At 39.5% G+C, this 250,000-nt stretch overlaps 3 protein-coding genes across 5 annotated transcripts in view; all 3 read right to left on the bottom strand.

Moving 5' to 3' along the window:
• Positions 1-38,945: 38,945 nt before the first annotated feature.
• On the bottom strand, positions 38,946-184,223 carry samd12 (sterile alpha motif domain containing 12). Of its 3 annotated transcripts, none has more exons than XM_067425087.1 (6): positions 184,069-184,223; positions 144,114-144,319; positions 136,260-136,389; positions 115,860-116,000; positions 109,141-109,208; positions 108,356-109,056 (listed from the first exon to the last, which is right to left on the bottom strand). In XM_067425087.1, the coding sequence occupies exons 1-6, from the start codon at positions 184,079-184,081 to the stop codon at positions 108,922-108,924; spliced, it is 693 nt and encodes a 230-aa protein (XP_067281188.1). In that variant the 5' UTR covers positions 184,082-184,223; the 3' UTR covers positions 108,356-108,921. The 3 variants fall into 3 exon arrangements, with proteins under 3 accessions (XP_067281189.1, XP_067281188.1, XP_067281187.1); XM_067425086.1 differs by lacking the exon at positions 184,069-184,223 and adding an exon at positions 183,540-183,920 and having other exon boundaries at positions 108,357-109,056; XM_067425088.1 differs by lacking the exons at positions 108,356-109,056; positions 109,141-109,208; positions 184,069-184,223 and adding exons at positions 38,946-46,216; positions 183,540-183,905.
• Positions 184,224-191,624: 7,401 nt separating this feature from the next.
• On the bottom strand, positions 191,625-196,206 carry abrab (actin binding Rho activating protein b). The gene is made up of 2 exons (XM_067425949.1): positions 195,573-196,206; positions 191,625-193,190 (listed from the first exon to the last, which is right to left on the bottom strand). The coding sequence occupies exons 1-2, from the start codon at positions 196,142-196,144 to the stop codon at positions 192,707-192,709; spliced, it is 1,056 nt and encodes a 351-aa protein (XP_067282050.1). The 5' UTR covers positions 196,145-196,206; the 3' UTR covers positions 191,625-192,706.
• A 26,619-nt stretch (positions 196,207-222,825) lies between these two features.
• angpt1 (angiopoietin 1) overlaps positions 222,826-250,000 on the bottom strand; it is a 130,914-nt gene continuing 103,739 nt past the window's right edge. Inside the window, 2 exon segments of the mRNA XM_067425630.1 lie at positions 222,826-224,942; positions 229,887-230,017. Of these exon segments, the coding sequence (XP_067281731.1) occupies positions 224,779-224,942; positions 229,887-230,017 (295 nt within the window). The 3' untranslated portion in view covers positions 222,826-224,778.

The following is a 250,000-nucleotide window of genomic DNA, read 5'->3' as shown; positions in this document are numbered from 1 at the left end:
TTGTCAGTATAACCCCAATAATGACAGCAAATGAACTTGTAATGGTCTTATTAAGTGAATAATAAAAAAAAATGTTACCATTGTTGTGTTTTGCATGCTGAATGTTGAAGTCTGTGTGTGACTCAAACATGGGCTATTGTTGGATATTGTCACAAATATAAAGGCATTATATCAACACAATTAAACATTTGTCAGAAGTGTTAGCAATAAAATGTTGAAAGATAATTAATTGGTATTACATTTTTATCTTTATGTGTAGGTGTGTGTGTGTGTGTATATATATAGGAAGGGAAGTAATAAGTAAAAAAAAAAAAAATATATATATATATATATATATATATACACACATATATACTTTGAAATCAGATAACTGTGATTTCGTGTTGCATTGCTGCATCAATAGGAAGAGATTTATAGTAATATAAATTAAGTTCCAAGTGCCCAACCAAAGGGAACACTCATCACCATAATGGTGAGATATTTTAGGAAATCAACATACATTTATGAAGTCAGCTTATGTGATGCTCTCCCAAAGTATTTAGTTGTATTTTCAATAACATTCAAGATGACTGGAAAATGAGTGAATGCAACTAAGAAGAACGATGACTGCAGAAGTGGAGGAAATGAGGGAAAAGTCTATTTAGAATATCCCCGCCTCAACCTTTGGCCCGCCCACCTGTTTTTTTTGTTTTTTTTCCTTTGGCAAAATGGTACTCAAGCCAGTCAAGTTTACTTGAGTTTTCTAAGTAACAAAGGCATAGCATGCAAACAGTTCAGATTACTAAATTATTTTAAGTAAGGTCAACAAATTATTGGACATTAAGTAAAGTTCACTAAAAAAGTCTTGAACAGCGTTGGATTTTACAGTGCAGGTAACTTTTTTTCTAAATAATTTTTTACAGTGTATGAATCGAGTGTCCTTCTGAAGAGACACGATCGCTTTATTGATTTAGGCCTTTATTAAAATCTAAACATTGATAGCAACCAATGTTTACAGCATCCAATATTGGCAAACAGAAGCTCAAGCATGAGAACCGATGAGGTTTGTTCTCACATGTCACATGGCACGTCTGAGCTTCTGCATGAACCAATGAGGTTCGTTCTCACATGTCACATGGCACGTCTGAGCTTCTGCATGAACCAATGAGGTTCGTTCTCACATGTCACATGGCACGTCTGAGCTTCTGCATGAACCAATGAGGTTCGTTCTCACATGTCACATGGCACGTCTGAGCTTCTGCTTGAACCAATGAGGTTCGTTCTCACGTAACATGGCACGTCTGAGCTTCTGCATGAACCAATGAGGTTCGTTCTCACATGTCACATGGCACGTCTGAGCTTCTGCATGAACCAATGAGGTTCGTTCTCACGTCACATGGCACGTCTGAGCTTCTGCATGAACCAATGAGGTTCGTTCTCACGCGTCAAGCAAGGTGAGCTTCTCTTTATGTTCACTGATCAATGTGTTTTAGAGCCGTTGTTTTTCTTTGTCTTTCTGTGACTCTGCATTGTAAAAAACAAAAAATCATGAACATTGAAAATGTTCTAGTGAATGATCACATCTAAATTTTTCAGTTGGTCAAATTGAATTTCTGTGAATTGATGTGATTTAATCCACAGAAATTCAATTTGATTGAATCAGATCAGTCACAAGAATATTTTCAAATGGAAACATGCATTTTTTTACAGTGTGTGATTCTGATTTAAATCCAGCTGCCCGTCTTGAATACATTTGTTATAAAGTTATAGTTGAATAGTAGCTGTATTATTATAACAGTATTTTTAATTAAACGCAACCTTGGCAAGCATAAGAGACTTCTTTCAAAAGCAGTAAAATATCTCACAGCCCCCAATCTTTTGAACAATAGTGCACATTAAACTCTTGCATTTCTCATGATATGACCTTTTCAAAATATTCTCTATTGTGTCGATTGTACAGAATTACAGATGCTTGTCATCTCAGGGCTGTACATAGAGTCATATAATTTGACATTTCAAAACAAAACAACAGTTCCAGTCAACAAAAGACAAACAGAAAAGTTCACCGTGATTGAGAAACAATATGACACACAGATAAAAAAGCCCAAACTGACAAGTGTGGACATGTAAGGCAACTCATGAGACGTGACAGCGGGGGTTAATTATGTTCGCTTCGTCATGTCGCCTGTGAACACAAACAGACCCACACACAGTCCTCGGTGTCACACCCCTGCATTAACAATTCACATGATTACCTCAAGCTCAACTGTCTAAACTGTGAACATGATGAAAGCCTTTGTAAAGTCAGCCGGGTGAAGCCATCAGTTTGAGTGTTGGTCAGTTTAAAAAACAAACAATCAAGATTGCTTTGTGTTTTCTTTTCTTAAAGTTCTGCTGAAATGCCTTGAAACGTGCAACATTATTCAGTGCGTTGATGTAATATCCACTGAGACAGGAAGACATATCGATCAGCTTCCCCTTTGTTAAAAAAAAAAGCCAATTTCGTTTAGTTTATATCACAGCTTACAGCCACTGAGTTTTCTCCTAACCTCTAACTGTTTCTCCTCCTAATCTCCTCCATATCGCATTAAAATATCATTCTGTGCAGAACTCAAACCGGTCCGAAAGCTTTTTCGGCCTGCTCTGACTCGATCACATATCCCTTATATAGAGCACTGTCTGATCGTTCCCTATCCCCTATATAGAGCACTTTCTGATCGTCCCCTATCCCCTATATAGTGCACTGCCTGATCGTTCCCTATCCCCTATATAGAGCACTTTCTGATCGTCCCCTATCCCCTATATAGAGCACTGTCTGATCGTCCCCTATCCCCTATATAGAGCACTGTCTGATCGTTTCCTATCCCCTATATAGAGCACTGTCTGATCGTTCCCTATCCCCTATATAGTGCACTGTCTGATCGTCCCCTATCCCCTATATAGAGCACTGTCTGATCGTTTCCTATCCCCCATATAATGTACTGTCTGATCGTCCCCTATGCCCTATATAGAGCACTGTCTGATCATTCCCTATCCCCTATATAGAGCACTGTCTGATCGTTCCCTATCCCCTATATAGAGCACTGTCTGATTGTTCCCTATCCCCTATATAGAGCACTGTCTGATCGTTCCCTATCCCCTATATAGAGCACTGTCTGATTGTTCCCTATCCCCTATATAGAGCACTGTCTGACCGTCCCCTATCTCCTTTCTAGAGCACTGTCTGATCGTTCCCTATCCCCTATATAGAGCACTGTCTGATCGTTCCCTACCCCCTATATAGAGCACTGTCTGATCGTTCCCTATCCCCTCTATTGAGCACTGTCTGATCGTCCCCTATCCCCTATATAGAGCACTGTCTGATCGTTCCCTATCCCCTATATAGAGCACTGTCTGATCGTTCCCTATCCCCTATATCCCCTATCCCCTATATAGAGCACTGTCTGATCGTCCCCTATCCCCTATATAGAGCACTGTCTGATCATCCCCTATCCCCTATATAGAGCACTGTCTGATCGTCCCCTATCCCCTATATAGAGCACTGTCTGATCGTTCCCTATCCCCTATATAGAGCACTGTCTGATCGTTCCCTGTCCCCTATATAGAGCACTGTCTGATCGTTTCCTATCCCCTATATAGAGCACTGTCTGATCGTCCCCTATCCCCTATATAGAGCACTGTCTGATCGTTCCCTGTCCCCTATATAGAGCACTGTCTGATCGTCCCCTATCCCCTATATAGAGCACTGTCTGATCGTTCCCTGTCCCCTATATAGAGCATTGTCTGATCGTTTCCTATCCCCTATATAGAGCACTGTCTGATCGTCCCCTATCCCCTATATAGAGCACTGTCTAATCGTCCCCTATCCCCTATATAGAGCACTGTCTAATCGTCCCCTATCCCCTATATAGAGCACTGTCTGATCGTTCCCTATCCCCTGTATAGAGCACTGTCTGATCGTTCCCTATCCCCTATATAGAGCACTGTCTGATCATTCCCTATCCCCTATATAGAGCACTGTCTGATCGTTCCCTATCCCCTATATAGAGCACTGTCTGATAGTTCCCTATCCCCTATATAGAGCACTGTCTGATCGTCCCCTATCCCCTATATCTGTATGATATACTGTCTGATCGTTTCTGTCTGATCGTTTCCTATCCCCTATATAGAGCACTGTCTGATCGTTCCCTATCCCCTATATAGAGCACTGTCTGATCGTTCCCTATCCCCTATATAGAGCACTGTCTGATCGTTTCCTATCCCCTTTATAGAGCACTGTCTGATCGTTTCCTATCCCCTATATAGTACACTGTCTGATCGTCCCCTATCCCCTATATAGAGCACTGTCTGATCCTCCACTATCCCCTATATAGTGCACTGCCTGATCGTCCCCTATCCCCTATATAGAGCACTGTCTGATCCTCCCCTATCCCCTATATAGTGCACTGTCTGATCGTTCCCTATCCCCTATATAGAGCACTGTCTGATCGTCCCCTGTCCCCTATATAGTCTAATGTCTGATCGTTTCCTATCCCCTATATAGTGCACTGTCTGATCGTTCCCTATCCCCTATATAGTGCACTGCCTGATCGTTCCCTATCCCCTATATAGTGCACTGTCTGATCGTCCCCTATCTTCCATATAGAGCACTGTCTGATCATCCCCTATCCCCTATATAGAGCACTGTCTGATCGTCCCCTATCTTCTATATAGAGCACTGTCTGATCGTCCCCTATCCCCTATATAGAGCACTGTCTGATAGTTCCCTATCCCCTATATAGAGCACTGTCTGATCGTTCCCTATCCCCTATATAGAGCACTGTCTGATCGTTCCCTATCCCCTGTATAGAGCACTGTCTGATCGTTCCCTATCCCCTATATAGAGCACTGTCTGATCGTTCCCTATCACCTATATAGAGCACTGTCTGATCGTTCCCTATCCCCTATATAGAGCACTGTCTGATCGTTTCCTATCTCCTATATAGAGCACTGTCTGATCGTTTCCTATCCCCTATATAGTGCACTGTCTGATCGTTCCCTATCCCCTATATAGAGCACTGTCTGATCGTTCCCTATCCCCTATTTAGAGCACTGTCTGATCGTTCCCTATCCCCTGTATAGAGCACTGTCTGATCGTTCCCTATCCCCTATATAGAGCACTGTCTGATAGTTCCCTATCCCCTATATGGAGCACTGTCTGATCGTTCCCTATCCCCTATATAGAGCACTGTCTGATCGTCCCCTATCCCTTATATAGAGCACTGTCTGATCGTTTCCTATCCCCTATATAGTGCACTGCCTGATCGTTCCCTATCCCCTATATAGAGCACTGTCTGATAGTTCCCTATCCCCTATATAGAGCACTGTCTGATCGTTCCCTATCCCCTATATAGAGCACTGTCTGATCGTCCCCTATCCCTTATATAGAGCACTGTCTGATCGTTTCCTATCCCCTATATAGTGCACTGTCTGATCGTTCCCTATCCCCTATATAGTGCACTGCCTGATCGTTCCCTATCCCCTATATAGTGCACTGTCTGATCGTCCCCTATCTTCTATATAGAGCACTGTCTGATCATCCCCTATCCCCTATATAGAGCACTTTCTGATCGTCCCCTATCTTCTATATAGAGCACTGTCTGATCGTCCCCTATCTTCTATATAGAGCACTGTCTGATCGTTCCCTATCCCCTATATAGAGCACTGTCTGATCATCCCCTATCCCCTATATAGAGCACTGTCTGATCGTTCCCTATCCCCTGTATAGAGCACTGTCTGATCGTTCCCTATCCCCTATATAGAGCACTGTCTGATAGTTCCCTATCCCCTATATAGAGCACTGTCTGATCGTCCCCTATCCCCTATATAGAGCACTGTCTGATCGTCCCCTATCCCCTATATAAAGCACTGTCTGATCGTCCCCTATCCCCTATATAGAGAACTGTCTAATTGTTCCCTATCCCCTATATAGAGCACTGTCTGATCGTTCCCTATCCCCTATATAGAGCACTGTCTGATCGTTCCCTATCCCCTATATAGAGCACTGTCTGATCGTTCCCTATCCCCTATATAGAGCACTGTCTAATTGTTCCCTATCCCCTATATAGAGCACTGTCTGATCGTTCCCTATCCCCTATATAGAGCACTGTCTGATCGTTTCCTATCCCCTATATAGTGCACTGTCTGATCGTTCCCTATCCCCTATATAGTGCACTGCCTGATCGTTCCCTATCTTCTATATAGAGCACTGTCTGATCATCCCCTATCCCCTATATAGAGCACTTTCTGATCGTCCCCTATCTTCTATATAGAGCACTGTCTGATCGTCCCCTATCTTCTATATAGAGCACTGTCTGATCGTTCCCTATCCCCTATATAGAGCACTGTCTGATCATCCCCTATCCCCTATATAGAGCACTGTCTGATCGTTCCCTATCCCCTGTATAGAGCACTGTCTGATCGTTCCCTATCCCCTATATAGAGCACTGTCTGATAGTTCCCTATCCCCTATATAGAGCACTGTCTGATCGTCCCCTATCCCCTATATAGAGCACTGTCTGATCGTCCCCTATCCCCTATATAGAGCACTGTCTGATCGTCCCCTATCCCCTATATAGAGAACTGTCTAATTGTTCCCTATCCCCTATATAGAGCACTGTCTGATCGTTCCCTATCCCCTATATAGAGCACTGTCTGATCGTTCCCTATCCCCTATATAGAGCACTGTCTGATCGTTCCCTATCCCCTATATAGAGCACTGTCTAATTGTTCCCTATCCCCTATATAGAGCACGGTCTGATCGTTACCTATCCCCTATATAGTGCACTGTCTGATCGTTCCCTATCCCTTATATAGAGCACTGTCTGATCGTTTCCTATCCCCTATATATAGCACTGTCTAATTGTTCCCTATCCCCTATATAGAGCATGGTCTGATCGTTACCTATCCCCTATATAGTGCACTGTCTGATCGTTCCCTATCCCCTATATAGAGTACTGTCTGATCGTTCCCTATCCCCTATATAGAGCACTGTCTGATTGTTCCCTATCCCCTATATAGAGCACTGTCTGATCGTCCCCTTTCCCCTATATAGAGTGCTCTCTGATCGTCCCCTATCCCCTATATAGAGTACTGTCTGATCGTTCCCTATCCTCTATATAGTGCACTGTCTGATCGTTCCCTATCCCCTATATAGAGTGCTGTCTGATCGTCCCCTATCCCCTATATAGAGTGCTGTCTGATCGTCCCCTATCCCCTATATAGAGTACTGTCTGATCGTTCCCTATCCTCTATATAGAGTACTGTCTGATCGTCCCCTATCCCCTATATAGAGTACTGTCTGATCGTTCCCTATCCTCTATATAGAGCACTGTCTGATCGTTCCCTATCCCCTATATAGTGCACTGTCTGATCGTCCCCTATCCCCTATATAGAGTACTGTCTGATCGTTCCCTATCCTCTATATAGAGTACTGTCTGATCGTTCCCTATCCTCTATATAGAGTACTGTCTGATCGTTCCCTATCCTCTATATAGAGTACTGTCTGATCGTTCCCTATCCTCTATATAGAGTACTGTCTGATCGTTCCCTATCCTCTATATAGAGTACTGTCTGATCGTCCCCTATCCCCTATATAGAGTACTGTCTGATCGTTCCCTATCCTCTATATAGAGTACTGTCTGATCGTCCCCTATCCCCTATATAGAGTACTGTCTGATCGTTCCCTATCCTCTATATAGAGTACTGTCTGATCGTCCCCTATCCCCTATATAGAGCACTGTCTGATCGTTCCCTATCCTCTATATAGAGTACTGTCTGATCGTCCCCTATCCCCTATATAGAGTACTGTCTGATCGTTCCCTATCCTCTATATAGAGTACTGTCTGATCGTCCCCTATCCCCTATATAGAGCACTGTCTGATCGTTCCCTATCCTCTATATAGAGTACTGTCTGATCGTTCCCTATCCTCTATATAGAGTACTGTCTGATCGTCCCCTATCCCCTATATAGAGTGCTGTCTGATCGTCCCCTATCCCCTATATAGAGTACTGTCTGATCGTCCCCTATCTGTCTGATCGTTCCCTATCCTCTATATAGTGCACTGTCTGATGCCTGTGCTCACCACAGAACTTATTTCAGGCATTGAATCAAAAACCCATTGACTTCAGGACGATAGAACTGGAAGTGGTAAAATGCATCCTGTTTCCGGGTTTACAAAAATACGTCATCCCTGCCGCACACCTCTGCTATAGTCATAGCTATGAACAGTCCTCATTTCCTATCACTGTAATTAAAACAACATGATTTTTCCATTTAAAAAAATTAGAAAGAAAAATATACAGATTTGGAGCAGCTTGAGGGCAGGCACATGATGTCAAAATGTTAATTTTTGTACGAATTAAATTATGCGGATTACATCATCATACCCACTGCTGTTATTTCATCTGAACAGAGCAAGATTACGACTGCGGTTCAGTCTCAGATGCCACCTGGTTAAAGCCACTGCTGTGCACAAAGTCAGAAGGCGAGAATGTGATTGGTGCGGCTCCGGGCTCTTCTTTCCAAAGAGACACTGTGGTGTAATTAGTTCAGTGCAATAATATAATGCAAGTGAGCTTCCATCTCAGCCTTTTCTACGGACCTGAATATCACAAAGATTTGGGCATTCATCAACATCAAGTCTTGAGGTTTACACTCTACTAGAGCAGGTTTTCCTGCTTGAATGTTGATTATTCCCTCATATTCTCTAGGACTGTTCACGAATATTCAAATAGTCGAATATTCGATCTGTAATTAACATTCGAAAGCTAAAAATACTTTTCGAATTGTACTGCGTTGATTTGCTGGCTGTAAATGCAGTGGCTCTATGAGAAATCCCTCTAAATCTGGCAGTTATAGCTCAATCCACTGGGGGCGCTGTGGAGCGGGTTAATAAGTTGAGTGTATTTGATCACATAATGCCGTCGTCTGCCTCGCGATGTTTGGAATTACTTAGATGACAATTGAATATGATCTTACAAAATGGAGTTACGTTTGATAAAATCAGTTAATGAACCCGAGTTATCATAATAACACCAGAACAACCAGAATCACATGAAATGCCAGTGGAATGAGGATAGAGTCCATCACTGCGTTCACGAGTGCGGGTAAGAGCATCTGTAAATTACTCCGAGTGAGAGCGAGATAACTTATGATAGCAAAAATGTTCTTGAGAAAAATGCTTCCTTTAAGTTTCGTTGAGGGTTTAAGAACAGAAAACCCAAAGTGCTTCACTTAAACTTCACTTTACCGTCAGCTTTGTCTCTTCATGGTATGTCAGTGGCACATTTTCTCACCGACAATAATATCATCATCCAATAATATTATCATTTCTCTCAAAATGAAAATGAGAAACAATACAAACACGACAACGACAACCGTATACCGACTGGTGTGTGTGTGTGTGTTTACGTTCTGCACAATAACATGGCGCGCTTGAGCTTATAATGCTTGAGCTTATAATGTTTTTGTTCTTTGGGCATATATATATATATATATTTTACTGTTTAATGTTTTAAAACCTTAATATATAACGTAAGCGTATTGTGTACATTGCCTAATCATAAGTTTGTTTAGAAATGGTGAAGACATGTTGATAAAAAATAAAATAAAGGTCTCTCTCATTTTCTCAAAATACCGAATTTAAATAAACGAATATTCGAATATTCGATTTTTATGTGCCCAAATTTTCAAATACAATATTTTGGGGAAATGGCCATTCCTCATATTCTCCATTGTTGTGGCTCCTCTCTTCCCAGTCTGTCAGTAACTCTGTTTAGTTCCTGTCTCTATGAAGCCCCTCCTTCTAAAAAGCACACTGTGCTCTGATTGGTCGTCTGGAGCAGTGATTAATGTTTGGGAAATGTCCCGCCCCTTACCATAACCACCAGTTTCGATCATAGACTGTAGTGTCCATTTAGGTTTCTGAAGAGCATTTTTAAAGCCTCAAAGTCGGCCATTGTCATTTTGGCAACGCGTCATTCCCTGATAACTGAAAATGAGCAAAGAGGCAGGAAGTGGGTGGGGCTTAGGTGCCTGATTCCTGAAACCACGCCCACCTAGTGCGACCAATCTGGCAATCCACCTGTCACTCAAGTGGCCACGCCTTTAATTATTCAGAACTAAAGCTTAATATAATTCAAAAGGATGATTGATAAAAAGATTCACCCCCTCACAGTTATAATGAAGGGCAAAATTAGTTATAAAGATATGTACCAGTCTGTAAACATTTTATAATGGGGGAGAAACAGATTTGACTTGATGAAATGCAGTTTAAGTCACTTCTGTGTTGGTTTAAAGAGAGAGCGCGGGAGGCTGCCACTTGATTTCAACACACTACACTGTACATGTTTTGTTGTTGGTTTAACTTAAAAAAGTAAGTAACCTGGTTGCCTTAAAATTTTGAGTTTATTGAAATAAAAAATTTGAGTTGATACAATGAATGAAATTAGTGTAATACATATAAACTCAAAATATTATTGTATCTGAACCACATAAAACATGTGATAAATCATCAATTTGGCATGTTTCACTGCGTCATCACAAATAAAACACACAATTACCCAAAATCTTTTAATAATATTAGAATAAAGGTTGTCAATTCTCAAAAATGTTCATTGTATTAACTCAAATTTTTAATTTCAACACTGTTAAAAAATTATTTAAAAAGTAAGCTACCTGGTTGCCTTAAAATTTTGAGTTCATTGAAATTAAAAATTTGAGTTAATACAATGAACATTTTTGAGAATTATTAAAGGGGGGGTGAAATGCTGTTTCCTGCATACTGAGCTTTCCACTGTTAAAGACTTGGATTCCCATCCTAAACATAGACAAAGTTTCAAAAACTAATGTTGGACGTTTGATGGAGTATTTCTGTGTCAAAAATACTCCTTCCGGTTTCTCACAAGTTTCTGAGAGTTTTTTTCGAGTATGGGTCGTCTCGACGTCGATAGAGCGGAAGGTCCTTGTATGGGCCGTACGGGCTCTTCTCCCGGTATGGTGCGCGCGCGTGACTAGAGCGAGAGAGGAAATGCACGCCGTAAACACTCAGGTGCAGATCCAGTAGATCCAGGCGCCGCGCTCCACTTTATTCCTCTGGGTGACGTCGAGCGACTTCAACGCTTCAGCACAGCATTCTGGGAAGGCAGCGCTGCATTTGAACCGTTTTGAACGCAGAAATGACGGGAAGCTTCACAACATCGCTTCAGTCGCGTCGTAAAGTGGATCTCCACGGTCACTGCTGTCAGGACTTCACCAAATCATACCAAAGAAGTGTGTTTTTGACGGAGCGGTCCCAGCGATAAAGGTTCGGTCCTGCTTTGGAAGCAGCCGGTGATCTTCAAATGTCTGTGCTGTCGGCTATCGTCGCGCGAGTAAACATCAGTAAACGACACGATGGCATGCGTCGTCATTCAAATGCGCTAACGGACTCCATTGCTGTTCTCTGTATAGCGTTACAGTATTCTGACGTGCAAAACCGTTCTGCTTGCTACTGCTAAGGTTTAGTCGCATACAATAGTCCATAAACCGAATCATGTCCTCATAAACTGCGAGTAAACACACACAAATGTTGACAGGTCACTAAATACAGTCCATACCACAGAGACGGACGTCCTGCTGCTGCTGTTTCTCCTGTTCAATTTATTTCAGCCTCTGGATGATTCTGGATCAGTATTAGCTGAGATCGATAGCGAGGGTTTCTCCACGCTTGAGGACGTCACCGCTTTGTGCGCGCTCGTCATTCTTTAGCTCCGCCCACACGATACGCCTCCAGGCGCTCGTTTTTTTCCGGAAAGACTCGGTACAGCCCATATTTCTTTTATAAATATTATAAAACTAAAGGCTTTTCGGAGATATGAAGGATGCAATACTACTCTATAGGTACTCAAGATTGACATGAGATTGACTGAAACTGAGTGTTTCACCCCCCCTTTAAAAGATTTTATAAGCATATTGGGTAATTGTGTGTTTTATTTGTGATGATGGAGCCAAATTGTGCTATTTTCATGATTTATCAAATTTTTTATGTGGTTCAGATACAATAATATTTTGAGTTTCTATTTATTAAACTTCCTTAAAATTCCTTAAAATTAAAATTCCTTCATTATATGAACTCAATATTTTATTCCAATAAACTCAACATTTTAAGGCAACCAGGTTACTTACTTTAAACCACCAATATTTTTTTTTACAGTGAATGAATTGAAAATATTAAAGCAACCAGGTAACTTTTTTTAAAAATAATTTTAATACAGTGTACTAACTAATATGAGGAATATTGTGACGTGTTCGTTGCATCACGTGTGTGTGAAGAACACAACTTTGCCATCTTGTGAAGGTTAAAAGATCTCTTTTGATGAGCTGCCTGTGCAGTCTCTGCATAAAAGCGTCTTCCTCGTGTCGCTTTAATATTTCAGCTCTGCTCTGTGAGGCAGTGACAGTGAGCCCGAGGCGAGCTCGCCAATTACACTAACACTGACTATTCTCTATGATGTGCCATGGAGCCTTTCATCACTGATGCATTACCGAAGCAAATTATAGATTTTACAACAAAGTTAACTCGAGAGCTGTCAACCAGATCAACCTACCTCGCCACATTTAGTCACTTTTTCCATTGAGCATCTATCAAATATACACGCTCAATCTGTCTCTGGCAGAGTAAAGGAAGGCTGGCTCCTTGAGAAAAGCTTATGCTGTGGGCAAACTGACAAGACGATCTGCTCTTTACATTAATACTCTGCAATAAACACCAAAGGCCCTCTGCTAAAACCATTAAACTTACATAAGGCCCCTGTGCTTGCTAAGAGCACTTAGCGCAAAACAAAACAGAAGCAGTGCTCTGGTATTTGTTGTTTCCTCGGCTCTATGTGAATTTTTAAAATTAGACTAGGGTTGGTCTTAACACAGATTTCCTGATTCGATTTTGACCCACGAGCCACTCACATAAGAAAGACATTTTGTCTGTAAATTATACAGGGAATCACTTTTGGTACTAATTGGTACATTACTAAGAAAGAGTTTATAAATGAACAACAAAGGCCCATTACATAACTGAACCAAAGTGACCAATCAAAGTAAATCACATTTATTATGTTAAATTATACTAATGTCAAGCATTATATAATCATAAACTCACACACACTTTAGTTTTAAAACCCAAACTAAACTCAAAAAGTTATAAACCATATGTACACATATACTGAGGATGCACCGATATGACAATTTCGGCCAATCCTGATAATTCTTTATATTTTAGAGCCAATATCTGAAATATTAAAATATCAACCGATAAATCAAAATCCAAATTTTGATATCATTTTTGAAAGCCTGATTACAAAAGCAAAAAGCCTCACCAATAAAATCCATGTCCCAAACAAAAAAAGTACAAAAGTTTTTTTTAAACTTGCAATATGTAAGATTTTTTTTTGCAGTAAAATATCCAAAAACCACTACACTGTAAAAAATTCAATATTGTTCAATAAGTTATGCGAACATGTGTTTTTACTTTGTTTTAACTTATCAAAATAAGTTAAGAAATGTTAAACTTTTTTTTAATAAGTTATACAAGTTGAAATAACTTAAACATCCAAGTCGATTGTACTTAAAGGGGTACTTCAGCGATGGGAAGATGAATCTGTATTAAAAACTGGGTCATCAATGTAGTAGAAATGTGAAAATATTTTTGAATTTGGTGCTTTCTAGACTGAGAAAAGACAGAAAATGTATTTTTGTCTCATGGGGATGAAAGACTACAATTCCCAGAATGCTTCGCTGCCCTGTGAGGCCATTCCCAACGCCACCAACTTGATTACAGTGACTGAGTTAGAGAAGAAACTACAATTAAAAACTGAACGTGTGTGTTCAATATAATGAGTGAGTCACCGCGCGAGTATCACAGCACTGAGCACTGACTGCAGGAGTGAGAGAAATGAGCTGATGAGCTCTCGTGATGAGAGCTGAGGTAATCGCGACTACACTCGCCGCATACATTCACAACGCGCAGGGGCGTAGCACCAAATTTTGGGCCCTGGGTACAAACCATCTTGCTGGGCCCCCGTACCATGTATGTGTATGTATAGAAAACTGACTTCTAAGGCCCCCCCCCTGCCTCGGGCCCTGGTTACTCAGTACCCTTTATCACGCTTTATCACGCCTTTGGGCAAACATTCCTCTGATGCAAATATCGTCAATTTGCATCATAGGAGGAATTTTTCCAGTGTTTTATATTTTATTTTATTACTAATAATATCCCAAATGTGTCCAACTATTTGTAAAGAAAGTTGAGGGAGTTGTGAGGTGGGGCCTCCATGGATCGGACTTGTTTGTTCTGCTCATCCCACAGATGCTCGATTGGATTGAGATCTGGGGAATCTGGAGGCCGAGTCGACGCCTCAAACTGGTTGTTGTGCTCCTCAAACCATTCCTGAAGCATTTGTGCTTTGTGTCAGTAGCATTATCCTGCTGGAAGAGCCACAGCCACCAGAATACCGTTTCCATGAAAGGCTGAACATGGTCTCAGCAATGCTTAGGTAGGTGGAGCGTGTCAAAGTAACATCCACATGGATGGAGGACCCAAGGTTTCCCAGCAGAACATTGGCCAAAGCATCACACTGCCTCCGCCGGCTCGCCTTCTTCCCATAGTGCATCCTGGGGCCATGTGTTCCCCAGGTAAGCCACACACACACACACACACACACCCGGCCATCCGTGTGATGTAAAAGAACACGTGATTCCTCAGACCAGGCCACCTTCTTCCATTGCTCCGTGGTCCAGTTCTGATGCTCACGTGCCACTGTTGGTGCTTTCGGCGGGGTCAGGGGTCAGAGGTCACCCTGACTGGTCCATACGCCTCAAACTGAGCTGCTCTGTGTATTCTGACAGCTTTCTATCAGAACCAGCATTAACTTCTGGAGCAGTTTGAGCTCCAGTAGCTCGTCTGTTTGATCGGACCCCACGGGCCAGCCTTCGCTCCCCACGTGCATCAATGAGCCTTGGCCGCCCATGACCCTGTGGCCGGTTCTCCACTGGTCCTTCCTTGGAGCACTTTTGATAGATACTGACCACTGCAGACCGGGAACAGCCCACAAGAGCTGCAGTTTTGGAGATGCTCTGACCCAGTCGTCTAGCCGTCACAATCTGGCCAAACTCGCTCAAATCCTTACGCTTGCCCATTTCTCCTGCTTCACACACATCAACTCTGAGGACAAAATGTTCACTTGCTGCCTAATATATCCCACCCACTAACAGGAGCCGTGATGAAGAGATCATCAGTGTTATTCACTTCACCATAATCATAATGTTTTGTCTGTTTTGGGGGAAATTATTGAAAACGCTGCCGGTAGCTGGCAAGTAAAAAAAAAAAAAAAAAAAGTTAAATATCAATTTCTGCATAAATCCTTTTGGATTCTCATTGCTGAAAATCTTCTTGAAATGTCGACAACATGAAGCAAACTCTCAGATTGTTCACAGGCAGCCAATCAAGACCACAAGCTGGCATTATGCAAATTTTTTACATTGTTACATAAGTTATGTAACATGAAGTGAAAGTGGAATTACTGACGACTCGTTTTCAGTTCAGAAGCAATTCTTTCTTTTAGGAGACAATAACTTTCTCATCTTTGAGCTTTCCCATTCACAAACAGCTGGATGAACGGTATTCAGTGCCGCCATTTGTTAGTGAAATTTAGGAATTTCTGAATGAAAACTAATTTTGTTCCAGTGCAGAGGCTCCAGACAGCTCAACCTCCAACTCGCATAGCTTTGCCTCATAAATCTTGTGCCTCAGGTATTCTTCATGCCGTGGAAAACCAGGAATTTCTGACCTTTCAGCTGTGCTTTCTGTAAACACGGCGGTCTGGGAGGGCATGGTACAGTGCGCTTAAACACACACTCACAGACGTGATAAAACACACTGGGCATGATTTACCGACTGGCACCGGAGGAATAGACAGCATGTAAACGCAGACTGGAGGATGAGTGAGAAAAACAACAGGTTTTTTCTCCTGTGAGAAATATAGATGCTGTCGGTGGACAGGTTTGCTCAGGAACGCAGATGAAATTCTTCATACGGATGACAGCTCCTGACGGTGAAGACTCAGGTCAGCAAACGGTCGCGTCTGTGATGTATGGATTGAGCTGAACTTTCTTTTTTTCTTTTTTCTGGAATGAGCTGGAAAGAAAAGCATAGCTCCAGGTCCGGATTGTTTTTGCACAGTTTGAATATGACATTCAACTCCCTTTGTTATCAACCCAAAGCCAGAGGGCTGATGGGAATAAAATGTGAAACATCGTTTGTTGCAGCCTTGGAGGGAGGAAGAGTATGAAAATGTTTGAGGACCATCAAATAGAAATTAGAGCCGTTCCCCAGAGTGACTGAGAGTCGGCCGGACTTTACAAGCTCCAAAAGAATGTCATAGATGACGAATGGAGAGAGAGAGAGAGAGAGAGAGAGAGAGAGAGAGAGAGAGAGAGAGAGAGAGAGAGAGAGAGAGAGGAGAGAGAGAGAGGAGAGAGAGAGAGAGAGAGAGAGAGAGAGAGAGTGAGAGAGTTCATTGAAATTAAAAATGTGAGTTAATACAATGAACATTTTTGAGAATCGACATACTTCACTGTAAAAAAATATTGTTGGTTTAACTTAGAAAAGTAAGTAACCTGCTTGCCTTAAATTTTTGAGTTTATTGAAATTAAAAATTTAAGTTGATACAATGAAGAAAATTGGTTTAATAAATAGAAACTCAAAATATTATTGTATCTGAACCACATAATTTTTTATTAATAAATCATGAAAATGGCACAATTTTGCATGTTTCACTGCGTCATCAGAAATACAACACACACAATTACCTAATATGCTTCTTTAAAAAAAGAAGATATTTTAATAATATTTGAATAAAGGTTGTCGATTCTCAAAAATGTTCATTGTATAAACTCAAATTTTTTATTTCAATGAACTCAAAATGAAGGCAACTTATTTTTTAAATATTTTTTTACAGTGTTAATTAAATATTATTATTTTTTTTTTTAAAAGAAGCATATTAGGTAATTGTGTGTTTTATTTGTGATGACGCAGTGAAACATGCCAAATTGTGCTATTTTGATAATTTATCAAAAAATGTTTTGTGTAAAACGGTTTAATATTTTGAGTTTCTATTTATTAAAACCAATTTCTTTCATTGTATTAACTAAATTTTTTTAATTTCAATAAACTCAAAAATTTAAGGTAACCAGGTTACTTACTTTTTTAAGTTAAACCAACAAAAGTTTTTTACAGTTTGATGCTTCTGATGCAATAGTATCGGAATAAAAAATTTCATGCTATGTTTAATGGAAAACTAATTTCAGAATGTATTTGTTTTCCCCCTGATTTGCTTATGAAATCCGGATGCGCCCGTCTGAGTTCAGAATATAAATGCCACAAATTAGCTTGATAAGTGACCTAGAAATGTAGATCGTTCAGCACTTCTTATGCATTTTACATTATATTCAAATATTTAATACGTCCTGTATTTTTCCATATTTATGCTTAAATGAATTTAGCTCTGAGCAGGGTTACTGTCATTGTAAATAAAACTGAAAAAATAAAAAAAGAATATTAAATTAAATAAAGCCAATGTGCATTATACGTTGTTTTTGTTTTTACAAAAATATAATTTTATAATTTTTTTGAATGAAAGAAAATATAAATATTATATAATATTATAAAATGGATATATTATATATTGTGATTGTGTGTGTGTGTGTGTGTGTGTGTGTGTGTGTGTGTGTGTGTGTGTGTGTGTGTAAAAAAAATAAAGAAAATATAATACTACTTGAAAAACATAAAGAAAATGAAAGTTAGCAATGTTGCTTTACCAATAAACTGAAATTTAAGTAGAAGCATTAACTGGAAATAAGAATAAAATAAAAATATATTAAACCTAAATATTAAAAAATGACTAAGCACGTAATAAAAAATTACAAATAAATGTACCTGAAATAAAAATAAATTAAACCCAAATATAATTTTTAAAAAAAATCAAAATATGAACAAAGCTATAATAAATCTAAAGTATCGCTGGCTCTTAGATTTTTGGACCCCAAAAATGTCAGAAAACCACTTTGGAGATCGATCAGCTTTTAATGGATAACCTTAGTCGATTATAACCAGAAAAGTTTCCACAGATCAAAAGGAAACAGACGCGCTTCCTCCGTGCATTAAATAAGATGCACACATCACTGCCTGACCAGAAGGAACCAGAGCAATCAGTATTGTGTGCAATTAATCACTGTGAGCCTGACAAACAGCTCCAATCTCAGCGTTTAGAGGCAGAGGCCGGCGTAATTATGACAAGGCAGGGCGATATAACAGCCGACAAAGCGTGCCTTCACTCCCATTAGGAAGGAGGAACAGATCCCTTCTGAACACATCAGTAGCCAGCGAGGAGATAAGCCGGGCGTATATAGCTTAGAAACACAGAGCGAAAGTACAAAGAGAGAAGGAGACGGCGTCATACGGCTGACCTACAAAGAGCTGGAGGAGGTGGAGACGTGTGTATTCCCACAACACCCCACACCCTTTCGGCTCCGCCACTCAACGCAGATTAAAAACCAGCTGTCAGAACACATACATCTTACTTTCAGGTAGATTTTAAGATGCAAGAAAGCCACACTGAAAAAAAAGTGCGTTGGATTTACATGATTTAATTGTGTACATCGGTCCCACATTAATCAACTGTGTTAAACAAACATAATTTGTTCATGTAACGTCAACATCATGGAATAAATACATTTTAAGCGACTCAATTTAGTAGTTTCAAAGGAAATTTTATATGACTCCCTTTCATGATTCAGACATTCATTTTCATATTTTCATTCATCCACTTCAATTTCATATATTTTATTGTTGCACATCTGAATTATAATACTGCAACCAAGCTAGTTGACAAACTTTTAGCATTAGCATCTTAAATGCTAAACATTAAAAGCTCTTAATGCAAAGCCATAATGACATTTGTTGTATTAGTCCACATTATAAGAAAATAGGGGAACCCCACATTCTCCGGGGAAAAAATGCCGTTTGGGGGTAAAAGGTGTGTTATTTTGGCAAGGTATCCTGATAAAATTCGCACTCATGGGTCTATATATCACATAATAGTTGCTTCAACCCGCGGACATAGAAAACAACCCGCGGAAAAAAATGGGGTCTTGGCAACACAGAGCAGTTGAGCTCTGTTGACATTTGACAACTAACGTTATGCGTCGCTTCGTTGCTCTGATTGGTTGTAGGTCTGTCCAATCGAGGTCTTTCCTGGTTCAGTTAAAACGCCCCATAATCACAGCCCAATGGAGCATCAGATTCATATTCTGACTAGAACTGAGTATGACCACGGCAGGCTAGCTTTGATGCTCAAAAAACACGTATGATTATTATCAAAAGTTGTGCTGCTCCATAAACGGATACTTTACATTTTTTCAGGATTTTTTGTTGAATTGAAAGTTCAAAATAGCAGCATTTATATAAAAAATAATTGTTAATAACATTATAAATGTCTTTACTGTCACTTTTGATCAATGCATCCTCGCTTCTAAACACTTGAACTTGATTATCAAGTCAGTCACACATTTACATTATCAAAGAAACAGTAATTCAGCCAGCAGTGCAGATAGAGCGATGGGTTTCTGATGCAGCAATTTCTAATATTATCCAAAGAGCCCTAAGAGAAAAAGGAATGGTCATTTCAGAGGATGAGCAAGTTATTAAATCTTGATTAAAAATGTCAAAGACAAATGTGTTTCCCCTTTGGAATAACATGCACAGATGAATTAATCACGATAAGATCAGGAACATGTATTTAAAAAAGAGCACGAGTGCTCAGTCTTTATTGTGTAGCTTTTTGTGCCTCAAATTAAAAAAAATATGTTCTAAAAATGTTTTGCTATGTTCCCATTAAGTTATGAAAACATTATTTCTGAATGTTCTCTGAAACGTCAGTTGTGGTAAACATTCTATTATTCTTCAAACATGAAGGCAATGTTACGTTTGAATGTTTTCTGAACAATCCGAAACAAGAAGATACATTAAAAAAACGTTAAACAAACGTTCAAATAAAATGTTTCAGAACAAAAATGTTAAAGGGGTGTTTGATTATAATTTATCTTTAGTGAGTGTGTGTGATGTCGCTGTTTGAGCAGAAACAACATCTGCAAAGTTACGACGCTCAAAGCTCAAAGCAAAGGGAGATATTTTCTTCTACAGAAATCTCTTTTTAAGTACTACAACAAACGGCTGGTAGGAACTAAGACGAGTTAGTGACATCATAACTCTAACATTTGCATAACCCCTCCCCTGGGAACATGTGGAGAAGAGTTGCTGTAGTCGAGCACATTTGGGAGTCACTCGAGCTGTCGTCCATCTTTCACATTTATTGATACAGTATGAACACAAATGCAATAGCATATCAAAGCAAGAGGACAACATAAGTTATAACCGTAATTAAACTAAACTATCCCTGTTCTCTCTTCATCAGCAGGTATTATAACCGTAATTAAACTAAACTATCCCTGTTCTCTCTTCATCAGCAGATATTATAACCATAATTAATCTAAACTATCTCCGTTCTCTCGTCATCAGCAGATATTATAACCGTAATTAAACTAAACTATCCCTGTTCTCTCTTCATCAGCAGATATTATAACCGTAATTAAACTAAACTATCCCTGTTCTCATCATCAGCAGATATTATAACCGTAATTAAACTAAACTATCCCTGTTCTCTCTTAATCTGCAGATATTATAACCGTAATTAAACTAAACTATCCCTGTTCTCTCTTCATCGGCAGATATTATAACCGTAATTAAACTAAACTATCCCTGTTCTCTCTTCATCAGCAGATATTATAACCGTAATTAAACTAAACTATCCCTGTTCTCTCTTCATCAGCAGATATTATAACCGTAATTAAACTAAACTATCCCTGTTCTCATCATCAGCAGATATTATAACCGTAATTAAACTAAACTATCCCTGTTCTCTCTTAATCTGCAGATATTATAACCGTAATTAAACTAAACTATCCCTGTTCTCTCTTCATCGGCAGATATTATAACCGTAATTAAACTAAACTATCCCTGTTCTCTCTTCATCGGCAGATATTATAACCGTAATTAAACTAAACTATCCCTGTTCTCTCTTCATCAGCAGATATTATAACCGTAATTAAACTAAACTATCCCTGTTCTCATCATCAGCAGATATTATAACCGTAATTAAACTAAACTATCCCTGTTCTCTCTTAATCTGCAGATATTATAACCGTAATTAAACTAAACTATCCCTGTTCTCTCTTCATCGGCAGATATTATAACCGTAATTAAACTAAACTATCCCTGTTCTCTCTTCATCAGCAGATATTATAACCGTAATTAAACTAAACTATCCCTGTTCTCTCTTCATCAGCAGATATTATAACCGTAATTAAACTAAACTATCCCTGTTCTCATCATCAGCAGATATTATAACCGTAATTAAACTAAACTATCCCTGTTCTCTCTTAATCTGCAGATATTATAACCGTAATTAAACTAAACTATCCCTGTTCTCTCTTCATCGGCAGATATTATAACCGTAATTAAACTAAACTATCCCTGTTCTCTCTTCATCAGCAGATATTATAACCGTAATTAAACTAAACTATCCCTGTTCTCTCTTCATCAGCAGATATTATAACCGTAATTAAACTAAACTATCTCTGTTCTCTCTTCATCAGCAGATATTGTAATCGTAATTAAACTAAACTATCCCTGTTCTCTCTCCATCGGAGCTGCTAACATGAGCTCTTGAAGCTCCGCCCTCTTCTTGAAAGGGGGCGGGGAACAGCACCTCATTTGCATTTAAAGGGACACACAAAAGTGCCATGTTTTTGCTCATGCTATAAAAAAATGTTTAGTGAGGTATTTTGAGCTAAAACTTCACACACACACACACACACACACACACACACACACACACTCTAGGGAAATCAGAGACTTATTTTACACCTTGTAAAAAGGGGCATTATAGGACAACTTTAATGTTTTGAGAACATTATTAAATATCAGAAAACGAAAGACTGCATTGTTTTTGTTTCATTACGTAGAAAGGAGGAAGGTCTTTGTACATGAAAATCTCCTTATGAAAAACGTGTTAAAGCAACTGTCCGGTTCAAAATGTACACGCTTAGAAGAAAGGTTCTATTTAGAACCCTTTTTAAGTGCCAAAAGAGGTAGCATAAAAGGTTAAAAAAATTATCATTTGGAGTCAACTCCAAAGAACCTTTTATGCTTATAAGGTTCTATTATGACAAGAAAGAACCCATTTGGAACTTAAAATTGGTTCTATATAGAAATTTTTAGGGATTCCAAATACATAACACTGATAGAACCTTTTAAGGTTTTATATAGAACCTTTTCTTCTAAGAGTGTAGAAATTGCACTCTTAGAAAATTCACTCTTTCTTTCTTATAAGCTAACCGACTAACTTTAACATAGAGTTTGTTTTATTAAAATGTTCTAGTCATTTGCGTTCTCACTAAACCTGCATTTGCTTATGTATTTTCAGGAACTGTCCGCTGCTTGTGCATAAGTTCCCCTGATTCCTCAAGGATGCATTGTGGTCCACAAAACACCCTTTTGGAGAGGAAGCCACTCTTCTCTGCATCTGGAGTGGGACTCTTGAGATTGATGATGGTGTGTTTGGATGTGTCACATTGGTAATGCTCCTGTCGTGTTGTGACAGCCAGAACATGTGTGGGCCGATTGCATGCCCGTTTTAGTAAGGTGTGTGTGTGTGTGTGTGTGTGTGTGTGTGTGTGTGTGTGTTAGATTGAGAGCCAGAGGATGATCTTGAGAGTCCGAGGGGCAGCTGGAAGCGGTTTCGGCCCGCAGGCGCAGCTTTGCCCCATGGGTATCAGGCCTGGCACAGTGTTGTTCGGCGCCAGCTGGGTCTAGGAGTGACAGAATGGGCCGTTTTCTGCCGCAACATTGCGCTAGCATAGAGAAAGTTGTAAAACAACATCGATTGGGTTGTTTGATAGCTTATATAGCAAGAGTTCCCAATTCATTGTGTGCTCATATGTCAAGTTGAGACTTGAATTTTGGTCTTTTTCTCACAGAAAGCACATGCATTACTAGTGAAAAGTTTGAAAGAATTTAGATTTTTACCATACACCCTTACAAATAAAGGTGGAAGAACCAAAAATGGGTTTTTACAGTGAGGCCATACACTGTAAAAAATATTGTTGGTTTAACTTAAAAAAGTAAGTAACCTGGTTGCCTTAAAATTGTGAGTTTATTGAAATTAAAATTAAGTTGATACAATGAAAAAAGTTAGTGTAATAAATAGAAATTCAAAATATTATTGCATTTGAACCACATAAAAAATTTAATAAATCATAAAAATAGCACAATTTGGCTGCGTCATCACAAATAATATGTTTACAACATCTTTTATTAATATTTGAATAAAGGTTGTCGATTCTCAAAAATGTTCATTGTACTAACTCAAATTTTTAATTTCAATGAACTGAAAATTTTAAGGCAACCAGGTAACTTATTATTATTATTTTTTTTACAGTGTAGAAGAACCATTTTTGGTTCCCCAAAGAACTGTTTTCTGAAAGATTCTTTAAAGAACCATTTTTTCCCCGAACCATTTTATAGTCTAAATTATCTTTTTGCACTACAAATAACCTTTTGTGCAATGGAAAGATTCTTTCTTATTATAGTAATGGTTCTTCATGGAACCTGCCAAAGAACCATTTAAGAAGCTTTATTTTTAATAGTGTAGGCTATGTTTAGGCATTATTAAATGCAAGTGATTAAATAAGATTTGTGTGTCCAGACATGATCAGCCTGGGTTGCTTTGGTAACGATGTAGGCGTGCACACGTATGTGACAAAGCTTTCAGAACGCATGCAGGAAAAATGCAGGTGCATGATCTCGCTCTCGGATAAAGTGCCTTGTCGTGTTGCAATGCACAGCTCTTTGGATGGCGAGATCTTTGGACATAGCATTTGAACACCATATGAATACTTCCAGCATCTGACACCAGTTTTGACATTAGGAATGTTGCAAAAGACAATTTGAAACCTGATTTAATTCGTACATTTTTAGATGTATCTGTAAAAATATGTTTGGAATCGCATTTCAAACCAACTCAAATTGTGACATTTGAATCAGTTTAGAAAAAATTTTAATTCATGTGTGGGTCTTCATGCTTTTTGCTGTCTAGACTTTCAAAAACCTGGATATTCCAAAAAAAAGAAAAGAAAAGAAAAAAAAGTTCTTATCGAGGTCACAGAATATGTCTTTTCACAATATACTATATTTTATTCAGTGACCAAAATAAGCTTCTCAGACAGCAATATAGTGTCGACCGGGAAGCTTATTTTAGTCACTGAATAAAATATTAAATTTTATATTTTTTTCTTGCAAATGCGACTTTACATCTTGCAATTCTGACTTTTATTCTCAGAACTGTTTGATATAAACTCGCAATTGCATGTTAGGAAATCAGAATTCCAAGATCTAAATGTGCAATTCTGAAAAAAAGGTATTTTTCCCCTCAGAATTGGACTTTATAACACACAATTGCGAGTTTATATCACACAATTCAAATAAAAGTCAGAAATTTAAGATGTAAATTTGCAATTGCAAGAATAAATTAAAGCTGCAAGCAGCATTTAGCGGGGTTCAAGCTTTTAAGGCCTTTTAAGCACAGAGGCATTAAAGACATTAAGTTTTATGTAGCAAGATTTTAAACACTAAAATAATAGATGGAAAAGTCCATTTACAGCCAATATAGGCAATTTACCATAAATCTTTTTAACAGTTATAGCGCCACCTACAGTCTGATCTCCGTAACACTTTGCATGCTTCATCAGCATGGTATGCCACATAAACCCAACAATGTCTGTGAAGTTTTGAGTTTTCCTTTAGGATTTATAGGCTTTTGAGTGTATTTTGCCACACCTCTTTTCTAAGGCCCCGTCCACACAGAGACACGTTTCGCTGTATACGTATACATTTTGTACCGTATCAGCGTTTCGTCCACACGGATCCAGCGTTTTAGAAGCATGCATCCGATATTTTTTGAAACCGGGTCCCAAAGTGGATAAATCTGAAAACGATCATCTTCCATTTTCGTGTGTGCAGCGAATCCGTATATTTTCTGAAACGGCATCACACTACGTCCAGCAGGGTGAAGAGTTTAAGGGATACAACTACGGGCACTGGGCATGCGCACATCAATATCGCGTCATTTAATTACTGTATCTGCATTATTGTAAGGGAATGTTTTGGGTTGGGGTAGGTGTAGGCATTAATAAAACACATCTGTTAAGTAGCAAATGTATTTATTGTTATTTTATTGTGAGATTTTGCCTCACCTCCGACCACTGCTATACCCCTGCTAGCCACAACTCTTCTTCTCCGTTTTTTGGTGTATTTCTGTGGCAGAATTACAGCGCCACACACTGGCCTGGCATGCAAACTACCTCATTTTTAGTCCGTTTTTGTAATCTCGTGTGGACGCAGATATTTCTTGAAACGAGGAAAAAAAAGATTGGATTGGGAAAGCGCTGGCTTCGTGTGGACAGGGCCTAAATGGCCCTGTTATAGCCAACTTTATAGTTCAACTTTTTTTTTGATAATTATTAATCTAGAGAGTCCAGAGAATTGTGCTAGGCTGGTTTGGTTCTGATCGGGCAATAAACCAGGGACAAGTTTGCAAAAGTAGGTTTTTGGAAAAAGCCAAAATAGCCGAAAATTTTCCCAGGTCACGAGCCAATCCAAGGCATGCGTCTGGTCCGTCTTGAGCCAAGGATTCCAACGATATAAGACACTTGAAGCTACGGCCAATGATCTAGGAGTTATGAGCAGTTTTGGGCAATTGATTGCTATAGCGCCACCTATGGGCCAATCTGGCTCATAATTTGATAACCTCTCCTCGATTTTTGTACTACCTTGGCCAAGTTTCAAGTCTCTAGCCCTTACTGTTTGGTCTGCACGATGCGGTTTACGGGAGAATAAAAACCGCTACAAATACAATAGGTTCTTCGTGCTTGAACCCCTAAAAAAGACAGAAATAGTTGCAATTATCATTTCAATTGTATTATTCCATGAAGGAAACATAGCCTTATATTCATGGCAATCTGACTGGATTTGGATGTTGGTTTTCCAATGGCCTGATGTGGGAAAAGAAATGCTTTTGTTTTAGTCAGTGAATTTCCAAGCAGTGAACCTTGATTTCAGCACTACTAGATACAAGTGTGGGAAAAAACGTGCAATTTCTTGTGTTTATGATTGGTGCCGGGCCAGAAAGGTCACAACTGCACAGACATGTCTCAAGATATAGGAAAGAAAAACGAGGCAGGGTGTGCCATTGATGACACACCAGATTCTTCCTCCAGAACACCTGTTCCTAACATTCTCACACACACACGCACACGCACACGCACACGCACACGCACACGCACACGCACACGCACACGCACACGCACACGCACACACACACACACACACACACACACACACACACACACACACACACACACACACACACACACACACACACTTCCTAGGATTTGATGATTCACACGTGTCCTCATAGAGGAATCTCCAGCAGAAAATCACTCATGATTACTCAAGAAGATCTTAAACAGGAAAAGTTGTGAAACATAACGATGTCGGCTGTTGATTATGAGCGCTGCTCAATAAAACATGACTATAAGTGTTGAGACAGTGCTTAGTTACCAACATAAATACGTTCATTACGTGCATTATTCAGTTACAAATCCTTTACTAAATCCTTTTGGGAAAAATAAAACCACAAGTCGGATTCAAACTCACGTCAACCACATTTTAAAACGGTCATATGACGGTTAAAAAAAGAACATTATTTTGTATATTTGGTTTAACGCAATGTTTACACACTGTTTTACGTTAAAACAAGTCCTTATTTTACACATACCATACATTATTGTTGTTCTTCTATGCCCTGCCTTTCAGACGATTTTTACAAAGCTCATTGTTCTGAAAAGCACAGTGTGCTCTGATTGGCCAATCACAGTGCATTGTGATTGGCCCAAATACCTTAAGCATGTGACGGAAATGTCACGACCCTTACCATATTTGGAACATCAGCTCAATACATTCTGATCAGACATAACATTATGACCATTGAATTATCATGACCAAATATTGTGTTGGTCCCCCCTTTGCTGCCAAAATACCCGGCCATCCACGTGATGTAAAAGAACACGTGATTCCTCAGACCAGGCCACCTTCTTCCATTGCTCTGTGGTCCAGTTCTGATGCTCACATGCCACTGTTGGTGCTTTCGGTGGGGTCAGAGGTCACCCTGACTGGTCCATACGCCTCAAACTGAGCTGCTCTGTGTATTCTGACAGCTTTCTATCAGAACCAGCATTAACTTCTGGAGCAGTTTGAGCTCCAGTAGCTCGTCTGTTTGATCGGACCCCACGGGCCAGCCTTCGCTCCCCACGGTCATCAATGAGCCTTGGCCGCCCATGACCCTGTGGCCGGTTCTCCACTGGTCCTTCCTTGGAGCACTTTTGATAGATACTGACCACTGCAGACCGGGAACAGCCCACAAGATCTGCAGTTTTGGAGATGCTCTGACCCAGTCGTCTAGCCGTCACAATCTGGCCAAACTCGCTCAAATCCTTACGCTTGCCCATTTCTCCTGCTTCACACACATCAACTCTGAGGACAAAATGTTCACTTGCTGCCTAATATATCCCACCCACTAACAGGAGCCGTGATGAAGAGATCATCAGTGTTATTCACTTCACCTGTCTGTGGTCATAATGTTATGCTCTCATGTCGATAGTTTATTAATCATTTACTTTCTTAATAATCTTATGACAACTAAAATAACTGGTTTGCAAATAATGTAATACTTCATTTAGAAATGATAAACTGATCATTAATTATAAAAATTTTAAGCACATATATTTCACATATACTATCAAGAACAAAGCATGTATAGCTGTATTTATAAACTGATTATTAATGTCTCTTAATGCTTTATAAATAATTAAGGATTTGTAGCGTGCAGTTATTATGAAAACCCTTCATTTTTGTGTCACATCACCATCATTTTCATAGTAATTCTTACTGACTTAAACAACCTAACCTCAGAACAGAACCCAACACAACCACATTAAGTCTCCTCCTCTTCTCATCTTGCAAAGGTTTAATTTCTTAATATGATGTCCCTATCAAGCATGCTGGGAACCGCAAATGCCACGCAACAAAAATGGTTCATGCGTCAACACAAATGGATTTAGCACACGTCTATTAAATGCATTGAGCATAATGAACTTCATTTGTGACAAAGTGATCAAGAATCGTTGCATTAGCTCATTTTAAGTAATTAGAATAACCAAGCAGCATGAAATCATTTTTTGAGCGCACCCATGATTTCAGCAGAAAAGCAGAACTAAAGACACAACTGGAAAATTAATTTAATTTAGAAACCGCTAGCAAAGCAAATTCAAACATCGACAGACAACTTCCTCAGTTTCTCAGAATACAATGTGCTTTAATTCAAACTAAAGTCAGCGTACGGCTCCATGTGTCGAGGACCGCTGCCCTTTTGTGATGCTACTGTGCAAGAAATCTTGGTGTTTGTTTTGGTGTGTGAATGATAAAGACACACTGTGTCAGCGTGAATGAATCGCAGTAGCTGTTGGTCGAGGGAGTGAAAAAGGGATGAATTGTGAAAGAGAGAGCGAGGCGCAGGAAATAATGAGAATGCACAGTGAGTGTGAATGGGGAAGATGAACAGGACTTCATTAGTGACCAAAGCTTTAATGTGCAAGATAAAGCCTGAAGGCTGGAGAAAGAGCTCGACGGCCCGCTGTGTCGGCTCTGACATGGGCTGAGGCTCCGCACACATGCCCTCAAAAGCACACACTCACAGACCCATCTTTATGTCAGAGAAGACCAAACTGTCCTCCTAAAAGATATAATTCTATAGGTCATTTTTCAAGCACCTTATCACGACTTATATTTACGTTTTAAAGTCATGCGCACTCTAGCTGGCGTAAAAATAATGACAGTCGTGTTACGTGACGTCATGAAATGATGTATGACTGTTGTTACCAATCAAAATGTGTGTTCATTTTAATGCAATGTGTGGAATTTTTACCACAATTTGTCCTATTTCCATTTAGAAAAATATATATTTTTAAATTTAAAACTACACCCACCCCATCCCTAAACCTACCCAGTGATTTATAGTCATACACACTTGATGAGCACGTGTTCCTGGGAAGGAACTCACGATCGCATGATCACATGTTGTTGTTTAGTGCAATGCTTTACCAACTGAGCTATACAAAACCTAAAATATTAAGCAGATAAAAGGGAAAAATGCTTTAAAATTAAAGTGTCCTGCTGTCAGTAGAAGGAAAACTTAAGTAAACGCTCCTATGGGTCGTATTTCAAGAGTTAAAATATTGTCGATAGGAGCACAACTTTAGTAAACGCTCCTATGGGTCGTATTTCAAGAGTTAAAATATTGTCGATAGGAGCACAACTTTAGTAAACGCTCCTATGGGTCGTATTTCAAGAGTTAAAATATTGTCGATAGGAGCACAACTTTAGTAAACGCTCCTATGGGTCGTATTTCAAGAGTTAAAATATTGTCGATAGGAGCACAACTTTAGTAAACGCTCCTATGGGTCGTATTTCAAGAGTTAAAATATTGTCGATAGGAGCACAACTTTAGTAAACGCTCCTATGGGTCGTATTTCATGAGTTAAAATATTGTCAATAGGAGCACAACTTTAGTAAACGCTCCTATGGGTCGTATTTCAAGAGTTAAAATATTGTCGATAGGAGCACAACTTTAGTAAACGCTCCTATGGGTCGTATTTCAAGAGTTAAAATATTGTCGATAGGAGCACAACTTTAGTAAACGCTCCTATGGGTCGTATTTCAAGAGTTAAAATATTGTCGATAGGAGCACAACTTTAGTAAACGCTCCTATGGGTCGTATTTCAAGAGTTAAAATATTGTCGATAGGAGCACAACTTTAGTAAACGCTCCTATGGGTCGTATTTCATGAGTTAAAATATTGTCAATAGGAGCACAACTTTAGTAAACGCTCCTATGGGTCGTATTTCAAGAGTTAAAATATTGTCGATAGGGGCACAACTTTAGTAAACGCTCCTATGGGTCGTATTTCATGAGTTAAAATATTGTCGATAGGAGCACAACTTTAGTAAACGCTCCTATGGGTCGTATTTCAAGAGTTAAAATATTGTCGATAGGGGCACAACTTTAGTAAACGCTCCTATGGGTCGTATTTCATGAGTTAAAATATTGCTGATAGGAGCACAACTTTAGTAAACGCTCCTATGGGTCGTATTTCATGAGTTAAAATATTGTCGATAGAGGCACAACTTTAGTAAACGCTCCTGTGGGTCGTATTTCATGAGTTAAAATATTGCTGATAGGAGCACAACTTTAGTAAACGCTCCTATGGGTCGTATTTCAAGAGTTAAAATATTGTCGATAGGAGCACAACTTTAGTAAACGCTCCTATGGGTCGTATTTCATGAGTTAAAATATTGTCGATAGGAGCACAACTTTAGTAAACGCTCCTATGGGTCGTATTTCATGAGTTAAAATATTGCTGATAGGAGCACAACTTTAGTAAACGCTCCTATGGGTCGTATTTCAAGAGTTAAAATATTGTCGATAGGAGCACAACTTTAGTAAACGCTCCTATGGGTCGTATTTCATGAGTTAAAATATTGCTGATAGGAGCACAACTTTAGTAAACGCTCCTATGGGTCGTATTTCATGAGTTAAAATATTGTCGATAGGAGCACAACTTTAGTAAACGCTCCTATGGGTCGTATTTCATGAGTTAAAATATTGTCGATAGGAGCACAACTTTAGTAAACGCTCCTATGGGTCGTATTTCATGAGTTAAAATATTGTCGATAGGAGCACAACTTTAGTAAACGCTCCTATGGGTCGTATTTCAAGAGTTAAAATATTGTCGATAGGGGCACAACTTTAGTAAACGCTCCTATGGGTCGTATTTCATGAGTTAAAATATTGTCGATAGGAGCACAACTTTAGTAAACGCTCCTATGGGTCGTATTTCATGAGTTAAAATATTGTCGATAGGAGCACAACTTTAGTAAACGCTCCTATGGGTCGTATTTCATGAGTTAAAATATTGTCGATAGGAGCACAACTTTAGTAAACGCTCCTATGGGTCGTATTTCAAGAGTTAAAATATAGTCGATAGGGGCACAACTTTAGTAAACGCTCCTATGGGTCGTATTTAATGAGTTAAAATATTGTCAATAGGAGCACAACTTTAGTAAACGCTCCTGTGGGTCGTATTTCATGAGTTAAAATATTGTCGATAGGAGCACAACTTTAGTAAACGCTCCTATGGGTCGTATTTCATGAGTTAAAATATAGTCGATAGGGGCACAACTTTAGTAAACGCTCCTATGGGTCGTATTTCATGAGTTAAAATATTGTCGATAGGGGCACAACTTTACTAAACGCTCCTGTGGGTCGTATTTCAAGAGTTAAAATATTGTCGATAGGAGCACAACTTTACTAAACGCTCCTGTGGGTCGTATTTCATGAGTTAAAATATTGTCGATAGATAATAACCCGACAATGATCATGGTCATGTAACCGCAGCAACCTGTTTTCTTTTATTGGAGTAAGCTCATAAACGGCGTAAGCATAAACCGGTCGACACAGGTCATTTTTTGCCTCTTACTCTGATTTCACGCGGCATGTAAACGCATTAATCTGCTTTCTGTCGGCTTATTGAAGAGCGCATGTGTGCTAGGGGACAAAACGCAAACTTAGAGCAGATTTAAACACATCCAGACAGAGCGAGCTGGTGTTTTGCATGAAATAAGGACACATAGCACAAACGCAGACTCTTTTAAGACCCAGAAAATGTTAAAGATGTGTTCTCATCTCATGCAGCAGAAGTAGAAGAGGTTCAGTCTAAACGCTTCATCTGGAACTGATGAGGGATAAGAATAATAAATTTTATTTATGAAGCACTTTACATTTTAAAGAGAATCTCAAAGTGCTACAAAGAGAGGAAAATAAATAAATGAATAAAATAAAAATAAAAAAAAAGAATCAATTTAAACATTGAAAGACTTTCTAAACAGGTATGTTTTTAGTCCCGTTTTAAAAATATCCGTTGTTTGTGGAGCCTTCAGATGTTCAGGGAGGGCTTTCCACAGGCGTGGAGCCGCGGCACAGAAGGCTCTGTCCCCAATGGTGCGGGTCTTAATCCAAGGGGGATTGAGTCGATGTGTGTTTGTGGAGCAGAGAGAACGTGCTGAGATTTGTGGAGTAATGAGTTCTTTAAGGTAGGTGGGAGCATTGCCATGGAAGCACTGAAGTGTGAGGAGGGAAATTTATACTCGATCCGAGCGGAAATTGGAAGCCAATGTAGAGACTGAAGAATTGGATGTGATGTGTTCATATTTACGCACTCTCATCAGGATCCTACCGGCACTGTTTTGTATGTGCTGGAGTTTCTGGATGGTCTTGCTAGGAATCCCTAAGAGAAGAGCGTTACAATAATCCAGTCTCAAGGATATATAAGAATATGAGCCGTAAATCTCCAGCTCTGCACGCTGTATTTTACGTCAAAACTCAGTCAGATAGAAAATTTTTTTTGATGTCACTACTTGGAAATAACCTGGTTTATTAATAATGTCATGTAAACGCGGTTTACTTGCGTTGTCAGTTTACTGGTTTGCATGTAAACGGGGAAAACTGGTTATTTCAATACGCTAATATTTGTGAGTTATCAGCTTACTGGTGTGCATGTAAACACACTCATTATCTAACAGAAAACGTTCTCAGAACCATGGCCAACCTTCTAATACAGTTCTGTCGAAATTACACACAAAAAAATAGCTTGTTGGTCTAACTTAATATAATTATGATGCATATTTCCAGACAGTTGAACTGATTTATTTAAACTTAAACTGTGTTAATTGCACTGATGAGTAAAATTCATCTAAAGTGAATGAGATCACACCAGTTTAATTTGACGTATTCTGTTAATGTTTCCTGAACATAATTTACTCTTGTTAAGCCAACCAGTGCTGTTGCTGTTCAGACTGGTGACCTTTTGCAGATTTGCACGAGTTTTCTGTGTTTTTAAGAAAATGAAAAGACCCGTTTAAGTGTTTAAAGGTGCCCTAGAATGAGTTGAAACAATATGTTAAATTGTCCAGATAGTTTTACAGGTCCATTTACAACCCTATAAATTGTAATGCCCTGTTTTTGCCTTATTTGGAAGGGTCATGAATGTTAATGTTGAGCTCTGCTCTGATTGGCTTATTTCAGCGGCTCACAGCTCACAGCACTCAACTGAGTCCTGACCGTCCTGACACAACACAGACCGACTAAATTACACTTTAAGCAGAACATCTCAAATGGAGATTGCTGAAATGCAGCTTACTTGTTTACTGGTGTTTTCAGATCATCTGCGTGCGAGAATGAGCTTGCGTGCATATGGTTGCCAGATTGTACACGTTTAGGTAAAACACCGGATAGTATACGTGTTCTTTTCACAGAAAAGCTCTGATTGGGGGATTAAAATTACTGAAATCTGGCAACCACACGAACGCTCTTCATTCCCTCAGACAAAACCAAAACCCCTGATGACTTGTCTTTTTTCGTCAATGATATTGCATGTTTATATAACGTTAGTCACAATGTAGGCTATGCAGTGACTGTGATGTACTCTGAAATACAAGCAGGCAAAAACATCATACTTAAGTTCTCAAAAATATAAATATATATATTTTTACAAAATGAATATCCTTGTAAAATGACTATCGTTTTAACTTATATGGTGGAAAAGGTGACGTTTGCTAGAAGGATCGAGTGAATGATCTGTAAGCAAAGTATCTACGGTTGTATTTTGTAATACAAAATAATATTACCCTTTGTCATTAGACACACTATTTAGTTTGGTATGGTACTTGGAGTTTCCTATTGTTACTGTAAGCATCTTGCGTTATCTAGACAATGCTGTCTCTCTTAGAAACTTTCAATTTAATCAGAAATTGTTTAAACAGTCAATAAGTGGATAAATCGCTACTTACTGCTTGCAGGAATACAGTCGCCCCTTTCTTCAGTTTAAGACGCTGAGCGAAGCCTGCTTGAAATGGGCCGAACAATTCTTGACGATCTTGAATTAAATTGTTGTGGTATCCGATTATAAACATCAACCATGACTGTTGATATTTTTTATCTGTGGGAAGGGTAGAAAAGTCATTCATACAGTGAACTCACTGTCATGTTCAAGAAACCAATTTGAAATGATTAGAGCTTTGTGACATGGTGCATTATCCTGCTGGAAGTAGCCATCAGAGGATGGGTACATGGTGGTCATAAAGGGATGGACATGGTCAGAAACAATGCTCAGGTAGGCCGTGGCATTTAAGCGATGCCCAATTGGCACTAAGGGGCCTAAAGTGTGCCAAGAAAACATCCCCCACACCATTACACCACCACCACCAGCCTGCACAGTGGGAACAAGGCATGATGGATCCATGTTCTCATTCTGTTTACGCCAAATTCTGACTCTACCATCTGAATGTCTCAACAGAAATCGAGACTCATCAGACCAGGCAACATTTTTCCAGTCTTCAACTGTCCAATTTTGGTGAGCTTGTGCAAATTGTCGCCTCTTTTTCCTATTTGTAGTGGAGATGAGTGGTAGCCGGTGGGGTCTTCTGCTGTTGTAGCCCATCCGCCTCAAGGTTGTGTGTGTTGTGGCTTCACAAATGCTTTGCTGCATACCTCGGTTGTAACAAGTGGTTATTTCAGTCAAAGTTGCTCTTCTATCAGCTTGAATCAGTCGGCCCATTCTCCTCTGACCTCGAGCATCAACAAGGCATTTTCTCCCACAGGACTGCCGCATACTGGATGCTCTTCCCTTTTCACACCATTCTTTATAAACCCTAGAAATGGTTGTGTGTGAAAATCCCAGTAACTGAGCAGATTGTGAAATACTCAGACCGGCCCGTCTGGCACCAACAACCATGCCACGCTCAAACGGCTTAAATCACCTTTCTTTCCCATTCTGACATTCAGTTTGGAGTTCAGGAGATTGTCTTGACCAGGACCACACCCCTAAATGCATTGAAGCAACTGCCACGTGATTGGTTGATTAGATAGTTGGATTAATGAGAAACTGAACAGGTGTTTCTAATAATCCTTTAGGTGAGTGTGTAGCAGTTTCTTACCCCGAGCACATGCTCTACACCACAATAACCTCAGAAAAACACTAACTTAACAAAAACTTTCAAATACCAAAATAACATAATATTAAACATTAAAAAGCATATCTTAATTTGCTCATATTTTAAAAAGTGCCTAAAATAACACTTTATTTAAACATTTATTCTCCAAATCCAGCCCCTTTGCAAAGCATGATGGGAAGTGAAAGTCCTGTATGTTGGGGTTACTTGATTGAAACCTGTTATTTCTAAATCAAAATCATTAAGTTATGTCAAAGAGTGACCGTTTTGAGTCAATATAACGAAGCAATTACATCTGAACCAGAAAGATTATATAATAGTGTTAAATTGAGATGAATTGCCTAAATAAAGTGAACAGTATATTAAAATCATTTTTATGAGTGTATAAACAAACATTTTTATAATATTTGTTCAGTTATCTGGTCTTTCATGATGCTCTTAAAGGGGTCACAAATTCAAATAAAATCAAAATTTCTTGGCGCTTTTGACATTACAGATCATCATACTATAAGAATATCCTGTAAACGTGTTATTTCCTGTTAGCCCAAAAAGAGCTTTAATTGTAATTAAGCCCCGAGAACGACTCATTGTGTAATGGGCCTATAATAGATGGTGAAAGACCGCCTAGCTCATCATCGCATCGAAACTGTAATGGTACAACATAAGTACCGTGTAATATGCGTTTCATATGCAAATATATCAGCCAATCACAGCAGTGGGCGTTTACACTAAAGACTCACATATTGTTTACTTAATTTCATGCATGTGTAATTTACTTGCAAAATAAAAATACATAACATTTTACTTGTGTTCAGTGCACTGTATATTAATGTAAATCATCTACCGCCAACAATCTGATGTCATCCCAGCACAAGCAGCCCGTCTGAAAGGCCAGATTTGAAAAACAAATGAGTTATATGCAGTGCGAGAAAAATAATGGGCTATAAATAATGTCAGGCGTTGGTGATTCACGGTTGCATGTATGTTGTGGCCCGCGGTGATGCCAGCATGCAGCTTCCCAGAAGGCTCATACTCGTATATATATCGCATAAGTACGCTGTGGACCTGTGAGAGCGAAGGCTGACACATTATATTTGAGTATGCATTTATAGATATACAGAGACTGCTGAATTTTAATAGTCGTGACAGAGATGGTATGAATAAGGGAAGGTGCATGCAAGCATAGGAGAGCAGGAGGGATTTTAAATAGATAGATATGGAAACAGCTCCGAAATAGATATGAGAGGACAGAGCAAGTGCAAATGCAGTCAAGAATATGAGGAGAGAGAGAGAGAGAGAGAGAGAGAGAGAGAGAGAGAGAGAGAGAGAGAGAGAGAGAGAGAGAGAGAGAGAGAGAGAGAGAGAGAGAGAGAGAGAGAGAGAGAGAGAGAGAGAGAGAGAGAGAGAGCGCTGTAAAATGCTGAGAATGTCTCGTGTAGAGTCGCTGGAGAGTACAGAGGGATTGAGCTGGAGTGATGTGCTGTCATATCTCTCCGTCTGTTCATCTCTCACTCTTTCCCACCAGGTACACTGAATCCTTACCGTCAGCACCAGGACAATGTGTGTGTGTGTGTGTGTGTGATGCAGGTCTCACTGCTGCCTCATGTATGTGTGTGTAAGACACAGCCGAGTCGATATCAATCTAGATCAACATCCCGGTGAAAACAGCCACACAACACAACCAGTTTATTAGCTGCACTTCTCTTTCAAAACCCCCTAAAACAACTACATCCCGCCGCTCATCCACTTTCCTGAACTAACTAAAACATGAACTAATAATCAACTGCACTTATAAAGCATTTATTTATCTTTGCTAATGTTAATTTCAACATGTACTAATGCATTATTAAAGTCTTGTTAACATTAGTTAATGCACTGTGATTTTTATGAACTAGCGTTAACAAAGATTATTACACGGCTCTGTGAAATACTTGATTCTGATTGGTCAATCGTGCATTCCAGCGGTGTGTTATTTTCAGATAACACCCGCTCATCCGGGTACTGCGAGTTATCTTGACCGGTTCTACTTCTGTGCTTAACGCTGGCGCCATCTTGTGGCTGTTAAATACTTAAACAGCCGTGGCTACAATGGAAGACTTCAAGGCGGGTTTCCTTTATAAAGTTTTAAATATGGATATTTTTCTTACACAAACGCATCGATTGGAATCAGAAGCTCTATTAACCCATCGGAGTCGTGTGGAGCACGTTATTTGACGGACAGCTGCATTTAATGGACTTCAGAAACAGCTCCAACTACTGCTGGGATTAACGTTAGGCTGGACTTTTTAAATATAACTCTGATTGTATTTGTCTGACAGAAGAATGTCATACACACCTATAATGACTTGAGGGTGAGTAAATCATAGGCTTGGTGTCATTTTTGGCTGAACTAACCCTTTCAGCATTCATTTTCAACATTTAGCAGCAATAGATAAAGGCTTAAAGCAGTCTGGAACTGTTTTTCTTCGCAGAAGCTTTGCGTAAGAGCTAATAAAATATTTAATCTCAAGACTATATTTTGTGTCTAATTTATTTGAGACTAGTAGCCGTGTAATAAGCGGGATAATGTCCACCCAGCCAGTTGTTATCGCAGAATAAACCCCGACAGAGTGACGCTCCGCTTCGCCTCGGGGTCCTGATCACTCTGGAGGGGTTTATTCTGAGATAACAACCGGCTGGGTGGACATTATCCCTTACATAACTAATACTGAACAGATGTGTTGTTCATGGTTAGTTCATGATGTTACTAATACAACCTTATTGTAAAGTGTTACCAATATGATCAATAGCGTCCACTTTTCCCATAAATTTCTCCCAGAGATTTAACAAAACTCTTTGATAAAGGGTTATAATTAATATGAGAAAAATCATAACATTACCAAACTTTGATTTGAAGCAAAAAGGGACCAAGAGGTACAAGACAAAGTGCAATACTTCATTAAGAACTACAATCCCATGAAGCACTGAGATTGACAATCGAATTAAAAACAATGGAGAAATATACTGTATGTTTTAAGTGAATGTAACCAGTTGAGAAAGAAAATGGATGTGTAACAGTGTAATGGATCTGTGCGTCAGCTCTTAAATTGACAGCAGCCTAATATTCACGCAGCCAAATTATAGAATAATAATAAAAATATGTATATGGCAGTGTTTCCCCATGGGATCGATGTCAAAATTGTGAACAGTGAAAATGCTGAGTGGCTAGTAACTTTGGAAAACTATATATATATATATATATAATAGGGCGGAGCTTAAGAGTTCTTGCCGTGTTTTGCTTATTGGAATTTTCTGCACAGCATCATGGGTAATGTAGTTTTTTACCACAAATTCGGCGGTTAAACCATTTAAAAATAAGGGCTTACGAATTCAACAGAAGCAAATACCATCGATTAACAACCTCATAGCACACAGTACGTCTGTCTTTATACATTTTAATAAGTTATCATTAAAAATCCATTTCCTTCTTGAGAAAATTAATGGAGTTTTTACTTCTGAAACAGGCCGCTGCACTTTACTAACTAAGGACACACATGATGCCATAGCAGATCGGTAAAGCATCTTTAATTCTTGGGTTCAATAAGACACAAACAATGGCCTTGTTATAATAATGTTTATTAGAATATTAACATGTTCATGAGTATTAATGAGTAGGCACACTGTATGGAAAGGGGTCTAATAGTTTGGTCTGCATGCCTGCCGAATTCAAAACATCACAAATTAATTAACAAGAACAATAGAAACATGCTCGCATAGTGTCAAAAATAATTTATGGCTGTAAATAATAGTATTCAGATTAATGCTTTATGCATTTACATTGGTGTGTTGGTGTAAGTGAATGCATTAATATATCAATAATATAAGGTATGCATGAAAATAAATAACCTCATATATACTTAGGATTTCTTGTGCAGTTTGAGGCAAACGTTCACTTGATTTGTGCGCAGGTGTGGCGTCGAGTTCAGAACCAACGTGAACAACATCAGTGCATGTGTGCACATTAATAATCACTAAATTCAGCTCCACAGACAAAGGGTTCAACATTATATTATATTATCAAGAGGGAAGTGTATCTAACATCAGTCATGGGAAGTATCTAAAGGCAGATCTCACAAATAAAGGGATGTTTATTCATTAATTATCCTTGAACAATTATGCATTCGTTAGAATTAATTTGTTTTTCCAAGGTCTAGCGTCTCGAAGATCAAAAAGCTCTTGCCTTTTTTGTTTTTCCTTTGTGGGCATTACTTGAAGACTCTAATGAGAACGACTGAATCATTGTTTTTGTTTGTGTGAAAAATTCATATTTTAAAGTATAAGAACTAAGTATCTTTTTCATGTGATAATCAAACACAGTTGTAGAGTATTGTACAGCTCTAGTATATGCTAAAAAATGTAATCTTTAAAAAAAAATAATAATAATAATATTACTACACTGTAAAAAATGTTGGTTTAACCTAAAAAGTAAGTAAACTTGTTGCCTTAAAATGTTGAGTTTATTAAAATAAAAAATTTGAGTTGATACAATGAAGGAAATTTGTTTAATAAATAGAAACTCAAAATATTATTGTATCTGAATCACATACAAAATTTGATAAATCATGAAAATAGCACAATTTGGCTGCGTCTTCACAAATAAAACACACAATTACCCAATATGCTTACAACATCTTTTAATAATATTTGAATAAAGGTTGTCGATTCTCAAAAAATGTTAATTGTATTAACTAAACATTTTAATTACAATGAACTCAATATTTTAAGGCAACCAGGTAACTTATATTTTTTTATATATTTTTTTTCCAGTGTATGCACTTTTCTTATAAAATAATAAGGTGAACTAAGACTTGACAGTATGATGCTATTGAGTTTTTGCTGACGATTTTAAATGGACTTACCCCAACTCTGTGGGTAATGTACCATGAGATGGTCTCATAAAGTTCAAATCAAACACAACCCCCTCGTGGGTGAACATCACACCGTCTAATAATCTAATCCACATGAAAAGAAGTAAAACTCTCCGTTTAGAGCTGATTTAGAGTTGCTAATTTAATTTCTCACTTTCGTGGCTCGCCATTCTGAGCAAAAATGAACCACACATTCTCCAGTGATATCTATACTAGTTTAGCAGCTATAAAACCAATAACCATTTCGGTTTTCATCCTCTCAGCCCTTCACAAGTTCCCTCGGTCATCAAAAGCCCTCTCAAAGGTATAAAAAAAACACCAAGGGCCCACAAAGGCATGAAATGGTAGCTAGTTTTTTTTAATTGGAACATGCTTTTCCCCAGATTCCCAGTATTGACTCCATCCTGTGAGCCAGACAACAGCCAATATGAGATCTAATCGACAAGGTTTAATCGATAACACTCAATTTTTGGATCTCATTGCAATCTAAAGCGTCTTGTAAGGCAAAGCTTCCATCATAGGCATGGCCGGACGCCACAATTGGCCATATGTAACCTATTACCGTGGCCCTCAAAACAACCCGAGCCGCGCTGGTTAATCAATGGCGGGTCTGCGCTGTCACAGATCTTAGTTTGGCTACTGTGTTGGCGCCTTCACTGGAAAAAATGCTCTTCTTAACTAGTAATTTTGTCTTGTTTCCAGTCTAAATATCTAACAATTCTTAATCAAGATGCATTTACTATATAAGTAAAACGACATGAGATATTGTGTAGCGACATTTAGAAGTGAGTTTTTGCTTAAAACAGGCAAAATGATCTGCCAATGGGGTGAGAAAAATACGGAAGTCCTGAACTGCAAAGTAAAAAAAAAAACCTGTAAAAAAATAAAAATAAAATCTATAATTTCGAGATTAAAGTCGAAATATTTCGAGAATAAAGTCGAAATTACACACGCAGCCTCATTGATGTTACAGCCCTGTGCCAGCCGCCAGTGTAGATTTGAACAGGGGGCCGAAAACTTTCATCATAAAAAAAAATGATTTCATAGATGTGATTTCCTGCATTATGGTGCGTTTTAGGCCATATCCCTTTCCTATACCAAAAAAGACCTCAAACCAGTCAATAGTCTAATAAAAAGGCTATATTCATTTAACTGCCATAATCAACAGTTTCACAGATAATGATAATGAACAAGTTGCATGTTTTATGTTATGCTCCGTCCTCCGTGTCCAGACAGAAAAAGTGCCGTTTACTAAACGATTGATTGGGCCAGACAAAATTAAAGAAATCACTAAATTTACCGTGGCTATAGAGTAGGGGAAAGACGCATGTCATCAAGTTTTGACACATTTCGAGCATAGGTTCGAATCCGGCTTTAGCCACACTCGCATATCAGATCGGAAAGATCCATCACATATCAGATCGGAAAATTTATTTTCAATAAGAAAGAGAACTTATTAGAAAAGCGTTAACATGTGTTTAATAATACGTTTCTTAATAAGTTTCTCGGTTAATTGGTAGTCAAGGTAAACAGACATGTGCTGAATTAGAGACGATAAAAAGTGAGTGGGTCCAATTCATTGTTCTTAAAAAGTGGGTGGGTCTTGTCCCACACACACACAATGGTTCCGACGCCCATGCTGAGAAGTGTTTTCGCCTGCAAAGTATATTCCGGCGCAGTATATTTTGTAACGTCCTAAGAAGACATATTCCATGTTGGTAGATAACATTTTTTGTGCTGTAAAATTTCCTTTTGAAATCCTAGATAAAAGTAAAAAGCAACTATTATCCATGTCAGAAGCAGTTAGACTTCCAGCGCAGATCTATACAAAAAAAAAAAAAAAACTTTATTCTCCAAACGTGTCGACTTTATTCTCCAAACGTGTCGACTTTATTCTCCAAACGTGTCGACTTTATTCTCCAAACGTGTCGACTTTATTCTCCAAACGTGTCGACTTTATTCTCCAAACGTGTCGACTTTATTCTCCAAACGTGTCGACTTTATTCTCCAAACGTGTCGACTTTATTCTCCAAACGTGTCGACTTTATTCTCCAAACGTGTCGACTTTATTCTCCAAACGTGTCGACTTTATTCTCCAAACGTGTCGACTTTATTCTCCAAACGTGTCGACTTTATTCTCCAAACGTGTCGACTTTATTCTCCAAACGTGTCGACTTTATTCTCCAAACGTGTCGACTTTATTCTCCAAACGTGTCGACTTTATTCTCCAAACGTGTCGACTTTATTCTCCAAACGTGTCGACTTTATTCTCCAAACGTGTCGACTTTATTCTCGAAATTATAGATTTTTTTTTTTTTTTTACTTTGATGTTCAGGGCTTCCGTAGAAAAATAATCTTGTTTCTGATTGAAAACTTGTTTCTTGCTTCCGTCCCAAACAGAAATAAGATTATTTTTCTCACCCCATTGGCAGACAATTTGACCTGTTTTAAGCAAAAACTCCCCCAGAAACTCTTTTTCCCCCAGAATACAAGAAAAAAACCCATTTAATGTTACGTATCTAGTAAATGCATCTTGATTTAAGAATATTTAGATATTTGGACTGGAAACAAGAAAAAAATAGTAAATCATTTTTTTGCAGTGTTTGAGGAAGGTGTGTGATATTGAGGAAGGTGTGTGATATTGCGGAGTCGTGCTACAATTGTGGTGAGAAGCCTTGTTGACGCCTGAGGCTTTTGGTTTGATACAAAGGTGACAATGATCAAAGGGTACAAAGACACAGTTCATTTCATTCAGAACTTCCATGTGCTTCCAAGTTAAAAAGGTAACAGTGAATGGCCATGTCGTATTAACAGTGATGCCTTTGTGAGGATCTCTATTCAAAAAGATACAGTGAATGGGAAGTTATAGTGACAGTCCTCTGTTCTCCAAAATAATGCTCAGTCTCGTTTATACACTTTTTAATAATGCCGTTCCATCCTTTCCTCGTCTTTCCCAATGGCAGGGTGAGACTGTCATCTAATTTTCCCCTTCTTTTCCAAAAAAGAAAGAATCGTCTTCCGTTTCTGATTCTATGCAGTTTCACAGCTCCGAGCTCAGTTGCTTCATCCTTCCTTCTAATTGAATTCCACCATGAGTTGGCCAAGATTGGCTCCGGATCATAAGATGAGGGTATAATGCATTTGGTCCGGCGATGAAAGGAGGATTTTAAAGAGACCTGGTCACAGTGCACTTCAGTCAAAGGGATACACTGCAAAAAAATGCTTTTCTTTCTTAGTATTTTTGTCTTGTTTCTAGTCTAAACATTTTACATTAAGAAACATTTACTAGACAAGTCAAAATTATTGTCTTTCTTTGGGAAAAAACTCACAATTAACCCTCTGGGGTTCTTCATTTATGGGTCACACTCAGGACCTTCGGGTCTAAAAGGACCCGGAGGTCGGGAATAAAAAAAAAAAAAAATTGAGTAAAATCAATGAAATATATTTTTGTTCAATAATATTTTTTCTTTTCTTTTTTGGTGTTTTGAGATAATTTTATGATTTATAAATAATATTTATGCAATAATTATGACCCATTTTTTCCCATTGAATATAATAGAATTTTATTTTATTTTTTTTTCCTTTTTTTATTAAAGCTGTATTTCATTTTAGAGTCAAGCCTAGGCCTCATGAAAGCATTTTTTTTATTTGATTGGTGCCATCTGGTGGACACAGTGAGCATTTTTATCACGCAATAGCACATTTTTACCACTAGAGTGCATTACAGAACCTGTGTGTGTGTGTGTGTGTGTGTGTGTGTGTGTGTGTGTGTGAGTTTTTGTTTGTCTGTTTTGCACTCTTGATGTTTTAGAGATTCACCCCTTCACTGTTGAGTCCTTTTTTTCTGCATCCTGGCTGATTTGTAGATTATATGCACAAAAAACTCTGTATTTTCATATTTTTGCCAATTTCCCATTCATTTCCTATGGGGGTCTTTTTTGACCCGAAGGCCCCGAGTGTGACTATTTTTTTTACGACCACTTAGACTTTTCCAATCCTGTCCCCAATTTTTTTTTCTGTCCATATACCAAGTACCAATACCCTCACCAAGTTTCGTACCATTCAGATGAAGCTACGATTTTTAACATTTCTTTCAAAAAAAAATTCGGGTCAGAAATGACCGAAGAACCCCAGAGGGTTAAGAGAGTTTTGCTGAAAATAAGATGAATAATCTGCCAATGGGGTGAGAAAAATAGTCTTAATTCAAACAGAAACAAGATTATTTTACTCCCACTGGCAGATTATTTATCTTATTTTAAGCAAAAACTCTCTTAATTGTGAGTTATTACTGCCCAAAACAAGACAATAATTTTTACTTGTCTAGTAAATGTTTCTTAATGTAAGATTTTTAGATGTTTAGACTAGAAACAAGACAAAAACACTAAATGAGAAAAGCATTTCGCAGTGTATGTAATAACGCCATCTCTCGCTTTTGATGGATGGCGAGGGAATTCAAGCTGGGGGACATACAGAGACAGACAGACAACTAACCACAGACATCTTACATTATACAAAGAGACGGAAGACGCAAGAAAGAGGAAGAGACGTGTAGTATTCAGACGTGCAAAGGGTGGAGTCCTCATGTCACTATTGTGGATTTACATGTGAAGAGATAGCTAAAAAACTGGCTGGATAGCATGTTTATCTATCTAGACAGCTACAAGCTACATAGCTAGGCCTAGTTAGCTATCCAGATAAACATGCTAGCTATACAGATAGCCATTTAGCAATCATGGATGGATAGATAGACAGACAGCTATATAGCTATTCGCTAGGTAGCTACTTATATAGATAGTTAGCTAGCTAGAATGCTAGACAGACTGATATCTAATTTAACTAGATAACAGTTAGCTAGCTAGATAGAGAAAGCAGATAGATTGATATCTAATCAACTAGATAACTATATAGATAGTTATATAATCAATGTTATCTAGCAAGCTAAATAGATAGACAGATATAAATCTGTAGATAATTAGCTAGATAGCTACCCATATCGATAGCTAGCTAGATAGATAAAGCTATATAGATAGCTAATTAGCTAGATAACGAGCAATAATGCTAGGTAGCCTGATATATTGATATCTAATTAACTATTTAACAACTAAATATATAGCTTAATAGTTAGCTAGATGTTGGCCAGTTAGCTAGATAGAATCATCTATAGCTAATTAGCTAGATGTTAACCACCTAGCTAACGATAGATAAATCTACAGCTAATTGGCTAGATAGCTACCTATATAGATAGCTAGATAGTTAGCAATATGTTAGCCAGCTAGCTAGATCGACAGATAGATTGAAATACAGAAAGATAAATCTATAACTAATTAGCTAGATAGCTACACATAAGATAGTTAGCTAGCTAGCTAGCTAGACATAGATAAACCTATATAGATAACTAATTAGCAAGCTAGCTAGAATGCTAGATAGACTGATTTCTAATAAGCTAAATAACAACTATATAGATAGCTAGATAGTTGGCGATAGTTAGCTAGATGTTAGCTAACTAGAAAGAGATATAAATCTACAGCTAAGTAGCTAGATAGTTATCTATACAGATTAGATAGTTAGCTAGAATGCTAGATAGACAGATAAATTGATAGACAAAGCCATATAGATAGCTAGATAATGATAGACGTATGCTAACAGGCTGTGTACTGGCAGGAAGAGAGGATAAAGTGCTACACTTCAGGATTACATACAACAAACAACACAATTCAGCAGCAAGTCTTTCACACTGTCCAAAAGTGAACATCAATCGTCCAGACGGTTCTTGGAGGTTGTGTATGCGAATATGCTGTAAAGAGCTACTGAAGATCAGTCGGATCCATTTCAGGATAGTTTTGATCAGAGGGAGGAGGTATAGATCTGCGTTAAAGAAAGGAAGACCGCGGGGCTGCAAGATGGACGCCGTGGAAGATGGACCAGTGGATGATCTCGAGTTACGGCGAACTCTCCAGAGAGGCTGAAAACACACACACACACAGAGAGAGAAAAGACAAACATGAGACACAAACAACAGAGAGGAAATTAATAAAGAGAAATTATAGAGGAGAGGACAGCCAGAATAAATAAGATATCTTTAATGCAATACTTGACCAAAATATGTGGACATCCCCTTTAATTAACGGTTTGGCTAGACTCCCTAACTCCAGTGAAGAGTCTGCTCAGTTCACTGACACAGCAAGGTCAATAAATAAACGCTTTATAGAGTCTGGAGTGAAGAAAATAAAGGGCCGACTGCACCAGCCGGACGTGAAAAAGCCATCCGATAAATATTTACAAACTAAAATATGAGCAGCCGCAACTACACTGTAAAAAATATTGTTGGTTTAACCTAAAAAAGTAAGTAACCTGGTTGCCTAAAAATTTTGAGTTTATTAAAATGAAAAATTTGAGTTGATACAATGAAGGAAATTAGTTTAATAAATAGAAACTCAAAATATTATTGTATCTGAACCACATAAAAAATGTGATAAATCATGAAAATAGCACTATTTGGCTGCGTCATCAGAAATAAAACACACAATTACCCAATATGCTTACACAATCCTTTAATAATATTTGGATAAAGTTGATCGATTCTCAAAAATTCATTGTATTAACTAACATTTTTAATATCCATGCACTGTAAAAAATTATTTAGAAAAAAAGCTCATTGAAATAATTTTTTTTTTTAGTTAATACAATGAACATTTTTTGAGATTCGACAACCTTTATTAAAATATTATTAAAACATTTTTTAAACATATTGGGTAATTGTGTTTTATTTGTGACGACGCAGCCAAATTGTGCTATTTTCATGATTTGTCAATTTTTTTTATGTGGTTCAGATACAATAATATTTTGAGTTTCTACATATTTAACAAATTTCCTTCGTTGTATCAACTCAAATTTTTTATTTCAATAAACTCAAAATTAAGGCAACCAGGTTACTTACTTTTTTAAGTTAAACCAACAAAAAACCACCAAACATTTTTACAGTGTGGACTCAAAATTAAGGCAACCAGGTAAATTATTTTTTTTAACAAATGTTTACAGTGTGAATATTATTATCTTATCAGTATTATTATTATTATTATTTTTTTACAGAAACACTAAATAACCAACCATGTCTAAAGCAGCACCACCAGTTCTACGTTCAGTTAAAATAACAAATATGCATTCATACATTTTCATTCGCACATGATTACTACATTTAAGTTAAAATTACTTACTTTCTATCATTAAATCCTTATTAGCATTTTTATTTTGTAATATGAAGACATGGTTGGGATTATTGCTTTTGCTTTCTGCACTCATGCCCACTTAGTTGAATAAAAATCCAAAATGTAGTTTTTGTTAGGTCTGAAAGCCAGCTTAATGCACACATTAAATCCTATGTAAATCATCTAATGCAAACTTGTATAAACACTGGCACACACATGCACGCACACAGGCACGCACACACACACACTGCCCCTAAACCTACCCATCACAGGAAACATTCTGCATTTTTACTTTCTGATAAAAACTCCTCCTGTGTGATTTATAAGCCTTTTGTAAAGTGGGGCCATGGGTAATGTCCTCATATTTCACCCTCTCCTGTAATACCTGTGTCATACCCATGGCATTTTACACATTTGTGTCCTGATATTTCACAAAAACATGCCCCACAGTCCCGCCCGCTGAAATGTTTTTCTCTCCCGTCCCAATCACGTGATTAATAGTGATTTTCTTTTCCATGGGATTCCCAGAAAAAATGTCAGCCGCTCTCCCCTGTAGCCAAAAGCTTGGGGGTACTAAATATACATTTATCGTCATCGCAATAAATACCAGAAAATATTGTGATATGTTTTTTAAGTCCATATCGCCCATTCCTAATGTCCAGATGGAAGAGACCCTTAAAGATACAGAGTGGAAGGGAAAAAAGAGGAGAGAAAGAAAACAAAACGGTGGTGAATCGATAGCTCTCAGAATATCTCTGAGAAGCTCATCTGACCTTTAGGAGAGAAAGAGAGAGAGAAAAAGGAAGCCAAAAGTATGATACCCATCACGATTTAACTGACATATGACATCTGTGACATTCAGATGGTAGTACGAGTATGAATTCACCATAAAATATCCTTATGTGAATCATGTTGTGATATAGCGTGTATTAAGCATTCACACAAACGCTACACAAACAGTCCGAGAACACACTGGCTGCTGGCTACAGAGCATTTGAAATTCATTATCATGGGGTAGCCTGACAAGCTGTCAAAGCGGCGTACACAGGCTCTCCATCCCAAACAGCCGCGTACGGGCTGTTGTTGAGAAAAGGGGGAGTGGGATGCGGCTCTGGAGGTTCGGCGGAACGATAAAGCCGCTCGTTTTTTGTTTTTGTTTGTTGCAAATCAAGGTCAGGAATTTTCCTTCAATTTGCCAAGGACTGCTGACATGCTGCAGGGAGACAGGTACATATTTAGACTCACAGTGGAACACACACGCCAAATACACACACACACACACACACACACTCATCTCGACATCCCTCCAGTAAAAGGGTGCTGCTCTACAGCCAACAACGTCATAGAAAAAAACGGAAGAAATGCATGTACAGTACAGATATCTTCACTAACCATGGTAATACCATGGATTTTATGGACAATTATGCCATTTTTATTATTATTATAATAATATTTAGTAAAAATACAGCTCTTATTAGTTGTTAAAAGTGTACTAATTACTTACTATTTAATCTAATATCAAGGAAGAAATAAAATATTTTGTGGCATAAGGTGAAGTTGAGGCTGGGTGGCGTGTCTGGAGCAGCAGGGGGCGGGTCTGGGCCAGCAGAGGGCGGGGCAGGGTAAGCATGGGGCGGGTCTAGGTCATCAGGGGGCGGGGCAGGGTAAGCATGGGGCGGGGCTGGAGCAGAAGGGGCTGGGTATGGTCAGCAGGGGGCCGGGCTGGAGCAGCAGGGGGTGGGTCTGGTCAGCAGGGGGCGGGGCAGGGTAAGCATGGTGCGGGGCTGGAGCAGCAGGGGTAGGGTCTGGTCAGCAGGGGGCCGGGCTGGAGCAGCAGGGGGTGGGTCTGGTCAGCAGGGGGCCGGGCTGGAGCAGCAGGGGGTGGGTCTGGTCAGCAGGGGGCGGGGCAGGGTAAGCATGGTGCGGGGCTGGAGCAGCAGGGGGTGGGTCTGGTCAGCAGGGGGCGGGGCAGGGTAAGCATGGGGCGGGGGCTGGTTCATTAGGGGGCAGGGCACATTCAGTACAACATGAGAGAATAGAGGTTCGAACCGTGGGTGGGTATCACGGTTTTTCGGTTTGGTTTGAATATCGTTACACCCCTAAAATTGGGTTTTTGCACACTACTCAAAGGTACCCCAACCCACAGAAAACTTTCTGCATTTTTACAATAAAACAACATCAACAAGAACATCAGCAAAAGAAGGTTTCTAGTCAGGATTAGCTCACAAATGTATTCCCAAAATATGATTCAGTAGGTAAACACACATTTGTGGACATTTACCACTTTATTCTTGAGTAGCCAGAATGTAAATACCAAGAACTGAATATGGCAACCATTCATAGTACATAATAATAATAATGATGATAATAATATTTTATTTTTATTGCACTTTACATTTGGAACAAATCATGTTATGTTATTTCTTTGTAAGGGGTTTTAAATGTAATTGTAGAGCATGCACTCTTAATTTGTTTCAAACATGGCTTTTCTTCTGCTGAAAATTTGCCACTGGATGTCTGAGACTAGAACAATATCACTGTATCACAATTTGTTCCTTTAACGGAACAAGAGCTGAGGATTATACAATAAAAAAAAAACCCACTGCAAATGAGTCATTGCACTCTAAAAACTGCTGGGTTAAAAACAACCCAGGTTGGGTTGAAAATGAACAAACCCAGAAAATGGGTTGTTTGAATGGGTCCATTCACTGGGTTCAAACAACCAAATGTCTGAGTTTGTCCATTTTCAACCCAACCTGGGTTGTTTTTAACCCAGCATTTTTTTTTAGAGTGTACCGTTTTCTGTTCTTTTGATTCTCTTCTCTCTGATTAATTATCACTGGCTGAATGTGACAGCGGGAGAACTGTACCGAGGACTCGCTCCCTCCCTGTTCAACTGTGAAACAATGGGATCCGCTCAGGCTGTGGATTTCTCCACGCAAAAACCTGCAGTTTGGACCACGAATGCTTTGAACGCCAAACAAATGAACAAATGTTCGTCAACGCAGCCTTGATGTGATGTATGGCACATTGAATGGCTGAAAAGATAGCATTAGATCGTTTTCCATCTCTGAAATATAGATCGGATTCAAAAACATCACAGTTGAGCGGCCATGAGAATGGTGCTAGAGAGAGAGGAGAGAAAGAGAAAGAAAAATGGAGCGCCAGGAATCCTGGAAAGCTCAAGAGTAACAGAAGCTGGAGGCAACCTATGCATTCATAATGAGTTCTTACCAGTGTTATTGAATCAGAGCACAACCCTCGCCTGCCTCAACACCAGATTCTCTTCCTTTCCTCAGAGAGTGTGCAGCTCCACCAAAAACTGACAGCGCTTCCCTTTGTAGTACAACCGAGATTAGTTCTGATCGGACAACTGGAAGGGCTCTACGAGATCTTACATGCACAACTTCTGTTTCGGCAAATGACCCGAGGCAATAATGCACACACACACACACACACACACACACACACACACACACACACACACACACACACACACACACACACACACACACACACACACACACACACACACACACACACACACACACACACACACACACACACACACACACACACACACACACACACACATTTAGCCAAGCCCCTGACTCATAGATTAACTCCATAATAAAGGAATTACCAACAGGCTTTGAGCATGAAAGCCGGCATTTGTGTAAAAGGTTGCCAGCCACCACTGGTGGTCATTTTAACAAAAGTTTCATGGCCACCAGAATATTTTGTTACATGAATATCTCAACATGCAATATATCAAAAGAAAGAGCGGACCCTCTGCTGTTAAACTTTGTTTTATTCTAGCTTCATGCATTCGTTTTTTATCAACACTTGAATGTGGGTGTGATTCATAAAAAACATTTTAAGCAAAAAGCTGTAAAAAAAACTTTTTTGTCATGACTCTATGAGCGCTGATCAAAACACAGATGGAGTCCATCAACACCCCTAAAGCTTCAGTCCTATTGCTCGTCCTGCGTCGACATTTCATTCAGTAACATTAGGCCGTTTTAATTTATATGCTGTCTAAATTGTCCCTATTAATGTGTTTTAAATATGACCTATGCACCGTATCCATCAAATACACAGTGTATATACTCTCAAAAGTAAGTCTCGCAAACAAAGAATTGAAATTAAGAATTAAAACGAATCCCAATCCGCTTCTTTGTGACATTAAGACGGAACATTAGCATACTGCCCATGTTTTCAACCTCGCTTGGTATTTTGATATAATTCCCACTCGCGCAGCTAAATAAATGCGGCCACTGATTCGTCCGTGACACATTACACCGAGCTAAACTCGGACGTACTGGATGACAGAACTAAGTAGGGTTGGCACGGTTCACAAAACCCACGGTTCGGTTTGTATCACGGTTTTAAAGGATACTCCACCGCTTTTTCATATTAAACTATGTTATTCCCTTAACTAAGACGAGTTGACACACAGCTCTCTCGTCTCAGTGCGTGCTCTAAATCGCTCTGACGAGCGGTGACGATCTGATAGCATTTAGCTTAGCCCACTAGGGTTAGGGTAAGTCAAAACTGACTGGGTCATCTGACCAATCACATCTGACTGGGTCATCTGACCAATCACATCTGACTGGGTCATCTGACCAATCACAACTGACTGGGTCATCTGACCAATCACAACTGACTGGGTCATCTGACCAATCACAACTGACTGGGTCATCTGACCACTCACACCTGGCTAGGTCACAACTGACTGGGTCATCTGACCAATCACATCTGACTGGGTCATCTGACCAATCATAACTGGCTAGGTCACAACTGGCTGGGTCATCTGACCAATCACATCTGACTGGGTCATCTGACCAATCACAACTGACTGGGTCATCTGACCACTCACAACTGGCTAGGTCACAACTGACTGGGTCATCTGACCAATCACATCTGACTGGGTCATCTGACCAATCACATCTGACTGGGTCATCTGACCAATCACAACTGACTGGGTCATCTGACCAATCACAACTGACTGGGTCATCTGACCACTCACACCTGGCTAGGTCACAACTGACTGGGTCATCTGACCAATCACATCTGACTGGGTCATCTGACCAATCATAACTGGCTGGGTCGTCTGACCATCTGAACAATCACAACTGGCTGGGTCAACTGACCAATCACATCTGACTGGGTCATCTAACCACTCACAACTGGCTAGGTCACAACTGGCTGGGTCATCTGACCAATCACATCTGACTGGGTCATCTGACCAATCACTGCAGATTAGCATCACGCAAAGGAGGGGTTTGAAAAAAATTAATTGTTGAGCGAATCCTTTGGGAGTCGTTGCATAAATAAGGTAAAAATAAATGCATATTATAAGACAATGACCTTGCATGCATATAAACCTGTTGTTGGGGACTCCCAAAACAAAAAAACAGGAACCTTTCAAATGCCATCATAGAGGCACTTTAATGTTGTTGATCGCATTATTTTACATATGCATCTGCTTACATATATCACTTGTTTCTGTTTCTTCTTCACCTGTGTTTTGAGCAGGAGATTCTGTCCTATTTCAGAAGATGCGGCCCCAACCAGATAACAGTGAAAACTCGGAAAGCTCCGGGAAAGAGTTAACATCGAATACTGTATACATATAACGAATAATAACGTTATCACTTCGACCTCAAAATGTCATCCGGGGTTCATTTTCAAGAGACTCACATTTGATAAATGTATGTCTGCGTGACTAGTTACACACTAATGCAGCATCTGTTCTGTTCACGCGTATATATTTTCGTCCACAGGTCCCATCTGTCACACTGTACCCTAGTATAGTTCTGCCTGCGAGGGAAAAACATCTACAGACTAGCACATTTACAGTAAGCACAACATGCTCGATGCATTCTTCCAAAGACTTAAATAGGTCGTCCTGCTCTGCTGCGGCTTATAAGTATCTTCTTCTTTCTGCCCTGATTTCCACCAACAAACAAAAGATCACTGTATCTGAGGTGAAATAAATGGGTCTATTTATGTAGGCATTTGCTGTGTTGTGCCTGAGCATCTCATGCCTTTACTCCTCTCGCCTGCACAGCAGCATCCTATCATTTGCAGTGAAGGCTGGAGAATTATGAACAATAGAGATTGTTGTTTATGTGGTTTAGATACAATATTATTTTGAGTTTCTATTTTATTAAACCAATTTCCTTCATTGTATCAACTCAAATTTTTAATTTCAATAAACTCGCAGTTTTAAGGCAACCAGGTTACTTAATTTTTTAAGTTAAACCAACATTTTTTTTTTTACAGTGATGGTGTAGATTTGTTGTGAATCTCCCATTCCAGCACATCCCAAAACGCTGCTCTATTGGATTAAGATCTGGTGACTGCGGAGGCCATTTGGGTTTAGTGAACTCATGAAACCAGACTGAGATGATTTGAGCTTTAAGACATGTGAGTTATCCATCAGAAGATGGTCATAAAGGGATGGACATTGTCTGCAACAATACCCAGGTAGGCTGTGGCGTTTAAATGATGGTACTAAGAGGTCCAAAGTGTGCCAAGAACACAAGGCAGGATGTATCCACGCTTGCATGCTCTTTACGCCAAATTCTGACGGCAACACTTTACACTAATATGCATTAATTCATGCTTAACTAATGCACAAATACACTGAAAAAAATATTTTACAAAAGTTAGCTGGTTGCCTTGAAATTTGAGTTCATTAAAATTAAAAAGTTGAGTTAATACAATGAACATTTTTGTGAACCGAAAACCTTTATTTAAATATTATTAAAATATTTTTTAAGCATATTGGGGAATTGTGTTTTTTTTCTTTTTGTGATGATGATGCAGTGAAACATGCCAAATAGTGCTATTTAAATGATGTATCACATTTTTAATGTGGTTAAGATACTATAATATTTTGAGTTTCTATTTATTCAACTAATTACCTTCATTGTTTCAACTCAAATTTTTTATTTCAATAAACCCAATTTTAAGGCAACCAGGTTACTTACTTTTTTAAGTTAAACCAACAAATTTTTTTACAGTGTAATTATGAGTTAATGTATGACTCATGAAGAACGCCTCTCTTTTTTGTGATTAAACAGTCAAATAAACACATGATACATTCAAAATGTTGGTCTTGGTGAGTATTCACGTAAGCACAGTCAGTTCTGTTTTAAGTGTAATGGATCCGTGCGTCAGCTCTTAAAGTGACAGCAGCCCAATAAACCTACTGCCAAATTATGAGATCATTTTAAAATATCTCTATGGCTGTTTTTCCCCATGGTATTGATGTCAAAATTGTGGCCAGTGAAAATGCTGAGTGGCTAGTAACTTTGGAAAACCACTAGCACAGTGGCTGGAGAAGAGAAAAGCTCATGTCAAGCCATGCTGTGCGAATTGTAGCCTCCGTTTGCTGTTCTCAGTGACAGGAGTGACACCAGTGCTTCAAGATTAGGCATGTTGTGCGCTCTTCTGCAGACCTCAGTCGAAACAAGTGCTTATTTGAGTTAATGTTGCCTTTCTATCAGCTCTAACCAGTCTGGACATTCTGCTCTAACCTCTGACATTAACAAGGCACTTTCACCCACAGAACTGCCACACAATGGATATTTTCTCTTTTTTTCAGACCATTCTCTGTAAACCCAGAGATGATTGTACATAAAAATCCCAGTAGATCAGCAGTTTTTGAAATACTCAGACCAACAACCATGTCAAAGTCACTTAAATCACCTTTCTTCCCCATTCTGATGCTCGGTTTGAACTTCAGCAGATCATCTTGACCATGTCTACAAGCCTAATGCTGCCTTCACGTGCTATCGGAAGTTTCCTACTTACCACTTCAGAAGTCGTGATTACGAGCTTGTTGTGTTCAGGTGCTTTGTTGTCGGAAAGAATGGAGGACGCCAGGTTTATACTTTTGTGCGTCTTTGGAAACCATTTCATAACCATTTCAGTCATTTCCCGGTCCCAGAAAATCACAGAATCACTGGCAAACACAGCAGCACAACACGAAAGCATATCGTTTATAATCACAATCACAATAAAGGCATAATGTAGACAATAAAGGCTGCTTATTACACGGCTCTGTGAAATACTTGATTCTGATTGGTCAATTGTGCATTCCAGCGGTATGTTATTCCCAGATAACAACCGCTCATACGGGTACTATGAGTTATCTTGACCGGCACTACTTCTGTGCTTAACGCTGGCGCCATCTTGTGGCTGTTAAATACTTAAACAGCCGTGGGTTACAATGGAAGACTTCGAGGCGGGTTTCCTTTATAAAGTTTTCAATATGGATATTTTTCTCACACAAACGCATCGATTGGAATCAGAAGGCTCTATTAACCCATCGGAGTCGTGTGGAGCACGTTATTTGACGGACAGCTGCATTTAATGGACTTCAGAAACAGCTCCAACTACTGCTGGGATTAACGTTAGCCTGGACTTTTTAAATATAACTCTGATTGTATTTGTCTGACAGAAGAATGTCATAAACACCTATAATGACCTGAGGGTGAGTAAATCATAGGCTTGGTTTCATTTTTGGGTGAACTAACCCTTTCAGCATTCATTTTCAACATTTAGCAGCAATAGATAAAGGCTTAAAGCAGGCTGGAACTGTTTTTCTTCACGGAAGCTTTGCGTAAGAGCTAATAAAAAATTAAATCTCAAGACAATATTTGGTGTGTAATTTATTTGTGACTAGTAGCCGTGTAATAAGCGGGATAATGTCCACCCAGCCGGTTATCGCAGAATAAACCCCTTCAGAGTGACGCAAGACCCCTCCGCTTCGCATCCTGATCACTCTGGCGGGGTTTATTGAATGAATGAATGAATGAGGCATTTATATAGCGCTTTCAAATGTACAACTGTACACCCAAAGCGCTTCACACTCATGTCAGGGGTCTCTCCTCAACCACCACCATCGCAGTTATTCTGCGATAACAACCGGCTGGGTGGACATTATCCCTTACTTAAAGACTAAAATGGCAATAGCGTTCAGCCATACATGATCCTATTGTATAGCTACTTTCACCACACTATCTAGATAGTCAGCTTGCTCACTATTCTGGAATGATGGTCAACTACATGCGGTTTTCGATGTGTTTAAAATGCACAATATGCTTCAAATGATTATTCATTTATGTAAATATGTACTACTTTAACGACACGACAATGAAATTATTGTGGAAAAAAAACTAATAAAACACCTGCAACTGCAGAAATTCATCTTCCATCCGCCATTTTGAACGGTTATGCCACGCCCATCTCAGGATCTTGGGTATCAAAATTATTTCCGAACTTCCCAGTGGTAAACACGACATCAGAGCGCGCTCATGTGCAATTTTTACCTCGAAAACTCGTATTTACAATAATTCCGATAGAACGTGAAGGCAGCATAAATGCATTGAGTTGCTGCCATGTGATTGGTTAATTAGATAAGCGCATAAACGAGAAGTTGAACAGGTGCACCTAGTAAAGTGAGCGTGTAAATCTTCTCTAAAGTTCCACCAAAACTTTTCCCAAAGACCTCTGTAAATGTTTCAATTAGGGATGCAGGGGCAGTTATGGCTGCTCGCCTTTACCTGACATTGATGAATACCCAAGGACCTGAGCCCACATGAGAATACATTCTCCCTGCCATCGTTAACCTTGTAAAACCAACCTTCAACCGATGATTAACAGCGTGCCATTATCCGCTATTAGATTTCATTAGCAGAGGCTGAATCTTACACAAAAATACAACAAACTCCATGATGGAGGTGCAACAGCCACAAAAGAACTATCAGGGTGAATGACAAAAAACATTGCACTGCAGTTCGTAAGTCAGTGTCATTCTTCTCAGTGCAAACACTAAAGATTGCACCGTATTCACACTGCCTCTGGAAACACTTTTCGTCCATTTATTTACATATATTTACATTGTTTATAATTCATCATTTGTCAAATGATAGAAACGCAATCTAAAAAAATCTTGGGTTATTTTTTCAGTGTTTGGGTAGTTTTTGTGTTACTCAGATCCTGGGTCAGACGTAACAACCCAGTGTTTGGGTAGTTTTTGTGTTACTCAGATCCTGGGTCAGACGTAACAACCCAGTGTTTGGGTAGTTTTTGTGTTACTCAGATCCTGGGTCAGACATAACCCAGTGTTTGGGTAGTTTTTGTGTTACTCAGATCCTGGGTCAGACGTAACAACCCAGTGTTTGGGTAGTTTTTGTTTAACCAGGATCCTGGGTCAGATGTAACAACCCAATGTTTGGGTAGTTTTTGTGTTATTCAGATCCTGGGTCAGACGTAACAACCCAGTGTTTGGGTAGTTTTTGTGTACTCAGATCCTGGGTCAGACGTAACAACCCAGTGTTTGGGTAGTTTTTGTGTTACTCAGATCCTGGGTCAGACGTAACAACCCAGTGTTAAGGTAGTTTTTGTGTTACTCAGATCCTGGGTCAGACGTAACAACCCAGTGTTTGGGTAGTTTTTGTGTTACTCAGATCCTGGGTCAGACGTAACAACCCAGTGTTTGGGTAGTTTTTCTGTTACTCAGATCCCGGGTCAGACGTAACAACCCAGTGTTTGGGTAGTTTTTGTGTTATTCAGATCCTGGGTCAGACGTAACAACCCAGTGTTTGGGTAGTTTTTGTGTACTCAGATCCTGGGTCAGACGTAACAACCCAGTGTTTGGGTAGTTTTTGTGTTACTCAGATCCTGGGTCAGACGTAACAACCCAGTGTTAAGGTAGTTTTTGTGTTACTCAGATCCTGGGTCAGACGTAACAACCCAGTGTTTGGGTAGTTTTTGTGTTACTCAGATCCTGGGTCAGACGTAACAACCCAGTGTTTGGGTAGTTTTTCTGTTACTCAGATCCCGGGTCAGACGTAACAACCCAGTGTTTGGGTAGTTTTTGTGTTACTCAGATCCTGGGTCAGACGTAACAACCCAGTGTTTGGGTAGTTTTTGTATTACTCAGATCCCGAGTCAGACGTAACAACCCAGTGTTTGGGTAGTTTTTCTGTTACTCAGATCCCGGGTCAGACGTAACAACCCAGTGTTTGGGTAGTTTTTGTGTTACTCAGATCCTGGGTCAGACGTGACAACCCAGTGTTTGGGTAGTTTTTGAGTTACTCAGATCCCGGGTCAGACGTAACAACCCAGTGTTTGGGTAGTTTTTGTGCTACTCAGATCCTGGGTCAGACGTAACAACCCAGTGCTTGGGTAGTTTTTGAGTTACTCAGATCCTGGGTCAGTCGTAACAACCCAGTGTTTGGGTAGTTTTTGTGTTACTCAGATCCTGGGTCAGACGTAACAACCCAGTGTTTGGGTAGTTTTTGTGTTACTCAGATCCTGGGTCAGACGTAACAACCCAGTGTTTGGGTAGTTTTTGTGTTACTCAGATCCTGGGTCAGGCGTAACAACCCAGTGTTTGGGTAGTTTTTGTATTACTCAGATCCTGGGTCAGACGTAACAACCCAGTGTTTGGATCGTTTTTGTGTTACTCAGATCCTGGGTCAGACGTGACAACCCAGTGTTTGGGTAGTTTTTGTGTTACTCAGATCCTGGGTCAGACGTAACAACCCAGTGTTTGGGTAGTTTTAGTTGTATTCAGATCCTGGGTCAGACGTAACAACCCAGTGTTTGGGTAGTTTTTGTGTTACTCAGATCCTGGGTCAGACGTAACAACCCAGTGTTTGGGTAGTTTTAGTTGTATTCAGATCCTGGGTCAGACGTAACAACCCAGTGTTTGGGTAGTTTTTGTGTTACTCAGATCCTGGGTCAGACGTAACAACCCAGTGTATAGGTAGTTTTTGTGTTACTCAGATCCTGGGTCAGACGTAACAACCCAGTGTTAAGGTAGTTTTTGTGTTACTCAGATCCTGGGTCAGACGTAACAACCCAGTGTTTGGGTAGTTTTTGTGTTACTCAGATCCTGGGTCAGACGTAACAACCCAGTGTTTGGGTAGTTTTTCTGTTACTCAGATCCCGGGTCAGACGTAACAACCCAGTGTTTGGGTAGTTTTTGTGTTACTCAGATCCTGGGTCAGACGTAACAACCCAGTGTTTGGGTAGTTTTTGTATTACTCAGATCCCGAGTCAGACGTAACAACCCAGTGTTTGGGTAGTTTTTCTGTTACTCAGATCCCGGGTCAGACGTAACAACCCAGTGTTTGGGTAGTTTTTGTGTTACTCAGATCCTGGGTCAGACGTGACAACCCAGTGTTTGGGTAGTTTTTGAGTTACTCAGATCCCGGGTCAGACGTAACAACCCAGTGTTTGGGTAGTTTTTGTGCTACTCAGATCCTGGGTCAGACGTAACAACCCAGTGCTTGGGTAGTTTTTGAGTTACTCAGATCCTGGGTCAGTCGTAACAACCCAGTGTTTGGGTAGTTTTTGTGTTACTCAGATCCTGGGTCAGACGTAACAACCCAGTGTTTGGGTAGTTTTTGTGTTACTCAGATCCTGGGTCAGACGTAACAACCCAGTGTTTGGGTAGTTTTTGTGTTACTCAGATCCTGGGTCAGGCGTAACAACCCAGTGTTTGGGTAGTTTTTGTATTACTCAGATCCTGGGTCAGACGTAACAACCCAGTGTTTGGATCGTTTTTGTGTTACTCAGATCCTGGGTCAGACGTGACAACCCAGTGTTTGGGTAGTTTTTGTGTTACTCAGATCCTGGGTCAGACGTAACAACCCAGTGTTTGGGTAGTTTTAGTTGTATTCAGATCCTGGGTCAGACGTAACAACCCAGTGTTTGGGTAGTTTTTGTGTTACTCAGATCCTGGGTCAGACGTAACAACCCAGTGTTTGGGTAGTTTTAGTTGTATTCAGATCCTGGGTCAGACGTAACAACCCAGTGTTTGGGTAGTTTTTGTGTTACTCAGATCCTGGGTCAGACGTAACAACCCAGTGTATAGGTAGTTTTTGTGTTACTCAGATCCTGGGTCAGACGTAACAACCCAGTGTTTGGGTAGTTTTTGTGTTACTCAGATCCTGGGTCAGACGTAACAACCCAGTGTTTGGGTAGTTTTTGTGTTACTCAGATCCTGGGTCAGACGTAACAACCCAGTGTTTGGGTAGTTTTTGAGTTACTCAGATCCTGGGTCAGACGAAACAACCCAGTGTTTGGGTAGTTTTTGAGTTACTCAGATCCTGGGTCAGACGTAACAACCCAGTGTTTGGGTAGTTTTTGAGTTACTCAGATCCTGGGTCAGACGTAACAACCCAGTGTTTGGGTAGTTTTTGTGTTACACAGATCCTGGGTCAGACGTAACAACCCAGTGTTTGGGTAATTTTTGTATTACTCACATCCTGGGTCAGACGTAACAACCCAGTGTTTGGGTAGTTTTTGTTTTACACAGATCCTGGGTCAGACGTAACAACCCAGTGTTTGGGTAATTTTTGTATTACTCACATCCTGGGTCAGACGTAAAAACCCAGTGTTTGGGTAGTTTTTGTGTAACCCAGCTCCTGGTTGTGTGGAGTATTTTTGTTAAAGTTTAGAGGATTTAAGTTAATCTGTTAAAATCAGCTAGTATTAACAACCCAAACTGTGTTGTTTTTAACCCAGTGTTTTTTAGAGTGAGGATTTGAACGCCATGCATATTTAAATTCCTTTAGTAAATTGGGTCATAAAACAATCCAGTAAAGCTATCGGGGATGCATTTTGAGTGAATTCCCTCATCTGTCTCCGACTGTGGTGGCGCCATCGCAATGGCATTTTTACGGCCTTATTTAATATTTAATCAATTAACTTAATTTGTTCTTTTGCGATTTGTGTGGTGCTGATATTTATAATGGGATTTACATCTGGCTTTCACATGAGAGGGAATAAAACAACATCTCTAATTTAAAATGAGAATGATGACACAAAAAGCCGGAGAGGGGGAGAGATGGAGCCGAGATGAGGGAGAGCTGCGGTCCCTGATGTGCCACAGGATTGAGGCTCAACTCCTGCTTGGAGGATTACTGCATTTACACTTCAGCTTAAAAATAGCCCCGTGATAATTTATTTAGCTGGAGTGTGCCTGTCTGCATTGTGTTCCTGGAGAATAACTTCCTCTGCCTGAGACTGATATACTTCCATAAACTTCACATACACGCAGAACCTTAGACCTTCAAAACATTACAACCAGGACTGGACATTAACTTTTTTTGCTCGTCAGCCACTGTGGCTAGTGGTTTTCCAAAGTTACTAGCCACATTTTCACTGGCCACAATTTTGACATCGATCCCATGGGTATAGATATTTTTAATATGCTCATAATTTGGCAGCAGGTTTATTAGGCTGCTGTCACTTTAAGAGCTGATGCACGGATCCATTACATTGTTACACATGCGTTTTCTTTCTTAACTGGTTATTTTTTCTTAAAACAGAATTGACTATGTTTACGTGAATACTCAGCAAGATGGGCATTTTGAGTTTATTTTGTGTGTATTTGACCATTTAAGCACAATAAGCAGTAAAAAAAAAAAAATTTAGGACTGAGAGGTGGCTTTATGTGCTCGCAATTTGCAAAATATGCTGAAATTTTAACCCTGTAACACTAACAATATTCTTCCGGAGTGAATGAAATGTTGTGGACACGAAACATGTCAGACTGCACAACCAATCATCACTTTCCATCTTTAATGACATGGATGTGTGATGTCATAGATAAGGCGCAACTAATGACTGACTTCTGGAAACAAGCGCGTGAACAAACAATGGCTTTTTTGGAACAACAGAACCTTTCATGCATTGCATAATTCCACCTACAGCACCAATACCATTGTCTTCATTGAGCTTCTGCACTCCGATTGGTCAATATCACCGATGTGACCGATCCCCATCGCGGAGGACTGCAAAAAATTCAACATGCTGTGAAGTATTGCAGACAACAAAGTAAACAAAACATCTGCCCACTGCTAAACGTCCTTTTTAATACATTTTTGTGCAGATGTTTTGTTTACTTTGATTTATGCTCTATTGAATCTTGCACCTGCAAAAGTTTTACTGGATGTGCGCACAATTTTTCCTTTTTAAGTATTACAGACAAGGCATCGCACAATATATATGACCTAAAAACAAGCCTGCAGTCTCCCTCTCAGAAACTGAAGCCTCCGCACCTTGATCGCCCCCCGGTGGCCGGTCCCAGTATAGCCGCCCCTCTGTTTTCTAATGGACGCGAGGCAAACTAAACAATAAAATTACTTTTAAAATATTGTCCCCAAAGTTAGTTTATGTCATTAAAGGCACTTATCATCACAATTTCATTTCAAGTGTTCATTTTTAAAATAAGTTTAGTTTTAGTTAGTTATCTGATGCTATAAAAACGGGGCGCGTGACGTCATGATTGACAGCTGAGATTGACGGCTTCTCTGAGTGAAGTTGTCACTGAGGCACTAACTGACTTTTTTCTGGGATTTTTGAGAGCAGATTGGAGCTTTAGCTTTAATTTCTACATTTCCATAACTGTTTATTTCACACCAACATAATACATTTTTCTGCATCTGTGAGAGTATGGACGGGCTTTTGATTTCACGACTGTACTTCCTGCTCTACTTCCTGCTCTCTACTTCTGTGCAACTCCGGTCCCAACTCCGGTCCTGAAATCACTACTGCGCAGACTCGGTCCCGAAATTGCTACTGCGCAGACTCGGTCCCAAGATGTCAGCGCTGTGCAGGCCGCCTGAAAGCTTCAAATCTGGCAAGCGGAAACGGATGATGTCGAGTCGTCCATATTTTTTTATGGTCTATACCTAAAACAAACAATTCTTGAGTCTCGGCGGCCATTATTGTTTATGAATCCCCACATCCTACATCAAATGGATCGTGCTGAACCTACCTAAGAAACTACCTAATGATCAAAACCAGCCTCCACTGAGCTCACTGAATTCTCATAGAAGTCCTAAAGCATGGTGTGAATGTGAGGAATGGCAAAAAGTCACACTGTGATTGGCTGATTGACCTGTCAATCAAATAATAGCTACCTATCATGTCATGATGTAGTTATTACATTGATTTATTAGAAGAACTAATCATGAGAATGATTAGTGTAGGATCATGTGACACTGAAGACTGAGGTAATGAGGATAAATTCAGCTTTGATCACAGGAATAAATATATATTAAAATATAAATATATATTCACTAGGGATGCACCGAATCCAGATTTTTGAGGTTCGGCCGAATACCGAATCCACTGGTTAAGATTCTGCCGAATCCGAAACCGAATACCGAATCCAACTCCCATCCTCAGTCCATTATCACAGTAAATACATTAATGACATAAACAACGTCCACAGCAGTGTATTTTTAATTTAAGACGACGCTATCACGCATGCAGAATCTCAGATCACCGGTTCTCACAGCAAAACATGTCTCAGTTCAGTGAACTGTTGGAGTTACAACATATACTTCAAGATATTAGTTTATTTCTAGTCTGAGGGACTGTCACTCGTGTCAGAAAGTGAGTAACTATAGTAACTGGTGAGATCAGCGCTGATTTTAGACGCGAACCGTTTAGAACGATTCAGTCCGATATGGTGAACTGGTTCGATCGGATCACTAAAAAGATCCGGTTAAAAAGAACGATTCGTTCGTGAACCGGACATCCAGTGGCTATTGTTTAGGGTTATTGCCACCGCGAGACAAATCGGCATTGCAAATTGAACATATAGCTCGACTTGAATTGCCTTCTTGTGACTGAAAGTACTGCCAAACAACACATTTTCTGTAAAAATGCAAATAAATGCAGCCTTGGTGAATAGAAGAAACGAATTCAAGCAATCTTATTGACCCTAAACTTTGGAACGTTAGTGTATATTACACCAATGTGTTAACAAATAAATAAACAGCGCTAATCCACGTCTTGTTCACATTTAACCTGCAAACATCATCTCCTCATGCTAGTTAAACCCATCTGACAGCTACACATGGCTGATGTCTATAACCCCAGCGTATATGAAAGCAATCCAGACTCCTATGTCGAAAGACGCAATTATATTAGACATTGATGAGCGTGTAAGTGGCTGGAAGTTCACGGTCTCGACTGGTGATGCCAAGCTCTGGTCGGTGTGTGATAATCAGCGAGGTTCTGGATCTCATTAGCCTTTCGTTGATAGGGATGAAACTCTCAAAAGAGCCCTTAAATCTGATGACTCGACACTTTAATCAGCCATGAACCACAGAGAGCAGGAGATTAGTTCAGGAAGGAGTCCTAATGTTTTGAAGCAGTGATTTATGTTCATAACCTTGAGGTTCGTTGGCGAGTAATGACCCCCCTCAATAAGTGGACATCTTTCATATGGGAAAAGGATATTGTATTTTTCCTCGTTTTCTGGCACTTCCACTTATTTGATGTGATATTATCTAGTAAAACTATTATTGGAGATATTAACTCATCAAGTTCAAGTTCATGTTGAAGGTTGTCACTTCCTCAGCGTTTATAATGTATCAGAGTTTAGATCAAACCCATGACCAAAAGCTCACTATCTTTCCTACACTATTAACCTATGACCTAGAGAGCTGTCGAGTCATCAATTAGGGTAACATTTAATTAATTTCGATAGTCCACTTTAGACAATCTACACCATGGGCGTCGGAAGCAAATAAAAAGTGGGTGGGTCAGTAAGGCAAAATATGATAGGTGGGGAAATTGTTTTGCGGGGGGTCTGGGGGTTCTCCCCCAGAAAAAAAAAAAATGTTTTTATAGATGTGATTTCCTGCATTAGGTTGCGTTTTAGGCCATATCCCCCTATACCAAAAAAGACCTCAAACCAGTCAATACCAATAGTCTAATAAAAAGGCTATATTCATTTAACTGCCATAGACATCAACAGTTTCACAGATAAATGATAATGAATAAGTTGCATGTTTTTTATGTTCCGTATCCAGACATAAAAAGTGCCGTTTACTAAACGATTGATTGGGACAGACAAAATTACAGAAATCACTAAATTCTTTACTGGGATTATAGAGTAGGGGTAAGACGCATGGCATCAAGTTCTGACGCATATCGTGAACATATGTTCGAACCCGCCTTTTGCCACACTCGCTTTCCCCATCACATATCAGATCGGAAAGGTATTTATTTTCAATAAAAAAATAGATAATATTAAAAAAGGGGAAATAAAGCGTTTAACATGTGTTTAATAATATGTTTCTTAATAAGTTTCTCGGTTAAGGGGTAGTCAATGTAAGCAGACATGTGCTGAATTAGAGACGATAAAAGTGAGTGTGTCCAATATCATTGGTCTTAAAAAGTGGGTGGGTCTTGTCCCACACACACACACACACACACACACACACACACACACACACACACACACACACACACACACACACACACACACACACACACACACACACACACACACACACACACAGGTTCTGACGCCCATGTTCTACACTGTAAAAAATTATTTTAAAAAAAGTTACCTGGTTGCCTTAAAATTGAGTTCATTGAAATTAAAAATGTGAGATAATACAAAAAAACATTTTTGAGAAACGACAATCTTTATTCAAATATGATTAAAAGATTAATTTTTTTTTAAAGAAGCATATTAGGTAATTGTGTGTTTTATTTGTGATGAAGCAGTGAAATTAAACCAAATTTTGCTATTTTAATAATTTATAAAAAAAAAAAAATGTTGTGTGGTTCAGATACAATACTATTTTGAGTTTCTATTTATTAAACCAATTTATTTCATTGTATCAACTCAAATTTTTAATTTCAATAAACTCAAAAAATTAAGGGAACCAGGTTACTTCGTTTTTTAAGTTAAACCAACAATATTTTTTTACAGTGTACTAGTAGAAGTTTGCAAGAGCATGTCAACTAACTCTCATTAGAGTAATAGTAGACTGCTTAATATCTGCTAACACTTTATGTTGATCCTCCTCAACAGACATTTTTACTGACTATAAGTAACTTCGCAACTACATGGAATCTTATTCTACTAACCCAAACCCGAACAGTTTACTAATAGTTAGTTGATATGCAGTTGCAAATTAATGAAGTTAGTTGACAGTTAATTGCAAAGTTACTTGCAGATTGTCTAAAAAGGACTTTTGATACATAAAGTATATACTAAATCAAGTATGCGAGATTACAAACTTGACGAATTAGATATAGCCGAAGCTCTTACGTAACTTGCATTTTTAAAACTTTTTTTGCATTTTTGAATCGTTTCAAAATTCACATTTGCAGAATGACTGTGTGCCATTTATATTGAAAGCGAACAGTAGTTATTCAACACGAAAACATTGGAAATAAACTGAAATTAGTCAAACATCTAAAATGATTTACTAATAATAAATAATAATATAAAACTAAACCTGACATAAAACGAAATTAAACCTAAATAGCAATATGGGGACATTCCATGGGCATAATGGCTTTTATACTGTACAAACCGTATTTTCTATACCCTTACACTGCCCCAGCCCCTAAACCTACCCATCTCACGCACGCATGCACGCACGCACACCCACACACACACACACACACTGCCCCTAAACCTACCCATCACATAAAACATTATGCATTTTTACTTTCTAAAGAAAACTCATCCTGTATGATTTATAAGTATTTTGAAAAGTGGGGACATGGGTAATGTCCTCATATTTCACCCTCTCCTGTAATACCTGTGTCACACCCATGGCATTATACACATCTGTGTCCTCATATGTCACAAAAACATGCCCCCCCCCATATACATATATATAAACTAATGAAAACAAAATTACTAAACATCTATCTAACCAACCAACCAATCAATCAACAATCTTACCTAACCAACCAACCAACCAACCAACCAACCAACCAACCATCTTACCCAACCAACCAACCAACCAACCTACTTAACCAACCAACCAACCAACCAACCATCTTACCTAACCAACCAACCAACCAACCATCTTACCTAACCAACCAACCAACCAACCAACCATCTTACCTAACCAACCAACCAACCAACCATCTTACCTAACCAACCAACCAACCATCTTACCTAACCAACCATCTTACCCAACCAACCATCTTACCTAACCAACCAACCATCTTACCTAACCAACCAACCATCTTACCTAACCAACCAACCAACCAACCAACCAACCAACCAACCAACCAACCAACCAACCAACCATCTTACCTAACCAACCATCTTACCTAACCAACCAACCAACCAACCAAGCAACGAACCAACCAACCAACCAACCAACCAACCAAAGAACCAACCAACCAACCAACCAACCAACCAGCAAACAAACAAGGTAACCAACCGCTTATTAGCACTACAAAATGTAACATTTGTCACAATAAATTTGTAAATATTGTCACTTGTCACAATGAAACATTCATAACCACTTAAAGCATCACAACAAAATACATGTTAGTCCATATATTACCCAACATTGGGTTGTTTTTTACCCAGAATTTTTTTAGAGTGTACATTCAGTGATATCCATCACACATTTGTGAAACTTCAATACAGTCTCTGTTTAATTGTTCATATGGCAACAAGTAAGATATACATTTGCGAAATGTTTTAATGTAATGAAGAATCCTTTCCTGTGCCATAGACCTTTTCTCCTCTCAGATTATTACATGCCCTAATGCTTCATGTAACACATTCTACACTCAGTAATTAAACTAAAAATTAATTTGTCTGAGAGAAGAAAGAACACTGTGGCTTGCATGTGGGTGTTGGAATTGCTTCATTACATACAATTACATTTGTTCCTCTCGTTTCCTTCTGGTTTGCACAGGGCAAGTCTGGGCAGAGTCTCTGTTCACATTACAACACAAACCTTGCATTTCCAAACAGTGAAACGAGCTAATTGGAGACAATTTATCAAGGATTTCTCCAACACTAAAGCAAAAATAACTAACAGAATTCTAATCTCTCAAGTTGATGGTGTAAATCATATTGTGTGTAGATTAGCAGCTGTCAGGCTTGGTCATATAAGGGCATACAGCAAACAACTCAACGATAAATATTAATACGACAGCGTAATGACTCTGGGGAACACATGCCATCATGGCAACATCATTTTTTCCTCTCTTTGAATATACTAAGTCTCATCCATCAGTAATGAAAGGGGAAAAAACCTCCAGCTTAATGCAGCAGTATTATAATTAATGTTTAGTGTTATTTAACATGGGGACTCCAGGTAAATCTCACCCTGCTATGACTGAACTCCTCGAAAAAGCTAAGGCAACATTTGCGCAATCTGCTGCAGTGACTAACTTGCAAACATTGAGGAACAAGAATTAGTCGCCTGATAAAACACCACACTAACCACACTGACTAATCGCAGAGAAACACACACACTCCCACTTCCCTGAAATCCATTCAGATGTCAGATGTGCGATTGACAAACACTGATTTTTAACCACAGAACAAAACGCTCGGGGTTTTTTTTTGGGTATGTGCCTTGGAAAATAAGAGAGGGGAAATTCACTAAAGCCTCTTTCACACAGGAAATTTCCAGAAAAGTTGTTCCGGAAATCAAAGCTCAGAGTGAATGTAGCTTAAAGGGATAGTGAACATTAAAATGACATCCTGTCACCCTTATGTCATTCCAAACCTGTATGACTTTCTGTTTTCTGTGGAACATAAAAGAAGAAAAAAAAATGAATTTTTTTCTGCAACTGCAAAAAAAAATCTTCGGTGAAAATCGGGTGATTCCGCTGCTTGTTTTAGCATCAGATTCACAAAAAATGCAAATTAGATAATGGAGAGAATGTGCTAACCAATTTTTTTTTTAGATTTGTAAAATAACAAATTTCAAAGACAAGCAGTTTGTCTGTCCAAACCAGAACTGACATGACTATGAAAAAAAAACAAAAAAAACAGAGCTAATTACCAAACTACCAAATGTGGACAGAGTCTCTCAGAAAACAACCTGCGCTCGCAACCAAATCAATCCAAAATCACAGCCAATCAGAAGAGTGTGTGGGCGGAGTCTCTCTGTAAACACACTGCGCTCGCACCGAAAATGAATCCAAAATCACAGCCAATCAGAAGAGCGTGTGGGCGGAGTCTCTCTGAAAACACACTGCGCTCGCAACCAAATTAATCCAAAAATCACAGCCAATCAGAAGAGCGTGTGGGCGGAGTCTCTCTGAAAACACACTGCGCTCGCAACCAAATTAATCCAAAATCACAGCCAATCAGAAGAGCATGTGGGGAGAGTCTCTCTGAAAACACACTGCGCTCGAAATAGCCTAGAAATCTAGACACACCCTAGCGGCAGCAAATTTAATTTGCCCGCAAGTGTGGTCTAGCAACTCTCAATTCCTATCTGAGCTGTATTCCTCAGAATCTGGACGGCCCAATCACATCGTGTAGGTAGGCTATAGAGTCGGCGGGCGGGGCCATAATGACGACGGCCGAGTTGCGTTTGCGTGCTTCTAGTAAACACAGAAACTGGCGAACGGCGGTCTTTCGAATCAGCTTTGACCGCGCCTCCGGAAGACTTGAGTTAAGCTTTTCTCTGAGAAAAGAACAAAGAACGGCACTGAAGTCATTCTTAAAAAGGGAAGATGTGTTCAGAGTTTAGCCGACCGGATACGGCGAATGTTTAATCAGTCAGCGAGCTCCCCTTCACCGTCGTTGCTCCGGTTGGTGTAGCGCTATCCTATCGCGTGCAGCGGGAGTTTGAAAGACAACCGTTTATCCGCCCCTCGGATTGAGCTGTCAATGGTGAGTTTCCAGACCAAACATCTTGATGTGGGTCTGGCTTGTAAGGCTACGCTCGCAACCAAATTAATCCAAAATCACAGCCAATCAGGAGAGCGTGTGGGCGGAGTCTCTCTGGAAGGGCCCTGCACTCTCAAATAGACTCACAACATTGTCGCTTTTAGTTTCGGCTATAAATGATATTCAAGCTCACATTAAATTTTTTAAGTTCATAATATAAGTTCATTATAATTTTCATACTTTTTCATACTTTGCTTGTTGTTGTTCCAGCTGTGACATCACAGGAACAAAAGCCATTTCTAAAATCGAATCATTGCGTATCACCGTAGCAGTTGGATAGGTCAAAAAGTATTATTAACATAGAAAAGAGGATTTTTATTGCATGTCACAGCATCACATGTGGTTGGGACATGGTGTCGGGCTCAAAATATAATAATGTTCAGCACTGTTTCAGTGCTTTAGCATCAGGGTTATATCAGCGTATATTGTGTGCTTGTCTGGATATATTCCAGCTCCCCTCCATCATTTGATGAATTAATGCTGCTCTGATCAATAGAAAACGTACACAAATATTTCTTCTAAATGAAATTTTGCTCCTTGAATTCACCCCAGAGTCACAATTACTACAAATGTAAGCTAGACTAAGAGATTCACTTGAGAGAGACAGAACGAAAACTTTTAAAAACTTTTCCTTTAAGGGCATCAGGACAAGCGGAAAAGATTTCTAATCCATTTTCACTTTAGGACCGAAATCTAATCGCCTCTGTCCATACGGAAATGACCTGATACTGTTCTTTTCCTCCCAATTGTATTAGGAGACTAAACACTCACACACACAAACTAAAGATAAACTATACCAGAGTCTAATTACTCTTTAAAATGGAAAAGCTCATGAAAAGAAGCCAACTAATTTCCAGCTCGGAAATCAGGGCAACAAGACATTTAATCATGCGTGCCAGATCCACTGAACGCTGCTGCTCCTCTTATGAACTTCATAAACAACACAATACTTTCACATAATGTTGAGTCTTGGCCAGTCATAGTAGACCTTATCTTAAACCCTATTTGAAAGGGACTAGGTTTAGACTAGGACTAGAGCGTGTGGGCAGAGTCTCTCGGAAAGCACACTGCACTCGCAAACAAATCAATCCAAAATTGCAGCCAATCAGAAGAGGGTGTGGGCGGAGTCTCTCAGAAAGCACACTGCACTCGCAAACAAATCAATCCAAAATTACAGCCAATCAGAAGATGGTGTGGGCGGAGTCTCTCAGAAAGCACACTGCACTAGCAAACAAATCAATCCAAAATTACAGCCAATCAGAAGAGGGTGTGGGCGGAGTCTCTCAGAAAGCACACTGCACTCGCAAACAAATCAATCCAAAATTACAGCCAATCAGAAGAGGGTGTGGGCGGAGTCTCTCGGAAAGCACACTGCACTCGTATCTAAATCAATCCAAAATCACAGCCAATCAGAAGAGTGTGTGGGCGGAGTCTCTCGGAAAGCACACTGCACTCGTATCTAAAACAATCCAAAATCACAGCCAATCAGAAGAGTGTGTGGGCGGAGTCTCTCAGAAAGCACACTGCACTCGCAAACAAATCAATCCAAAATTACAGCCAATCAGAAGAGTGTGTGGGCGGAGTCTCTCGGAATGCACACTGCACTCGTATCTAAATCCAAAATTACAGCCAATCAGAAGAGAGTGTGGGCGGAGTCTCTCGGAAAGCACACTGCACTCGTATCTAAAACAATCCAAAATTACAGCCAATCAGAAGAGTGCGTGGGTGTGAGAGTATGCATTTATTATATAAATAATATTTATTTTATATTTATATTTTATTTTATATTTTTGGTTCATGTTAAGTCTAGTTACTTTTTCTTTTGTAATTTCATTGTGCTTTTGTTTTAAAAAAAAAATCTGTATTTAGGTTTAGTTTATTTCTATTTAATTTTAGTTTTATTTATTTCCAGTTAATAATTTTAGTGCTTCAACTTAAATTTATCTCAGTTTATTGACAAGGCAACATTTCTTATTTTAAAAAAAATATTTACTTTTATTTTAGCTTCATGTAATTTAATAAAAATGTTTTTGATAGTTTTATTTAATGATAATAAAGTAGTCCCATCCGAATCGGGTTTAAGAAGATCATAATATGGGATCCTCTATCATCAAAGCAAACAAAACCAATGCCGCAGCTAACACTAACGGTCTATTTATCTATTCATGTCTAATGTGATTAGATAGGACTAACCACAAACAAAAGATTGAGAAATATAGTTAACGAGCAGCACATTAATAACGAGCATGCTGCTGAATGTGTAGATGCAGCATGCGTCTGTCTAAATATAATGTCTGTATTTGGTGATTCATGCACCGAAGCGCTCCAAATGTGTTTGGAAAGCTTCCGTCTAAAGGGAGGATGGATTGGCAGGATTTCACTCTTCATTAAGGGAGAGGAAAATGAGTTTGTCTTTCCTCGTCCGTTTAGTGTGTTCTGAGCGCACGGCACACACACACACACTCAACTTTAGCTTCTAAGACGTCCGGCGTTTCAGTAATGGGTGAAAAATAAAGAAATAAGTGGTTAAAAAAACGTACTGCCAAAAGTTGTTGTTGTAGTTTTGTCAGTGGTGAGAGACAGCATCAACATAGATGAACTTGTTTTAAACCCAGCCCAGACTAGCCTTTAAAAGCAGCAATAATGGCAATAACACTTCACAGACTCACGCATCAGTTTATGAATGGGAGATCTGTAAATGTGTAGACAGATGTGCCTTAATAGACGGGATTGAGCAAAGCCTGAAATTGACTGAGGCGCTTTACACATTCGTATTGCAATGACGTAATTATGAACATGCTCACTCCAAATATTTGAAACTCCAATATTGCTGTATAATCATTTGTTTGCACTTGCAGCTTCAGAGAAAGACTCCAGCTGGGAATTACACTGTGCTGAAGGGAATAATGTACCGGTCACAAACAAAAGCCTCCATAACCGCCGAGAAAACAGGCTCTATAAAGAACTCTAGGCTTCGCGACTCAAACATTTACTATACAAGGAGAAATAATGTCTTAAATAATTTTGTTTAAAACTACAACGTGCATAAGCAATGCCTTTCTTATTTGTTTCTAGGGTTGGGTACCGAAACACGGTGCCAATATAGCCGGTACCTACCATATATACCCAAATATAAGACGACCTTGAATATAAGGGTGCCTTCACACCTGCCTCATTTAGTTCGGTTGAATCGTACTAGAGTTGGTTTCCCTCTTTGGTGCGGTTCGTTTGGTCAGGTCTGAAAGCAGCAATCGCACTCGGGTGCGCACCAAAAGCGGACCAAACAAGCGTACCGAGACCTCCTTGAAGAGCTGGTCTCAGTACGCTTTCAAGCGAACTCTGGAGCGGTTCATTTGTGGTGAGAACGTGATCCGACCTCGAACTGAACCAACTGCAAAAGTACTGATCATTTTTGGACTTCACCAGCTGCCGTAGTTAGCTGCGCTGACATTGTGCGCATGATATTATTACCTGATAGATTGGAAATTGGCAATATTTTCGGGAAGATGAGCATGTTAAGAATAATTAATGCACGCCTCCGCTTGAAGTGACGAGTGATGCGCGCTCGCCGTCTGCAGTGCATTAGAGCGTTGTGTTCACGTTCGCATCCGCGCTTCATTATAGAAATGTATTGTTTGCATACTGTGGTAAATACACACAGTGTAGTAGATTATGGCCAGGGACTAAACCAGCACGCAGTCGTCTCTCCATAGGGTTATTATAGTTTGCTGGCTTTGCCTCTTCTGTTGGAATTTTTCCACACGTAAATTCTGACCAATCGAAAAGCAGTTTAGTAAATACGCCATGGCCAATGAGTGATGTGGATGTTGTCAGGTATCTGCGTTTTGATTCGTTTCAACTGGTTCGGACCAAAGCAATCAGTGTGGTGTGAAAAGGAACCAAAAAAAGCTGAAAAATCCAACAATGTATAATTGTTTGCCCTTGGTTCGGACCAAATGAACCGAACTAGAGATGTGAAAGCACCTGAAGACATTTAGGTGCTTTCACATCTCTAGTTCGGTTCATTTGGTCCCCCCCAATAAGACCCCCCCCATTTTCCAGACTTATTTTTGGGAAAAAATCTATTTTTTCAACAGATTTTATTTTTTGGGGGGAAAATTCTACTGATAGGCTAATTCATTGAAAGAAAGAAAAAACATTTTAACACCATTAAATATTTGGATTAATTTGTCACAGGTCTGCAAATGAGTTCAGAAATGAATGAATGAGCGACAAAAATGAATAACCTTTTTAAAAAAATACAATAATTATGTAGGCCTATGTATGTATGTAATTGTGGTACTGTGAAGATCGAATATAACCATCTGCTTTTAATCAAACACATCTGACATTAAAGTATTGAAACAAACCAAACCGTGGGGTTGCAGTAAGAACAGCAGTGCAGAACTTTACTGTTTATTTAATTCATAACGCTGTCACTAATTACGTAGCCTATCGTGTTGGCGCCCTCTACTGTTTCCTCTGCTATCTCCCTATCCCCCCATGATTTTGTCTATATCGCGAATATAAGATGACCCCCCATTTTTCAGCCTACACAAAACTCGTCTTATATTCGTGTATATACGGTATAAACGGTACACTGAAAAAAAGTAAAACACACATTGTCCAATTTACTTAATCTTATTATTTGCCATTTTATTTTCTCTTCTAAATGTGAATTCTTTGCTTTCGATTAATGTAATTCCCTAAAATCTACTAGATTACATTATAGGAGGTAAATGTGAACCAATTAAGTACTTGAACATGATTTTTGCTAAAACTGGAGTTCCCAGCATGCTTTGCTTGGGACGTGACGATAAGAGTAACATTTTTAAACTCAGAGCTGCATTACCTCAATCCCGGAAGAGCGGATCAGTGCAGGCGCCCAGTGAATGTGCCCCATCACGTCATAATAAAAGTCCCGGTATACAGAACACTCTTCCACTAAATGCAAAACTGGTTTCCTCAAGCGGCAAACACTTTAAAGCCATGCATGTCTTTTCACCTATGTGGCCATTTGCTGACTTCTCTGACAAACTCCTCTCTGTCCATCGCCAGTGTTTTGGTAATTGCTTTCACTGCTCAAGATGTTAATGAAGGTGAGGGTGGGCGTCTTGACAAGCGTTTAAGAGACTATTTCTGCTATGCATCTCAGCCACACATCTCTCAAAGCAACCCCACAATTACAGGGCTCATCTGAGGGCCACGCATCGAAACCAGCGCTGAGAATTGAGTTGAATTTCTGCTTTCAATTGAGTTGTGCAGACTGCAAAAGATGGTGGGTTTGCATGTCAGCAATCATGAAGCACAAACATTGCCCTCGGAAATTAAGGAATTGCTGAATAAACTAAGGTGGGTTATGAAGATGCTGACAGATGTGGAAGGTGGATTCTTACCAACCAAGTTTTTAGTTGCGATGTGGTTTATAATGGGTTTTATTTCCCCATGCCGGGGTCCTCAGTTTATGCTGGTACTAACCACATGAGTTATGAGTATATAATGTCCTCATATGGCTTCTATTTCATCATAATCAACAGCTCATTCACTCAGTATTTTTACCCTCAATCTACATATTTTCCAGCACTGTAATCAGTCGTCTTCTCATCTGCACAAACACACAGAAATTACAGATTTATCCTTTATAAAATATACAACTATGAGAACATTATTATCCCCTTCTTCCCACTCCAGCAAACCATACAATTACAATGTAGAATTTAAGCTTTTAGGCTTCAAAAGCACCATGAAGGTATCACAAAAGTCTTCCATATGACTCCTGTGCTATATACATGTGTCTTCTGAAGACATAATGGATTTGTGTGAGAAACAATTTATAATTTCTATGAACTGGTAGGCCTAATTATTATATTAGAAAATCACATTCAGTGGGTTGGTAACTAGTCAGTCAACCTTCAAATCATTCAGACCGATTCTGAATCAAACTATTCAGACCGAATCTTAATCGAACCATTCAGACCGAATCTGAATCGAAATCATTCAGACCGAATCTGAATCGAATCCTTCGGACCGAATCTGAATCTAACCCTTCGGACCGAATCTGAATCTAACCATTCAGACCGAATCTGAATCGAACCATTCAGACCGAATCTGAATCGAACCATTCAGACCGAATCTGAATCGAACCATTCAGACCGATTCTGAATCGAACCATTCAGACCGATTCTGAATCGAACCATTCAGACCGATTCTGAATCGAACCATTCAGACCGATTCTGAATCGAACCATTCAGACCGATTCTGAATCGAACCATTCAGACCGATTCTGAATCGAACCATTCAGACCGAATCTGAATCGAACCATTCAGACCGAATCTGAATCGAACCATTCAGACCGAATCTGAATCGAACCATTCAGACCGAATCTGAATCTAACCATTCAGACCGAATCTGAATCTAACCATTCAGACCGAATCTGAATCTAACCATTCAGACCGAATCTGAATCTAACCATTCAGAACGAATCTTAATCAAAATGTTCCTTTTGGCGAGTATTTACATAAACAGCGTATACGATCCGTTCATTCAGTCTTGACAGCAGCTTTGAAAAAGGCTTTGTAAATTTGATACAAGTATTTAAATGAGTTTAAGTTGTTAAGATGGAGCATCACTGACTGGCTTAATCCATCATGATGGCATAGTTTACATTCATACAACAACAATAAAATAATGCGCTCACATAAAAAAGGAAAAAAGTAAATTTACTTTTGATACTTAAGTACATTTAAAAAACAAATACTTCTGTACTTTTACTTAAGTAAAAATCTGTTTAACTTGTAACAGAGTAATATTTGACCATCCGTACTTTAACTTTTAATCCAGTAATGAAGTTGTGTACTTTGTCCACACCACTGGTCCTGTGCTAATAAACAGCCAACATCCTATTGATAATAAGCAACTAGTTACTAGTGAGAATTGGACTCCAAACTAAAGTGTTTCCTTTAATTTTTTGGTGCACCATCCCTTTAAATGTTCCAGATGCTTCGGCAGTCATCTCATGCCATGTTATTTGAAGCGACCAGGGCATCTATATGGATGTCTGTGTGAGTCTCGAAGGGACTGTGCTGTCTTTGATGGACCCTCCATGGGGAACAGGTAAAAAAGCAACACTCACGCACTGCGAATCCGGGCCAGAGATAGTCAGCCCCTGTGATACCGCTGTAAATTACAGCAAAAAAAGCCCTGCCACCCTCCTGTTATCCATCTCACTTTTTTGATTGCTCCATGCGGGAGGGACAGCGGAGCGAGGGATGAACTGAGGGAGGGGAGAAGAAAGGTAAAGGTTTAGACTGTTATTCTGTGAAGGACTGATGACACTTTCCCGGAGGGGAAAGACAAGGAGCGTTTATAACAATCGGCCCTCCTTTTCTCAGATAGACGGGCTGATTGGGGGTCTTTAGCTCAGGGACCACCACTCATTCTTTACAGCAGAAGTTTGTGAAGACATTAAATGCTCTTTTCTGCCTCCTCTTCTTCCTCTCGTCAATGACATTTGCCTCTCATGCTGAAGGATTTCTCTCTTAAAGGTCATGTGCCAATGCATTTCCTCCCTTATTCATATTTTACGGAAGAATTCTTTAAAGTTGAAGTTCTGGATATGAACAGCATTATTTGATTGGCATTTGGCATATAGTAAATGCAATTGGTATGCAAATCAAAAAGAGTGGATGCCAAGAGACCTGTTAAATGTTCTCTTATTTTAAATAAAATAAAAAAGTACATTTTTTTGTAATTTTGTCCTGCCAATTCAGATTTCAGTGGGCGGAGCTAGTGTAAATAGCCTTTGCCAACAAGGCACTTTGTGTAATTATTACACACAGTCAAACTTGACGGAGTCCTAACTCAGATGCGTTTTAAAGGATTGCAAGACAAAAATGACTCGCATGCGCTAAAGTTGAGCCAGTGCTAATCATCATGACAATGATGCATACAGTGTGTATTTAATTACAGTGTTCATTCAATGCAGACTATAAATGGAAATGCTGTATCTTTTCTCTCCTTCTCCTCTACCTCTCTGAGCTCTTTAACCCCCTGAGGTACCAACATTTATAATTAAGGTCACGTCAGAACCGTTTCAGTCACATGACACTCATATATCCCTCTTTTAATTGTGTTTCTATGAGGCGGTCGGATCAAAGGACTCACTGAAAAAAAACGGAGACCGAGAAAGAAAATAGCAGCAGATAATATTAAAGATTCATCCATACTCAGCCCTCCCGCTCCACACATCACATTGACTTTAGCCCTATTCGGACAGTAATTGTTTCTTGTGGGGTCGTTCATCAATGACAGGGGCTAGTCAGTGATTTTATTGCCGTCCGAATCCAGAATGTCCATGGAAAAGACCCAACATGTCCTCCAACCAATACGCCTATATAGGTTGTTTGTCACTTCCTTGAAATACGACCCATAGGAGCGTTTACTAAAGTTGTGCTCCTATTGACAGCAGAACTCTTTCATTTTAAAGCATTTTCCCCTTTTATCTGTGTACTATTTCAGGTTTTGTATAGCTCGGTTGGTAAAGACCAAACTCTGGTCGGGCCAATCACATTGTGTATAGAGTCGGTGGGCGGGGCTTAACATAATGACGGCCGAGTTGCGTTTGCGTGCTTCTAGTAAACAGAAACTGGCGAACGGCGGTCTTTCGAAACAGCTTTGACCGCGACTCTGGAAGACTTGAGTTAAGCTTTTCTCTGAGAAAAGAACAAAGAACGGCACTGAAGTCATTCTTAAGAAGGGAAGATGTGTTCGGAATTTTGCCGACCGGATACGGTGAATGTTTAATCAGTCAGCGAGCTCTGCTTCACCTTCGTTGCTCTGGTTGGTTGTAGCGCTGTCCTATCGCGTGCAGAGGGAGTTTAAAAAACAACCGTTTATCCGCCCCTCGGATTGAGCCGTCAATGGTGAGTTTCCAGACCAAACATCTTGATGTGGGTCAGGCTTGTCAGGCTACCGAATTTTGCGAGTTGAGGGCGTGTCCGTGAGAAACATGGCGGAATCAATACATGCAATATTGCAATATTGAGTATTTTGAAGTGACCCTGTCAGGCTTTGTCATTTACAACAAAGCTAGCAAGCATTGTAATGTAACAATTAGCCTAATACACTCACCTAAAGTGAGTATTAGGAACACCTGTTCAATTTCTCATTAAAGGGTTACTTCAGCGATTAGCATATGGCTTTGTATCAGTAGAAACCCTGGAGAATATTCAAATTATTGTGCTTTCCCCCCTCATATCTCCCTGAGACAAGAGATTTATGCAATTTATTTCTGGAAAAATTCCTCCTATGATGCAAAATGACGATTTTTGCATCATAGGAGGAATGTTTGCCCAGAGGCTAAAGACTACAGCCAGCAGAGGGAGCTTTTTCCGCATGTTTTGAATCCGTGCATGGGGGATGGGAGATTACACTCAGCTTGCAGGGAGAGCTCAGCTTGCAGACAGGATCATTTAAACGGAGCTATGGTGAGCAATGTAAGTCTTTTAACTTCTCAAATTCATTTCTATGAAAGGTGGTGGTTCTATGTATGTTGGTGGTGTTGGGAATGGCCTCACAGGGCAGCGAAGCATTCTGGGAATTGTAGTCTTTCATCCCCATGGGACAAAAATACATTTTCTGTCTTTTCTCAGTCTAGAAGACACCAAATTCAAAAATAATTTCACATTTCTACTGCATTGATGACCCAGTTTAAATACAGATTCATCTTCCCAGCGCTGAAGTACCCCTTTAATGCAATTATCTAATCAACCAATCACATGGTAGTTGCTTTAATGCATTTAGGGGTGTGGTCCTGGTCAAGACAATCTCCTGAACTCCAAACTGAATGTCAGAATGGGAAAGAAAGGTGATTTAAGCCGTTTTGAGCGTGGCATGGTTGTTGGTGCCAGACGGGCCGGTCTGAGTATTTCACAATCTGCTCAGTTACTGGGATTTTCACACACAACCATTTCTAGGGTTTACAAAGAATGGTGTGAAAAGGCAAGAACATCCAGTATGCGGCAGTCCTGTGGGAGAAAATGCCTTGTTGATGCTCGAGGTCAGAGGAGAATGGGCGACTGATTCAAGCTGATATAAGAGCAACTTTGACTGAAATAACCACTCGTTACAACCGAGGTATGCAGCAGAGCATTTGTGAAGCCACAACACACACAACCTTGAGGCGGATGGGCTACAACAGCAGAAGACCCCACCGGGTACCACTCATCTCCACTACAAATAGTAAAAAGAGGCGACAATTTGCACAAGCTCACCAAAATTGGACAGTTGAAGACTGGAAAAATGTTGCCTGGTCTGATGAGTCTCGATTTCTGTTGAGACATTCAGATGGTAGAGTCAGAATTTGGCGTAAACAGAATGAGAACATGGATCCATCATGCCTTGTTCCCACTGTGCAGGCTGGTGGTGGTGGTGTAATGGTGTGGGGGATGTTTTCTTGGCACACTTTAGGCCCCTTAGTGCCAATTGGGCATCGTTTAAATGCCACGGCCTACCTGAGCATTGTTTCTGACCATGTCCATCCCTTTATGACCACCATGTACCCATCCTCTGATGGCTACTTCCAGCAGGATAATGCACCATGTCACAAAGCTCAAATCAAATTGGTTTCTTGAACATGACAATGAGTTGACTGTACTAAAATGGCCGCCACAGTCCCCAGATCTCAACCCAATAGAGCATCTTTGGGATGTGGTGGAACGGGAGCTTCGTGCCCTGGATGTGCATCCCACAAATCTCCATCAACTGCAAGATGCTCTCCTATCAATATGGGCCAACATTTCTAAAGAATGCTTTCAGCACCTTGTTGAATCAATGCCACATAGAATTAAGGCAGTTCTGGAGGCGAAAGGGTTTTAAACACAGTATTTGTATGTTCCTAATGTTTCCCTGTATTTTCGTGAAATTCATTAAAAGAAAAAGAATTTTATTTTTAACGACCTCCACATGAGAAACAATTACTGTCCGAATAGAGCTAAAGACACTAATCGATGTCTACCACGCTGTATCTTTAGCTCCACATGCATGAGTACCTTTGAAGCCATAATTATAACACTGGTCGTCTTTTGTTTGTTCCTCGATTCCCCTGCTGATGGTGTAGAGATATTAAAGACATGAATAGAAATCATGAGCAGCACTGTGAGAACGATTTTCAGCTGATGGAAGAGATACACGGATATACGACACACCTGATCAAATCAGCAACACTGTTCCCTAAAATTGGAACACACACGCGCCGCTTCGACGCAATTCTGGGTGATTTATTACCTCTTATAACTTTCATTTGACACTTCATGAAAAAGCTCAGCTGTCTTACATTTTTTTATTGTTCTGACAGCATTTATCTGTCGAGGAGAGGCGGATCTGAGGGAGAGAAGAAGAGGGATCGATTGTGCTTACATTTGATCCTTGTAGCCTTGGTTACTGCACACTGGCGTGAGGGCACGCGTGTGCACATATACATGCGTGTGTGTACTTTAACTTAACAAGGCTTGCTTTACAGCAGGTTTCTGGTAACATGCTTCTAAATGAACGAGGCACTATTTTCTGATGAATAATCATGGGCAAAAAGTTCAGTAACAATTTAGTATGGGGAACCTCAATAAACTCCAAATTTCCTGCTTATTAATAGTTAGTAAGGTAGTTTTTGTAGCATTTAAGTTTAGGTATTGGGTTTGATTAAGGGATGTAGAATAAGGTCATGCAGAATACACTCTAAAAACTAATACTATGATTTACTCAATTTTTTTGGTGAAACATTTTTACACTAAAAAAAATGAGTAAATTTTAAAGCAGTGGAATCAATTATAGACACCATAAGAACTGAGTAAATGTAAGTAAAAAAATTAAGTAGATCTGAGTAACGGCATTTGTTACATTAACAAATTCAATTGAGTAGAAAAAAATGGGTAAAAAGCATTTTAAAAACCAATATTTATGACTAATATGAACTGTTTTTATTTATGAGTATTACTAACTTGTATAGTATAACTTTAATTTCCTCTAAACCTTTCTAAAATACTCCACAGTCCACACAAACACACTTATACATGACATGGCCTTTATTGTCGACGAGTACAGCAATAACGTTACAGCATATAACAGTTATTAGGCTACTGTTTTGACATGTAAAGAATAACAGTTATTTTACAACATTTAAACTCATGTAACAAACATTTTAGAAGTAAAAATTAAACATTTAAAAGTAATTCAAGTGTAATCAACCGGTCTGTTATCCCATTTCCACCGTATCAGCGCTGTTTCTGGAGCCTGAGATGGACTAACGTTAGCGGTCTGCGGGTGGACTTTGAACTTGAGACCGCTGTCCTGCGTTTCATTTGTAGCTGAAAGATGCTGCGAGGCGCCAGACTCCATAACCTGACAATAAACAAACAGTTCCCAGTTTTAATAAGATTTTATCATCCAAATTCATTATATTCATTATATTCATTATCTTTAGGAATAAAGTTGTGTGTTTTGAGCCACACAGCAGGCGTTTCAAAGACCAACGCCACACGTTAACTTAAGGTGACTCACACTGTCCCTGTATGTTGTTTTGAATTAAATAAAATGCCTTTTAGCACAGTAATGATTATATAGATTAAAAAAAAAACATACAAACCTGAATTTCAGAGGAAATGCCCCAATTCTGCGACGCTGAGAAGAAGAAACTGCTCTGGTGACTGAGGAGAATTCAAATATCCGCACTCACTCAACCGTCGAGCTGTCGTCACGTCAGAGGGTGGGGGAGGGGTGCATTGTTTTAATCGAGTAAACTTACTCAATTTCTTCAGTGTGTGTTAAATATTAATAATCTTGATTTTAATTAAGTAATATTTGTAGTTCTTGAAACAGATCGGTTTAATTCTCCATTCTCAAATATTTTGAAATAAATTTCACAAATGTATTAAGTATATTTAAAATAAAGAATTGGTTATTTGAATACTAAATTATTTTAGTGAAAAAAACTTAAATATAACTATACATTTTAGACAAAATTAACTGTTGGATTTTTAGTCAATTATTTTGGTATGTTTAACTAAAACCATCAAGTAAATGATATTGAGAGATTTTATTAAGTTAATAAAGTTAATTATTACTGTGATATTTACTAAGCCACTGAATTATTTTTTAGAGTGTAAGGCATTAATATGTGCTTTATAAGTGCTAATAAACAGACAATTTCCTAGTAATATGCATGATAATAAGCAACTAGTTAATATTTAATAACTGAACTTCAAAATAAAGTGTTACCAAAAGTTAAAATATGGTTGGCAATATAAAATTCTTTTGAAAAAAATGAATACTCAACAAAGAAATTAAAATGACTAAAAGTGAACTTTCTATTCATTAAAGAATCACGAAAAATAAAATATCAGTTTCCACACAAATATGAGTTTTCATCACTGATAATAATCCTAAATGTGTGTTGATGATCAGATCCTCATATGAGAGTGATTAGTGAAGGATCATGTGACACTGAAGACTGGAGGAATGATGATAAATTCAGCTTTGATCACAGGAATAAATCACACTTTACTGTATATTCACATAGGAAATGGCTATTTTAAATTATATAAATATTTTACAATTTTTGATCACGCATAAGAGATCTGCATGTTGAATAAATCTCTCTGAAATTAATCAATCAAACTGCTCTTAAAGGGTCAGTTCACACATTATTTATATTCATCCATGTGTCGTTGCAATCCCGTATGACTTTCTTTCCGTGGAACGACATGAGAGTAAATGACGTGACCATAGTTATTATTTACAGAAAATTTCCGATTTTTTTTTGTCTCATCACGCTAAAATATTATATATATATATATATATTTTTAACACCAAAATCTTGGGTTGAGGGTTGTGTGTCTTTTCCTGGGTTCTTTTATTTTAGTGTTTGGGTAGTTTTTGTGATCTTAATCAGATCCTGGGTCAGGGCTCGAGTTATTTATGGGCTTTTTGCGTCCGCTTCAGGAGAGAGCTGTGCCGCTCTGTCAAATTAGTGCATGTCTTCAGTAAAACACAGCTTTGTGTACATTTTATTTGATCTATAAATTTGTTATTGTGTTGTATATCGTTTCATTTTATGCAAAGCAACATATATACTAAACGTGTGTCGCATCTTTACACCTGAACAGCTGATGACTTGCACACAATGTACTGATTTTATCCAAAAAAATACAGAATATAAATACTTATGATGTACACTGATTGTTTATGGACAGGTTATGGGGTATATTTGGACGTCTGAAGTCAGAAGTTCCTCTGCTTAAACAGCACAACAGAGACTAACTAATTACACTCAAATTACAGTGAAATATTTGAATTACTTCAAATTTTTACTTGTTTTACTTTTTACTAATATTTGTTAAATTAGCTTATATGATGGCAAAAACTTTATAAAATATGCTATACTGTAAAAGATGATAGAAAATACAGGAACTATCATGCATGCCAGTGGTTATGTGGAGTATTTAAATTAATTAAATTAATCCACAGACATTAATTCATATAAAGCATTATAGTGAAAATGAATCAACTATGCTGGGTTAATTAACCAGCCCAGTATGCTGATGGGTAACATTAACCCAACATGTGTTCTGTCCTGTATTTACCCAGCTTTTGGGTTGTTTTCAACCCAGTGCTGAACGAGTAAGAGATTTGAATGCTTTGCCTGAATGGACCATTACAGGAAGTGTCAACAGCGCTTCATTAAGCTGTGAAACTTGTCTTTTCAGCAAAAAAAATAAAAATCTTCTTAGATTCTGCGCCGATTAGATGGATGTGTTTATTATTTTGACAAACATGAAACCGTTTCTTGCAGCAAAGCACCATAATAACACTGCTATTTATAAGCCAATGCATAATGAAGATCGCGCAGCAAAAACACTTGAGACACATTTAACCCTCTGCAGATTTTTAAGGGTGCGTTCACACTTGTCATGTTTGGTTCGATTAAAACGAACCCTGGTGCGGTTGCTCGGTTAGTGCGGTTCATTTGAACATATGTGAACGCTGCCACCCGAACTCTGGTGAGCACCAAACAAGCGGACCGAGACCGCTAAAAAGATGGGTCTCGGTCCGCTTCCAAACGAACTCTGGTGCGGTTCGATTGATATATGAACGCAACACGGACCAAAGACATGTAGACGGACCAATAACAGGACGTATAATGTCACAAGATGCCACGCATAATGCAGCTGATTTGACGACGCGGAAAGATCGGTGTACGTTATCCAAAATGAGTAACTTTAACGTTAGAGGGCAAACGTGGAGCAACGAGGAAGAGCCTCATCAATATTTGGTCAGACGAGCATGTTTCGAAAATGCTAAAACACACAAAAAGCAAACCTGGCTCTTCTCATCAAAGTTCCTGTGTTGCCCATTATTAGCAGGTACAGACGACAGAACGGCCATCTCTTTTGCACAACGGAGGAAATCCTGCTGCTGTTTTGAATGTTTTGAACATTTTATGAGCTCTCCATGAGTTCTCAGCGGGTAAAAATAATGCCACATGTACACACATAAAATGATCGCGTTTAATCCAGCACACGGCGTTGTTTTGAACATTTCATGAGCTCTTCATGAGTTCTCTGGTAAAAAATAATGCCATATGTGTTACACGCATAAAATGATCGCGTTTAATCCAGCACACAGCGTTGTTTTGAATGTTGTGAACATTTCATGAGCTCTTCATGAGTTCTCTGGTAAAAAAATAATGCCATATGTACGCCTCTTTTCATCAAACTGCACTGGTTGCCAATGGCTGCTCGCATCAAATTCAAGGCTCTAGTTCTCGCCTACAAAACAACCACTGGTTCTGCACCATTATACCTAAACTCAATTGTTCAGACTTACACACCCTCCAGAAGCTCGCGTTCTGCGAATGAGCGGCGCCTCGTGGTTCCTTCCCAAAGAGGCATGAAATCGCTCTCACGGACATTTTCCTGGACCGTTCCCACCTGGTGGAATGACCTGCCGATCTCAATTCGTGCTGCCGAGTCTGTAGCCATTTTTAAAAAACATCTTAAGACACATCTTTTCCAATTGCACTTTTCCTATTGCACTTGACCAATACAGAATAGCACTTACTGATCATATCTACGTCTCTCATCCGGATTTGTGCCTTCAGGCGGGTATGTTACATAGTTATCATAACTATCAGAATCCAGTGTTCTGTATTTTGCGTACGTGAGTTTTTGCTGTCGATGGCTATTGCTGCGCGTTTAGCTAGAATACAAAACCAACCCATTGGGCCACTGAATCTGCATTAACGACAACAGTTGGGGCATCAGCCTTAGTCCTAATGGGTTGTTATCATAGCTATCCAAATCCAGTGTTCTGTATTTTCCGTACGTGAGTATTTGTTGTAGCTGGCTATATATTAAAAAAAAACAAAAAAACAAAAGTTGTGTACTGTGCTAATTAATTGAGATTTCTTACAGCTCTTACAGGTTGTTGGCTTTGTTTGTTTCGTTGCTTCTATTGCTCTACCCTTTTTTGTAAGTCGCTTTGGATAAAAGCGTCTGCTAAATGATTAAATGTAAATGTACACGCATAAAATGCCCGCGCGTGTAATCCGCACACAGCATTGCTTTGCATGTTCGGTAAACGAGCTCCTACGTCATATAAGCCGACCAATCAGGTTGTGAGCGTCTCCCTGTGCCTTTGGTTCGGTAACTTTAGGTTCGCTGTTAAAAATGCCAGTGTGAACGCTAAGCGGACCAGGACTATTATGTTTGTTTTTGTTTTTTGGTCCGGACCAAACGAACCAAACGAACCGAACTACAAGTGTGAACGCACCCTAAAAGAATCGCTAACATTAATATTAACAATAGCGTTACTGCTATCAGATTTGATTTTTGTTGGTTCTGTGTCACCAAAGCCAGACAAATGTGGATTTAGCTTTGAGAACATAGAAGACAAACTCCTTCTTCATCAGTATTGGCTCTTCTTTAGTCTCTAATGGGCTGTTTCTGAGCAGGTGGTGTGAGGGAAGCTTCAGGTCACCTTCATGAAACTCACTCAATTTAATCTTCAATCTCAGGCAACGGCCCGGACACCTTAAAATTAGCCATTACCCATCTGTGGCACCGCAGCGGTCTCTCCGGGATGCAGTGTAAAACTTCACTGTGGAGTGCAGGAGAGATTTTGCCTGAAGCCTGTATTTCTAATTCAGGGAGCTGACTGACTCCAGATCAGCAGTTTGAGAACAGGGACTGTGTCGCCGACCCCTGTCCTCCATTTGCTGTGCACAAAGACAAGGAGCTCTTGTTGGAGAATGATCTGACCCGCTCATGAATCAACCCATCAGAATAGATGCTTTCATTTACTTGTCGGAAAATGTCACACTTAAAGGGATAGTTCACCAAAAACTGACAACTCTGTCTAGCCTGGATGGCAGCCGAACTCAGCCCCACCACAATATTTGAGCTCAGGTTCGGTCTTGACTTGATCCATAGAGGATTAATTATGCCGGAACAGAAACTGACCAATGAAAACATCAGAGCGGGCTTTAGCCGATGACGGACAGATGATCAACAGAAACTGACCAATGAGATCATCAGGGCGGGCTTTAGACGATGACGGACAGATGATCAACAGAAACTGACCAATGAGATCATCAGGGCGGGCTTTAGACGATGACGGACAGATGATCAACAGAAACTGACCAATGAGATCATCAGGGCGGGCTTTAGCTGATGACGGACAGATGATCAACAGAAACTGACCAATGAGATCATCAGGGCGGGCTTTAGACGATGACGGACAGATGATCAACAGAAACTGACCAATGAGATCATCAGGGCGGGCTTTAGCCGATGACGGACAGATGATCAACAGAAACTGACCAATGAGATCATCAGGGCGGGCTTTAGCCGATGACGGACAGATGATCAACAGAAACTGACCAATGAGATCATCAGGGCGGGCTTTAGCCGATGACTGACAGATGATCAACAGAAACTGACCAATGAGATCATCAGGGCGGGCTTTAGCCGATGACGGACAGATGAGCAACAGAAACTGACCAATGAGATCATCAGGGCGGGCTTTAGACGATGACGGACAGATGATCAACAGAAACTGACCAATGAGATCCTCAGGGCGGGCTTTAGACGATGACGGACAGATGATCAACAGAAACTGACCAATGAGATCATCAGGGCGGGCTTTAGCCGATGACGGACAGATGATCAACAGAAACTGACCAATGAGATCATCAGGGCGGACTTTAGACGATGACGGACAGATGATCAACAGAAACTGACCAATGAGATCATCAGGGCGGGCTTTAGACGATGACAGACAGATGATCAACAGAAACTGACCAATGAGATCATCAGGGCGGGCTTTAGACGATGATGGACAGATGATCAACAGAAACTGACCAATGAGATCATCAGGGCGGGCTTTAGCCGATGACGGACAGATGATCAACAGAAACTGACCAATGAGATCATCAGGGCGGGCTTTAGCCGATGATTTTTTATTTTTTTTAAATTACTTCTTGTGTGATATGAACAGATTTGACCCACAGAGCTATATTTACATGTGTTTCGCCCCCTGACATTTAAAAGCTAGCTATCAGTCGAATAATTTCAATGAATCTCACAATGCACACAGAAAAGAACGCTCAGTTTCTCTGCTACTGCATTCAGACGGACTGAGATTGGGTCACTATAACTGAAGCTGCATTGCGCCGGATCGACCGGATTGGTCAGTCTGCTCATACGTTAGTCCTCATAATGGACATGAAGCGCCAGTGAAGAATCTGATCCTCTTATTCAGAAGGTGCTGACAGCTCAGGATTAAACCCATGAACTATAAAAACACCCCAGCAAATGGACACACACTTGCTCAAATACACCACACAGAAATCTTAAAGCAACAGTACACTCAAAAAAAAAATTAATTTATTTTTAGAATTAATTTTTAAAGCTGAACTGAAGTTAAAAAAAATCCATATGTGGTTTGATATGCAAATAAAATTAAAATGCTCATTAAAATGTATTCTCTGGAATGAATGAGGCACTGTTAGATGAATAAAAGAAAAAAATAATAATAAATAAGACATTAAGTTATATCAAATAATATATAAAATAATAATAATAAAAAAACATTAAAACATTTAATTTATATCAAATAAAATTAAAATTAAATTAAAATAAAATATAAAATTAATAAAAAATTAATAAAACATTAAGTTTAATCAAATCAAATTAAAAATAATTTAAAAAGTAATACAATTAAATTCAACGTAATAAAATAAAACTAAATTATACATAAAATAAAATAATATACAATATAATACAATACAAATAAAAATAAATGAATACAAAAATAAATAAATAAATAAATAAATAAATAAATAAATAAATAAATAAATAAATAAATAAATAAAACTAAATTAAATTAAATATTCTTCACATTACATTATAAATCCTTAAGATTTTCTGGCTTACTGTGTCCTCAATGTGCAAGCACATGCAGAGTACAAAAAGTAACATATTTTTGTTTTCTCAGAACAATACGTAAATATAAAATGTAAAAAAATACATAATCTGAACTACTTCTCAGTGTGATACAGCGTGCCCAAACAGAAACCTCCGCCCACAGCACCAGGTCAGAAATAACAGCAATAAAACGGAAATCCTGTGAAAACGTCCATAAAGCATCCGGTAATACCGCAGGAGGACTGCACGGCTCTCTTTAACTCCAATCTGCCTGTGTTTGATGTCAGTAATAAAGGCGTGAGCTCAGTGTCTGTCCTGAGATCTCGCTCTGGCATTCTGTTTCAATAAGGCAGCACTAATACTATATTTTTGGGGTCAGTTTTTGGGTGAGGTTCTGGCACTGACAGGTGGGCCGATCAGCTGAACTGGCAGGGGATCTGGGCCCAATATCTTTGTCAGATGCATTGTAATTGTGAGGGGCAGCGCGGATGAACCGGCTGCTCGGATATTGCTTTGTATTTCCCCAGAGCCGCTGTCGCCTCCTCGAGTCTTTCACTACATCTCTCCCTGGTTCAGTGTGTGATGAGATGGGGAGAGAGAGAGACAGGGCTCACACACATTCGTTTGGCTGAGGAAAGAGGGATATATAGATATCTGAACGAGTCCTGCTGAAAAGAGCAAAGCAGAAGTTATCTGTGAAGCTGCTGGTCAAGAGGTCTACATCTCCCGTCCATCTCCATCTGTGCTAATGGACACTCAGGGACACATCCAGGTTTGAGAGAGACTAATGGTCGACTAATTACTGCAGGAAAAAGACGTCATGAAAACACTGACACAAACCCTCACAGTCCAAGATATTCCATTAAGTCCATTTTCACTTTCTCAAACAAACGAACGAACGAATGAATGAATGGAGGAATGACTGAATGAACAAATAAATGAATGAATGAGCGAACGAACAATCGAATGAACGAACGAATGATTGAACGAACAGATGAATGAATGTATGAACCAACCAACCAACGAACAAATGAATGAATGAACAAACCAAACAACTAGCGATCACACAAATAAACACACAAATGACTGAACAAACAAATAAATGAATGAATGAACAAACAATTGAACGAACAAATGACTGAACAAACAAATGAATGAATGTATGAACCAACCAACGAACGAATGACTGAATGAACAAATGAATGAATGAACAAACCAAACAACCAACGATCGCACGAACGACTGAACAAACAAATAAATGAATGAACAAATTAAACAACAGAATGAACAAATGAATGAACGAACCAAACAACAGAATAAACAAATGAATGAATGAATGAACAAACCAAACAACAGAATGAACAAATGAATTAATGAATGAACAAACCAAACAACAGAATGAACAAATGAATGAATGAATGAACAAACCAAACAACAGAATAAACAAATGAATGAATGAATGAACAAACCAAACAACAAACAAACGAAAGAACGACTGAATAAACAAACAAATGAATGAATGAATGAACAAACCAACAAACAAACAAAAGAACAACTGAATAAACAAACAAACCAAACAACAAACGAATGACTGAATGAACAAATGAATGAATGAACAAACTAAACAACCAAAAACGAACGGACAAATGAATGCAACAATGAATGAACAAACAAATGAATGAATGAATGAATGCACAAACTAACCAATGGAATGAACAAACGAATAACTGAATGAAAAAATGAATGAATGAACAAATGACTGAACGAATGAATAGATGAACGAACAAATGATTGAATGAATAAACAAATGAATGAACGAATGAATGATCGACTGAATAAAGTATTAAAATAAAGCAAAAAAATACTCCATGCCTAAAAGCCAAATATTATAAGGATATGAAATGATTGATAATATGAACTCGTTTCTTTCAACAATCGGATAACCTTAGATTAGACGTCCTTAAATAAATCAAATAAAGTGTAAAAATATCCTCAATGTTCCAGCTCATGGTTTATAAAGAACAAGAGAACAAAAAGTTACATTATGAGAGAAATTATGAAAGTTCCTCGGGCCGTCGTACTATAAAACACTGTTTTGCTTCTAATAAACTAGGTTTTTTTCTGACAGGTATCAAAAATCTGAATCTGTTTTATTTATTGATTTATTTAAAACTAGTTCAGATGTTTGTATGAATGTAATTTCTGACACAAGACGACTGAAACGCAGCAGTAGAGCTACACCTCACGTCAAACTTATGCAATATTAATAGAGCGCAGTGACAAACAAACCCGTTTATCTTTCTCTGTTCCACACAAACATATGCACACGTACTGTACACACACTTTGACAACCGTGTTATGTGTCATATTCCCCACAGCTGCAAATCCACACGCTTCCATACTTTAATCCCAACTCTAATTTCTAGAACAACAGTGTTGGCAGATAAGTGTGTGTGTGTGTGTGTGTGTGCGCGTGCGTGTGTGCAGCAGCAACCACAGCCTCCCAGACACTGTTCAGAGAGGTGGACTGTTTTCCCTCCTTGTAAATCGCACATTTGATGATGGACCACAGGTTCTCAATGGGGTTCAGATCAGGTGAACAAGGAGGCCATATCATTAGATTTTCTTCTTTTATACCCTTTCTTGCCAGCCACGCTGTGGAGTACTTGGACGCGTGTGATGGAGCATTGTCCTGCATGAAAATCATGTTTTTCTTGAAGGATGCAGACTTCTTCCTGTACCACTGCTTGAAGAAGGTGTCTTCCAGAAACTGGCAGTAGGACTGGGAGTTGAGCTTGACTCCATCCTCAACCCGAAAAGGCCCCACAAGCTCATCTTTGATGATACCAGCCCAAACCAGTACTCCACCTCCACCTTGCTGGCGTCTGAGTTGGACTGGAGCTCTCTGCCCTTTACCAATCCAGCCACAGGCCCATCCATCTGGCCCATCAAGACTCACTCTCATTTCATCAGTCCATAAAACCTTAGAAAAATCAGTCTTGAGATATTTCTTGGCCCAGTCTTGACGTTTCAGCTTGTGTGTCTTGTTCAGTGGTGGTCGACTTTCTGCCTTTCTTACCTTGGCCATGTCTCTGAGTATTGCACACCTTGTGCTTTTGGGCTCTCCAGTGATGTTGCAGCTCTGAAATATGGCCAAACTGGTGGCAAGTGACATCTTGGCAGCTGCACGCTTGACTTTTCTCAGTTCACGGGCAGTTATTTTGCGCCTTGGTTTTTCCACACGCTTCTTGCGACCCTGTTGACTATTTTGAATGAAACGCTTGATTGTTCGATGATCACGCTTCAGAAGCTTGGCTATTTTAAGACTGCTGCATCCCTCTGCAATATATCTCACTATTTTTGACTTTTCTGAGCCTGTCAAGTCCTTCTTTTGACCCATTTTGCCAAAGGAAAGGAAGTTGCCTAATAATTATGCACACCTGGTATAGGGTGTTGATGTCATTAGACCACACCCCTTCTCATTACAGAGATGCACATCACCTAATATGCTTAATTGGTAGTAGGCTTTCCAGCCTATACAGCTTGGAGTAAGACAACATGCATAACGAGGATGATGTGCTCAAAATACTCATTTGCCTAATAATTCTGCACTCCCTGTATATATGAACTATAATAGTGTCTCAATGGCAGTAAAGTACCACTGGGTTGAGTGAAAAAAATAAATAAAATAATTAAATAAAATAATTAAAATTTAAATTTAAAAGTGGAAACTGATACATTGTTTTTTTGTGAATAGAAAGATTAAAGGAACCGCATTCATTTGAAATAGAACTTTTCGCAACAATGCCAAACTCTTTACTGTCACTTTTGAACAATTTAATGCATTTACACACATCTCACCGACCCAAAACTTTTAGAAAGGAGCTCAGGGTGTGCAAGACATTTTTCTAGTTTAGTACAATAAGGCTTTCATATTCAGTACAGACACAATACGGCACGAGGTGTGCTTTCCTGCAGACGCAAACTCAAAAATGAACAGAGAGGAAGAATGAAAAGTGACAGAGAGAGAATAAGAATCATATTCATAGAGAGAGAGAGAGCGCGAGAGAGAGAGAGAGAGAGAGAGAGAGAGCGAGAGAGAGAGAGAGGGGGACCCTATATATCTATATCTATCTATATCTATTTTTTTATGTATGAAAAAACATTTAAACCAATAAATAAATCAACTTTCACAATAATTGGTGAGAAACTAGAAACATATACAATTCTGGAAAGTATTTATAAGGATAGAAACGTTTAGAAATGAAACAATGTTCATTAGATTATAAGAATTTTTGCTTTTACTTTCTGGGGACCCTTTAGCACCTTCTGGAGGACCCCAGTTTGAAAGCCCCTGTTGGGTTGTATAGTTAAACCAGCCCTCCAGTTAAAAGATCCCAAACAACAGTCTCATTCATTTTCATGGTAGCTTAAAAAATCCCGGTGTGTATTAAACACCAGATCGTTTTTTAGGTGTAATGGAAAGCTGAGTTTGCTGGAAGCGTCTCAGAAGCCTGCGGTCTCCGAAGAAGGGAGGCTATATCGAGCATTTGCTTTATAACCAGACAGCTTTGTTATGAATCGCTGCCCTGAGTGTGACAAATGACTGGAGAAGAGACTATCAGAATGAAGCAGGACGTGAGGAACACTCCACACTGAAGAGCGCTCGCATGTAATTATGTGAAGGAAGGGTGTAAATAAAACAGGCTGGGCTTTTCTCGCTGCTCTCTGTAATTGATTTTCTTTGTTGCTAATGGCCTGAGGAAACATCTCTGACCTGAGCTGAAACGCCCGGCGAGGGAGGTGGTTTGATTTGATTTGTCGGGGTGTTGAAACGCGAGGCTAAACTTAATCACACGGCTTAATTAAAACCGGCAGCGTGCGGGGTTAGACGGGCGACTCCCTCACCGCATGCAACCTGCCCAGACCACATCATTAAAGGCAGAAAAACCCGACCGGCGGCCATAATTAACCGGAAAATTGGGCTAATAACGGCCGTGGCGTGGGCGAGCATGCTATCACATATTATAATAAGCCGGAGTTTGTAAAATCAGGTAGTCTTATTAATATTTTGAATTTTATAGCATTTCATTTTTCATTTAGTTTTGTGCTTTTATTTAGATTTAATTCAAGTTTTATTAATTTCCAGTAAATCATTTTAGTTTATTGTCAAGGCAACATTTATCATTTTACTTTAGTTTATGTTTTTCAACTAATATTTATCTTTTTGTTTAATTTCAGATTGAATTCAATAAACAGAAATGTTATTAATAGATAAATGTTTCATTGTAATTGCATGTGCCGATTATTTCATCTGATTGATTGCACATTAAATTTCATTTGTGAAAAGTCATTATTTTGTTAAATGAGAAAAGCATCTAATAGAGCGTTTGATGGTTTTAATTTAGAACGGTTTATTTAACCCAGCAAAGATGATACATTTTTACTATAATACTAGTTATTTTTATTTTTTATTTTATTTTTTATTTTTATTAATGTCTACAGATTAACTTAAATCCACAAAACGTTTTTTTTTTTTTTTAAATACTTGACACAACCACTGTTTGATCTGAAACACTCGTTTAGGCGACTCACATCACGCCTATTTATGTCAATTTGCATAAAATTCAATGATATACTGAAAAATAACAAAATTATAGAAGAAATAAAATGTACACAACCCTGTATTTTATTTGACTAAGCCACAGGGCTCTCTCCTGAAGAGGACGCAAAAAACCCACGGTAAATAACTCAAGTCCTGACCCAGGATCTGAGTAACACAAAAACTACCCAAACACTGGGTTGTTACGTCTGACCCGGGATCTGGATAACACAAAAACTACCCAAACACTGGGTTGTTACGTCTGACCCAGGATCTCAGTAACACAAAAACTACCCAAACACTGGGTTGTTACGTCTGACCCAGGATCTCAGTAACACAAAAACTACCCAAACACTGGGTTGTTTTTACATCTGACCCAGGATCTGAGTAACACAAAAAACACCCAAAAGGCTCAACCCAGAACTCTGGGTGAAAAAAATAACCCAAGATTTGTTAGAGTATGAATGTCTGGAAAACAAAAGCAGAGTGTTTCCGTGATCTGATTCCAGGGTTAGATTGCATAACACCGGTGCATGACACTGAAAGAACCCAAATTTACACACAGGAAATTGTAAGAGATACAGCAGGAGACACTTATCGTAAAGACATCCAAGTCTTTGTGCGGCATGCAATGTGCAAACAGAGAATATTAAATTAAGACTCGGAGCACGGAGGCTGTTTTCATACATTAACGGTAAATAACACACCATTGCTTCCGTCATGACCAGCACCTAAGCTGTTGATTTTGAACCACACAATGCTTTTTTCTGCCAGATGCTGGCAACTGTTAGATACGCTGCACAGTCTGTAATACATAAAGCAGTAAATTATTATTGTGTTAGATTTCACAGCCTCAGATCTGGAGCAGCTGTACACTCTCGTCTCTAGACCAACTGCAATGCATTAAAAAGCTGAGATTGGCATCAAAACGGCTTGTCAGTATTTAAGAATGATGAGCAAATTAATTACCAGGTACACTGTCAAAAAATTTGCACTAAGTGTACGTTTAGGGGTTCAACAACTGGTTTTGGAGGCAGTGCCGTTAAAACGACAACTTTGCACCTCAGCAACCCATGAAAGGTGCATTTAGTATGACCCTTAAATTACTACTATGATCTTGTACGAGTTAATAAGGTACATAGTTGTCCTTTTAATGGCGCTGCAGTGACAAGCTGCACATTTTTCTGAGTGTTTAATTTTTGAATTGTCCTGTGCATATAATAGCAGATAAGAGCAGATTGACATCTGTAAAAATAGCAATAAACCCCAAAAGATTACTCATGTTTACATGTGTTAATGATGTGAATAATAGGGATGGATGGATGGATGGATGGATGGATGGATGGATGGATGGATGGATGGATGGTAGAATGATAAATAGATGAATGGATGGAACGATACGTAGAAGGACAGAATGATAGAACAATAGATGGATGATAGATAGAATTATGGATGGATAGATATAATGATGGATAGAATAACAGACTTATAGAACAGATACAATAAAAAATATGGATAGATAGATAGATAGAACAATGGACAGATAGATAGATAGATAGATAGATAGATAGATAGATAGATAGATAGATAGATAGATAGATAGATAGAACAATGGACGGAAAAATAGATAGAACAATGGACAGAAAAATAGATAGAACAATGAACGGATAGATAGATAGAACAATGGACGGATAGATAGATAGAACAATGGACAGATAGATAGATAGAACAATGGACAGATAGATAGATAGATAGATAGATAGATAGATAGATAGATAGATAGATAGATAGATAGATAGATAGATAGATAGATAGATAGATAGATAGATAGATAGATAGATAGATAGATAGATAGATAGATAGATAGATAGATAGATAGATAGATAGATGTAGAGAGTGAACAATAAAATGGATGGATGGAACTTTATATAATAATGGATGGGTGGACAGACAGACAGACAGACAGACAGATGGATGGACGAGATGGATGGATGAGATAGACGGACGGACGGACAGAGAGATAGATGATGGATGGATGGATGGACGGACAGACAGACGGATGGATGGACGGACAGAGGGACAGACGGATAGATAGATGGACGGACGAGATAGATAGATAGATAGCTAGATAGATGGACGGACGGACAAAAGGATGGATGGACAGACGGACAGATGGATGGACAGATAGATAGACGGATGGATAGATGGATGGATGGATGGATGGATGGATGGATGGATGGACGGACGGACGGACAGACAGAGATAGACGGATGGACAGATGGATAGATGGACAGACGGACGGACGGATGGACGGATAGACAGATAGATAGACAGATAGATAGACAGATAGATAGATAGATAGATAGATAGATAGATAGATAGATAGATAGATAGATAGATAGATAGATAGATAGATAGATAGATAGATAGATAGATAGATAGATAGATAGATAGATAGATAGATAGATAGATAGATAGATATATAGATAGATAGATAGATAGATAGATAGATATTGACTGTAATAGATCACTCGTGTTTATATGCTAATGAGAACATGTTAACTGCAGTTTTTTCTTACTTCTGTAAATTTCACTTGGGTTATAGAAATGATCCGAATGGTGAATCTATGGCATCAATTTAAGAATGATCAGATATTTGTACTGGAAAACAAGACAAAAATACTGAAGAGGCTGCCGATCTACACAAAAAGCCCTAAATACTACAACACGTGATATTACATATCATATCATAGCATGAGCGTAGAAACTGTCAGAACAACTGGGCTAATCTATTGCCTGCGACTGGGGCGGGATAATGACCCATCCATCACAGGTTTATTGGAGCACGATTGGCTGAAAGAAGGCACCATCTGTGCTCCTCCGTCTGGCCTCCGTCAGAACAGGTGACGGCAGCATCGCTCCTTCTGCTTCTCATCATCTCGCTCTCAGCCAAAGCGCAACATCTCAACGCTAACAGGGCCGTAAAATATGAGCATCTCTCGCCAGGCTGAGCCCACGCTCGTGTGGACGGATCACTCAACGAGGAAACATCTGAGGTGGAAAGAGGAAGCACAGCTCTTACTTCTGCGGCCTTCTCCGTTATCAGGACGAGAGGGAGGTGAGCAATTAACATGGGTAATTACATAAGGGGATGACAACAAGATGGAGTGAGAGGGAGAAAGGAGGGAGTGTGCACTGCATAAAAATGTCTTCATCAGTGTTTATGTAAGGCTAAAGACAAGAACAAACTGCCACTGGACTAAGAACACTGCATTTGTTGCAAGATATATTCTTTGAAAAGTCTTGGTATTTTCATTTTGATACAGAATTTTTCTGTTTTTAAGGATGTTTGGATATTATTATATTAAACTACACAAAGATAGAACTTTACAGCACAGTCTAGACACTGTGATAGACAGAACGATAGATGGGTTGATTTACAATACGATTGATAGATAGAACAATAGAACGACAGACAGACAGATAGATAGATAGAACAATATATAAAGAACGATGGATGGATAGAATGATGAATGGATAGAATATGGGTTGATTTACAATACAATTGATAGGTAGAACAATAGAAAGAACGATAGAACAATATATATAAAAGGTCATGGTAATATAAGAATATCCTGTAAGTTTTCAGAGCTGAAAACAAGTCAAAGAAAAGCTTTTATAGACACCAGACCCAGAAACGATCGTGAGCTTCATACTGACGTCAGTGTGCAACGAATCACACACCTCTATAGCGCCTCTAATCCAGTAGCCCCGCCCACCGACTCATCTAATCCAGTAGCCCCGCCCACCGACTCATCTAATCCAGTAGCCCCGCCCACCGACTCATCTAATCCAGTAGCCCCGCCCACCGACTCATCTAATCCAGTAGCCCCGCCCGCCGACTCATCTAATCCAGTAGCCCCGCCCACTGACTCATCGAATGCAGTAGCCCCGCCCACCGACTCATCGAATGCAGTAGCCCCGCCCACCGACTCATCTAATCCAGTAGCCCCGCCCACCGACTCATCTAATGCAGTAGCCCCGCCCACCGACTCATCGAATGCAGTAGCCCCGCCCACCGACTCATCTAATCCAGTAGCTCCGCCCACCGACTCATCGAATGCAGTAGCCCCGCCCACCGACTCATCTAATCCAGTAGCCCCGCCCACCGACTCTTTAGGTGTGTTCGACAACGGCTGCGGCTGGATGCATGCGATCGGCGAGAGTAGCCGAGTGTAGGCGGGGAGGAGCTGCAAACGGAGATGTGAAGTCGGACACTTTCTGCTTCTCGTGGTGCGTTTGCAAACTTTATCACAGCTGAAGTTAAATAAATGCAGGATTTCTTAAATACACAGATGTTTCAAATGATATTTTCATCCAATACTTTATGTACTGTTTAATAAAGCGTCTGTTTGGACAAGATTAAAGGTTCAACATATAAATACACTATCAATGAAGTGTTGTCAACGTTTTTTATCAGTTTTAGTTTGATAAACATGACAATATAACATCGCGACTACATGAAAAGAGGTTTTACTGTTATAAATAAATGATTTGTGAGCATTAGTGTAAAATAAGGTTTTAGAATAAACACGAAACACGTGGTCGCTGTCATGCGGTGAATCCGGGCCAATCGTGGATCAGCTGTGTCGTCATCAGAGCTCGAGCAGCCTCCTGCAGCCACCCTTGAGAATCTGCAGCGGCTGCATCAGCCGGCTGCTCTCGAATCGCTCTCGCGGTACTTTGTTGACATACGTCACAGTCACGTGCCGTCGGCGCTGTCTCAAGTCGGACAAAATTTCTAACCGGCATGCACTGCTTCAAGTCAGCCGCTGATCGGTCTGCGCATCGCTAGGGGAAGTCGAACAAGCCTATTGAATCCAGTAGCCCCGCCCACCGACTCATCTAATCCAGTAGGCCCACCCACCACCCGCCGAACGTGTATGTGTGTGCGAGCGCTTATACCGTCCGATCGTGCGGGCTATGTGTAATATAAAAATAATAGTCCAATCAATCACTGTTCGTTGAGAAATAAATAATTGTGTTTGTTTGATAAAGACGTTTACAAGCCCTGTGATCGAGAAAATCATTCTGGTTGCTTCTCCCTCATTCTCTCCTCTCCCTGAACTGACAGCTGAGCTGAGCTCATTAAATATGCAAATCTTCTCCAATCCTAGCCGTGGGCGTTTACTTCCAAGTCTCCAGTGACACGCCCATCAGAACCCAGCGAACGCTGGAGAGAGCCTCAAAACCAGTGTAGAGGATAGCCTATTACTGATTAGTTATGATTTTTTTGAAAGTAAAAATCACACAAACGTCATTAGTAGACTTCAGACAACAGTATAACATTTTTTTAAAAAGCCAGTTCATGACACCTTTAATACTAAAAGAATGAATTATATTAATTATGAATTTGTTAATCAGCATTTTAGTTATTTTTTAAGCCTAAAAGCTTCAATCCCTGCATTTAAAAAAAACAACCTAATAATCTACATTGTTTATCACAGAAGTCGGTCAGTCGCGGGTTTAGAGACGCATGAAACATCCTCATACTTCCCTTTAAGAGATTTGAAGATCTCCTTCCTCCAAAAAATGATTTTTAAAAGGAAGATTTGGCTTTAACAGTTGGTTTCCCCAACTGCAGACAATAATCACGTCTCATGGCGCTCGCCCAGAGAGGGGGGAAAGGGACATTTTGGCAGGCAATTAAATGTGTAATAGCACCAATTATAGTTAATGATGGATTGTTGATTCTTGGGAGAAGGGATGGATGATGGGATGTGTGTGCCGGCGCAGCAGGGAGAGTGTGTTCAATAGTTCGGTGAAAGGCTACAATCAGACTCAATGAAAAACAAGAGGTGGAGCACCTGTGCTGACGGAGGAGAATAATCAGCTCAGCTTGTTCAAAACGCTGCGGATCTCAGAAGGAACGCGTCCGAATTAACGCCATTTATCCAGTCAGCTCAAACAAGAGGTCAGCGCTTCACGGTCCTTTCACTTGCACTCTCAGCTCCACTTTAGACGAGGGGAAAGAGAGATGGCTGAAGAACGCCTGCCTTCATCCGACAATGCTTTCTCAAAGCCGTTTGATGCACAGATGATACTGGAAGCAAAACCACATTTAATGCACTTCATCTCCAGAAAGGACCGGGATCTGGGCGACTATTTCACTATAAACATCTGATCTGATTAATAAATGGGTCAACAGATTATCCCAGTCATATCTCACGGCAAAAAGAGTGAATAAACAGAATTAAGACTATCTGAAAACCATTACAACTATGAAGCATGGATGGATGGATGGATGGATGGATGGATGGAGAGATGGATGGAGAGATGGATGGAAAGATGGATGGATGGATGCAGAGATGCAATGACAGATGGATGGAGAGATGGAATGACAGATGGATAGACGGGTAGATGGAACGATAGAATGATAGATGATAGATGGATGGATGGACGGATGCATGGACGGACAGACGGACGGACGGACGGACGGAGAGATGGATGGAAAGATGGATGGATGGAGAGATGGAATGACAGATGGATAGACGGGTAGATGGAACGATAGAATGATAGATGATAGAGGGACGGATGGACGGACAGACAGATAGATAACAAACGATGGATGGATGGATGGATAGATAGAGATATGTAGAGAGTGAACAATAAAATGGATGGATGGATGGATGGATGGATGGATGGATGGATGGAACTTTATATATAAATAAAAAAATGTGTCAGCCTGAAAAATGATAATGTGAAGAGCGCACATTCAAAGTTAAATGTCACTTCACTGCAAAGAAAAAAGGTTTCTTGCTTTTAATTAAAAATCCTTAAGAAAAATTGGGGTCAGAAAAATAAACTTAATCCAAAAGGGAAACCGAGATGATTTATGGAACCCCACTGACAGAGAGATATCTGTTCTGGTTTTAAGAGAAACTCTTTTTTTCCCCAGAACTTTCTCCAGCTCCTCCAGTAAATGTATCCAGCTTTAAGAACTGATATTTATACTGGAAAACGAGACAGAAACACAGAGGTGGAGGATCATCTGTGCAGTGTTTAAACTCAAATAACCCGAGCCTGCAGAAGCAGCTGTGACACTCTATATATAGCAGCAATATTGAGCTGAGTTATGCTTTTTTAAGGTGTAAACAGAGCCAGAGAAACACCTCAGGTACACACACACACACACACACACACTTCAGATCCCGTCACTTTCTGCTCACTCTCAAACACGTCTCCAAACACCTGGGCTAGAAGGAAGGGATGATTGCACCGCGGTTATAGTGTGCACGCTAGTAAAATGTATATACGTAAATGAATATGGTAATCATGCAGTACCAAAGTATAAATACTACATAGGCAGATACACCATTATATTTCCACCACTTTATCTTTTCATAAGCGTGTAATATTCTCTGCAGCATGGCTCAAATTACAGAGCTCAAGAGCCACTTTTAGAAATTGCCAGGCTAGTGAATAAAACGGTCAGGTAAGAGTCATCTTTACAGAAAGGTACGGTAACCTACAATCACAGCTCATCTTATTCATCAGACAAGTCCATCAAAGTGAATTTAATTGTGCAAATCTGCATAAAATGATGTGCTACCAGTATGCTAGCTTTCCACTTCAAGTCATGGGCGTCGGAAGAAAATAAATAAAAATGTGGGTGGGTCTTCCACCAGACAAAATATTACTGGAGTAGAGGCCATTTACATGTTTTTTTTTACTCTCATAGAATTGTTACCCATTCACATGCATTATGACTGGCAGACTGCAATGGTTGAGTTAAAAATCTTTATTTGTGTTCTACTGAAGAAACAAACACACCTACATGTTGTACGCACTGGGTGTCAGCAGATAAACATCACATTTTCATTTTTGGGTGTACTATCGCTTTAAAGGTGGGGTAAGTGATATTGCAAAAATGCTTTATAAAAGTACCAAAACAAACTGGAAGCCAATCAGCAGTAAGGGGCGTGTCTACTAATGACGGGGAGAAGATTAAAGATTAAAGGAGTCCTTCAGCGCTGGGAAGATGAATCTGTATTTAAACTGGGTCATTAATGTAGTAGAAATGTGAAATTATTTTTGAATTTGGTGCCTTCTAGACTGAGAAAAGACAGAAAATGTATTTTTGTCTCATGGGGATGAAAGACTACAATTCCCAGAATGCTTCGCTGCCCTACGAGGCCCATCCCAAAGCCACCGCTACTGAAACACTTTCCCATCGCTTATCATCTTCATAAAATCAGTTCAGTTAGAGAACACACTAAAAACTGAAGGTGTGTGTTCAATATAATGTGATTTAGCCGCTGAGCGAGTGTCACAGCACTAACGCTGCAGGAGTCAGATTATATTCACCGTGATCAATGAGCTGAATGAGCTCTCGTGATGAAAGCTGAGGTAAACATTCACAGCGCGTGTTCAGTCTGGAGCGTTTTCAGTTCATGCCTTCGGAAGCTTAACTTTCATAGAAATATATTTGAGAAGTTAAAACACTTCCATTGCTCCTAATAGCTCCGTTTAGATGAATGCCTGCAGCTGAGCTGAGCTGTGAGTGTGATCTCCATCACCCATCCGCGGTTTGAAAACATGAGGAAATATCTCCCTCCGCTGGCTGTAGTCTTCAGCCTCTGGACAAAAATTGCTCCAATGATGCACATTGACGCTATTTGCGTCAAGAGTAATTTTTCCATAAATACAATGCATAAATCTCTTGTTTTGGGGGGATATGGGGGGGGGGGGGGGAGTATACTGATTCAAGGCCATATGCTAATCGCTGAAGTAACCCTATTATATTATATATATATATTTCTCATTAACAGGCCTCTGTGGAGCAGGGCAGATCTTGGACTTTAATGCCCACAGTATTGATCCTGCTGACGAGATCCACGGCCGATTGCTGGGAAACTCACTGCATGGCAGCGGACAGTGTGTGTCTGCACGGTTATGTTTTGAGCGAGTGTATCTGCGAGAGCATCTTGGCGTCGGCCGGCCGGAGAGCTCGTGGTTTTGCTCTGCAGATGGGAGGGTGCAGACAGAGCGGAACCGGCCGATGCGTTTTTAATGGCACTGCTGCTCTCTGGAAACTGATGGACGAGGCTCCACGCTGTGAAACTCAAACCTCCAGCCGGTTCATTTCTGATTTCTAATCCAGCCAATTCTACGCTGCGCCTCTTTATTGACCGGATGGCTGCACCTGACAAACCTCCAGGGGAAATCTTCCCATTTGCACAGATTTATCAGTATGGAGCTGACCATTGTTACCGCTTTGGTGGATCAGTTTGTCAGTATTTTTTTGGAATATAATTTTATTTACAGTATGAGGAATTACTCTTGCATATTGTCATCTTTATGTTTTATCAATGCCCTACCATGAAAAGTCACAGTCAGTTTTTTTGAACGGTTTCTTCTGCTCACCAAGGCCACAGTAAATATATTACGGTTTAAATAATCAGTTCTCTATGTGAATATATAGTAAAGTGTGATGTATTCCTGTGATCAAAGCTGAATTTATCATCATTCCTCCAGTCTTCAGATCTCATATGAGGATCTGATGATCAACACTAGAACCGCCACGACAGATTTAATAAAATATTCAAGTCTTACAGTCATTGGGTCTCAATCATGAAATGTTCGTAATTATATCAGCAAGTTCAGAGTAATTTGTGCTTAAAACCTTTATGAAAATTCTCCTCTGGATTCACAAACGCTTTGTATACCACGATTCAGTAGTTAAACCTGTGTATATTAATTAATTCCAAAAATTCGTATATAGGACGTGCTTGCATGCTAATTCATAATTTGCATAATCCCGCCCCTGAGTTACAACTGCAAATGACGTGACGCTGAGGAATCTTCTGGACTTCCTTTCTCAGGTTTGGCTCCAGTATTTAGCATAAATGTTTAAAGACACTAGTTGGCCATAAGCCTAGCAATAAACATTTAATTATTGTGCATCCACCAAAGCATTTTAAGCCAGCTAAAAAATGTCTGGTGCTCTCAAGCTGGTGGCGCGCAATGTTTTTCCAGCTATCGAATTGCTAGAAAATCCATGGCATTAATGTGTTACAATCATCTCATTTTTAAGAATATTACTGAATATAAAAATGCAATAACCACCAATATTAAAGGTAGGATAAGTGTTATTTCAAAAAGGACTCGGCCCGAGTGGAATAACAAACTTGTAGCCAATCAGCAGGTAAGGGGCGTGTCTACGGTGAGAAGAGAGGCTCAGTGCGCATCATTATTCAAAACACACGAGTCACACAGGACGGACATTAGCCACGAAAGAACTAATATATGCTGCTTTTGCTTGAATATGCTCGTGTCATGTTCGCTTGTTTGTCCATTTGCGATCGTACTGTCGCTCACTTCAGCGATGATAAAGACCCGTTCATTTCCACACCCTATGGAGCATCTAAATCTCCTCAGTGTTTCAAGGTTTCAAGCGTCAGCACACAAAATGTGTCCGACAGGTAAGATACTATACTCCTAATATACCAGAATGTTTGTTTCATCTTTACATCTATTACCCATCCGGTCATAATTGTAATATGTCGTTAGCTGGACTGTCGGCTCGTGTACTATTTGTTCATGAGAACGGTTTGTGTTTTTGTGATGGAAGGGGTGACTTTTTCATTGAATATTCGACCTGTTACACAGATTCTGCCGTAGTCACTGCCTGGGTTACGTATGTGTGGGGCGGAGCTATCAATATAGGGCCGAGACCCTTTTGGGGGTAGGGGCGTGTCTGTTTTGTTGATTTGAAATATCAACAGCGGTTACCAGATATCACTTACCCCACCTTTAACTAATATTAACATGTGGGTTGATTGGTCGGTGTAGTATTTGTCCCGCCTTCTCCACTGTGATTGGACGGCTGGGTAAAAACGTGACCATGACGAGCACGGCCTATTACCCAAAGTAAAAAAAAAAAAAGAAAAAGAAAGAATGGTCAAATGACCTCATGAAATATTAGTATGGTACATTGTGCATCTAAATGTCATCAGCTTATTCCTTTATTTTTCCGCGCTGTGTTTGCACAACGTGTCGACTTACTGTAACAGTCCCACAACACATGACCAAATGAAAATTTGCCTTCTTAAATATCTTCAAACTTTTGAATAATTCCTTTTTTTTGTGCATTTTTTATCGTGTTTTGTTTGCTACTGTGTTGCTATTTATTATTAGTCTGTCCGTTTCCACACAAAAAAACTTGTTTCCAATCTATGATGTAATGAATAAAACAGTTTTTATGATTACCCCAAGTGTATTGTTTTTGTTCCTAATCAAACTATAAATGATACAACTAAACAAAAAATTAATTAGGTGAAACTGTCGTTGCATCATACATTCATTGTGGTGAATTATTATTGCTCTTTATTGTCTATTTAGGGTATTTTAAATAACATGGGTTCTCTTAATATATGATTATTATAATATTACCCCACCCAAATATGTAGATTTCCTTCTAATTCTCGTCATTGCCGACTGGTTTAGCCCATTTTCACCAAAAAGTGATTAGTGAAGCCTGCTTTACGGGACAAAAACATAGTTAATGACTAAAAATAATAATTTCATGACATTACTTTGTGAAGACAGTGGCATAACACGCGTTTTAGCCATACCAAAACAGCAATCACGTGCATGGGTACATTTACCCACTGACGGGTTAAGTGTTAAGAATCTTTTATGATTATAAGACCATGATATTTATTTTAAGATTCCTTGATTAAAACAGCATTTATTTTAGAAAATTATAAATGTCTTTACCGACAATTTTGAACAATTTAAAGGGTTACTTCAGCGATTAGCATATGGCTTTGTATCATTAGAAACCCTGGAGTATATTCAAATGATTGTGCTTCCCCCCCTCATATCCCCCTGAGACAAGAGATTTATGCATTTTCTTTCTGGAAAAATTCCTCCTATGATGCAAATTGACGGTATTTGCATCATTGGAGGAATGTTTGCCCAAAGGCTTAAGACTCCAGCCAGCAGAGGGAGCCATTTCCACATGTTTTGAACTCGCGCATGAGGGATGGAGATCACACTCACAGCTCAGCTAGGCACTCATTTAAACTGAGCTATGGTGAGCAATGTAAGTCTTCTAACTTCTCAAATTAATTTCTATGAAAGTTAAGCTTGCAAAGGCATGAACTGAAACGCGCCAGACTGAACATGCGTTGTGAATGTATGCCGCGAGTGTAGTCGCGATTACCTCAGCGCTCATCACGAGAGCTCATCAGCTCATTTATCTCACTCCTGCAGTTAGTGCTCAGTACTGTGATACTCGCGGCGACTCGATTGTTATATTGAACACACACGTTCAGTTTTTAATTGTAGTTTCTTCTCTAACTCAGTCACAGTAATCCAGTAGCGGTGGCTTTGGGAATGGCCTCACAGGGCAGCGAAGCATTCTGGGAATTGTAGTCTTTCATCCCCATGAGACAAAAATACATTTTCTGTCTTTTCTCAGTCTAGAAGGTACCAAATTAAAAAATATTTTCACATTTCTACTACATTAATGACCCAGTTTAAATACAGATTCATCTTCCCAGCGCTGAAGTACCCCTTTAATGCTTGCTGAACGTTAGTGTATGCATTTATACTATTATATTACTTTTATGAGTTACACTTTATTTTAAGGTGTCCTTGTAATGTTGTAATTATACGTTTGAGTACTGAGCAATATTAATTAACTATGTGTACTTACTACAGTTGCAAATGTTGCAGGATTTTGGGGAAATTTTCAGGAACATTTGGAACGTTTCTGGAAATCTACCAGAAATGTTCAGCCCCTTTGCAACCTTAGTACTTACTATAGGGTTTTAGGTTTGTTGTAGAGTTTGTTGCATGTAATTATGCATAATTTATAGTTATTACTAGATGTAACTTGTTGGACACAGACATAAAAAGGTAACACTTTATTGTACAATTATTATAGTCCTTTTTATGTGAAGTTAAAGGAGGTATAAAGTAGAATTAGATATATGACATACAGTATGGCCATGACATGTACAAGATATCAGTGGCTTCCTCTCTCAAAAAATGCATATAGTGCATACATATATTTCATATTTTCCCACATTTCCAGCACTGCTCAGGGACAAAGCTGTCCACATGTCATCTTTTTTCTCTATCGTAGTCTCAAGCTTGCTTTCATTGCACATGCTTCAGTGCTTCTCAGTCCTTGAAACACTAACATGCACATAAACACGCAAACACATTGCCGTTTCCTTTTTTTCCGAGGGATTTCGTGACCTCTCCGTGACCTTGGCATTCACAGCCCATAATGCACGGCGCTGGAAGATGCGGAGAAGAGCAAAGCTAAATGGCACAGCTAAGATTAGCCCTGCAGTTCTGATACAGAACATGGAGACTGAAGTGGACATAAAGCTCAGGATTCTCATGTCAAGGGGATTTTAATCGCTGGTGGGTGGAAGCTGGTGAAAAAATTATGAGAATCATCATAATATACAAAAAAAAAAAAGAGAGAGATGTTCAACTTCAGTGAAGACGGTTTTGCTTGAGAATTGCATGTTAATGAGCAGTGATGGCCAAATGAAAGAACAAATCTAAAGCCTGCCATTGAAGAGCTGCCTGGTGTCTCAGAATCAGATAACTGAGACTCTTCAGGCCTGTTTAACCAACGAAACGGCCCTTTTGGGAGTTGGACGTCTTCCACTCACCAATAGATAAACATTTGTCACCATGCATTTCTTTTGTGAATACTTTTGTTCGTATGAATGGTTGAAAAATGGTTAGCATCGATCCTCCCTGAGGGTAAAAGGAAAATTACTCTCAAATTGATTTTTTAAGAAAGCCGTACTTTATAGACACCACTATTTACACTTACATTACCGTAATGTCTTCTCTTTGTCCGTGTAAGTCAGTGGGGCAGTATCTCTGACTTTGCAGTTCCACATATTCTGAGGATAATTTAACAATTTAATTGAATTAATTTAACAGAAAGCAGCGAACACAAACGCCATCAAACCACCTTTAAAACCCATTAACTCACTACTAGCTGAATTTAATGACTGTTTAATATATTTTTGTATTTCCCTCCCATTCACCTAAATGTTGTTGTCTTCTAATGCAACTTTTCAAATGTATCAAATGTAACTGATGTTCCCAGTGTGTGTGTGTGTGTGTGTTTTAGCTCAAAATACCCCACAGATAATTTTTATAGCATGTTAAAAAGGTAACATTTTTGAGTGTTCAGTGTTTTTGTTTGTGTCCCTTTAAATGCGAATGAGCTGCTGTTCTCCGCCACACACACACACACACATGTTGGTCTATGTGGTTTACAGGGACTCTCCATAGGCGTAATGGTTTTTATACTGTACAAACCGTATTTTCTATCCCCTTACACTGCCCCTAAACCTACCCATCACAGGAAACATTCTGCATATTTACTTTCTCAAAAAAACATCATTTAGTATGTTTTTAAGGCCATTTGATTTATGAGGACATTTGATATGTCCTCATAAACCACATTTATAGTGTAATACCAGTGTAATACCCATGTAGTTATACAAATTTGTGTCCTCATAAACCACATAAACAGGCTCACACACACACACACACACACACACACACACACACACACACACACACACACACACACACACACACACACACACACACACACACACACACTCTTATTATATAGATAAAAACACTAAGGGTGCGTTCACACTTGTAGTTCGGTTCGTTTGATTCGTTTGGTCCGGACCAAAAAACAAAAACAAACATATAGTCCTGGTCCGCTTAGCGTTCACACGGGCATTTTTAACAGCGAACCTAAAGTTACCGAACCAAAGGCTCAGGGCACAACCTGATTGGTCGGCTTATATGACGTAGGAGCTCGCTTACCGAACATTCAAAACAATGCTGTGTGCGGATTACACGCGCAGGCATTTTATGCGTGTACATATGGCATTATTTTTTACCAGAGAACTCATGAAGAGCTCATGAAATGTTCACAACATTCAAAACAATGCTGTGTGCTGGATTAAACGCGATCATTTTATGCATGAAACACATATGGCATTATTTCTACCCGCTGAGAACTCATGAAGAGCTCATAAAATGTTCAAAACATTCAAAACAGCTCCAGGATTTCCTCCGTTGTGCAGAAGAGAGACGGCCGTTCTGTCGTCTGTACCGACTAATGGGCAGCACAGGTCCTCTGATGAGAAGAGCCAGGTTTGCTTTTTGTGAGTTTTTCTAGCATTTTCGAAACATGCTCGTCTGACCAAATATTGATGAGGCTCTTCCTCGTTGCTCCACGTTTGCCCTCTAACGTTAACGTTACTCATGTTTGATACACCGATCTCTCCGCGTCGTCAAATCAGCTGACTATGCGTCTCATCTTGTGACATCACGTCCTGTTTTTGGTCCGTCTACATGTCTTTGGTCCGTGTTGCGTTCAGATATCAGTCGAACCGCACCAGAGTCCGTTTGGAAGCGGATCGAGACCCGTCTTTATAGCGCTCTCGGTCCGCTGGTTTGGTGCGCTCCAGGGTTCGGATGGCAGCGTTCACATGTGTTCAAATGAACCGCACTAAACGAGCAACCGCACCAGGGTTCGTTTTAATCCAACCTAACATGACAAGTGTGAACGCACCCTAAAACATTCATCAAAATATCTTCTTTTTGTGTTCAACAGATCGAATAAAGCTCCTTTCATCAATTCATTTTTGTTCCTTCGAGCTAATTAGAAAGTTTAAATATTAATATTTTAAGTGAAGACTCAAAAAACAAAGCACGAGTCATATATGATTGTACATAACCCATTTTCTAATAATGCCAAACCCTTTTGCGTTCCAGTCAAAATGAGCTGCAAACTCATTCTGGTTTAGATTTGATTGAATATGACTCTCGACTGAGGACTCTATTAAACAACATGTGACTGAATGACAGGAATAATAAGTAGAGTATATTTCTTATACGCATTTTCTTCAGCAAGACTTAATCACATCTTCCCAAACAGGGCTCAGGATGTGTCTCTTCTGGGATTGCCTGGGAAGGAAATTAAAAAATGAAATTAATCTGACCTTCTGGAGAAGAGGAAGGGTTCCTCGAAGCGCTGTAAAATAATGATACCAATCTTCACCTTTTCCCACCGAGACCCCAAGAGAGGGGACTACTGAGAGCGCTTTACTCCTTAGAGTGCGCACACACACACACACACACACACACACACACACACACACACACACACACACACACACACACACACACACACACACACACACACACACACACACACACACACACACACACACACACACACACACACACACACACACACACACACACACACACACACACACACACGCACACACACGCACACACACACACGCACACACACACACGCACAAACACACACGCACACACATCATAACTATACTAGGCCTATAAATTAAATTACAAGATAAAATGTATGAAATATCTCTAAAATCTAAAAATTATATTTGACTATAATTTACATTAACAATATATAGAAGCATAAACAATATATAAATTATATTTATAATAACAAATACAAATATTTAATTATTTAAATATTTTTTTAATTGTGTGTGTGTGTGTGTGTGTTTTTTCCAATTTTCTAAAACTATTAAAAAAAATACTAAACCCTTAACTTAAAAAAAAATCAAAACCTAAAATATACAAATAAAAAAACGGATTCACAATATGAATAAAATATGAATACAATTCTAACAGTATGTCAATGATGCTAAAATAACACTGCTGTAAAAGTACCAGATGATAAAGGTTTTCTAATCAATTAGGCAAAAACAAAAACAAAAAAAAACAATAATGTGAAATTATCAATAAAACACTTTCACCAAAATTACGTCACAATTCACCACAAGCGTCACAGAGCGTGGCATTAATAAATCATTAATAACATGAACTCAACCCTCATTTAAAGTGTGTGTTCCTGGTCACTTTCGCTCTGATAAATGAGCTTTGCTGGATTAATAAACTCGCTGTCCAACTTTCTAGACGGCGGCCAATTTAAAACCTGTATAACAACCTCTGAAACCTCACCCCGTCAAGACACGTGTATGCAATAATTCATAATCCGTGCAATAACCTCTATGATTCTGGCCTCTTTTTGAATTAAAATGAATCTGATGTTTTGTGGAATTCACCAAGACTGTCGAATCACAAAACCGAGAAAAAAGAAAGAAGTCACTCTTTCGTTTCTGAGCTGCCTGATTCATAAACAGCTATTTTTATCATAACAGTGTAGATGTTTTTTTGTCTCCCCTGGAGTGGAATATTTGATGTAGCCTAGGAAAACTAATGAAAAACAATTATGACAAAATGATTAGAGCTCAGCAGTTCTTTTTAGTTCTCAAGGTCCATAAACAACTGTACAAGTGAGCCATCTGTTTGGGCTTGTTTGGCATCTATGGATGGGTTTAATTCTGTATTGATTTCCTGAGTATTTGGGTTCTGGTACTGTCACAGTTGGCAAAATAACAAGTCTGATCTCACTCGGGAGAAAATGTTCAGATACTGCAGATGCCCAACAGACAGAAAAACTGAGTCATTAATGAGTTCACTGTACATCAACATAATATTCACACACACACACACACACACACTCGCTCACTCAAACACTCGCACGCTCAATCGCTCACACACTCACTCGCATGCTCACTGGCACACTCAATCGCTCGCACGCCCAATCGCGCACTCAATCGCTCGCTCAATGGCACACTCAATCGCTCGCTCGCACGCTCACTCAATCGCTCGCTCGCTCAATGGCACACTCAATCGCTCGCTCGCACGCTCACTCAATCGCTCGCTCACTCAATCGCTCGCTCACTCAATCGCTCGCTCACTCAATCGCTCGCTCACTCAATCGCTCGCTCGCTTAATGGCACACTCAATCGCTCGCTCGCACGCTCACTCAATCGCTCGCTCACTCAATCGCTCGCTCGCTCGCTCAATGGCACACTCAATCGCTCGCTCGCACGCTCACTCAATCACTCGCTCACTCAATCGCGCGCTCACTTAATCGCGCGCTCAATCGCTCGCTCACTCAATCGCTCGCTCGCACGCCCAATCGCTCACTCAATGGCGCACTCAATTGCTCGCTCGCACGCTCACTCAATCGCGCGCTCACTCAATCGCTCGCACGCTCAATCGCTCGCTCGCACGCCCAATCGCTCACTCAATAGCGCACTCAATCGCTCGCACGCTCACTCAATCGCTCGCACGCTCAATCGCTTGCTCGCACGCACGCTCAATCGCTCGCTCGCTCAATCGCTCAACCGCTCAACTGCTCGCATGCTCAACCGTTCAACCGCTCGCACGCTCAATCACTCGCTCGCACGATCAAACGCTCGCTTGCTCACTCAATGGCTCGCTCGCACGATCAAACGCTCGCTTGCTCACTCAATGGCTCGCTCGCACGATCAAACGCTCATTCGCTCACACTCAAACGCTCGCTCACACGATAAAACGCTCACACAATCGCTCACTCACTCAAACGCTCGTACGCTCAATCACTCGTACGATTAATCGCTCACACTCAATCGCTCGCACTCAATCGCTCGCACGCTCACTCAATCGCTCGCTCGCATGCTCAATCTCTCGCTCGCACGATCAAACGCTCACACTCAATCGCTCGCTCGCACGATCAAAAGCTCAATCGCTCGCTCGCACGATAAAACACTCACTCAATCGCTTGTACGCTCAATCGCTCGTACGATCAATCGCTCACACTCAATCGCTCGCTCGCACGATCAAATGCTCACTCTATCACTCCCTATCACGCTCTCGCGCTCCCTATCGCGCTCCCTCGCTCTCTCGCGCACACGAGAAGAGGCTTATATTTGTCAGAGGCATGTGAATGTGTCTAAATCACATTTAGTTTCATGAAGTAGAAGACATTGGCTGTTACTGTCCGGTTCACTGTAACTGATAAAGCCTCAGCGGTCCGTGATCTGCCTGGCATTCACAAGATCCAGATTCTAATTATTTTCCCTGCATGGTCCAATGGGCCCTAAAGGTTAATTATTTTCTGTCTACATGATACCGACTGCCAGAGCACAATAAAGCTGTTAGTCGCTGCAGATAGAGCTAATGTCAGACAGTGTGAATCCAAGTGGCCTACAGACCACATGCAGTAAAAGACATCCTGAATCACAATGGGATTATTTTAGAAATGGCTTCTATTTCTGTGACATCGCAACAACATCATACAAAGTATGACAATGATAAGCTCAGGTACTGATTATGAGCTTAAAAGATTTTAATGGGAGCTTGAATATTGTTTAGAGTCAAAACTGAAAGTGACAATTTTGTATTATGTTGACTCCGCCCACACACTCTTCTGGTTTTGGATGCGAGTGCAGTGCGTTTGCAAACTCTGGATGATTTAGTCAGCATCTGTGTGCTGTTCGTTCCCATGCACGTCATTTTTTTTTATTTAGTCTGTATATCAGAAAGAAGAAAAAAAAACAGCAGAGACAGCTGAGGCCTTTACCAAATATTACCTCTCTTTCTCTCATTATTAATCACTAACTCTCTCTTTCAAGGAATGCTTAGTCAGTAAACACAAGAGTTCTGAATCCACACACACACACACACACACACACACACACACACACACACACACAGGTCCTATCTACATGAATGGAGACATTTATTATGATTATATTCAAAAATCTTACAACAATAATTTTCATATACCACATTTTTTCTGCTTCAGTCTGTCCATCTAGCTATTCATCAGGTCCATCTATCACTCTATCATTCCATCCATTCATCTACCATCCATTATCCATCCATCATCCATCCATCCATCAATCTATCATCTATCAATCTATCGTTTTATCCATACATCATCCATCCATCCATCCATCCATCCATCCATCATCTATCAATCTATCGTTTTATCCATATATCATCCATCCATCCATCCATCCATCCATCCATCCATCCATCCACCCATCCATCCACCAATCCATGCATCCACCCATGCATCCATCATCTATCATTCCTTCCATCCACCCACCCTGCCACCCATCCATCCATCCATCCATCCATACATCCACCCACCCATTCATCCATCCACCCATCCATGCATCCATCCATCCATCCATCCATCCATCCATCCATCCACCCACCCATTCATCCATCCATCCATCCATCCATCCGTCCATCCGTCCATCCACCCATGCATCCATCATTCCATCCACCCATACATACATCCATTTATCCATCCAGTTTAAAAAATCTCTTGACAGACTTTGCTTTTCTAGTAAAAAAATACACTTATATGAATTTCTATGAATCCAAAAACGGTTTTGTGTTTTTGTTTTTTTTGTTTTTACTAAACCAAGTGAAAAGACCTCCAGAAGCCAGGACAGGACACCACATACGCTTGACTACACATTTAAAGAAAAAAGAAAAAAGCAGCTTCATAAATCCGGTTGATAAAAGAATAGACTAATCCCTTAATTAACATCTATGAAGGCAGGGTTAAGGTGAAGTACGGGTAATTAATTGAATTGAACCGCATCCGAAGCGAATGGAGATGTGTGTACCTTGCGTGAGCAGCTGAAGGGTTCGCACTTCTTCTCTGACGCGGAGCTGGAGAACCTGCTGGAGGATGAACTGTCTCTGACTCTCCTGCATGATGCCCATACGCTCCAACTTCCTGTCAGTGAGCCTCATCAGAGCCCGACCTGCACACACACACACACACACACACACACACACACGGACATGAACCCAGACCGGGATTTACACTGCAAAAAACACTTCTTACTCAGTATTTTTGTCTTGTTTCTAGTCCAAACATCTAAAAATTCTTAAAACAAGAAGCATTTACTAAACAAGCAAAAGTTGTTGTTTTGTTTTGGGAAAAATAACTCAAATAAGATAAACAATCTGCCAATGGGGTGAGCAGAATAATCTTAAAACAAGACAATTTCTTTTGCTTGTCTAGTAAATGCTTCTTAATGTAAGAATTGTAAAAATGTGTGACTAGAAACAAGACAAAAATACTAAGAAAAGTGTTTTTTGCAGTGTACATTACAAATTGCACATTTGGGAATCATAAAATGGCACAACTCATTTAAATCATATCTGTAAATGTCCTTTATTATCCTGATCCAGAGTATTATAATAACCTACATTACAAGAACCTAACAAGAATATATCGTAATTAGTGAACTAGACTGGATTTTTTTCCTCCAGCTAGACACACGATCAAGGTCAGATGAAGTTCACTGCCATTTTTAATCATCGCCTCACAAATACTCTCCTCATATCTGTGCTGATAAAATTCATAATCGTGCTTGCCATTTGTGCTCAATAACGTTAAAGCCATTGTACGCTCACACTGCGCCTTTAGGTACCCGAGCAGAAAGCAAACTAATGCATTTACACCGCCATGACAATTGTTAATTCGGTTGTTTTTTCGTGAAAGAGAGCAAACATGGTATCATTATCTGCGAAAAGGACGGTATTCAGATTGAGCATGGCACAATTTTGGGTGATTATGCTGCATTATGAGTGTATGCTCGGCTCCTGTCACTCGCTCCAGTAATGGCCGTGTCTTTAAAGCGCAGCATGTCTCCGGTGAAGAGGAAAGTGGTGCATAACTGGAGAAAAATCCTCTAAAAGCCAGCCAAACAAATAATTTCACTGACCCTTACGCACTGGACAACATTTCATGTGGTAACGCAAAAAAAAAAAAGACGCAAATTAAAAGGACAAAGAGGAACTAATAGGAAACATTAGGTAGCACTATTCAGCAGTAAACCACAGCCTGAAAAAAATACAATTATCAGTGAATTACAATAATGGAAAAGGCAAGGGAAAAAAAATGCTGGCTTATTCTTAAAACATGATAAATGGAGAGAGAAAAAATACACTTAAGGAAATATTATGGATGTTTTTCCCTGCTGGCCCATTGGCGTAGATTTCTGCTTTTTATGCCAACTATTTCTGGACTCATCACAAATATGATAAATGCTTTTGTTCCCCTGTAATAATGCTATGTTTTACATGTGTAGTAAATTGATAAATAATAAAGTACTTTAATTTTTAAATTAAGTTGTTATAATATTTTTTTTTAAATAAAAAAATACATATTCATATTCATAAACACAACCGGTCAAAAGTTTTAGAACGGTAAGATTTTTAAATGTTTTTAAAGAAGTCTCTTCTGCTCACCAAGGCTGCATTTATGCTATTTGAATATATTTTAAAATGTCATTTATTCCTGTGATCAAAGCTAAATTTATCATAATTTCTCCAGTCTTGAGTGTCACACGATCCTTCAGAAATTATTCTAATATGGGGATTTACTGCTCAAGAAACATTTATGATGAAAGTTTTCTCAATGTTGAAACAGTTTTTAGGATTTTTTCATGAATACAACGTTCAAAATAACAGCATTGATCTGAAATATAAAGCTTTTGCAAAGTTAAAATATATATTTAAGCTTACACATAAAGCTCCACTGTGTGATATTTTCCCCCATCTAGTGGTGTAAAGGTATATGACCATCCAGTGAATAATAGTTTCTGTTCGTCTCAATTCTGATTTCGTTTTAACTCCTACGGTGGCCGCTTTAGTCCAAGATTAACATGGCAATCCCACTCTTCACATTCGACACGGTGCCATCGAGTGTTTAAAGCGAAAAGCGAAGCTTGAATTTACGGGTATGTCCCTCTTTGGCTACTGTACTTTCAAGATGGAGGAGCAACATGGCGACCGGCATTCGAACCCCTCACCCGTGTGTGTTTTCAATGGCATATTATAAACTTACGAGAATACTTTATTACTTGAAAGAAGGAAATATACATTAATGAGCACATATATTTTTGAAAGAACTAAGTGATTTTAGCTAAGAATAAACTAAAAAAGTTACACAGTGTAGCTTTAATTTATTACTTGTCATTATTATGTTTTAAACAAGTTAATTTAAAATAAATTAATAATACAAAATAAAAATCAAGATATATATAAAGATATTATTCTTTTAAATTAAGTTTAAATATAAATAAAATAAGCAATATTTGAAAACGAATTCAATATAAATTTAAATTATATTTTTAAAAACATTATTATTTGCCAATATACTTCATCTAAAGAAGTATCATAGTTATAAATTGATATAAAACACTATAATTGTTACATTGGTGACATTTCAATCAGCATAATTATTTTCAAAATTTGCACTGCATAAAAAACAGAAATGCATGATCAAATTTAGAACTTCAAATTTACACTTGCATTTTATCATCTTATTTGGTTCATTTAATGTAAGTGTTTTGTAAGTGATTTGCATACATATTTACTGGAAAACAAGATTAAGAACAGGATGCTTCTGAAGTAAAAACATAGATGGCATTTTCTTTAGCGAGAGAGAATCGTTTCCCAGTACAGCCGCACAACAGTCGAAAAATCCTTTTCATTTCTGATCAACTCCAACTGTATCATTTTGATGGCATCTATATTTCTAAATAGAGTATCTGAGCACAGATGGGCTTCTTTAGTCACGGAACATTAGAAGCAGAAAACTGGAGTGTGTGTGAGGCGTGTGGGTTGAGGTGATCGGGGTGAGGTATTTTAGTGTGTTGGTCGAGTGCCAAACTACCCCTTCATTTGGCTGAAACGCCTCAATGAGGAACAGAAACTCAGCGTGTCTTTCTGAATCACGGCCACGAGTGAGAAGATGAGTCAAAGAGAGGAGAGGAGAGTGTGAAAACAGGGAAGAAAGAAAATAAGAGGAGAAGATGCATACAGATAGGAAGAGAGTTACAAATGTGAGTGCATGGGAAGAAATGGGATAGGTGCCATTCTAAACAAGTAACGGTCCAATAAAAACATTTCAGATGTAACTTCGCAGAAAGAACGGGTCGCCGGGTGACAGCTGGCTCAGCAAGATAAGGAAAAAAAAGAACGAAGTATGAGAGAATAAAATATTGTGTACACAAGACAAGTTGGCCATCTATTGTGCAGAGGACACTAACGCTTTCACACGAGTCAGAACCAAAATATCTTCTAAAAGAGACAATATTTTTGAGACGCTTCCCAAAAAACACCCTGAAAGCTAGCCAAATAAGCACTTTTTCTTAATGCATTATTCATGAGTCAATTATAATGCGTTATAATATGTGTGTTTTAATGCATTGCACTCTCTAAATGTGGGTTCAATAAGAACTGTAATGCATTATAACTGTGGTTACAAATGAGACCATACAATGCATTATAATCAATGCATTAAAATACTTTTATAATGCATTTTACATAAAGACTTTACGTAGTGTAAGAGCATTCCGTTTGGTGATGTGAGGACAATGTATCAATATAATCATAATACTGCATGTCAAAAAAATGATTATAATGGACACAACTAAACTCTTTTTACAGTGCTACTACAATGAGTACTTAAAAGTCGACATGTCTTTTGTTCCCTATTACGACGTCTATCCAAGTGAAGCCCTTCCCAAAAAAGCAGAACTGTAGGGGCGGGGCTTGATTGTGTCTGTGTGGAATTGATTGGATGGTTGTGGTTTGCTATTGGTGGATCTCATGAGAGTGACAGGTGGCTCCGCCCCTCCTCATTAGAGAACAGAAGATGATGCAAGATATTCAGGGTTCAATTCATATCTTTCTACATTAATGGCCATTTAAAGGGTTAGTTCATCCAAAAATGTAAATTCTGTCATTAATTCCTCACCCTAATGTGGTTGGACAGCCGTCAGACCTCCGCTCATCTTCACACACAGATGAAGATATTAGTGTTGAAATCCGATGGCTCAGAAAGGCCTTCATTGACACCAATGTCATTTCCTCTCTCAAGACCCATAAAGGCACTAAAGACGTCGTTACAAAGCCCATCTCACTACAGCGGCTCTACAATCATTTATGAAGACAAGAGAATAGTTTTAGTGGGCAAAAAAACAACTAAATAACGACTTATATAGTGATGGGCTCTTGAATTAGTGAATCCATTCATGATTCGGATCGCCAAAGTCACATGGGCTGCGTCCGAAACCTGTAAAATGCTGCCTTCGGAGGACACATTTGAAGGCAGGAAGGCATCAAGCTGCGTCCGAATCTATTGTTTGCTTCACTTCCTATCTCCTGAGAGACCTTCATCTGATCGATTTTTGAAGGCAGCATACATGTGTCCTTCGCTGCCTTTGATATCCCACAATCCTGTGCTTTCTATTCAGTTGCGTTTGCGGGTCAGTTTGTGTGTAAATGTACAATTTTTACAAACATATTACACTTCTGATGTCATTTCTAGTGAGAAATCGCTACTGTAGTAATTAAATGTGTTTAGTTCTCACCAAAGCTCTCTCTATTTTGATGTAGATCATTAAACTGTTACACTGCCTAAGAAGTCTGTCCGAAATTAGTTTCATGAGATGCCTTCATGCACAAAACGCTGCCTTACAAGTCATTGTCTCATGAGGCAGCAAATCAATTCACTGAATCATAACCGTTTGAATCTTTGTTCTGAAATCGGCCATCACTATATAAGTCGTTATTTCGTTTTTTTGCACACTAAAACTATTCTCTTGTCTTCATAAATGATTGTCGAGCCGCTGTAGTGAGATGGGCTTTGTAGCGACGTCTTTAGTGCCTTTATGGGTCTTGAGAGAGGAAATGACATTGGTGTCAATGAAGGCCTTTCTGGGCCATCGGATTTCAACACTAATATCTTCATCTGTGTGTGAAGATGAGCGGAGGTCTGACGGCTGTCCAACGACATTAGGGTGAGGAGTTAATGACAGAATTTAAATTTTTGGGTGAACTTACCTCTTTAAAAGTAGTAGTGCATTCTGAAGAAATAAAACGTTTTTCAAGCAAATATGCTGTTATACTATTATAATAGCTGGATTGCACATAATGCGAGGCATCAGTGCAGATAGTTTGGCTCTCTTTCTCCCTGTGGTTGCTGGACTGGCATACCCATCTCCAGTCCTGATGAATGGACTCTCTCCCTCCACACCAGCACTCACTCCAGGGATCTGTCCCGTCTACATGTGAACCAAAAGCCTGGCTAATTACTGCTGTAACCGGCAGGACGGATGACAGGCAGAAGGAAAGGAAAGAGGGGCAGCTCTGGGGCCTATAAAGATGGAAATTAACCTCAATTTCTCTGACAAAACTCTTGTAGTGAAGAAGCAGGACTGCACTGGAGAAACACTGAGGCTGCTCAGACTGAAGGAAACTCCTCAGGTGAAACTGCGGCATACTTCACATAGTTTAACCGCAGCTGCATTCATGAGTCCTGAGTGGACCTTTCATTCTCTCTCTCTCTCTCTCTCTCTCTCTCTCTCTCTCTCTTAGACACACACACACACACACACACACACAGATTATTATCCCCTCAAACTAGCGCAGAGACTAAGTGCATGACTGCCAAGTACATCCCTGCACAGATCCATAAAGAGTTCCATCCAACAGGCCAGATTATGCTGCCAAATTACCTCCTTTACATGATGAGGACCAGAGTCAAACTGAAATATGCCTGTGAGAACAGAATTTAAAATCTGTGAATCTGATGCTGAACAGAAATTCACTGTAAAAAAAACTACAAAATAATGATCTAGATAGACCGATATACACACAGAATGAGGGATAGATGGATGGATAGATGGAACAAATAATAGAACAAATGACTGAATGAACGACTGATCAATAGATGGAACGTACAAAAGAACGAACGATGGATCAATGGAAATATAGATGGATAGATCAACGATGGGTCAACAGAATGATGGATTAATGGAACGATAGATGGACAGATACAAAGATAGATGAAATGATACAACAATAGATGGAACAATGAAATGACAGAATGATTGACTGAACGATAGATGGAACGGTGGATTGACAGAACAGTGGATGGATGGAATGATAGATAGACCAATAGATATAGAATGATTGCTAGATGGATGGACAGATGGAACAAACAATAGAATAAACGATTGACAGAATGACTAATCAATAGATGGAACGTACGATAGAACAAGCTATTAATCAATGGAATGATATATGGATAGATACAAAGATAGATGAACGATGGGTCGACAGAATGATGGATTGATAGAACGACAGATGGAACAATGAATTGACAGAATGATTGGCCAAGCGTTAGATGGAGCGGTGGAAAGGTGGATAGATGGAATGATAGATAGACCAATAGACATATAAAATGATTGATAGATGGAAAAATGGATAGATGGAACAAACGTTAGAATGAATGATGGAACAAACAATTGATAGAACAAACGATCAATAGATGGAACGTCTGATTGAACGAACAATGGATATGGATGATAGATAGATGTAGTGATGGATCGACAGAATAATAAGTTGGTGGAAATATATATGAAACGGTGGAATGTTGGATTGACAGAACGGTGGATAGATGGAACGATAGATAGACCAATACACAGAATGATTGATGGATGGATGGATACATGGAACAAATGATAGAACAAACGATTGAAAGATGGAACATACAATAGAATAAATGATGGATAGATGGGATGATAGATGGATCAATGGAAAGATAGATGGAATGCTGGAATGGTGGATCGACAGAACGGTGATAGATGGAAGGATAGACAGATAGAATGATTGATGGATGAATGAATACATGTAATAAACGATAGAACAAACGATTGAGAGATGGAACATACAATAGAGTAAATGATGGATAGATGGGATGATAGATGGATCAATGGAAAGATAGATGGAATGCTGGAATGGTGGATCGACAGAACGGTGATAGATGGAAGGATAGACAGATAGAATGATTGATGGATGGATGGATGAATACATGTAATAAACGATAGAACAAACGATTGAGAGATGGAACATACAATAGAGTAAATGATGGATAGATGGAATGATAGATGGATCGATGGAAAGATAGTTGGAACGCTGGAATGGTGGATCGACAGAATGGTGAAAGATGGAAATAATAGACAGATAGAATGATTGATGGATGGATAGATTGAGCATACGATAGAACAAATAATGGATTTATAGAACGGTGGATCGATAGAATGAACGATCAATAGAACAATAGATAGATGGAGCGATAGATTGAAAGCACAATGGATAGATAGAATGATAGCTGGAAAGATGGATAGACAGAACAATAGAACTATGGATGGATGGATGGATGGATGGATGGATGGATGGATGGATGGATGGATGGAAGGATGGATGGATGGATGGAAAAGATGATGGATGGATAGAAATTAATTATAAATGGATAGATAGATAGATGGATGGATGGATGGATGGATGGATGGATGGATGGATGGATGGATGGACCTGACGTAGTGAAAAAGAGGAGGCGAGTCCTTCAGTAGATTCTCTTCAGGGCTCCTAAAGCTCCAGGACGTCTCTAGAACAGACCAATGAGCCCTAATGAGCTGAAGGACAGCGAGCTGATATCATTATTCAGACTGAGCTCATATCGATCTCCAGATCAGAGCACAATGGCATCTGGCATTTAATCAAAAGAGGGCCAGATGAAGAGAGGGACAGAGAGATGTTACCCATTCTTCTGCTAAATGACTTTAACGAGGAAAATCAGTGTAATATTCAAGCAGTTCAAGTGTGGAAATGTTAAAATAACCAATTGTGTGAGTTTGGGGGTGGGGCTTACGCTGGTTCGACCAATAGCAGGCAGGGATGAGTGTTTCAGAAACCTGTTTGATTATAACTGTAATCTAACTCTAATTTCACTTGTGTAGCACAAGACCCCGGGCCCTATGCACCGGCAGTCCTGATGGGCCCCCATGTTCCCAAAATAAAATAGGCAGTGGCTATTTGCACGAAGCGAAAATAGCATATTTTCTTAGCGATAACTGCTAATTACACAGTGCAAATAGCTGGAGACACTAATTACAAAGTGAAACAGCTTTACTAAGTGAAAATAGATTCTATTTGCACCACATAAAAGTAGTTCTTTGCAATGTCTAAATAGTAATAACATGCAATTTATACTTTATTTTGACAAATACATCAGGATGCAATAATTATGTAAATTATTATATTTATTAAAATTATTAAATGGATGCCTGTAGGAGCCTTATTTTGCTTATTTTCTCTGACAAATATTGCAAATTATGTGGTGCATTTCAGTCTTTAAGTATTTGTGTTAGATTGTAAACTTTATTTATTTGTGTGAACTATTTAGATAACTATTCTCTAATTTTACATTGAAATACGTTGCATGTTAAAATTGTACGCTTGCCCTTTAAGAATAGGAAATACAGTCGCAGTTTTCTTTACCGCATCCGTGATATTTAGGATTTAAGAAGATTCTTTTATTGTATTTGCTTGATTTATTAACGGATCAAGGTTAAAGGAAGATTTTTCATGAAGACGACGGATTATGTGGACTGTTTTTATTGGACATGGAGCGAGTTGACTGGAAACTTCTGCGATGCGAACATACACTACCAAAAAAATTCTTTTATTTGTTAGTAAACATTTCGTTAGACACTTTATTTCCACTTTTAGAACATTTTCTTAATTTGTATTCAAAGTAAATGGCTTTCCGGTGGGATACGTGATGGGAAAAGAGAGAAGAGCAAGCTCTGCAAAAGGTGGATTCGAACCCGCGGGTCAATCACGTCAAAACATAGATCCTTAAAGGGATACTCCACCGCTTTTTCATATTAAACTGTTATTCCCTTAACTAAGACGAGTTGACACACACCTCTCTCGTCTCAGTGTGTGCTCTTAATCTCTCTGACGCGCGGTGACGATCTGATAGCATTTAGCTTAGCCCACTAAGCCCAGTTCATTCACTATGGTACCAAACAGAGATCAAGTTAGAAGCAACTCAACCTCTTCTCACATCTCCTCCTCCCTTTCTCATTTCTGTCAATATGGGGGAGGAGGAGATGAGGCAGGATTTTTCAGGTGTGACTTTTTACTGCGCCGAGTCGAAGTACTCTCCGAAGTGCTATTCCGCCATGCACTATAGTTCTCCGCTTTAAACCGCAGAAAAGCGCTACGTTTTATTTTGTCACCATACGTGATCGTTCAGCTATTGGTGTAACTGTATTTAAATAGGGAAACGTGGAGGTGTTTGGTACTTCTATCTTGATCTCTGTTTGGTTCCATAGTGAATCAAAAGGGCTTAGTGGGCTAAGCTAAATGCTATCACATCGTCACCGCGCATCAGAGAGATTAAGAGCACACACTGAGACGAGAGAGGTGTGTGTCAACTCGTTTTAGTTAAGGGAATAACAGTTTAATATGAAAAACTGGTGGAGTAACCCTTTAAAGGTGGGGTAAGTGTTATTTCAAAACCGTTTTACAAAACGCACTGAGCGCGCTCTTCTCACCATCTTTAGTAGACACGCCCCTTACTGCTGATTGGCTACAAGTTTGTTATTGGACTCGGCCCGAGTTCGTTTTGTAAAATGGTTTTGAAATAACACATACCCCACCTTTAATATTTAATTTAATTTAATTTAATTTAATTTAATTTAATTTAATTTAATTTAATTTAATTTAATTTAATTTAATTTAATTTAATTTAATTTAATTTAATTTAATTTAATTTAATTTAATTTAATTTAATTTAATTTAATACCACACACCATTTGCAGCTTGTTTGTGTAAACACACACACACACACACACACACACACACGCACGACACTCACTGTCTTTTTAGCCTCTGCCGTGTCACTTTATGATGAGGATATGAATGCATAAATTGCCACACCATGAGAATTTACCTTTTAATTTGAGAAAACATGATATTATCATATCATGAACTTATCATGAATGTAAAGAAATTGACAGAAATATGTTAGGCTTCTGTTGTACAGTAGATTTAGCTGTGTCCCTATAAAATAATAATAGGCTACTACTGATAATAATAATTATGCCTAGCTTAATTTTCACTTCTTTATAAACAATGTTTACTTTTAAACAGCATGCAGCCTTTAAATTCTTATGTATTATTTACTTATGATTATCATAAATAATACACTTTTTTTTAAAATAGTTAAATAAAAAATTAAATAAAAAAATATTTAGCTGTAGTACTGAAATTGGTAGCGAGAACCATAACATTTTTATGGTATCGGTCCTGAATACTGGAATTCTGGTACCGTGACGTGCCAACTTTGGACATTGTGAAAAACAACAACTGGGACAGTAAATGAATGAGCATCGAGAGCACGCCGTGTCTTGTGCACATGAGATACTCTGGCACTTTAATGCTTTAATTGCCACAGGCCTCCATTTCCCCTGAATGTAAATCTACAGCATTATCAAGATGCTCATTTCACTTCATCCAGAAAAACGGCAGTTTTCTGTGAGCCATCCGCTCGATATGCCTACCACTCACCTCCACATCCATCAGAACACGACGATTTCCTCTTTTATTGCTTATAACAGCTATAAAACGCTTGCGGAGCGAGTGATCACAGCCGGATTATTAATTGTTAATGTGGCCATCAAAAGACTAACGCCGTACACCCGCTCCCCCAATCCCTCGGAATCCTTCAAAACACAAAAATTGCAGTAGTTTCATTCAGGCCAACATCACCACAATTCAATCTGATCTTTCCTCTCCATCCTTCTCCACAGAATACTGAAAAATTGATCTGATGGCTCTGAATTGCATCCCTGCGGAACACTGCAATTTCAGATGCTCAAACCTCATCATCCCGCTCGCGGAAATCACCGCACGAAGGCAGAAGCCGTGCGGATCAAAAACGTCATGCTGAATCCCAAACACACGGAAGGCCTTCGACTCAGAGCTCTAGGGGTGCGTTATATTGGGATCAGTATTGGGTGGGACTAGTAACTAGCGTGCCCCCAACTAAGGATTGACACAATCGAATCAGAATTATCGAATCTTATAAGCCTAGAAATCTAGACGCATCCTAGCGGCAGCAAATATAACCTGCCGCGTGTATTGTCTAGTAACTCTCAATACACTTCTGAGCTGTAAAACCAAACTCTGGTCGGGCCAATCACATCGTGTATAGAGTCGGTGGGCAGGGCTTAACATAATGAGGGCCGAGTTGTGCTTGTGTGCTTCTAGTAAACACAGAAACTGGCGAACGGCGGTCTTTCGAATCAGCTTTGACTGCGACTCTGGAAGACTTGGAGTTAAAGGGTTAGTTCACCCAAAAGTGAAAATTATGTCATTAACTCCTCCCCCTAATGTCGCTCCACACCCGTAAGACCTCCATTCATCTTCACACACAGTTTAAGATATTTTATATTTAGTCCGAGAGCATATGCAAGTGTATGCACACTATACTGTCCATGTCCAGAAAGGGAATAAAAAACGGTTATGAATCAGCTAATTGATTCATGATTCAGATCGCGTGTCAAACTGCTGAAATCACGTGACACTGGCGATCCGAATCATGAATCAATTAACTGATTCATAACCGTTTGAATCTTTATTTGAGGATTGAACACAAACCCGGAAGAGAAGCCAATGCTGAATAAAGTCGTAGTTTTTGTTATTTTTGGACCCAAATGTATTTTGGATGCTTCAAGAGACTCTAATTAACCCACTGATGTCTCATATGGACTACTCTGATGATGTTTTTATTCCCTTTCTGGACATGGACAGTATAGTGTGCATACACTTGCATACGCTCTCGGACTAAATATAAAATATCTTAAACTGTGTTCCGAAGGTCTTACGATCTATTAATATAGTTAAAAAAAGAGGCATTTCAACAAACATCAGATGTCCCATTTTACAGCATGTAACTAAAATATACATAAATTCGCTCTGATGAAAATGTCAGCTGAACTATCAAACTGCGAGTCCATAAAAAAGCATATATATTACGCCAAGACCACCAGTGTGCCGGCTGATGGGAGTCTCCATTACATGAGTAGTTTATAACTCTTATTAAAGTCGAATAAATAAACCCGACGTCTCACACACCCAGTGTTCCCTGAGCAGAGCTGAGCCAGAACTGACCATCCAGTGCATGTGGACAGAAGAGCCAGATTACTGTAGCTTCATCCCAGCTGGATTCATTTATCCTGTCAGACTTTCCTTTCTTTCCCGTAGAACCGCGGAGAGCGAGCCAATGATCCCGAAACTGGAGGACTCAGATCTACAGTATGATCCGAAGGCGCTGCCACACCACAGCCCACATTTTCATCATTGCTGTGAAACCTGTTTCAAAAATATCTAGATGCAATTTTCACTCAGAAACTGCTAGCAAATTTCTCCAACAGTTACAAAGAAACGGCAGGTTACAGGGAATTAAGTGGCACATTCTCAGCAGCATTTTCTTGTTAAATGCACACTAATAATTTAAATAATTTGAATGATTTATTTTGAACCATATCAGTTTTATTCACACCGTAAGTTAAACTGCCCAATTCAGTTTTTTTTTTCAGCTCAAATACAATATTTTGTTGTGTTTGTTCACATGACTTTTTAAATGTGACTGAATAGGTGACACTCCCAAATTGACCTATAGGACTAAAACACTCTATCCTGGTACTTAAAAAAAAGAAATTAGATATATATATATATACACACAGGTCCTTCTCAAAATATTAGCATATTGTGATAAAGTTCATTATTTTCCATAATGTAATAATAAAAATTAAACTTTCATATATTTTAGATTCATTGCACACCAACTGAAATATTTCAGGTCTTTTATTGTTTTAATACTGATGATTTTGGCACACAGCTCATGAAAACCCAAAATTCTCAAAAAATTTGCATATTTCATCCGACCAATAAAATAAAAGCTTTTTTAATACAAAAAAAGTAAGCTTTCAAATAATTATGTTCAGTTCTGCACTCAATACTTGTTTGGGAATCCTTTAGCAGGAATGACTGCTTCAGTGCGGCGTGGCATGGAGGCGATGAGCCTGTGGCTCTGCTGAGGTGTTCTGGAGGCCCAGGATGCTTCGATAGCGGCCTTAAGCTCATCAGGAGTGTTGGCTCTTGCGTCTCTCAACTTTCTCTTCACAATATCCCACAGATTCTCTATGGGGTTCAGGTCAGGAGAGTTGGCAGGCCAATTGAGCACAGTAATACCATGGTCAGTAAACCGTTTACCAGTGGTTTTGGCACTGTGAGCAGGTGCCAGGTCGTGCTGAAAAACCAAATCTTCATCTCCATAAAGCTTTTCAGCAGATGGAAGCATGAAGTGCTCCAAAATCTCCTGATAGCGAGCTGCATTGACCCTGCCCTTGATCAAACACAGCGGACCACCACCAGCAGCTGACATGGCACCCCAGACCATCACTGACTGTGGGGACTTGACACTGGACTTCAGGCATTTTGGCATTTCCTTCTCCCCAGTCTTCCTCCAGACTCTGGCACCTTGATTTCTGAATGACGAAAAAAGTAAAAAGTACTTTGGACCGCTGAGCAACAGTCCAGTGCTGCTTCTCTGTAGCCCAAAGGTGTCTTGACCTGGGGAATGCGGCACCTGTAGCCCATTTCCTGCTCACGCCTGTGCACGGTGGCTTTGGATGTTTCTACTCCAGACTCAGTCCACTGCTTCCGCAGGTCCCCCAAGGTCTGGAATCGGTCCTTCTCCACAATCTTCCTCAGGGTCCGCTCACCTCTTCTCGTTGTGCAGCATTTTTTGCCACACTTTTTCCTTCCCACAGACTTCCCACTGAGGTGCCTTGATACAGCACTCTGGGAACAGCCTATTCGTTCAGAAATGTCTTTCTGTGTCTTCCCCTCTCGCTTGAGGGTGTCAATGATGGCCTTCTGGACAGCAGTCAGGTCGGCAGTCTGATCCATGATTGCGGTTTTGAGTAATGAACCAGGCTGGGAGTTTTTAAAAGCCTCAGGAATCTTTTGCAGGTGTTTAGAGTTAATTAGTTGATTCAGATGATTAGGTTAATAGCTCGTTTAGAGAACCGCTTCATGATATCCTAATTTTTTGAGACAGGAATTTTGGGTTTTCATGAGCTGTATGGGGCCGCACTATATTCCAGCTCTTATGCTGCGTTCACACCGCACGCGAATGACGCGATTCGCGCGAGTGATTTAAATGTTAAGTAAATGCAGAGACGTGAATAGGCATTCTGCGGCGCGAATGACGCGGCTATGATCACGCGAATTGAGCGTTTTGAACCGTTCAAGTTGAGAAATCTGAACTTTGGTGGATATTCGCACCGCGTTAACCAATTAGAAGCCTGCTTACTGCTGTCACGTGGTGAAGTGCCGGATGGGAAACCCATAGGGGAAACCCAGAGGCCAGACTAATTTAAAAATACTACTGTATTGTGTCACAAAATGTAGTTTTAATAGTTTTTCAGGCGAGAATGTAGTTGTTTAAAGCTCAAATATGTGGTTTATTTATTAAGAGAGCTCCTATTTGAAAATTTGATCTGGTGTTTTCGGAGGTGTGAGACCCAGGCGATCACCGGAGCTCAGCGCTCATCAACCCCGGTGAGAGTGGCCTTAACTCGGCTAGTCCTTCTGCCGACTGCCTGGCAGAAGCCCCTCCCATGACGCAAATTTGCGTCTGTTGTGTAGTGAATGCCACACGCGAAGGAAGCGAATTTCACGCGCAAATGGATTCAAATTGTTCACGCATCCATCTTCGCGCGAATAGCATGATTTATTCGCGTCATTCACGTGTGGTGTTTGAACGCAGCATTAAAGGGGCCGCGCTATATTCCAGCTCTTAAAGGGGCTGCATTATATTACCGCTCTTAGGGTGCCTTCACACCTGCCTCATTTAGTTCGGTTGAATCGTACTAGAGTTGGTTTCCCTCTTTGGTGCGGTTCGTTTGGTCAGGTCTGAAAGCAGCAATCGCACTCGGGTGCGCACCAAAAGCGGACCAAACAAGCGTACCGAGACCTCCTTGAAGAGCTGGTCTCAGTACGCTTTTAAGCGAACTCTGGAGCGGTTCATTTGTGGTGAGAACGTGATCCAACCTCGAACTGAACCAACTGCAAAAGTACTGATCATTTTTGGACTAAACCAGCTGCCGTAGTTAGCTGCGCTGACATTGTGCGCATGACATTATTACCTGATAGATCGTTGAAAATATTTTCGGAGAGATGAGCATGTCAAGAATAATTAATGCACGCCTCCGCTTGAAGTGATGAGTGATGCGCGCTCGCCGTCTGCAGTGCATTAGAGCGTTGTGTTCACGTTCGCATCCGCGCTTCATTATAGAAATGTATTGTTTGCATACTGTGGTAAATACACACAGTGTAGTAGATTATGGCCAGGGACTAAACCAGCCCGCAGTCGTCTCTCCATAGGGTTATTATAGTTTGCTGGCTTTGCCTCTTCTGTTGGAATTTTTCCACACGTAAATTCTGACCAATCGAAAAGCAGTTTAGGAAATACGCCATGGCCAATGAGTGATGTGGATGTTGTCACATGTCTGCGTTTTGGTTCGTTTCAACTGGTTCGGACCAAAGCAATCAGTGTGGTGTGAAAAGGAACCAAAAAAGCTGAAAAATGCAACAATGTATAATTGTTTGCCCTTGGTTCGGACCAAATGAACCGAACTAGAGATGTGAAAGCAGCCTTAAAGGGGCCGCACTATATTCCAGCTCTTAAAGGGGCTGCACTATATTCCAGCTCTTAAAGGGGCCGCGCTATATTCCAGCTCTTAAAGGGGCCGCACTATATTCCAGCTCTTAAAGGGGCCGCACTATATTCCAGCTCTTAAAGGGGCCGCGCTATATTCCAGCTCTTAAAGGGGCTGCACTATATTCCAGCTCTTAAAGGGGCCGCACTATATTCCAGCTCTTAAAGGGGCCGCACTATATTCCAGCTCTTAAAGGGGCCGCACTATATTCCAGCTCTTAAAGGGGCCGCACTATATTCCAGCTCTTAAAGGGGCCGCACTATATTCCAGCTCTTAAAGGGGCCGCACTATATTCCTACTCGTGGAATATGGACCTCCTCCAGGTCTGGTGTGTTACTGCTGCGCTCTCAGATCCACATGACAGCTTTCACATTACCAGTTTTTCATACGAACTGTGCCCTGTTCTGCACTAATCTGCCAGTAATACTACCTTTATTTATATTCTTAAAATGAGAGAAATCACTGCTTATTCTGAATTTTTAAGCTTAGGCTTAAGAGACATGAACTAGTTCTTTGATAAACATCTATGACCTTTGATACATATTTTTTCTTCATGCTGTATTATTGATTATTATTGAATAAATATGGTTTCACTAATAATAAACATAGATTTGCATAAAGCATGCATATTTGTCTATATACCCATGTTGATTAGAGTATTAAAAACTTATTTCAAACTTAATTAAAGACACATCGTGATTAAATATTTTAATCGTTTGACAGCCCTAATTCTTTCACAACCTGTCATTCAAAGTCTTGTGTTCGGACATAAGAAGAAAAACAACCCAACGGCTCATGAATGAATATCCAGTTATCTATCATATGTCTAACAACATCTGGATGCGTAACAGGCATTAATTGTTGCGTGTTCATAAGCCCACTGTGCCGAGGCCCATGGGATTGATGTGTGTTTGAAATCCAGCCCAGAGTTTGATTATATCCGACAGTCGTTCTCTCTTATCGTCTCTGTATATTAATATTACACAGAACGAGAGCACCTTCTCCCCTGATTACACCTACGCTATCAGAAATATGTGCTTAACTCATTTACCAAAGCGCTCGCTGCCTCTGTCTTTGTAATTACTGCAGATTAGGGACTAATATCTAATTATGCCTTAATATGCTTTAATGCATTTTTAATGACAGCTCGGTGTTCCAGTCGAACTCTCGGAGCGATTTGGGAGACGGCGACGGTTAGGGTTTATCTTACGCTCTGCTTCAAATGGAAACAAACGACACTTACTAGCATCTTATTAGATTGTTTAATCGTTCATAATGTGGTGCTCTCATACATGAGGCTGCCTGGTTTGATGAGAAGCGTGAAGAGTTGTATTTCAGAACAAATGACTCCAGACATAACGATAGATCAATACCAGTTCCAGAGCTTCATATATCTGCACATCCACTAGAGCTTTTTAAAGTCCTTCTGAAGCAATTACCAAAAAGATTGCATGGTGAAAATAATAAAATAAAAGTAGCACCCGTGTTTGTCTGTAACACTGGAGATCTGGCTCTGATCCATCGCTGTTTACTGTAATAAAACATGTTTCGCTACGCATGATATGACCAGAGATGGATGCAAATTGCATTTTGTCTCTAATTGGTAAGGCCGGATGTTTATGAACGGATTCCTGTTCATTAATACTGGATCATCAAATCGAGCAGCTTGCATATTTTATTCATAAATTATGGCTAATTGGATCTTGTCTCACTCTAACGCAAATCACATTCACAATCCTTACAGTCAAACTGCAACGGACATAAGTCTGATTTAGGGAGCATTACTCCTGACCAGGGACGTCAAGGCCTGTTTTAGGAGGGCTTTAGCACACACACACACACACACACACACACACACACACACACACACACACACACACACACACACACACACACACACACACACACACTGCTATTTTACTATTATTGCGGTGCTATTATTAATATAATATTATAAAGGCTGTAGAGTATGTCATTAACTTATTAGAATTTGATATATACTTACATATATCAGGGTTATTATTAAAACTAAGTAGAGTTAACATTCGTGAACTTAAATCTAAAATAAATGTTGACATGTTGAAATGTTTTTTTTTCAGCTAGTTGCTTTTTTGCTACATTGCCTATTTCATTCAGTTTAACTGGAGGTACAAAAAACCTAAAAGTAAAGAAAATCAAAAATGAAAATCTATATATACATTTTTTTTTAAAATGACAAAAAACACAAAAAAATAAATTACTAAAACTCTAACTGAAAAAAAAAAAAATATATATATATATAAATAAAAGTATAACCTCAATATATTATATATATATACATACATACATACATACAGGGTATCTGCTGGTTTCACCAAGTCCAATTTAAGACTTATTATGACCTTTTTAAGACCATTATGAATTAAATTTAAGACCTATATCGCGCAATAAAAAACATGCATAAATACAGAATCATTAAATTACTTGCAAAGCGAATTTATTTATTTAAATTGGACGAAGTATTAGTAATCTTATTATTCATAGCTCAATCCCAAAGAGATTAGCATATTTTATATATATATATATATATATATATATATATATATATATATATATATATATATATATATATATACATACATATATACATACACACACACACACACACACACACACACACACATTTACACACACGTTAAAAAGTCACTAAATTTAAATTTTTTTCATAATTAGGATGAAACACAAAAACCATAACAATAGTCGCACATGGCAAAATGCATGAATCTTAAAAGGCTGGTCCAGTGGTGTGCTATCTATCTTTAATAACACGATCGCTTGGGGTGGGAAATATGACTAAAATCTTACAAGTAAACCACAGCAATAAGCAATTGCTGAATAGAAGTAAAAAGTTTAAGTAATTAAGTAATCAAGTAAACTGGTCAGTAATAAATATACTTATAAACAAATGTGCAAAATTTGAACGTAGGAAAATTTAAACCTGTTTAACATTATTTAAGACACGACGCAATGCTTCCGCGAATTTAAGACTTTTTAGGCCTTACATTTGTTTTTATGACTTTTTATGAACTGCCAAATTGGTTTCTTGAACATGACAATGAGTTGACTGAACTAAAATGGCCGCCACAGTCCCCAGATCTCAACCCAATAGAGCATCTTTGGGATGTGGTGGAACGGGAGCTTCGTGCCCTGGATGTGCATCCCACAAATCTCCATCAACTGCAAGATGCTCTCCGATCAATATGGGCCAACATTTCTAAAGAATGCTTTCAGCAGCTTGTTGATCAATGCCACGGAGAATTAAGGCAGTTCTGAAGGCGAAAGGGCTCAAACACAGGATTAGTGTGTGTTCCTAATAATCCTTTACTTTAGTATCACTGAGGCACTAAAATAATTAATATAATATAATATAATATAATATAATATAATATAATATAATATAATATAATATAATTAATATAATACAATAATATAATTAATATAATATAATATAATATAATATAATATAATATAATATAATATAATTATTATAATATAATTAATATAATATAATAATATAATATAATATAATATAATATAATATAATATAATATAATTAATATAATTAATATAATATAATATAATATAATATAATATAATATAATATAATATAATATAATTATTATAATATAATTAATATAATACAATAATATAATTAATATAATATAATATAATTAATATAATATAATATAATATAATATAATATAATTATTATAATATAATTAATATAATATAATAATATAATATAATATAATATAATATAATATAATATAATATAATTAATATAATTAATATAATATAATATAATATAATATAATATAATATAATATAATATAATATAATATAATATAATATAATATAATATAATATAATAAGTCTTTGGGGATAAATAAACCAAATTATGTCGTTAACATTAGAAATGTAATGCCTGCACAATGCAGGTAATTTATCTCTATAAGGCTTCTTAAAGTAGGAACACATTAAAACATAATACGACATGAAAAACCACGGTACAGTCATCCATCACCACGAGTTAGGTCACATGACATCAAACACACACACACACACACACACACGCTAATATACATCCAAATGCAATAGTGTCAGCAGAGCCGGTGGCAATTAATGACAGCGGCATTATGAGTGTCTTCATGTGTGTGTGTGAGCGCGTTGGACGGTGCGTGTGTGAGAGTTTTGGACTGTTTGTGCGATGTAATGAGTGTCTTCGTGTGTGTGTGAGAGCGGTGGACTGTGTGTGTGTGAGCGCGTTGGACGGTGTGTGTGTGTGACCTTGAACAGGATCATGAGGGTGCCTGTGTTTACCGGTGATGTCGTGCTGCTTGAAGGAGTCGCTGTAGACCTGGTGTTGATTGGGACAGTGTTTCTTCAGCCATTTACACACGTCCTGCTGGGTCCACAACGCCACCGGCTTGGACAGCCTCACCGCTCCCGGCTGCACAACACACAACACAATACAATAGAAGAGTTTTTAAAATCACAATGGACACTTCTTAGGCCGGAGACACTGCAAGCGTGGCGTGCCATTTCTCTGTCTGACGTAAGGGTGTGCGATATCTCGATATTTCCTGGGATTTTCTCGATAACGATAATTAGACAATATTTTGCTGAGTGTGTTATTGTGCTGGTGATCAGCTGACTCCTAAAGTTTATTATTATCTTTATTATTATCTTCATATTCTGTGTGGTGGTCAGTTTACAGCAGTGACAGATATCATCTTTTCCAAAAAGTTTAAATGTATTTTTTTTCCCTTTTATGAGCATTCTTACCTTTTTATTATATATATATATATAAACCTAATGATATGCATGCATCATTTTTTGTGTTAATTTCTTCAATTTCATCAAATTCAATTATAATAATAACACACAGTAGGGCTGTTACCAATCAAATTAAAGATGCACTATGTAGTATTTTTGCATTAAAATATCCAAACACCACTAGGCCAGTGTTATATATTTTGTTCAGTTGAGTACTTACAATATCCCAAATGTTTCCAACTATTTGTAAATTGTGAGAAAATTGCTATTTTAACCGAGGACCGGGACGTGTCAGCATAGCGTTTGAGGGAGTCGCCTGTCGATTGCGTCATATCTGCGCTACCCTCGGTTTTATTCTGCAGAAGCGCTTTACTCTTAGCAGTGTGAACACGTCACTGCAGCGCCGAGCGAACGCACAGAGGAAAGTCATAACATCATTTTAAACACACTTAAATGTATCTAATATGATAAACAGAGCTGCTTTACCTCATAATCATTACCAGAAAAAGCAGAAGTGCGCCCCCGGCGAATGTGTCCTGCCCCGTCATAATAAAAGTCCCGGTACTCGTGAGCCGTGTGTGTAACAATCGCTCCAGCGGCCGTGCTCAGCTCCACAACACTCGCTCCTGCTCTGCTTCACTACAGTAACGTTAATAACCGCATCCATGAACATGATTTCTGCCCGAGTCCTATTTCCCACCGGCTGTGAGGTGAAGACCACATGTCCCAAGATGCTGCGCTCGCACTTGGCGTCATCATACTACGCATATAGGCACCCTCCAGTGGACGGAAAGTTGCATAGTGCACCTTTAAAATGAGTATCAACAAAATTCATCTTCGCAATGGAGAGGAAACAGAAGCTGCATTTGAAGTTTAATGAGCTTAGAGGTGACAAATCACCTGTAGTTATGCACAAATAATGTTTAGATATTCTAAACACAACGTTAAAAAGCCTACTGATATTTGAAATGATTTAAAACATGAAAAGATACTTTAAACCCGCCACTAGGCGGCAGAAAGTCACTGTTAATGAGCGAGTCATTGAGATTAAAGGGGGGGTGAAACACTCAGTTTCAGTCAGTGTCATGTCAATCTTGAGTACCTATAGAGTAGCATTGCATCCTGCATATCTCCGAAAAGTCTTTATTTTTTTTATAATTATATAAGAAAGATGCGCTGTTCCGAGTCTTTCCGGAAAAAGCCGAGCGGGTGGGGGCGTGTCATGTGAGCGGAGCTAAATAATGACGTGTGCTCGCTGCTGCTATTGTGTTGAGTCGAGTGCGTCGTAAAGCTGTGTCATCCCTAACAGCGGGAAATGTTTTTTATTCAAAATAAAAATATGGCTTTTAATCAGATCCAGCCATACATCTATGATCCGGAATCAGACCCAGAGGCTGAAGTTGAACAGGAGCAGCAGCAAAAACGACTAGAGCAGGACGTCTCTATGTGGTACAAGTTATACACTAACTATATAATATGCTTAGCGACTTGTGTTATTTACATATTTATACTAGGGGTGTCCATGGTTAACCGATTGACCGATTAACCGTTAAAAATTGCGTAACCGAGTGAAACATTTTGCTCGGTTAAGTGGCGTCAATGACGTGCCTTGAATTTAGTTGTAATATATGTTTGCACCCCTATAGACCGCCAGAGCGCTCCCAGACATTTGTAGTATCCATAGGGTTAGGGTAGTATCCACAATAAGAAGTCATGACCAGCTTTCTAAGCGGGCAAAAAAAGCGTGGGAGCACTTTCAAAATGAGAGTGACGGGGCGAAATGCAAGTATTGCAATGCAGTGCTTACCGCATTTTTCAGGCTATAAGTCGCTCCGGAGTATGAGTCGCATCAGTCAAAATATGCGTCATGAAGAGGAAAATAACACACGTCGCACTGGACTAAAAGTCGCATTAGGGCAGAAGCAGAGCGCGAGCCGCGTGCGCTGTGGATAACGGAGCAGAAGAAAGAAAGTTTGAAGTGAGAAACTTGTGAATGACTAGAGAAAAGCAGACGTTACTTTAACTGTAATGAAGAAAACAAAAAAGCTGATCGCAGACTGAAAGCAAGATGGCCAGAGCTGAAGGGACGAGTCCACAGATGCGTTCTCTGCCGGGAGAGGCTCAGCCGCGCGAGTCAAACGCTGAGTCTGTGTGAATCATTCTCGGCTGCATATTTTACTAACGTTGCATGCTCTAATCGTGCAGGCGGCCACTCGCATTGCTCGTGAACTGGAGCGCATCTCATCCTAATTTAACGAAACTCAGCGTACGCCTCGCAGACATGAAATATATCTTAAGAAAACTTCAAATGTCTTTTAACAATTTAAAACGAAAAGAAATAGGCTACTCTCTGATTAGGTAATCCATGATGTGCATTTCTCTCTATAGGCGCGTTCACTACGGAGATGGTGGTCGTCAACTTAATAAGCTAAAAATAACCCTGACGCACACTATGGTTAACCGAGTATTAACCGCTAAGGGCCTCGGTTAACGGTTAATGAAAAACTTGAAAACGTGCAGCCCTAATTTATACTTGAATTATATCGTCGTATTTTTGTCTTTGAAGGTGTACATGTGGGAAGTGCAGTTGTGCACGTGTGTTTGTGTGTTTACGCGTGGTTTGTGTAGACAGTAAGCGGACTGGTTTTGCACGGCAGGCTAGTTAACGTTAGTGTTTACATAGAAAGACACGGAATAGTAGCGCATTTGAATGAAGAAGCGCGCTTATTTAGTTCAACATATTTCCCCCCTCTTTGTGTATTGTTGTTTGGAGTGCTTTTACAATACACAAACATAAAGTTACACATATAGTGGCCAGCTAAACAAATGTACACGCACTACACATCGCATGCTCCATTGATCAATTTCTATATATAGTAATATATATAGTAACTATACGTGATCATGTTTGGGCTACTTGATGGGCATAGGCAAAAACACAGACATTTGAAGCAGTCTCACTCACCGCCTGCGGTACTATCGTTGGGACTGCTCCATCCTTCAGCATTAGGCGATCGGAAAATCCGGCGTCGAGCTGGGCCTTGTTTATGAAACAGTCGGCACCGAAATGCAGCGAACAGATATAAACATTCGCGCAACTCAGTTGCTGATCCGGAAAAGCAAATTACATCCACTGTTGCCTTAACGCGGGGTTTTGGAGAATCTGTGCAGGACTGTCTTGGTCTGGCAACCAAAAACGCACTTTTTGGTGACATTGTTATGTGCTATGTGTAATTGTCACCTGTCCAGCATCCTACAAGCCAGCGCTTTGATGGGCGTAGGCTGTTGCTTTCGCTCTCTCCCTCGCTCTCTCTCACGCGCTTCCGGTAGAATTGTCCGTACGGCCCATACAAGGAAATTCCGCCCCCATTAACGTCAAAGGGGACGCATGATCTCAAAAAACTTGCCGAAACTTATGACTAACCGGAAGTAGTATTTTTGACAAAGAAATACTCCCATCAAACGTCCACCTTAACTTTTGAAACTTTGTCTATGTTTAGTATGGGATTCCAAGTCTTTAACAGTGTAAAAAGATCAGTATGCATGAAACAGCATTTCACCCCCCCTTTAAACCGATTCGTTCAAACGACTGATTCATTAAGGAAAGAATCATTTGACTATATTAATCTATCTTAGTCACTGAATCATTGACTCATGAATCATTCAGTAAGGAAAACACCGCGTGTTGCTCAGAGACGCGACTACAGTGCTGTGACTTTGTTTTGAACTATTCATTTCATTTTACAGGAAACCCTTTGAAGTTAAATAACACACTGCTAAAAGTGATAAACATGTAAGTATAGGTTGTCTAAGCTGTAATGAGCTGTTTAAAAAAAAAAATTTTTTTTGAAAGTGTGTAACTATTGTGTGTAGCCCTGTGAGCTCTAGCAACCTGCAGCTGTAGCATATTAAAGGGGCGGTGAAATGCTGTCTCATGCATACTGAGCTTTACACTGTTAAAGACTTGGATTCCCATCCTAAACATAGACAACGTTTCAAAAACTAATGTTGGACATTTGATGGAGTATTTCTGTGTCAAAAATACTCCTTCCGGTTTCTCACAAGTTTCGGAGAGTTTTTTCGAGTATGGGTCGGCTTGACGTTAATAGAGCGGAAGGTCCTTGTATGGGCCGTACGGGCTCTTCTCCCGGTAGGGTGCGCGCGCGTGACTAGAGCGAGAGAGGAAATGCACGCCCATAAACACTCTCAGGTGCAGATCCAGTCGATCCAGGCGCCGCGCTCCACTTTATTCCTCTGGGTGACGTCGAGCGACTTCAACGCTTCAGCACAGCATTCTGGGAAGGCAGCGCTGCATTTGAACCGATTTGAACGCAGAAATGACGGGAAGCTTCACAACATCGCTTCAGTCGCGTCGTAAAGTGGATTTCCACGGTCACTGCTGTCAGGACTTCACCAAATCATACCAAAGAAGTGTGTTTTTGACGGAGCGGTCCCAGCGATAAAGGTTCGGTCCTGCTTTGGAAGCAGCCGGTGAGTTAAACTGCTTCAGATGTCTGTGCTGTCGGCTATCGTCGCGTGAGTAAACATCAGTAAACGACACGATCGCGTGCTTCGTCATTCAAATGCGCTAACGGACTCCATTGTTGTTCTCTGTATAACGTTACACTAGTCTGACGTGCAAAACCGTTTTGCTTGCTACTGCTAAGGTTGAGTCGCATACAATAGTCCATAAACCGAATCATGTCCTCATAAACTGAGAGTAAACACACACAAATGTTGACAGGCCATTAAATACAGTCCATACCACAGAGACGGACGTCTTGCTGCTGCTGCTTCTCCTGTTCAATTTATTTCAGCCTCCGGATGATTCTGGATCATATCTATTAGCTGAGATAGCGATGGGTTTCTCCACGCTTGAGGACGTCACCGCTTTGCGCGCTTGTCATTCTTTAGCTCCGCCCACACAATACGCCTCCAGGCGCTCGTTTTTTTCCGGAAAGACTCGGTACAGCCCATATTTCTTTTATAAATATAATAAAACTAAAGACTTTTCAGAGATATGAAGGATGCAATACTACTCTATAGGTACTCAAGATTGACATGAGATTGACTGAAACTGAGTGTTTCACCCCCCTTTAAATTTAAATTATTAATTTAAATTTTAGCAGTGTGGTTTTTTTGGGTCGGCCAAATCCAGGCGGAAATCCCAAAAATGGTCCCAGATTTTATGAGGATAAATCCTTCAGATATTCATTGCAACTACATTGAAAATAATGTGTTCCACAGAAACCACACGGGTTTGGAACAACATGAGTGTGTGTAAATAGTGACAAAATGGCATTTTTAGTCGAACTGTCCCTTTAAAGGCGGCCTGCTGTTTGAATGCCACTCTTTGGCATTTGAGTTCGGCGAGAGCTGCATTCAGAGACGCTTCTGGAAGATGAAGTGAACACTAGCTTTAGGAAACAAACAGACGCTGAGTCAGGAGAAACACAGAGGCTAATTAACCCCAGAGATCTGCCACTGACACTGCCGTACTAAAGGATTGATGAGCTGTAATATATATAAAGCTACATTAGCCTGCACGGAGAGCGCAGCGAGAGTCGAGACACATCACTGAAGACTTTCAGAAGTCACTGAAGTTCCTGCAGGTGGGAGACGAGTGGGAATGGATTTATAGGAGGACTCCCAGCCAATTAAACACAGATGAGTGACAGATGAGATGGTGAGGGTAGGGAGTGATCACACACACACACACACACACACACACACACACACACACACACACACACACACACACACACACACACACACAGTCCTTGGTATAATTACACAATTCAAGAATTCTCATGTTACTATAGCAACAAAGCTTGATGACTTTAAGATATGCATGCATATCTTCACACTCGAATCATCATCATCATCATCATCATCATCATCATCATCATCTCCATGACAACAGAACTCATATCAGAGGCTTGTGAAGGACTGATCAATATAAGCTTTATTTATAAGTCAAAATGAAGGAGAAAAATATATGGCTAAAATATTGACAAAATGCATCTTAATTATTTTAGTTTTGATGGAATGACGTCAAATGTATTGCATTTATGATGCACAGCAATTTCCATTTAAGATTAATAAGAGAAATGGCCAGTTTGAGTGAGAGTGACTAAAGCAGACTGTGTTAGAGCGCCACCTTGTGGTGAAAAGATTAAAAATGTGTGATGCCAGTCAGATTAACATTTAGAGCAGTTTTATATTAGTTTTTGTTTTGTTTTTAGTTTTCATGTTAATTAGTTTAGTTATTTTAAAATGTAATAATAATAATTTAGTTATTTTAAATGACTAAAGCACATATAACACAATTACTAAAATTGCCATTTTGGTATCATTTTAATTTTAATTTTTTTATTATTTTTATTTACTAAATCTCATTTCAGTTTATTGCCATTAAGGCAACATTTTTGTTTAATTTAGGTTTTTATTTTATTTTTATTTTATTTTAGCTGGAGAAAAAAACATAAAAAATAGTGTCTAGACAGTATGATATTTAATTCTGAAAATGCTGTCCAGTCAATGTTTTTTTCAATAGTTAAAAAAACCAAAATAAATTAAAACAAAATTAAATAAAATATTTGTGACCAGACAGTATATTTTCAATACTGAGGAAAAACTAACTAACTAAAATAAAATAAAATTGTGACAAGTCAACATGATTTTTCAATAGTAAAAGATTAAAATAAAATAATTTTGACCAGACAGAATGATTTACAGTTGATTTACACTGGAGGAATATTTCACTGTTGTATTTTTGATCAGATAAACACAGCATTGGTGAGCAGGAGAGCCTCAGAAACATTAAAGGGTTAGTTCACCCAAAAATGAAATGTCTGTCATTAACTCCTCTCCCTAATGTCGCTCCACACCCGTAAGACCTCCGTTCATCTTCACACACAGTTTAAGATATTTTATATTTAGTCTGAGAGCGTATGCAAGTGTATGCACACTATACTGTCCATGTCCAGAAAGGGAATAAAAACATCATCACAGTAGTCCATATGAGACATCAGTGGGTTAATTAGAGTCTCTTGAAGCATCCAAAATACATTTGGGTCCAAAAATAACAAAAACTACGACTTTATTCAGCATTGTCTTCTCTTCCGGGTTTGTGTTCAATCCTCAAATAAAGATTCAAACGGTTATGAATCAGCAAATTGATTGACTTCTTTGATGATGTTTTTATTCTCTTTCTGGACATGGACAGTATAGTGTGCATACACTTGCATACGCTCTCGGACTAAATATAAAATATCTTAAACTGTGTGTGAAGATGAACGGAGGTCTTACGGGTGTGGAGCGACATTAGGGTGAGGAGTTAATGACAGACATTTCATTTTTGGGTGAACTAACCCTTTAAATCATTGATGTTCTCACCCTGGACAGCTCGGACTCGGAGACGGAGCGCTGCGGTGGAGATCGGCGCTGGAATCCAGGACTCCGGTCCAGAAAGCCCAGGCTGTCGTCATCCAGGCCATGGTCAACAGACACTTCCTGTGATGTCACTTCCTCCCGCTGTGATGTCACTTCCTCCGTGAACACCTGATGGTCGATGCCATTCTGGGTCAGATTGCAGTGGACAGCTGTGGAAATAAACAAAACCAAGACCGGTCAGTGAGCAGAAATGACCATCAGGTGGCGCTGTTGTGTGTGGATGAGAACTGATGCCCGTTTCCAGACCAAAACACATGAATGTACGACTGCATGATGGACAGGTTCAGTAAGATGAAGGTTATCATCCTCACTAATGATCGTTCTGACTCTTTTAGTTTAATCCTTCAGCTCGTGTCTTTCTGCTGTCATATAAGTAAACATAACTTTGATTCCATTAACATTCATGCATTTAGCACAGGGGTTTCAAACGGGGGACCGGGGAGTCCCCAGAAGATTTCGGAGAATAACAAGACATCTATCGAACATTCTAACCATTTAATTTGTAAATGTTTCTCTCCTTTCTTGCCATACATACTTTCCAGATTTGTATGTGTCTGCTTTGATTGAGTTTTTCTCACTATAGTCCCCTTTATGTCACTCACTAGGAATGTACGGTATGTTCTTAACGCAGTCCGTAAGCTGCTCACATACATTTATTGTGAAAGTTTTAATTGAAGATGTTCTTAAGGTTTATATATCCAACATTAAAGGTGCACTATGTAGTATTTTTGCAGTAAAATATCCAAACACCACTAGGCCAGTGTTATATATTTTGTTCAGTTGAGTACTTACAATATCCCAAATGTTTCCATCTATTTGTAAATTGTGAGAAAATTGCTATTTTAACTGAGGACCTTATTATTACCTTATATTTTGCTTATATTATTACCTATTTTACCTTAAGGACCTTAAAATTGCTATTTTAACTAAGTGTCAGCATAGCGTTTGAGGGAGTCGCCTGTCAATCGCGTCATATCTGCGCTACCCTCGGTTTCGGCTTTTATTTGGCAGGAGCGCTTTACTCTTAGCAGTGTGAACAAGTGAACGCACAGAGTAACGTCATAACATAATTTTCAACACACTTAAATGTATCTGATATGATAAACAGAGCTGCTTTACCTCATAATCATAACCGGAAGAACGTATCTGTGCAGGCGCCCGGCGACTGTGTCCCGTCCCGTCATAATAAAAGTCCCGGTGTTCGCGAGGCGTGTGTGTGTGTGTGTAACAATCGCTCCAGCGGCCGTGCTCAGCTCCACAACACTCGCTCCTGCTCTGCTTCACTACAGTAACGTTAATAACCTCATCTATAAACGTGATTTCTGCCCGTGTCCTATTTCCCACCGGCTGTGAGGTGAAGACCACATGTCCCAAGATGCTACGCTCACACTTGGCGTCATCAAACTACGCATTTGTTTAGAATAGGCACCCTCTAGTGGACGGAAAGTTGTATAGTGCACCTTTAAGCAGAACCAAATTAAGTTTGGAAACAATAGGGCTGTGCAATATACCAAAATTATCAAAATATATTAAAAATGTACATATTGCAATATGCATATCGCAACGGCACGCAATATCTGAATGATTTTAATAGGCTCCTTCAACATTGTGAAAAGTGTAAGTTTAGGACGACGTATAGAGCAGAGAATAGACTGGGCACACGACTGTTACTTATGGGACTTGCTTGACGTTAAAAAGAGTTATTAAAGGCAATAATTTGCAGTCTCGCGCTGTCTGACACACACTCACACACACACACACACACACACACACACACACACACACACACACACACACACACACACCGAAACGTAAATGATTTGTGACCTAAATGTTGGCTAAAACACTGCTGGTCACTTTCAGAAGTGGTAGCGATGCTTTCTTTTCCCAGAGAGATTGTGAAACAAAAAATTGTTTAATTCTCAGTTTTTAAATATTTAAAAAATATATATAATTTAAATCGATTTTACACACTAATTGCAATATCGTATCGCATATCGCATTATTTATGTACATATTTGAATACTTAATGCACTATATGACTTAAATTATAATTTGTCTACTTTGCACTTTTTGTGCCATTGCCTGGAATAAATTAATAAATAATACAAATAAATAATAATTTAACAAGATATTGCATATCACATTTTTGTTCAATATCGCACAGCCCTTATCTATAAAGTCACACTTACTATTTATCTAACAGTTTTTTCATACATAAAAATATATAGATTGGATTTAGGAAGGGGGTCCCTCATAAAAGGTTCCTCATTTTTGGGTCCTTGCATCATAAAGTTTGAAGACGCTTTTATCCAGAGCGACTTACAACTGATGAAGCGATCTGTCATGAAGAGGCGAAGAAATGCAAAAAGTGCCCTAAAAACAGAGATTTGGATATTACTCAGAGTAGGAAAAACCAGAAAAGGGAGGAAAAAGAGAAAACAGAGGAGGAGGAGTTAGATTTATTATTTTTTGTGTGCTCACGGAAGAGATCTTTTGAATGAAGCGAGTGATTCTGTCAGGCGTATGGAGGACGGAAGATCGTTCCACCGCCCAGGAACAGTGAATGAAAAGGTTCTGGAGAGGGATTTACTAATAACTTTTGATATTGTTTTAGTAATAATTTCAACTGGACTGAAGCAACTGCATATGTAAAATCATATCAAATATGATTATCAGGCTTTTGTGGAAGGTCTGTCAATCATTGTTTTGCATTGCATTATGTGTTTTATGCAGAGCTTTGATCATTTAAGTATTTAAATATCATCTCACCAAGACGTATCTTTGGCAGATATTGATTGTATGTGCATTTTATGAAAGAATCTGCAAAACCTTGTTGATTTACATTACAAACATCAGAAATTCATCGCTTTTTGTTCATATAAATATCAGCATCTGCACCATTTATTACAGATTGGTTGCTCAGTTTGGGCAATGAATCATATTACGGTGTTTTTTCTCCTAGAATAGGGAAAAAATAAATAAATAAATGCAATAATTGCAAACATACACAAAAAACAAAAACTGTTGTCTAAATTTCCAATCAGTTTAATTAAATCTAAAACAAACGTTGTTGCAATAAAATGTTTATTCACACACACACACACACTTCATTTCAGCTACACTTTTTTTAAAAACTTACATTAATGTTTTTCAGATGACATAATATTTTGAGTTTCTGTTTATTGAACAAATCTTTCATTGTATTAACTCACATTTAAAAAATTTCAATGAATAAACTCAATTTTAAGGCAATCAGGTTACTTACTTTTCTAAGTTAAAATTTTAATTTTTTTACATTTCACAGTACTAAACTGTAAGACTGATGATGATGATGATGATGATGATGATGATGATAATAATAATAATAATAATAATAATAATAATAATAAAAACTATAAACATTTATCATTTTAACTTTATGGACTTAAATAACCAAAATGAAAACTGGAATCAAAATGAATAAAAATATATAGAAATATTAAAAAACAAAATAATACCAAATAAATACAAATAATAACAATAAAAATAATAATGAATATAAAATAATTATAAAAACAAAATGCAAACAGCAAAATTAGTAAAACTTGAAATATAATTAAAACAGACTATGCAAATAAAAACTAATTTAAAATATTAATAAAACAAATATTTTTGTATCAATAAATACATTTAAAACAATATTAATAATAAATATAATAGTATCTCAAAGACAGTAAAATAACACTGGTTTAATAATCTGTGATTGTGCTTCAGATTATTATTTCATCTGTCCTCTAGATGGCATGAGATGACAACAGTCTGACAGATCCCAGCGTTTCTATAACACCGTCTGAGACGATGGACAGCGTCCTGTGAATAAACCACACATTCGATTCGTCTCAGAAAGACCCAGAGCAGTTGGTTAGTACTTTTTGTGATTACGTACATCGATCAGGCATAACATTATGACCACAGGCAGGTGAAGTGAATAACACTGATGATCTCTTCATCACGGCTCCTGTTAGTGGGTGGGATATATTAGGCAGCAAGTGAACATTTTGTCCTCAGAGTTGATGTGTGTGAAGCAGGAGAAATGGGCAAGCGTAAGGATTTGAGCGAGTTTGGCCAGATTGTGACGGATAGACGACTGGGTCAGAGCATCTCCAAAACTGCAGCTCTTGTGGGCTGTTCCCGGTCTGCAGTGGTCAGTATCTATCAAAAGTGCTCCAAGGAAGGACCAGTGGAGAACCGGCCACAGGGTCATGGGCGGCCAAGGCTCATTGATGCACGTGGGGAGCGAAGGCTGGCCCGTGGGGTCCGATCAAACAGACGAGCTACTGGAGCTCAAACTGCTCCAGAAGTTAATGCTGGTTCTGATAGAAAGCTGTCAGAATACACAGAGCAGCTCAGTTTGAGGCGTATGGGGCGGCATAGCCGCTGACCAGTCAGGGTGACCTCTGACCCCTGACCCCGCAGAAAGCACCAACAGTGGCACGTGAGCATCAGAACTGGACCACGGAGCAATGGAAGAAGGTGGCCTGGTCTGAGGAATCACGTGTTCTTCTACATCACGTGGATGGCCGGGTGTGTGTGTGTGTGTGTGTGTGTGTGTGTGTGTGGCTTACCTGGGGAACACATGGCCCCTAGGATGCACTATGGGAAGAAGGCGAGCCGGCGGAGGCAGTGTGATGCTTTGGCCAATGTTCTGCTGGGAAACCTTGGGTCCTCCATCCATGTGGATGTTACTTTGACACGCTCCACCTACCTAAGCATTGCTGAGACCATGTTCAGGCTTTCATGGAAACGGTATTCTGGTGGCTGTGGCTCTTCCAGCAGGATAATGCTCCTGACACAAAGCACAAATGCTTCAGGAATGGTTTGAGGAGCACAACAACCAGTTTGAGGCGTCGACTCGGCCTCCAGATTCCCCAGATCTCAATCCAATCGAGCATCTGTGGGATGAGCCGAACAAACAAGTCCGATCCATGGAGGCCCCACCTGGCAACTTACAGGACTTAAAGGATCTGCTTCTAACATATTGGTGCCAGAGACCACAGCACGCCTTCAGGGGTCAAGTGGAGTCCATCAGAGACGGGTCAGGGCTGTTTTGGCAGGGGACCAACATAATTTTAGGAAGGTGGTCATAATGTTTTGCTTGATTGAATAATAACAATCAATGAATACTCATGTGAAAGCAGCATATGTGAAGATTTGTCAGTCTGTCGTTGCAGAGCGTTGAAGAGTAAAACACTTGAACAAACCCATCTGTCGCGTTATCTGGAGAGAATTGAGGCCAAGCAGATGAGCAGAAATTACACAACGCTGAAGACCAAATTAAACGGCCGAAATAAAGCCGAGCGCTTCCTCAAAGCATGAGAGCATTAATGACTAACCACAGATCTCTGGGACGACAATATGTGATTAAGAGCTGAGCGACTAGAAACCATCACTCACGCATCAGATACACCATCCGTTTAATAATTCAATCGCTTACATCCCATCTGTTTGCAAACAAACACGCAGTTTACAGCCAATCACATCATTCAAGGGACAGTTCAACCAGAAATGTATATTCTGTTATTATTTATTCACCGTCATGTCTTTTTGAAACACATATGACTCTTTATTCAGTGGAACACAAAAGGAGAAGTTTGGAAGAATGTCCAAGCTGCTCTTTTACAACAAAAGTAAATGATTAACGAATCAAATTCCAGTCTGCAGTTATGCTAATTTAATCCAAAACTAAAACCATAAAAAAGCTTCTTTTTTTTGCTTCAAATAAAATAAAAATGAACTGAAATAAAAAGTATATAAAAAAAAAACTATGAAAATGTAGATTAATGTGGTTCAGATGATGTGATATTTTTAGTTGCTGCCTTACATTTTTAAAAGTTCAATTATCTTGGAAGTTTAAGTCATTTTGACTTAAATTACATGAAGTTGAATCTTGTAAAACTGATTATTTTTATGAGTTAAAGCAGTTTAAAAACATGGTTTCATAACTTATTGTTAATTTAATTTATTTTAAAGTGCATCAAGTTAAATTTAATTTCAATGAACTCAAACTTATAATTTTTCAAGGTTGTTGGTGTAGATTCCAACATTTCACATTTACATTAACTTGACAAACAACAAGCTGAAAAAAAAATACAAGACTACACTACACAAAACCTTGATGTATTAATCTTGAGTTAAATGAAATTAAACATTTGAGTTAATACACTGAAAAATAATTAATAATAATAATAATATCAATAAGTCATGAAAACGTGTTTTTACACTGGTTTAACTCATCAAAATAAGTTAAGCAATTTTAAAAATCTTTTTTATTTAACCTCGTGTTTTTTTTAGTTTTATTGAGATACTATTATATTTTTTATGAATATTTTAAATAGGTATTTATTTAAATATTTGAGTGTGAGTGTTTGTGCGTGTCTGTGTGCGCGCGTGTGTAAAACATTATTCATTTTGAGTTCAATACAAGTAAAAATGTGAGATAAACCAGTGAAAGAGATTTGTTTATTCAACATATAATGGTTTGAGTTTGAGGATTAGGGATTGGTTTAGGGTTAGTTGCTTGTAATTAGGCATAATTTATAGTTATTGCTACAGTAACTACATGTAACGTGTAAAATAGTGTTACCAAAACTATAACAGTATTTCAAAATGACATGGATTACAGACACAAAGCTATCATAAGGATCCAGACAAAAATATAGTCTTAATCTTATAATAAGACTTATTAATTTACAGTTACCTAAAGGATTATTAGGAACACCTGTTTCTCATTAATCTAATCAACCAATCACATGGCAGTTGCTTCAATGCATTTAGGGGTGTGGTCCTGGTCAAGACAATCTCCTGAACTCCAAACTGAATGTCAGAATGGGAAAGAAAGGTGATTTAAGCCATTTTGAGCGTGGCATGGTTGTTGGTGCCAGACGGGCCGGTCTGAGTATTTCACAATCTGCTCAGTTACTGGGATTTACACATACAACCATTTCTAGGGTTTACAAAGAATGGTGTGAAAAGGGAAGAACATCCAGTATGCGGCAGTCCTGTGGGAGAAAATGCCTTGTTGATGCTCGAGGTCAGAGGAGAATGGGCCGACTGATTCAAGCTGATAGAAGAGCAACTTTGACTGAAATAACCACTCGTTACAACCGAGGTATGCAGCAAAGCATTTGTGAAGCCACAACACACACAACCTTGAGGCGGATGGGCTACAACAGCAGAAGACCCCACCGGGTACCACTCATCTCCACTACAAATAGGAAAAAGAGGCGACAATTTGCACGAGCTCACCAAAATTGGACAGTTGAAGACTGGAGAAATGTTGCCTGGTCTGATGAGTCTCGATTTCTGTTGAGACATTCAGATGGTAGAGTCAGAATTTGGCGTAAACAGAATGAGAACATGGATCCATCATGCCTTGTTCCCACTGTGCAGGCTGGTGGTGGTGGTGTAATGGTGTGGGGGATGTTTTCTTGGCACACTTTAGGCCCCTTAGTGCCAATTGGGCATCGTTTAAATGCCACGGCCTACCTGAGCATTGTTTCTGACCATGTCCATCCCTTTATGACCACCATGTGCCCATCCTCTGATGGCTACTTCCAGCAGGATAATGCACCATGTCACAAAGCTCGAATCATTTCAGATTGGTTTCTTGAACATGACAATGAGTTGACTGTACTAAAATGGCCCCCAAAGTCCCCAGATCTCAACCCAATAGAGCATCTTTGGGATGTGGTGGAACGGGAGCTTCGTGCCCTGGATGTGCATCCCACAAATCTCCATCAACTGCAAGATGCTCTCCTATCAATATGGGCCAACATTTCTCAAGAATGCTTTCAGCAGCTTGTTGAATCAATGCCACGGAGAATTAAGGCAGTTCTGAAGGAGAAAGGGTCAAACACAGTATTAGTGTGTGCTCCTAATAATCCTTTAGGTGAGTGTAGTGCATAATTCATATGTTTGATGAAGTTTTTGTGTCTTTTTTGGAAGCTCGGATGTTCTGCAAAACCTCATTGGGAAGGTTTGGAGCGATACATTTTAATTTGAGTTTAACTACCACTGATTCTGATGAGCTCAAGCTCTGGATGCGAAGCGCAGCCTGTGGCGTTGTGTAACGGGTCATCAAACGAATCTAAGCCGCGATGACATCTGTTGAACACCATTAGAGAGACAACCACTGATAGCCTGAGCAGAACAAATCGCTCCGCTATTGTTTCCTGTTGCTGTGAATGCTGGGAATATACTTGGTCTGATCCGAAACACAGAGCCAGAGCTTCAGGAGAGAAGCGGCCCTGAAACAAAAAGCATCTTAGCATGCAAAGCACGGAGCGCTTCCCTTCCTTCCTCATCCTCGCTCTACATCTTTCTCAGGCCCCACACTATTGAGTCCTGGTTGTCTAATGGCCAGGATATATACATTATACATTTAATTCATCTCAGAGAGAGCATTGCCCTTGATTTGTGTGTTTGGAGGAGTGTAGATGCGAGGCTTTTTCTGCCTTTGCCTCTAAATATAGATCAGGTCGTTGTTCTCCTCTTCTGTACGACATGCGCAGAGACAGAGAGACGGAGGGAGAGATCCAGCCCTGCTTTCCTCCCACTCAGTTAAAGGGACAGTTCACGCGAAAATAAATGTCTGTCGGAAATAAAAATAACTAATTTTCTCACCTTCAAGTTGTCATTTTGTTCATGTAAAATTAAAGGACAAATTTAAAGACTGTAGTTGTCTAAACTAAAAAAAATAATAAAAAAATACTAAAAATAAATAAATTCATAAAATAAAACAAAACAATTTAAAAATAAAATGCAAAAAAATTACATTAAAAAAATAAAAAATAATAAAAAATAAAAATAATAAAAATAATAAAATATTTAAAATAAAAAAAAAAAAAATGTAAAAAATTAACATAAAATAAAATAATTTATAAATAAAAAATTCATATAATAAAAAATTACAACTTTAAATTTGCTTTATTGTACGCTATATACTGTACTATATGGTTCAATAGTTTGGGGTCAGTGTTATTTATTTATTTATTATATTTTGGTGAAGAAATTAATCCGTCAAGGATACAAATGTTCAAAAGTGACATTAACGACAGTTACAGCGTTTTCAAACAGTTTCTGTTCTTTTGAACACTCCATTCATCAAAGAATTAAAACGGTTATGAATCAGTGTATTGATTCATGATTCGGATCGCGTGACTAACTGCTGAAATCACGCGACACTGGCGATCCGAATCATGGTGCACAGACTTACAGCTGTAATCTCATGAGAAACGCCACACCTGGCAAAGGTTAATGTTGAGTGAATAGAATGATGTCGCATGACATCAACTGGGCATTGTCACCTTTGTTTCCTTGTATTTTATTGGTTGAAGCCGTTTTTGATGCCACTAGAGTAAAAAAAAAAAAAAAAAAAAAAAAAAAAAAAAAAGAAAAACGACATCGAAACGGAAAAAATAAATGTCGTTTTTCCGCCTCAGCACATTCGCGTTTGGTGTGGAAGCGCTCATTACACAAACAGCTGATCCAAAAATTAAACCATCACGCAAATTATTCGCGCATCAAAATTGCGTCCAGTGTGAAAGGCAAGGGGGTAATCTAGCACTCGGGAAGCGTTCCACCCATAGGGGCGGACATTGCTAACCAAGCCATCACCTGCTGTTAGCATCCCATTGACTCATTTTTGAGTCACTTTGACAGTGAATAACTTTACATCTGAGGCGTTTAAAGACTCCATTTGTCCATTGATTATTTCTAAAGAAACACGACAATGCATAAAAGGCTCCATTACCTTGTATCTTACACTATCGCCCTGCAGAAGCTGTTTTTGTAAAAATAGGCTAACGATTGCGTCATAACCAACGCGACTCTGTCATACAGTAGAGAAATTACCGTATAGACAGGAGGAGACGTCTATGAGGCAGTCGGGGAGACGTGGAGACAAAGTCTGATAAAGTCAAGGGAGAAGAATGAGGAGAAGCAAAAAAAAAAAAAAAAATTGACATCGAAACTAAACAAATAAATGTTTTTTCGCCTCAGCACATTCGCGTTCGGTGTGGAAGCGCTCATTACACAAACAGCTGATCCAAAAATTAAACCATCGCGCAAATTATTCGTGCATTAAAATCGCGTTGAGTGTGAAAGGGCCTTAACTGGCGCTAATGTCCCTTTTGATCATTTCAATGTTTTCTTGACGGATTCATTTCTTCAACAAAAAAAAACGAAAAATAAAAATAAAAACGTACCAAACGCAAACTTCTGGAAAAAAAATACAGTAAAAATTCTGAAATATTCCTCCAGTGTAATTAAGGATCTCTAATGCTGCTGCTCTTTATTTTAGAAGCCATATGATAACAAAATTCAGGATATATTTGATGCAATGTTGCTCACCAACGCTGCACTATTTGATTAAAAATACAGTAAAAAATTTGAAATATTATAATTTAAAATACCGTATTTTCCGGACTATAAGTCACTCTGGAGTATCAGTCGCATCAGTCAAAAAATGCGTCATGAAGAGGAAAAAAACATATATAAGTCGCATTAGGGCAGATCGGGAGCAGAGCGCGCATGCGAGCACACGCTCATGGTGCATAACCGAGCAGAAGAAAGAAAGTTTGAAGTGAGTGAGAAACCTGTAAGGGACTGGCGAAAAGCAGAGGTTACTTTAACTGTAATGAAGAAAACAAAGAAAGCTACTTGTGGACTGAAAGCAAGATGGCCAGAGCTGAAGGAACGAGTCCACAGACGCTTGAACTCTCTGCCGGGAGAGGCTCAGCCGCGCGAGACAAACGCTGTGTGAATCGTTCTCCGCTGCATATTTTACTACATCCAGTTTGTAATTTGCAGAATAAGATTTTCTTTATGGGGTCATTTTGTTTGTGTACAGTCTTTATAAGCTGTTGTCTTTAAGTTCATATTTCAGTTATGAGTTTTTTTTCTGTTTTCAGTTATTTTTTCAGGGCTAGGCTACAGGAGCAGCATAGAGTGCCTCTCGCGGCTATATGTTTATTCTTGTCAGTCAGTATGAATTTAATTTGATATATAAGTCGCAGGACCATCCAAACTATGAAAAAACGTGCGACTTATAGTCCGGAAAATACGGTAGATGTGAATATATAGTAAAGTGTGATGTATTCCTGTGATCAAAGCTGAATTTATCATCATTCCTCCAGTCTTCAGTGTCACATGATCCTTCACTAATCACTCTCAGATGAGGATCTGATGATCATCAACACATTTAGGATTATTATCAGTGATGAAAACTGGTATATTTTTTGTGGAAACTGATCCATTTTATTTTTCAGGATTCTTTAACTACATAGAAAGTATATTTATTTGAATTTGTAATATTATAAATGTCTTTATGGTCACTTTAGATCACTTTAATGTGTCCTTCCTGAATAAAAGCATTATTTTGAATCAAAGGTGACGGCAAGGTTTGGAATGGTAGTGTCCTCAATAAAAGCAAACTTTAACTTTAATGTATTTTAACCATCAGTAACCCACTGTAGAAAGACTGCAGCGCATGCATAAAGCATTTCAATACATATTTGAAAGAAAACGTTCATATCGAGCTTGGGTCTCTGAGAGTTAACATAAAATTGATTAAATGTGACTGACTCGACTAGTGAAAGTGTATCTGCTAGACGGATGTAAGTATGCAGGGCTGTGAAGCTGACATTTGAGAAGAAAGTTCAATAGCGCAAGATCAGAAGCCCAGCAGGGACACTTCTCTGTGTTAAACGCTCGCTGAAGCTCGAATTGAAGAGCTCTTTGAAGATGCACAGGGACTGAGGGAAAGGCTGAGCTAACTGTCCCAAATGTGTGCCAAAAGTGGCCACCTTTCCCAATTTCAAACCATCGTCCAAGATAAAGGGATTGTCCCTGCTCTATAAAGTAGGTCAACTTAAAGGGTTAGTTCACCCAAAAATGAAATGTCTGTCATTAACTCCTCCCCCTAATGTCGCTCCACACCCGTAAGACCTCCGTTCATCTTCACACACAGTTTAAGATATTTTATATTTAGTCCGAGAGCGTATGCAAGTGTATGCACACTATACTGTCCATGTCCAGAAAGGGAATAAAAACATCATCACAGTAGTCCATATGAGACATCAGTGGGTTAATTAGAGTCTCTTGAAGCATCCAAAATACATTTGGGTCCAAAAATAACAAAAACTACGACTTTATTCAGCATTGGCTTCTCTTCCGGGTTTGTGTTCAATCCTTAAATAAAGATTCAAACGGTTATGAATCAGCGAATCGATTCATTATTCGGATCGCGTGTCAAACTGCTGAAATCACGTGACATCGGCGATCAGAATCATTGATCGATTCACTGATTCATAACCGTTTGAATCTTTATTTGAGGATTGAACACAAACGCGGAAGAGAAGCCAATGCGTGAATAAAGTCGTAGTTTTTGTTATTTTTGGACCCAAATGTATTTTGGATGCTTCAAGAGACTCTAATTAACCCACTGATGTGAGGATCTGGATCTCAGGGTACCGCTGGTCAGCCGGGTTCAAATGCGAGATTCCCTCACCGCCTATAAAGTGATTCAATATGAGATTTTTATCAAAAGCTAAAAGACTGAATAACAAGCATTAAAGAGCACCTATTACACTAAAACAAGCTTGGGTTATTTTTCTTCCCAAACACTGGGTTGAGCCTTTTGGGTAATATTTTGGGGTTATGGGTAGTTTTTGTTTAACCAGGATCCTGGGTCAGATGTAACAACCCAGTGTTTGGGTAGTTTTTATGTTACTCAGATCCTGGGTCAGACGTAACAACCCAGTGTTTGGGTAGTTTTTGTGTTACTCAGATCCTGGGTCAGACGTGACAACCCAGTGTTTGGGTAGTTTTTATGTTACTCAGATCCTGGGTCAGACGTAACAACCCAGTGTTTGGGTAGTTTTTATGTTACTCAGATCCTGGGTCAGACGTAACAACCCAGTGTTTGGGTAGTTTTTGTGTTACTCAGATCCTGGGTCAGACGTAACAACCCAGTGATTGGGTAGTTTTTGTGTTACTCAGATCCTGGGTCAGACGTAACAACCCAGTGTTTGGGTAGTTTTTGTGTTACTCAGATCCTGGGTCAGACGTAACAACCCAGTGATTGGGTAGTTTTTGTGTTACTCAGATCCTGGGTCAGACGTAACAACCCAGTGTTTGGGTAGTTTTTGCGTTACTCAGATCCTGGGTCAGACGTAACAATCCAGTGTTTGGGTAGTTTTTGTGTTACTCAGATCCTGGGTCAGACGTAACAACCCAGTGTTTGGGTAGTTTTTGTGCTACTCAGATCCTGGGTCAGACGTAACAACCCAGTGATTGGGTAGTTTTTGTGTTACTCAGATCCTGGGTCAGACGTAACAACCCAGTGTTTGGGTAGTTTTTGTGTTACTCAGATCCTGGGTCAGACGTGACAACCCAGTGATTGGGTAGTTTTTGTGTTACTCAGATCCTGGGTCAGACGTAACAACCCAGTGTTTGGGTAGTTTTTGTGTTAATCAGATCCTGGGTCAGGCGTAACAACCCAGTGTTTGGGTAGTTTTTGTATTACTCAGATCCTGGGTCAGACGTAACAACCCAGTGTTTGGGTAGTTTTTGTGTTACTCAGATCCTGGGTCAGACGTAACAACCCAGTGTTTGGGTAGTTTTTGTGTTACTCAGATCCTGGGTCAGACGTAACAACCCAGTGTTTGGGTAGTTTTTGTGTTACTCAGATCCTGGGTCAGACGTAACAACCCAGTGTTTGGGTAGTTTTTGTGTTACTCAGATCCTGGGTCAGACATAACAACCCAGTGTTTGGGTAGTTTTTGTGTTACTCAGATCCTGGGTCAGACGTAACAACCCAGTGTTTGGGTAGTTTTTGTGTTACTCAGATCCTGGGTCAGACGTAACAACCCAGTGTTTGGGTAGTTTTTATGTTACTCAGATCCTGGGTCAGACGTAACAACCCAGTGTTTGGGTAGTTTTTATGTTACTCAGATCCTGGGTCAGACGTAACAATCCAGTGTTTGGGTAGTTTTTGTGTTACTCAGATCCTGGGTCAGACGTAACAACCCAGTGATTGGGTAGTTTTTGTGTTACTCAGATCCTGGGTCAGACGTAACAACCCAGTGTTTGGGTAGTTTTTGTGTTACTCAGATCCTGGGTCAGACGTGACAACCCAGTGATTGGGTAGTTTTTGTGTTACTCAGATCCTGGGTCAGACGTAACAACCCAGTGTTTGGGTAGTTTTTGTGTTAATCAGATCCTGGGTCAGGCGTAACAACCCAGTGTTTGGGTAGTTTTTGTATTACTCAGATCCTGGGTCAGACGTAACAACCCAGTGTTTGGGTAGTTTTTGTGTTACTCAGATCCTGGGTCAGACGTAACAACCCAGTGTTTGGGTAGTTTTTGTGTTACTCAGATCCTGGGTCAGACGTAACAACCCAGTGTTTGGGTAGTTTTTGTGTTACTCAGATCCTGGGTCAGACGTAACAACCCAGTGTTTGGGTAGTTTTTGTGTTACTCAGATCCTGGGTCAGACATAACAACCCAGTGTTTGGGTAGTTTTTGTGTTACTCAGATCCTGGGTCAGACGTAACAACCCAGTGTTTGGGTAGTTTTTGTGTTACTCAGATCCTGGGTCAGACGTGACAACCCAGTGATTGGGTAGTTTTTGTGTTACTCAGATCCTGGGTCAGACGTAACAACCCAGTGTTTGGGTAGTTTTTGTGTTACTCAGATCCTGGGTCAGGCGTAACAACCCAGTGTTTGGGTAGTTTTTGTGTTACTCAGATCCTGGGTCAGGCGTAACAACCCAGTGTTTGGGTAGTTTTTGTGTTACTCAGATCCTGGGTCAGACGTAACAACCCAGTGTTTGGGTAGTTTTTGTGTTACTCAGATCCTGGGTCAGACGTGACAACCCAGTGTTTGGGTAGTTTTTGTGTTACACAGATCCTGGGTCAGACGTAACAACCCAGTGTTTGGGTAGTTTTTGTATTACTCAGATCCCGGGTCAGACGTGACAACCCAGTGTTTGGGTAGTTTTTGTGTTACCCAGTTCCCGAGTCAGACCTTGAGTTATGTATGGGCTTTTACGCAAATTGGATTGTTTTTAACCCAGTGTTTGCTTTTCCCCCCATGTTCAACTGTCCTGTTTAAACATGAACTCCTGAAATGCCCTCATTGTAGTCTTGAGTTTATTCCAGTATCGAACACGTCACATTATTCCTCATTATAATAATTCATATGCAGAATAAAGGGGCGGGCCTGGTTGAGTTAGTCAGTCGAGTGTTGAAACTGCCGGTTATGGTAAGGGGCGGGACATTTCCCAAACACCAATCACAACACACTGCTCCAGCTGACCAATCAGAGCACAGTGTGCTTTCAGAAGGAGGGGCTTCATAGAGACAGGAACTAAACAGAGTTACTGAGAGACTGGGAAGAGAGGAGCCGCAACAATGGAGAATATGAGGAGATTATCAACATTCACGCAGGAAAACCTGCTCTAGTAGAGACAGAAACACATCCAGACTTTGTTAAACAACATAATAGGTCTCTTTAATGCTTCTAGGTCTTTGTTTCTCTACAAATTCAACCATTTGATGCCAAGCAAAAACTACAAAAGATGTACTCCAAATATATTACCAATGTAAGCAAGTAAAAAAAAAAGTAGTGACCCGTTTTGAATAGACATTTACTCTAAAAATATGCTCAACATTGGCCTACCAATAACTTGCTTAGCAGACAAACCAGGCGAAATGCTCGCTGCACATTTAAAACAGTCTTTAGATAGATTATAAATAGCAAGTATTGCAAGCTAATATGGACGCAAAGTACTGAGACGGATATAAATATTTAATCTGGAGCAAGAATTTTGAAAGCATTTCAAAAACCTATTTTAGGGATATGTGTTACCAAAAACAAGCCGTCTGTCCTCTGGGACTGTGAACTTTCTACCTTTAAAACTCTCTCAAGCTCCACAAAGGAGAACCTGTCATCTTATTGTGTTCTCCTCTTATGTAGCCTCAGCAAATGTAACCAAGGAAAGTGACACCGATACTCACCATTTCCTGCTAATGGACAAATTAGCATACAATATATCAAGTTCAGCAGCATACAGTCCATTCAGCTTTATTTCTATAGCACTAATACAGATTGTTACAGGGATAAACAAGAAAATAATGATTCATATCTGCTGTAAAGCAGCTCTAAAGAGACAATTGTGCCAGTCAGCAATGTATTATAACACAACTAATAACTACATCAGCGTTTCCCAACCGGGGTGCCGTCTGACGTGAGCGGGGGTGCCGTGTAAAAGGTGCCAGTACACACTTACACCGCGGTTCATCTCACATGTGATGATGACGGATCTTTAATATAGGTTGTAACTTGAAAAACATGCTTTTATGTATGTTTCTGTCGATGGATACACATGCTGGTAGGCCTGTCACGATAACACATTTTGCTGGACGATAAATTGGCCAATAAATTATTGCGATAAATGATAATATTGCTGTTCTGAGAACAGTTTCATCTAAAATAATGATAATGGCATAAAAATGCAGGTACACCTTTTCAAAGATCAATAAACTTTAATTTCTAAAGACTATTTAACACTAAAAATGGAAAACATTTTAAATAACCACAATAAATGAACAAAACAACCAAAAACAATAAAAGCATGGACTCTCAGTCTGTTTAAAAAAACGCATTTATATAAGTACCAAAAAAAAAATGGATAAAAACTTCACCGGAAGATTGTGTTTTAGGAGCATATTAGGGGCGGCGGTTCACTAAACCCACGGTTCGGTTCGCATTATGGTTTTAGGCTCACGTGTTTAGGCTCACGGGTTTAGGCTCACGGGTTTAGGCTCACGGGTTTAGGCTCACGGGTTTAGGCTCACGGGTTTAGGCTCACGGGGTTTAGGCTCACGGGTTTAGGCTCACGGGGTTTAGGCTCACGGGGTTTAGGCTCACGGGTTTAGGCTCACGGGTTTAGGCTCACGGGTTTAGGCTCACGGGTTTAGGCTCACGGGGTTTAGGCTCACGGGGTTTAGGCTCACGGGGTTTAGGCTCACGGGTTTAGGCTCACGGGGTTTAGGCTCACGGGGTTTAGGCTCACGGGGTTTAGGCTCACGGGGTTTAGGCTCACGGGGTTTAGGCTCACGGGGTTTAGGCTCACGGGTTTAGGCTCACGGGTTTAGGCTCACGGGTTTAGGCTCACGGGTTTAGGCTAACGTTTTAGGCTCACGGGTTTAGGCTCACGGTTTTAGGCTCACGGTTTTAGGCTCACGGTTTTAGGCTCACGGGTTTAGGCTCACGGGTTTAGGCTCACGGGTTTAGGCTCACGGGTTTAGGCTCACGGGTTTAGGCTCACGGGTTTAGGCTCACGGGTTTAGGCTCACGGGTTTAGGCTCACGGGTTTAGGCTCACGGGTTTAGGCTCACGGTTTTAGGCTCACGGGTTTTAGGCTCACGGGTTTTAGGCTCACGGTTTTAGGCTCACGGGTTTAGGCTCACGGGTTTAGGCTCACGTTTTAGGCTCACGGTTTTAGGCTCACGGTTTTAGGCTCACGGTTTTAGGCTCACGGGTTTAGGCTCACGGGTTTAGGCTCACGGGTTTAGGCTCACGGGTTTAGGCTCACGGGTTTAGGCTCACGGGTTTAGGCTCACGGGTTTAGGCTCACGGGTTTAGGCTCACGGGTTTAGGCTCACGGGTTTAGGCTCACGGGTTTAGGCTCACGGGTTTAGGCTCACGGTTTTAGGCTCACGGTTTTAGGCTCACGGTTTTAGGCTCACGGGTTTAGGCTCACGGTTTTCCGGTCTGTACGGTTCTAGTTGTTTTTTTTTTTTTTTAATCCAGAAATGTACTTCAGCATATGATATATTAATTATCCACAATTTAGGATACAGTATAAAAAAAATGTTTTTATATCATAGCGTAATCATGCACAAACTGAACTTGACCATCTCTGAGGAAAGTGATATTTTAAAACAGCGAGAGAAGACATTGATGACATGCTTTTCATTTATTTGGCAAAAGGAGAATGTGTATCGCTATCTCTACAGGAACTGATGAGCCTTTAGCCCACACAGACTGAACTGAAGAATTAACTTGCGTTTATCAATCTTCAGTGTAGCTTTAAGCCTCGTTTATACTCGATGCGTCCGCTCAAGCGCGAGTGTGCGCGCGGCAAAAATAACGTCAACGCGGAGTGCGCGAGACCCCGTTTCGTTTGGCGTTGTGCACGTCAAATTTCGTAACTTTGCGTGCGGCTCCGCAACCGAAGAGCCACGAGTTCCAGACGAATCTGCTGGCCGAGAATGACGTCTCTTCACGCCGCACCCGGTCTGCGCGTCGAGTATAAACACCTCCCCAAACGGACGAGGTGCGCGCAGTCAACGAGAGAGATGAGGAAAACAAAAAAAGCATGCATATGGCAATTATCGCGGCCGGAAAAATTAGAGCTCATTTTTTAAATTGTGCGATTAATTGATTTATCGACTATCGCGACAGGCCTACTCAGTGATAGGCCTACAACAGCGATAATAAAAGAAAAACTGGCTAGTAATTTCGCCGTCATCACCCGGGTATATTCGCCAGAAGACGCGAATGAGAGCACGCCCTGTGTGAAGATCTGTCTCTGCACTCATCTGAGAGCGCGCACACGTCTCAGCGCGCAAATATTGAGTTCGCTTTCAAGTCTTGCGCTTGAACCATAGACTGTAAAAAAATATGGCCGTAGTGTCCGTGACGTCACCCATGGGATTCCGATAAGCCGTTCTGAAGCTTAAAGTAGGGGCGAGCTGGGCGTCGCCATCTTGTGAGCGAGTCATCACGTGTCACTCCCGGATAACAGAAAATGGGCAAAAAGGCGAAATGTGGGCGGAGCTAAGGTGACGCAATGACTATATACGGCGGATAAATGGCTATCCATCTGTAACCACACCCTTACTTATGCAGAATTTTAAGGCTTCATATAGCGTAAAGGAATGAGTTATAAAAAAATTCACCCCCCTCACAGTCGTCATGAAGATCAAAATTAGCCTTATAGGCCAAAACCACAATTTGTACCAGGATGTAAACAAGTTTTTTCTGCTGTAGAGTTGAGAATTTTAACATGAGGCTCAATGAGATTCTGCTCCTTCTGGAGCCGCTCTAGTGGCCAGTTGAGGAATTACAGTTTACATTACTTCCGCATTGGCTTCAATAGAGATCACAGAAGGTTGCCGCTTGGCTTGAACAGACAAACTCACACAAAAAGTATGTCACATGTCCATCTTGATGAGTATCCAAGCACAAGCTGACATAGTCTGAATATGCCTTAAAGGGATCCCATGGTGTTGAGACTTGTATGGCTTAATATAACATAAATTATGTCTCTTACTGAATTATGTTGTAGAAAACCCATGAAAGATCTACGTTATTTAAAAAATCGATTTTATATTTGGACCATGGGCGGCGCCATTTTGTTTGCGTTCTAGGTTGATGACGTAGAGTGGTTGAACTCCTCAATCAGCTGGCGTTACCCGTTGCTATTTTTACCACAACGCAACTCGAAAATTGTTTCAGAGTTAAACAAAACAAATGAATTGCTTTGTAATTGTACTTAAAACACACTCAAACATACATGTGCACACAAACTCACCTACACAAGTCACAAACAGATCGGCGGGCGCGCACACACACACTGACAGACTGCTCTGTCTCAATCGCATGCATCATCACCATAGACCGTAAAAGATCATCACCAAAACAGCCTCTCTTCCTCACGTTACTTTATCCCATCGTCCTACCTAGATATTTCCCTCTGCTGGTCACATTAGGCATTACAGTTAATCTACTATCAACAGTCTATCTAGGATATCAACACAGGGAATAGATTGAGGGTTATGTATGCGCGCACGCAGTGCGTGCGTGTGTGTGTGTGTGTGTTCGCGTCGATCTGTTGGGGTGTGTGTGTGTTCGCGCCGATCTGTTGGGGTGTGTGTGTGTGCGTGTTCGCGCCGATCTGTTGGGGTGTGTGTGAGTCTGTGTGAGAGAGAGAGTTTGTGTGCACATGTATGTTTGAGTGCGTGAAGTCGGACAGCTGTTTGTAAATCGGCTTTACTCGTTATTGCGGTGGAACGTGAGACTGAATGACTGCACTCGAACATGTCCACTATGGTGTCGGACAACACTAAATGTCCGTCCCTTCAAATAATGCGCTATTTAAGGGTATAGGGTCGATTTCAGATTCAGCCCCTGTCGTGGAGACTGAGCAGCCCAACATCTCGATTGAAACAGAGCCTGTCGTGTGCGCGCCCGCCGATCTGTTTGTGACTTGTGTAGGTGAGTTTGTGTGCACATGTATGTTTGAGTGTGTTTTAAGTATAATTACAAAGGAATTCATTGGTTTTGTTTAACTCTGAAACAATTTTCGAGTTGCGTTGTGGTAAAAATAGCTACGGGTAATGCCAGCTGATTGAGGAGTTCAACCACTCTACGTCATCAACCTAGAACGCAAACAAAATGGCGCCGCCCATGGTCCAAATACAAAATCGATTTTTAAAATAACGTAGATCTTTCATGGGTTTTCTACTACATAATTCAGTAAGAGACATCATTTATGTTATATTAAGCCATACAAGTCTCAACACCAGGGGATCCCTTTAAAGGGTTACTTCAGCGATTAGCATATGGCTTTGTATCAGTAGAAACCCTGGAGAATATTCAAATTATTGTGCTTTCCCCCCTCATATCTCCCTGAGACAAGAGATTTATGCATTTTATTTCTGGAAAAATTCCTCCTATGATGCAAAATGACAATATTTGCATCATAGGAGGAATGTTTGCCCAGAGGCTTAAGACTACAGCCAGCAGAGGGAGCCATTTCCGCATAACACTCAGCTGGCAGGGAGAGCTCAGCTTGCAGACAGGATCATTTAAACAGAGCTATGGTGAGCAATGTAAGTCTTTTAACTTCTCAAATTCATTTCTAGGAAAGTTTAGCTTGCAAAGGCATGAACTGAAACGCGTGCCAGACTGAACTCGCGTTGTGAATGTATGCCGCGAATGTAGTCGCGATTACCTCAGCTCTCATCATTCGTGCAGTCAGTGCTCAGTGCTGTGATACTCGCGCGGTGACTCACTCATTATATTGAACAGACACGTTCAGTTTTTAATTGTAGTGTCTTCTCTAACTCAGTCACAGTAATGAAGTTGGTGGTGTTGGGAATGGCCTCACAGGGCAGCGAAGCATTCTGGGAATTGTAGTCTTTCATCCCCATGGGACAAAAATACATTTTCTGTCTTTTCTCAGTCTAGAAGACACCAAATTCAAAAATAATTTCACATTTCTACTGCATTGATGACCCAGCTTAAATACAGATTCATCTTCCCAGCGCTGAAGTACCCCTTTAAGTGAACTTTATACAGTCGAGAAAGACGACACATATCCCTATATTAGGTCTTAAAGGGGCAGCAACCTTTACTCTTTTTAATATCAAAGATAAGGACATCACTCACTGCTTTCGATTGAATTTTCGATTGAATAGCTTGTGTAAGTTTAATAAGGATTAATCTTTAATTTAAACAGTTAAATATGCAGTTATTTTACATTTGATTATTTATGCAATTTCTCTACCTAAAAACTAATGTTAGACCTACCTGAAAAAACCTGAAAAACATTGTTCATTTTATCAGTATCTTTGCTCAGTAGTATTTATTTGTGCTGCTGCTTGTATTTAAGTTATTTGTTCTTTTTTTCTTTATTTTTATTATTCTCTGAACATAGCAAATACTGAACCGTACTGAAACCGTGAACCTAAAACGTTATACAAACCGACCCGTGAGCGATCTGTACCGTTACACCCCTAGCGTAACGTATGCGAGGGGGCGCCACACAATTTTGAACATTTTCGAAGGGTGTCATGACTGAAAAAGGGTTGGGAAACACTGAACTATATTATTGATTTGACTGCAATGACAGAGTATCGTCTTGCTTGATTTGTGGCAGAATTAGAATTTGTCTTGTATTTGCATCACTGATTCTTTTATTTTCCTGCTTTTTAGTGTGTGTGAAGCTACTTTTAAAACAATTTCTATTTTATAAAATGCAATAAAATAAAGGTTTCAGCTCCTCTTATATGTTATTATTTCTGTATCTAAATTATATTGAAAAAATTTAAACCAGGGAATATAGGTTAATATCTTGAATCTTTACTTGACTCACAATTTGATTATGAACCAATTTTTCTTATTAATAATAATATTATTTTTGTAATTGTATCCTTGTTCATAAAAATAAGAACAAAGATGCAAATAACATGAGAGTAGAACATGAGAAAGAAACTAAATAAATGAACTGTGCTTTATATCGGTTTTACGGAAGCCTTCACTTAAGAAATAATCATTTCAATTCAGTGCAAGTGATTCATTTAAGGCATCAATTGATTGCAACCTGAAGATTCGTGACAGGTAATGACAGAAGATATAATTTACAATTGGCCGCAACCGTCAGAATAACACCGCTTAGCATGCAATGAAGCTTGCATAAAACTAAATATGTTCAAATGAATCACTTGATGACTTTACCTGACAGTGAAGTCTAACAAAGCTCAGTATCAGATCAATCCATCCTTCACTTGGTAACAATTCACTAAATGAAAGCTGATAATGTCTAAGTGCTTCAACTACAGAAAGATAATCAGCTAATGTCCCAAAAAGACAGAAGCACACACTTCTGCAAACTTAATAAGCTTCATCGCTGTGAACATTACAACAGCAGCCAGATCCTCTAGCCTCAATACAGATGGATATTAATCAGAGCTTAAATTAGACAGACTATCTTTGTCCCTTCCCTTTGGCATCAACTAACTCTCTAAAGTAAAAATAGCGATGAGGAGAGAATAAATAGACATGCAGAGCAATCCATATATCGATGAGATGGCATTATCAGCTCAGTGTCTGTATGGGAGGTTTCTGTGAGGATTGACTGAGATCGATACGCTTTAAAACGGGTTTCAAACTCAATTTACACAGAGGTAGACTATGGGTCAAAAAAAAATAAGAGCACAACTGATCCAATCTTCTCAAACTTGTATTATTAACAGTTCTTCAACGTGAATGTTTCTTCTGAACATGAACTTTTCCGGTGAATTTGAACATCCCTTTCTGAACATGAACTATAGGCTTCTCCTGCCTACTCGATTTTTTTTATTTCTTTATTAGCTTATATAAATTAAATCATTATGTAATACTGAAATAATAAATGTTTTATTTTTATTTAAAAGAATAGACTAATTCAAAGCAAGGCCATAACCAGGTCAAACAGAACAGTGAACGGAATTCTTGGTCTAATTCTAGTTTGGGAAATAATCAATTTGGGTCTATTTGCAATCAATATTCGCATTAATTTGCATCAGATATATTATTAGTCCTGAGATTCTTCGAATGAGTGAATAACTATGTACATCCGCTGCTAATATTTGAGTTCCTCACTGGTCTAATAGTAGACTTTTAGTAAATCTTTTAGTAAATTCTAATCCGCTCTCATATAGTTTTCCTCTTCATTAAAATGTTCATCAATGAGTGTGTTTACATGCACGTTCTTAAGCCGATTATGCCTAATAACCCGACAATGAACATGGTCATGTAAACGCGGTAACCCGTTTTCTTTTATCGGAGTAAGGTCATAAACGGCGTAAGCATAAACCGGTCAACACCGGTCGTTTTTTGCCTCTTACTCTGATTTCACGCTGCATGTAAACGCATTAACCTGCTTTCTGTCGGCTTATTGAAGAGCGCATGTGTGATAGGGGACAAAAACGCAAACTTAGAGCAGATTTAAACGCATCCAGACAGAGCGAGCGAGCGTTTTACATGAAATAAGGACACATATCACAAACGCAGACTCTTTAAGACCCAGAGCATTGTAAAGATGTGTTCTCATCTCAGTCAGCAGAAGTAGAAGAGGTTCAGTCTAAACGCTTCATCTGGAACTGATGAGGGATAATATGAGCCGTAAATCTCCAGCTTACGCTTTATTAACATTTGACGTCACTACAAGGAAATAACCCGTTTATTAATAAAGTCATGTAAACGCGGTTTACTTGCGTTGTCAGTTTACTGGTGTGCATGTTAACGGGGAAACTGGTTATTTCAATAAGCTGATATTTGTGAGTTATCAGTTTACTGGTGTGAATGTAAACCCGCTCAATGATTATATTAAGAGCATGGACATTTTGTGTGCATTTGTGTGTGTACATTTAGTTTTGCGATTTGTGACTGCAAAGACTCAAAGACTCAGAACAACGCACAGGCCCCATTAACACTAAACTTTGATGTCAAGTAGGGGACCACAAAAGTGTGCAGGACCCTTTAGCTCTTCAACTAAGGAATGCTATTAAAAAAACATTTAACATATTTTGCATTGCTCAGATGTCAACTGTTGCAGAGAAATCGTGAACTAAATGCATGCATACTGTTCCTTGTATTATGTTAATTTTCTTGGTTGAGTTTTGGATCCTTGCCACTGCCACCTTTAGCTTGGCTTGCTCAGTTGGGGACACTAAAATTATGATCCAAGTTTTTAACTAAACATCCAAATAAATGTTATTATTAAATTAACTGTATCAACTATATTACTGATCTGCCCACATTGTCACTATATGAAAGATTGAAACGAGCTGATAACTCTCTAGAACGACTGTACAGCCGAATCAAATTGTTGCAATATTGTCCTGTTTAAATCTGTAAAGCATTGTATTGTAAAAGCGCTGTATAAATAAAGTTGACTAGACTCGACTTGATCAAAACCGAGCGATTATTGCATATTCAAAATCGCAACAAGAATCGATTCACACCATTAAAGTCATCATAAAATAAAAATGGCTATTCTTTTCTGCATGGAATATCGCAATATTATTAGGGGTGTAAGAAAATATTGATACACATTAATATTGCAATATGTTTGGCGATACTGTATCGATTCTCAAAAACACTGTATCGATATTTATACATCTATTTATTTACGTCCAAGATTCATGGCTTTGCGTTCAAATTAAACCACAGACTGTATAAAAGCCAACCGTTAGAAGGCAGTGTTATCTCAGAACATATCTGACGCGGAGCCAGAGAAGCGCAAGGTGAAGGTTTGTGTGTGTGTGTGTGTGTGTGTGTGTGTGTGTGTGTGTGTGTGAGAGAGTGTGTGTGCATTAGCAAACCCAGCTCTCAAGACGATAGCATTATTCCGCTCCTGCAGAGCTGAAGTGTGGACTCATGTTGGCTTCAGCTATAAAGAAGCCACTAAGGAAATCGACAAGAGTCATTTTGTTTGCAAAATAGGCCAAGTTATAATCTAATACTCGGGAAACACACTGAAACAGAGCTTGCTTAACATCCTGACGGCACCCGCGCTGCTGAGAAGTGTTTCGATAGAATGTACTGCACGCTTACCTTTCAGTTACAAAATAAACACACACCAAAACTGACAGCGGTGGCAGGAGAACGAAAGATAATAGCGATGTGGATATGATGACCAGCTCTGCTTGAAATAGCACTTCATACAACAGACTGCTGTTGTATGAAGAAAACAGCTTTACTGTATTAAATAGAAAACAAACAGTCATTCAGTCATGAAATGGACTGCACTTCCTGTTGTTAAATAGTCACTACTATACTTTGAACCTTTAAAACATTTACACATAAAGAATATGTTTTATGCACATAGTTGTGTTCTTTATTCTTTTAAATTGGGTCTTTCTTTAAAAAAAAAAAGAAAAAGAAATATTGCAATATATTGCCTCTCTTACAATATCGCAATATATAACAATATATCGTATCGTAACTCCTGTATCAAGATACGTATTGTTTCGCCAGATTCTTGACAATACACAGCCCTAAATATTGGTTGTATCCATGTACTTCATTTAAATTCCTGTTAATCTTGAATCTGATTATCTTCCCCTCAATTATTTCTCTGATGACGAGGGCAGGGCAACCTATCCACCAATTCCCCACAGACAAAATCAAGCCCCGCCCAACATTTGTTCTTGTTTGAGAAGCGGTTCACTCGATAGACTTCACAATAGTGAAAGCTAGTGTACTTGAGTTTTCATGACTTTCACATCACATCAGACACCAGACATGCCTGATTTGAACTTGATCTGCAGCTGAGGAAAATAACATTAAAAAAACAACAGGAAAAATGAGTGCAATGAAAGAAAATTACACCCATCACTGGATGTCGAGTTAAACCTCTCGAACTGGTCCGTGACACATCCTTAACCTGGTTCCACCCTTTCTAAAGGTCTTAAACCTTCAGAGCAAAGTTGCTACACCAACAGTCTGGTGTATTTCCAATATCTGCAAATCAACCGATTTCAATATGACTGGAGTGAACAGCTTTCAAGGCTCGCCATCATTACGTAAATCCAATTTCCCATGTTGAATTTGAGACATCATAAAATATTTTTTTTTCTCTCACTTATAACCCAAATTTTTTTCAGATAACTTCATAGGAATAATGTTCAAAAGAACAGCATTTATTTAAAATATTAAAATACCCAATAATTGCCATTGGGTATGAAATGTGCTATACAAAATGAACTTGCCTTGCCTAAAATATAATTTTTTGCAACCATGTAAAAAACGTTTCTGTCATTTATCAATTTAATGCATGATTGCTGTGTGTGTGTATATATATATATATATATATATATATATATATATATATATATATATATATATATATATATATATATATATATATATATATATAATATGTTCACAGTGATGCCATAGAAGCAGTGCCGTTTCTAGGCATAGGCAAACTAGGCGGTCGCCTAGGGCGTCAACAGCTGGGGGGCGCCAGTGAGCCCCCGCCACAACAAGATTTTTTAGTTATTTCATATATATTTCATTATTAATATTTCATACTTTTGCTATTTGGAGTATACTTTTACTATTAGTTGCGATTATTGGAGTGAAGTCACCATGGTGATAGTGGCGCTGCTGTATTGAGATCACGTTGAGGGCGGCAGGGAACATCGTCATCCGTGCTTTAGTTTCATCATCATGAAAAGGTCAAAGCCATCATGGGCTCAGTATCGTAAAAAGAAAAAAGAAACATAAAAAAGAAAGCGAAATATACAGGTATGTTAGCCTACTTATTGGTTACTTGTTCTCTACTAAGCTGGTCTCTCTCTATCATAACGTTGAGCAAAACATTACACTGAATATTAGTACTGGACGGACCACACGCCATGCTCATTTATTTCAGGTGCAGAACATTATAGCAGTTAATTTGAATTAAAAAAAAACATTACATCAGAGATAGCTGTTTAGTGTAAATTGATCAAGTAATACTGTCATAACCATGGTCGTCACTAGGCCCTGTTTTATGTGATTAACCTTTAAATGATGAAACTGGCGCGAGGCTTCGGCTACGGCTTCGTCTTCGTCTTCGTCTTCGTCCCGTCTTTTAGTCTTTGTGTCAGTGTGTTCTTCAATCCGCAGCAGCGCCGAGTGACATGTCCTGATCAGTGCCCTGACTAGTGGACTAGAGAGATGATTATGTGCCCATGGTTTTCAAGCTATTGTTATCTAATCATGTTTTCTGGCCTTTAGAACATCTTAAAATACACATATGTAGATCATAGAAATGATTGGCCCAGCATAGAAGAACAATTTTTGATTCCCCAAATAACTGTTTTGTGAAAGGTTCTTTAAAGAACCATTTTGTTCTAACCATTTTATAGTCTAACAAACCTTTTTGCACTACAAAGAACCTTTTGTGCAATGGAAAGGTTCTTTGGATATTAACGGTTCTTCGTAGAACCTGCCAAAGAAACATTTAAGAACTTTTATTTTTAAGAGTGTAATGTGTATAAAGGTCAACATTACAGAAAGGTCCCTTTGCATGCCAGTTAATAACTCAATGCACCATTAGACTGATTTGTAATAAAGAATAAGTGCCAAGTACAGTAGGTCTGATCTGAAGAACTTCAAGCAGAACATGTTTAAGCACGTTTAAGCCAACTCAACTGCCCTATATAGGAGAAGATGGTTCTTGCAACACCTTCCCAGCTCTTTTGATCAGAGATGAGAGCTTGCTTTCTTCAGATGCTGTAGTCTGAGTCTGGCACATATCGGCCGACAGCGTTGCATTTATATTAGCGATGTGTTGCAGCACATCAGTCTCTGAGTCTGCCTGGAGTGTGTGGGAGTCTCTCCGCGTTTTGATCTCGAGCTGGTTCAGGGGATTGAGAATGTAAATGTGTTTGAAGGTCTCATGTGAGCGATGTGTGACCATTCCAACACATATTCCACTGCTCAGCTTCACACGCCGGTTTTCTTGAGCATTCCCCATTCTCATCCTTCATCACATTTCAACATAACATGCATATTTCTGCTGCTTAAAGGGTTAGCTCACCCAAAAATGAAATGTCTGTCATTAACTCCTCTCCCTAATGTCACTCCACACCCGTAAGACCTCCGTTCATCTTCACACACAGTTTAAGATATTTTATATTTAGTAGGGGTGTAACGATATATCGCAATATAAAACATGATGATATGAATCGCGATGTAGAGTTGTTTTATCTAAGGCTCAACTTGCTGTAGTCGGCCTTTTTATAAGCTATAATTCACCCAAACACAAACGAACAAATGTAGGCTACCACAAATGTAAACTCTGTCATCATGTACTCACCATCATGTTGTTTATTTCATTTAACTTCCAAACACAAATGAATACATTCTTTAAGAAACCTGTGGGATTTATGTCCCTCCATTTTAAAGTCCATTTCTCTCAAACTTAAAAGATGCAAAGAATGTCATAAAGGCATGTAAAAATAACTAATCAAGTGTCTAATCCAAATGTTCTTTAGTCTTCAAGTCTTCTGAAGAGACACAATGACTTTATATGATGAATATATTTAACACGACGCACATACTGTAGTAACGTTAAACACGGATGTTCAAATGATTGCGTGACGCGCGAAAACAACACGAGAGCGAGTAAATGCAGAATTAAAATTCTTGGATTAGCTAAACGTTTACAGTTTGAGAGCGGCCATTTTGACGAGCTTTCTTACGATTAGAGCTGTGACGGATTGCACTGATCATCTGAAGTGCGTGCGCTGCTGGAACGGAGCTCCTCACAGTGGAAGCGCAGACACCATTTAAAGCGACACTCCTTAGTGAACGCGCAAACATCATTTAAATCACCAGATCACATTTAGTTTTAGTAGTATGATTATTCAAAGCATTTCAGATGGTTCATTCTTACATACTGCATTAATAGCGGGAGAGGCAGGGCAGGCATGGGGAGAGATGCTGCCTGCATTGAAAGTGTGAATAATAAGTGAAGGGGAAAAAAATTTAAGTTTAGAGTTTCGGTGACATACGTTATTACATTAATAATCTTATAACATAGAATCATACAACAACTATACATAATGTATAATATTTGTGGGATGAATCAGTGAATCGACCAATGATTTGGATCACCAGTGTCACGTGATTTCAGCCGTTTGACACACTATCCGAATCATTGAATTGATTCGCTGACTCATAACCGTTTGAATCTTTATTTGAGGATTGAACACAAACCCGGAAGAGAAGCCAATGCTGAATAAAGTCGTAGTTTTTGTTATTTTTGGACCCAAATGTATTTTGGATGCTTCAAGAGACTCTAATTAACCCACTGATGTCTCATATGGACTACTGTGATGATGTTTTTATTCCCTTTCTGGACATGGACAGTATAGTGTGCATACACTTGCATACGCTCTCGGGCTAAATATAAAATATCTTAAACTGTGTGTGAAGATGAACGGAGGTCTTACGGGTGTGGAACGATAGGTGAGGAGTTAATGACAGACATTTCATTTTTGGGTGATCTAACCCTTTAAAATCCCCTATTATGCCATTTTAAATGTTTTTGCTTTAGTTTTGGAGCCTCCTACAATAGGATCTCATGCATCCAAGGTAAAAAACAAAAACATAGATTCTCTCATCCTATCATCTGCAGCATCAGCTCTTTTCTCTCAGTGTCTGAAACAGTTAATTCGTAGATTTAGTCTCTCTAAGTCCCGCCTCTCTGAGAACCGCTCTGCTCTGATTGGTCAGACAGCAGTCTGCTGTGATTGGTCAGAAACCCCTCACTCATTATCATATCTGAATCTCAGCTCTTGACACACAGTGATACGAACAGTAACGATGGCCTGAGTTTTACCGTCTCAGGGGCTTTCACACCTACCTTGTTTGGTCCGGATTTTCAGACTTTTCAGTTTGGTACGAACCAAAATTACATGTGTGAAACCTCCCTCGGACCATGGTCCGGACCAAACAGATGAAATTTGGTCCGACAAAAAGAGCAAAGGTTTGTGTGAAAGCATTTTCTGTAAAGTTTCGGACTTTCAGAGCATTTACAGGAAGTTCTGGTGGTAGGATTAGTGAAAAAAACACAGATTAAACTCAAACTCACAGCACACGCAGTGATGGAACGCGCAGCAATATATATATATATTTCTCATGTCTTCTCAGTTTCGGTTTATTTATGAGACCGCTCCAGTTCACGTGTAACGGAAATGATCGCTCCGTCACGGTTTGTCTGCTATATTACTTATAAAAGCTTATTTATTAAATTCAGGCAAATGATGAAACACTTATCAAATTTAAGATAGCATTTATATAAAGCTTTCTACAAAACCTAATGAAGTGGTCAAAATCATTTCTGACCCGATGTCTTTGACATTAACTGCACATCTGTGCACGTTTCATAATCAATATAGCCTAGATTAAATTTAAAAATAAAATAAAAAAAATAACAATATAATATTTAAGCATAACTATAAAACAAAATACATTTTTTGGCTAAAAAAGTAGCCTAGTCTTCTCCTCCTTTTCTGTCGGCGCCGATAAAATATTCAACGAGGACGTCCATTTGGTGGATTTGCCTTGAGTATAGTTGGTGCTGCAGATAGTAATGCCATAATATTAACAGTATTGGCAACAATATGCGTCTGTTCATTCATTCTTGTCAAAGTTACGCTGAATTGACAACACACTGACGTCAGACGCACGTCTGCTAACAAACCAATCAATGATACATGATGACGACAGGACGCCATAACTGCAATGTGAAAGCAAACCAAAACTAACCAAATGGATACAATGGCCCTCATTTATCAATCTTGGGTAGAAACGGGTGTATATGTTGGCGTAAGATTATGCTTACACTCCTCTCACCGCCTGATTTATGAAGCTGTGCGCACCTCTGCAATCCAGGTGTACGCAATACCTGCCCTTGATAAATGCCGCGGCTGAAAACGATCGTCATTAGAATAACACACCCCTATATATTCAAGTCTCCGCCTCCCCCACGCCCTCATTTTACGCCATGGACACACAGAAGACGGCAAAGAAGCGAAACTTCTCCGACGTGGAGATCGGGCGCGCTCAATCATCTCACTAGTCCACTAGTCAGGGCACTGATTAGGGCATAAGTCAATGGGCTGACTCCCTGATCACTGCGATATTGAGATGATTGAGACGCGCCCATCGAGATCACCAGGGAAGTGGAAAAAGAAAACCCGAAATTGTTTTATTTGGGAGTTTAAAGAGTGGAATTAAAGGCACCTACAAAAACAAAATATGGACACAAATAACGAGTAGGCTACTGTTAATAGTGTGGAGGTTGAGAAGTGCACTCCAGCAGTTTAAAGCTGTTTGAATGATAAATTACCATCACTGCATTATTTTACAGCACGTTTTGAAAAAAATAGCATTTAATTTCGTATCACGGCATGTATTGGGGTGTGCAATAGTGATGATGATGTGATGAGTATTCATTCACATTAATAATTACATGCCAATTTGTAAGATTCTTCTTCTTATTATTATTATGATTATTATTCTTAATGACGCTTGTTATTTAGAAGAAGAATGTCGTTTTTATTGATTTTATTATTATTTAAAAGAAGAAGGTCATTTTTATTATTTTGTCAGTCTGAATTATTTTAGCCCCAGTCCGTGCAGCTGCCGGGCCAGGCGGGCCTGAAACGTCAGATAAAGCGCACAGGCTCGCGACTGGAGGAATACATATGCCTACAAATCAAACGCTTTGGTAAAGTCACACAAATTAAACATTGACGTTCATGTTGCACAAAAATAAACTATGAATGTTGTTGTTGTGGTTTTTAACAGTGGGTCATATAGCATATCTTGCCAGTGCGTTTTGTGGTGTTAGGAATTGTTTTTCTGCGCATTTTCACACTAACTCAAACGTGCGTACACCACCTCCTGAGCTGGCGTAGGATTTGAGCGTGCCGTACGCCAACGTCCATATTGATAAATCTCAAAGTCACCGTGGGTTTGGGTGTACGCAAGGTGTACGCTGGAAATTTGGTGTACGCACTTTTGATAAATGAGGGCCAATGTATCAAAACACAAACTTTGGTTCAGACCTTGGTGCCGACTTTCAGGTGTGAATATGCCCTTAATCTCAGCATAAAACGGCATCTTCTCCACATGAACAACACCAACCAAACTCTTCCAGTCTTAGAGGCCACGACAGAGAGTGAGGGCGGGGCTAAGAGACGCTGTTCAGCCAATGGGGTGGCAATATGCAAATTAGTTACAAATCTATTCAGCAGGAAGCGAGACTGGAGTTACTGAAGCCTCGTTTTTAGTTCAGAATCAAGTCTTTCTTTTGGGAGACGCTAACTTTATTTTTAAAACTTTGCAGAGCTTTTACAGCTGTAATACACACTGCATGAAAGGCAATATCCGAAAAAAGCATAATAAGGACACTTTACTGCATATCACAAATACAGTAATCTAGTGTTTCGCTGTCTAATAAAGTGTAAACGTCACTCTAAAAGCAGAACAGCGTTCACTAAAGCCCAATCATTCAGCAGAGCATGTACTAAACAGCCCTCCAGCGGAGCAAACCTGCCATCTCCTTCATTCAGGATGGGTTTCAGATTATATGTCACGTCCCTGATGACCAATCATGAAGAAGAATCGAGTATTTTGAAGAGCCAAAGCATTTATATAAGAACACCCCTGATACTGCAAGACCCTCTGGACAGCCATAGAAAGGGTTTTTTATGTATAATCACTCACAGTTTCCCAACAGATATTTAGGCAGTGCCTGTTTTTCAGTGGAATAGTGTACTAGTCTCTCCCTAAAGATCCATTATGTTCTGTGTGTACATGGCCTTAATGTAAAGCACAAACTCTCAGGTTCTCTATCCTCTTGACTATATGTGCTGAGACAGGACATCTTAATATGCTGACTACAAAAGGTGCGGAAATGTAATTCTAGCTTTTGGCCCTACCTAAAATGCAAGTGACAGTATTTGGTACAGCATAACCCCTCAACTAAAAACATTATGGGATGTTTTTATTCTAAAAAAAAGTTACGATGCATACAACCTATCTTCATTAAGTGAATGCCTAATCACATTTATTCACAAGATGAATCAGGACTCTAACAATTACACTAAAATGGTCAAAATCAAAAGCCAAATGTTATAAGAATGTCAATTCAAAAATGCTAATGGAACTCTGAAACTTCCCCAGCTCAAATTTTAGATTTTGTTCATATTTTTTTCTGTAGAAAGACAAACATAAAGAGTAATTAAAGCACATAGGCATTAAAGACATTAAGTTTTATGTAGCAAGTTTTTAAACACTGAAATAATAGATGGAAAAGTCCATTTACAGCCAATATAGTCAATTTACCATAGGAAATGCATGGTTTTTAAAGCTTTTTAACCGTTATAGCGCCACCTATAGTCCGATCTCTTTAAAACTTTGCATGCTTCATCAGCATGTTATGCCACATAAACCCAACAATTTTGTGAAGTTTTCCCTTAGGATTTATAGGCATTTGAGTGTATTTTGCCACGCCTCTTTTCTAAATGGCCCTGTTATAGCCATCCAAATGCAAAACTTTTTTTTTTTATAATTATTGATCTAGAGAGTCCAGAGAATTGTCCTAGACTGGTTTGGTTCTGATCGGGCAAAAAACCAGGAATAGTTCACAAAAGTAGGTTTTTAACATAATTACGAATATTTAATTAACGATTTGATTGACAGCAATGGCCCCAGACGCAAAGTTGTTCACCATGAGGAGGTCTGTCATATGATATGCCTATTTTGCGGATGCGTGCAACACCACGTGATTACACTGCCATAAACATAATAGGTGCTCAAATTTCATTGGCCTATGGCGGCCATGTTTTTTAAGAAACGCCAATGTCCTCATAGACATAAATGGTACCTTGGGCCAAGACACCGCATACCAATTTTCAAGTCAATCGGACTAGTGGTCCTGTGGTTATAGCCATTGTTGTGTTTTTTTCATGTTATAGCGCCACCAAGTGGACAATCATCACAATTTTTTTCAAGTGACCGAAGTTTGAGCTCATAAACATGTGTCCCAAGTTTAGTGAAAATATCTCTTTCCATTCAAAAGTTATAGTCATTTTCGTAAAAGTGGCCCCCGACCAGTTGAACACTTTGGTTCCCCTTAGCGACCATAAATTGTAAAATTGAATTTTTTTCATTAATATTAATAGTCTCGCTCCAAAGAACATTTATACAGTGGTTTGGTTCCAATCAGGGAAAAGATGTGGGAGAAGTTTACAAAAGCAGGTTTTTCAAAAAAACCAAATTTTCTCGAAATTGGCGCCTGAAGGGCGAGGCAATCCGAGGCATGCGTTTTGTCCGTGCCAAGCCAATGATTCCAACGATATAAGACACTTGAGCCCACGCCGAACGGTTAAGGAGTTATGAGCCGTTTCGTACTTTTGCTCGCTGTAGCGCCCCCGTCAGGCCGATCGGGGCGTGCCTCGGTGACTTAGGTAGTCGGTGTGAGTACCACTAGCTCTGAAAGTTTCAAGTCTCTACGACTTACGGTTTGGTCTGCCCGATCAGTTTTAGATGGAAAATTATGCATCATGGGAAAATTAACAATAACAATAGGGTTTCAGCTATTCAGGCTTGAACCCCTAATGAAAGCCAAAATATTAAATGGTCACAGATGTATATTAACTGAGAAATCCACTGTTTTGTAGAGGAGAGTCAAAATGACAATTCTCACCTTACAGGGGTGTAAAAAGGACTTTAGAAAGATGGCAGCATCATTATTTTATTTTTACACAGAGATTGGTAGATTTATTTATCTGTCGACTTCAGCAATCTTTATTTCATTATATGCCAATGGTGACCGATCAAAAATGGGAAAATGCCTCAAGTTTGCATGTCTGTAACTCAAGAAGTTTTAAAGCTATCTTAATATCCTTTTAGATTCTGGTTCGTAGCTAACTTTTCTTTTAGGGTGCGTTCACACTTGTAGTTCGGTTAGTTTGGTTCGTTTGGTCCGGACCAAAAAACAAAAACAAAACATATAGTCCAGGGCCCGAATTTATCAAAAATCTTAGAATTACTCACAAGAACACTTCTAAGAATTGACTTAAGAGTAAAAAAATGTATTTTTTATCAAGCATTCCAATCATACTTTAAGTAAAGTGTAGGACTAAATCTTTAGTGTCAGTCTTAGAGTTAATTCATGAAACTTTGCTGTGCCACAAACGGGATTTTGGATGATGTCATCGGCATGAACCAATCACTGAAGAGATGTCCTTATTTAAGAATATTCCCAGATAAATTCACATTGAATGGTGAAATTCCTAAGAGGAGTTTACATCCAAATACACATTTGACAATAAAGAGTTTTCAAGAAAATAATATACACATTTTAAAGGTCCCGTTCTTCGCGTGTTTTCGAAGCTTTGATTATGTTTACAGTGTGCAATATAACATGAGCTCATGTTTCACGTGTAAAAAAACAGTATTTTTCACACACTTTACTTATCTGTACAGCGCTGTTTCCTCTGTCCTAAAAACGGCCTGATGATTTCCTTGTTCTATGAAGTCCCTCCTTCAGAAACACGTAACGAGTTCTGATTGGGCCAGCGCTTCCCGTGTTGTGATTGGACAGCAGCTTAGCGCACTTTGCCCGGAAAGGTCCCGCCTCTTACCATAACGGGGCGATGCCAGCGCTGAATGCGCGCTCTTCTCCACGCAGGAGAGCAACGAGACCACGCCCCCTATTTTGCGTGTTCTTGTGGGCGGAGCGTTAGTCAACAGACGGTTCTAGTGACGTCATCACAGCAGGAAGTGCAGCGGTGTAGTCCAAACCGGCCGCTCGCTGTAGGCTTTGAAAGGGAACTTCTGTTAAATAAGATATCTCGCTTGGCATTGAACTTTGAGCTTTATCATTTTACAGGTATTATTTATGCTCCAACAGCAACATTACACACTAACTAAAGTTTGAAAGATGGAATTGCGAAGAACGGGACCTTTAAATGAAAGATAAACATGTTTTCATCCTTGTCTAAATTAAAAATGTTAAACTGGTGTGCTGTTAAATGACCTGCCTATAGCCTAGATTTGTTTTAAATATAATCAGCCACCATGGATTCCAAAAGAAAACCGAAAAGGCAGGAGGAAGAAGCGATCGCTACTGCTTGCTGAATTACTTGAACAGCTTTATTTATTTATTTATTTATTTATTTATAAAACCCAACATTAACCAGCCCTGAAAAAGATGATGCCTGCTCTGTCCAAACGATACCGTTTGATTAACTGCTTGTCGTCAAACATTTCGAACACATTCTCCCTCTATTGAAAGATTTGCGCACGTCTCGGTCTCCTCAGCGTCATCTCAAGCCCCTACTGGACACTCCTGACCACTGAGAGACCTCTCGAGCTGTCTTAAATAACTGGGAGAGCAAGAGTGATTCTTAGCTTTAAGAAATTTGATAACTTGCTTTTATACTTAAGTTTGAATGTAGGAGTAAATTTCATGAATTCTCAGCACTTAAGACTAAAATAGCACTTTGAGGAGCTTGATAAATACGGGCCCTGGCCCGCTTAGCGTTCACACGGGCCCAAAGGCTCAGGGAGATGCTCAACCTGATAGGTCGGCTTATATGACGGAGGAGCTGCTTACCGAACACTCAAAGCAATGCTGTGTGCTGATTAAACGCCATCATTTTATGCGTGTACATATGGAATTATTTACCCGCTGAGAACTCATGAAGAGCTTATCAAATGTTCAAAACCGCTCCAGGATTTCCTCCGTTGTGCAGAAAAGAGACGGCCGTTCTGTCGTCTGTGCCGACTAATGGGCAGCACAGGTCCTCTGATGAGAAGAGCCAGGTTTGCTTTTTGTGAGTTTTTCTAGCATTTTCGAAACATGCTCGTCTGACCAAATATTGATGAGGCTCTTCCTCGTTGCTCCACGTTTGCCCTCTAACGTTAACGTTACTCATGTTTGATACCCCGATCTCTCCGCGTCGTCACATCAGCTGACTATGCGTCTCATCTTGTGACATTACGTCCTGTTTTTGGTCCGTCTACATGTCTTTGGTCCGTGTTGCGTTCATATATCAATCAAACCGCACCAGAGTTCGTTTGGAAGCGGATCGAGACCCGTCTTGATAGCGCTCTCGGTCCGCTGGTTTGGTGCGCTCCAGGGTTCAGATGGCAGCGTTCACATATGTTCAAATGAACCGCACTAAACGAGCAATCGCACCAGGGTTCGTTTTAATCCAACCTAACATGACAAGTGTGAACGCACCCTCAGTGTCTCGATTTTAAAGGTCCTTGATGGTTCAGTCGCAGAGATATGGAAATCTTAATGCGGCTCCATGAGTAACCTGGTAAATTTTAAAGGTTGAAAACCAAATATGGATCATTTGGCACACATCTGATACTTTTAATGTTTATATTATTGCCTCAGTTGCATAGAACACCTGAGTGCCGTAAGTATCGTTATTCCAAAGTTTGCATGTCTGTTATTAAAAAAGTAATTAAGATATCTCAATATGATTTTAGATTCTTGTTCATACACTTTATACAGTTCAGTCCCACAAATGACCCACATTATTTTCAATCACTGAACTTGGAACTAGAAGATCTGCATATCTCTGGTACTGAACTATCGAGGGCCTTTAAAATGAAGATACCTAAAGAAAAGTTTGTAGAGAATCAGAGTCTAGAAGGATTTTAAGAATTGTTTCATGCTTCTTGCATTACAAGCATACAAACACACAATAACTGCTTTTCCACCATTTTTGAATGGTCACCGTTGGCATAAAATGAAACAAAGATTGCTGAAGTCAACAGATTCGACTAATAGATCTAACAATCTCTGTGTAAATATAAAATAATGATGCTGCCATCTTTCAGGTCAAGTCACTTTTACACCCCTGTAATTTGGCTCCAAATCTCAGGTTAAAAAAATTACCAGTGGATTACTTGTTACTACATCTGTGATATATAATATTTTGGCTTTCATCACCATTTTTTATTAAATTTTTTACAGTAAAAAAAAATACAAACACACTCTAAAAAATTATTTAGAAAAAAACATTACCTGGTTGCCTTAAAATTGAGTTCATTGAAATAAAAATGTTGAGTTAATACAAAGAACATTTTTTGAGATTCGACAACCTTTATTAAAATATTATTAAAAGATTTTGTAAGCATTTTGGGTAAATGTGTGTTTTATTTCTGATGACGCAGCCAAATTGTGCTATTTTCATGATTTATCAAATTTTTTATGTTGTTACAGATACAAAAATAGTTTGAGTTTCTCTTTATTAAACAAATTTTCTTCATTGTATCAACTCAAATTTTTAATTTCAATAAACTCTACATTTTAAGGCTACAATGTTACTTACTTTTTTAAGTTACACCAACAATAATTCATTTTTTTTTGACACAGAACACCCCTAATGGAGATGCAATCATATTAGGAACCAAATCGAATCAAACAAGATCCTACTGGATAAAATGAAAATTATATGTTTCCATTTGTTTTTTCTTCAGAAGTTCAGTGTATCTAGGTTCAGAATCATCACATTTCTGTAAAGTGAATCGGTTACTAAAAAAAACTTTCCAGAAAAGCCTATAATATGCTGTTGAACAGGTCCCACTGTTACACACTGACCCATATACTGTACTGTGCAGTGACAGCATGCAGGGCTATTGGGGCATGTTGTCACAAAATGTAAACATCTGTTTAAGGAATTGTGTTTTGCCCCAGTGGGAGAACAGTCGTAATATCCGATAGCTTTAGGCACGTGCTCATACAAAAACTCAAATATAAATAGACCTTTAGTTACCGAAGTAAAAAGAATGACAACCCTGTACGTCGTCATTGCACAGACCGAATTTACTGCATAAATCACCAAATCATATGTGACTGAAGTTAAGTGATGTTAATTCCTCACATTATCCCTGGTTCGATTGATCTGTCAAGACGATGTCGTCGTCATTCAATAAAAACGGTAATGATAAACCTACCTCGCATTGGGTTTTGAATCCAGAGGATTCCTCCGATGAGGTGTGGAGATTGCCCTAACATCATGGCACCAGAGCAGGTGGTCGAAACAAACCCAACACCTGTCTAAAGGAAGCGTCCAGACGCTCGCGCGCCTTATGAAAGCTGATTAATAACAACGCGCCCGCGCCTCAATGAAGCGCGCATCGCATCCGGATAACCCGAGTGAAAGTGTCACACAAAAATACGGCTTCTAAACGTGAAAGCGGTTCGTTCGGAGGGTGCACACGCCGCGTTGTGTTCCGCTGTGCGTGGACGTGCAGATGCTGAATGATGCAGATCGCGAATCTTTACAGCGCGTGCACGGACTGACTTCGAGCGCACGAGCCCATCTCCATGCCATAGGTTTCCAGCGCAAGAGCAGGGCAAAGATCTGCGGCTGGTCGGCAGCCAATCATATTCTCAACCCTGCTGTGTGTGTGTGTGTGTGTGTGTGTTGCGTTCATTTCAATACACAAACATTTAATTAGACATTAATTTTTAAAGCCTTACCTTGAACAGCCATGCTGTTACTGCATGAGTTCGTGCATTATGGGAAGGTAAAGCTGTTGGTTGTCTGTGACTGCCAAAGCGTCTCTTATTAACACTTGCCAAGCAAGCTCTGTCAAGGCGAGCGCGCTGGGAAAGCGAGAGATGTGATCTCAGGGGATTGTGGGTAATGTAGTTGCACCTTAAAGTTACTGGAGCTGCTTTCATGTTGATCGACCGGTTCATCGCATTTGAGCAGCGAGAGAGAGAGAGAGAGAGAGAGAGAGAGAGAGAGAGAGAGAGAGAGAGAGAGAGAGAGAGAGAGAGAGAGAGAGAGAGAGTGTGTGTGTGTGTGTGTGTGTGTGTGTGTGTGTGTGTGTGTGTGTGTGTGTGTGTGTGTGTGTGCGGTTACATTTGAACTTTGTTCAAAGAACTGTGAACTTCTTAATTGCTTCCTAACTTGCTTACTATTATTTTTTTAAAGTTCTGGCAATTGCCAGAGAATGTTTCTTTATTGTTAACATTTCCGTCATGTCTGAAAGACGAGTGAATCGAATATGAACTCCAAACTAATGTAATTCAAAGGCCCCTTCAAAACACACTGTAGCTCAAAGTTGATGGTGTGTTCTTTCCTCATTTGAGGAACAAATGCTTCCTTTCTTTAAATTAGATCCTCCAAAAAGGCCAAACCACTGAATCAGAGCCACTGGAGAGCCACATCAATTCTTTATGAAAGCGTTTGATGTCCCGGACAGAATCGTGTATAAAGTGAATGCATCAGTAAAGAAGCAGGACTCAGGCTTTCTGAGATCATTTTGCCTGAGTGAACACAATAATAACAGCATGAAGCCTGTAGAATATATTTATCATCATGTAAACCGCCATATGAACAGATCACGTCATAACCTTATTCAGAATATAAATGTCATACACGTGGTTCATTTTGGGTCTTCTGGAACAAACTGCAGAATATTGCTTGGATCTTGTTGAAGTCGCTCTAATGAAATGCTGTTTTGGGGCTTTTGTGGAAGGGAGACGGAGAACAATATCTGTAAACCATACGGTGGAGACATCCTACATTAAGAACAAGGTCATTATCTGAGTCTCAGGAAAGTAAAACACCAGTAATTTCATCTTCCGGATGTAATTTGGGACGATTAGAGATGGCCTTTGGCAGCTCAACTCTTGTTTAAGCTCTGCACAGACAGCCAATGAATGGAGAAAATATACAAGTCCTTCTCAAAAAATTAGCATATTGTGATAAAGTTCATTATTTTCATAATGTAATGATAAAAATTAAACTTTCATATATTTTAGATTCATTGCACACCAACTGAAATATTTCAGGTCTTTTATTGTTTTAATACTGATGATTTTGGCACACAGCTCATGAAAACCCATCTCAAAAAATTTGCATATTTCATCCGACCAATAAAATAAAAGTGTTTTTAATACAAAAAAAGTCAACCTTCAAATAATGATGTTCAGTTCTGCACTCAATACTTGTTCGGGAATCCTCTTGCAGAAATGACTGCTTCAGTGCGGCGTGGCGTGGAGGCGATCAGCCTGTGGCACAGCTGAGGTGTTCTGGAGGCCCAGGATGCTTCGATAGCGGCCGCAAGCTCATCAGGAGTGTTGGGTCTCTTCACGATATCCCACAGATTCTCTATGGGGTTCAGGTCAGGAGAGTTGAGCACAGTAATACCATGGTCAGTAGGTGCCAGGTCGTGCTGAAAAACCAAATCTTCATCTCCATAAAGCTTTTCAGCAGATGGAAGCATGAAGTGCTCCAAAATCTCCTGATAGCGAGCTGCATTGACCCTGCCCTTGATAAAACACAGTGGACCAACACCAGCAGCTGACATGGCACCCCAGACCATCACTGACTGTGGGGACTTGACACTGGACTTCAGGCATTTGGGCATTTCCTTCTCCCCAGTCTTCCTCCAGAATCTGGCACCTTGATTTCTGAATGACATGCAAAATTTGCTTTCATCCGAAAAAAGTACTTTGGACCACTGAGCACCAGTCCAGTGCTGCTTCTCTGTAGCCCAAAAGTGTCTTGACCTGGGGAATGCGGCACCTGTAGCCCATTTCCTGCTCACGCCTGTGCACGGCGGCTCTGGATGTTTCTCCTCCAGACTCAGTCCACTGCTTCCGCAGGTCCCCCAAGGTCTGGAATCGGTCCTTCTCCACAATCTTCCTCAGGGTCCGCTCACCTCTTCTCGTTGTGCAGCGTTTTTTGCCACACTTTTTCCTTCCCACAGACTTCCCACTGAGGTGCCTTGATACAGCACTCTGGGAACAGCCTATTCGTTCAGAAATGTCTTTCTGTGTCTTCCCCTCTCGCTTGAGGGTGTCAATGATGGCCTTCTGGACAGCAGTCGGGTCGGCAGTCTTACCCATGATTGCGGTTTTGAGTAATGAACCAGGCTGGGAGTTTTTAAAAGCCTCAGGAATCTTTTGCAGGTGTTTAGAGTTCATTAGTTGATTCAGATGATTAGGTTAATAGCTCGTTTAGAGAACCGCTTCATGGAATTCATAGGAATTTGGGGTTTTCATGAGCTGTATGACAAAATCATCAGTATTAAAACAATAAAAGACCTGAAATATTTCAGTTGGTGTGCAATGAATCTAAAATATATATGGAAGTTACATTTTTATCATTACATTATGGAAAATAATGAACTTTATCACAATATGATAATTTTGTAAGACCTGTAATTCCAGATCTGCTGTGTGTCATTACAGGTGGAGCCCCTGGTGGACATCATGGAACTTGCGATGAGGCGAAAGTCTGGGTTTCTAAGCTGACAGGTGAAGTGAATAACACTGATGATCTCTCCATCACGGCTCCTGTTAGTGGGTGGGATATATTAGGCAGCAAGTGAACATTTTCTCCTCAGAGTTGATGTGTGTGAAGCAGGAGAAATGGGCAAGCGTGAGGATTTGAGCGAGTTTGGCCAGATTGTGACGGCTAGACGACTGGGTCAGAGCATCTCCAAAACTGCAGCTCTTGTGGGCTGTTCCCGGTCTGCAGTGGTCAGTATCTATCAAAAGTGCTCCAAGGAAGGACCAGTGGAGAACCGGCCACAGGGTCATGGGCGGCCAAGGCTCATTGATGCACGTGGGGAGTGAAGGCTGGCCCGTGTGGTCCGATCAAACAGACGAGCTACTGGAGCTCAAACTGCTCCAGAAGTTAATGCTGGTTCTGATAGAAAGCTGTCAGAATACACAGAGCAGCTCAGTTTGTTGCGTATGGACCAGTCAGGGTGACCTCTGACCTCTGACCCCGCCGAAAGCACCAACAGTGGCACGTGAGCATCAGAACTGGACCACGGAGCAATGGAAGAAGGTGGCCTGGTCTGAGGAATCACGTGTTCTTTTACATCACGTGGATGGCCGGGTGTGTGTGTGTGTGTGTGTGTGGCGTACTTGGGGAACACATGGCCCCAGGATGCACTATGGGAAGAAGGCGAGCCGGCGGAGGCAGTGTGATGCTTTGGGCAATGTTCTGCTGGGAAACCTTGGGTCCTCCATCCATGTGGATGTTACTTTGACACGCTCCACTTACCTAAGCATTGCTGAGACCATGTTCAGCCTTTCATGGAAACGGTATTCCTTGGTGGCTGTGGCCTGAGTATCATCTTCATGTCAGATACCACAGCACACATTCAGGGGTCTAGTGGAGTCTATACCTCGACGGGTCAGGGCTGTTTAGGCAGCCAAAGGGGGACCAACACAATATTAGAAAGGTGGTCATAATGTTATGCCTGACATGTATATACAGTTGAATACTGAAACTCACTAAGACCTTTGAGAGCAAACACAAAGCAGTCCATTCAAACATTTTAGTAAACATGATGGAAAGACTTAAATAGGACCAAAAAAAATAACATTGTAGTTTGGTCCCCTAAAGGTCCTGCAAATGTTATGAGAATGTAGAGGGAACGTCCTATAATAATCATCCCCTTAACAATCCCAGAACGTCTCGAAGTTTCCCTGAACGTCCGCCAAAAAACGGCCCCCAACCCTTTAAAGATCCTCCACATCATGACCGTCTCGGAACATTCTGGGATGTTTCCAGGCGACGCCTCTTGACACCAGCGTTCTGGGAACATCACATTTCCAAAATAAAAATGGTCCCCTAAACGTTCCGAGAATGTCCTGAATGTTCCATTAAAGGGTTAGTTCACCCAAAAATGAAATGTCTGTCATTAACTCCTCTCCCTAATGTCGCTCCACACCCGTTCATCTTCACACACAGTTTAAGATATTTTATATTTAGTCCGAGAGCGTATGCAAGTGTATGCACACTATACTGTCCATGTCCAGAAAGGGAATAAAAACATCATCAAAGTAGTCAATGTCTCAATCAATCTGCTGATTCATAACCGTTTGAATCTTTATTTAAGGATTGAACACAAACGCGGAAGAGAAGCCAATGCTGAATAAAGTCGTAGTTTTTGTTATTTTTGGACCCAAATGTATTTTGGATGCTTCAAGAGACTCTAATTAACCCACTGATGTCTCATATGGACTACTGTGATGATGTTTTTATTCCCTTTCTGGACATGGACAGTATAGTGTGCATACACTTGCATACGCTCTCGGACTAAATATAAAATATCTTAAACTGTGTGTGAAGATGAACGGAGGTCTTACGGGTGTGGAGCGACATTAGGGAGAGGAGTTAATGACAGACATTTCATTTTTGGCTGAACTAACCCTTTAAGGGCCACCAAATAACGTCCCCCAACCCTTCTGGGAATGTTATCTTGACATCAGCCGAGATCTTCTGTGAACTTTCTGGGAACATCAAATTTCCAGATAAAATGTTCCCCTAAACGCTCCAAAACATCCTGAATGTTCCACGAAGGTCCGCCAAATAACATCACCCAACCCTTTAAAGATCCTCAACATCATGACCATCTCGGACATTCTGGGAACGTATAGGGGACATCCTTGATACCACGCAGGGACTAAAATGTAAAGCATTAACATAACATATCATTTTTCAACCCATCAAATTTTTTTCATCATGTCTCACTGTAAAAAAAAAATGTTGTTTTTTGTTGATTTAACTTTAAAAAGTAAGTAACCTGGTTGCCTTAAAATGTTGAGTTTATTGAAATTAAAAATTTGAGTTGATACAATGAGGGAAATTTGTTTAATAAATAGAAACTCAAAATATTATTGTATCTGAACCACATAAAAAATTTAATAAATCATGAAAATAGCACTATTTGGCGGCGTCATCACAAATAAAACACACACAATTACCCAATATGCTTACAAAATCTTTTAATAATATTTTAATAAAGGTTGTCAAATCTCAAAAAAATGTCATTGTATTAACTCAAAATTTTAATTTCAATTAACTCAAAATGTTAAGGCAACCAGGTAACTTTTTTTCTAAATATTTTTTACAGTGATAGATGTCCGTGCATTAAGTAAAAACAAGCAGTTATTCTGACATCATGTTACTTTAACCTACTCTAATTAAATGTAATAAGCAGAGTAGAGCTGAGTACCGAAAACGATTAAATTTTTATAAAACATATGGAATGTAGACCATTCATCTAATAAAACCTTCAGGTGTAAGATTTGGTTTCACATTTTAATGATACCGCACTTCCTGCTAATGGTTTATAATCCGCATTCCTGCAGATTACACTCAACTCTCGTCTTTCTGGTTTCCGGACGGAACCAAATGAGGGAATGTTTGGCTTTATCAGTTTGCTCTGTGTTGTTCTGCTCCATTACTGTCTCATGCACATTATAATGAATGGCGTAGAATGCCTTACATATTTTGAAAGATGGCAGCTCAACAACATCTTTGAGGATATATGTTTGTCACTAATCAAAACAAAGACCATTTGTTTTGCTCAAATACTTGCCTTTTATTAAAAGTACAAAATGTACTAAATGCGTAGATAACATCCAGTTTGCAAATAGATGGCATGGAGAAAGTGTAGCATTAGTGCACGGCTCCCTCTTCTGGATCATTTACAGTCTGACAGACTTATAAACAAAGCCAGCTCTACTCTATAGCCTTAGAGCAAAAGATACAAACAGTCTAACCAAAAATCTCATTCCTTTTAGCAGCTTTTTATTTACAAAGTATAAATCAATAAAAACTATCTTTTTACATGCATACACACGACTTATCGTAACAAACGCCGGGCAGAAGCTGCACTGTAAAAAATTATTTAGAAAAAAGTAACCTGGTTGCCTTAAAGGGATAGTTCACTTTAAAAAAGCATAAGTCTTACGGGTGTCGAACGACATTAGGGTAAGTAATTAATGAGAGAATTAAAATTTCTGGGTGAACTAACCCTTTAAAGGGATAGTTCACTTTAAAAATGAAAAGTCTGTCGTCCTTTACTCACCCTCAAGTTGTTTCAGACCTGTATGAATTTCTTTCTTCACCTGAACACAAGGGAAGATATTTTGAAGAATGTCAGTCAATGGCTCCAGTTAACTGTTTGGTTACTGACATTCTTCAAAATATCTTCCCTTGTGTTCAGCTGAAGAAAGAAATTCATACAGGTTTGAAACAACTTGAGGGTGAGTAAAGGAGGACAGACTTTTCATTTTAAAGTGAACTATCCCTTTAAAATATTGAGTTCATTGAAATAAAATTTTTGAGTTAATACAATAAACATTTTTTGAGATTCAACAACCTTTATTAAAATATTATTAAAATATTTTGTTAGCATATTAGGTAATTGTGTTTTATTTATGATGACGCAGCCAAATTGTACTATTTTCATGATTATTTATGTGGTTCAGATACAATAATATTTTGAGTTTCTATTTATTAAACAAATTTCCTTCATTGTATCAACTCAGATTTTTAATTTCAATAAACTCTGAAATTGATTCGGTCGTTGTTTGATGACCGATTTCAAAACAAAGCTTCAAACCGTTATGAATCAGTGAATCGATTCATGATTCGGATTGCCAAAGTCACATGATTTCAGCAGTTTGATCCGAATCATGAATCGATTCACTGATTCATAACCGTTCAAAGCTTTGTTTTGAAATCGGTCATCACTATATAAGTTGTTATTTAGTGTTTTTTGCGCACGTAAACTATTCTCGCCGCTTCATAAATGATTGTAGAGCCGCTGTAGTGAGATGGGCTTTGTATCGACGTCTTTAGTGCCTTTATGGGTCTTGAGAGAGGAAATGACATTGGGGTGAGTAATTAATGACAGAACTTTAATTTTTGGGTGAACTTATCCTTTAACTAATCAGATTTCACAGTGAATAACATCAGCCAGAAATCTGCATGGGTCCGATTTTATAAATCCGCACCCGCCCGTACCCACGGTGCATTAATCCGCACCCGACCCACACCCAAAATAAAATAGTATTTGCATTTAACACTATAGGCCTACATCATTTATTGCCAGGTCACACAAAAGTAATTACTTCACCGCGCCACGTCTTTAAAGGTGCACTATGCAACTTTCCGTCCACTAGAGGGCGCCTATTCTAAACAAATGCGTAGTTTGATGACGCCAAGTTTGAGCGCAGCATCTTGGGACATGGTCTTCACCTCACAGCCGGTGGAAAACAGGACTCGGGCAGAAATCATGTTCACGGATGCGGTTATTAACGTTACTGTAGTGAAGCAGAGCAGGAGCGAGTGTTGAGGAGGTGAGCACGGCCGCTGGAGCGATTGTTACACACACACGGCTTGCGAACACCGGGACTTTTATTATGACGGGATGGGACACAGTCGCCGGGCGCCTGCACTGATCCGCTCTTCCGGTCATGATTATGAGGTAAAGCAGCTCTGTTTATCATATTAGATACATTTAAGTGTGTTTAAAATGATGTTATGACGTTATTCTGTGCGTTTGCTCGGCGCTGCGGTGACGTGTTCACACTGCTAAGAGTAAAGCGCTTCTGCAGAATAAAACCGAGGGTAGCGCAGATATGACGCGATTGACAGGCGACTCCTTGAAACGCTATGCTGACACGTCCCGGTCCTCCGTTAAAATAGCAATTTTCTCACAATTTACAAATAGTTGGAAACATTTGGGATATTGTTAGTACTCAAATGAACAAAATATATAACACTGGCCTAGTGGTTTTTGGATATTTTACTGCAAAAATAAAACGTAGTGCACCTTTAAAATTCGAACACATTATTGTGTACGCATACCGGCTGCGGCATTCGGTGCCTGTCCGCGGCGACTCAGGAAGTTGTTCAAAATCCTGCCGCGCCACAGAGCGCCAGTGTACTGATTTCACCCTGTGCTACAAGATACACACATCGTGCAGCTCTTCTGTCAGAGGTGGATTCAAAACTGAGCTCACGCGTGTATAATGTGCGCGTCCGGCGGTGAGCTTTGAGTCCGGTGTGTGACCCCCTTGAAGCCTTGTGTGATATTTTGAAAGTGAGAGAATCCTGGCAGGGCGTGCGGCGGCAGGAGCACAAATAACCTAATATTGTTTTTGTAATATTGTAATATTGTCCTAAGATATGCATATATTTTTACGTTGGCACGTGACTGTTTTAAATCCGTGTAAGACCCGTGTTTCTCCCTTGTCCGACCCGACCTGTATCCGACACAGTCCACAAAATTTGCGGGTCGACCCGTCGGGTACCCGAACCCGTGCAGGACTCTGACGTCAGCACATTGTATCATACTAACAGAGTAATAATGACGGCATCATCCCGGCCCTGCCACAGCATCTCCCCCTCAAACGCCACCTTTCCATGCTTCCTGGCCCTCATCAGTATGCCCACGACTTTATCAGAGATCCTCACATATCTGTCAAACAGATCGCCGAAGCTCACTCTGGTGAAGCCATCTCTGTCTGGGTCCGCCATGGTCCTTATGATGAAGCACATGTCGTCGATCTCACGGTGGATGTGAGCCTCAGCGCGTTTGGCCCGCTCTGCTGTCTTGCTGCCCTCTTTGGGCCTCCCGTAGCCCTCCTCGCCCCTCCGCAGCCGAGTCGACATGGAGTACTCATAATCAAAGTCCTCGCTGAAGGGGTTGAGCTTCTGATTGACGCTGTGCTCCGATGCCCAGTTCTGCCAGCGGCTTTTTAAGCTGCCCACAGCGCTGTATTTTTTTGAAAGTGCATTTATTTTGTTGGCATCTTCAATGTCCTTGTTGCCCCTAAGAGGATTGTAGAATATATGGTTAAGTAAATAATGCACAAATAATGTGTAGCACAATTTCTTATAGCTGTTTCGTTTGGTCACATTTGTTTAAAAGTGCTTATAAATGACTGTCTCTGATTCATTCAGAAACAAAACAATAGATTCACTCAATCAATTCTTTCAAAAATCACAGATTCACTCAGGAATGAAAGAAGAGACCGTCTTTACAGGTCATTGAATCTTTCAGTCAACCAATTCTTTAAAAAAAATAGATTCAATCAGGAATGAAAGAAGAGACCATCTTTACAGATCATTGAATCTTTCAGTCAACCAATTCTTTAAAAATCACAGTTTCATCCAGAACGAAAGAAGAGACCGTCTTTAGGCCGGAGACACACTGCAAGCGTGTCGTTTCTGTTGCGTGTCATCCGCGAGTCGGCTATCTGGCATTTTCTCTGTCTTTGCACACCAGAAGCGTGTCTGACGCGGCGCTGCTGCTGCCATTAATGTACAGGGAAGCCCTATACTTCATGTTAAATATAAATATATAGCCTTTTGATACAGCAAAAACAACGTCAGCAGTAGCCTGTTGACCAAACATATCTATGGTATTGTCGGCAAAACAGGCTACAGAAAATTTTGTTCTGTATTAACAGGTTTATTATTTCAAAATCGATAATGATGTTTTTTTACTAAATCTTCATTTATGTTAACCTACAGACTTTCAAACATGAACATGTCATTTTTTTAATATGTATTTGTGTCAAAATGGCATATAAACATCATTTCCTATTTTATTTTGCCTGTAAACGCTTCCAGCACGCTCGCATGTCGCGTGAAAAATAGGCGTCTCTTCTATTTGAAGCATGCACGTGTTTTCCGCACCTGAGCCGCGCGTGTGACGCAGGCAGTGTGTAAGCTCTAACCGGTTAACACGCACACAGAAAAATAGGGTGTCAAAATTGTACCTTTAGGAGTACAACAGCTTGTCGCTGGGACAGTACCCTTAAAAGAACATCTTTGTACCTTTTTTACTCCTAAAAGGTGCATATTAGCACCTTTGAGAACAAATGTGTACCTTAAGGTACTACTATGAACCTTTTTGTGGTAAAAATGGTACAAAGATGTTCTTTTAAGGGTACTGCCCCAGCGACAAGCTGTTGTACTCCTAAAGGTACAATTTTGACACCCTATTTTTTCTGTGTGTGGGAGCCGAAATAAAAACGGACATGCCACGCAGCCGAGACGCTCACGGCACGCTTGCAGTGTGTCCCCGGCCTTACAGATCATTGAATCTTTCAGTCAAGCAATTCTTTCAAAAAACAGATTCATTCAGGAGTTCAGAGTTAATAAATAATTAAACATTATTTAAAACAAACAAAAACAAATTACGAGTGACTCAATAAACCGTTCAATCGATTGGCTCAGAAACACTGATTCATTCTGAAACACAACACAGCAGGTTCAGTTCTGATGGATTCGTTTGGGATGGTTTGCTTTGCTGCAGAGGGAAGCAACCGAAAGACTCCAATGTGTCTAAAATGCTTAATATTAACTTTGTATATTAAAGTTTTGAATAACAGCTCTGAACAATCATTATGGCAGTGAAGCTTGTGTGATAGGCCTATTCCTTATAGTACTAAATATGAAATATAACAACCTAATGGTGAATAAATAGTGCACTACATACACTGTAAAAAATATTTTACAAATAAGTTACCTGGTTTCCTTAAAATTGAGTTCATTGAAATTAAAAAATGGAGTTAATAGAGAATTGAAAACCTTTATTCAAATATTATTAAAAGATGTTGTAAGCATATTGGGTAATTGTGTGTTTGACTTATGATGACGCAGCCAAATTGTGCTATTTTTTTTCATGATTTATACATTTTTTTATGTGGTTCAGATACAATAATATTTTGAGTTTCTATTTAGTAAACCAATTTTCTTCATTGTATCAACTAAAATTTTTAATTTAATCAACTCAATTTTAAGGCAACCAGGTTACTTACTAAATTTTAAACCATTTTTTACACTGTACAGTACAGTTTACACACATATGGCATTTCTATCAAACACAAAGATGTTATTTAAAGTGACTGACTAATAACACAGCATGTTATAGATAAATTGATTCGCACACTCTAAAAAATACTGGGTTAAAAAGAGCCCAAGTTGGTTTGAAAATGGACAAATCCAGAAATTGGTTTGTTTGAACCCAGTGAATGGACCTATTAAAACAACCCAATTTCTGTGTTTGTCCATTTTCAACCCAACTTGGGCTGTTTTTAACCCAGAATTTTTTTTTGAATTTATTTTTTTATATCCTTTATCATTTTTTATACTAAAAAAAAAAACAATCCACTTTTGATCTTCTCTATATCAGACCAGAACTTACCCGAGAACAGAAGATCTTTTGATTGTGACCGTAGTATTTTCATTAGTCTGGTTATCCTCCTGGTTATCTCCTCTATCCTCGTTTTCCTCGCCGCTCTCCCGAGTTTGCTTTTTCTCCGCTTCCATTTCCTTCCAGCCCCGTGTCAGCTCCGAAACCATATTGGAGCACTTCCTGCGGCGCGTGGGCGACCCTTTCTTGCTCAGCATCTTGTCCAGTTCGTCCTTGGAGGGATCCTTACAGATGCGTTTGGTCAAAAAGTCAATGCCTGCACTTTTCTCCTGGACATCCCTCGTCACGGTTTTCAGCACATGTCCTGTTTTGATGCGTGACTCCACATCATCCTGGTTAACATTTGTAGGGGCCTGGCTTGGAAGACATTTGATCTTTGCCGGATCTTTCTTTGCATCTTTGGGGTCTTCCGGGTAAGACGGAGCCCATCCGCTCGGTTCGCTGGACTGCTTCTCCTCATTTTCCCTCACCCACTGCTGCCAGCTCCGTGTTAAGCTGCACACCATGCTGATGGCACGCAGCTTTTTAATGTTCTTGTTTGCTGAGGGCTTCCGTTCTGACATTGTTTACCTCCAATAATCCCTTCCCTCATTCAAAGTCCTTTGGCGTTGCTGTAACACCTTGCTGTGATTCCCAACCTGTAGTAAATTCTAGAGCTCTAGCACAAGTGGTTTTGAAATGGGTGAACCAACCATACATGGCGGTGGAAAGTATGCCAGGCATCCCCGCTGATCATCTTTCCTTGACACTTACCGACCTCTGGGATTGTTGGGGAATCAAGTTTCATCATAGACACTGAGCACCGCTGGGGGTAAACAGGGCAGAGATCTCAGAGTGTGTTAAGCTTCTTTATAGGCTGCACAAATGTGCAGACAGCTCCTTATCTGGAAAATCAAGACAAAAAAAAAAAAAAAAAAAAAAAAACTAAAGCTGAAATTGGGTTTTTATTTTAGAAACAAGTCATGTTTTTCCTTTGAGTCAAAAAGGAGGCTTGTTGCTGCCACTTTCTTGTCAGTGCTGGACTATGGCGATGTTATATACATGAATGCTTCCATCACAAGCTTGAAACTGTTGGATTCTGTTTATCATGGAGCTCTTAGGTTTATCACAAACTTTAGAGCACTTACTCATCACTGTTCTTTGTATGATCGGGTTGGTTGGTCTGCATTGTCCACCCGTAGACTTAATCATTGGTACATTTTTATCTACAAGGCAATTCTTGGTCTGCTTCCCCCATACCTCCAATCTTACATCAAAAAGAAAGGTACAGGAAGATATTGTCTTCGTTCTGAGGACTTATTTTTATTATCTGTCCCTCAAGTCCGGACAGAATTGGGAAAAGGGGCTTTTAAGTATGCGGCACATGAACAGTGTATGGAACTCCAACCTTTCCCGCCAAATCAAGCTTAGCTTCTTCTACACGACGGTAGAGTCTGTTCTCCTCTATGGCAGTGAATGCTGGACCCTGAATCCAACCTTAGAGAAGTCCCTGGATGGGTGCTACACCAGGATGTTGCGTGCAGTGCTTAACTTTAGCAAGAGTGAGCATGTAACCAATAAAATCCTGTATGAGGGAGTACCAAGAGTGAGCAATAAGATTGCTGTGAGGAGAATGAGACTTGCAGGACATTGCCGAAGGCATCGAGAACTGCCAGCCAGCAAGCTGGTGCTATGGGAACCAACACATGGCCATCGGTCAAGAGGACGTCCCACACTAACGTACGTGGACATACTCAAGAGGGATGCAGGAGCCCAGAGCACCAATGAACTGGCCAGATGCATGGAGAATCGGGATGACTGGAGGCAACGATGGAAGGCTCGTCTGAGGGCGACCTAGAGAGACCCTGCACTTGGAATCAGCTGCAAAATGTGTTGAATCTTAAGGAGCCGGTTTCATTGGTTGCTTTTAAATTACTTTTAAAAAACATGGAAGCTACACATACTGGCTGTAGATGTTATGACTGACCCAATTATGATGGAAGATCATTGCCGTTGTTTATCGTTTGCGATAATATGTGAAATTCTGATTTCTTATGACTTTATAATTATTTATTACTTGTACAAATTGTTATATGTTGATGTCATATGTTATATGTTTTTATGTCTGAAACCTTGTTAAATGTGCTGCTGCCTCTCTTGGCCAGGACACTCTTGGAAAAGAGATTTTTAATCTCAATGAGTCTTTTCTGGTTAAATAAAGGTATAATAATATAAAGATTATCAAGACAACTATATCGCCTATATGCTAAGTGATAGACAGTGATGCCAGTAACGCGTTACTCTAATCTGACTACTTTTTTCCAGTAACGAGTAAACTATCACGTTACTATTTCCAAACCAGTAATCAGAATAAAGTAAGTCACTGCGAGTTACTATTTTAGTCATTTTCCTTAGTAAAAATATGTTTTTTGCTTTCTTCTTGCGTCAGGGAGAGTGTTTTTTCAGGAAATTTAAAATGTCAGGAGATACATTGTTGATGTTACTGTTAAAAATGCACTTCCAACAAAGTGTGTGTTGGCAAAAACGGTCGTCATTTCTGTGTTGAGGCGGCAGGGCTGTTGTCGAAAACTGCTGAATTTAACTAATAAAGTAACTTGTAATCTTACTTAGTTACTTTTAAAATCAAGTAATCTCTAAAGTAACTCAATTACTTTTTAAAGGAGTAATCAGTAATCAGATTACTTTTTCAAAGTAAACACTGATGTTAAACTGCATAGGTTTCCCCAACATTCGATTTCAACATACTGTGAATAATGAATGCAGTGAGATTGAGTAGATATTTAACAACACAGGCTCTCTCTCACTCTCATTTCAACTAAATGCCCAAGGTAAAGGAAGGAAGTGTTATCTTACATTAAAGGCACAATGTGTAAGATATTTGGATTAAAACATATCCAAAAACCGCAAGAACAATATTTTGTTGACTTGTGTACTCACATTTTTCCAAATGTTTCCAACAATATTTAAATCCTGAGAAATAATTATGCGATTTTACCCACAGACCGTGTGTGTGCATCACCTATCAATGGGTGTGTTTACATGCACGTTCTTAAGCCGATTATGCCTAATAACCCGACAATGAACATGGTCATGTAAACGCGGTAACCCGTTTTCTTTTATCGGAGTAAGGTCATAAACGGCGTAAGCATAAACCGGTCAACACAGGATGTTTTTTGCCTCTTACTCTGATTTCACGCTGCATGTGAACGCATTAACCTGCTTTCTGTCAGCTTATTGAAGAGCGCATGTGTGATCGGGGACAAAAACGCAAACTTACAGCAGATTTAAACGCATCCAGACAGAGCGAGCGGCGTTTTACATGAAATAAGGACACATATCACAAACGCAGACTCTTTAAGACCCAGAGCATTGTAAAGATGTGTTCTCATCTCAGTCAGCAGAAGTAGAAGAGGTTCAGTCTAAGCGCTGCATCTGGAACTGATGAGGGATAATATGAGCCGTAAATCTCCAGCTCACGCTTTATTAACATCACAACTGACGTAACATTGGGAATACTCCGAGTCAGATACGGACATTAGTATTTTTGACGTCACTACAAGGAAATAACCGGTTTATTAATAAAGTCATGTTAACGCGGTTTACTTGCATTGTCAGTTTATCAGTTCTGGTTTGCATGTAAATGGGAAAACTGATTATTTCAATAAGCTGATTTTTTGAGTGATCAGCTTACTGGTGTGCATGTAAACGCACCCAATGACATCATACCCATAGGTGTCATTTACACTGGGGACGCTGGGGACATGTCCCCACCACTTTTTGAAAGCATTTGGTTAAAATGTTCTGAAAAATCAAGCGAACCAAGAAATGTTAAAGGTTTATTTGCACAAAAAACATGCAATGCAGTTTAGATAAAGAAAGAAACAATGTACATTGTCCAAAAAAAAGTAAATAAAATAAATATAACTGATTCTAAAATGACCCAAAAACATGCATGTGCCGATCAGTAACTTGAACAAATTATTGACACAGTTTCTTCTTATCCGAGTTATACATCCACCCTCTCTTCAAGAGCTTTCTCTCTATCTTTGGCATCAACACAGACTGTTATCAATTATCCAATTGTCAGTTTGTCTACAGTGAACTTTAAAAATTAGAACTAGATTGTTTTATTCCCCATTATAATTTATCGTTATGCGTTTGCACTTTTTCTATCTGGACACGGAGCATAACAAACATGCAATTTGTTCATTATCATTACCGGTGAAACTGTTGATTTCTATGGCAGTTAAATTAATATTGTGTTTTTATTAGACTATTAGTATTGACTGGTTTGAGTTTTTTTATTGGTATAGGCAAGGGGCATCAAACGGGCCTTAAACGCACCATAATGCAGGAAATCACATCTACAACTTTTTTTTTTTACCCCCCGCAAAAAAAATAGCCCCACCTATCACGAAATGCAATCTGCTATTCTTTTATTTAGGATAGTCCTGGTGACCTCGAGGAACTGGAACAGCACACAGACTGAGGATTATCATGAAGGTGGCTTCATGGATGGTCCTTTAGAGACTTTCTTTTTGTCAAATTGTAATTTTTTTTCCAGAAGTAATAGTCATGATTTTTGGTTTCACACTGGTAAAAATGATGTGTTGGGTTTACTTAAAATATATATGCGCCATTTTTGCATCATACTTTTTAAGTAAACCCAACTTGGAATAATTTTATTTAAAATTAACAAGAAAAACTTTGTTATATGTACTTAAATATTTGATTTCACTCAACATGCTTTACTTAAAAATATATGTAACATGCAAGTATGTGCAAGTTGTGTTAACTTAACATTACTTAGTAGATTCTATCATGTTACATATATTTTTAAGTAAAGCATGTTGAGTGAAATCAAATATTTAAGTACATATAACAAAGTTTTTCTTGTTAATTTTAAATAAAATTATTCCAAGTTGGGTTTACTTAAAAAGTATGATGCAAAAATGGCGCATATATATTTTAAGTAAACCCAACAAATCGTTTTTACCAGTGCAATTGCACAGCCTTAAGAGCGTGCATATCATGAATGCTGGGTCTCATTTGTTTTCTGAGAATCTACTGAACCTACTGGTAACTTGTTTGCCACGTAGCAATAAAAAAATATACGCAAAACCTTAATTATTCTGGTTAGTCACATTGTACTGCTATTATTTTGAACAAGACTGTAAGTTTTTGAGATTAGTAAATTATTGCATTCCTTTTTTATTCACAATTCGTACAGTGTCCCAACTTTTTTGGAATCAGGTTTGTACTACAATGCTATGTAGATTTACACGGCATGGTTTATTTCTAAAATATGCAGTTACAGGATAGCATTTCACCCTATGGTTCAAGCAGAACAAGAGAGAAATTATAACCGAGAAGAAATTAATTAAAGGGAGATCAGACGTCAATGAGTCACTTAGTCCGAGACAGAAGTAGACTTTGGAGAGGAAAATATGTGACACCTGAAGGAGACTCAGAGTTTCTGCTTGCGCACACAGCGGATAGTCTTGCACTGCACCTGGCAGCTAAAAATGATAATGCACTTTAAACAGTTCTCTCCACTTACACAACTTGTTTTTATTGTGTTTGTTCATTTTTAAAGTTCAGTTTAAAGGTGTTTAATATGTGATTTGTGTTTATCTGTTTGTTTGAGATGGAATTGAGAGGCATTATTAATAGTATCTGCATGAAGCAAAGGGAAGGCAGCTGGTGTCTGTCAGTCACAGATCTGTGTCAGAGTCAACCGGAGCAAACTCTAGACGGTATAATATAGATTCTAGATCAGAGAGAATAATGCACAGAATTAATTTAACAAGAACGTGCATCTGCATACAGCCAACAGAGCTGACATTAAGAATAATGTGTAACATTAGCACAGATAAATAAATGTAGGTGAAGTTTGATCATATTAAATATTATTACACAACCGATAAATAACACACTGTAAAAAAATATTGAGAAAAAAAGTGCCTTAAAATTTTGAGTTCATTGAAATTAAAAATTTGAGTTAATACAATGAACATTGTTTTGAGATTCGACAACCTTTATTAAAATATTATTAACAGATGTAAGCATATTGGGTAGTTGTGTGTGTTTTATTTGTGATGACGCAGCCAAATTGTGCTGTTTTCATGATTTATCACACTTTTATGTGGTTCAAATACAATAATAGTTTGAGTTTCTATTTATTAAACTATTTTCCTTCATTGTATCAACTCAAATTTTTAATTTCAATAAACTCAAAATTTTAAGGTAACCAGGTTACTTACTTTTTTAAGTAAACCAACAATGTTTTTTTACACTGTAGCTTTACAAACTGAATACCATACCTGCGGACTGAATAAAAACAACAATGATTATTAGTGTGAAGTGTGTGTGCACTGAGTTAGCAGCAGGGGTCCTCATAACAACATGATTGAGAAGAGCTTTACTTTGGCCACTAACTTTGTTAAAATGAAACCAATTAAACTTATTTTAATATTAAAGTACATATATATATGGTGCATTCAGGGTTTATTGGGACACTTTTTGCCATTGAGATGAATTGGAAAAATTAACCTGAATTCACTATATATATATATATATATATATATATATATGTGTGTGTGTGTGTGTGTGTGTGTGTGTGTGTGTGTGTGTGTGTGTGTGTGTGTGTTAAAGGCCAAAAGTGATGTCTGGCCTTGGAAATATATATGTATATTTTTTTTTTTCCAAGGCCAGACATCACTTTTGGCCTTTAACACACACACACACACACACACACACACACACACACACACACACACACACACACACACACACACACACACACACACACACACACACACACACACACACACACACACACACACACACACACACACACACACACACGTGTGTGTATTAAAGGCCAAAAGTGATGTCTGGCCTTGGAAAATTGACATTGTCACCCTTTATTCAAATATTATTGAAAGATTATTGTTATAATAACGCAGTGAAACATGCCAAATTGTACTGACATAATTTTTGGCCAGACTGTCATACAAAGAAATTATAAACATATGCAAAAACAAGAGAGAACCAGCTAAATATTAATAAATGATTATGTTGAAATCAATGTATGCTTTTTTGTTGTTGTGGTAAAATACAACCTGTAGCTGTTTTGTGTGCCAAATCATTAAGCCAGATAAATACCGTAATCAAGTTGTGTTTGTTCTAATGACCTGTATATACTTTCCTCATATTTTAATAAAAAATGTAAAACAAAATATCCCATCTGGACATATATATTTATAAACCAATCAGGCATAACATTATGACCACTGACAGGTGAAGTGAATAACACTGATGATCTCTTCATCACGGCTCCTGTTAGTGGGTGGGATATATTAGGCAGCAAGTGAACATTTTGTCCTCAGAGTTGATGTGTGTGAAGAAGGAGAAATGGGCAAGCGTAAGGATTTGAGCGAGTTTGGCCAGATTGTGACGGCTAGACGACTGGGTCAGAGCATCTCCAAAACTGCAGCTCTTGTGGGCTGTTCCCGGTCTGCAGTGGTCAGTATCTATCAAAAGTGCTCCAAGGAAGGACCAGTGGAGAACCGGCCACAGGGTCATGGGCGGCCAAGGCTCATTGATGCACGTGGGGAGCGAAGGCTGGCCCGTGGGGTCCGATCAAACAGACGAGCTACTGGAGCTCAAACTGCTCCAGAAGTTAATGCTGGTTCTGATAGAAAGCTGTCAGAATACACAGAGCAGCTCAGTTTGAGGCGTATGGACCAGTCAGGGTGACCTCTGACCCCGCCGGAAGCACCAACAGTGGCACGTGAGCATCAGAACTGGACCACGGAGCAATGGAAGAAGGTGGCCTGGTCTGAGGAATCACGTGTTCTTTTACATCACGTGGATGGCCGGGTGTGTGTGTGTGTGTGTGTGTGTCTTACCTGGGGAACACACGGCCCCAGGATGCACTATGGGAAGAAGGCGAGCCGGCGGAGGCAGTGTGATGCTTTGGCCAATGTTCTGCTGGGAAACCTTGGGTCCTCCATCCATGTGGATGTTACTTTGACATGCTCCACCTACCTAAGCATTGCTGAGACCATGTTCAGCCTTTGATGGAAACGGTATTCTGTTGGCTGTGGCTCTTCCAGCAGGATAATGCTCCTGACACAAAGCACAAATGCTTCAGGAATGGTTTGAGGAGCACAACGACCAGTTTGAGGCGTCGACTCGGCCTCCAGATTCCCCAGATCTCAATCCAATCGAGCATCTGTGGGATGAGCCGAACAAACAAGTCCGATCCGATCCGCCTCGCAACTTACATGAATTAAAGGATCTGCTGCTAACATCTTGGTGCCAGATACCACAGCACGCCTTCAGGGGTCGATGGGTCAGGGCTGTTTTAATAATGTTATGCCTGATCAGTTTGTGTATATATATCAACATCAAGCTCTAGCTCTTGTCCGTCATGCTGCTTGATAAACGATTTTAGCTAAAAGCTTCTTCCAGACGCTTAAATGTAATTAGTAACTTGTGATAAATTGGTCTGTGAATATTTAAACACTAAAAGTGGACAATCATCTGCAGATGTTGAGATAAAGGCCGATCGTCCAGAGCCAATGATATATGGGGTTCATCTGCAACACAGGCCAAAGGTCAAATCCCCAAAATCCCTCTGTTTTTTCGAACTGAAGCCGGTTTAATGACCTCATCACACACACCACACACTCTCAAAAGCTGATGGTCAAGACGGTTCTTTCTTTATTTGAATTGAAACAGCTTAATGCACACACTGTAAAAAAATGTTTAAAACATAAGTTACCTACAAAAAAAGGCACATTTTGAACTTTTGTAGTACAATCGACTTGGATGTTTCAGTTATTTCAATTTAAATTATGTTAAACTGATTTTAAAAAATGAGTTACATCTTGTATAACTTATCAACTTATTTTGAGTTAAAACAATGTTAAAAACAAATGTTGTCATAACTTATTGAGCATGTTTTTTTACAGTGTGGTTGCCTGAGCTCATTGAAATTAAAATTTTGAGTTAATCCAATGAACATTTTTGAGATTCGAAAACTAAATATTATTTAAAAAGTTTGTAAGCATATTGGGTAAGTGTGTTTTATTTGTGATGACGCAGCCAAACTGTGCTATTTTCATGATTTATCACATTTTTATGTGGTTCAGATACAATAATATTTTGAGTTTCTATTTATTAAATACATTTTCTTCATTGTATCAACTCTTTAATTTCAATAAACTCAATTTTAAGTCAGCCAGGTTACTTACTTTTTTTGCGTTAAACCAACTATATTTTAGTTACAGTGCATGACATTCCTTCTGTAATACCTCACTAAACTCATCTAGTACACAAATATTTGCCCTACACAAGATGGTTTCCATTCCGACTAAGCTGATTTATTACGTTCATCATTAATATAGATGGGTACCTCATCCAAAAAGCCAGGTGTTAATCGACTCTAGACGTATGGTCCAGTGATTATTTCGTCCATCTGGGCCTGAAAACTTCTCCTGGTCAAGGCGGGCCGTAGGGTCCAGATTCAGAGAAAGAGCACCTGTACCTGTTGGAGCGTGGCAAACTTCCTGTTTCTCCGCCTTTCTGTTTGCTTTTCAATTCCTCCGAGTCTAAACCCATTCCTGAGCTTGTTTGGTTTGGCCATCACAGCTAATTGAGCAGACGCATCTGAAGCCCTGGGGTTTGTGACGTGTGTGTTATTCGCAGCAGGGAAAGAGGATTTATGTTGTGGTAATCTGTCTCTGATTAAAAGCTCCATTAAATGCTGATAAAAAAAGAGAAGAGGTTTATATTTTTGGTTTTCTAAATATTGCAGTACTGCCATTATAATAGCTTTTTTTTGTGCGTCTTGAAAGTAACAATTTTGAAGAATTATACTCTAGGGTTTTATTCATAGTTTTAATGTGTGTATCATTCAGAGCAGGAAAATACACTGCAAAAAAATGCTCTTCTGACTCAGTAATTTTGTCTTGTTTCCAGTCTAAATATCTAACAATTCTTAAATCAAGATGCATTTACTATATATGTAAAACGACATTTTTTCTTGTTTTGTTGAAAATTAAATAAAAAAGAAATGAGTTTTTGCTTAAAACCGGCACAATGATCTGCCAATGAATGGGGTGAGAAAAATAATCTTGTTTCTTGTTTCCGTCCCAAACAGAAATAAGATTATTTTTCTCACCCCATTGGCAGATCATTTTGCCTGTTTTAAGTAAAAACTCACTTCATTTGGATATTTTTCCCCAGAAAACAAGAACAAATATCTTTTGTCATGTTACTTATCTAGTAAATGCATCTTGATTTAAGAATTTTTTAAAATTTGAACTGGAAACAAGACAAAAAATACTAAATAAGAAGAGCATTTTTTTCAAGTGTGGGATTTATGTTGTGGTAATCTGTCTTTGATTAAAAGCTCCATTAAATGCTGATAAAAAAAAGAGAAGAGGTTTATACTTTTGGTTTTCTAAATATTGCAGTACTGCCATCATAATAGCTTTTTTTGTGCGTCTCGAAAGTAACAATTTTGAAGAATTATACTCTAGGGTTTTATTCATAGTTATTACAGAATATTTTACTGTGAGAATCATATTGTATCGTGTTGTTTTTGGAGTAGCCGGCTAACTTTAGCTGCCAACCATGAATATAAATACCTGTAAGACCGCACAGTAGAGGAAAAACAGTGCCCGAAACTGGGATAGACATGGAAATTAAGGCATAGTAATTAAACGAGAGAGAAAGCAGATGAGTAAAAGAACATTTACACACACTATCTTCTTCCTCATCGATAAGTGTTGCCGTTAATGTTTTAGACGCTCCAATGTCAACATTATCAGATTCGGAGTCTCTAATCCAATAAAGCTCTGCTCCAATGAAGGTTATTGATTGTGTTTGTCCGTCTGGAGCGGCCTCATAAATAAATGAAATGGATGGTAAATCACCTCGTACGGGCCAGGCCGGAAATGCCAGCCCTCGCGTCACCTCCGCTCATTTAACTGTCAGGAAGAGTGAGAGGACGGAGCTCATTACGGATGGAGAGGAACTCTCTGGCTTGAATTTATTAGGCACGTCTGTAATGTATCAGGGCTCCCACATAGGACTATTATCAGACTCAGTAAAAAAGATTAATAAAAAATATATATTTGTATTGAACATTGATGGAGCAACAGATTTTGTGAGAAAATAAAAAGGTTTATTTTGTTTAAAACTGTTATAAATGTATGAGGTTGCAACTTGGCCTTTACCCCACAGACAGCCATTGATACAAACCCTTTAGCTAAAATAAAAAATGTCTGTTAATCAATAATTAACAGATAATTAACTGATAATGCTGTTTATCATGTTAATTATTGTGCCTTTTACCCTTAAATACCACACACACACACACATACACACACACACACACACACACACACACACACACACACACACACACACACACACACACACACACACACACACACACACACACACATATATATATTCAATAATTTGAGCAATTTTCATTTGCGAATATATATATATATATATATATATATATATATATATATATATAAGTAAATAAATAATAATAATTATATATATATATATATATATATATATATATATATATATATATATATATATATATATATATATATATATATATATATATATATATATATATATATATATATATATATATATATATATATATATATATATATATATATATATATATATATATATATATACATACACACTCACCTTAAGGATTATTAGGTGAGGTGATAATTCAGTTTCTCATTAATCTAATCAACCAATCACATGGCAGTTGCTTCACTGCATTTAGGGGTGTGGTCCTGGTCAAGACAATCTCCTGAACTCCAGACTGAATGTCAGAATGGGAAAGAAAGGTGATTTAAGCCGTTTTGAGTGTGGCATGGTTGTTGGTGCCAGACGGGCCGGTCTGAGTATTTCACAATCTGCTCAGTTACTGGGATTTTCACACACAACCATTTCTAGGGTTTACAAAGAATGGTGTGAAAAGGGAAGAGCATCCAGTATGCGGCAGTCCTGTGGGAGAAAATGCCTTGTTGATGCTCGAGGTCAGAGGAGAATGGGCCGACTGATTCAAGCTGATAGAAGAGCAACTTTGACTGAAATAACCACTCGTTACAACCGAGGTATGCAGCAAAGCATTTGTGAAGCCACAACACACACAACCTTGAGGCGGATGGGCTACAACAGCAGAAGACCCCACCGGGTACCACTCATCTCCACTACAAATAGGAAAAAGAGGCGACAATTTGCACAAGCTCACCAAAATTGGACAGTTGAAGACTGGAGAAATGTTGCCTAGTCTAATGAGTCTCGATTTCTGTTGATACATTCAGATGGTAGAGTCAGAATTTGGCGTAAACAGAATGAGAACATGGATCCATCATGCCTTGTTCCCACTGTGCAGGCTGGTGGTGGTGGTGTAATGGTGTGGGGGATGTTTTCTTGGCACACTTTAGGCCCCTTAGTGCCAATTGGGCATCGTTTAAATGCCACGGCCTACCTGAGCATTGTTTCTGACCATGTCCATCCCTTTATGACCACCATGTGTCCATCCTCTGATGGCTACTTCCAGCAGGATAATGCACCATGTCCAAAAAAATTCAGGAAAACAGCACTTTTGCTCATCTGATATTGCTTATAAATGATAAAAACAAGAACTTACATGGAGACTTTTTTTTTGCATCTAAGTTTTTGGAAGCATTTTTATTATTATCTTTGGTGGTATTTTTGCCCAAGCCCCTGCAAAAGCCACTACTAATGTACTATTTCATGTAAATGTGTATATAAATGCAGGAATCTGTCAATCCTCAGAATATATCTTTATGAGTTTGCTCCTGAGTCAGCATCCCTATGGAGAAGAGTTAAGCAAACTCAGCAAGCCATGACCTCATGCTACAGAACTGTGTGTCAGACACTAAATCTCCCGAGGGTAGACTCAGTACATCCATTATAACTTTCCCTGAGAAGCACAACACCATATATAACGGTATTAAAAATCAGAGAGTTCAGCTGGATATCTGAGGGGTAGGACAGGGCCGTACCCTGTAAACATGCTTCCTTTCCTCTACGGTGAGGTATAATTAAAAGGTCTCGCCTTTTTTGTGTGCGTCACATGATTAATTGTCCTTAATCTTTGGTGTGCTGTAACTGTTGTGCTTTGGGACATAATGTGTACAAAAGTATTCTTACACAAACACTCATCATGACTGTCTTTACAAACCTTTTCTTAAAGGGGTGATTTAACTTTAGTGAGTGTGTGTGATGTCGCTGTTTGAGCAGAAACAACATCTGCAAAGTTAAGACGCTCAAAGCTCAAAGCAAAGGGAGATATTTTCTTCTACAGAAATCTCTTTTTAAGGACTACAACAAACGGCTGGTAGGAACTACAACGAGTTAGTGACATCATAACCCTAACATTTGCATAACCCCGCCCCCGGGAACAGAAGAGGAAGATTTGCTGTAGTCGAGCACATTTGGGAGTCGCTCGAGCTGTCGTCCATCTTTCATATTGTATTTGAAAGGCATTTTAACATTCAATATGCCTTAATTGCAACTTATTAGATAAAAAAAAATAATGAACACAGTTAAAATATTTTGTTGTAGCGATACAGGTTGTGTAGTAACTACAGTCACTGTAGTAAAAAATAAATGCCAGTGACAGAAGGTTGCACCCATAAAATGCAATTAGAATTAGTAGAAAGGCTAGTGCTAAAATTATGCAAATGTTATATATTTTTAAGTAATCATATATTTTTTTTTAAGTAAATCAAGCTGAATATCTAATTTTATCTCAGTTATACTACAATAATGTTCCTGCACCCATTTATGGCCTCTCAGCCTTTCCTCGATGTGACTGGAATATAAAACGGTGCTTCAATCCCGTATAATAAAGTCCGTGAAAGCAAACCTTTATGAAGGGCCTGATTCTCCAAGGCTCTGTGTCACTGTGCTCCAAAAACATTAGGGAAGCCACTGGTGAAATAAAGGCTAAAGCCACTGAGCACACAAACAAACAGAGCTTTGGAGTGCGTGGAAAAGCGTCCCTCGGGTCTGATTCAGCTGTGGCTTACAGGACGACAGCGAGTCTGATGAACAGGCTCCATCATAACTCATGAAATATGAACTATTACCTCAGCCCACTACCTCTCTCCCATCAGCCTCCAGATCAAATCTCCCCCTTACACTCCCCATCCATCCATCAGCATGAACACCTTCTGGACGTCTAAAGTGAAAGAAGTCCCAAACCACTAACTGTGTGTTTACACGTTCAGACTCACAATCAATGCAGCGCGGAGAAATCTCCAGGGCTGGCGATCTGTCAATACACTGAGTATCTGTTTCTCCAAAACCGAGGATGTGCCAGTAACCACTATTGCATTTTAAAACACTGATGACCCTGATCAACAAGCGCTGACCTTTTGATGCATATTTAAAATCTGCCGTTTACTCAATGATGTCGCAATGAGGTTATGCGTTTCTCAGACACTACTTCACCCAAAAAAAGGAAATTCTGTCAACATTTACTCACCCCCGTGTTGCTCCAAAATCCTGTATCGTTTTTGTTCTTCTATGGAAAACAAAAGGAGACATTCGGCATAATGTCATTCCAACTGATCACGTTGAAGACCGCTCGTTTAATGTCAAACCTCACTCTTATAACAGGTTCTGCGCGGTTCTATGTAGAACTTCACCATCAAGGGAACCGTTCCTTTCCACAAAAAGTTATTTCGATGATTTTTAAATGTTCACTGGAAGGTTCTTCTATGGCTGTAATGAACCACTCCGAGACTTCGGTTGGAGATCGAAACGCAGCTTTATTTTAAAGGGTAATCCACACTTGTCGTCAACAAACAGATCATGATAGATAATCAGTCCAATCAGGCGAACAATACAGGAGAGACTGGCAAAAAAAAAAAAAAACCAAGAGACAAGAAACCAGATAACCCGCTTAGAAATGCAGTTCTTACGCTAAACAAGACTTCACAGTGAATGACAGCGTGAACAAGGCAGAGGTAATGAGACACAGGTATAAACAATGAGTGCTAATATGAGCAAAGGATTATGGGTAATGTAGTCTATGATAGAATGCCAGAGCGAGTTGGAGTGCCCTCTGGTGGTGATCACAGGCACTCATACAATGGCATTGTTGTGAAAAACCCTTTTTGAAACCTTTATTTGTAAGATTGTTTGTGTCAAAACGGTTCTGTATTAGGAGAGATGCCTTCATTTATTTCATAAGACATTCATGTTTAATGGTAATTTCCTTTTTTTCTACTGATAAAGTATGTTTATAAGCTTTTTAATTCATAGAATTTAATCAAAATAAAACAAATTGAAACAAAATGAACGCCTGACGGAAGCTTTCTTTAAGCCAGGTTCAGATTACACGATATTTTACATCTGATAACACATTACACATGCACCAATGCTACGTTTATTTTCCTGTATGTCCTAATCATTGTTAACATGTATTCTTTACTTTAATGAGCCCATTGTTTCTGCCTTAAATGATTAGATAATACAGTGTAAGCTAACTGTGTGATTTGTATATGTACATTTCTGAATTCCATAACTTGGACACAGTCTCCTCTGATAACAGATCACTCTAGTCTAGTCTAAATGGTAACACATGCATTCTCTGTAAAGCTGCTTTGAGATGATATGTATTGTGAAAAGTGCTATGCAAATAAATTGATTGAATTCTGGCATCTAAACAAAGTATTGCAGCATTTGAATCCCAATTTAAACAAAGAATGAACGGAACATGCTGAAATCCTGTAAATTCAATAAGCTGAAATTATTTTTAAAAGGCGGTGGCTATTTATACTAAACGCAAATAGCAATCGATGCAATTTACTACGTGAAAATTGTGAAATATTCTATTTACACCGTGTAAAAGTAGTTCTTTGCAATATGTGTAAATAGGCTTTTTATACTTTATGTTGGCAGATACATACTATTTGCACCTTAGTGTTGTTTTACATTAACAGAATGCAGTAATAACAGTGTTAATGATTATATTTGTTAAAATTATTAAATGGACGCTGCCTTAATGGGACAATAAAAGCCTTCCCTACACCGACCCAATAAATATTTTTATTATTATTAAACATTTCGTTACACTGTAAAAAAATAAAAAATAAAAAAATAAGTCTGCCTTAAAATGTTGAGTTCATACAATGAAAATTTTTGAGAATCGACAACCGTTATTCAAATATTATTAAACGATTTCTTAAGCATATTGGTTAATTGAATATGCTTTATTTGTGATTATGTGTGTTAATTGTGCTATTTTCATGATTTATCCATTTTTTTTATGTGGTTCAGATACAATAATATTTTGAGTTTCTATTTATTAAACCAATTTCCTTCATTGTATAAATTTTATTTCCATTTTTAAAACATTTTCTTGATTTTTATTGAAGCTAAATGCCTTTCCGATGTGATGGGAAAAGAGAAAAGAGGGAGCTCTGCAAAAGGTGGATTCGAACCCAGGTTGATCGCGTCAAGATCTTTAAGCCTTAAGCTTTACTGACTACACCCCTGAACATTTTTAAACACATCTGTTATTTTTTAATCTTGTTTTTCTCAAACAGGCATTGTTAGGCAGAGCTAAGGTGCCAACAAGGCACACTATTTGCACTTGAGGTAAATAGACACGGCGTTATTAAAATAGTCCCAAATGATGCAATCCAAGCATGTTTCAATCTCTCCCTCAGAATGAGAGAAAGAGCCAAAGAAATTCCAGAAGATTATTGTTTCAGTTCGCTTCCTTCAATCTAGCTTGCGGGAAAAGATTGCTGAACTGCGGCCCATAATTCATTATAAGGTTATAGCTATCTGGTATATTTCTGGAACTTTGACTATACGGAAACATGCTTTTAGAGAGGTTTTCCACAGGTATCATCCCTTCTCTTGTCTGATCTGGAGTCAGGCCCGATTTTCATCAGTAGACCCCCCCCCCCCCCCCCCCCCCCCAAATTCGGCTTGTGCAAACAGGAAATGATCCGTCTTCAGAAAGGCCAGTGGAGCGCGTAGGCGTTTCAGTCGGCCTTCACCTAGAGACTCAATGCACTCTGGATGATATCAATGTCTCATCAATACATTTGTTACACTCAAAACATTTTTTTTTCTTCTGCTTGTTCAAATTGCTTAATTTAAATGAGCTAAAGCATATTTTGGGAGTGTCCAGTAATCCTTGAGTATTGGAGAAACATTAAAGAAGAGTTGGAGATAACTGTAAAAGGAGAAGTTCCCTCAAATGTACGATTTTTCCTATTGAGTGTTATACCAGTCGATGTTTTTAATGCTGACCAAAGATATATTTTACGTATATTACTACTAATTGCAAGAACAAAAAAAGTGCTAATTGGAAGTACCAACTGTACTTGAATGGAAACAGAGACTAAAACAGATTTATATGATGGAAGAAATGACTGAAAACTGACCTTTATAATCAAAGATGGCACATGGTTAAAAAATATTTAAAAGTATAAATTAAAATAAGTTTTTTACCATTTATTTATTTTATTTTTTATTTATTTTTTACATCATTATATGACTGTACATTACTGTATCTTGTTGAGATGTGAACATTCACATTAGGTGCAGCAATATATTTACACAGAATATTCTTATTGTTTTCCTCTGTATTACTACTCTTGTTATTTTATTACTTGTCTCAGAAATTGTTCTTTTTGAAAAAAATGTATAAATAAAAAGTAAAAAAAAAAAAAAAATTAGCTAAAGCAACACAATTGCTACACATTTTGTCCAAACTTAATTTGATTGTGTTCAATCCACTTAAATATAAGACAAACTGAAGTCAAACTTAATCTGTTTGCGTTGTTGTGTTACACAATTGATTTGTGTTGCATTAACTGAAACTGGGCGGAGCTTGTTAAGAGCAAGTAAATGTTGTTATTTTATATGTAAAAGTGTTTTTTATACATTTTTGAGCAAAATGAGAAAAGGAAAGTTTAATGTTCAATTATGTCAGAATTATTAAAACAATTTAAATTATTGTAGAGAAGAGTGGAGCATTTGCTTAGGATGTGGACTGATACAGCGAATGTCATCACGGCTTTGCATTAAGAGCTTTTAATGCTTTTAAGATGCTAATGTGTGCTATTGCTAGCCAAAAGTTTGTCAACTAGCTAGTACAGTATTATTCAGATGTGTAACATTAATGTATGTGAAACTGAATGTCTGAATCATGACAGGGAGTCATTTAAAATTCCCTTTGAAACTACTTAATCAAGTTACTTCAGACGTATTCGTTCCCCGATGTTGACGTTGCATGATCAAATTATGTTTGTTTAACGCAGTTGATTAATGTGGGACCAATGCACACAATCAAATCATGTTAATCCAACCCCCCACCTCTTCTGTTATAAGATGTTGGCTTGAATCTGTGGCACATCTCGAATGTCTGCAAGAAATGCTTTTCTTACTTAGTATTTTTGTCTTGTTTCTAGTCAAAATATCTAAAAATTCTTACATTCAAGAAAATCCAGTAAAAATGGGGTAAGCAAAAAAATGAAAGAGTTCACCCAAAAATGAAATGTCTGTCATTAACTCCTCTCCCTAATGTCGCTCCACACCCGTAAGACCTCCGCTCATCTTCACACACAGTTTAAGATATTTTATATTTAGTCCGAGAGCGTATGCAAGTGTATGCACACTATACTGTCCATGTCCAGAAAGGGAATAAAAACATCATCACAGTAGTCCATATGAGACATCAGTGGGTTAATTAGAGTCTCTTGAAGCATCCAAAATACATTTGGGTCCAAAAATAACAAAAACTACGACTTTATTCAGCATTGGCTTCTCTTCCGCGTTTGTGTTCAATCCTCAAATAAAGATTCAAACGGTTATGAATCAGCGAATCGATTCATGATTCGGATCGCCAATGTCTCGTGATTTCAGCAGTTTGACACGCGATCCGAATCAATTCGCTGATTCATAACCGTTTGAATCTTTACTTGAGGATTGAACACAAACGCACAATTTTTATTTATTTCAAAAATTACATTTTGAGTTATTTTTTCCCAAAACAAGACAATTACTTTTGCTTGTCTAGTAAATACTTCTTTTTTAAGAATTGTTAGATGTTTGGACTAGAAACAAGACAAAAATACTGAGTAAGAAAAGCATTTTTGAGTGCATTGTGCCCGTTCTGAGGGTGTAGTGGGTCAGCTCAGGCGTTGAAGGACACACTGCGGTTTACAAGCGCCCGCCGTTTGCTTAACCCTTCGATTAGGGTGCAGGAATGTCAGCTATGGGGGATTTGGCCGTCCAGACAGCATCATTTGACACCTCAGCAATCTGTCACGGCAGACTGCCGGAGAACCAACAGTCCCGCTCGCTCCGGACACAAAGGTGCTCGCTCGCTCAGGGCCCATTCTCCACAAAAACCGCACGCCTTTATATTTGTTTCTTCTGCCGTGTGTAAATATTGTGTCTATGGAGCGACGTGACTCAAACAGAAAATGCTGAATAGTGGCGTGAAAGCAAAAGAAAGACCGGATTCCACAAGCACAAGTCCTTTTGTCTCGTTTTCCATCGAAACATCCTTAAATCAGGATACATTTACTGGAGCTGCAAGATGACATTAAGTCTGGTTTTTACAAAAATAAAAATCACCATAATGAATCAAATCAAATCACCTTTATTTATATAGCGCTTTTTACAAGTCCCGTTGTTTTAGAGCAGCTTCACAGTGTTAACAGGAAAATAATGCAACAGAATTTGATTTGGCTGTACCGACTCTGGAGAAAACAGTGATGTTGTCCAGCTCATTTCAATTATCATATATCATATAATTATCATATAGTGTCAATGTGGGCAGATCGGTTATATAGTTGACATTTAGGTGTTCCCAACTGAGCAAGCCAAAAAATTAAGTGAGTATGTGCTTAATAGTACACAATAAAAAACACTATTTATTTAATGCTTCATTCATTCAAACAACACTCTAAAAATGCTGGGTTGTTTCAACCCAAATTTGGGTCAAATATGGACAAACACAACCGTTGGGTTACATTTTTGAAACACGTGGGTTGGGTGTGTCCATATTTGACCCACATTTTTGATTGGGTTTGGAAACTGAGAGTGATTATGTGATTATGATTATGTGTTTGATTTTTGGTGTCATGTGTGATACCTTGGTTTTGTATTTTTGTGTGTGTGTGTGTGTGTTATTGTAACATTGTCGTATCTTTTGATGTTGTTTGATACTCATGGACAGCACTTTGGTCCATTGAAATGGTTTTGAAAGTGCTTTAGAAATAAAAGTTGGGTTGGGTTGGGTTGGGTTGGGTTGGGTTGGGTTGGGTTGGGTTGGGTTGAGTTGAGTTGAGTTGAGTTGAGTTGAGTTGAGTTGAGTTGAGTTGAGTTGAGTTGAGTTGAGTTGAGTTGAGTTGAGTTGAGTTGAGTTGAGTTGAGTTGGGTTGGGTTGGGTTGGGTTGGGTTGGGTTGGGTTGGGTTGGGTTGGGTTGGGTTGGGTTGGGTTGGGTTGGGTTGGGTTGGGTTGGGTTGAGTTGAGTTGAGTTGAGTTGGGTTGGGTTGGGTTGGGTTGGGTTGGGTTGGGTTGGGTTGGGTTGGGTTGGGTTGGGTTGGGTTGGGTTGGGTTGGGTTGGGTTGAGTTGAGTTGAGTTGAGTTGAGTTGAGTTGGGTTGGGTTGAGTTGAGTTGAGTTGAGTTGAGTTGAGTTGGGGTTAGGGTTGAGTTGAGTTGAGTTGAGTTGGGTTGAGTTGGGTTGGGTTGGGTTGGGTTGGGTTGGGTTGGGTTGAGTTGAGTTGAGTTGAGTTGAGTTGAGTTGGGTTGGGTTGGGTTGGGTTGGGTTGGGTTGGGTTGGGTTGGGTTGGGTTGGGTTGGGTTGAGTTGAGTTGAGTTGAGTTGAGTTGAGTTGAGTTGAGTTGAGTTGAGTTGAGTTGAGTTGAGTTGAGTTGAGTTGAGTTGAGTTGAGTTGAGTTGAGTTGAGTTGAGTTGAGATGGGTTGGGTTGGGTTGGGTTGGGTTGGGTTGGGTTGGGTTGGGTTGAGTTGAGTTGAGTTGAGTTGAGTTGAGTTGAGTTGAGTTGAGTTGAGTTGAGTTGAGTTGAGTTGAGTTGAGATGGGTTGGGTTGAGATGGGTTGGGTTGGGTTGGGTTGGGTTGGGTTGGGTTGGGTTGGGTTGGGTTGGGTTGGTTGAGTTGAGTTGAGTTGAGTTGAGTTGAGTTGAGTTGAGTTGAGTTGAGTTGAGTTGAGTTGAGTTGAGTTGAGTTGAGTTGAGATGGGTTGGGTTGAGATGGGTTGGGTTGGGTTGGGTTGGGTTGAGTTGAGTTGAGTTGAGTTGAGTTGAGTTGGGTTGGGTTGAGTTGAGTTGAGTTGGGTTGAGTTGAGTTGAGTTGAGTTGAGTTGGGGTTAGGGTTGAGTTGAGTTGAGTTGAGTTGGGTTGAGTTGGGTTGGGTTGGGTTGGGTTGGGTTGGGTTGGGTTGGGTTGAGTTGAGTTGAGTTGGGTTGAGTTGAGTTGAGTTGAGTTGAGTTGGGGTTAGGGTTGAGTTGAGTTGAGTTGAGTTGGGTTGAGTTGGGTTGGGTTGGGTTGGGTTGGGTTGGGTTGGGTTGAGTTGAGTTGAGTTGGGTTGAGTTGGGTTGGGTTGAGTTGAGTTGAGTTGGGTTGAGTTGAGTTGAGTTGAGTTGAGTTGGGTTGAGTTTGGTTGGGTTGGGTTGGGTTGGGTTGGGTTGGGTTGAGTTGAGTTGAGTTGGGTTGAGTTGGGTTGGGTTGAGTTGAGTTGAGTTGAGTTGGGTTGAGTTGAGTTGAGTTGAGTTGAGTTGGGGTTAGGGTTGAGTTGAGTTGAGTTGAGTTGAGTTGAGTTGGGTTGGGTTGAGTTGGGTTGGGTTGAAACTACCCAGCATTTTTTAAAAGTTGAAGAATACATGTCAATGGGGTCAAAAAATGATGTTTTCTCATTGAATTAAGTAGATTTTTCTGACGCCATTGACAGATATTTAGTATCTTATTGTATCAATTTGTGTTTTTATTCTTCTTCTGTTTGTTCTTCTTCATCCACTTCAGAAGTCTATGGCAGCCAATAGATCGGCTTGTGGGAAAGTTATGACATTTGTCAGACTGATTGAGGACAGTCCCAACAAACAGCAAATTTGGGGTCTCTGTCAAACTCCGTAGAGCCATACTTGTCCAAAGATTCAGTGCAACACAATTTGATGGCACCCTTTGGTGTAATTTTCCATTTTGAAACTTTTCCTGCAACATTTTCCCACCAAAAAACTGCTCTTAGACGGTAGCTCCAATTTTCATGAAAATAAAAATCAGATCATCTTCCGAAGATGCTGGCAAAAAGTTCTCAAAAGGTGGAATTGCACCTGTTGGTGGCACTAAAACTGAATAAAATATTAAATTACTAATAATTACAATAAAATATATGAAAGTATATGACATAAAATTTTACCGATGATTTTACTTCTTGCTTGCTTCTTTGTGCCTGGCTCCTTGCAGCTATATTTGTTATTATTTCATGAATGAAGCATTTTAATGTTAGCACAAACTGAAAACAAGACTTAATATCTTAACTAAATGCGTTTTTGATTATTTTTATTGAAAAGCAAGACAAGACAAAAATACTGAGTAAGGAAAACCAAGTTAACACTCTATAAAGCCTGTTTTTATAATGTATTATAAGAGGACTCTAAATGCATTTACATAATGACAACCATTTAATGTTGTATTTCTGTTAAATAATCATAACAGTAGATACAATAATACTTGTAAATGTAAATGTATTTGTGGCGTTTAAGCATTATAACACCAGATAAAGCCTGCATTTATAATGCATCATAAGGGTATTCTTATTGCATGCATATGTCTTATAAACAACCGTATTATGTTATATCATCTCATGAATAATGGTACTTACCTATTAAGAGTGTGATGATTTATAACACCTTTATAAAGTTTTGTTTTGTTTTTTTTGCAGTGCAGTAATAAATGACTAAAAATGTCTCGTTCAGTTAAGCTTGAGGCATCAGTTTCTTTTATTATTTGAACTAACATCATGAACATGTAACAAAGGACGAAGTGTTTAAATAACATGGCAAATGAAATTTAAATGAGATTTTAAAAAAAGTCCACACCGCTATTGTTACTTCAGCTACATCTTTGTTCATTCAGAGCATACTGATGAAAAACGTAAAGCAGTGCTTTCCTCTGAAAAGCGATTTCCAACACAGTATTTGGAGCGCGATAATAAACATGCCGTTCTGCAGCTCTCCAGACAGTTTATGGATTTATAATAAAGGACCTGCTTCCAGTAAAATGCTCCATGCTGTTGTTATTCGACAGTAGTAAACGTTCACACAGCGACACACAAGAGTATCAGAGCTGAAAACAACTTCTCTTCTCAATCCTGCCAACTCACAAAGAACATTTACAAGATCATGCTTTTCCACAAACCAACACAAAACGTACGTACATTTGTAAAGTGAAAAGTGTGGTGCCACTGTACAACAAGGTCCCAATAGTTAATGCGCTAACTAACATACACTTCCTTAAAGAGATCTTTCTTAATGTAAGGTAATAAACACACAACTGTTGATTATATTTCATGTTACTGCAGGTGAATTAAACAGAACAGATGCTTTTGTCATTGTTAGTTCACGTCAACAAATGGAACCTCCTGTAAATTGTTACTGAAGGCACTAATGGGCCGTTCACAAGAACACGCGAGACGAAGCGCTTATGGGAAATAATGCAATCAAGCATGATCATAAGGCCAATGAAATCTGTCTGGCACATGTTAACATATGAAAGGATTAAAAAGCAGCGCAGTGGAATGAAAAACGCCAGCATGGGAAAGAACGCACTGGGTAACACTTTATTATAAAGTACTTACAAATCATTTACAAACTATTAGTTTATACACTCTAAAAAAGCTGGACTAAAAACAACCCAAGTTGGGTTGAAAATGGACTAACCCAGCAATTGGGTTGTTTTAACCCAATGGTTGAGTTGTTTTAACCCTGCAATTGGGTTGTCTTAAGCAACATTAACCCAACTGCTGTGTTAAAACAACTCAACCATTGGGTTAAAACAACCCAACTGCTGTGTTAAAACAACTCAACCATTGGGTTAAAACAACCCAATTGCAGGGTTAAAATAACCCAACCATTGGGTTAAAACAACCCAATTGCTGGGTTAAAATAACTCAACCATTGGGTTAAAACAAACCAATTGCTGATTTAAAATAACTCAACCATTGGGTTAAAACAAACCAATTGCTGGGTTAAAACAACTCAACCATTGGGTTAAAACAATCCAATTGCTGGGTTAAAATAACTCAACCATTGGGTTAAAACAACCCAATTGCAGGGTTAAAATAACCCAACCATTGGGTTAAAACAAACCAATTGCTGGGTTAAAACAACTCAACCATTGGGTTAAAACAACCCAATTGCAGGGTTAAAATAACCCAACCATTGGGTTAAAACAACCCAATTGCTGGATTAAAACAACTCAACCTTTGGGTTAAAACAATCCAATTGCTGGGTTAAAATAACTCAACCATTGGGTTAAAACAACCCAATTGCAGGGTTAAAATAACCCAACCATTGGGTTAAAACTGTCACATGCCTGTCCTGTCGTGTGTGCACTTGTGGGTTTTGTTATGTTGAGCATGTGCTCGTGTCCCTGTCAGTTCCCTCCCCCTTGTTATCTGATTATTGGTTAATTTGCCCCACCTGTTCTCCCTCATTATCTGCCTTGTTTGTTCCCTTTATAATCTCCTTGTGTTTGTCAGTCTGTGTTGGATCCTTGTGTAATGTCTGCGTCTCCCGTTCCCCCAGTGACTTCTGTTGGTATGTTTTGAGTTTTAGTTTATGTTCTATTATGTGTTTTGCCCCCTCGTGGGTGTTTGTTTTGTATTTATGTTTTATTTGTTATAAATATATATCCTTTTCTGCACTTGAGTCCTCGCACCATTTCCTTTGTCTGTAACGTGACAGAAGGATCCAACACAGACTGACAAACACAAGGAGATTATAAAGGGAACAAACAAGGCAGATAATGAGGGAGAACAGGTGGGGCAAATTAACCAATAATCAGATAACAAGGGGGAGGGAACTGACAGGGACACGAGCACATGCTCAACATAACAAAACCCACAAGTGCACACACGACAGGACAGGCATGTGACAAAAACAAACCAATTGCTGGGTTAAAACAACTCAACCATTGGGTTAAAACAACCCAATTGCAGGGTTAAAATAACCCAACCATTGGGTTAAAACAACCCAATTGCTGGATTAAAATAACTCAACCATTGGGTTAAAACAACCCAATAGCTGGGTTGGTCCATTTTCAACCCAACTTGGGTTGTTTTTAACCCAGCATTTTTAGTGTAGTTAATTTATAAACTGTCATTAATGCATTAATTGACTGTATACAGTCATTGAGTTCTTCATTCATTATCGATGTAATTAAAACTTTATTATTGTTTAATGGGCTCAAATGTAGAGTGTTAGATGATGCTTTGTTCACTTATTAACTGTACGTAGTTCTCACTTTAGATTAGGATGGGGAAAATAGGACAACTACATTAATTAAGTGTTTTAAACCAGCCTTTATTGGACATGGATTGCATTTATATTCAGTGTTCCTTAAAATGTTTACACATTAAGCACACACACACACACTTGCATGCGCACACGCACGCACACACACACACATACACACACACTTGAACGCATGCGCGCATGCACACACACGCACACACTTGAACACACGAACACACGCACGCACGCACGCACGCACGCACGCACGCACGCACGCACGCACGCACGCACGCACGCACGCACGCACGCACGCACGCACGCACGCACGCACGCACGCACGCACGCACGCACGCACACACACACACACACACACACACACACACACACACACACACACACACACACACACACACGTTTTATGAGGTCTTTCCACAGTAATAATGAGTACAAACTGTAAAAAAAAAATATTTCCCCTAAACCTTATACTGATGTATTGAACGTGATCGTATGAGTATTTGTATGTAATTCATATTGACAGCATTATATATTCATGTTTTTAAGTGGTTATGTTTAACTTTGGGGCATAACGCATTTGTAAACACTTTAATGTTTCCCTTAATAATACTGTAATTAATGTCCAATAAAGGCTGGTTGAAAGCACTTAAAGGGATAGTTTCTGTCATGAATATCTCGCCCTCAAAGACGGATATTTCACACTTTCACGGCTCAGACAGGCAGTGAAGTTAAAACAGTCCATGTGACTCCAGTGGATCAGCCTTCATTTAATGAAGCCACGAGAATATTTAGTGCTACGAAGATGAACAAATGTCTTCTTAAGGGTCTGGAGCAACATGAGGGTGAGAGATTAATGACAGATATTTCACGATCCCTTTAATTAATATAATTTTCCTTTAGTGTCCTAATCTAAAGTGAGACCTGTTTAAAGTTCAACATCTAACTCTCGACATAAGAGCCAAATAAACAATACACTACTGTTAATGTACAACGAATGAAGAACTCATAGTCTATAAATATATTAACTACAGTTGATAAACTATTTGCAAATGATTTGTAAATACTTTATTACACTTTACTTATTATAAAGAACTTTTAACAGCACACGGCTTGTTAAAATGGCTGCTGTTTCAGTGCAAAACAAAAAGTGTTACACGTTTATGTACGAAAAATAAAGAAAAATGTGTTCTGTGTGAAACCGCACAAATACACTTCACACACACACACGAAACTCAGGCGCTTACCACACACTCCATGAAAGTGTTTCCTTTCAATAATTCACACACTTTAGGTCGAGGATCAATTTAAGAGATCACCCAAGCCTGTCGGTGCGATTAACACTGCTGTCGAGAAGAGCACACACACATTCTTAACATTTCTCATAAGACGATATGATATGAATGGATTAAAACTGCACCTGTGTTAAAACTGCACCTGTGTTACTGTGTTATACTGCACCAGCACCGTATATGTGCCATCGGCTTTACTCCATCAGATGATTAATATTAGTTCTGTATTTTTATGGTATTATCAGTAATAGCTGTGATCTTTGGCATGTGTTCAATATTTGATGCCAAGCTATGATGTGTTCACAGAAGTTCAAAGACATCAATAATAATCACTTTGTACAGTATTTTTGTCCAGCTGAAAATCAAGATACACTTGCCGGAGAAGCGAAAGTACTCTTCTGAAAAACATAATCATGAATATCACGCGAGTTCGTCCTTGAAACAAGCTCAAAACTTTCCCTTTGAATGAAGGTAAATGCATTTTGGTCAAAGAATTATTATATTTGTAAGAAAATAAATAAAAGCAAGACAAAAGAGTACACTTTAAAAAAGGCTGGGTTAAAAACAACCCAAGTTGGGTTGAAAATGGACAAACATTTGGCCAATTGGGTTGTTGTAACCCAGTAGTTGGGTTGTTTTAACCCAGTGAATGGGCTATTTAACCCAGTGGTTGGGTTGTCTTAACCCAGTGAATGGGCTATTTTAATCCAGCGGTTGGGTTGTTTTAACCCAGTGAATGGGCTATTTAACCCAGTGGTTGGGTTGTCTTAACCCAGTGAATGGGCTATTTAACCCAGTGGTTGGGTTGTCTTAACCCAATGAATGGGCTATTTAACCCAATGGTTGGGCTGTTTTAATCCAGTGGTTGGACTATTTTAACCCAGTATTTGGGTTGTTTAACCCAGAGATTGGTTTGTCTTAACCCATAGAATGGGCTGTTTTAACCCAGTGGTTGTGTTGTTTTAACCCAGTGAATGGGCTGTTTTAACCCAGTGATTGGGTCGTTTAACCCAGTGATTGGGTCGTTCTAAGCCAGTGAATGGGCTTTTTAAGCCAGTGGTTGGCTTGTAAACAGTGGTTGGGTTGTTTTAACCCAGTGAATGGGCTGTTTTAATCCAGTGGATCGGTTTTTTAACCCAGTGATTGGGTCGTTCTAAGCCAGTGAATGGGCTGTTTAACCCAGTGGTTGGGTTGTTTTAACCCAATGAATGGGCTGTTTTAACCTAGTGGTTCGGTTGTTTAACCCAGTGATTGGGTCACTCTAAGCCAGTGAATGGGCTATTTTAACTCAGTGGTTGGGTCATTCTAATCCAGTGAATGGACTATTTAACCCAGCTGTTGGGTTAAATGTTTGCCCAACCTGCTGGGTAGTTTTATTTAAACTATTGTTAAATTTTTTTTAGTATTGCTTAAAATGAACCCATAGTATGTTGGAAATTAACATTTATTAATATGTTTAATAAAAAATAATGAAACAATTTTAAACAATTGCTTATTAATAAATGTTCACCTTTTAATTATTATGGTTGCCTCTAGTAATTATGTGTCTGATTTTTTATTTCATACCTATTTTGGGCCTATTTTGAGCCAGCCATATAGTAATTTTTACACAATAGTTGGATAAAACTTCCCAAACATTCAACCCAACCCCTGGGTTTAAACAGAACAATCACTGGGTTTGTCCATTTTCAACCCAACCAGTTTTTTATTTTTTTAACCCAGCATTTTTTAGAGTGTAAGAATAATCTTTTTATGGGGACGTCTGTGCTATTCTTTGCTGAAAATGTTCCTTGTAAATAGCATCTTTAATGCTGCATGCAATGGTTTTCTTCACTTTGACAGGAATAATGTACAAAATAAAAAAAGCAATAATATACTGGGATAAAAAAAGAGCATAAAAATGTGAAGTAAAGTATCATAACCCAAATATAACTGTGCAACACGTTTGTATTAAACACTAATAGGTCCTTTTAGGATATTGTAGGACATTCAAGCTGCTTTAAATTCCCTCGGAGACTTGACTTCCATCAAAGGTGATGTGCCTGCGTGAGCAGTCCACGGGTCCTGAGTGACAAGTGAATGGCACTTGAATTCATACCTCTGATATTTAAAAATAAAAGCCTTGCCAAGTCAGCTCCTGCCCTAAATTCCCAGGGAGCTTTCCATCTCTCCAGGAAGGTCTCCTGTATTCACAGGGTTCCTGTTTAATGTCAAATGAACGCTGCATTATACGCATGGCAATGTCATGGGCTGAAAAAATAGCCCTTTTCCAAAGCTTTTCAGGTTATTTGGGACTATGAGAAGTCGGCTGGTCGGATCATCATGACAGTGGATTGGAGAGAGTAGCTGGGGCCTTTAAAATAGTGCCACTTGATTCCATTGAATTTTCCGACGTGTTGTCCTTGTCTGTAGTACACGCCGTTCAGGTTGGATGGGCCACAGGCGTCGTACCACCAGCCTAAGACACAAACATTTACAACCGTTAATGCAGCTCTGGAGAAGATTGTGAATCTTGTTTTCCAGCACAAATACACTACACATTTTTGTACACATTTTTAAATCTGGAGAAGCAAAATAGCAAGAAAAGAAATTAAGTCTTGTTTTATATATATATATATATATAAAAAAGACCAAATCAATCAAAGCTTATGGACGGAGTCTCTCTACAAACAAACTCGCTAACAAATCAATCCAAAATCACAGCCAATCAGAGAAGAGAGTGTAGGCGGAGTCTCTCTACAAACAAACTCGCTAACAAATCAATCCAAAATCACAGCCAATTAGAAGAGCATGTGGGCGGAGTCTCTCAGAAAGCGCACTGCACTTGCAATCAAATCAATCCAAAATCACAGCCAATCAGAAGAGCATGTAGGCGGAGTCTCTCTATGTGGCAAGCAGCGAAGCGTGAAAGGCCTCCTTCCTTTCCTTCTAAGAACCCCGTTACACTCTACAAATAACCTCGCAACCAAATCAATCCAAAATCACAGCCAATCAGAAGAGAGTGTAGGCAGAGTCTCTCTACAAACGCACTGAACTCGCTAACAAATCAATACAAAATCACAGCCAATCAGAAGAGCGTGTGGGCGGAGTCTCTCAGCAAACACACTGTACTCGCAACCAAATCAATCCAAAATCACAGCCAATCAGAAGAAAGTGTAGGCGGAGCCTCTCTACAAACACACTCGGAGCACTCTTTTTCAAAAACGCGAGGCGCCCAGCCGCACACATAACGCTTTCTGCCAACCGAAATCCATTCAAAAAAGGCGCCTCTCGCCTCAAAAACGCATTCTGTGTGATCAGGCCCTAAGAATATCCCCTTTTTGCACTCACTGGCCGGTTCATTCAATTAGACACGTACACACACAGAGTGCCCACACTGGAGCCCATTTTGGCACGTCTCTTTCCGAGGACTTCACAGGCTCAAATGCCAGCGAGATCTGTGCCAACATCGCTGGCCTGTGTCACGACTCTCACTGACACAGTCAACTGACTGGAGGCTGATTCCACTTGTTACTATGCTTCTCATCTCAGACCTGAGTGCCTTGCTGTCTCTAGGGGACGTGTTTTATAGGCTTGTTAACCACACTGCATAACAAGAAATGAGGCAACAGAGATAAAAGTTTAATTTCATGATATAAACCAGAGCTGGAACCAATATGTCTTTCATTAAAGCACTTACGCTACAGAATTTAAAGAGTTCTGCTTTGAGACGTTTCCGCGCTGTTTTTTCATTACAAACTCATTAAAAATCTTTCACCGCGACACTATTCTTTTTATTTATTAATTGCGTTGCCCAAATCCCCTTGAATACACAGCAGATTTATGCATGTCACCCCAATGTAAGGCTCATATTTATTCTCATCCTGATATTAAATATCTCAGAGATGAATCACTGTCAGAGCCCCATTTAGAATCTGGCCACCAAGGACGGAGAATGTGACGGCAGATTCGGGCGGACAGGATCTCTCTCAGTGCCTGCTTTATTAAATGATGCACAGCGTTTTGAGACCCAAGAGCTTCCTGTATTAAAAGCACAAGCTGCCGGTGGTCTGCATCCACTAGGAGAGACTATGGGGATCCTGAACAGATACTTGGTGCTCAGCCCATTCTGCTAGACTCCTCACAGGACGTGGAAGTCCACAAAGACCTCATTACCACATGCTCAAAACTTTATGCAGTTCCTCTGCCAAAAACAAAGCATGAGGTGTACTGTGTTTAGACTGGATCCTACTGTCTGCACACTTCACAAAGTCTTTATTGAGAGTAACATTATAGTAGCTATTAAGTAGTTTATTTTAATATTTTTTTTAACTGAATGATTGATGATACTTGTGGCCATTAGTGGTTCTTAACTCTTTCCCCGTCATTGGTGAGTTGTTTCGGCAATCCGTGTTTTCACTTTTATATGTATCAAAAATATCACAGCCAATCAGAAGAGCGTGTGCGCGGAGCCTCTCAGGAAGCGCACTGCAGTCGTATCCAAATCAATCCAATATCACAGCCAATCAGAAGAGAGTGTGGGCGGAGCCTCTCAGGAAGCGCACTGCAGTCGTATCCAAATCAATCCAATATCACAGCCAATCAGAAGAGCGTGTGCGCGGAGCCTCTCAGGAAGCGCACTGCAGTCGTATCCAAATCAATCCAATATCACAGCCAATCAGAAGAGAGTGTGGGCGGAGTCTCTCTGGAAGCGCACTGCACTCGCAACCAACTCAATCCAAAATCACAGCCAATCAGAAGAGAGTGTGGGCGGAGTCTCTCTGGAAGCGCACTGCACTCGCAACCAACTCAATCCAAAATCACAGCCAATCAGAAGAGAGTGTGTGCGGAGCCTCTCTGGAAGCGCACTGCACTCGCAACCAACTCAATCCAAAATCACAGCCAATCAGAAGAGAGTGTGGGCGGAGTCTCTCTGGAAGCGCACTGCACTCGCAACCAACTCAATCCAATATCACAGCCAATCAGAAGAGAGTGTATGCGGAGCCTCTCTGGAAGCGCACTGCACTCGCATCCAAATCAATCCAATATCACAGCCAATCAGAAGAGCTTTCAAATCAGAGGCTCTGTTCTTTCTTTTGGTGTATTAACTGTTTACATATTGATACATTAAAATATTACGGGGGTATACACGGTTTCATCGAACGCACGCGCGTTGTTTTGGTTACGCGCCTGGCCCGAAGTTAACTTCCGGTCTGTGTCTGTTTATCGGTCTGGCTAGTGGATAGTATGGCGCACTACCCAGTAGAAATACATTTTTGACGTACTATTCTTGGTTAACATGATATAAATATTAAAAATCAAGCAGAGAGCACATGACACCAACGCAAAAACAGTGTGTGAGACTCACCAGAAAGCCTTGTGCTTACTAAATGTCCAATATGCTGCATATGAGATCGGCGTCTAATGTAATTTAGACTGTATGTCTAATGTGATTTACTTGTTATTTATTTGCTTGTTATCAGAACTAATCTACTGTAGAGGTAACTTATTCTGGCTGTGTTTTCACATTGCACATGTGATCGCCGTGATCCTATCATGCAGATCGGCTCTTCACGTCTATCAGGACACGTTTACATTTGTTCACGTCAAGTGGTCGCCATCTGGATAGCTGATTGAATTTTTGTTTACCGTAAAATATTTAATTAGGTATGTAAAAGGCCTTTACTGAGTGTAAAACAACTTTCGCTTTATCCTCTATTAATTGCAGTGCCCAGCACGGGATTTTTGTGATGCATTCATATACAATCAATCTCAATAACAAACAACTTAATCTAGTTAAGTCTCTTAATCTAGTTTAAGTTTCCCAACATTAATCTTATATTATGAAACAAAGAAACGTGTTATTCCGACGCATTGCATAATTGAAACGCGAGCGCGCACGCATTTATATAGGCTACTGTACAGAAAACGGCATTACATGGTCCTTAAACGGTTAGTTCACACAAACATGTTAATTCTGTCATTATTATTCACCCTCATGTCGTTCCAAACTCGTAAGACCTTCGTTCATTGTCGGGTTGGGATCAGCGTGACGGTGAGTAATTAATGACAGGATTTTCAGTTTTGGGTGACCTACCCTTTAAGTGAGGCGTTTCCCCACTCTATATTGAAGACAGAAATGGGAGATTTTTTATAATAAACATGCTGAAACAAAAAAAAATATATATAAATTAAGATAATGGTTCACAATTAAAATTAAAGATGCTAACGCATAAGAAAGATAGCGCATCCTCTGGTGTTATTGATGTCTACCGGAAGTTAAGTTTGGGCCACAAAAGCGCGCATGCGCAGTAGCGTTTGTTTATGTTGCTGCCGTTGAAACCGTCTATATCATTGAAAATACTGGTGCTGGCTGGCAACTTAAAAGTAAACATCAGTGTAACATGACTCTTATGAGCCAGTTCTCCTCAGCTAATCAAAAACGCACAGCGTGTGACGTTCAATTCCTAAACGGATGTCTCTGATGAATCAGTCCTTATTAATGAAGCAAAAGCATACAGCACGACTCATTTAAAGACACCTAAATGAGTTGGAGCACTCTAAAAAATGCTGGGTTAAAACAACCCAAGTTGGGTTGAAAATGGACAAACCCAGAAATTGGGTTGTTTGAATGGGTCCATTCACTGGGTTCAAACAAACCAATTTTGTCCATTTTCAACCCAACTTGGGTTGTTTTTAACCTAGCATTTTTTAGAGTTAGTGATTACAGTTTAATCTGAAGTTATTACTTTTAAAATGATCTCATAATTTGTAAACAGACAGTTGAGCTGAAAACGGTAAATGCAACAATTCGTTTTTACAAAATTACTAAAAGAATCGTTAATAAAACTGTCCTGTAGAATCATTGACATTCTATACATTCCCAGAATTCATTGCAGTAGTCGCATATCATTAAATACACTGCAAAAAATGCTCTTCTTCTTTAGTATTTTTTCTTGTTTCCAGTCCAAATATCTAAATATTCTTAAATCAAGAAGAATTTACTAGACGAGTAAAATGACATAAGATATTTTTTCTCGTTTTGTTGAAAATCAAACAAGAAACAAGATTTCAATCAGAAATAAGATTATTTTTCTCACCCCATTGGCAGATCATTTAGCCTGTTTTAAGCAAAAACTCACTTCATTTAGATTAGATTTTCAACAAAACAAAACAAAAAATGTCGTTTGACTTATATAGTAAATGCATCTTGGTTCAAGAATTGTTAGATATTTAGACTAGAAACAAGACACAATGCTAAGTAAGAAGAGCATGTTTTGCAGCGTAACCGTATATTTTACTTCTCCATTTGTATTTAAATGCTTTTGTTGGGCACTAAAGCAATGTCAGCCTCGTCTTGAGCATCATGTATCACTGCAAAAGGAAGCGGTTGCAATAGATGGTTAAATGAGCAGCGCCTCACCCCCGCTGAGCATCAGTGCACACTTGCATGTGCAGTTGTCATTGTCCATGTCTTTAGTGCTGAAGTCAGCCCCGTGGATGGCCAGACTGCTCTGCCGTCCCGCCGTCCCGCTGTGGCTCTTCAGGAACAATCTGAGACAGAGGGAGGACAGGAAAGAGAAAGACTTTTCAAACGAGGACAAGAAAATTTACAGCCAGAAACATCCATGAGTGATTTACGCAGATTGCCTTCACACTCGTGACCCATGTTTCCATTCCTCAGAGTTAGCACTTTTTACATGTTCAGCTTTAAAGGGATAGTTCACCTAAAAATTCTGTCATCCTTTACTCATCCTCAAGTTGTTCCAAACCTGTATGAGTTTCTGTTGAACACAAAAGAAGACTTTGAAGAATGTTTGTAACTAAGCAGAGAGAACAACCATAGTATTTTTCACCCAACTATGGTCGTTCTCTCTGCTTGGTTAAACATTCTTCAAAATATCTTCTTTTGTGTTCAACAGAAACTCATACATGTTGGAATAACTTGAGGATGAGTAAATGATGAGTTTTCAATTTTGGGTGAACTAACACTTTAAGCCGTATCCCCAGGGACTTCGAGCACAGCAAAAAAGCTTTTCTTATTGTATTTTTGTCTTGTTTCTAGTCAAAACGTCTTAAAATACTTCCATTAAGAAACATTTACTAGACAAGTAAAAATTATTGTCTTGTTCTGGGGAAAAATATCTCAAAATGAAGAGAGTTTTTGCTTAAAATAAGATAAATAATCTGCCAATGGGGTGAGAAAAATAATCTTGTTTTCTGTTTGAAATAAAATTATTTTTCTCACCCCTTTGGCAGATTATTCATTTTATATTAAGCAAAAACTCTCTTCATTTAGAGTTATTTTCCCCAAAACAAGACAATAATTTTTGCTTGTCTAGTAAATACTTCTTGTTGTAAGAATGTTTAGATGTCTGGACTAGAAACGAGACAAAAATACTATAAGAAAAGCATTTTTGTTTTTTTTTGCAGTGAGGCGGTCCTCTATGTGTTTTGACCGCAGGAACCAGGGTCTAAATGAAGTTCTGGGTAAATATGTCCCCATCTAAATGGCCCTGCTAGCGAGGTAGTACTTTTTCAAAGTTTATGAACTTAAGTGTGTGGGACTTGGGCGCTGAACATGCTGATTGGTTGAGTTCACGCAGCATTTTATTTCAATCACTATTTTTAAAAGTCTTGCAGTGCGTGCAGTAAGAGCTGACTGCTTTTCAAATCAACAATGGAGTTAAAAAATATGACCGATGGGCCGACGACGAGTTTCAGGCTTTATTAAATTAATTTACAAAGGACGAATCCAATGGGGAAATGTAAAGTCGACTCGCGCAAGTCCTACGTCACCGGACCAATACAATGGAAACGCAGACAGCAGCAGGTCTGGGAGAAAAAGTGACCTGCCGCTGTCTTTCTTCGTAATTTCGGTGGAAACGGGGCTTTAGTGTGTAATGTTGGTGTTTGAGCATTAATTAGTGCACAATTACCATCGCACACCTGTAACTAATAGATAGGTGCGTAGGACGAAGGATACCCCGATCCAAAAATCTCAATAAACTAACAAAATGAAATCCCACACACTATAAATACTTACAAAAATCAGAAACGTTTTATTAGCAACGGTCTCATGACCTTCATCAGGCATATATATAATACTCAAAATCCATGACATTTAAAAAGCTGACATGACCAATCATTGCAGAGAACCATTAATTAGTAAATTACACTCAATGACTGAATGTCTTATTAGCAAAATCATTAGTACCACAACCATCATACATTCACAAGAATACACACATTTTAGATACACAAATACATAAATTAAACTATAACGCCAACACTGATGCCATTTGTAAAAAGGTCCAACAACGCTTGTTTTTCCTAAGGAAAATGAATTCTTTTAAGGTATGTAAAGTGTTCATGACATCAGAGTTTTACTGAATCTGTTATTTCTTATTGTGTCATTGTATGGTTCGACTGTATTACTTTGTCTAGTAGGAATAGACTGATGAGGTTAATCAAGACTGCATCTAGGATTATTGGATTTACACAGATATCAGTTCAAGACATTTTTAAAGAGCGCATTGTTAAAAAAGCCTATGTGATAATTAATTCCTCTTCCCATCCATTACATGGAGAGTTTGTGGTACTTCCATCAGGTCGTAGATATAGAGCAATATGGAGAACGGAGAGATTTAAACACTCATTCATACCAAATGGTATTTCTATGTAAAATCATTAAGTGTGTGATTGTATTAATTATGTGTGTGGCACCTGTGCAAATTAAACTTCCTGAACGGATGAATAAAACTGAACGTTAAGTATCCATACACACACGAATGGTTACATTAACATATGAAACTCTTCTTCAATACACATTATAACATCACATTAAATAATCATTCATACCCATCGGTGATAGAGTCTGCAGAGTAAAAATCCAAAACAACTCACGTCTCTGTAAGAGCAATTCAATATCGCCTCCTCTAGGGGGCGCACTCACTTTTTCAATCCCACAAAAGCGTAAAGAAGACACATGATTGGCCATGTCACCTTTTTAAATGTCATGGATTTTGAGTATTATATATATGCCTGATGAAGGTCATGAGACCGAAACGTTGCTAATAAAAAGTTTTTATTTGTGTTTGAGCATTAAAAATGTGTGAAAAGTCCCTCCCCTATATTAGAGTAGAGTTTAGATTCTCAACCCGAGCCCGAGCCCGAACCTGACCCGAACCCGAGATTTCCCTGCACTATCCTCGGGTCGGGTAGGGCCGGGCCCGTGATCAAGCGTTTGTTTTTTTAATCATTAGCCTACTTTACTAGTCTAATTGGGTGGGCAGAAAGCTATGCTATAATCAGAAATTATATATATATTTAGCAAAGTAAGAACTAATACAACAACTAAGAAACAAATGTGTAGGCTACAAAGTTGCACAAGTCAGGATTAGTGTAAAAGTGCGTGTTAAACTCACAGCTCGAGCAGTGATGGAGCGCAGCATTATAAACAGAAACGCTCTGAGTCAAGAGCTGCTCGCGTCAACACTGCACTGCTTAATTAAATATCTTCGAATCGTTTCGTTTAAAAGTGGACATTTCAAGCTTTCTATACGCATATTTCTCATGTCTGTGAGGCGAGTAGCTGCTGAGTTTGGGTTTATATATGAGACGCGCGCTCCAGTTCATGAGCAATGAAAGCCATCACTCCCACGACTTCACCTCACCATTATAGTCTGCTATTTGCTTTTTATTTATTAAATCCAGGCAATTGGCCCAAGAAACCTTTTTTAAAATTAAGATACAATTTAAACAAAACGAAATAAATGCTTTCTACAAAACAAAACTTAATATTAAACTAAATATAACCACCACAATCATTTCTGACCCACTCGCATCTTTTCACTCATCATAATCAGATGAAATGTAAAAATAATATTATAATATTTAAACATAAATATGAAGGAAAAAACACATTGTTTAATGGCAACAACAAAGTAAGCGACAGATAAATGTCTGAGCTGGATTTGAGCAAACATCAGTGTACCGGTGAGCGGATCATGAGCACGCCTGCGGATTACTGAGCGGAGTCACGTCAGCTTTATTTATAGCCTATAGCGCTTTTACAATGATGATTGTTTCAAAGCAGCTTCAAAGTGTTAAACATGACAATATTGCAACAAAATGTTATTCGGCTGTACAGTCGCTGTGGAGAAAACTGAAAACTAAATGTAGTTTAATCATGAGCCTCACCAGTCCGCTTCGCTCATTACAGGCTCGTTATCTTCAAAACGCCCATGTATTGAACAATGGTCGGGTTTAAATCGGGCTCGGGCTCATAATTACAGTTAATGTGTCGGGCCGGGCCGGGCTCGGACACAACGTGCATGGGCTCGGGTAGGGTCGGGCTTGATTTTTTGAGCCCGATCTAACCTCTATATTAGAGTCAGTGTCTCTGAACTCCTGAAACGCCTCCATTGTATTCTTGAGTCTTCTTCCGGGAACCAACACATCACAAAACTCCTCATTATAATAATTAATATGCAGAATAAAGGGGCGGGGCCCAGTTGAGTTAGTCAGTAGTGTGTGAAACTGCTGGTTATGGTAAGGGCCGGGACATTTCCCAAATACGCTCTTGACCCAGGGGCGTACCCCCAGATTTCTAATGGCTTAAAAAAATGGATTGAGCGCAAGCTTGTCGAGTGCACATCCCTTTTTCACAGACATCACTGGAAGTTTGTAGTTCGGTCGGATATAGCAATAGCAAAGGAAATAAAATGAGAAGCATATTACTAACACTAACTGACGGTAAAGAGAGAAAGAGAGCGTGCACTTCTGTTGAATGATCTGTTCCTTCATTGCTGATCGTTGACCCAGAACACATGCATCATTAAAACTAAATCATAGGTGCAAGTAAAAACATGAACTGTTACATGATTTATGTATAATGAGTGGTTGCCAGTAATCAAATTATGTTTTCAAGAAGTTTTCTGTGAACAAACATCCAAACCGTGCACCCGGCCATCCAGGTGAAGTAAAAGAACACGTGATTCCTCAGACCAGGCCACCTTCTTCCATTGCTCCGTGGTCCAGTTCTGATGCTCACGTGCCACTGTTGGTGCTTTCGGCGGGGTCAGGGGTCAGAGGTCACCCTGACTGGTCCATACGCCTCAAACTGAGCTGCTCTGTGTATTCTGACAGCTTTCTATCAGAACCAGCATTAACTTCTGGAGCAGTTTGAGCTCCAGTAGCTGGTCTGTTTGATCGGACCCCACGGGCCAGCCTTCGCTCCCCACGGTCATCAATGAGCCTTGGCCGCCCATGACCCTGTGGCCGGTTCTCCGCTGGTCCTTCCTTGGAGCACTTTTGATAGATACTGACCACTGCAGACCGGGAACAGCCCACAAGAGCTGCAGTTTTGGAGATGCTCTGACCCAGTCGTCTAGCCGTCACAATCTGGCCAAACTCGCTCAAATCCTTACGCTTGCCCATTTCTCCTGCTTCACACACATCAACTCTGAGGACAAAATGTTCACTTGCTGCCTAATATATCCCACCCACTAACAGGAGCCGTGATGAAGAGATCATCAGTGTTATTCACTTCACCTGTCATAATGTTATGCCTGATTGGTTATATGTACATTTTTAGATGGGACCACCCAAAAATAAAACTCTGGCTACGCCACTGGCTTGACCTATCACAAAACACCATTCAAGCTGACCAATCAGAGCACAGTGTGCTTTTCAGAAGGAGGGGCTTCATAGAGACAGGAACTAAAGAGGGTTACTGACAGACTGGGAAGAGAGGAGCCGCAACAATGGAGAATATGAGGAAATAATCGACATTCAAAACCTGCTCTAGTAGAGCCCAAAAAGGGCATCGGCTGGGAAACCCCATACCATATAATCCAGTCAACAAAGAGCACTTAGAAACCACACAGAGTGTGTTACTCAACTCCATCCACCCACACTTGAGGATTTCAACCACTTATTCACGACCCTCACTTAATGCAGGCTTGGGTTCAAACGCATAATTTTATGCAGCATTGACGCCCAGAGTCTGGCGGTTAAAAGACGGCCTTTGATTTTCCCATCTTGCTTCAATGTTTCACCAATAGTTCTGCCCAAGGTCTTAACCTGAGGGTTATTACCCCTCTGACTCGCTTTTTTTTTAAATCCAAAGTGTCATACTCAAAGCCAAAAAACAACACTGCATTGGCATGCCAGCAATGAAAGGAACACCAAATGAAACATGTTCGGCCCCACAAAATCATTTCCTGAAAGTCATTGCCACAAATAAGATCAGACAGTGGAGAGTGAGCTTTATAAATCTCTTCTAAGATGAATCTTGGAAACAGACTTGGAAAATGTATTGTATTTTAGGGATGTCCAAAGAGGCCAATGATGCAATGACAGGCATTCAAGGCCAAGTGTGTGATTGTCGGTCTTATTGTTAAGTGGGATTTTTTCGTTTTTCAATGTTTTGTTCCTCACACTTCATCCATCTCGTAGACTTTCCTAAAACAAGCTGCCTAATCACTTTAAAGCCACCCACATCAGATATCGGTTGCAAACGTTGTTCGGTGACATCATGCTCATTAAGATGAAGTGCATTGCTGCGGTTTCTAAACAAAGATAAACTAACCGGTTGTTTGCGGTTACGCTCAATGCCAAACCCATGTATTCTGTTCAGTTAAGTCATTTTTACATCCTATATTAAGACACAAGTGTAATACTGATTGTTCAGAAAGAAGGCATGCTTCACTTTCTGGGTAACACTTTATAATAATGGTCTGTTATTAATAGATAACTGCAGGAAGTAATGCAGGACTAATGCGTTGCACTACATTAACACTTCAGCTACTACTATTAACTAATATAGAAACAAGCTCAACTAATCAGAAAGTAACATCGGATTCAAGAGATAGTTCCTTATTAAGTGATCAATAATTACTGACTGAGATTAGTCTCACTAATAACTGCTAACTAATGGACCAATTATCACACAATTATTGTGTCTTAGATGTAATTAATCATATTCTTTACTGTGAATAAAGTCATAAAATGCATCACTAATTACTTAAGTGTTACCTAGTCGTCATGCAGGAGCTACTGGTGATCTGGAGCATTATTTTAAAGTGGAAAATATGGTTTATCACTTTAATAATAATAATAATAATGTTTTATTTATATAGTGCCTTTCCAGAGCTCAAGGACACTTTACAATAAACAAACAACAATAAAGCCAATTGACAAACAGAGTAGACAGAACAACAGTAGGCAATAGAGAGTGCAAGTACAATAATTGAGAAATCGGAGTGGAAAAAAAAAAAAAAAAATTTAGACCTATAACATTCAGAAAATAGTTTAAATTAAAATTTCATACTTTAAAATAATGGTCCAGATCACCAGCAGTCCTTGAAGAGTGATTGGGTACTTGAGTATGATTTTCATGACTTTACTCAGAGTAGGACAATTTTTAACTACTAGTGATCTAACAATGTTTTCCACTTTAAAATAATGCTCCAGATCACTAGAAGTTCCTGCATAATGACGACATAACGCTTAAGTAATTGGTGATGCATCTTATGACCACATCGAGAGTAAAAAAAGACACGTTCTCACATCTCAGACATGCTAATCTTGTGATTAGTAATTAGTTAGTAATTCTTTATAATTGTTCCTTGTTACCTATTAGTTATTAGTGCAGTCAGTCTCATCCAGTCCTATTAATTACCTCATAAGGAACTATCTTAGTCCTGAATCCGATGTTACTTTCTGATTAGTTGAGCTTGTTTCTATATTAGTTAATAGTAGCTGAAGTGTTAATGTAGTGCTACGCATTAGTCCTGCATTACTTCCTGCAGTTATCTATTAATAACGGACCATTATTATAAGTGTTACCACTTTCTGTCATTCAACATGTCAAACTTGTCAACACTCATAAATTAACTTCCATTTGGATATCTTTTGTAATATTATACATTCCTTTTTTAGTAATGTAATGCAATTAAACAAACCAACACAAAAATACAGCAAACCTTGGCGGCTCACTGTTGAACAAACCTAGTTCAAAGCCTTGACAAATCTTTATATTTTCTCTGATATGCAACCATGATCAAGGCCCTCACACACAAAAACACATGACAGTGAATAATCAATACACACCTGCTCATCTCCAGTCAGATCAGAAAAGAGCAACAGGCGTGTGTGTGTTCAGTTAATGTCACACTGTGGCCTTCGTTTCGGTCTGAGCTCAAACATCTGCATGGCCAACAGGAGTCAGACACAGTTCATCTAGACTTCTTCTCACCAATGAACTTTTGCTGAATCAGTCCAAGCTTTACTAGGAAAAGCTGTGATGAAAACCGAGAATGGAATGAGATTTATTTGGTGTTTCACAACAGCAGCCCAGGGGAAGCGTTCTGGTGTCCGGTCACTTTATTTTCCTAGTATGAAATGATGGCAGTTTGGTAACGCTCCTCACCGGATGATGTTTGTGCAGTGTAAAGGAGGACGAATGGATGTGTTTTTCCTTGTTGAAATCTATATTTGTTTTTAAAGTGTTCATCAGATGCTCTACAAACCTAAACTGATATTCAGCAACACAGAATAAAAGAAGGCTGAAACACACAGCAAAACGGTCTCTCTTTTCATTAAAGATATATCTAAAAATTCTTCTGTTCAGTATATAGGGGACAGAAAACGATCAGACAGTGCACTATATAGGGGATAGGGAACAATCAGACAGTGCTCTATATAGGGGATAGGGAACAATCAGACAGTGCACTATATAGGGGATAGGGAACGATCAGACAGTGCTCTATATAGGGGATAGGTAACGATCAGACAGCGCTCTATATAGGGGATAGGGAACAATCAGACAGTGCACTATACAGGGGATAGGGAACGATCAGATAGTGCTCTATATAGGGGATAGGGAACGATCAGACAGTGCTCTATATAGGGGATAGGGAACGATCAGACAGTGCTCTATATAGGCGACAGGGAACGATCAGACAGTGCACTATATAGGGGATAGGGAACGATCAGACAGTGCTCTATATAGGGGACAGAAAACAATCAGACAGTGCACTATACAGGGGATAGGGAACGATCAGACAGTGCTCTATATAGGGGATAGGGAACGATCAGACAGTGCTCTATATAGGGGATAGGGAACGATCAGACAGTGCTCTATATAGGGGACAGGGAACGATCAGGCAGTGCTCTATATAGGGGATAGGGAACGATTCAGAAAGTGCTCTATATAGGGGATAGGGAACGATCAGACAGTGCTCTATATAGGGGACAGAAAACAATCAGACAGTGCACTATATAGGGGACAGGGAACGATCAGACAGTGCTCTATATAGGGGAGAGAAAATGATCAGACAGTGCTCTATATAGGGGATAGGGAACGATCAGACAGTGCTCTATATAGGGGACAGAAAACGATCAGACAGTGCACTATATAGGGGATAGGGAACGATCAGACAGTGCTCTATATAGGGGACAGAAAACACTCTATATAGGGGACAGAAAACAATCAGACAGTGCACTATACAGGGCATAGGGAACGATCAGACAGTGCTCTATATAGGGGATAGGGAACGATCAGACAGTGCTCTATATAGGGGATAGGGAACGATCAGACAGTGCTCTATATAGGGGATAGGGAACGATCAGACAGTGCTCTATATAGGGGACAGGGAACGATCAGGCAGTGCTCTATATAGGGGATAGGGAACGATCAGACAGTGCTCTATATAGGGGATAGGGAACGATCAGACATTGCTCTATATAGGGGATAGGGAACGATCAGACAGTGCTCTATATAGGGGATAGGGAACGATCAGACAGTGCTCTATATAGGGGATAGGGAACGATCAGACAGTGCTCTATATAGGGGATAGGGAACGATCAGACATTGCTCTATATAGGGGATAGGGAACGATCAGACAGTGCTCTATATAGGGGATAGGGAACGATCAGACAGTGCTCTATATAGGGGATAGGGAACAATCAGACAGTGCACTATACAGGGGATAGGGAACGATCAGATAGTGCTCTATATAGGGGATAGGGAACGATCAGACAGTGCTCTATATAGGGGATAGGGAACGATCAGACAGTGCTCTATATAGGCGACAGGGAACGATCAGACAGTGCACTATATAGGGGATAGGGAACGATCAGACAGTGCTCTATATAGGGGACAGAAAACAATCAGACAGTGCACTATACAGGGGACAGGGAACGATCAGACAGTGCTCTATATAGGGGATAGGGAACGATCAGACAGTGCTCTATATAGGGGATAGGGAACGATCAGACAGTGCTCTATATAGGGGACAGGGAACGATCAGGCAGTGCTCTATATAGGGGATAGGGAACGATTCAGAAAGTGCTCTATATAGGGGATAGGGAACGATCAGACAGTGCTCTATATAGGGGACAGAAAACAATCAGACAGTGCACTATATAGGGGACAGGGAACGATCAGACAGTGCTCTATATAGGGGACAGAAAATGATCAGACAGTGCTCTATATAGGGGATAGGGAATGATCAGACAGTGCTCTATATAGGGGACAGAAAACGATCAGACAGTGCACTATATAGGGGATAGGGAACGATCAGACAGTGCTCTATATAGGGGACAGAAAACACTCTATATAGGGGACAGAAAACAATCAGACAGTGCACTATACAGGGGATAGGGAAAGATCAGACAGTGCTCTATATAGGGGATAGGGAACGATCAGACAGTGCTCTGTATAGGGGATAGGGAACGATCAGACAGTGCTCTATATAGGGGATAGGGAACGATCAGACAGTGCTCTATATAGGGGACAGGGAACGATCAGGCAGTGCTCTATATAGGGGATAGGGAACGATCAGACAGTGCTCTATATAGGGGATAGGGAACGATCAGACATTGCTCTATATAGGGGATAGGGAACGATCAGACAGTGCTCTATATAGGGGATAGAGGACGATCAGACAGTGCTCTATATAGGGGACAGAAAACGATCAGACAGTGCTCTATATAGGGGACAGAAAACGATCAGACAGTACTCTATATAGGGGATAGGGAACGATCAGACAGTGCTCTATATAGGGGATAGGGAACGATCAGACAGTGCACTATATAGGGGATAGGGAACGATCAGACAGTGCTCTATAAAGGGGATAGGGAACGATCAGACAGTGCTCTATTTAGGGGATAGGGAACGATCAGACAGTGCTCTATAGGGGATAGGGGACGATCAGACAGTGCTCTATATAGGGGATAGGGAACGATCAGACAGTGCTCTATATAGGGGATAGAGAACGATCAGACAGTGCACTATATAGGGGATAGGGAACAGACAGTGCTCTATATAGGGGACAGGGAACGATCAGACAGTGCACTATATAGGGGATAGAGAACGATCAGACAGTGCACTATATAGGGGATAGGGAACGATCAGACAGTGCTCTATATAGGGGATAGGGAACGATCAGACAGCGCTCTATATAGGGGATAGGGAACGATCAGACAGTGCACTATATAGGGGATAGGGAACGATCAGAAAGCGCTCTATATAGGGGACAGGGAACGATCAGACAGCGCTCTATATAGGGGATAGAGAATGATCAAACAGTGCTCTATATAGGGGATAGGGAACGATCAGTCAGTGCTCTATATAGGGGATAGGGAACGATCAGACAGTGCACTATATAGGGGATAGGGAACGATCAGACAGTGCACTATATAGGGGACAGGGAACGATCAGACAGTGCTCTATAGGGGATAGGGGACGATCAGACAGTGCTCTATATAGGGGATAGGGAACGATCAGACAGTGCTCTATATAGGGGACAGGGAACGATCAGACAGTGCTCTATATAGGGGATAGGGAACGATCAGACAGTGCTCTATATAGGGGATAGGGAACGATCAGACAGCGCTCTATATAGGGGATAGGGAACGATCAGACAGTGCACTATATAGGGGATAGGGAACGATCAGACAGTGCTCTATATAGGGGACAGGGAACGATCAGACAGTGCTCTATAGGGGATAGGGGACGATCAGACTGTGCACTACATAGGGGATAGGGAACGATCAGACAGCACTCTATATAGGGGACATGGGAACAATCAGACAGCGCTCTATATAGGGGATAGGGAACGATCAGACAGTGCTCTATATAGGGGATAGGGAACGATCAGACAGTGCACTATATAGGGGATAGGGAACGATCAGACAGTGCACTATATAGGGGACAGGGAACGATCAGACAGCGCTCTATATAGGGGATAGGGAACGATCAGACAGTGCTCTAGTCTATATAGGGGATAGGGAACGATCAGACAGCACTCTATATAGGGGACAGGGAACGATCAGACAGCGCTCTATATAGGGGATAGGGAACGATCAGACAGCGCTCTATATAGGGGATAGGGAACGATCAGACAGTGCACTATATAGGGGATAGGGAACGATCAGACAGTGCACTATATAGGGGATAGGGAACGATCAGACAGTGCACTATATAGGGGACAGGGAACGATCAACAGTGCACTATATAGGGGACAGGGAACGATCAGACAGTGCACTATATAGGGGATAGGGAACGATCAGACAGTGCACTATATAGGGGATAGGGAACGATCAGACAGTGCACTATATAGGGGATAGGGAACGATCAGACAGTGCACTATATAGGGGACAGGGAACGATCAGACAGTGCACTATATAGGGGACAGGGAACGATCAGACAGTGCTCTATATAGGGGATAGGGAACGATCAGACAGTGCACTATATAGGGGATAGGGAACGATCAGACAGTGCACTATATAGGGGATAGGGAACGATCAGACAGTGCACTATATAGGGGATAGGGAACGATCAGACAGTGCACTATATAGGGGATAGGGAACGATCAGACAGTGCACTATATAGGGGACATGGGATGATCAGACAGTGCTCTATATAGGGGATAGGGAACGATCAGACAGTACTCTATATAGGGGATAGGGAACGATCAGACAGTGCTCTATATAGGGGATAGGGAACGATCAGACAGTGCTCTATATAGGGGACAGGGGATGATCAGACAGTGCTCTATATAGGGCATAGGGGACGATCAGACAGTACTCTATATAGGGGATAGGGAACGATCAGACAGTGCTCTATATAGGGGATAGGGAACGATCAGACAGTGCTCTATATAGGGGACAGGGGATGATCAGACAGTGCTCTATATAGGGGACAGGGGATGATCAGACAGTACTCTATATAGGGGATAGGGAATGATCAGACAGTGCACTATATAGGGGACAGGGGATGATCACAAAACATATCGGACCAGTTTGAATTCTGTATTGAATTTTGTATTTTAAAGTGATATGTAGGAGATCAGGAGGAGAAACGGTTAGAGATGAGGAGGAAACTGCAGCTTTTCTGAGCTCAACAGCTCTGGACGATTTAGCAAACTAAATGCTATTGTCTATTATTAAAAAGGAGGAGCTGCTTGATATGGCCCACCGTCTTCCTGTTTCAGTGGAAATTACGTCATCACATTTGAAACGTGCCAAGTTTTAAATGTGTTGACGTAATAAAAAAAAAAAGGCATTTCAGTGGGGCTTTAAAGGAGCCCTGCCTTAAAAACTGATATTTTCAAACAGAGGGTCAAAATAAGGGTTGAAATAATACTAAGGAAGAACTTTTGCAGTGCAGGAAGCACAAACAGTCCTTTTACAGTACAGCAGCGTTAAAAAACAAAACCCGGAGTGTTATAAGTCACACGTGCCATAGGGGTCCATTCGTCACAGCCTCTCGATCAAAGCTGAATCCCCTGCCAAAGACTGAAAATAAAAAGCCTTATATATTGTTTCCTTTGAGGCTGTGGGACGTGTCAAAACTCATCATGTAAGCGTACGAGATAAGCGTGAGGCCCACCACGGGTAACTCCTGCCGTACGCCTTTAATCCATCACATCTGAAACATTCAAGCATCCTGCAGCGGCGATATTTCTTCAATTTGGTAGTGTTACTGTGAAATTTAAACTGTCTCTGGAAACATAATAAATATACAGAACCTTAAGACATTCTTACACTGCAACAAATGTATTTCCTCTGTATTTTGTTATACAGTACAAACATCAACACATTCTTACATGAGAAGCAAAAGGAATGAATATTAAGTCTTATTTTATGAAAAATGTTAAAGCTACAATAACTATGTTTCACTGTTTCTACTTTTTGACCTCATTTGGAAATAACATTGAGCAAATCATGTACAAATGTTGGCTGTCAATAAAGCAGAGCTTTGAAATGTGTCCTTGCGGCGTTTTGCTGACAGCGCTTTGGAAAAACCCTGAGATATTGATAGCACACACTTTTAATGCTTCGGTGTGTGTGTGTGTGTGTGTGTGTGTGTGTGTGTGTGTGCCAAGACCTTCGTACAGAATTCACACCAGACACAGCTGAGAAGATCTTTACAAAATCTGTGGATTTTTTGGCTGAACAAAAGAGATATTAAATCAAGATCATTTCATCTGCTTTAAGAAAAAATATATACAGCGCCAATTAAGTCTCTTCAGGAGCTGAACAGCAGACACGTGCTCTCTCTCTCTCTCTCTCTCTCTCTCTCTCTCTCTCTCTCTCTCTCTCTCTCTCTCTCTCTCTCTCTCTCTCTCTCTCTCTCTCTCTCTCTCACACACACACGTTGCTGTGTAACCTCACTGTGTCTGTGAATACACTCACTCAGTCTTACTGGACTGGGATATTATTCCCATATTTCAGCTACAGTGTCTAAATGCTTTATTGAAGCCGCATATCACAGTATTGACTCAGGTGCTTTTCAAGTTTTAAAGAAGTCCTGTCACCCTCCCAGTTATTGTTATTTATCAGGGTGGCAATACTTTAACCTGAAAACAAACCAAAACACACACACACACACATAGACACGTTTGGTTTTGTGAAATGTGGGGACATTACTTGGCGTAATGGTTTTTATACAGTACAAACTGTATGTTCTATCCCCTTACACTGCCCCTACACACACAACACACACACACACACACACACACACACACACACACACACACACACACACACACACACACACACACACACACACACACACACACACACGCACACGCACACGCACACGCACACGCACACGCACACGCACACGCACACACACACAGGCTCTGGCACAAACCAGCCTGGACTGAGCTGGTCTCTCCAGCAGGGATATACACACTCCTCTCCATCAATATACAAATCAGCCGTGTAAACACAGGCGGAGTCTGAGAGTCTGTCAGTGCTGTGGGCATTGGCTCTGGGTCAGTGGCATCCGGCCCAAGAATATGAACAAGACTGACCCCCTGAAACGACCCCATCCCACAGGAAAGCACGTCTGTGGCAGCAATGCCTCGGATACCGACCTACACCAGGGGTTTCAAACTTTATGATGCCAAGGACCCCCAATTATGATGAACCTTTAGGAGGGACCCCCTTCCTAAAATCTATCTCTATATTTTTCTCTATTAAAAAAAAAAACACTAGCTCATAGTAAGTGTGACATTATATAATACATAATGTGACATAATGTTGGATGTATAAACCTGAAGAACATTTTCAATTAAAAATTATTTGTTAACTTTTACAATAAATGCATGTAAACGAGCTTTCATACTGCGTTAATAATTCTGCCTTACAGCCCCAGTGAGTGAGATAAAGAGAGAACAACTCACTATAAAAGGTACAAGACAAACATACAATTCTGGAACGTGTCTTTTTATTCCCAAACATTTTTTGGGGGGACCCCTTCGAACCTTCTGGAGGACCCCTGGGTGTCCCCGGACCCCAGTTTGAAAACCCCTGACCTACACTCTTAGAAGAAAAGCCTCAGTTCCACCTCAAACATTCTGCTAACTATAGACGGTTTCATCGAACGCACGCGCGTAGCTACGAATACACACCTGGCCGAAGTTAAAGGTAGGGTAGGTAGGAATGATCTAAAACACTTTTGTCCAAATTTGTTTAAACTTTCGGTAACACTTTACAATACGGGTGCACTAATATGCATTAATTCATACATAATTAATGCCCAGATAATCATGAGTTAATGTATTACTAATGGTGAACCAACCCATTTATTAATGATTACTGCATCAGCAATTACATGATTAATAGATTAAGTAATCATTAAATTGTTATTAGTTAAATATTTCATAATGTATTAATTCCTTAATAATGTATTATATTAACTAATAATGTAAATTAAAGTTTTAATTACCACAAGGGGTCAAAGCCATGCATTTCAACTTCCAGTCGTCTGCTTTAATTAATGATCATTAATTAAAGCAGACAACTGGAAGTTGAAATGCATGGCTAAACAGATATATATTTTTCATTCACTCTTATGTACACTTTATTGCCAAAAGTATTGGGCCACTCCTCCAAAATCACTGAGTTCAGGTGTTCGATGCCTTTATGGCCACAGGTGTATAACTCCAGCTCTCGGCCTGCAGACGCTTCTACACACATTAGTGAAAGAATGGGTCGCTCTCAGGAGCTCAGTGAACTCAAGCGTGGGGCCGTGATAGGCTGACACCTGTGCAATAAGTCCATTCCTGACATTTCCTCACTACTAAATATTCCACACTCAACTGTTAGTGGGATTATAATAAAGTGGAAGCCATTGGGAACAACAGCAACTCAGCCACCAAGTGTTAAATCTCAGAGTGGGGTCAGCGCATGCTGAGGGTCACAGTGCGCAGAAGTCTCCAACTTTCTGCAGAGTCAACAGCTCCAGACCTCCAGACTTCTGTGGCCTTCAGATGAGCTCAAGAACAGCGGAGAGAGCTTCATGGAATGGGTTTCCATGGCAGCTCATCCAAGCCTTACATCACCAAGAGCAATGCAAAGCGTGGGATGCAGTGGAGTAAAGCAGCCGCCACTGGACTCTAGAGCAGTGAGACGTGTTCTCTGAGCGACCAATCATGCTTCAGTCTGACAATCACATGGACGAGTCTGGGTTTGGCAGTCGCCAAAAGAGAAAGGGACTTGCCTGACTGCATTGTGGCAAGTGTAATGTTTGGTGGAGGGGGGACTATTGGGTGGGGTTGTTTTTCAGGGGTGGGGCTTGGCCCCTTAGTTCCAGTGAAAGGAACTCTTAATGCTTCACCAAGACATTTTGGACAATTTCATGCTCCCAACTTTGTGGGATCAGTTTGTGGACGGCCCCTTCCTGTCCCAGCATGACTGCGCTCCAGTGCACAAAGCGCTAAACACACTCCTAAACCTTGAGGAAAGCCTTCCCAGAAGAGCTGGAGCTGTTAGAGAGGGTGGGCCGACTCCATATTAAACCCTACGGAGGATGGCATTAAAGCTCATGTGCATGTGAAGGCGTCCCAAAACCTTTGGCAATATAGTGTATTTCTCTGCATCCTTTTAATATCATACTGAGTGTATGTCACGGTCATTGATCATTTTCACAATGCTGTTATGGTGTGTCTATTTGACGCTCCTCAGTTGTAGTTTCCATTGCATGAGACTAAAAAGTGTGTATTGGGCAGAGCTGTGGTCAGTTAGCGCCACTGAGGCATATAATATTACCTAGATAACTAGACCTGAGGTTTACCAAAAGAATGCACAAGACCTGGAAAAAATATATAATTGGAAAGATTGTTTTTTCCAGGCCAAAGTCAGATTTTCATCTGGTTTTAGTGTTTACACTGGAGTATTTCTAAATATACACTTAATTTTTTCGCTGAAATATTCATGACTTAACTTTGTGTTGTAGTACAAAGGTTAAACATACACACACATACACTCACACTCACACACATGAACATACGCGCACACACACACAAACACACGCATTCACATTCACTCAAACACACACAAGCATGCACACGCACACACACACTCACTCACTCACTCACTCACTCACTCACTCAAACACACACAAACATGCACACATGCACTCATTCACACACTCAAACACATGTTTGCACAGTCACAAACACGTGCACTTTTACAAAAACACATTTGCACTCACGCACACACACTTAAACAGACACACAGGCGCGCGCGCGCGCGCACACACACACACACACACACACACACACACACGCTTTTGGATGGTATTGTGCTTATTTACATTCTCAGAATAATATATAAAAAGTGACAGCGTTTGATTAAGGAGTAAAATGATCTCAGCTTAACCGTAACATTAGAGATTTACTAGTGAAATTTATTAAAGTGTCAAATGTAATGCGCATTTGTAACGTTGCTGTGTAATAATGCTGACTGATTTGTTGGATCACACCTCGCGTTCCCCTCATATACACACGATTATTGCCTCGGACATTCGCGGAAACTTGGTTACATGAAGAAGAAAAAAAAGAGATCGCCATTATTTGAAATTTATTGTGCTGAGCACGGCACACTTTCAGCCAAGCGCCATTCGCTCACTTCAACCTTTACCCTGCGTGTAGTTTGGAAATCATTAGGACCAAAGAAAGGTAATAAACTTGACAGTTAGTCCGTTCCATGATTTAGGTTTTGGGATTACGCTTCTCTATTTCTGTGTGCAATTACTGCTGTTCTAAACCCAACTCTTTAAATGTTGAGCAAATGCAAGAGTCAGACAAATATTTCCTGACTGGAACGTCTCCACCTCGGTTCTGACAAATAGAAATGCTTGTGCGTTGTAATATGTTAAGCTCTAAATTATCCTTTGTGGATTCATGCACACGCTTGAGGAATTTTAAAGTGCTTTTATGTGCCATGTCTCCACTATGAGTGTGTGTGTGTGTGTGCATATGCATATGTACAGTATGAGTGTATGAATTAAGCACAACTGGATCCTGATATGCTGGTTTTCATTCCAAGTGATCATTTTCTCGCCCTAATGTCTGATTTCTTTCTTCTCTGGACTCTACACAAAATGATCTTTTTAAGAAATGTCTCACACTGTGTCCAACATGGCATACTGTATACTACATTTGTTTGAAATATGCTTTGTGACTGTTTAAAAAAGTATATAGTAAGAATGTAATCATACTACATCCGCCATGTTGTCATCATTCACAAATCCTCTCCAGTGGCCTCATGGGATATTGAAGTGTCCATTGTATTCATTCAGTATTTAAGTCTTGTTTTTCCAGTACAAATATCTAATATCTAGCAAAATGCCAAGATATTAAGTCTTGGTTTCTGAGAAAAACTAAAAAACAACAACAAAAAAAGTTTAAAACATTAAATTTAAGTGAGTTTGAGCATAAAACAAGAACAAATATCTGTCAATGGAGTTAAAAAAACAAGGCAAACATCCATTGCACTAAGTACAAATATCACTAGTGTATTTTCTTTGCAATAAGCATAAATAGTAATGCTTTTTGCCCCAGAGTGTTGTTGTGCATTAAAACGTACGCAATAATAACATTTATAGTACGGGGCTGTTGAATGCTTGAATCTGATTGGTTTACGAACGTTCTAAGGAAATGCACGGATAAAGTAGTCCCAGCAGGTTTTGACCGCATTACAGTTCCATATCACTGCGCCAGATGACTTTTATTTCATCTGTCCTTACAGCGACCACAGCAAAAGAACAAAAACACACAACAACACTGATCACGCAAATAAATATAGTAAACAATAGGATGAAAACAACTCATTATTTTGATGTTTTTTTCTCCCAAAACATTAGGTGTTATTTAGGCTATGAGCTTCAGACCATGTGCTTAGATCGTTAAAACCGGGCTCTTTCTGTGTCAAAAATACTCCTTCCGGTTTCTCACAAGTTTCGGAGAGTTTTTTTCGAGTATGGGTCGGCTTGACGTCGACGGGTCGGAGTGTCCTTGTATGGGCCGTAAGGGAAGGGTGCGCGCGCGTGACCAGAGCAAGAGCAAACGCACGACACCCATAAACACTCACACACTGCTGTCTCAGGACTTCACCAAATCAACAACATTACCAAAGAAGTGTGTTTCTGACGGAGCGGTCCCAGCGATAAAAGGTTCGGTCCTGCTTTGGAAACAGGCAGTGAGTAAAATGTCTGTGCTGTCGGCAATCGTCGCGTGAGTAAACATCAGTAAACGACACGATCGTGTACAGTTAATTTATCAATTGCGCATGCGATCTATGGTGTGTGTTTAAATACATTAGTTTAGCTGACCACTATAGGGGTCAGTTTGCTTATTGTAAAACCACCCAAACATAAACCTTTGTTCACACAAAGCGTGCTTCTTCATTCAAATGCGCCAACGGTTCATTCCACAGAGACGGACGTCCTGCTGCTGCTGTTTCTCCTGTTTAGTTTATTTCATCCTCCGGATCTGAATCTGGATCATTATCTGTATTAGTTGAATCTGATTGATAGCCATGGTTTATTAGAGTAACGTTTTCTTCTCCACGCTTGAGGATGTCACCGCTTTCAGACGCTCTCATGCAATAGCTGCACTCGTTCGTGATTCTTTAGCTCCGCCCACACGATACGCCTTGTGATTCTTTAGCTCCGCCCACACGATACACCTTGTGATTCTTTAGCTCCGCCCACACGATACGCCTTGTGATTCT

This window comes from Pseudorasbora parva, chromosome 19 (assembly GCF_024679245.1).
Source record: "Pseudorasbora parva isolate DD20220531a chromosome 19, ASM2467924v1, whole genome shotgun sequence".
Taxonomy (NCBI): Eukaryota; Metazoa; Chordata; class Actinopteri; order Cypriniformes; family Gobionidae; genus Pseudorasbora; species Pseudorasbora parva.
Note: the sequence above shows the minus strand (reverse complement) of the source record. Positions and strands in the feature narration are given on the sequence as shown.

Bases quoted from the DNA above. Each gene is read 5' to 3' on its own strand.
- samd12 (XM_067425086.1), bottom strand. From the start codon at position 183,603: ATGATGTTAGGGCAATCTCCACACCTCATCGGAGGAATCCTCTGGATT. The intron at 136,390-144,113 runs GTGAGAACATCA...TGTGTTGTGCAG, and splicing joins CCGAGTCCGAGCTGTCCAGG to CCGGGAGCGGTGAGGCTGTC. The intron at 109,209-115,859 runs GTACACACATCT...AATTATCCTCAG, and splicing joins CCTTCAGCTGCTCACGCAAG to AATATGTGGAACTGCAAAGT.
- abrab (XM_067425949.1), bottom strand. From the start codon at position 196,144: ATGTCAGAACGGAAGCCCTCAGCAAACAAGAACATTAAAAAGCTGCGT. The intron at 193,191-195,572 runs GTAAGTTCTGGT...CAATCCTCTTAG, and splicing joins AAAAGATCTTCTGTTCTCGG to GGGCAACAAGGACATTGAAG.